The sequence below is a fragment of the Apostichopus japonicus genome, chromosome 4 (genome assembly GCF_037975245.1).
Source record: "Apostichopus japonicus isolate 1M-3 chromosome 4, ASM3797524v1, whole genome shotgun sequence".
Classification (NCBI taxonomy): Eukaryota; Metazoa; Echinodermata; class Holothuroidea; order Aspidochirotida; family Stichopodidae; genus Apostichopus; species Apostichopus japonicus.
Genome location: NC_092564.1, coordinates 26,195,038 through 26,483,395, shown reverse-complemented (window position 1 = coordinate 26,483,395; position 288,358 = coordinate 26,195,038). Strand labels below are relative to the sequence as shown.

Sequence of the window (288,358 nt, the reverse complement as noted above, 5' to 3'; positions counted from 1 at the left end):
GCACAATTGTACCTTTCATGATCGAGATCTTTTTCATCTTCTCAAAGATTTTACTCGGTATGAAAATGGTGACTGCTTTTCTTTATCCATAGCAAAAATTATAACACTGTTATATGCTTAGGGGCCCGTAGCCAGCCCGAAGCAGAGGCAAATTTTTGTCCCCATTTTACTACCCATACTAAGAAAGAGCCACTGCCAAGCCCTTTAGACATTCATTTACAAAAATTATAGATGAAAAAACAGTATTTTCCCTTATTTTTGGGGAAGAAAACATTAGTTATATACTATTAATGGCCACTCCACTTTCAATTTTTTCAGTCATCCCCATTCCGTCCCCCAAAATTTCTGTGGGGGGGGGTACTTGCTCCCTCTGGCTACGCCAGGATGTCAGGAAAGATTTCTTCTCGCAGAAAGTGGTAGATGAGTGGAATAGTCTGCCTGATTCTATTGTTGTGGCGAAACGTGTAAATGCCATTATGAATGAACTTGACACTTTACAGGTATTTCGTAGCCTAGGCCAAGGGCCTAATAAATTTCCTTTGATCCATTATGGAAGCTACACTGTATTCTATTTTATGCAACCATTTCAATTTCGGAACCTCGGTATGACTATGATACAGGCATCATAAATTTAATTGCCTAGCCCAGTTGTAGATATTCCTGGAACAATTGAGAATCAAAATTGACACTTTAATACAGATTTTGTTTATATTCCACTTTTGGACTGAGTTTTGGAATAAACATCACATGGAGGGAGCAATTATGGAAGGCACGTCTAGCCTGCAACTTTGAACTAAAACCAAAACTCTATGACACATGAGGCATGCACAGTTTTATTAAGGCTAGGCGATGCATAACAGCTATAGGCCTGGGCTGTCGCGAATACTTACACTGAAGTTAGAATAGGCCTAGCCTAGGTCCTAGCCTTTGGCCCAAACTCATTGACAAAAGTTTTTTCTTCAACTTTAACGAGACTTCACATATGACAATATGCTAAGATCCTTACTTATAAAATGAAATACCACTTCCTTTCTTTCTCCGGGTGGGGCAAACGAATGCAAGACCCGATTCCGACATGTTTCTCCGAACGACAACTACTTAACATTACTGTTAATTGAACGTAAACAGTGAGCAGACGACGTTCACATCTTGCGAAATTTGCTCGGTTTGGTAATTGCGCCGAAATCTGGCACATCTGTTTGGGCAGCCCGCCCTCTAATTCGTATATTCTACTGTTTGCATCAGCCTCAATTTCAGTGCAAGGCAAACGCAAGAAATATTACTGTTTTATTACGGTTGTATTACCAGAAAGCAGGCCCGACGAGAATGGGTGAGAAGGGACAAGCATCGGCGTTATTCGGGACACTATGCAATATTTCAAAGAATCACAATCGTTTGAGTGATCATTGACTAGGTGCCAAAGACTAAGGCAAATGTAATAACAACTTGAGCCCCTTACCGTTAGGACATCTGTGTGATACAAGCTATAGATCGTCACTGTAATGAACATATTTTAAATGTATTTTAAGTTAGGGAAATATACTAGGACGCATACTTTATGATGACCCAACGGAGCGAGCTTTCGAGAAAAAAAATAAGGGGAGGGGGTTCAGCTTCCCCTGGCAGACAGAACATTACAAAGATTCGTAGTGTACAGTACATAAATATATGAACTGTATGTGCGGAACAACCTAAACAATCGAAAATTCTTCAAGTTTGTTTCAAAACGTGCAAATATAGAACAATTTTGCATCTAAGCACCCTCTTTTCTCCCAAGATATCTCAAAGGGGCAAAGGACACCCCTCCACTAGTCGACTTATTATCTTAGCCTCCCTACTCCCCTCCCCAAACACACACCACAGCACAAAACAAAACTCCTCCCAAATACAGTACAAAAAAGATGGTTGCGTCCCTGGCTGGAGAAACCGCATACAAAGTATATAAGATCACATTATTTTGAGATGGTGGTGTCATTCCAACTGTAAGCCAGTAGTGTTCCTGGAAACACAACACCGTACTCTCATTTAACATAATGTGGGCATAAATAAATAACACGTCCAGTTTTCTTTGGAAACTTATACTATAGAACTCTAGCGGCAACCGTCATGGAGGGAATTTCCCTTTAAATTTTCGTCAGCAACCACGAAACAAGCACTTGACTATCATGCCTGGAACTCTTGCCACAGATTCATAGGTCAACGTTTGTTCTATTGTTCTCTATCTGTATTGTGTGTGTCAATAGGCTACAGCCATACGGTCCGAGACTCTTTTAGTGGACACCCCGGAACGGAGAATGAATGGTGGTACGCCGGTTGAAGGGGGGGGGGGGGATTTTGGCGAGGGCCAAAAAAAAAAATTAACAGGTAAAGGAAGGAGACAAGATCACACCTGCATGATTAATATCTAAACAATAACCTGAAACAGAATATAGCAGCTTCAACTTGGCATTTAAATCTCCCGGTCAGTTATAGTAAGTATAGTAATGTATATTCCATCCTTTCGGAAGCTAGTTGGGTCGCCGCTTTTTTTTTATGGCGGTGGTACCTGCAACACCGATATTACAACGTTACATCCAATTGCAGTAAATTAAGTAGTAATGAAATTATGCTTGTCATATCACTTTGTAATCAGTGGACCACTTATGTCTTCCGACGGCTCGTAAAGGTGCCAGTCACGTGAAAGTAGCTTGCCATCTGCATGCATCAGCGGTATAAATGGCCAGGTATGTACGCCAGCAAACCGTTTCTGTGGCAACTATATATTGAGGGCCAGCGATGGGTCTGACTCTGTTGATGTTGCTTTCTTCTTCACACCACATTACGGTGTTTGCCTACTGAATTTTACAGTTAATTATAAATATTCCATACAGCAACAATTATTGGTGATATGTCTTTAATTTATAACCTGAAAAGGAAGAAGAATGGTTGAGATTAGCGAGACATGCATACTAAATTGTACTAGTATACATTAATGTATATCCTATACTTCCGGCAGACCAAAGAGTCTAATTAAAGGTCAAATACGGTCACTTATTGTCGATCGTGAGCCCGGGATATAACACAATGAAAGAGAACATTTGCAAACCAAACATTATAGAAGAAATGTAACGTAAACATACATAGGCCTATATAACAAAAGTGAAAATGACGACCAAACTATATACTACTAGGGCGGTCTACAGACAACAGCATATCAAAGCTAAGTTAAATAGGATCAGTTGAGGAGCGGCAAAGGCATGCGACCTTTAACCTCGTGATTGCCATCTAAGCCAGTCGCAATCTGAAGACCTAAATACACAGATAAACATCTGCTTGTCATTTGTTATTTTCAAGTAGCTAATATTCTGAAAACTTTGATTGCTAATCAGCGCCCTCCATTTTCGAGGAACAGCCAGGTATTCATTGTTACACAGTTTCATGTTTCGCTGTCAATATATAGAGTATATGCTTGAAAACATTTCTTTCAACCTTAAAAATCGTTAATTGTCACCCATGGCGTTCGCCATTTTGTTTGAATTCCGACAGTTCCTGCTTGTATCGTGACGTAGGCGAGCCACATAACGCATTTCAACAGAAAAAAATGTTGCCAATACCAAGTTTACAATAATTAAGATTGCACGAGCATAAAGAAAGAAATGTATTGTGTCAGATAAAAAAGTTTTTTTTTGCACATAATAATACGTTCTAAAAATGTGTTTTTTTTTTAAATATCGAGGGTATTACGACGGCTGTAATTGCACGACATTGAAAAGTTCTGAGCGTTACATTTCCTACGCGGCGTTTACGATTACTATAATGCAATATCTAGGCAATTTTTCTTTCGAAACCCTTTCCGGACTGGATGCATTTGGACTTGACTGCTATCAATTCGAGCCTGAATACTCAGTGGAGGAATAGAGACAACGAGAACTAGAGCTTGCTAAACCGACTGCATCCGTGGCCGACACTGCCAGTTACTCTGATGCTAGTACTGCCAACACTGGTAGCCTGGTGCTTTTGGGCTTTTTTGTACTTCTCTTTTCTCTGGAAACCGATTCCCGTCAGGAATACCGTAATATCGCTTTCCTTTCCCTGCTCCTCCCCCCTCTCGGGAAAAAATTATTAAAATGAACCTACCAAAGTTTCTCCAGGAAAATGACTAGTAAAAAAAAGTTCTTTGCAGTTCTTTCGCAGTTCAATGAGGACCAGTATTTTTTTTTATTGAATAGCATTTAAGCATCACAGAAAATAGACCTTGATTAGTGTTCGTCAAAGAACTTGTCATCATTTATATTAATTATGCAGAGAAAAGTTCCGAAAGAATGGAGTAAACTTCAAGGCAGTCAGGATTCGACATCGTTAATTTGATGTTCTGCTGTTAGGCAGTCACCGTATTGCTACAAGACAGTGCCTACAAGACAGGTTATAAAAAAGTAGAGACTTTTGGTTACACTATTATCACATTTTTGTCCTCATGTGCTTCCGGGTTCATTCAAGGGGGCAACCTAGGAGTCAAATTAGAAGCTACTGGCGGCGGCATATAAAAGTGCAATCACACACGTTTAATCTGAAAATAGTATTATGAAAGGCAAGGGTGACATGAATAAACCATTTTTGCATAGTCGTCACACACCTACTCGTCCCAAAGGAAACCAATATACTGGATGTCCTAAATACTAAAAAATACAAGAAAATAAAAAACTGTTTAAGTCAGTAACCGGGCGTCCGAGTCCATTGCAGTATTCCTAAGTGTACTTCTGCGCGCGCGCGTGTGTGTATCCTTATCAATTTCTATGGTGTGTATATACTGGCTTGAGAATGGTGGAAAGATTGGGGCTGGGGTAAGCTACGTTACCGCCTGTGGCATCAGCGCGCCTGTCTGAAAGTTATTTATGAGAAAATTAATGTGCCGGTGCCGGGCCGGTACCTTTGCCATCCAAGGCACAGTAGAACCTCCAAAGTTCACATTTTTCAGTATGCCGATCTGGGAACCTTGCACTATCTGATTAGCTACAAGACTTGCCATTGACAGTCATTAAAATAACTGCTTGTCGATAAACAGGGCAGTTTTATAACCCATCCGTGAGATTTATTGTCTGTGTATGTTGACAAACGAGGCAGTGGTACGCAATTCACTCTTTGAGAAACTGTAGCTATCGACTAAATTTATAGAAGGTATATATATTGGGTGACCCACATAATATCAGAAAGGTTAATCTTAAAGTCGTGACCGGTCAGTGGGAGGGAACTTATTGGTGAGTTAAGGGGAGGAGAGGTGGGGGGGGGGGGTGAAAAATGTACGGTACTTAAATGTCAACATTGCTAACTTATAAGTGGAAGTAATTATTTATATATTAATTATTTGATTTACTTGTGATATTTTTTTTTAAGTAAGTCGCTTTGACGTTATATGTAATGGATGAATTTAGACAACTTAAAGAGGAATTTTGCTTTTCTGGGTTGGTCTCCAAAAAGCAACTTATTGCATGTGTATATTTTTAGCTAGTGATGAAATGCATAGAAAAAGCTAACAACTGCAGTTTCGGTGCTTACAGGTCATGAGAGGTAAATTTACCTCAAATTGAACTGGTCACGTGTTGCACCAATACATACAATTCATTCAAATATATTAATCGAGTCTAGAAGGTTAGCCATTAAAATATTAACTGTAATCCGTAGATACAAACATGCATGCATGGTAGGGCAAAGTGCGTATATAACCCAACCTCATTAAATGTATAACCGTATGTTCATTACGATAACACAGGGGAAGGGCGGGGGTGGGGGAGGGGTAGATGTCTGCGCATGATTCAAGGATGTGAGCTCAATTTTTGAGAATTTGTACTCCTTCTGTTCCTATAAAAGGAACCCCTCACTCTTTTCAGTTGCACACAAAGTATATATCACAAACTTGTGACAAATTATCTAATTATGGAACTTACTTGTTTCATAATATATGCCTCACATTGCACAATTCATGTCAAAAAGGAAACATAGCCTCATTCTGCGTCTGCGACCTTAGAGCCACACCTCCCCCTCCTTCAATTATATAATCCTGGACCCGCCCGCAACTGAAAAGCTAATGTTTCTTCTTGTTTTACGCATGCGCTATGAGTTTTAATTTTATCTTTTGGTGATCGCAATATGTGATGACCGCAATAACCTGCTGATATGATCAACACCCGTGGTTAGTATCAGACAATACTATTATTGTAGCATATAAATGAGATAAATATCAACAAAGATTAATATAATATAACATAATATTTATCTGTACTCTCTGTTTAGTAGCCTACTTCAGTGCTCTCGTATCATTGTTAATATCTTTGATATATCACAGCGTCGGTAGTACAAAATGGTTCACAATTTGTATCGTTACATCTACTATAAGGATGAACAGACATGTTTTATCTAATATTTGCTGAAGTTTATGATATGCATTTAGTCTGGTGTATATTATAGCAACTACACTTCATGGGGGTGTGCACAGTTTCATTATTGTAGTGCGCATGCGCACTACATTACTGGGATAACTAGCCCGCTCCATCATCTACATGGCTAGCTGGTGAATGCCAGCTGAACATGTACTCAGCCAAGTTCATTGCAATCTCAAATTCAAATGTTGGCTACGCAGGAGAAAAAGTCCACGCTCAAATTTGCAAAGAATTGTGGCAGCGAAAAGTTCATTCTGCACACTTAAATAAAATAGCTCTCCTTGCGTAGCATACTTCTTCAAAACAATACGTAAAATTCTCTACTTTGGTTCGTTATTCTCGAATTAAACAAGACAGCTAACATTTGAACGCATTTGAGTTAACAACATCCTGCGAGAAAGCTGCAAGCAAAAAATGTTAATCGTATTTATCCGCAACGACTCGGCGCTATATGTACTAGTTCAGCTCTTGCAACATTGGTACTTGAAACGTTATTATTGTGGCATGGCAGTATATACTATGGCCATGTATGGCATATATTACGCGTTTTGGATGATGATAAACCAGGGCCAGGAAATCGACCAAGCAGTTTTTATTAGATCGGGATGTTACATTTGCAATTGTATACAGACTATAGACATAGGAGGCGGGGGGAGGGGGCTGGTGGGGGGGGGGGGCTACAGCCCCCAACCAAATATTTTTGTGAAAATTCGGGCAATATGCTGAGAATTTTTCGGCCACCTATACTGAAAGAAAAATAAATTGCAATGATGTAGCTAAAAGAAATCAATAGGTTAAAAAAAATCTCATTGGTAATTAAGTTCTAAGCAATTGTCCGACTAATTTGCCATTACTAATGTAAAAGAGAGATTTGACGTAATCGGCCCTCCGTGCTTTTTCTCCATCTACATAAGACATTTCGTTGTTTACATTAACATGATGCGATGTAATAACCGATGCATGCCTATATTGATATGTACATTTACATGTTAAACGTGAACATTTTCGTAACCCCCCTCCACCCCCCCCCCCCCCATCAAATTGGGCTCCTTTGCCTATGACTATAGACCTATACGTGTATTCGTTAAACTAATCGTCCATTAGGCCTTCTTATGTTTCGTATGTACGTAAAATTTCGCTAACTAGGCGACGATACAGTAAAGTTAACAGGTCGGTCAATTCGACCAATCAGGACTCTGTGTATTCTCTGTCACGTCCGAAACAGGGGTGATTCTTGATTGACAGCTTAGCTACAGTACTGTTTATAAAAATTACACAATATAGCATAGCTTAGGTCTACGTTAAACGCCCAATCGCCGAACTTGCTTCTTCGTGACCGAAATAACTTCAAAATGGTTGCAGTAACAAAGACCCCTCCATTGAATATGAACAACTAAGTTTGACCTTCACCACGCACTACAAAGACAAGTGTTTGTGCAAATACAGTTGTTCTAGTTATCTTGTAATATGTACATTCCTGTGGTATTTTGTAATACTGCCCTCCGTTTTATTTGTAATACTGCCCTCCATTACGCCTGCATAGGTGAAAATGGGTGTCACGCGTAAATCATTCTAGGGAAGATAAATGTTATGTTTGCAAGAGCTTTATTAGTTTGAATTATTTCTGGAAGGAAGCCAAGACCACACACTCAGCCTCTTACTTAATTACCTTTATGAAGTTAATGAAGCTTTCCCATGCAACATGCATAAGTAAAAGCTGGGTAACAGGAGGAGAAAGGAGGAGTCACAGGCCCGGTTCCAGGGCATGTGGGTATACCCCACCCCCTTCAAGCTCATCCACAACTTCAAAAGAAATTGTTGTTATAACCTTGCGTCAAGGGTTATATATAGACTTGATTTAAATCTTTATCCTCAGAAAGAACCAGGTCTAAAATTATATTTTTTTCTGGGGGCTGGGGCGGGTGGGGGGGGGAGCGCGGGCTGGTGTTTGGCCGACCACCCTACATGGGAGTTGACTTCGACGGCCCAGGGCCACAAGTTACCCTTCCTTTATTCATTCTTGATGGTGGTGGGAAAAGCCGAGCAACAGTATTACGGGTTGTGGGGTAAGTGGTGTCCTACCTCTCCGGGCTGTCTGTGTATATTTGACATCACACCTCCCGTGTGCCCCCCTAATATCCTGTCTCACGGACGCACCCAGTGTTTTAGCTCTCTCCCCCCCCCCCCAACCAACCCTCCTCCCCAACCCTCGTCTTCTTCTTCGTTACGTATCTGCAGAGAATGTTGAGCAATAACCCCTTTCCGATTGCAGTCGAAAAGCTATTGTTCTAAGAAGCACCACAGCCTAAGTTGAGATAACCCGTCAGTATTATTGACAATACACTTAAAAAACCCGGTGTCCTCCCTCATGTGTTCCTCGTGGTTTCGTCGTGTAGACATATACTTATCTAGATCAAACACAACTATGTAAATTAATTTTGCCCTGTACATATACACTCGTCGCAAACAGATATTGGCCTCTCAGTATAAAAACTAACTCCCGTCCCAGATTTTATTTTCTAATGGTTCGTCTTTTAGCATGAGACTTCTTCTATATCATCACATCTAGAGAATTTATAGTTATCGAAAACAACAACATCAACAACAACAACAACATCAAACCAGACCAAACAGAAATATGACGGTGGACACGGTGAGTAATAAATTTGAAATTTTTCTTTTTGGTTTATAAATTAATTTTTCTGTTTTTTTAATTTGTGTTATCAACATTTGTCTTGTTAAGGTATAACAATATATTTACAATGAAATTAATAGTCCTAACTGGATAGATTAAATATTTCAAATGTCTGCTTTATTATCCAAATATCATAAGTAAGCTTAGACTATAGATTGTATATCTCAGAGGCGCATCCATGCATATTATATTTTCTAATCAAAAGAATGCAAAATACAATATTACTCTATAATAAAATGTAAACATGTTTGGCAAAAACTATATTTCCCCGAAAATTCCCCCCGTATCATTGGGAGGTTGGGGGGGGGGGTAGTGCAAAATTCTGCGATTGTATGTTATTTTTCACTGATTTTAGCACACAGTCTGTTTCTATAGACAACATTTACATTGATCCAATGAAGACATTTTTTTTGTGGTTGTAAACTTTGTTTGTGTTACATTCAATCAAAATAATAGTAACTTGTTCCAGCCAGTTTTGACGAAATTTCAGCTCGGACACTCTGTCGTATCATAGGCCTCATAATAGAATCACTTTAAAGCACAAAACAAACGTTAGGTTAACTTATGATGAGATGAGAAAAAAAATCTATAGAAATTCTACCACAATATGAAAATGGCAAAAAAATGTGCTTCCAACCGCAAGTTTCGCAAGACCATGTAGTCATTTATTACTTTTATTTTGCTAAACAATGGCCGCCGGAGTTGAAATTGACTTTTAGTAATAATTCAAACATTTAGCCATTGTGATTTCAGCATCTGTATCACATGCTCAGTGCGTGGTCTAATACGAAGTGTAAACAATATAGCACGCAGCTGGAACCGTCTTGTACCACCGCAGGAACATATATTTTATATAAAACACCATGAATATTGGTAAAAAAAAAACCAACCAAGAAATTTAGGAAGAGTTAAAAGAAGGACAATGATAAAGAAATAAGAAGCAGCAGACCCCCCCCCCCCCACACACACACACACGCAAAAGCGATCGTAGTACGTAATGGCGAAATACACGCTGAGTTAATTTAATTGCTAAAAGTTATGGAAGTACGGAATGTTCAACAATATACGACAAGAATATTGCTCGTTTTGGTATGGTAGGCTGTATAAACGGTGGGAATTTGACTCTGTAGAATTTATAATAAAATATCCGGAGATTTTGCAATATCACTCCGTGAATATCGAGATGAATAATCCCCTGTAGTCTTTGCAGTTTGTCGCCTATCAAAATTAAAAAAGCTGAAATTTTTGTATAAACTTCGTCATAATCTGACGTGGAGTCTAATCCGGCACTTTTACAACCATTTAAGTACTCAAAATTAACCAGGTTATTACATGTTTATTGCAGTTGAGAAAAATGTTGTTTGCCCATAAAATTCACTGTCCTGATTTATTTCCCCCCCCCCCCCCAAAACAAAAAAAAAACTTTTGAAAGTTTTTGAGATTTGTACTGAGAGTTTACCACCCGCGGTTTTGGTCAAAATTCATTGAGCAATAGTCCTTACAGACTTTTGTTTGCAGGGACCTTTTTCTCTCTCTCCAAGAACTGATTGTGCTACAGATGAGGCAAGTTCCTATGGAGACTGGGGAGGGGAAAGCATGGTGGTCCCTCAGGGCTTTTAGGGCCAGAGGGTTTGATATATCTTATATAGTCAAATTTCCGAATACTGTCTAACTATATTTAAATATTCCAAGGGTAATATCTTATAGATTCTCTTCGATTTCACAGGATTTGCCAGATTCCAATGGGAATGAGAATTTAGGGTACGTCAGCGATGCGAACGACTTTGAAGTTGTCGACAAGAAAGCGGCAGCCACGGATATACAACAAAATGGCGTCGGCATAAAGAGTAACTTTCAGAAACCCGGCCAAGTCGATTTGGAGATAACAAACGACCCAAAAGAAGAAGAGGACCCATGGAACACCGTTCCTCTCTTCCGGGTGGTGAAAATGACTCCATGGAAAGGTGAGAGGAAAAATACCCTGATCAACTAAACATTGCCATTTATGTTCCGTCTTCTACTTGATTAAGCAAAACTCATTCATAAGAGTAATGGTAATGCAAGTCGTCACCGCGAATAACGTATATAAAACTTGTATATAAGCCTATGTATCATCCACATCGGGAGCTGAGTACGTAAAGGAATAGGAAAATGTATTTACGTTATTGTTTTACGAACGTATATAGAGTGTTTAGTCGTATTCTGGCAGCGTTTCTTTTCCTTTATAGTATTGATTGAATGCAATGCGCATATACAGATTTATGAATAACAAAGTCTCTATCATACAACTTCATTCTTCGAGTTTAAAATAAGTTGTGTAATAAATAGCCTAATATTTTATTATTAATTTTTGTCCCTTCTCTTCCAGAGCTTACGTTTGCAGGTAAATTAAAGCGAGTTGTTTGGGATTGGTTTCTCATCACTCTGTTCAAGATCATCGCTCTCCTAGGCTTGCTCTATATCTTCGTCTGCTCACTACAGGTGATGTCTGCGGCTTTCCAGCTATTAGGCGGGAAAGCGGCCGGTGGCGCTCTTTCTCAAAATGAGATCATCAACAACCCTGTTTGTGGTCTGATGATTGGTGTCCTGGTAACGGTCCTCGTCCAAAGTTCCAGCACCTCTACGAGTATTGTAGTTTCGATGGTCGGAGCCACAGGTACGAAAGTTTCCTTACAACCCAAACCCTACCCCACCCGCATCCCCAACCCACCCTCTATGATTCTACTACCTCTACATAGTTGCCCATACTCTTTCCTCTGTGGTATTTCACCATGCATATAGCCAAATAAACCATGACATTCACGTTACGGTCATCTGTGCTGACTTAAAAAAAACTTGCGGCATTCTGGTTAGTGTTTAAACGGTTATGAAAATGACCATTCTAATCGCAACCCCCCTACCCACCCCCCTCCCTCCATCCTCAATTTCCCCCAGTTATTTAGGTGGGTCAAGTTAGATAAACCTCCCAGTTAGTAGAAAAGGACTCAGGGAGTTGCCGTTAAAGAAGACTAAATATTCCTTTTCTTTAATTCCGTATCTGTTTCATAGAGTTGGGAGTTCGTAAGGACTCACCATGATTTACGTACTTAAGTTATAAAAGCTCCTTTAATATAAACTGTCATTATTTCTTTCTTAAATTCTCAGAGGCTGGAACAGTGAGGTCAGCTTAATTTAACCCCCTCCCCCCTTTTTTTTTTGTTCTTAAATATATAAACGTCCCTGTTTTCAAAGATTTTCATAACAATATACATTAAGTCTCTCTCTAAATTTATTAGAAAAATTTTCTTCTCCTTATTCATCAACAACAGTAATCACAGTCTCGCAGGCGATACCGATAATTATGGGTGCGAACATCGGTACATCGGTGACCAACACCATAGTTGCGCTCACCCAGGCCAAAGACAGAAATGAGTTTCGCCGTGCGTTTGGAGGCGCTACAGTCCATGACATGTTTAATTGGCTCTGCGTTATTATACTTCTACCGTTCGAGGTCGCCACTGGTTACCTGGAATGGTTGAGCGCGGCCATTCTAGACCTGTTTAATGTTTCTCCCAATGCGGAAGTTGACGTTGATTTCTTAGATGCTATTACCAAGCCTGTCACAAGTAAAATTGTCCAGGTGAGATCGCTAAGACAAAATATATAGAAGGCTTAACTGCTTAAAGTAAAACTTAACTTTTGTTGTTATATGTCCAATTGCCCTTTAAGAAAAAGGAGGGAAGAATAGGATTTCTGGTCATCGTTTTATATTTTAAATGAGGAGTTTACTAACCATTTCGTCTTCAATGAGCAGTTTAATGTGAAAACTGATTTGTTGGACTAAGACATCAGTTTAACGAAAAGTACTTGTAAAGATAATTTGATATAAGTATTTATAAATATAAAAAAAAATCTTACAGGGAAATTACTAAAAAAAACTTAAAAAGACCAAAGATATATTGGCTATAGCCAAGAAATGTTTATATTTGGATCTCCTCCAACTGAGTGTTAGATAACACCATTGCTAGTACACAAGACTTGTAATCCTGTCACTGGTTCGAATCCCTATCTGGCCGAGAAATATATTTGGTCAAAGAGATATAACTGTATAGGCAGAGTTTTACCGCCGATACGTTCATAGTTTAACAAATTTAAAATCTTAAATGAAGACAATTCTTGAAATGTAATTTCAGTTAAAATCAAGATATTTGATTTTATATCCTTGTAAACAACAAATTGTGGTATAGGTATTATAGAATTTCTTCTTGTTTCTCGTATAGATTGATAAATCCGTTATCACAGATATTGCCCTCAACCAGACAGATGGCGAGGAAGTAAGCCTCTTAAAAAGATGCGCTTCCAATGAAACAGGATCTAGTTGTAAGTTTATAAACCATCATCATCGTCGTCATCGTCATCATCATCACACAACAACAAACATGAAAACAAAAATGAAAATAAATAAGTATCGATTGAAAATGTTTAACGTCATTTACAAGTTAGTATGATGTACACAGCTCTCCTATTCTCAAGTCAAGATTGAGACTAATATGCGGCTTATGATTTAGAATCAGATAAATAATCGATCTCATTTAATTCAGTTAAGAGTATCAGGGTCTGTCGGTAGGGGGGGGGGTTGGGGCGGCAAGGGTTATATAGAAAGTAATTTTATCCGCAGTTCCAAACACGTACCTGAATAATTGGACCATTGCATGATACAATATCAAGTCAATATTTTCCTACGGGCCAATAGAGATATCAAACAGTCTGTTGGTACCCATGTTCTAATACTAATATCACTCTACTCTGTCCTCACATAATCATGCTTCGAAGCATTTTTAGTGCCAGTATATATGTACAATGTGTTATAACCTTTATCTTATAATGTAGGATATGCGTATACAGCTCAAACTTTAACTGTGACAATACCAGTGCATTGAAGTATGACACGTAAAGATGGTTTATATGGGGGGGGGGGGGGCGGGGGGGGTTCCTCAACGAGATGCAAATTGTCCCAACCCGGGGGCGCATGGCGATATCGAGAACCTGATTTGAATGTTTATTCATGAGGTTGCATATACTGTTGTACTGTCCTAAACGTGATGTATGTAGTAGTGCATCATATTATCGTTGATGCATTGGTCTCGTCTTCTCTTCTTCGTTACCAGGTGAGCACATATTTGCATATTCTAACCTGAGTGATGCAGCCGTTGGAGGTATTTTGCTGGTAGGATCACTGCTTACTCTTTGCATCTGCCTTCTCCTTCTCGTGAAACTGTTGCAGTGGATGCTGGTCGGTCGTATGTCTCTACTTCTAAGGAAGGCCGTTAATGCAAATTTCCCAGGATACTTCTCGTTCTTGACCGGTTACTTTGCAATGCTCGTGGGTGCTATAGTGACGTTTTTAGTACAGAGTAGTTCTGTATTTACATCGGCATTGACCCCTTTGGTAGGCTTGGGCTTGATAACAATTGACCGTATCTATCCGTTAACACTAGGCTCTAACATTGGAACCACCGGAACCAGTATTTTAGCAGCATTCAGCCAAATTGATAACTTTAATCTTGCACTGCAAATTTCAATGTGCCATCTGTTCTTTAATATTACGGGTATAATCATTTGGTACCCAATTCCGTTCATGCGAAAAGTACCGATTCATTTGGCTAAGGGCCTAGGGAACAACACGGCCAAGTACAGGTGGTTCGCTGTGACGTATCTCTTGCTTGCGTTCTTCCTCTTGCCCGGTGTTGTGTTCGGTCTCTCACTAGCAGGGAACGTGATATTCCTCAGTATTGGAATTCCAGTCTTGGTCGTTGCGGTGGTTATCGTCCTGATCAATATTTTCCAAGCCAAAGCTCCAGGACTTCTGCCAAAGGTTCTCCGAGATTGGACATTCCTTCCTAAACCAATGCGTTCACTACAACCTTATGATAAACCCATCGCTAATTGTGGCAACTGGTGCGCTAAATGCAGTTGGTGCGACTGCTGTTCGTCGTCAACGATGGCGGATAGTGATTCAGAAGAAGACATCGAAATGGCAGTAACAATAGATGAAGTCAAAATAAACAAATATGAAGTTTCGACGATTTCATGAGCAGCATGGGCTCTGTTGCATATGTATCAAAAGACATTATTTTATGTTATGTTATTATTATTTTATAGTATAGTGCACAAGGGATACTTTCTATTTAAAGAGTTACATGTTTTAACCGGGTTTCATTTATACGGTATGAAGTATGTTAAATGAGCTGTATAACCAACCTCATGCATTTTATGTACATATTTTAAGAAGTTGCCGGTTTAAACGGGTTTCACTTATAAGGTATGAAGTATGTTTAGTGAGTGGAATAGACAGCCTCATGCATTTTATGTACATACTTCAAGTAAGTTACAGGTTTAACCGGGTTTCATTTTTACGGTATGAAATATGTTTAATGAGCTGTATAACCAACCTCATGCATTTTATGTACATATTTCAAGAAGTTACAGGTTTAACCGGGATTCATTTATACGGTATGAAGTATGTTTAGTGAGTGGAATAGACAACCTCGTGCATTTTATGTACATATTTCAAGAAGTTACAGGTTTAACCGGGATTCATTTATACGGTATGAAGTATGTTTAGTGAGTGGAATAGACAACCTCGTGCATTTTATGTACATATTTCAAGAAGTTACAGGTTTAACCGGGATTCATTTATACGGTATGAAATATGTTTAATGAGCTGTATAACCAACCTCATGCATTTTATGTACATATTTCAAGAAGTTACAGGTTTAACCGGGATTCATTTATACGGTATGAAATATTGTTTAGTGAGCTGTATAGCCACCCTCATGCATTTTATATGCATACTTCAAAAAGTTGAAATATTAAAAGCACGCGGGCCTCTTATCATCTTGGGAGACAAAGTCACATTTCTCAGCCAAGCAGTTAATATTTTTATTTTATGTAGAAGGCTCTTTGATTCTCATTTAGGGCTAGTTAAATGCCTGTCTAAAATGAGCAGAGTGTTACCTTAGTAAGAAATAAATAAGAACTATTTTTGTACCTTTTTAAGCGAACTGACCTTCTGTCTTTTGACAAGATAATTGTACAATTGACGAATGGAAGGAAAAATAAATAAAGCATTGAAACACAGCAGATTGACATTTTTACAAGCTTCTTCAACTTTTGAATGACTTTTGCCAGCCGATTCACACAGAGATTACAGTAACTATACTGTAAATCTTAAAACTTTGTAGAACAGTAAAAACTGAATTTTGCTGACAAATCTGATAATTTGGTAGCATATGCTATTATTAGGAATACAGTAAGAACTGAGGATATGTGTAATCCCAACAAATTAGTTGGGATTACACATATCCTCAGTTCTTACTGTAATCCTAATAGCACATGCTACTGATTTATAGCACGATCCAGTCCTTAATTTAGTACAAAACTTTAAGGTTTACAGTAGTAACTGTGTTCTCTGTGTGTATCGGGTGCTTTTTCCTTATTCTTGCTTTGCTCGTGATGCTATTAGTCTACCCCTACCTATAAATAAGGTAATCGTTCCAAGATAACTTCGTACAAATTTCTTTACAAATTTTTGAAAATGCAAAATGTTCTGAGACAATGACTTAAAACTAACAAAACAAAACACAATGGAAGCCTTACTGTAGTGGCCAACATTACCCCCTCCCCAACCACCCCACCTCTCCAGCTCGTTTCGAAGAAGCCCAAAATCATCTGCAGGGCTGCAGGGAAACGAAATGGACGAAAGTTTGGTCAGTTACGTGTGACCAGTATTGAGTATTTCTAGCATATTTAGCAAGATCGGCTCGTATCAATGAAGACGTTGTACCATAGTGCAAGCGGACTCTGCTATCAGAGCAATTAAAAGCGCTGGAAATCGTTATGAACCCCCCCCCCCAACTCTACCAATCCCCCTCCCCCTCCCATCAAGTGCCTCATAAAAGCTCGTCCACGGTTATATTGAAATATAATGGAAGAAAATATGACGTTGTTAGGTGTGGCTAAGTTTCGCTATTTGTAATGTTGGCATAGTCGGCAGAACCGACTCGTATATCAATGAAAAAGTTGTACCTGTGAAAAACGAACTCGGCTATCGATAAAGCAAATAATAAATAATTCGTTGGATAACAGTTCATTCAAAGTGGGACGACGTATATTAGATTAGACAAAGAATAATTCACATCAAAAAGTAAACACAAACTTTGGCTAGTACCCTATTACATGTATATACGTGTACTGGTGTCTTCACCTCAAAATCAACAACCACCCCGATAGTTGCGATAGTTGTATCTACTATAATGTTTTGAAAACATGTTATTACGTTTACTGATTAGTTAATTAAAGCGAATGATTTTACATAAGAGTATATCTTAAACCGATTGGTTCCGCGTTACTTGTTTTTAAAACTCGTTGGATAAGATATTCAGTTTTTGTTGTTGTTATTGATATAGGCCTACACCTATATATGAATAAATATGATGAATAAACAACTAAATAAAGCACATTTAATGTATCACGTTAGGCCTTAACATGTAAACGGCAAACACAATGTGCTGTTCCAAGTGGTGTGTTGGACTCTCCTCGACACCCCTCCCCCCTTTTCAACTTAACACGCAAAAAGGTGGTATATACTAGAATAATATTGTAGGCATGATTTTATCAAGTTAAAGTAGAAAGTTTACAGTCTTGTTTGAGGCCAAGCCCCCCCCCCCCCACCGAGACCCACCGCTTTTACATGGGTCCGCTTATACATGACCACAATTGTCTCGATTGAAAAGTTAAATTTCATTATTTTTCCCAAAAAACAAAACATAATGAAAAGAGAACAGAACAGAACAAAAAAAAAATTGAACACAGGCCTAATACATTTAATTTTATCCTTGAAAGAAAAACTTCTATTACAGGAAATTTATACTTTGAGGGACACAGCAACGGTCTTGTCAACCATTTATGTATCATACATAATTGACCATTATTTGAATGTCTATAGCATGTTTGTAGTGTGTAAAACTGATGCATGACCTCTAATTATATGCCGGTCTCGTTAACGAGAATCTAATTATGCAGCTGCAAAGTAGACGTTTTTTTCTTGGAAGGGTGAATAAGTAAAATAATGGCCTGGCTCTTCTTCGATCTTAACAGGATCGTCTTTCAGAGTATTAATATAATAAAAGGCAAACAATACGTTCTACTTACCAAAAGCTTTCTCTAATTTAACCGAAATTTGACTCTGTTTGAACAAACAGAAGAACAAACAGTTTAGCGACTGAGATTAGTCAGTATATACTGATAACAGACGGAAATTTCTTGGGAGGCGCTTTGAAGAGGGTATTAGGGCTGGTGTCCGCGGTATAAATTCCCAGACATCCAAAGGGCAATATATCCAAAAGTTAAACTAAAGTTACTTACTTAACCTTTTGTTTTTTGAAAACAAAATTATTTCGATGAATGTACTATCTTGGTTTTCATACCGCATTAATTGTGTGGTTAACTGATTAATGCTTAAGGTCATCATATGGTCACAAACAAATTCTCACATAGCAGACTTGAAACTGATGGCGTAACGTAATGATTGGCTGGCTTCCAAAAGCCGGACGGTACTATATAACACTTTATGTCACTTTAAGACTTAAGCTTTACTTAGTGGCCACTTTTTATTCCTTCTGCGGCAGTGCGGCCCCTTCTTGGGCCAACATTTATTTATTTTGCATGAACTGTTAACACGTCAATATCAAATTACAACATTTTAAAATAGACTTAACTTACGGCGCAGGGGCCTCGTTGTAGAGTTAGCAACATTTGCAAATGGATTATGACTTTCTAGGATCTTCCCCTCCGTCGGTGAAACATATGCAATCTATACGTAAAGGCTAAGCCAAGGCTAGGCCTGCCCTACGGGTAAACCATAGCATAGGCCTGCCCTTTGGGTAAACCATAGCCTAGGCCTGCCCTTTGGGTAAACCATAGCATAGGCCTGCCCTTTGGGTAAACCATAGCCTAGGCCTGCCCTTTGGGTAAACCATAGGCCTGCCCCAGTTGGGTAAACCATAGCTTATAGGCAGGGGCGGGATTTGAGTTGTAAAAGTGGGGGGGGGGGGGGCAAACCTGCCAGCAAGACTATCTAAGCGGAGCGCCACCATCGGTTGGCGCGGAGCGTACAAGAAATTTTTTGGCTTTACAAACCCTCCAGATGGCCGGAAACGGCACTTCCCGAGTGCTCTAAGCTGCATGTACCCGTCCTTGAAATATGGATCTCATGTCTACAATTTGTATCTAGATAGTTAATTATTGTTTTAGTAGAACATATGGTCAGATGGTGATGTACAACTTTTGTTATACGTCACTATCTAAGCGGAGCGCCATCATCGGTTGGCAAGGAGCGTCGAAATTTTCGATGAAAGGTACCCTTAGATCGGTTAAATTAACACCCATGTAGGCTTTAAGTTGCATCTAAACAATTAATGAACGTGTTGAAATTTAGGGAGGACGGATAGAAGAACTTATATGGTGATGTACAACTGAAGCTTATACGTCACTATTTAGGCGGTGCACCACCATCAGTTGGCGCGGCACGTCGAAATTTAAGCAAAAAGGAAATCCTAGATCAGCAAAAATGACACCTCTGGTAACAATAAATCGCATCTAGACAGTTCTTTCCCCCTAAAATTATTAGTATATTGTGCATTTGGATCGATCAAGAATATGTTCAGCACCCACTTCGAAATTCTCCCCACTTCTTGGAGCACTTGGCAAATATTGGGGCTGAACATACCTTACCCCCCCCCCACTTTTTTCATGGGGGATAAGCCCCTCAAGTCAACCGGTTCCGTCGCCACCGAAGTCGAGGAGGGGTGATTTCGAGCAGTAAAGAAATTACATCGGCATTGCCATTGCATATTGTTGAATGACACGCCGTGTGGGGGGGTGTCATGTGTCATGTGTCAGTATATTGAATTTAATTATTGATATACCCAATATGCAAATCTGGCCTTCGTAAATTGTTTCTCTGGATTTAGTTATTCAACTCATTCAGTAGAGCAGCAACGTTGAAAATCAATTCCTGAAGCTAGCACTGTAGCACATGCCGCGGATTCATCACATGCAGAATTGAATCGCTAGTGTGTTAGCTCCAGGATTCGTAACCTGTGCTGCGAACCATGTGCTAGCTCCAGCTCCAGTTATTCTGCATGCTACATGTTACGATCTTAAATACAAATTCGACTTAGATTCGAAACAAATAGGCCTATTTGATAGGGCTGTTGTGGGGGAATAATTTCGATTAGGGTTGTGCACATTTGTCTGCAAAAACGACAAAAAAGTGAACTAAGATTTGGGGAAAAGTGGGGGGGCAAATGCCCCCTCTTGCCCCCCCCCCGTAATCCCGCCCATGCTTATAGGCCTGCCCATTGGGTAACCATAGTCTAGGTCTGCCATTCGGCTTCAGGTTACTGATACTAGTTGTTGACAATCATGGAACAACAGCCTATGACTATATGGCTAGAAATAGACCTGTTCTTCAATCGGATATAACCTTTCTGAAAGTTTCGTTTCAAGGAATGAGTTATCTTGATTTTTAATCCACAATATTTTTATCTGATTAATATGTAGGTCATATATATTAAAGTTCATCTCAAGACGATTATGTGCAAATCTTATATTTTTGGAGCCCTTGAAATTTATGACGTCAATTCAATCGATATAAAAAGTCTAAGGTGTCGGACTGCACTCTCAAAGACCCTAGTATTAGTGGCTGTCTCTGGGCTGAATAGCTGAAAGGTGTGTTTGTGTATACGAGTATATGGGGTGAGGGGGTTAGGGGATTGATGATATCCATTGTTAATTGTTTTAAGACAAACCACGCAGTGACACGACCAGAAACTCGATCGTTGGAAAGTCCGTTAACTTCAAGCAAACCATTAATTAAGTGGCTGTACGGCACGTTACCTGTAATTAAAAGTTATCTGCGTGTTCGTCAGTCAGTTCTGCATATCTATGAATATATGCATTTAATTATACCTTTTATTGGTCACTTATCAGCGAACGGTTACATTGAAAGTTAATCAGCTTTAAGAGTTTCAATTGATCAAATATAAAGTGACAGGGTGGGACACTGCTTCACCATTTACCGCAGGCTTCCCCTTATTACATATTTCACTCGTGTTTGAACACGTTCCCAGTTATTAGGACGGCGAAACGTTGCAATTATCATTATTTTGGTCTGATCCGGTTTTTGCTGTATAGTTTTATGACAACGCTATACTATTTTGCAATTGGAAACAAGTTTTCTTTTATTCGTCAGCCGCCATGTTATTGATAATTAGCCTATGTATCTTTGTACGGACTTGTGGTTCGTATAATTATTGATGATTTAGACTACGAAATTTGTGTATTAACGTACAGAATGGAACTACGATTAAAAAAAGGTTCAATAACTGTTAGTGGAAAATATTAATAAATTTGAGCTTGATGGTATAAAGGAGATTTTTGCTTTATTGACAAAATATAGCTAATAGAAGGCAAAAAAGAAACAATTGGAAGTTATTGTGTGTTCTTAAGTGGAAGGACATGTTTTTGTTGTATACTTTTTAACAGAATACATATGTTGCTTAGATCGTCATGTGCCATGATGATAAGTTAATGAACTGCACAAGGATGAATATATGCTAAGCTTCAACTATGTTGTTTTTAAACTTCTAAACGGTAATAAAAAATATATATTTAGACATATGAATGTATTTCATTTATTGCGACAATCTTGATTATTTTTCTTTGTTTTATATAGCAACGATATCACAAAAAGCGAGAATAAGTTGATCAATTTGATGGCATAGGCGTACGAGGCGGGGGGGGGGGGGGGCAGAAGATAAGAAATTCGGGGAAAAGTCCTGAAAAATTCGGGCAGCCTATATGAGGAGAAAAAATCTATATATATAAATATGTAGTAGCTTGCCCGAATCTTTTTCATATTTTTGCCCGAAAATTCCGTGGAGAGCGTTCTGTGTTATTTGTTTTGTGACATTAATATTAATATATATAGGCCATGTGATTTTCTTTATTTAGCATCATGATGCCTGAAAATTTCCGTGTAACGCCATCGTAAGCGCAGCTCATCTGGGCTACCACGCTTTTTGCACTATATCGCCCAAAATTATTAACAGGGAACGCCGCTCACTATCGTGGTGACACGCATACATGGAGATTAGCAGTCTCTGAAGTGAAAAAACCGCAGAAAACATTTTTTTTCTAACTAGTCAACTGTATACCTGGACATCCCAGACATGAGTGTATACTGTATAAGAAACATTTTCTTTTTCATGGATGGTGGGGGGGGGGGGGGGGAGTGCCTACAAGTCTAAAAGTACATGTTTATCATATTCTTTGTTATATTTTACACTTTTTTGTGAGACAAATTGCAGTCTCACCCGACACAACGACATCTTCCCGCCTACGTGTCGTTGAACAATGTATGTTTTTCTGGGGGTAGCTGAGTACTGTGTTAAAATAATAAGTACCGTAACTAAATAGGAGCTTAAAATATATACTGTCCTAGTTTTCCCCGTCAAAGTGATGTTACCATTTTTTCTTCTTCTAATTTACTAAATTTTTGGGGAAGTGTAAATTTCTAAACGTGAGATTATAAAATAAAGAATGTTTAGATGCAACTTGCAAGGCCTCAAAAGTGCCATTTCCGGCAATCTGAGAGGCATATTTTGCCAAAAAAATTCTTGTACGCTACGCGCCAACCGATGGTGGCGCTCCGCTTAGATAGTGTCACGGAAAATTTCGGGCACAAAAGTTTCTGCCCCCCAAACCGAAATGGTCCCGTACGCCATATATGAATTCGATGCCAAAGTCGAAGAAAACAATTTCCGAGTTCATTTACTCGAATTAAAGTAGGGCAGTTTATTTAAAGAGTTGTGGTAAAGCTTTTGGCGTGAACTTAATACAGATGTAGGTGAACGCATGTCCAAGTGGTTCTTGTATAAACACTGCATGTTTATATGGCGTTTCTACTTTGAATGAGAAGGTTAATTACGCAGTCAAAGAGTTGTGAACTCATCATACCTTCTACTGGTTTGCCAAGTTATATATTTATGAATATTCAGTACCTACTCATAGTTGATTGTACTCGAATTCGCCTTCGAGGATTTGTACTCGTCGTATTCGAGCCGTTTTGGAATCTAGTGTCGATATCAGTGAAATATGAAATACTGTGTACTCATATTTTTAGATACTGAAGTATAGGCCAATACTTGTTCTAGTATAGTTGACTGTACTCATAACCAGTATTCTAACATATATAGTTGACTGTACTCATACCCGTATTAGGCTAATACTTGTACTCTTGATCATATATCAATGTGACTTCTACCGTCATACCTGTACCGTAATAAACTCACTGTTGTACCCGTACTACCAGTTTGTCTGAAGTACAGAATTAGGCTTACAACTAAATATACGCCATCACTTGCACAGGCATATTAAATTCTGAGTGGATTATGCCTACTATCAAAACTGATGCATCATTTAACATCTTAATTACTTCCATTTTCTATAACCATAAATTTGAATTTTATAGACTTTGATCATGTGCAGTAAAATATGTTAACGTTATGGCTCAACCAAGACTTACGTTACATATTTTACATTGTTTTAAATATAGTCTACATCATCGTGTATAAACTGTTGATTCGATTGTGATGAGCATGTGACTCCCATGAATTCATAACAATGTGATCATCTAGACAGACTAATTTATTTATTAAGTGAAGGTCATATATACATTCTGTGATTGACTCTAAATAGCCTTCAAATAATGGATCACATTTTGTTTGAATAGTTTGTACGTGTGTCAACATTTAAGGCGTTATGTCGTTGCCATGCATATATAGTTATTTACTACATAAGTTGTCTGTGAGTTTCCCTTTGTTAACTGACTGAAGGTGGTATTATCTTTAAAGTTTGAAATATGTACACTGTGGTGATTTAATGATTGATGTGATCAACCGTTAAGATAAGTTTAAAATAACAGGAATCTATAAACTCAAATGAAAACAAGCTCAAAAATAATTTGTTTTGAAAGAAAGAAAGACAATTAATATCGACAATTATATTTGTTTAAATTGTGGTAGTAGTTTTTTTGTTGATCACTTGGAATAATGCAGGGGCGTATCCAGGATTTTCTAACCCGGGGGGCGCGAATTACTATCTAAGCGGAGCGCCACCATCGGTTGGCGCGTAGCGTACAAGAAAATTTCTGGTTTTGATACCCCCAGATCACCGGAAATGGCACTTCTCGGGCTTGAAAATGACCAACCAGATGTACACTTTTTGCCTGAGAACCAAGTATTTCCCAATAGTTTTTTTCCCCATCCATAACCTTTTTGAAGATTTTCACCAGTCACACATCATGTTCGACCTCATCGCATGTCCTGTGGATCATTGCTTTTATAGGTAATACTACGTAACGGCCCACAATACCCGACAGCCCCACTTTTGAAGGTTTTAAGCCCACTATTTGTTCAGAATTTGAAAATTCACATTTCTCGTGAATAAACTCACTTCAAAACATACCCTTAATGTTACACAAAATTTCATCTATGGACAACCAATATAGAAAAACCTCCTTCAACTCCTAACAGAGCGGTCAAAATTGCACGAGTAGAGGGAAGTGTGATGAAGAATGTTGTTCAGGAAATTTTCGAAAATTCAGATACAGTTAATTTATTGGTGTACAAATATTAAAACTTCTATTGTAAAACTTCGTTGAAGGAAATGAAAAAATAGCAGATATTTCCGAAACCGAACACTACACACATAGGCGTAGGAGGCGGGGGGGGGTGGGGGCTGCAGCCCCTAATTCGCCATTACTAATATAAAAGAGAGTTATGACATAATTGGACCTCCATGCTTTTTCTCCATCTGCATAAGACATTTCGTTGTTTACATTAGCATCCCGCGGTATACTGCGCAACTTTCACGGACTGTACGGTACACGATGGCATGCGATGTAATAACCGATGCTTGCTTATATGATATTGACATTAACATGTTCATCCCGCGCGGAGCGTGCGAAAATTTTGGTTATTTTTTTCGGGCAAGTCTGGCAGTTTTGAGGCTGTTCATCCTGGAACGCCATTTTCATGCTCACTGGTATGATGTGATATCTGCTGTTTGCTTTACAAATTCGTACAGGCGCGTAGCGAGGAATTTGCCAATTGAGGGAGGCATATTATCTAAGCGTAGCGCCATCATGAGTTGGCGCGAAGCGTACAAGCAAATTTTTGCCGAAAATGCCTCCCAGATCGCTGGAAATGCACTTCCAAGGCCTTGTTAGTTGCATCTAAGCATTTTCTATTTTGAAATTACTAGCGATATCATAAAGAAACATGCTGAAGGGGGGGGGGGGGCGGTCGCTCCCTTCCCCAAATGCGTCATGTTCTCCGACGACACGGTCGAGTTCGAGACCAGCCACAGTTGGTTTCATAGCACAATTCTACAATTGTGTAAGGCGTATATACACGCACACGCGTTATGATAGACCATAGATCATTAGTGAGAGAGGAGAAATGGAAACGTCAAAAATGGAGTTTCGGTGTAAGGGGTAAGGTGAGGCACACGCCCCTTCCGAAATCATTGATCCGTCACTGGCTACCCTGTGTATATAATAGGGATCAGCGCTATAATGATGTCACTGTTCCTCTTTCTCTTCCAGGTGTCTTGGCGTTTTTCTTTTACTCACTCCTTTTCTCCTTTTTCTCTCTTCTTTTTCTTTTCTTTTCCCTTCCTTCCTCCTCTTTTCCCCCCTCTTTTTTTTCCTTTTTTTCTCTCCTCTTTTTCTTACCCGGGGGGCGCGCCCCCAATGTCCCCCCCCCGGATACGCGCCTGTAATGCTTACACTATTGAACTTCAAAACTTAGAATAATGGACTGACTTGTCAACAGGGTATTATTTGGAAATGTTTTTCCATCAATTGTTTACATCTATTAAGTCTACTGCACTTTTCTGTTCGTTTGACCATGCATGGGTTCTTGAAACAAACAGGTTAAACAAACATGAACTATGTTTGCCTAGCTTAAGGGCAAAGGTGTCAAGCATGGGTGACATCTGTTCACTTTAGACGATGATGATCATAATTTTCATTTTTTTTTTTCGAGGGAACTCCTTTTACCCTCAGCATCTAAAGACAAATATAAGCATTTAAAAGGGTAGTCCCTATACGGCGTGCATCCAATATTCCGAATATCTTCAACAAATCTAAAGGCTTTAGATTTGTTGAAGATAATGGCAACATTTTTCTGTATAACAATTTCGTCTGCAACAATTTCTTTTGAAACCGGACCAAATTTATGAATCTATGAAAGCATTAAGGGGTCACCGTTAATTAGTTTTCTAGTACGCCTATGTTTGAGGGTATGATCGGGAACAAGGGTAGGGGGTCGGATGGGTTCTTCCAAATATCACTTCCAATGATGACCGATTCTTAAAAGGAGGGGTTAAATATAGGTCGAAAATTAGGTCTACATGCAAGTTTTTGGTAATAACGACTTACTTTTTTGTGTGACGTTGATAAGTGGTTGCGTGCAGCCCACCCTTCCCAGGGATCCGCGCCTGACTTTTGCATGTGCAAAATGGATCTTCTTTCTATCATTTGTTTTCATCACTACCGGTATCGAAAACTGATTGAGCGATGTTTCATTGTAGTACATCCCCGTCTGCTGACCTTCGTGTGAAAGAAGGAACGTGTCGAAAGACTGGTTTTATTCCGTTTCTGTGGACAATTGGAAACAAATATAATGGATTCTGAAAAGTATGGCTGAGAAAACTATTTATTAATATTTGCATGCTAATCAATAGCCATTCTGTGGGTATTTTCTATCCTTTGTATGCTAATTAATTATCATTGTTCAATGTATACAATATCGGCAGAATACTGGTTATGCGAAAGACGATTGCATCAGCCCTAATCTATCAAAATCAATTAGGCTATACCCATTGGGGCAAGTTTGCACAAGTTTGCACGCTGTTCTATTGGCTATTCCGAATCCAATGTAGGTTAGGCCACTTGCGCCAAGTATGCTCAAGTGCTAGTGCTTGTCGATACTATCGTATCTAGGCTATACTATACTAGTAATATGGGCCTACGCCTAGCCATATATTATAATGTAACTTCGGTACAGCAAATTGCCTACAGGTCTAGTAAATAGCATAGCACGCGAATGAGCTTGACGCCTGTGATGCAGCTGGCAGACAGATGAATAGCAATACAACCATTCTCTCAGCATAAACTTACATCATTTATGTGGAGTAATATATTTCCTTTCGAAGGAACGTAACACTGAATATGATCACATGGTTACAACTACACTTGTCTCAAAATTAAATGTGTAAAAGTAAGTTGGCCTGATGTTTTGATCCTAGCAAGATCTTCTTCAGAGCCTAAATGACAAGTAACAGTAACAGGAGGGACAAATACAAGCACAGAATACAGATAGATTAATGATCACGGTGAACACAAGGAGATAGATGTAAGAGGATTAGTACACAAGGGATGGAGAGAAGAAAGAAAGAAAGAAACCAAGAGGAGAGGCCTACCTCGAGGTAGGAGATAAACTGTAGAGGGACAAAGAAGATTAAGGAAAGAGGGTAGGGAATAAAATGGAGAAGGACAAAGACAAAGGTGTGGTGAAGAAATGGGTGGAAGAGAGCTATGAGAGGAGGAGTGGGGGGGGGGGGGAGGGGGACAAGGGGAGATGGAGGGGGAGGGAAACAGAAGAAAAGTTAGTCATGTCCTTCCTGAATGTTGAGCCCATGAGGTTGAGGTAAAAATATCACTAAATCAGAGCTCCCCTGTACCTTTTCTAGCTTTATCGTGTAATGTTTCTCTGAATTGAAGTTTCATTCATGTATTCTTCTTTGGACTTCCACATTGCAATTTTACAATATTATCTGTCCTACACGGGACTTAGCTTATGGGAAAACTCCATATATACCCAACAATTTGGTGGAGAGTACATGGTCTTTCTGAATTTAAAAGCTCCTTGAAAGGGCATGGTTTGATGTGTGAGGTAATGTGAATTCAGTTTGGTCACTTGTTTTCACTGAGGAGTCATTTCTATAGTCTACTATCACTGTCCTAAATGTCCATGATCCATGAATCAGCATGTCTGTAGATAATGGATTCACATTTTTGCAATATGTGCATTTCTTAAACTGCATATGACTATCAAATTCCACCTGTGTCTGGTTTGGGGGTGTGGGGGTGGGGGTGGGAATCAAGCAAGCAGTTGTTATTTGCCCTGCTGTAGTCAGGCAAAGTTCAAGAGAGTTATTCCTTGTTCATCCAGCTGGCAGGTGAATGGCATGAGCCATGTTGCCTTGTTTTGTCTGGCAGCCAGATAAATAGTGCATATGCTATCCCTTGTTGGCCCAGCAGCTGGGAGAAAATTGAGGGTGCAATTCCTTATTCCTCATGCTATCACTATACAGATGCCATGATATTTATTTACAAAATTGCAGTACTCTAGTTTAATTTGCATATATATCCAGTACATGCAATAACAGAGCATGAATCAGGTTTGGTTCGGATACCTACACGGTTTGTATAGATAAAACAACATGGACTTCCCCAAAGTGCAATTCAAAAATGACATTTAATCACCTTGATTGAAGAAGGTTGAAAGACACTAGTAATGTTGGAACATTGTATCCTCTGTTTTTGTAAAATTTTAGAACTTTACTTTTCTTTCTTTCAGCAAGGAGAATGGGCCATCAAAGAAAGCCCTGAAAAAGCAACAGAAGGAAGCAGAAAAGGCAGCCAAGAAGGCAGCACGTGCAGCACAGCAGGTAATCAGCCATAGCAATGTCTCAATACAGTCATGACCATCAAATTTATTGTCATGCTCCCCATGCCTCACCCATCCTTCCTCTCCACCAATTGCCATAACAATGGGTAATGGTTTTCAGTCCCCCAGCCTCCCCCCCCCCCCAAGTTCAGTTGGCTAGAATTTGTTTCCACTAGAACTACATAATAAGGAACCAAGATATTCCAGTATAGAGTTCCCTAAGGGTAGATGTGTTTCAAGAAAACGCCACATTTTTTGGGGGGAGTCTTATACTCTTATATATCATTTAGGTACCAAATTTGTTAAATTTCTTTATTGAAGTCTGAGATGACATTTTGCGAGGAAGAACCTACATTAAATATATCTCATGAGCCGAATTGGTTAGATGTCATTACTAGTAAAATCATTCTGTAACCCTAGCACAATCGTCACAAATTCCAATACTGGCCGGACAGTAAGGCAATGCAGTATCTCTTCTCCATCCATCTATTTACTGGGTACTGGGATAGTATCAGAGATAACGCTCAGAATTCCAACCGAGGTTCACATTTGCTTTAATTTCGGTAAAGTATAAGGTCTTTTTTGTTTGTTTTTTGTTCTTTAGGCAGCAGAAGCCGAAGCTGCTGAGGGAGAAGACTACTCGAAGGATCTCTATGGCGTCTCCCAGTTAATACAATCTCGTGAAAAACCAGGTTAGAGTTCCCTTCAGTCAGTACTTTGCTTAGGATCAATATTTAATCCTACTGTCCAAGTTGCCTGCTAACCGGCAGAAAGGAAGGTTGTGTGTCATCAAATACCATAATTTAACATAAGTGTGCAGTCCATTTTACAGTGGTGTCGTTGGGCTAGCATGGTGATACCCTACCACTATGCATAACTATGCCTGCCAGCTTTTGCCTGGTTCTTATTCCAGTAGTAAAAAATGTTAAACTCATGAATATTCATGAATATTCTCATGAATACTCATGAAAACTCATGAATATTCATATTTGACATCTTTTCAATGTTAGCCCAGATGTAATCATTTTGTGTCAACATCAACTCATACTCTTGCTCCTAAGTAAAACTGTTAAATATGTTGGCAGCAAAAATTCACTGTTTTATGTTTTGACTTTTCTCCAAAGAATTGACGTTTGGAATAGTACCCTACAAAAACTACCAGAGGTGCATATTTAATTGCAAGAACCTTGTCGATCAGTCCAAGTCTACAGATTATCAAAACACATCATTTTGCAGGAATCCTTGAATTTTCCTGATCTCTAAAATATGGCATGGCATCACTAATTCTTTGGTGATCTGGTAAACAATTCCCTTCTGAAATTGGCTACATGAATGCTGGTTTTGATTTTCATTATTTGGCAAGTTTGCCAATGTTTTGTAAAGAACTGCACTTCAAAACTAAAATCACTTTGTGGTTTGTTTGAAATGAAGCATGATATTCGCCAAGATCATATTTTATGAAAAGTTCTGTCACTTCTGAAGAGTGCTCCTGGAGAAAGAAATCCAAATGAGACCTAGCTGATTTGGAAGGACATTATTTCATTGTCACAGGACTATTTCCCCCGAGGAGATTGCTGGACCGAGTCGATTCGGAACTGAACCGTTCTTTGTTTTCATCGAAGTTAATGCTTTCTTGCTCTGATTTTGTAGACTGCCTCTGCAGTCCACAGTTAGATGAGAAAAACTTTTCTGTGTTTGGTAAAAGAGTGAGATGCATCACAAAAAGAAGCTGATATCATTTCTGTAAAATATTATTTTTCCAGATAGAGAACTTGTCAAGATTAAGACCCTCACATCATCCGAGGCTACTAAGAGAGTATGGGTCAGAGCCAGGCTGCACACAAGCCGAGCCAAAGGTGAGTCAAGAGTCCCAAAACGACATGAAAATATCACCGTTGGGGAATTTTTCTAAACGGAGACTTCTCATAACGAATCAAAGCTTAGATGGCTGCACGTTTAGGTCACATGTCAAAATTGTTTCCTTGTTATAGGCTGAAATTTCTTGAAACTGGGAATATTTGGCATTAAATGCTACACACTGCTGCGAAATGCCAGTAGGAAAAAAAGGCCACATGTTGAATATCATGTGGCGACTAATGTGGCGAAAATCATGTGGCAACTAATCTTCAAGCTGGCAGATTTGTCCAGGTTAGTTTTAAGGCTAGCTTAAAAATTCTGCCTGATCTCATTTGATGGAATTTATTCTCTCTACAGGGAAACAATGTTTTGTGGTGCTAAGGCAGCAACATTTCAACATACAAGGTCTGGTGGCTGTCAATGAGAAGATAAGTAAAGCCATGGTCAGATTTGTCGCTAAGTAAGTTTCCACAAAATGTCCTCTCTTTTTGACGTTTTTGACAATTTTTTTCTCCTGTCTCTCTTTGTTGCATGTAAGATATTTAAAGGAATTTTTTAAGTGAAACATGGGATCCAGTCCTTTCGGTCCTTTTGTCTTGGTATCGTCCTAAGCCTTGCCCTGGGATAAATTATAGTTTCTTTGATAGAGTGCCAGAAAATTTGAATCTTACACTGACATACGTCGAGATGTGACGTCAGTGCGGCACATGGTCAGAATCGATTCAATCTCACTCTAATACACAGGAATGTGTACAGACTTCACATACGGCTGTGAATACAAAAGATCTCACTCTAAGCTTGGCCTTGATACAAAAGACATGAATGTGTACAGACTTTGCATACGGCTGTGATTAAAAAATTGCTCAAATAACAAATATCTGAACAACATTATTATGAAGAAACCGAGCTTGCTAATGATAGCGTCCCTGCAGTCTCCGAAAGAAGTGCCGCGATGATGTCACAGCACTCATTGTTCACCACTGTTCAAAATATATTAGATTAAGTTGGCACGAGGTTCAAAAATTCACTTCTCCTGAATCATAGCATGAAAAATCCCCAAACTAGGACTGTGGCGATGAAAAAATTATGGAGTTTTTTTCATTTACTCAATATTCAGTCACTAAAGAATTGCTTTAAGGGTTTGTCATTTTTGTGCCACAGATTTTATCAAAATTTGTTGAAGTTTTGGTGACAGTTTCTAGGAAGTCTTTGTGGGATTCTAGTTCAGAAATAAGTAATTATCAAAAGGCAATGAAATAAAATGCTTTTGTTTACATAAAAAATGACTATTTTCATTTCAGAGCTATGTTTGTCTTTATCCAGTTTTTTCTCTAATCATTTAATAGAAGACCTTTTTGGAAAGTGAAACAAGTATGAAATTGAAATGATGCTGACATCAAAGAGGTCATAGGTGAAATTGTACCACTGAATAAGTTTCTAAATCAAACACCAAATATCTTGCATCAATTTTCAAAACAGCATCACAAAGGAATCGATCATCGATGTGGAAGGTATCGTCAGCCTTGTACCTCAGAAGATCGAGAGCTGTACTCAACAGGATGTGGAGTTACAAATAGAACAGGTATTTGAAATTAAGGTCAAAGTAACATGGACGTAACTAAATATGCTGGCATGTGGAAATGCTGTCATAAAATTTTGTACTGAAATGCAATTTGATATCCCTGTAAGGTTTCACATCAGTTGAAATAGTCAGCTGATGATCAGCTACTAGTTGCTGAAGGCTTTTGACGTAACATGCACAGGTCTGCTTGCAGCTGTACAGGTCCATGTAGGAAGTGAGAGATTTTTCTTCCAGTGGTATATTTAACATGGCTGAAATGACATACATCAGTCCACAGGGGACCAGTTTACTCCCCGAACCCCCTCCCAGTGCTTCTCCTCCCCCTCCCTTCCCTTCCCTCCCCTCCCCACTCTTCCCCTCTCTTCACTTTCCCCTTCAGAATCCTAATCCTTTCACCCCTTCTGACCCCCTCCCTCCTTGCCCTCTCCTTCCCCAAATTTGAATATAAGTGATGTTTTTTTCCATATTTGCTAATCAGTGCTCTCTTGATCCAAGCTGACCTTTCACCTTTGATTGTTTTAATTTCTTGCTCACTCTTGACAGGTATTTGTCATCAGCCAAGCAGCGCCCCGTCTCCCTCTTCAGATTGATGACGCTGCTCGACCAGACGGCGACGAATCTCAAGGACCAATGGTGAATCAAGACACCAGACTCGATAACAGAATCCTGGATCTCAGGGTAGGTTTGAAGAAAACTCACGGTTTTGATCCCATGGTAGGCTTGAAAATAACACAAACTTATCTGATCCTCAGGGTAGTCCAAACACTTCCTGAAATTGTGTCCTTGGTGAAGCTTTGATGATAGCTGAGAGATGCTAGATCTCAAGCAGATTGAAAACCCAAATAAAAGATTTGATCTCAGGGTAGGGTAACAAAAGCTGATGATGGTAGAGGGATATTTGATCTCAGAGTTTTTAAGCTTCACGATAACTGTATATGTTGTAAGGCTAGGCGTGATGATAACCAAACCCTTGATCCCAAGGATCAGGTGTGATAACCAAAAGGCTGGAGGATTCCTGAAGTCTTTTTCTCAAGTTAGGATTGGGTGACAATCCATTTTCTTGCTTTCAGTTTGAGCGAGCTGAAGTATCATTCATAGGGTAGGCTCTGACAATGATCAAACTCTTAACCCAAACCTACGGCTAGACCTCATTGAATTCTCTGTCTCAGTTTTAAGGTTGATATTCTTGATATCAGAGAAGACATGAGGCAAACTAGAATGCCTTAATCCCAAGGAATGCTTGATGATATATACCAAGCTCTTGATAGCAAGGTAGAGAGTTTGAGGGTAAAGCTATGTCAGTGATTAGTCAAATGGTAGGATAATATTGATGGTCCCATTCTTACATACTTTTATTTTGGCTTATTGGATTAGTTCATAATCATGTAGGTATCTCTTTCTTTCCATTTCCTCATTAGTGATGTAAACAATTGTTGACAATTGTCCAAGCTTAACGAGAAACTCTAGGATTTGAACTAATAATTACAGCTGGGACTGTTGTTGCATTACGAAGCATTAATTTGTGAATACAGACAAATACATCATGTTTGAAAAAATGAAGATGTTTAAATTCTTCATCTCCACCTTCGTTTTCACCTCTTTTAGACTTCCACCAGCCAAGCCATCTTTCGGCTAGAAGGAGGAGTGGTTCAGCTCTTCAGGGAATCTCTCATGAAGCGAGACTTTGTGGAAGTTCACACACCAAAAATTATCTCCGGTAAGTAAGGCCCTTTTCATAAGGCCCGTCATAGCAGCCATGTTGCAATATTATAGTAACGTTAGTAGTCTGAGCTCCTGTAAACTTTAGCACAAAGTGTTTGTTGAGAAGGATAATTACTCGATGGCTGCATCTGCTTTGCCTCCGACAATCTGACGAGCAACATGTCCGCAAACAGGTAAAGGGTGATGGTCTTTATGAGTCTCAGACAAGATTCACAGCAGCTTGTTGATTTAATGATGGTTTCTGGTTTAAATTGTGTAGTAGATAATATTTTCTGTTTTGTCATTTTTTATGGTATTCTCATCTTTTTCAATCCAAAAAGCTGCTAGTGAGGGTGGAGCCAATGTCTTTGAAGTCAGCTACTTCAAGACCAGCGCCTACCTCGCCCAGTCTCCGCAACTCTACAAACAGATGGCCATCTGTTCTGATTTTGACAGAGTCTTTACGATAGGAGCAGGTGAGTACTGAAGAGGACCGGGTGGGGTGGGGGGGGAAGGGGGAGGTGAGATGAGGAGGGAATGGTGGAAATTTTGACGGATTTACAGTGTGGATGTATTGATTAAAGCATCTAGTTGTTGCTTAACTGCTAATTGACACTGATGATGCAACCCCATATTTTAGGTTCATCACAAGGTTTTTCTATCCTATAAGATTAACATGATGGTGGGTCCGTTTGGGTTTGTTCCCTTTTTGGGGGTGTCGCTTTTTACTAAATTTAATTGTCTAAACTGGTGTGTCTTTTTTCGTCAGTTTTCCGAGCTGAAGACTCCAACACCCATAGACATTTGACCGAGTTTGTGGGACTTGACCTGGAAATGGCTTTCAACTACCACTATCATGAGGTGAGAGACATTTCTGCTACACTATCCCCCCCCCTGCCCCTTTTCTCCCATAATTGACATTTTGGACACTGTATTTACTCAGAACACAGGTGTAAACAAATACCAAAAAGTTTCTTGAATAATCAAAGGATGTTTTTACCTCAGAGAGGTGTATGAGAACTGTAGCAATGATAACCTTTGAATCTTAAAGAAATATTGACAGCTTAAAAACAAGTACAACCCCCCCCCCCAATCCCATTTCCATCCCCTCATTACCCACAACCCAATTCACCTCCCCACACATATGCACTCCTTTTCTTTGTACATATCTTTTAGATAATTCAGTTCAAGTACTTTTTTCTTCATGTCACTTATGATATACAGATAAAACAAGTAACCCATGGCTTATGAAATAAAATTATTACAGGTGACAAACAAAATCAAAATATCAAAACAAATATTGTGTATTAAAGCAAATTTGTAATTCATATTTTTTCTTGTAAGAAGGAATTCTACCTCAGTTTATAAGTTTTCATACAGCATAGAGAAATGGAATTGATATAGAATTTTACAACCATGAATTCATTAACTGAAATAATTGAAATTTGTAATGAAACATCTGTCAATGAAATTCAAGATTGCAAAACAAAACACTTTTATTAATCATTTATAATGCAATCACTTTACTCTATCATCCCACATCAACCCATCCCTCCAGTAACTTGCATACTAGAACATTTAACAAATGGTGAGAGTAAAAAAAAAAGTATAATTGAGATCAACGTTTGTAATTTTTACCTTATTCTCTCTTTCTGTATGGAAATTTTTTATGTTGTAACTGTCACATTGTGCTGTATTGTGGTTACATTGCGTCGTAAACTTACATCAACAAATAATTCTCAACAGGCCTTAGATGTGATTGGTTCAATGTTCAACGACATTTTTCGTGGTCTGCGGGATCGTTACCAGACAGAAATCGAAACGGTGAACAAGCAGTATCCCGCAGAACCGTTCAAGTTTCTGGAACCTCCTCTGAGACTGACTTACCCCGAGGCGGTTAAAACGCTCCGAGAGAACGGTGTCGAGATGGGAGACGAAGAAGACTTAACGTAAGTGACAGAAAAATCCCCAGCCGGGCTGGGACTGGTCCATTACTTGAAGGAGTTAAATGTTTAAATACACTATAGCCGACAGGTGGTGCATGGCAGGTATAACATACAAAAATCTACTACATCATATTTAAGCCCAAAGGGCCTCATAAGGGTGGGGTTAGCACCGATTACATCAAGGATTTCTGGAATGGATGGGGGTGGGTTGGGGGGGGTTGAAATGGGGGAGGAAGAAGAGGGCGAGAGGGGTTCGGGCCATGGGAAACAAGTATCAGTTGAAATTGAAATAACTGCTGAAATAGCAGTCGGTACGGAAACATCAGTAAAAGTTGTAAGGAAAATTTGTCCACCTTGTACTTTGTGAAGATCAAAGTGTGTTTAAGCTAATTGTTAGTACCAAAATAATTTAGTTCAGTAAAAAAAATTAGTGCCATTTTGCTGAACTAGTCCATTGCCATTTCAAATAATGCAGAAAAAGTTTAGAAAGGTAAGAAATTTCCAACTTTCTTTATAAATGCCATTATTACTAGTATGGAGGTGTCCAGCTGAGGATTGAGTCGACCTGTTAGGTCACCCTCATTTTTCTTCACTTGGTGATAATAATGTAGAAAGACATTTCTGTTTGTCCATTCGCTATCCTGTTTTTGAGTCACTGCTGGTTGGTTGGCTTGTTTAAGTTGCCAGCTGAATGCAAAAATAGTCGTCTCAATATTGCTAGAGAGTCAACAAATGGTCACCCATGTTAGAACAGACCTACTGAACCAGTAGTTTCACTGCCACTCTCAAAGCGCTAATAAGTTCTATACTTGCCCAATTCTATTACACCATCTCCCCCCCCCACCACCACCCCCTAAAAGTTTGGAAATTGTTTAGAGAGTCAGAATCTGCTGGAATGTAATACAGAGAAAAAAAAACTGTCAGCAATTTTGTTGGCGCCCTCAAATTTGGAAGAAATTGATGTTTTAATTGTCTTCAAGTTACTTGATAGCATTGTTGGTACCTGTCCATCAACCATCCATTATCCACTTGTCCAGCATCCATGAATGTTGTAGTTACATGAATCTTTTCAAAGTTGTTATTATCACCCTTTAGTAAATTTTCATCTGTTGAATGTCAATGACGCCGGTCGTTAAGCAGAGCAGCTCACTACCGCGACAAAATCGATAAATATATTGGTGTGTGTATTCTATGTTATTATCTATACTGGAAGTAGCTATGTAGCCTGGGGTTGTATCAATTAATATTTCTTATTTTCCCTCAAGTGTATATTTTTAGACAGTTTTTGTCTTTTACCTCTTTTTAATTTGATACATTTCATTCTTGCTTCAGTGGAAGCTTTTCCCTTTGATCTGTTCTAATAATTTCCACGATAAACAGTTTCTCGTAGACAGTAAGATGCAACTTTCTGATCTCCTTTTAATACAGGACCCCAGCAGAGAAGCTGTTGGGTCGGCTAGTCAAGGCCAAATACGACACCGATTTCTTTATCCTGGATAAATTCCCCATGGCCGTGCGCCCATTCTACACGATGCCTGACCCTAACGACCCTGTAAGTAGTATGACCAAAGTTTTGTTTCAATGTGTTTGTAATAAACCTTCCCTAGATATTTGTCAATTTGCTGACACCTGACAATACTTTAGCCCTTAATGTTATATGCAAATTAGGGCAGGCAGTGGGACATCTGACATCTGAAAGCAGTGTCCACATGCAGTGCCAGGGATCATACCGTTGACGGGATGGAAAAGAATTTCTCCAGATGTTATGAAACGGTCGATACACCGTTGCAACCACAATAGATAATGCCGACTTGAAAATGATCACCTTTTTTCGTAGAATTTCTTCCATGGTTCGTTTTATTTCTTTATTTACAGAGCTAAAAAAGAAATGATTTGATCCTTTGAAAGTTACATTTGAAAATCGTATTTACCAATTTTCTTTTCTTTTTTCCGCTGATTATTTCTGACTGCTTCTCCCTCATCCTCTCCATCCCTCAGAAACAATCAAATTCTTACGACATCTTCATGAGAGGCGAGGAAATCATGTCCGGAGCACAGAGAATCCACGACCCAAAACTTCTAACGGAGAGAGCTTTGCATCACGAGATCGGTGAGTCTCTCATCCTGCATCTATGAGAGATCACATGAAATCCATTTTATTAAGCGGCCCTTCATTGGTTTCCTGTCGATATATATCGTGTGCATTTTAAGAGTTTAGTTCTTTTGCTTCAATTGTACCTTAACTATTGAATTGAATTGATAAATTCTATCAACCGAATCGCACGTTAAGGTCATCTACTCAGGTTTTTACTGGAAAATACCAAAAACCTTCGCTGAAATAGGACATCTGTCATTCAAAGTTTAAAGAATGGAACCACCCTCCACTTCAATAATAATAATAATAATAATCCAGCCCCTTGTTGTGGTTTTTTATCTGTTTGCTCGGTTTGCTTAATTTAAGTCTTAGATTGCTGTTAAAGGGATATTCAACACTTTTAGTTGCAAACCTATATCGATATCTTGTTCCTAATTCAAGATGTGGTTGATTGAATGGAACTTATTTTGATATATTTTTATATTAACATGAATGTCGTTACTGATAATGTGTCAGAGCCTAAAGGTTTGGTTTCCTTTTAGTAAAACAGTTTTTGAGTGAAGCTAATCTTAGAATATGGTCAATAATATTAAATCAAATTCACTTTTTTCCCATTTACAGATCTAACCACAATCCAGTCCTACATTGACTCCTTCAAGTACGGAGCAGCGCCACACGCAGGTGGGGGCATCGGCCTGGAACGAGTCACCATGCTCTACCTAGGCCTGGACAATATACGCAAGGTATCTCTGTTCCCTCGTGACCCGAAGAGACTGACCCCTTGAAGTGTTAACCAATCATCAACTTGCCCTCCCCACCCCCCCCCCCTCCTTCACTAAATCATCGACATCAAATGGGTCAGGAACAATACCCATCTTTTTCAAAGGACCAGTTGTGTGACGGTGCAGGGGAATTTTCTGGCTTTGCTTGTAAAGGATAATTTTCGGCTCATTAACAACTTTAACACTGTATCTGAAAAGTTCAGAATCTTAAACATTGGTGGGTATTTTAAGAAATTTATCAAATTTTGGATAACCTGTGGACATTGCAAGGGCGACATTACTGGAGCCTGTTAGGGCAGGTGTAACATGTTTGGTAACTAGTTAGGGAGTGTTTGTTAAGTGGGACCAGATTTATGTGTAGAAAAGGGAACAAGTATAGAAGATCTTTTCTGTATGTCTGAAACAAAGTCTGTGCGTACGTGTGTATGTGTTGCATCTGCTTTAGATTACCATATGAATAGTTGTGGATTTTAGCCTTTTTACATCATCCTTCAAATTAAAAACAGAAGACAACCACCCCAATCCCATTTTTTAATTCACCAAAGCTCTGATTGCATAAACAAAACTGTGATATTTATCCCTGTTTGAATACATTAATAACTCTATCTGATATGATTACACACAGACAACTGCCATAGACAACTGTATTGATAGGTACATAAACCAAAAGATTGCATAATAGAAAGTTTATACCAAAAAAGGCCCTAGCTCTGCATGTAAACAAATTTCCTGGATCTGAAAACTGCTATGCAAAATTGAAAAAGTAATTCGTTCGCTAAGTGGCAATGGATTTGTCAGAAATCTTCGTCAGATTCACCCCACTTTAGGCTTTAAATGTCTCAACATTCTTTGACTAACTACTGTTTTGTCCTTCTGAGGTTTTTTGGGCTGTTGCAGTCTTGTAGGACTTAGAATCAGCATTTTGAATTTGTTTTTTTAGGGTTTTTTTTTCTTTCTTTAAATATTTGAACTAATGTTCTAACCATAAATCTCTCTCATTGCTGCTTGATAATATGATGAAGAAAACGTCCAAGTAAAAGAAAACGGTTCATTTCCCTCTTTACAACTCAAATCATTAGATTATGAAATCAATATTTTACTTCAATATTGATGATGTTGTTGCTGTTGATACTAGAAATGAATTGATGATACTTATTGATAATGATGATGATGATGATGATAGCATTGATCGAGGCATTGTTATTTCCTGTAATTGCATAGCAAATTACTATGCCAGATTTGACATATTGAATATACAAGTGCAAAGATTTATAGCAGTTTTTCGTACACAAGAACCATGAGATGTATTATAATAAAAGAAGGCCTTAACTGCCGTCAAAGAACTGCCACAGAAAATTGATTCCCTGTCGATAGTTGTGGGCTTTCATCATGATCAGGACACAGTACGGTCTTGGAACTTTACTTTAAAATGAAAGAAACATTATTTTGAGATGATCTTCCTCAGGTTTCTCTGCAAAAAATTATGGCAGCATGGTAGAGGAAGAACGAGGGGGTGGGGGGTTTAGTGAGGGGGGTGAGGTGGTGGTTGGGTGATGATTTATTGGAGGAGATCACATTTATTTTTAGCAATGTTTCATATTTTTTGGAACACAGACTAAAGATTTTAACAAACACAAAGATTAAACAGTGTTGACATATCATTAGGTGGCGAATCTTTTGTTCCCAACAATTACCTTTCCCCTAGTCCACCATGACCCCCCCCCTTCCACTATTTCTCTTACCTATGACCACTACACATGTTATGATTTCTGGTAACATCCTTTCCATGTGGTTGCATGCATATGGTTGTGTAGAAGACAATTTTAGGATGATTTTTGCTAAACAATCTACAAGGTCACATATTTTTTTTTTGGTGGTGGGGGTGGTTATATTCCAGATTCGTTTCTGGTTTAAGGTCGTAAATTGCATCAAACTAGCTTCTTGTGGTAACTCTTACAAACTCCTTAAATGGTATTTTTGTGCAAAGATCGTCAAAACGTTAACGGTAATAGCTTACCCGTGTCTGATAGTCGTGAAAGAGTGAAAATCACTTCAAACTGCATTTGATTAGCCATGTGAGAGCAACTTTCTTAATTAGTTTCCCATCAATTAAGATATATGAACAGCTTTCTTTGCACAGAATTATCATTTATTACATTAATCCCAACTGTAATTGTTCATTCCATGGAATCAAATTACTAATAAAGTTAGAAATTCTTATTCAGAAAAGCTTCTTTTTGGGGGGTGGGGGGAGGGGGGCAAATGTATTTTCCTTAATATCAATTATACAACTAACTAGCCTAATACATACGCTATATGAGTGAATTGCTGCTCAAGTTTAACCAACAGGAAACTTTTCGTCCTCCTTATTACCGACAGAGGTTATAAAATTTCAAATTTGTACTTTTAGGGCCTACTCGATGGTTTGGTAACTTATAAAGAGTTTTCCATACGTTATTTCTCAACTTCAGATAATCTTTCTTCTCCATATTTGGGAAACTTTGGGTTAAGTTTGGTTGCATCTAATTATGTTCCTTTCTAAAAACAAGAAAGTATTTTTTTCTTCATCTATTATTATTATTTTTCTTCTTCTTTTTTTTTGTGGTCAGTGTATTTTAACATACAGTAAATATTTGTTTCACTTATTAAAACCCCCCGAGAAGTCATTGCGAATAAACACATACCCATAAGACAATGGATTAAAGAAGATATTCTTGTCATTTCTTATTTAAAACTGTACACGTTTAATTCCATTTGGAAAACGTTGATAACGTTTATTGAAGGGATCACAAAAAATTACTATTCATCATGGCATGCTTTTTCCTCCGTAGGCCAATGCCGATTTCTCAGTATTACGTGACTTTCAAAATCGTAACGAAAATCTTTGTATTTACTAAAAATACGGGTAAGAAGTAAGCAAAAGTTTACGTCTGTATATGTAGATATGCCCTCTATCTAAAGATAACGGTGTTTTGTCAATATTTATTGGCTCGAAATGAATCGTCCCGAGAAATAAATATCTTCTGTCCCTGAAGCCTAGAGAAAATCGAAACATTCCAAACGTGTGCATTTTTCCTCAGTTTCTAGAGATTCACGAAATATTCGGCAAAAATTCCAATGGTAATCATTCCATAAGAATATCTTAAAGGTAATTTACGATTCGTTCAAGGACTACATGTGAAAATAATCGATTTTTCAATTTCCGGTAGCCTGACGGAACTTGTCAAAACATTGCCAATGGGCATTTAATGAACGTTCTAAACGAGGGCGCTCAACGCATATGAAAGATAATAATAAACAACAAATCAGAACGAATAAAAAGAGAACTGTGACTGTTTTTCACAAATTGAGCAAATTGATCGTTATAGGAGGAGACTTGAGGTTGCTGAGTTCACGACGACGGCCATTGGTTCCTTCCCCGTGGTTCACTTATATCGTATTAAAAGTATGAAGAAATGACTTAAGAAAGACAACAAAGACCTTATCGATGATGTAGAACGTTGTTCATAATGATGTCGTTTAGAAGACACCGTAGATTCGTAGCGAGGCGTTGTCGCGGTAAGAGTTGCAAACGGGGACCAGAATCGGTTGATTTTGGACCTAATGTTATAGTCGTCAATTGACTTTGAACGGAGGGGCCTACCGTGAAAACGTACGGGAAATTCATTCATTAATATCTCAGCGAAACGATTTCACAGGAATAGGAAATACCACTCGGAAGTCTTAAGATGTTATCATTATTACAACCATTATGAAAAATAACTTTGGAAAGCAGAATAAAGGCATGATTGAAAAAGAAATTTGGAGCAAAAAACGAAGTCACTACGGATGCCGTGTAACGACATTTATACAAGGTGTGTGTATAGGTACGCTAGCGCTTTCGGGAAAAACTGAGAGCTACTCCATGGAAATAGCAAAGAACATTGCATGCTGCGTGTCACGAGGAGACATGCTGCCTTAGGATTAGTATCGGTGTGTGGGTGGGTGGTTTAGAAGGGGGTTAAATGACGGTGTAACCAGGGGAACAGATCATTCCCCCATTGAAATTTGAAGAAAAAAATTCCAAGATTTGGTTATTAATGCCTGTTTTCGATGACTTGTTTTAAGAATAAATTACACCCATAAAAACATACCCATTAGACAATGGTTTTTAATTTCTTATTTAAAACTTTACACGTTTAATTCCGGCATTTGGAAAACGGTGATCAAATTTCATTACTGCTATTCAAAACAAAAAATGCGTGATTGAAAACATTTCATACAACTATGGATTGCCTTCTTTATTCATTGAAAGAGAAATTGTTTTACATATTTGTGATGTTATCCCATTCAAAGACCAAGGAATAGCAAAAACAGGTTCCAATAAATAACGGTAGAATATTAGAAGACAGGAGTGTGTATGTGTAAGAGGGGGGGGGGGGGGTTGTCATGTTAGTATGGGCAGTATTTTATCACCCTCCGTTCCATTTTTCTTTCAGATTTGGTCAGGATGCCTTTCATGGTCATCCAGGGTCTCAGTGTAGAGGATTTACAACTAATTGAAAGCGGGGTTCTATTGAATTTCTCAGATTTGATCAGGATACTCTTAATAGACTCCTGATGTTGTTTTCTCATAAATATTTTAAAGTCTTGTTCTATCAAATTTTAAGCGGAGAAACTAATCAAATATAGCGTAACATTATGATCAAAATTGACTAATAAATATGTTGTTTTCGCTAATATAGGGATGAATACTAACGATATTATCCCTGGTATATGATTAGAATGTTGACCTATTCCCTATGTGTGATTCTGGCAAGAATCGAAAAAGTCGGCGCGATTTGGGGCCAAAATTGAAAAACCATTAGGCCTTACAAAACTTTGGGGGTTAAATATCGAATTTCTGAGACATAACGATATTAAAATTCATGCATATGGATTAGGGATCCTTCTGATCGTAGAGAAGGGATAAAAAAAAGGTTACTATTCATCATGCCATGCTTTTGCCTCCGTAGGACAATGCTGATTTCTCAGTATTAAGTAACTTTCAAATCGTCAATTATCTAAGCTCAGACACTGGGCGTTTAGTGAAGTTTATAAAAGAGGGCGCTCGACGCATATGAAAGATAATAATAAACAACAAACCAGAACGAATAAAAAAAGAACTGTGACTGTTTTTCACAAATTTAGCAAATTGATCGTTATAGGAGGAGACTTGAGGTTGCTGAGTTCACGAAGAAGGCCATTGGTTCTTTCCACGTGGTTCACTTTTATCGTAGAAATAGTATTTAGAAATGACTTAAGACAGACAACAAAGACCTTATCGATGATGTAGAACGTTGTTCATAATGATGTCGTTTAGAAGACACCGTAGATTTGTAGCGAGGAGTTGTCGCGGTAAGAGTGGCAAACGGGGACCAGAATCGGAATATTTTGGACCTAATGTTATAGTCGTCAATTGACCTTGAACGGAGGGGCCTACCGTGAAAACGTACGGGAAATTCATCCATTAATATCTCAGCGATACGATTTCACAGGAAAAGGAAATACCACTCAGAGGTCTTTAGATGTTATCATTATTACAACCATTATGAAAAATAACTTTGGAAAGCAGAATAAAGGCATGATTGAAAAAGAAATTTGGAGCAAAAAACGAAGTCACTACGGATGCCGTGTAACGACATTTATACAAGGTGTGTGTATAGGTATGCTAGCGCTTTCGGGAAAAACTGAGAGCTACTCTATGGAAATAGCAAAGAACATTGCATGCTGCGTGTCACGAGGAGACATGCTGCCTTAGGATTAGTATCGGTGTGTGGGTGGGTGGTTTAGAAGGGGGTTAAATGACGGTGTAACCAGGGGAACAGATCATTTCCCCATTGAAATTTGAAGGAAAAAAATTCCAAGATTTGGTTATTAATGCCTGTTTTCGATGATTTGTTTTAAGAATAACTTACACCCATAAAAACATACCCATTAGACAATGGTTTTTAATTTCTTATTTAAAACTTTACACGTTTAATCCCATTAGGAAAACGTTGATCAAATATCATTACTGCTATTCAAAACAAAAACTGCGTGATTGAAAACATTTCATACAACTATGGATTGCCTTCTTTATTCATTGAAAGAGAAATTGTTTTACATATTTGTGATGTTATCCCATTCAGAGACCAATGAATAGCAAAACAGGTTCCAATAAATAACGAAAGAATATTAGAAGACAGGAGTGTGTATGTGTAAGGGGGGGGGGTGGGGTTGTCAAGTTATATCGGGCAGTATTTTATCACCCTCCGTTCCATTTTTCTTTCAGATTTGGTCAGGATGCCTGTCATGGTCATCCAGGGTCCCAGTGTAGAGGATTCACAACTAATTGAAAGTGGGGTTCTATTGAATTTCTCAGATTTGATCAGGATACTCTTAATAGACTTCTGATGTTGTTTTCTCATAAATATTTTGAAGTCTTGTTCTATCAAATTTTAAGCGGAGAAACTGATCAAATATAGCGTAACATTATGATCAAAATTGACTATTAAATATGTTGTTTTCGCTAATATAGGGATGAATACTAACGATATTATCCCTGGTATATGATTTAAATGTTAACCTATTCCCTATGTGTGATTCTGGCAAGAATCGAAAAAGTCGGCGCGATTTGGGGCCAAAATTGAAAAACCATTAGGCCTTACAAACTTTGGGCGCTAAATATCGAATTTCTGAGACATAACGATATTAAAAGTCAAGCATATGGATTAAGGGATCCTTCTGATCATACAGAAGGGATAAAAATGTTACTATTCATCAAGGCATGCTTTTGCCTCCGTAGGCCAATGCTGATTTCTCAGTATTAGGTGACTTTCAAATCGTCAATTGACTAAGCTCGGACACTGGGCGTTAAGTGAAGTTTTTAAAAGAGGGCGCTCGACGCATATGAAAGATAATAATATACAACAAATCACGACGAATGAAAAAGGAACTGTGACTGTTTTTAAACAAATTGATCGTTATAGGAGGAGACTTGAGGTTGCTGAGTTCACGAAGAAGGCCATTGGTTCTTCCCCGTGGTTCACTTTTATCGTAGAAAAAGTATTTAGAAATGACTTAAGAAAGACAACAAAGACCTTTTCGATGATGTAGAACGTTGTTCATAATGATGTCATTTAGAAGACACCGTAGATTTGTAGCGAGGAGTTGTCGCGCGATAAGAGTGGCAAACGGGGACCAGAATCGGAATATTTTGGACCTAATGTTATAGTCGTCAATTGACCTTGAACAGAGGGGCCTACCGTGAAAACGTACGGGAAATTCATCCATTAATATCTCAGCAATACGATTTCACAGGAAAAGGAAATACCACTCAGAAGTCTTTAGATGTGATCATTATTACAACCATTATGAAAAATACCTTTGGAAAGCAGTATAAAGGCATGATTGAAAAAGAAATTTGAGGCAAAAAAAACGATGTCACTACGGATGCCGTGTAACGACATTTCTACAACGTGTTTATGCAGATACGTTAGCGCTTTCGTGGAAAAACTTCACAATATGCTTAAAGCTGAGAGCTACTCCATGGAAATAGCAAAGAACATTGCATGATGCGTGTCTTGAGGAAACATGCTACCTTAGGATTAGTTTCGGTGTGCGGGTGGGTGGTTTAGAGGGGGGGGGTTAAATGACGGTGTAACCAGGGGAACTGATAATTTCCCCCTTTGAAATTTGAAGAAAAAAATTCCAAGATTTGGTTATTAATTTCGTTCTCGATGATTTGTTTTGAGAATAAATTACACCAATAAAAACATACCCATTAGACATTAATCGATATTGGTTCTTTCCATGTAATCAAATTACTAATAAAATTAGAAATTCTTATTCAGAAAAAGGATTTTTTTTGGGGGGGGGGGGTGTGCAAATGTATTTTCCTTAATATCAATTATTCAAATAACTAGCCTAATACATACGCTATATGAGTGAATTGCTGCTCAAGTTTAACCGACATGAAACTTTTCGCCCTCCTTATCACCGACCGAGGTTATAAACTTTCAAATTTGTACTTTTAGGGCCTACCCGATGGTTTGGTAACTTTGAAAGAGTTTTCCATATTTTATTTCTCAACTTCAGATAATCATTCTTCTCCATATTTGGGAAACTTTGGGTTAAGTTTGGTGGCATCCAATTATGTTCTTTTTTTCAGTTATTATTAATATTTTCTTCTTTCTTATTATTATCAAATATTAACAAATATTTGTTTCCATTAATGACCCCCCCCCCTCTCCCACCACCAGAAGTCATTTTACATGCGCAGGGAATCGCGTGTACACTTTAGTGAACCTTTCTTTAGAAAAGAATTTTGGTGAAAATAAAATTTGGAATGATAACGTAATTTTGGAGTTATTGTTATTTGTATTTCTCTTCAAATCTTTCTCTTCTGTTTTCTTCTGCAACTTGGTGTTTCCGAACCAATTTCTTCTCTTATGACGAAAGGTCGTGAACCAATTACAAAACTACAGTACGAAATTGCTGTTACGAAACTCTTTTTTTTATATATATTATAATGTTTCATTTTGCCTTCGCAGTTCATTCGTCCATCTTTGACATTTGGCTTTTCCCTTCATTGCTTTTCCCTTCATTGCACACACACACACACACACATATATATATATATATATACACACACACACACACACACATATATATATATATATATATATATATATATATATATATATATCGTTTGATCGAACGAAACGCCCCTGGGAGAGATTTGACATAGCTGAATGAATCTTTTTCGTTTATAAATATATTAATGATGCCATTGTTCTAGTATCGTTCTCGTTCGATGAAACATAACCGCGTCCCCCCTCCAAATTTCCAAGAAAGCAGCATCATGTTTTCTCCAGCATGTTTCATGTCACACGAGAGGACATGAATTGCTCTCATATAACTTTGGACATTGCTCAGTTTGGTTATTTGCTTACCTCTTTTGTGTGTCTGTGTTGAGATGAAGGTTAAATGTCTGTTCCTTTGAGTCTTTCGAAGAAAGGTTTTTTACCTCCATGGTTGTATAACCTATCCTAATGTCAAGACATATTGTATTCAAATTTTTCCGATGCCCTTTTTTCTCTTCTACGCCGGAGAGGTTTCCATGCAAAACACCAGTCAGTCTCCCCGATATGACATCCCATTTGAAAGGGATCGTTGGCCCATCAGGATTAAAAACCGGTCCAGCCCGGACAAGCGGAAAATTGCTATAGACGGAAATTAGCCAAGCTTGTTAACAGTGGATTGTCTGTTATCGGTTAACTGAGTCCGTATTAACGTTCTGTTTACGTGATTAAATCGTTAACATTGATTTTGAGGATAGTACTGTAAAATGGTTGTTGGTTACTTTGAAGAAGATTAAAAAAAACGGGGGAAAAGGTCTGAGTAACAAACGAATTCAATAGAGAGCTCGTTGAACGACATAAACAAGATTTTAGAAACGTGCGAAGTACACCCCTCGAGATCATGACCGCATTTTAAAGCAGTAGGTAGAAAGCAACTTGAAGAGTTTTATCATCGTGTGGACCAGATCATCATGTGAAATATCTGGTTTCTTTCCCAATGGACTCATGATACCACACTGATACCACACGTGATACCACCATTTATATGCGGTTACAGTCTCGATGTAAGGGGAACTGGGGTTGAGAGTGGATCAAGTTGTGTCTCGATGTAAGGGGAACTGGGATTGAGAGTGGATTAAGTTGTGTCTCGATGTAAGGGGAACTGGGGTTGAGAGTGGATCAAGTTGTGTCTCGATGTAAGGGGAACTGCAGGTTGAGAGTGGATCAAGTTGTGTCTCGATGTGTAAGGGGAACTGGGGTTGAGAGTGGATCAAGTTGTGTCTCGATGTAAGGGGAACTGGGGTTGAGAGTGGATCAAGTTGTGTCTCGATGTAAGGGGAACTGGGGTTGAGAGTGGATCAAGTTATGTCCCGGTGTAAGTGGAACTGGGGTTGAGAGTAGATCAAGTTATGTCCCGGTGTAAGGGGAACTGGGGTTGAGAGTGGATCAAGTTGTGTCTCGATGTAAGGGGAACTGGGGTTGAGAGTGGATCAAGTTGTGTCTCGATGTAACTGGAGTTGAGAGTGGATCAAGTTGTGTCTCGATGTAAGGGAACTGGGGTTGAGAGTGGATTAAGTTGTGTCTCGATGTAACTGGGGTTGAGAGTGGATCAAGTTTTGTCTCGATGTAAGGGGAACTGGGGTTGAGAGTGGATCAAGTTGTGTCTCGATGTAAGGGGAACTGGGGTTGAGAGTGGATCAAGTTGTGTCTCGATGTAAAGAGAACTGGGGTTGAGAGTGGATCAAGTTGTGTCTCGATGTAAGGGAACTGGGGTTGAGAGTGGATCAAGTTGTGTCTCGATGTAACTGGGGTTGAGAGTGGATCAAGTTGTGTCTCGATGTAAGGGGAACTGGGGTTGAGAGTGGATCAAGTTGTGTCTCGATGTAACTGGGGTTGAGAGTGGATCAAGTTGTGTCTCGATGTAAGGGAAACTGGGGTTGAGAGTGGATCAAGTTGTGTCTCGATGTAAGGGGAACTGGGATTGAGAGTGGATTAAGTTGTGTCTCGATGTAAGGGGAACTGGGGTTGAGAGTGGATCAAGTTGTGTCTCGATGTAAGGGGAACTGGGGTTGGTAGTGGATCAACTTATGTCTCGATATAAGGGGAACTGGGGTTGAGCGTGGATCAAGTTGTGTCTCGATGTAAGGGGAACTGGGGTTGAGAGTGGATCATGTTGGTTAGTCTTCATATCCAGCTTCTATCTTGATTTAATTTTTCTAAATGTATGATGTGGACCAGATGTACATACATGTACATATGTAGCGAATCAATGATTCATTTACAGAGGAGAACGTTTTGGTATAGCTATAAACAAACTATTTTATCGACAAGAGTGATTATTGCAACTTCAATGACTGCTGACCTTTGCAATACTCTTGTCCCCCCCCCCCCTATTAGGCAGACAAAAACCGAAAATACAAATGTCAATATGTCTTCACGGAGTCTCATTCACATCAGGGGTGTGGGTAATGGGCTAAGGGGGGGGGGGGGGAGGGGCACTTGTAACGCCTAATCTACTGATCAACTGGATAAATCCAATTTATTCTTTTATTAATTAATTTATTAACATTATTAAGTAAACCAATACGATTCTCAACTGGGACTACTTCAGCACACTCCTTTAAACCAAGTAAGCTATTTTGTTTTTTTATAAACGCGTAGAAAGAACTCGTTCAATCCAGAACGACAACCACTCACATGGTATTTCACGTGCTCTTTCGAGCCCATCTCCCTCGTTGTGTAAGATGGAGTTACATGGTCCAACCAATGGCGGACTAGTGTGGAAATCGTACAGTCCGGCACGAAGTCCGCACCAGGCCGTGGGTGGGGGTGGGGGCGGTAGGGGAGTGATAACTAGATCTGTAACTGCTTACTACGAATTTTCTCATCTTTTCTCTGAGGTAACGGCTTCATCCGTCAAATGATTTCAAATGAGAAGGGGAAAAATAGAATGAGAAGAAGAACGGTGGGGGGGTGGGGGGGGGGGTGGAAGAGGGGGCATGAACCGGCGGTTATCAAGTTTACTCGGTAGTCAGAACTCGTCATTTCTCCATGCATAAATGTACATTCAATTTGAAATCGTATCATGTTATACGGGTTGAAAAGTTATTTCATATTAAAACATGATCTTAGACTGACTATTCCTTTAGCAACAATACTCAAGGTAAATACACATTTGTTTCGTTTTTCGTGTATTACTGCGGGCTTTATCCACCCTTGTCTTCTAATACTCTTTATTTACTTGTTGGAACCTGTTTTGCTCTCCCTTGGTCGTTTAACATCACAGCTATGTGAAACAATATCTCTTTCAATGAATTAAGAAGGCGATGCATACTTGTATGAAATGTATTCAATCACGCAGTTTTTGTTTTGAATAGCAGTAATGAAATTTGATAAACGTCTTCCAAATGGAATTAAACGTGTACAGTTTTAAATAAGAAATCACAAGAACCCCTTCCTTAAACCATAGTCTAATGTGTATGTTCTAATTCGTGTAACTTATTCTTAAAACAAATCATCGAGAACAGGCATTAATAACAAAAATGTTGGAATTGTTTTCTTCAAATTTCAATGGGGAAATGATAAGTTCCCCTGGTTACACCGTAATTTAACCCCCTTCTAAACCACCCACCCACACACCGATACTAATCCTAAGGTAGCATGCCTCCTCGTGACACGCAGCATGCAATGTTCTTTGCTATTTCCATGGAGTAGCTCTCAGCTTTAAGCATAGTTTGAAATTTTTCTCCGAAAGCGCTAGCGTACCTGCATACACACACACCTTGTAGAAATGTCATTACACGGCATCCGTAGTGACATCGTTTTTTGCTCCAAATTTCTTTTACAATCATGACTTTATTCTGGTTTCTAAAGTTATTTTTCATAATGGTTGTAATAATGATAACATCTAAAGACTTCTGAGTGGTATTTCTGTTTCCTGTGAAATTGTCTCGCTGAGATATTAATGGATGAATTTCCCGTACGTTTTCACGGTAGGCCCCTCCGTTCAAGGTCAATTGACGACTATAACATTAGGTCCAAAATATTCCAATTCTGGTCCCCGTTTGCCACTCTTACCACGACAACTCCTCGCTACGAATCTACGGTGTCTTCTAAACGACATCATTATAAACAACGTTCTACATCATCGATAAGGTCTTTTTTGTATTTCTTAAGTCATTTCTAAATACTTTTTCTACGATAAAAGTGAACCACGTGGAAAGAACCAATGGCCGTCTTCGTGAACTCAGCAACCTCAAGTCTCCTCCTATAACGATCAATTTGCTCAGTTTGTTTAAAAACAGTCACAGAGTCTTTTTTTATTCGTTGTTATTTGTTGTATATTACTTTCATATGCGTCGAGCGCCCTCTTTTAAAAACTTTACTAAACGCCCAGTGTCTGAGCTTAGATAATTGACGATTTGAAAGTCACCTAATACTGAGAAATCAGCATTGGCCTACGGAGGTAAAAGCATGCCACGATGAATAGTATTTTTCTTATATCCCTTCTGTATAATCAGAAGGATCCCTTAATCCATATGCATGACTTTTTATATCGTTATGTCTCAGAAATTCGATATTTAACCCCCAAAGTTCGTAAGGGCCTTATGATTTTTCAATTTTGGCCCCAAATCGCGACTTTTTTTACTCTTTCCAGAATCACATATAGGGACTAGGGCGACAGTCTAATCATATACCAGGCGATAATATCTTTAGTATTCATCCCTATATTAGCGAAAACAACATATTTAATAATACATTTAATGATAATGTTACGCTATATATGATCAGTTTCTCCGCTTTAAATTTGATAGAACAAGACTTTAAAATATTTATGAGAATCAGGAGTCTATTAAAAGTATCCTGATCAAATCTGAGAAATTCAATAGAACCCCACTTTCAATTAGTTGTGAATCCTCCACACTGGGACCCTGGATGACTATGAAAGGCATCCTGACCAAATCTGGAAGAAAAATGGAACGGAGGGTGATAAAATACTGCCCGGTATAACATGATAAAAAACACTACCCCCCCCCCCTTTCCACACACACACCCCTGGCTTCTAATATTCTTTCGTTATTTATTGGAACCTGTTTTGCTATTCCTTGGTCATTTAATGGGATAACATCACAAATATGTAAAACAATTTCTGTTTTAATGAATTAAGAAGGCAATGCATTGTTGTATGAAACGTATCCAATCACGCAGTTTTTGTTTTTAATAGCAGTAATAAAATTTATCAACGTTTTCCAAATGGAATTAAACGTGTACAGACTTAAATATGAAATAACAAGAATCTCTTGCGGAGTGTATAGCCTAGTGGTTAACGCCGGCGTCTCCCAGTCATGAGATCCCCGGTTCGATTCCCCGCCGACAGCAATGTGTGTCGTCTGGCAAGGGTGTTGTTCAATAACAACTTCCTGACATGGACGTTAAATGGATGTGTGCCGAGAGATTGGCTTCGGTCAGCTTGCGAGTCTATAAGCCTCCATGGCTTCTTTCGCGAGTTCCTGCTTGCGGGAAGATCACATATACATACATACATACATCTTCCTTAAACCATTGTCTAATGGGTATGTTTTAATTCGTGTAACTTATTCTCAAAACAAATCATCGAGAACAGGCATTAATAACAAAATCTTGGAATTGTTTTCTTCAAATTTCAATGGGGAAATGATAAGTTCCTTTGGTTACACCGTTATTTAACCCCCTTCTAAACCACTTACCCACCCACCGATACTAATCCTAAGGCAGCATGTCTCCTCGTGACACGCAGCATGCAATGTTCTTTGCTATTTCCATGGAGTAGCTCTCAGCTTTAAGCATAGTTTGACATTTTTCTCCGAAAACGCTAGCGTACCTACATACACACGTTGCAGAAATGTTGTTACACGGCATCCGTAGTGACATCGTTTTTCGCTTCAAATTTCTTTTACAATTATGCATTTATTTTGCTTTCCAAAGTTATTTTTCATAATGGTTGTAATAATGATAACATCTAAAGACTTCTGAGTGGTATTTCTGTTTCCTGTGAAATCGTATCGCTGAGATATTAATGGATAAATTTCCCGTACGTTTTCACGGTAGGCCCCTCTGTTCAAGGTCAATTGACGACTATAACATTAGGTCCAAAATATTCCGATTCTGGTCCCCGTTTGCCACTCTTACCGCGACAACTCCTCGCTACGAATCTACGGTGTCTTCTAAACGACGTCATTATAAACAACGTTCTACATCATCGATAAGGTCTTTTTTGCATTTCTTAAGTCATTTCTAAATACTTTTTCTACGAAAAAGTGAACCACGTGGAAACAACCAATGGCCGTCGTCGTGAACTCAGTACCTCAAGTCTCCTCTTATTACGATCAATTTGTTCAATTTGTGAAAAACAGTCACAGTTATTTTTTATTCGTTCCTGTTTGTTGTATATTAATATCTTTCATATGCGTTGAGCGCCCTCTTTTTCAACGTTCACCAAACGCCCAGTGGCAGAGTTTTGAAAAGTACCGTCGGGCAACCGGAAATTAAAAAATCGATTAATTTCACATTCAATCCTTGAAACGAATCGTAAATTATCTTTTAGATATTATTATGGAATGATTTCCATCGGAATTTTGGCCGAATAGTTCGTGAAACTCTATATACTGAGGAAAATAAACACGTTTGGAATGTTTCGAATTCTCTAGGCTTCAGCGACAGAAGATATGTATTTCTCGGGACGATTCATTTCGAGCCAATAAATATTGAGAAAACACCGTTATCTTTAGACAGGTGGCATATCTACATATACAGACGTAAACTTTTTGCTAACATCTTACCCGTATTTTTTAATAAAAGCAAGGATTTTCGTTACAATTTTGAAAGTCACCAAATAAGGAGAAATTTGCGTTGGCCTACGGAGGCAAAAGCATGCCATGATGAATAGTAACGATTTTATCCCTTCTGTATAATATAAAGATCTTCTAATCCATATGCATGACTTTTCCATTCTTGCCAGAATCACACATGGGGACTAGGGCGACCTTCTGATTATATACCAGGGATAGTATCGTTGGTATACATCCCTATATTAACGAAAATAATAATCAAATAAATAACAATCCAATTGGTATCGGTTTTTTTTTCAGCTTTCAAGTTGAAAAAACTAGATTAGTGGTGAAGTTAAGTGTATGAAGAAAATTACACGAGTTTAAAATTATTTATTTTACGGACCCAACACTAATTTTGTTCTAATGAGCACGTTGGCCTTTGACTTGATTAAACTTATAGCAAACTTAGTAACTTTCCCTGTTTATGGTTCCGATCCCTAGATTTCAACTTCATAGTACTCTGCTTCGCGGCCCACTGAGCTAGTATCGAGTATTTTCAATTCCACTTGAACAGGCTGAGAGATGTTATATCAGGGAGTTGTTATGGAACTCCCTGGTTATATATAGGGATGCACCGTATATCCGGTCCGGTCGGACTATCCGGCCGGATAGTGAGCAATTATCCGGTTCCGGCCGGATATTTTTCAAAATCCGGCCGGATCTTTTTCAAAATCTGGCCGGATATTTATCAAAATCTGGCCTGATTTATTTCTTAAAAAGGTGTTGGTATTAACTTTAATCAATGTAAACTATTTCCAAAAATTAATAAAAATATTCAAAGGAAAAATTAGGTTTAACATGTTTAATTTAATTTTCTCAATGGACTGACCTAAGATTTGCTCCTTGTTTCATACTTCTACTTCTTATTAATGATTTTCTTTTGTGTAATGAAAAATCCGGTTCCGGCCGGATTCCATGTACTATCCGGCAAAGTCCGGTTCCGGCCGGATCCCAAAATTTGGATCCGGTGCATCCCTAGTTATATATACCCTTACACACGCGGTTGCAGATGCACTTGTGTGTCTTCTTCTACTTAGTTCCAACTCAGTGAGCAGAGAATGGTGGGATTCTTCAGAGATGAACAATAAGCGTACGCTTGGCTGTTATTTGACACAATAAGGGATTTAGTTGCAAAATCCTCCATTTAAAAAGCAGAAAAGCCCAAGTTAATATGTCTTTTTATCACCTAATAGTTGCCTACGATAAACTCATTTGTTGAATAATCAATGACGTGCACACTGCTGGATTTCAAAGGTACGGGGTGGGGGAGGAAGCTGGGTGGGGAGGGGAGGGGCTGGGGGTTTCAAATCTCCCCCGAGTGAGTTTGGCAGGAGTGTGAACCTTCGTGTTCGGGCTGTGAGCGGATCAAATGTTTTTCCCCGAAAGAGTCCCAAATCCGAAATTATCCTTACTTTTAAAGCATTGACTCTCCTATTTGTCGCAATATGCAATTAATTAAGAAAGTTAAATACAGGGTATTAAGCGTGTCGATTGTATTTTCAATAAATAAATAGTTTTACCATATCTTAAACCTTCCAAATAACCTTTCACTTTCCGTGGCCAAAATCAGAACAGAATTCAATTATACCTAAATAATCATCAAATTTATAATCCCGGGGCATCGACCAACTACTCTATCTTCCATTCATTGAATCTTAAAAAAGAAGAAGTAAAACACCATTTTTGTATCTTTATTTATATTTCTTGCGGGGAGGGGGGGGGGGCTGGCACACTGAAACAAAATAATGGATAGCAGCGGAAAGCATTGCGTCTTTAGAAATGCAGTTTTTTTAAAATAAAATTTTGACAACAAAACAAACAAGACATTGCAAAGATTGATGAAATTTTCGCTTATCATATATATACAATTACGGTATATAGGTCCCAGATGCTTCGAGAGTCAGGGTGCGCCTTCGTGACCATTACGCTACGGTCGCCATTTTGTTTGGCAATTTCCATGTTGCGTTAAGTTTAATATGGCAATGAGAACACGCTATTATTTATCTTATATTTTCCAGAGCCACCTCCATATTTTCCGTTTACCCTAATTGACATCATGATACCCTTTTAGCCCCTCTCGTCAGGCGACATGCATAGGCCAACTTTCCTATTACAATTAATAGTCATGATCACGAGCACGTATGCTTGTAGAAATTTGGCGATATTTGTGTCCAGATATTGATGACATAGATTATATACTTACAATATTTTGAAAGTTCCCAGTTATAAAATATGGGTATCATTGCGAGTTTTTGCAAAATTCCGGGCGTTTATCATGAATAGAAAAAATATTTTCGTAACCATATATATTTATTATTTCGAGACTTGACCAATTTTTTTCCCACAGCAATGTTGAGAAATGCTTCGAGATTTGGCAAGATAACAAGTCTAAAAAAATGGGTCTTTATAGATTTCGAACAAGAAGAGCACGACAAATTTCACTGATGTAGACTAGATTTCTAAATAACGATCTTTTACGACGAAAACTAATCTGCTTGCAACCAGTTTGTATTCAGATTTGTTTTCTCGAAAAGTCTTCTTTAAAGAATGCTTGTACCCGCTAGGCTAAAAATCGATACCCAGCAACTGATACTGTGTGATAATTATACATGCCGCGGTTACGTATCGTCTCTACATTGCGCAATCTCCGCTGTTACGTCAAGGATAGCTGGTTGCGCAATCACATCAGTGTATCTATATAAGCCTAACGACTGAACATCGGGCAGTTCATTTTCAAGTAACCGTTCGATCTGTGGATTTCTCTTCACTATACATTTATAGCAATTATTTTAAACCAAATAGAATTTTTTTTTTTTGCTCTTGGCAAGAAAAAGAAGAAAGAAGAAGAAAAATGGGTGAAATTGTTCGACCCACATCGGTTAGAAATAACAATAGTAAATATCATTTAATGTTACACAACGAATACCAGCGGAAATATGAAGAATTGCAACAATCGTTCGCTCAAAGGACCTTGCAACTGAAGAGAGAAGAACGAGACTTGAGACGAAAATTAACTGCCGCAGTCGATGCGACCGACAGTTTTACTCTGACGAAAATTATTCACTCTACACCTCTTCCGCCAGCCACCGGTAAACCGAGGGAGCGATCAAGGACTGTACCAATAGAATCAAGGAAAATGGTAAAACTTCCCAGTCCTCCACGCTCAGGGAGACCGAAATCTGTATACCATCGTAGAAAAGTTATCTCATTGTCTGGAGAAATTGCAGAAACTAAGAGTGAGGGCCGGAGAACTCCTCCGGGATCTTTAACCTGCAGGGATGGAGTTTCACCAGGAGCGCATGATGAAACCGAGGATGAAGTAGAAGCTGAGAAACGAAAAAGGTATGCTGCTGTGTCCAGAAGGAGGAACACAGTTTGCCCTGGTGCTTTAAAAGTACAATTACAGAAACTGAATACTCGAGAACCGCGATTATTGGAGGCAAGTACAACGACGAAAACGAAGGAACCAGAGAATATACTTGTAGAAACGAAGGAAGAGAATGTGGGAACGATTGATGAACTTGGAGAAACTGGTAAAAGAAAGGAGACGGAGAAGGAAAATGGAAACGATAAGGGTAGTGACACGACGAAAGATACAAGAAAAGACACATTAATGGCAGATAGTGCGGTACAACAGACGCCGCCTGAAATGACCAAAAGTACAGTATTTTGTTACGTTTACGAAGAGAATAATTCAAATCAGGTAACCACATCAAAATCTGTGTTTACAAAAACTTTCGACAAAGAGAAAAGTGATTCCGATGTTCGGCAAGACGAAATCAGAAATGATTCTTCCTCGATGGAAACGGGAAGTAGTTTGCAACGGATTTCAGAAGCAAAGGTGAATCGAAAGGCTACCAAAATGATGTCACCACTTTTAGAAAATGACGTCAATGATGAGGATATTGAACTGGAATCGGTTTCTGATTTTACAACTGTGACCTCTTCATCGGCATCGTTGCCAGAGACCTCATCATCCTCTTCTACTAATGACTCTGGTTTCGGTGGATCTGTCTGTTCCAGTCTGGACGAAACTGTCGGTAAGCCTCTCATTGACGCTATGAGTAATGTCGATCTTAAAGTCAGTCCGAGAAGTGGATTTCCTCCTCTCAGGGCAAGAACTCCCTTCCCCCGTCAGGCGAGTTCCCTAGAGGAATCTCCCCGCTCACCGCCGGCGGCTGCCCGTCAAAGATTAACGAACAGGCGAATGAGTTTAGACGTTAACATGTTGCGGGATTCAGTGAGACAGTTCAACAGGCAATCCGCCCAACGTAAAACCGAACGTGCGGTGTCGCAGGAGATTCCATCTTTTGCAGCCCTGCGTCGCCGCGGTAGCATTTCTGATCCTAGTTTTCAGACAATTAATATGGAAGGTGTGGATGTAGGAAGGGAGAGGTTTAAATCTATCGCTAAGAGGATGCTCGCGTTACAGAGAGGTAAACAGCTAGTTAACGATGACGACGATGCTTCTAATATCGCGGCAGCCAATACAGAATGGAAGGACCTCGATAAATGCAGATACCTCAGGAATTATGTACCAAAGTGGGACAAGTCAGGTGATGTTAGCTCGTAAAGACAGTTTGTACTCGGATCATGTGACTTAATGGTCGGGGTGGTGTGGGGTGGAGGGGTGGGGGCGGGGGAGGGAAGGTTAGCATACATTGGTGTAAAGATAACCACACATTAGATCACTGTTTTGTGATAGTGTCAACCGTTTTTGTTGTAACTCATCTCGTCACATTCGTTGGATGCGGGCTGGAAGAGGTGAGGGGAGGGGGACGGGTGGGTATTACTTATCGGAAAGAATTATTTCATTACGTGAGAACATGGAGCCGCTAATTGGTTCAAGTAGCAGCTACCCAGGAATATCAATGACCTGTATAGCTCTACAGCGTTACAGAACATAATTATATTTATACTTACATATCATATCATATATTATACTAATATTTATAATTATAATTACATTTAATTATATCGGAGATTTAATATTGTCATTTGTACTAGTGATAATATTCAGTTTGGGTGGTGTATACTGGTTGCATGTCATGTTGGTGGTGGGCGCGGCGGTGGGTATTCTTCTTCTCACGTGATTCAAGCTTTAATATACAGCATCTGTTTTTGTCCAAGTTCAATGAGTTTATATTGGTATTGGTACGTACGGTGTTGACGATGGGAAGGCAGGGGGGGGGGGGAGTGGAGAAGGGTATTTTATTTTAATGAATGAAATATTTCATATGCGATTTTTACACCATTGTAAATACTCTTACTATAAATACTTGTGTATCGCAATAGTACATAGATATAAATGAAAATATAAATATAAATAAAACGAGAACCGGGTCAGCCCAGGCTTCTATCAACAACAAAAAAAGAATAGTAAAAGTGCAATATAGAAATGCTTTGTTTGTAACATTACATGAAATAATATTGTTTTTAAAGTTGCCAAGCAATCATGATTAATATAATAACGTATTTTCTTGTCACGTAAACACACCGTTGTTTTCAATTGTTAAGTTTTGAAATATTTATGTATTGATGAAATCATTCATATACGATTAGAACATGAAAATATATAACGGTCGTGAAAAGTTACAAAACGCATATACAGCTATACACCTTATTTTTCGATTTTGAATTTCTTGTTTGAATTTTTGTACTTAAAAGGCCACCTAGTTTGTTCAATTAGCAGAGTCGATAATTTATTCCATATATCATATGCTATTAAATCTGCAGTCATCTTATGTCTATAGATCCTTATTAAAAATGGGGTAAAATCGAAAAATACACAATCAGAGAAATACCTTTGCGTAAATTGTACCAACACTTTTACATTTCAATAAAATTCGTTAAATACGGTCACCAAAAGGTATAGTTTGCAGTAAATTTACTTACTAAGGCCTATATTTAACATTTAAAGGACCAGTCGTTGTTTTTGAACGGAGAAAAGTCTGGTTACGGAAGAAGAGTTTACGTAATATATCTGCTACAAATAATTTCCATTGTCAATTTCAGTTACCTAACGTTAAATTTAGTGTGTGCATGTTCTTACACGTGTTGCGATTACGACACTGTGGCTTAAACTGTACACGTAAAACATGTAATGTGTTGTTGAATACGACGGGGCTCGGTCTAAATCCCGATGAAAAGAAAATCCTGTAACGACACGGGCAAAGAGTACGCAATTAGTAGCATATCCTTTAATCCATATCATTGTATTCAAGTCTCAATCTCTCAGTGATGAGGCGGAGGTACAGGTCCATCCATACACCCTCCCAGCAAGCGGTCATCTTAATTTGGCTCGCATTTGTTTGACCAACTTCGCCAGTGCATATCGAATTCGTAGAAACTGTATATAGATTCATGGGTATATATAGCTGCATGTAATTAATCAGGACATGGTCTTCTTTTTGTTAGGTTACCTTTGAAAGGACCCCCCCCCCCGTTTTTCATATATAAAAAAAAACCTTAGGGCTTATCGAAGCGTATATTTAGAGAGGCACATCGAGATAACTTGAATGAAGATGCAAGCATGGTTATACATTACTTATCAGGAGCACCATGCCCAAATGACTGTCGAAAATAAAACCATGAATACTATTAATAAACTCCTTAGGAGGGTTTGGAAGAACTTAGAAAAATACACCAATTGGCTTACTTTCCCTCAAAATGTTGGTGCCGCTCTAACGCATGCATGAGCCCAGGGCTATAGCCCCCTGGACCCCGCCTCCACTCGTCAGGCATGGAAATGAAAACCGTATGGTCGTTCACGCCCAAGCCTTACGTTATAGGTGATTTTCTTGAACGAGAACCTTTTGTTATGGTGATAAAGATCTTCCCAACTAGAAGTTCATTGATTAAATGCCATTTTGAAAGTCACTTTTGTAGTTTCTATAAGCAATACAAGTAAAGCCTTCACACTTGCCTGTCAGTTAAAAGTTATGTCCTTTCGACTACTTTCATCGAGCAGAAACCTCGATTTTGGTGGGGTAACTGTACTTTAGATATATATATTCGGTGCCCAGTGGCGCATGTGTACGAGTTGAATCATGTGTTTACTAAGAGGGCTAAGTTAAGCTGTTCTATTTTTCTTTTTCTTGTTTTTAGAAAAGGAGAATTTTATCGCTTTAGGATCTATATATCGTGTAGTGTAAGGTCCTGTCACTGATTGCTTAGTTTTTTAAAATTCTATTTGCGCATTAATTATCACGTAGGCTACAAAGCAATTATATTTCGTCAATGACGAAATTAATTGTTATAGACTTCATCACAGATTTCATATACTTAAAGGTTAGGAGTATTGACCCACAATATGCTGGAAAGTCCAATAGTGGTCACACATGTACCAATTTACAACAAAGATTTTGACTGCCACTCTCAAAGTATGTATGTTTCTCACTGAAACATTTAATTGTCAAAATTTAACCCTCTTCAATGTCGAGAAATACTTTGAAATATAACAGAACCACCGCTTTATTACTTTTGAAAACTTATAGCATATGTTAGCATGTTAACGTGAACTCTTTAAAGGGGGCGCAAGACACAAATATCGTCACAAGCCATATTCGTGTTAGAGATTGAACAACTCCACCAAACAGCTAAGACAAATCTTGCTTAGTCCTCTATGAGATATCATATTTTCAAAGTCATGTCAGTTGTTGTCAGTTGTTGATGTTGTTATGTTGTATGTTGATGTTGTATGTCAGTTGTTGATGTTGATGTTGTATGTCAGTTGTTGATGTTGTTATGTTTTGTTGTTGTTGTAAATCTGAGATGCGGTCATAATGCCACTAGGACCTACAGTTTAGTATACTTTCTCTGTTTTCAATGTAACATACCTTAAAGCAGTGTTGACATCGAAGGTTTAGCGTTAGGTTTAGTGTTAGATTGACACCATCATTAGGTCACCACCCCTTCCATCTCACACACACAAACAAACATATACACATACATAAACACAAAACTAGTTATTAGCAATAGCAGACTTACGTTTAGACTAATTATAAGCCCAATTTATAGTCAGAATGCACCATCGTAATTTCTGGGGGTGAAGGTGGGGGTGGGGGTGGGGGGGGGGTGGGTGGGGATTGGGGGGTGGGGCGGAAAGGGGATAGGCCCTTTCCATGGGAAGAGTCGTCTTCAACAACCTAAGGCTTGGCCACATAAGTTCTGGTTCCGCACAAGTTCTGGTTCCGCACAGTTTTTAAGAAGAGAAATAGGTACTACTTAAGTAGTGAATACAATGGAGCACTCTCATTTATGAAAAGGGGTACTACTGAGATACCCCTTCACAACACCCCTTCCCGAAACTGCCCCCAATCCGGCTCCACAGTCCCTGATACTTTGATAGTGCCTTTTGATGCCTCTTGTATCAAGGGATGCCTCTCGAAACATGCCTCTTACATCCTACCAACATACATACATAACACAAGACAGATATACAACTCGTGCGCGAAGTAAACTTTAATCAAACATTATCTTTGGTGTATTAACCTTTTCAAAAGTGTACTACAAATGCGTCCACTTATTGACATTTTTTCTTTATTTAAAGTTACATTTACGAAAGACTTCAACTCTTTCAGACTTCCGATAAACAATGTCAAAACACATTACTACTTTATAGTTAGCTGCTAATATGGAAGAAAAATAGAGAAAAATATGTAACTAAGATTATATAAACATAAATATCACTTCAGTCAGAACAAAGAACGGAAAAACAAAATTGATGTATGAAAGAGCGAGAGAGAGAGAGAGAGGGGAACAAATAACAGAAATATTAAAGCAAGTGTGATAAATGCAAAATATTGTTTTGAGTGTGTTTTCTTGTTAAAAGGAGTTTAAAGTATAGACGTTTCACCGTGAACATGAAAAGAAGAAGAAAATACTGGCCATTTTTTTTTATAGTTTTCTTTTTATACGTTTCAACTCTTCTGAGATACTTTGGAAGTTTCCTTATCGAAAATTGACCAACATTGGCTAAATTTTAAAGATCTACCATAACACATGTTGTCGTATACGTAATGTAATGAAAAGTTCAACTATCTTCCTATGTGATTACGAGTTGAGATCAGTTCGGTAAAATCTCCAATGAACAGGGAGAATGTTATTTTTCCCCCTAAATTGTTAAAGCTGATGCATACAAAGCCAAAAAAGGGCATTTTGGTGCGTATCTTTTAAAATTCATTAAATTTTACGAAATAAATGAATATTTCTACTTAATTATAATTTAATTAAATTTCTTATAATGCCCCATCATTCTTTCATTTGAATATTGAATTTTCCCCTACGTTTATTAACTCGTTCATTGGGATTAATAATGGATAATTTGATTGAGATGAATACATTTCTAATGGAGTTACCCGCAATCTAATCGCTGATTGCAATTAGTGATCTAATTAGATGGAAAGGAATTTTGTTGGATCAGTCTGATAAATTTGATGTCAGGCTTAATGCAGTCATTGGCCTGTTATGCTCGTACCCTGGCTTTAACAGAACTGGTTTGACGTTAGAGAGATGTATTGAACGTTAGAGTGAAATTTTCAATCTCTTAATTAAATTAACCAATTAAATTATAAATGATTTATTCTATCGTTGGTTAGTTTATACACGGCACTTAAATGAGTTTTTCGGTGGGTAAAACAAAACCCACTGAATCATTAATGTCACGCAAGCGTTAGATCACGATTCTATACTAGAATAACCACTTTTCACCTTCTTGTTACGTGTAAGATAATTGGAGAAAGGTCCCAAAATATCGCTATGTATATATATATATATATATATATGTATATATATATATATATATATATATATATATATAAACATATATATATATCTACATATACATATACATATATATATATACATATATATATATATATATATACATATAAATATATATATATATAGCCTATATATGTATATATATATATACATTAATAAGTCCTGCAACTACTGCAAACACATATATAGACCTTCATGTGTACTATAACAAACAAAAACAAATAACAATGGTTTCGTGCTTTGTTTGTAACTTTTTGAAATTCAGCGTAAGTCATACATGTTGCATGTGATTTAAAGCAAACCTGTTCTCACTGATGCTATATATGCTGCGTGATGTATTGAACAATAGGGTCCTGCAGAAGAACACAATGTACCTGTTATAACGGTATTTGCAAGGCACGTATCGATTTAATACTGGTCTTAGTTATCACTACATGGTTGCTATAGATAATTATCGACTATTGTGTTTGTTACACCGAGGAGTATAATAAAACCCCACAACAAAAACAACCTTGACATTCATCTGTCATTAAATGAAAACAATAACGATCAATATGGATTATGGGATTTAGAACAATGAAAATATATCATTACCAAACTCAGAGAATTGAGTTAATCACTTCTTTGAGAGCTGTGGAAAAGACATTGTGGAGGACGTGACTATATAGACCAACAAGGTCTTTTTGACTATGTATGCCTATCATACTCGAATAGTGCAACTGAACTTAAAACGCGGGAACCCAACCGTCATATTTGTGCATATATATATATATATATATATATATTAATATATATATATAAATTAATATTAATATATATATATATTAATATATATATATTAATATATATATATATATATATAAATTAATATTATTATATATATATATATATATATATATATATATATATATATATATATATATATATATTAATATATATATTTACATAACACATTTAAATGACAGAGCGAACTTGGAAAAGGGGTTCTTTTCATCAACAGAAAAGGACCCTACTAATTTATATGGAAACAAAATGGGGGGGGGGGGGGGAGGCTCAATTCAGGGTTTTCACAAAATTGGAGTTGGATGGGGGTAGAGTTAAACTCAGAGATCAGTGTATGAAACTAAAGAGTATATGAGTGACATGAATAATACATATTAGACCAACAATAGGCTACACAGAAATATGAAAAGGAAGTGTTACATGATAAAGCAATCAAGTTTCTTCCTCTTTGAGAAAAAGAGATTCAAAGATGAATTGAATGAGTCATCTCTCAGACATATAAGGTTCTGAATTTCCTTGAGGTTTCCTTAATAACATCCCTCCCATCTGAATTAAATTTTTTCATCAAAATATAGTTAACTTTAAATTGGCGTAAAACTGTTAATACACCACATTCGCTATTGAAGTGCGTATTGTTGAAGGAGGGAGGGCGTAGGAGGGTGGAGGTGTGAAGGGTATTATGGGTCATTCTCCTTCTCTAGAGGAACATTTGTTCCGGTAATAACAAGGAAGTAAAAATAAACAAACTGGTGAGGGGGTATGTCACAAGAAATTGACACCATAGATTTTTCTTTTTTTTCGATAATCCCATAAGTTCGATTGCACGAGCCTGACAAATGAGTGAAAATAGAAGAAAATCTGGACGGAAAGATATATAATAATTTTTTTTTGTACATATGTGGACGGAGAAGTCGAATATTTGAATATTCAACGAAGTACTTAATCATGCATAACAATGAACCGCGTGATACGTCATCATCGATGCTCTGTTCTCCTTTGCCTGGCCTGATTCATGGATTGGGAATAAATTAAATTTGAAAATGTGACAAACACTTGAAACTGGTTTTAATGTCACATTTTCAAAGTTCAAATTGGATTATTTCATTTTCTTGACGGGGGTGCCTTTTTTTGTTTGTTAATCTCACCTGACTGTTCTCACACATGAAAAAAAATTCTTGAGTTTCTCCCTGTATGTTCTGATTGATGTGCAAGTTGAATCGACTTGATCAAGTTGGTTTCTCATCTGTGAAATTCTTGTTCAGTTGACATTTTAAAGTGTATACAACATGTTTCTCACAGTTGCAATACCAACTTTGGTAGACCAGGTTGATTTGAGCTCAAATGTGAGCTTCATACTCACATAAGTCAAATGTCAATGTGAAATGTTCCTATTGATATAATGTATAGAGTAGCACGTTGTATATGTTTGCGAGGGTTAGTACATCAAGCCCACCTCTCTCCTTCCTCCCATACCTCTAATATATTTTCCTGTTATCCATCTCCTACCCCCCCCCCCACCACCACCACCCAACTTATCTCCTCTCCTAGCCCCTGTCTTACTGCTCCATTCCCATACCTTCCGTTTCCGATATTTTGTATTCCATCCCTTGCCTCCCCATTTCTCCTTCCCAAACCCATCCGTGTCCCCTCCTTCTCTGTCAACCCGTCTCTCCGCCCACCCCTCCCTTCCTCCTTCTCTTTCCTCCGATTACGCCGCTGTTTCATGATAGAAGCCAAAACAATGAGAAGAGAGAAGTGGTCGAATTGAAATCTCAACGATTTGTCGAATTTACAAATCACACAGAGGTAAATTAGTTGGTCATCCAGTTTATGAATGAAGATGAATGAGTGAAAATGAAGTAGTGTGTATGGATGTATAGTGTAGAGATGTTAGGTATAGGAATTAACGTGACAAATACATGTATTACTATCAGTTTGTGAGAGAAAAAGAAAGTCGTAACATGTTGGTGAGGGCGCTAATCTAAAAAAAGGTGAGACAGTGAAAGTCAGTTAACAAAACAGGTGAGTGGGAAATGACACAAGTTTTAGCCTCCGAAAATAGAGGTCGCTCAAGAGAAATAGAAAAAAGAAAATCAGGTTTTTTTTTTCGTTTTTTTCTAGAAATAATTCAAAGCAAATGTGCGAGACAAAGGAGAAACACCAGAGCTGAACGATGTTGACTCGCTTCGTCACGTGGGCGTTTCGTCACGTGACGGGGTACCAGATGATGACCTCTCATTATCAAACTGCCACGAAAATAAGACGTTGCCGTTGATTTCTTGCCGCATTGGACTTTGGAATGAAAAGTTGCTCAAGTCCTCGATTCCAATCGAACCATCAGGTTCTAAAACTTCCCGAATGTCATTGAAACTAACGCCACGGCGGCGGCGGGACGGCGGTTCGATATCGCGCATGACGTCACTCTCCCAATCTGGCGCCCTCGTAGGTACGAGGTCCGGTAGGGATGGGAACCTAACGCCACCGTCTGAGGTGATACTGGGATGGTCGAAGGCTGTCTCGGTCGACTGCCCCGTGATGCTCGATTGATCGTCTTCGCTTTGATTGTCGTCAATTCGTATGAGGTTTAGCCTAACCCCTTTATTGAAATGAAATATAGGCATCGCCGTAGGATCACGAGAAGGCACGGGTGGCGCCCTGTCGAAAGATGACAGAAAAAAAACACGTTTAGTTTATCTACAACACGACTCCCATAACGTAAGTTAAAATACTGATTTATTGGAATTTCTGCAACAGTGTATACGTAAAACAAGTGAAGGGTATTTACGACTCTTTTTTTTTCTGTAGTCATAATACGTATATAACTGTCCCTCCCCTTCCCTCAAAAGAAAATGGAGTTCGAACACTACCCTACCCCATTCAGAAACTCTCACAAAAACCTCGCTGAACCTATCTTGTTGCCCCTATTTATCCGAGTAATTTGCCAACCATCCATATAAATCTAGTTCTTGGTAAATCAAATCAATTGAATGATATATATATATATATATATATATATATATATATATATATATATATATATATATATATATATATATATATATATATATATATATATATATTGTGATACTCACTTGCTTCTTAGCAGAGAGACCATGCACAGGAGAAGACCCATGCAAACTACTAGCATGACAGCGCCAAATGAACCAAGAAGAATTGCAATAAAGATAGTATTATCCATAGCACTAGGTACGACCATCGGTGTCGGAACTGGTTTGGCTAAAAGAATTACAAGAGGAAACGGATATTGAAAAGTAAATAAATAAAAACAAATAAATAAATACAAATAAAAAATAAATAAATAAAAGCTCGTCAAGTATTGATCCCAAATTTAAAACGGTCAAAATTGCTAGAAGTTAACAAAAAGTACTTTCTCGAAATGCTCTGATTTTCAAAATGATTTCTGCAGACATGGTTGATTGTTTAAAATAGAGGATTAAATGTTTACTTTTGTCGTTGGCAGTAAAACGCTTTCCCAAATGTGAGCATGACCGTTATATGCATATCTAAAGGACTTAGAACTTTTCTCCTTATTCAAGTTTGAGAACTGGACAGCCAGTTCTTGATAGGTATGACGTCACAGAGCTTAAACTTGTTCCTTTACAATATTCTAAAACAAGTAAATCAGGCAATGTGTAACTTTGTTTTTTGTTAAATGTTATTTGTTTCTTTCTTTTATAAATGCCAAAGAGTTATCGCACTTGATGAGATTTAATTTATTTGATACAAACTACTAGTACTACCTACTCGATTAGTTTAAAATAAGCGGTTATCATTTAGCGTCATTACTAACATTTGGAGTAGAGGGGTTATCTGAGGTAAAACACATTCCCACCCAACTGAATACACGACAATTATTCCAAGGAGAGACCCCCACCCCCACCCCCGACACACATACACCCTCTCCTCTTTCGTCCACATGGTTGAGTTGGGCCAATCCTGTTAAACGTTTACAAGACTTCCTACTCCATGTTAGTTTATAACTATGGTGTAAATAACAATCCTCCCTCCCACTCCCCCCCCCCCTGCCGCCCCACTCCGGTCTTTGCCCCATTGTATATGGGCTGGAATTAGCAATTACTTACGTATATCGCACCGTAGCCCTTCGAAGCCCATTGTACAACTATGAAAACAAACAAAAGAAAACAAGTAAATAAATAAATAAATAACAATAAATGAAGAAAAAACATGAAAATAAAGCCTGTAAGTCGAGAGATATCAGATAATAATATATATACAATTTTTTTTCGCCAAGTTGTATTCTACAAGACGTTTACGTACCATCTGTTTGAGTCACGTTACTGCTTAATGATTTAGGGGGCGCTATATTACATTTCCTCTTTGAAATCATTAGAGATGTTGCATTTTGATGGGGATAAAAACTACAAAGCTATTGTTAAACAAGAGTTATAGAAATGACTCTTTTGGAAAAGGAATCTAATAGACACACTTGACACTACCCATGGAATATAATATTGCGGGACTGTTAGAATTAAAGGTTCCTTTTTCATTTAAAGTAGGCTATTTGTAAACAAGAAATGTCTTAGTCTTCGCCTTTGTGCATGTTTTCATACATAGCACACAGATGGATTAGATATACTTACCGTCACTAACCAGAAAAATTAAATATAAACAAGAAAATTGTTAATTAAAACGACCAATACACATTTTGATCTTTTTTAATAAACTGAAATGATATAATGCACAAAATTCGGCCTTGGGTTTTAACTATACACCAAGTAATTAAATGCAAAATACTTCTTAATAATTGGATGATAGTTATGAACAATGATTGCATTATTTTCGTTTTTTGTTGGAGGTCATTGGAAAATTATGGTTGTGAATTAACTTACTATATGAATTTTGTATTTTCCTTAAAAGATGACTTTAGGCACAGCTACGACCGCCCTCCCCAACCCCCACCACCAAAAGCATGGAAATGAAAGCAATTTCACAAGGAAACTTAAATTATAATCCACTTTCATCAACCAAAAATAATTTCCTCTGCACTATCCTTTTGAATGGTCTGGTATGTGTAACGTCAGATTGCAAGAAATTGTAAGAATTGCAATAAATAAAAAATACATAAAAAATTGGCAAGTTCCTGATTTGAGATGAGACAGAGGTAATGTTAATTTTGATCCACACTCCCGATTCGTACACTATGGTTTTAATGTTTGAACAGCATCGCAGTTTATACCACATTCTACGGCCCATTAGTGCCAAAGAGCAGAAGAACAAACTTGTGATCACTTTAGTCGTTCGTAAAATGTGATATTTTGTCCTGATCTTTAAATCTGTTATGACAGATTAAATTAATATATCAAGACAGATTAGTGAGATATCTTTCTTTCTCAACTTCGGGGCCTATATATGGTCCATGGTTGATCTATCTTTCACTTTCCGATAATATTTCAAACTTAGTGAACCCCTTGCGCTGAATACACAGGTCGAGTTGGCCGTGATTTTTTGATGAGATAAATAGAGGGCACTCGTCCCTTTCTACATACTAAGATGTTAGCAGGTACGGTACCAAAGGCGACATCCATTCCTGTGAAAATATCTTGAAGCTTGTAGTCAACCCCGTCGCCACGAATTCTGAGTAAGAAGGGGCACCAGCAATGTATATAGGGGCACCAACAATTTACATAGAGGCACCAACAGTTAATGTAGGGGCACAATACTCGTGTCCTGAAGTTAGTATTTGTACACATGACGGTGGTACAGATTTGGGGGGGGGGGAGAGGGAGGGTGGGACACAATATTCCGCACTGTGGACACGGTCCTCTATGCCCCGTAGCTGCGTCCAGTATTGAAATAATATTTTTTTTTTCAAAGCAATTTACTTAGCCCAGTAGCTAATCTTTAGGCAAATTTTGACCTTCTTAAATCGACTACTTGTTTTTTTCTGTTATGAAAAAAAATGAGAAATATAGACTTACAGACAAGTCAGATTGACTTCGTTAACTTGGTCTTCTTGGCAAGTAGCGTTATTTACACAGTAGTCGTTGTTCCTCTCACATTTGACCATACATATACCTTTAACTTCTGAGCAGTTCAACCCTGTTGGGCATCTGGTACCGAAACATGGGTCAACTGTTTGTTGTTGGCCTGTTTTAAAGCGAAAAAGAAAACGTCAGAACCGTGTAGTTTACTATATATAACATAACACAGACATTCACAGATGTGGGTATGATATGAAAGAAGATTTGACATAGACAACTAAATCTGATATCAATTAAAAATTGTTTTCAATATCATGTCCATCCCGCCCCCTTCGCCCCCCCCCCCTAAAAAAAATCAAATTGACTTTCACAAATTTAGAATTCTCATTAGAGCACGATTATCAGTTTTAATTGGCCAATGTTAGTACGAGATGTATATTAAACGACCACTGTTGTTACGAGATGTATCAACAATTCCCATATTTTCAACAGCGTAACAACGGTGTATTTCCTCACGTCTCCCTGATATTTGATTACATTTGAATATAAGAATTTTGAGGTTTATTCGTGGATCATGCTGTGGGGGTTGGGGTGGGGTCTCGGGAGGTGGAGAGCCTCAGGCAGCTCACAATGTGTGCCATGTATTCCTTTGTATCGCATGGGATCAAACAATACACGTTACCTTTTGACAAGAATGCGAAGGGGTCGAATCCTTATCATCTTCTCACACCACGGCTATTACTCTTCACGTACCCAGCCTCAACCCCTTTCTCCCAACCACACCACTTTCCCTATCCATACCCCTACCCAACCCTATCCCTATACCGCTTCACTTACACCTAAACCACCCCAAGCCCTACTCCAACAACTAACCATACCTGTACCGTAACCTTACCTCTGCCCCTTTCATATCGCTACCTCACCTAATCCTACCACACCCCTATAACTCCTACCTTATCCGTCCCACTCCTTCACCACTTATCCCCAAACTAGTGACACCTCGTGAAGATAATACTGTTTTATAATCTGTGCCTTGAAGGACCAACGCCCCTATATGATCAACAACATTGAAGATGGCTTGTTTTCAGTGCCTTACCATTCACAATAACTTCGAGTTTGGTTACGTTGTAGAGGGGATCAAATCCACCCGGGCTGTTAACCTGATCGTAAACAACAAACACAGCATCTGTTGTTGCATCATCGTCCAAAGGTTGTTCGAAAACTATTTCCATTTCAGCTATCACGCTACCACTCCTAAGAGGAAGAAGAACATAATAAATAATTCAATATCATGACAATGAAAATAGCTTCATTTTAGACCAAAAACTGTTCTTTATGTTGTATTAAATATAATAATGAGATTACTAACACATGTGCTGACAGCAGGGAATTAACACGTTTTATATACTGTTAAGACTTTGCTAAACTGTTTATGATTGTCACCCCCTCCCCCTCCAACCCCTTTTCTTCCTTCAGTCCCTACTTATCTGCCTAATAATTTTGGGATCCATAAAGTTGGGGGCCTGGGCCCGAGCCCATTTGGCTCGGTACTTCATTTATTTGGAAATAAGCAATGTTGGATTATATTACCATTAGGGGGGCCTGTACGTCGTTAGACTAAAATGACATTTACTATGCATATAATAACTTTGTTTGATTAAATTCACTTCCGAAACCAATTCCAAAATTGTACGTTTGTTTGTGATTAAATACTCGAATTATTACAATTATACTCCTCGAAACGAGTATTGTGCAGTCAGTGTATACTTACGCAGTTCTAACAAGCTTCGATGATGGTGAACCGATGCTTCTCCAATTCAAGCCACTCAGCTGCAAAAAAATAGTAGTAATAATAATAATAATAATAATAATAATAATAATAATAATAATAATAATAATAATAATAATAATAATAATAATAATAATAATAATAATAATAATAATTATAATAATAATAATAATAATAATAATAATAATAATAATAATAATAATAATAATAATAATAATAATAATAATAATAATAATAATAATAATAATAATAATAATAATAATAATAATAATAATAAAAATAATAATAATAATAATAATGCAGGAAGGCAAAGCAGACGGTTAAGTAGAACGGTACACTGCGCAGTCGCAACAGAACCACAGTGCGACTTGGTTCAACACATGAAAAGCCTGTCAGACCTTAAGATAGCAAATCTATTATCGAACATAAAAGTGTGAATGGTAAGCAACGGTACAGACTAAGAATACTTATAGTGCTACTACGTTACTTTTGCCAACAAAAATGTTTGTTGTTTTAGCGCTAACAAGAAGTTGTTTTAGTAGTATTTTGTTTTAGTGCCAAGTAGTATTTTTAGTGCCAAGTAATATTAGTGCCAAGTAGTGTCAAGTTGAGTAGTTTCAGCGGCAACAAGATTTCAGGTTTAATATTTATAATACGAGGAGTCTGAAAATATTAGGATCTTCTTCATAGGCATAGATTCAGGTCCGTAGCCAGGAGGGGGATCCAACAGAGAAATCAACAGATTTAAGGCAGGGCACAACACTGTAACGTTTTGTACGCACGATGGTGGCCCAGATAGGTGTGGGGAGGGGGGAGGGGAGGGGTACAGTATTCCGCACATGCAGGGAGAGGTAAAGTCCCATGTGCCTGTCCAGCCTGGCTACGGGTTCAACAGTCGTGTTAGTGGAAACAGGCAAGTTAGATCTGTTCCTGTTAACTTGTCTGTCTCATATGTCTAATTCGTTTAAGTTTCATATACAACTATGAAAAATTGACTTACAATATTGGACATATTCTTTGCGAACTCTTGTTCTCCTTCTTTGAATTTGCTGTCATATTGATGGTTTCCGATGGTAAAAATCATACTGATTGTCTTGTTGTCTGTAAATAAAAATGATTGAATAAAACATGAAAAAGAATAGTTAGAGATAAACAGAGATTCCTTTATAATTTTAATTTACTTACAATGTTTTGGTGATGAAAGAAAACTGACGAAAAAAATGAATATAATAAACATAGTATATATTGACCAGTTGAAATAACTAATTACAAGCGTTGTCAGGAATTTTTGCATTTTTGAAGAATATTGTCCTTTGTGACAGGCTTACATAGATTGTATGAATACAATCCACGTAATTTAACGACATCAGTTACAAACACTTATAGCACAAGTAGAAAAGAAGGGGGAAAGAAACAATAGATCATAACCCCCACCACCCCCCCCCCCTCCCAACACACACACACACCCGCACCGGACAAAAGCAAAGACTAATGATTGAATATTTGGCAAGATTATGCCCAGACAAGTTGCAAACTTTGGCCATTAATATCCTATGAGGAGATATGTATAAATTATTACCATTTGAAGGGGATGGTGTTGTATCTTTTTCTTGAGTAGACCTAATTAGGTCGGCGGCAACCTTTGTAGACAGAGCTCCTGAAGGAGAGGTCTGTGATGTTGTGCTTGTTGTTATCGTTGTTGTTGTTGTTTCTGTAGTCAGATTTGTTGTGCCATCCTTTGTCGTGGTCGTTGGCAGTAACGTCGTCAAGTTGGACGTAGGTATCAACGTCGTCAACATCGTTGACGTCAACCCCAGCGAAGTCATCACTGTTGTGATGTCGTCAAAAGATGTGGGTGTGTCATCATCCGTTAGTAATACGTTCTCATCGGTCGTCGTCTCGAAAGTTTCATCCGTGGTGTAGTCGACGTAATCTTCAGTAGTAGCATCATCTACTGCCTCAATCGTAGTAGTCGACTTTGGTGTGGTTGCTCTTGAGGTAATACCTGGTGAGGTAGTCATTGGTTTACTAATTGTAGTCATCCCCTCGGGCTCACTTGTCGTTAACATGCTAGTCTGTAGAACGACTGTAGTAGGTAACTGCACCAATGACGTTGTCGCGAGCATTTCTTCGTTAAACGCAGTAGTGTCTAAATCGTTCTCTGTTGCCATAGTTTTGGTAATGTGTTCTCTCGTAGTGGATATTTGAGAGGTGAACTGTCCTCCACTGGTCGCTTGAGATGTCAAAATGTCTTCATCTCGAAAAGTACTTAGATCGTCTATGAAAGTGGTAAAAAATGGCATCGTCTTTGAAAATTCTTTAATATCAGTTGCTTGTACAGTTTTTGGAATATCAGTTGACAGTTGATCAGCTATTGCACTCATTGTACTACCTTCAACTCCGTCCATTGTTGAGCTTAAGAAACCCCGGGTAATAATCCCTTCCGGTTCCGTTGTTAATCCTAACGTAGTCATCATTTCCTCTGTGACTTCGGTCGTGTCTGGTAGAGAATCCCTATCGGTGGTCAACTCAGTACCGACGATACCATCTGTGATTGGAAACGTGAAAGTCGAAAGCGAAGACAAGAGACGGAAGGTCGACGACGACGCCGACGACGATGGTGATGACGACGACGATGACGACAATGATGATGGTGACGATGATGTTGATAATGGCGATGATGATGATGATGGTGATGCTGGTGATGTTGTTGGTGATGGACTCGACGTAAGTAGGTTTATTTCTGTAATCGTTGGACTTTCCATCACTTCGAACCCTTCAGTTGTCAGAGAAGTCTCAGTAAAGTAATAACTAGTAAAGATATCGGTCTTTGGCATCTCTAGGGGTTCTTCCGTCGACATGAACCTTGCGTCTTCAGTTAAAACAGATCGGCTCGTCGATTGAGGATCTACTGTCGACGTGACGACATTTGCAGTAGAGGTAGATTCTCTGCTCGTTAGGTAGGTGGCTATAGTGCTTACTAATGGCGGTATTTCGGTGGTCATAGAATCTTCCGGTAGAATAAGATTGGTCGAAGCTTCTGAAGAGGAGAACGATCCGGTCATCATTGCTTTTGTGACGGGAGTTGTCTTCGTTGTGTCTAAAGAGAATCCTCTCTTGGGAGACGTTGTCTCCGAGGAATCAACAGTTATCTTGGATGAAGGAATTAATGTTTGCAAGGTTGTGTTTGATGTTTTGACAGTTTTCGTGGTAGACGTTGATGTCCTTTCTCGCGAACTGGATTCGCTAGAGTCGGTTCCTTTCGTTTCCCTACTGGTGTCGGATCGATCGCTCCTTCCGCCTGTGTTCTTGCTGTTTAATGTCGAAACCGTCTTTGATCTAAGGGAGGTGGACTCACTCAATAATTTATAGGTATTTGAACGTACGCGTTCTGTGGTTGGGGTTTGACCGACATCATTTCGGAATGATACAACATCAGACGTGAGTTTCACCCAAAAAGTTGAGTAGTTAGCGACCATGGTCAGACTGTAAACATAAATGAGAGAAAATCGTCTGTATTCTTCAGCCTGTTAAAAATGATTGTAACTGATCGTAGTAAAAGTGCACTCATATAATCTGGTATATCGAAATGTGGTATCAGTGTAGTTACATATTGGTGTAGGTGTAATATTTGTATAGACACATATGTGGTAGCCTATATAGAGTTGAAGTGTTGGTGTAGTTACATGTAGGTGTAATCGTAATATATATATTGTGGCACTGGTTACATATATGTGTAACATATCAGTAGTCACATAGGGGGTACATATAGGGTTAGTACTACATATGCGGTATATAGAGGTTTAGTATGCTGTACGAGTGATATATATGTTATTCGATAGCTACTCTTTTGTTTTATCTCTATACTTACAAGAGTTGAACATCTTGATTCCGACGAGAAATGGGTGCCCATGTTAAAGTGAAATTCTGACAAATGCTACTTCCATTCAAATGGGTCACTGTGGAGTTTACCCGTAAGTTGGCAGAACAACCCCTTAGTGGTATTGCAAAATCTGGTAAAGTACTCATTGGAAAGCGTCCCACAGGAACATCTCCGTTTGGTCCGCCTCGGACTTGGGCGTACAGACCTTTGAAGCAGACATTCGTATCTTTCCAACTAACTGTAAGTAAAAGAAATTTCAAATCTTGTTATGATTCCTGTACCACAATATAATTTAAAATGTTTGTATATAGAGATGATCGACTTACGAGGGCTAAAGAAATGAAAACCTTGTTATATTGTTGTGCCGACAAAATTTATATTTATATATATTTATATATATATATATAAATATATATATATTACATATAAATTATATATATATATATATATATATATATATATATATATATTACATATAAATTATATATATATATATATATATATATATATATATATATATATATATATATATATATATATATATATATATATATATATTTATATATCTAAGAACGTCACAAATAGAAAAACGACGTCATGTTTAATGTCAAGTCATTTGAAAAATTTCAACAACAAAAAGAAATTGCAAAAATGGGGTCAGAGAAAAGTCTACTGATAAAGATAGCAAACATGTCGTAGCCTTTCTACTCCTGAATTAGTCAGTCGCGTTGTATTATCGTACTAATTTTGTGTTAACAATAAATAAAACAGAGGCAATTTATTGTTCTGTATACAATGGGCTATTGTGTATGAATATCAGGCTCTGGTGTTGTGCAATTGACAACGGTATTAAACAAGTCAGGTAAACAAAGCGGTTGCTATGAAAATCATATTGTTGATTGTTATAATACACTGAATCCAATTTATTACTGAAAGAGAAAATTGCTTGGAAACTTAACAATTTTGAATATCATATTTCTGTTCACACACAAAAACAAGTAAAATATAAGTTAAATAAATGACTTGAATATTGAACCATAAAGGGCCCCCACAAAAAATATAGTACAGACATTATACTCTTGCCCCCCAAAAATGCATGAAGTTTACAATTTTTATGAATTGATTGCCCTTATTTACTTAGTAACACCTTGTTATATATTCAATCAGTTGTTAATATGCAAAACCCGCAACCAAACGAATAGAACTAATAATAACTGGAAGTGGCGGAGGGGGTGTGGGTTGTGAGAGGGGGTAATTTTGCCTTTGAAAGAGTTACAACTCTATTACATCTAACAAAATTTGAAAACTTACGACGTTCAATTGTTGTTGCATCTGGATATTGTTTGTTGATTCAACAATTGAAGATTTTTGAAGATATATTGTGCGTGTAATAAGTAAATTAATAAATTATAAACCGGGTGTCTGATCTCTTCCAAATCACCAAATTTAATATATCCAAGGTTTAAGCCAACGGCACATTATAGACAGCTGTCGGAGACTTTGTTCAAAGAAAACATATACATAAATAAAAATAACATTACAAAAATTATCGCTATATATACTGTGACCTCCATGCTGTGAGCGCATAGTCAAATAAGAAACTTCCAAAAGTCAAAACATTCCTTAACGTACCGTATAGTTCTGCCCATGAAATAACTGAGCAATGACAATGCTAAGTTTGCCGATTGGTGTTTAAAGATCGCCATCATATATAGGGCTATTGGTAAGGCTTATAATAAGTGGAAACGTTGTTAGATGCGGTAACTATTTAAAAAAAAATCACCATGTCGACTCTATATACCAAGTTTTCTTGACAGGCTTATCGTTAAGCTGAAAGTTTCTTAAAAAAAAAAACACACCAAGAAAAGAAAAGAAAAAAAGGATGAAGGAAAAACAGGCGATTTATCAAAATTAATCTGTCAACATAAGTCGTCTGAAACCATGAAAAATTACTTTAGGTAGAATTTTAGACTTGATATATTAATAATTCCGGTTTTCAAGATGTGTATCTTTAAAATATACTAAATCTCTGGAATGCTCTTGTATAAGGCTCAATTGCCAATCAATGATGCTGTCGACTCTTCGGTGTAGGCAGGAATGTTAATTCATTCCTCTTTTTTTAATAAAACTAAAAGAATAAGTAATAGCTCATCCAAACCTTGTTCTTATCTAGTCCTTATAAACAACAGAGGAACCGAATTAATCCAGTCATTTTAATTGATGAACCTCAGCTGTATAGGATTAGTTTCACACACACACACACACACACCACACAGACCGCCCCCACCCCCCAAAAAAAATCAAAAGTATTTAAAGGGTGTGAAGACTCGTGCACAAAGAAACGTCTCATGCCGGTAATCTGACCTATTTTCGAATGAGGTGTAACAGAAGTGTTAGACGTCACCATCGATGCCAGAATATACACACACGGCTTGCTACCGTCGGTAATTAGACACTAGTGTACAGTCAATACATACAGCTACGGTCAATACCCACAACACAGTGTACATAACAGCGATGGACATCTCAGGTCTAGATAAAAGAAAGGTATCACGTTACATTACTGTCTGAATTTTGTAGCGACAAGAAGAAAACTTCACTTGCAAGCAACGGAAAGTTAACTTTTTCAGAGCGCGGCCGACGCGGTTGGGGGCGAGTCTTCAGTGCCTTTAATACAAGTTACAACCAAGGATTAACCTACTTGTACAACCTAGGAAAGAATTGAAATTCAAACAGCCATATCTAGAATTAGGAACAGAATATGTGTCGGTAAAACTGGTTTTCGAGTCCATCACATTCATCCCCGGTTACACTTCTATCCTTACGTGCACATAATGCACTAGGACACAATCTGTACATAGACATAGACAGTGTAGCTGTTAAATGTAAAGGTATTCTACAGGGCTAAGAAGGGAGGATATAGGTTTAAACACTTTGTCTTAACGTCTATAAATTCTGTGTTAGTAGGTCTTTCAACTGATTCGCAAAATCTTACAATTGACAGAGGCGTACACATGCAAATACCACAGATATAATAACATATAAGATCCACTGCTACTCGCATTTGTCTTTTATTCAACTGTTTTGCAGTGTCAATTTTACCACACTTGATACATATTGTGAGAACTTTTTTCCCCTCTACAAAGCAAAATTTGCAGAATTTTGAAAGCCATATATTGTATTAGGCTATACATAATTGAGAATATGAATAATTCTTTATGATATTTGATTTGCAATTTTCAAAGACCAAAAACTGTCAAGACGGGTTAATTGAAATTCTGGGCGTTAACCGAAACTGTGACAAGGTTCGCTGACTTTTATGAAAGGAATGCCTAGGCCTCTGTCAATGGTATAGAAATATAAATACCGGTGGTTACTTAGTTACGTTTTTCAAATCCAATCAATTCACCTGTTAGTATCAGCACTTATACAAAATATACCGGTTTATCTAACGCAAACATTCCCGTTTGCAAAAACTGAAAAGAAGACCTCCTTTTCGTAAAGATAAAGGGGGTTCTTTAGAATTGCTGTTTATTCATATATCCTTTATTGACGTTTGTTCCGTTAATATTGAAGTCCATGCATGGGTTAGGATTATATTGATAAGACAACAGAAGTAATAGACTATGTTGAATTCCAAGTTTTTGCTATGCTCTGAGCCTTCTTAGCTCAGACAGGTCAGGTCCTATAGTAATGGTATCATGTTGAGGTAATTTTGGTTATTTCTAGTGAGTAAGATTTCCAAATGCCAAACATACGTGCAAAACTGATGGGAGGGTGATACAAGCTTTAAAAAACCACAATTTGATCAGCACAAAGCTAAAATGGATTCAAACTCATGAAACATTGTTGTTAGTAATATTTTTAAGGTGCGTCAATTATTAATCCTTTACTATATATACATACACTGTTCTTTGACACAGTTATCAATACGGCGTACTGTTGACGTTCAAGGCCGTGTAATTGCGATTAATGTTAATCAATTGTTTTATAAACTATGTATACGTCCACTCAATTTCATTTTTCTTTTACGAATTCCTATGCAAACAAGACATCATCCACTGATGAGATCCAGTCTTTCCAGTCAAACTTTGAATAAAGCATTGTATAGATTGTGCTGTGCCGAACAAACGAATGTGCGATACCGATCAATCGAATTTGGAAAGGGCGGCGGAACCGGGGGGCACAGGGGGCACGTGCCCCCCACTTTTCCTCAGGTTAAAAATGTGCCCTTTTTCTACATAAAAATTGTACTCTTGATCACCTTATTAGGTCAGCGATATTTCTGGTGAGTGCCATTATGCATATTCAATTTGCCAAAAAATCCTAAAACATTTCCACAAATGCATTGCTATATTATGTTGTGACTTTGTAATAGGCAGAAGCCATTTATAGCCTACTATAAATAATAAGTATAGTTTTAATATCTCATAACCTACCCCATCCTTTCGTATTTTGACATATTTCATTGCTTTCATGCATGTATCGATCGCGTGTCAGGGGCGTAGCCAGTATGTAGCACTGTAGGCCCGAGCCTACACTTTTTTTGGCCAAGTTAACTTTACATGACCTTGCTAATTTTAAATAGATTATGTTGTATTGAATTACGTACTATTTTAACCGTTTGTTTTTTGGGGTTTAAAAGTGATATCGAATGAGGTGTCTCAAGTTAGCAAGAGGCCAGCGAACCAGATTGAACACTTGGGAAGGACCGTTTCCGGCTATCTGGGGGTTTGTAAAACCAAAAATTTCTTGTACGCTCCGCGCCAACCGATGGTGGCGCTCCGCTCAGATAGTTGTGCCTACAACTTTGAAAATCCTGGCTACGCCCCTGCGTGTGCAGGGACTTGGACCTTATAATGATTTCACCTAATTTTGTCTCGAAAGAAAACTTGTTCCTTGTTTCCCAATTTGCACATTGGATATTGCAGTGCTAGTGTGCATTTTTTCCTTGAGAGCGGGGGGGGGGGGGGGGGGAGTTGGAGTGATGTGTATGTATACGCAAATAAGATAATACAATAAGAGTTATAAAGGTTACTAAATATCAGTCCAATCGAATTTCTGCAAAGTGCCCTTCGACGTCGGTGCCCCCCCAGATTAAAAGCGCTTCCGCCGCCCTTGTTCCAAGCTATATAAATCCTTTCGTTCTTTATAGGATATATTATACTTGAGATGTTTCTGACCGGAGACGAACCACTGGCCTGTGAGCTAGACTTGATAGTACAGCCACTTTGTTTGATACAACTGAGCATCAATGTTGTTTACATTTAGAATATTCCCCCAAAGAACTATATACTATAACTATACAAGCGCACATAACTTTACTTGAAAATTGCTTGATATGACCCGTACACTATAATTAGTAGTCTGTCAAACTTGATTTTGAGCCTTAAAGCTAAACTATTTACTACTTTATATACTGTACTTCCCTCCGAAGTTCCGATTGGCTATATATATATATATATATATATATATATATATATATATATATATATACATATATATATATATATATGTATATATATATATATACAAATACAAATATATAATATCGAGTGGGTGTTACTTTTCTCTGTCATTGTAGATTTCCTTCAGCAGAGACAATACTTTAGTTGCTTGTGAAGTATGACGTGAGCAATGTCAAACTTCATTAACCAATGCAAATATTAAAGTTGGCCATTACAATTGATGTCTATAGACCTGTTATTGTATTATATATTCAATAAGTGTTGTCGTTGTGCGTGTCTTTGATTGAAGTTAAAATGGCAACGCCCATGGGGATGCGGTGGATCATTCGTTCATCCAAGCAGGACGAATATTCGCTCCGCACGGACTTCCCAACATCATTTACTGCTCGGAATCCATTCTTAGGCCTATACGAGACGTCATTCATTTAGAAAAACAGTGTTTTTAATATACCAGGGATTTGCCTGAATACACTGCATTAAAACAGGCTTACATGTATTTACACAGAGGACAGAGCGTACAGAATCATTCCAAATATCACGCACTGTTACAAGAGGAAACTTGCACTGTATGACTTTAAATAAACGACTGAATATTAAAGTCTAATTCTCACTATAACTCCAGTATTATCAATCTGATCATGAACTGAATTTAGTAACGACCATATATATTTAAAAGTGCATTATCGCAGTTCAGTATTGGCCAAAATTGTATTGAAAAGAAAGAAAACAAGAATAAAAGAATATAATATAATATAATATAAAAAAAAGGCTGTATTCCATTGCACAAAATGGCTAAATGCATATCGGTAGTTATGTAAAAAAAAAGAAAGAAGAAGCCATATCCAATCAGGCTAGTAGTGTATGAGTACAAGAGTGCTGAGTACAAGCCGACATTTGTTTGCTATGGATATACGTATAGGAGTACAAAGATCTTAGCGAACAAGTAAACTTTGTAGGAGTACAAGCGTACAGGCTAACTGCCATCTTGCTCCGATTATCCTTCATCTTGCTCCGGAAGTACAAGTAACCATGCTACAATACGAAAAGGAGTACTGTTTCACTGAAAGGTTACACCCATGCACCGAGCAATGTTATACTAACGTTATTGTAATGATATTGTTAAACTCTTCATTGTTCTGTTTTACGTTGCTATGATTGCGGGTAGTAAATTCTACGTGTCATCCAACCAACCTTCTATACGTCGGAGAAGTATGATAGGCTAACCCACAAAAATGTGCTGTTAAGACTGTGTAGCTCTTAACGCATGACGTCACGCACTTTATTTCGTTCACGATTCGATACATATATATACATATATATATATATATATATATATATTTATATATATATATATATATACATATATATATATATATACATATATATATATATATATATATATATATATATATATATATACATATATATATACATATATATATATACATATACATATATAGACGATATTGCACTAAGGTAAATAAGTTTTGTAAACTGGTACCGTTAATAAATGTAATTTCACAGCAGCAACTTATATACATACATATCAGTCACGTATCAGGCAATAACATCCACATGAGGAAAAAACAACATGAACAATTTAGAACAGGGTATCTCTCAGCACATTATTATATATATCTATTAGTGAACCTTTGGCGTTCCATATTGAGTACATGACAGGTCGGCCGTCCCCTTTATACCCTTTATTGTTATCCTTCTTTCATACTAATTAACTCCTTTTAATCGAGGCCTGTACCTCTATCCCCTGACGAGTTGTTGTTCAGCAGCGCCTTTTCTGTCGAACAAAATGTGTGTCGCGGTCGTAATTCTTCCACGGGGATCTATTTACTGTACCCTCACAATGATGATAATATAAAGGGTTATATGCTACTTTTACGTGTTTGACCACAATAACGTTTATAAGCCAAATATTCACGGTACACTGATCATAAGTGTGAAATTCTATTAATATCAGAGCGTGTGATTAATATCAAGATATTAAAATGGTTGTCACCAACACAATACTAAATATTATGTCTAATTGGCATACACGGTATAGGTTCGCCTATTTATAAGGAAGCTTTATTCTGAATAGTAAACAGTCCCTGCCTGCTTATATTGTGTTTACAATGATTTTCACAGAATTGATTCTAACCCCCCACCCACCAACCCCCCACCCACCATTGTTCCTAAGCATCCAGACTTTGGTATGAGTGTTAACAGGTTAAACTGCTCAGTGGAGTGACTGCCTACATGCTTAAAGTCTCAGTACGTGTTTGCCAAATTTAAACTTCGACCTTTCCAGCTTACTGCACTAAAAGTTCAGTGAAAATGACACAGTTCTATGCAATTTTCATATCAATATTCATTGTTTTTATTGAGTTATCTGTCGTTAAAAAAAATAACCTGAATAAAATTCGCCAGATTTATTAACGAGTCCTTATAGATTCTACAAAATTTAATCAAAATTTGCAAGCCCCGCCCAACAGATCATGCGCCAATCAAATCTCTCTTTTTTTTGTTTACGACCGTTAGGCCTAGGCTTACTTTTACTTTCGTGGCTAGCCTGTCTTAGGTCCCTGCTCTTGTATATTTCTCTCATTCTTACCGATGTAGCTTGCGAAATTGTGTCATTTCCTTCCATTGCAACGATTAAACAGGTGTTTTCAGACAAGTGGATGATACGATTATAGGACTTCGCAGTTTAAAATCTTGATCGGGCCCATTTGTAGACTGGTTTGTTTTGCATTTGCATGTGTAATGGACATGCTCACATGGGCGGTCGCAGTAATTTCACGGCAAATCGTTCGCGCCATACGGGCAACAGAAATAAATTTCTTTCTTTCGATTGCGACAACGATTCCCCATTAAACCCACCTCCTGGTCAGAGTGCATTTAGAATAAGAAACATTGAATCTACTTCGGAAGTTTCTTTTCCGAAATTCATCAGCAAACACGTATTGAGAGTTTAATGTCTTTGTCAATCCATTCATTAACGTTATACTTTTCATTTAAAGGAGAAATAGTAAGTCAAAAAGAAAATCCCGAACTTAAGATTTCTTTCCATTAGTTATGCAAGGATTGTGCCAAAAGGACAGTGTTAATCTCGACCTTTCAGCATATTAAGACGGCTGAGATGAATCAGTTGAGGTAGAACCATGGAGTTGTATTATTTTTTTTTGTATGTGCCGGGAACGGATCAGAATTCTGAGAGAATTTAAGTCTGCCCCTTTCTTCTCATCCTCTACCTCAGCACCCACCCTGTCATTCCCCCTCAGCCATCCCACCCCCCCCCCCCCCGCCTCCATCAGAGTGTATTGTTGACTTGAGGAGTTTTCGTCCTTGCTATACATCTGCAATCGAGTACAGTCCGTATTTCCTTATTGCCAGCAAAGCCGTAACGGACACATAAGGGATGGAAGCCGCATTATACCCAAATTTACTATCTACTTAAAAGTTGCGTAATAGTTCTCTATACACTCTTCATGAAACCATCTAATTTTCTGGCCTTGGAAAAGATAAACTAAATAGGTGAACGTATAACAACATCAGTTTACAAAAAGAGTTCTTCGAAAGAATTCTCTACACGCTGGTTTACTTCATGTTATTATGTTAATCTCCTTCAACAAGAAGCTGAAAGACGATTTACCCAGGCAGCGGATTATCGTAACCCGAATGTGCTGGTAGGGTCACTGGAGAACCCGAAAACAGGCAAATCTTTTCCTCATTGAGAACATCTCCCAATGTTTTCATGTAAAAGTATTGATGGCCGTAGCAAGTATCATGACATATAGCTGGCGGCCGACAACTTCATCCGTTCAATTCTCCAAAGACGTGTTTAAGGATTAACTTCAGTGATATCAAGTGACATTTTCCTGTACACATTGAACACGGGCACCGTATATGTATGTGTTGGGGCGTTGGAGGGGGTAGTTTGTATGTTTAAGGCCAAGCTATTTTGTAGAAAACCAACGTTACATTTCCTCACAAAAATGTATTATATAATTTGGTCGCTTAGCATTGCCATGAAACTTCTACTCATTATACGAAATCACTGTACAACTATATTGATCACACCTCCCCCACCACCGTCCAAACCGACTTCTTTTTCTTACTGAGACTTATGAACAATTCCAATGTAATTATGTATTAACCAGAATGGAAGGTGGTAACTTAAGCAAATTGAAAATATAACTTTCAATGAGCATTGTACTGACCAACTTTGAAAAAAAAACTGCCTAGGAAATATTCTAGTAGTAAAAAGATATGTTATAATTTATTGATACTTTTTTTAGCAAAGAAACGCTATTGAAACAGAGGCTTCTTAAATCGATTGTCACAAATACACATTAAATAAATCCTGTTAAATATTGATGTCATAACTTAAATTATTCATTAATAGAGAAATTCTGAAAACATGATACAGGAATTTTCTTAAAGCTTCAAATATCATGCTAACAAAGCAAACACTATATTTAAAAGAAAACAGTATTAAACGAGAACAAATTATTTGGCTAATGATATGTATGTATGTATGTATGTTTATATATATTTATAGATATATATATATATATTTATTTATTTATTGTCCAAATGCTGTCAGATAGAAGACAATTCAGTTGAGATATGCCATTATGTTTAAATTTAATCTGGTATGTACTATCAGAGTGATTCTGATTATATTCGGAAATTAATTTCTATATCCTCTTTAAGATTTCTTCTCATTAAACTTCTACAAATTTAGTTTGTTTCTTTAAATTAAAGAACAAACAAACCGGAAGGTTCGTTTCATGCATGTTGAGTACTTACCCAAGCCCAGTTCCCTCACACTCATCCCCCAATTAATACCGCAATAGTCAACTATATAATCATTTACACCCTGTATGATAACAATGTAAAACTAAATCATAATAGGGTATCGAGGAACTAACGTTTACACGTTGGCCTTCACACATCGTAAGAGTTAGAAGTGCTTGTTCCTGTTTTGTTTTCAAACTCAACCCTTTGTTTAGTGTTTAATAACATTACTATTACTCATACATGTACATTCTTTTTCCAAATTCTTCTATCCATATTCATATGATGACTATTTCGACTGGCGAGGTAGATACATGTATTTTGTGTACTGTAGGCCTATATGCTGTAGCTTTTAACGGGTCCTATAAATAGCCTACACCGTAGTCACAAGTTGGTTAAATATGTAGTGGAAAAGTGTTGAGTCTATAGCCAACTATGAGACGAAGACGAGACATATGAAATGAATATTGTATACATACATGGTTGTACAATTATGTAAATTTCAATGTGTCGAACATTGATAAGCCGAGAAACCAGACACAGACCAAGGATGTATGACATCACACTTTCGTGGAAACACAAGGACCGAGCGGTGGTTATTCAATTTATTTTTGGTGAATTAAAATTGCTCTTTGGCTGTTTTAAACATCTCTGACGTACGTTTTGAGGGGGGGGGGGGGGTCCGAATCTCCTCCCCTTTTAGAATCGGGTGGTTCAGTAAGGGGGCTAAGATGCAAAGTGGTGCTACCATCTCCATAATTTTAACCAGTCTTGCCATTCAGTGTATACGATTTTCTTTTCGTTTGGTGGAGGGAGGGGGGGGGGGTTGGACGGGAGAACCCGCGCTGGATATACCACTGCGCATAACCGCAGTGCGCGCGTTATAGAGGCATGACTATTAAGTGGATGGATTGACTTAAAGTCACCACAGCTGGGGTGTATCCAGGATTTTCCACTAGGGGGGCGTCAGGCATGAATGATCGCCGTCCTGGGGGACGGGTCTAAGGGGAGGGGTGGACAATTTTTGCTTTCGAAGAAGGGCTGAAATGCAAAATGGTGCCATATGTGATCCATTTTTCGACCTTACTAATAAGCAACATTTCCAGTAAAAATGGACACAAAATGCACAATTTAGTATGGCTGGCATGTCACTTTGTGTTTGTAAAACTTGTGACCGACTGGGAAATCTGGTGATTGCCAAGTTTCACCATCAAAGCCTTTAAGATTTTTTTTGCTAACGGCCAATAGGGGGGCGCGCGCCTGTTGCGCCCCCCTGGATACGCCCCTGCACAGGCCACATACATATCACGTTTGGTTGTCATACATGTTCAATGTGACTTATTCTTTTGTTTTTGTTCAAAACAAAATACATGGTAGACAGGTAGAAGAAAGTTTCCTATAGTGATACATTGGGCTCCACTAAGTGATATATAGTTTTAGGTACCAAAATAATTTTGATACATCCCAGACCGTTATAGAAAAGAACATTGCTTCGTAGTTCATGAGATTATATCTCTATGCCACTTTCAATATTTCGAGAATGACCTCTTAAAGCAGGGTTGTCCAACCTACGGCCCGCGGGCCACAGTCCGGCCCGCCGCAGGGTTGCGTCCGGGCCGCCAGAGATGCTCTACGGTGCGAAATTTTAGTGAGCAGATTTACTGATAACAATTTGAAGCTATATAATCAATCAATGGAACCTTCTGGGTCCAAGAAACTGCATACAGGTCAGTTTGTGTGACACTCTCAGCGGAGGGGGAGGGGGCGGCTGGACTTTATTCATCTGTTTTATCAGGAAGGAACATAAATCAGTGCGCTCCGCGCGCAGTGCTCACATTTTGTTGCCTTGGGCTTCGGGCAAAAAATCGAGCGTAGGGTTCATGCGGCCCCCTCTTCATCATAATCATTCCATGTGGCCCTCCTTTGCAAAAGGTTGGACAACCCTGTCTTAAAGCATCTGAGGGTCATCAATGGAAGTTGCTGACATATATAGTCTAAAAGAACTATACCTTTAGGACAGTTCTTTATAGATGCAACATAAACTTAATAGGACTCATTTTACTGATTATGTTTACTGTACATTACACATTTCAAGGAAAACATAATTGCGTTGACTGTCACGCCCAAGGGCGTCCTGTGGTTTATATGAAGTTGAGAAAACGTGCATCGGTTGAGTTAATTGGCATTTATGGAAAAAAAAAATGATTAAAGGAAAAATGGAGTAACATGTAGGAATGTTAGAAAAATGATCTGATCTGAAATAAAAGGAAGTAGAGTTTAATTTCATCTTTTATGCAGATGAACATCATAATGATTATGTCCAAAGATGCCGTCAGGCTAATGATCGTGGGAGTATCAGGTGACATATATGATGCAATACAAACATTGTTTTCATATGATAGTCAACTTGACATTTGTGTAGAGGCGATAGGGGACTACTTAGTCGTTACCGGTTCGACTCGCCTCATTTTCCTTTCAGTTAAGTACACTTTAACTCCATTAATTTATGCGGGGTGGTATCGAAACATAACGGTACACGTTGAATAGTAATCCAACCGGAGATCCTTTATATATGATACTCATATTTTGCATATATCATATCTTTATTCATTAAACAACAATAACAACAACGCAGAAAAAAGAAGAAGAAAAAAGAATAGATAGAAATTGAACACGTACCATGAAAGTCTACCTCCTCTGCATATGTGTAGACAGTTTTCGATGTTCTGATTTCAAAAGGACTCGTCGACAGAGGCTGTGAAACGTGTGGGGGGTGATCCGGTGTTAGAGAATTGCATGCACTGATGTTTTCGCCTCTAGGATACCCTCTACAACCCCGAGAGAGGAAAACAGGGGTCACAATACACAGTAGGAGGATGGAGATGAGAGATCGCTGGAGGCAGTGTGCTCTACGGCCACTGGTTCCTCCATCCATCTCTGCTACATGGGTTGGATACCTTCCAATTGACTAACCGATACTTTGCGGCCACATGGCCGAAAAATAAAACACCGCAACATCGCTAGGTTATGGTTCCATTTTAATGTCCAAAGAAAAATGTGTCCATATGGTGTTTATCTTAAATTAAATAGAAAAAGAATGACTGAAGACAGTGTTGAGAATCCACGTTACATGTTACGTAATGTACAGCAGTAAAAAGTGTAGGCCTGTATGGTATAAATCCACGTTCAGTCTCGTTCTGCGACAGAGCGTAAAATGTTACCTGCTTGTACACTGTGCAAAGATACAACGCGGTATAGCCATTCTATAGTATCGGTACACAGTGCCACATCTATGCAAGCTGCGTGGTTTTTTCCTTTAGTTTTTTTTCTTTTTATTTTTGGAAAAAAAAGAAGAGAAAAGCCAAGCACTCGGCGCACAGTACAATAGTTTACTCCCAATTGGGTGGAGTAACTACAAACAATGGTTTCTAAAGACTTACTGAAGCGTATACGACGAGGTCTTTGATGACATCATTTCTGTTTGAAGTTCCTAATTCGTCGAGACTGGAATGAAAATTCGAAAGGGACAAATTATTTCAAGAGTAAAGCAAAACGACAGTGCTGAAAAAATAAAACAGAAATGAAAAAACGAGCAAATACATAAAACTAATTAAAAACCAAACCCCCCCCCCCCCATTAAATACGCTATAAAAGAAAAGAAAGCGAAACCACACAAAGTTCTAAAAAAGGTCTCGAAAGTACGTGTCAGTTGCTTGATAGGCCTACTTTATAAACGTAATACAAGCGAGCCAACGGATGAAGTCATCGCAGGTCATAAAAGTACCCAAGTTCTGAGTAATTCTAGTGACAATTAAATACAATTAAAGTCTGCCTGAAGACATCCTATCAGAAAGAAATTAGATACGAAAGATTTATGCAAAGGGCCAGGCAAGTATAGAACTTAGTTATATTCATTCAAAGTGTCTCGAATCTTAGTCGTTTCTAATCAAAATGCAACAACGTTAGCCCCTCTCTCGACTTCCCTTGTCAACCCTCTCCAGAAATGAAATCCAATACCAATCGATGGAATTTGGGAGCTGCTACGTAACTGTCACCGCCCCACCCCCTCCCCCACCTTGTTTAATTCCTCTGTTCTCATCTAACTTTCCTATTTGTTCGTATATGCATACGGCATATTATACACGTATATAACCACGAGAAGTTTAAGACATACATCGACAAAATTTCTGATAAAATCTATTTATCGCCATTTGAATGTTCCTAATTTTTTTTGAACAGTTGCAGGGTATGTTTTCTGCCTTGGATGATATTGTTTCGATTCAATCCCCACCCCCCCCCCCCGGGCACCCCTACTCTTCCTTACACAACAAAATGCAAAAACAAAACAATAGAATAACTTTACTTTCACGTTTCGAAGCCTTATTTTATTGCAACTAAAGGAAGCCCGTTGAAGTGAAACAAAACCTGATTGGAGCAATGCACAGGTCTTTTTTTTCAACATCAACGGCGCAAAAAAAAAATGAGAGGAAAGAAACTATAGAGTGTCCACATGGGAATATATTGCGGGGCCTCAAATAATTTCAACAACAAACCCCTTTTCTTAATCTATTTGTTAAGGCCTTCCACAGGGCAAAACACAATTGGTTTTTAATGCAAATTCATGGGAAAATATAAACAAACTGTGCATTTTTTTCTCAATATTTCAAGGAGTAGCCTAATAATTGCTTATGATATTTGGCAGAATCCAATGCAAACTTTTAGGAATCACCTTGCAAGACTTGATTATTAAAATCATTATAGTGGCATTAATTGAGAGATTGCAACCATATTTTCAAAATTAATCGACATTTGGGGGGGGGGGGGGATTAATGACTGCAAAGTATAGCGCCCAATTGTTTTTTTTTTAAATATAAATCTAACCCATTGTTGAACAATGCAGCAACTAAGGGCGTTACACATGTGTAATACAAAAGCATTCAGTTGATCGTGCTTGGCAGCTTTGGTCTGTATGCAATGGGAATATTGGAAAGGCGTGATATCAAACAAACGAGGCGCTAATGGCATGTGGGCTAAATATGATTATATGCATATACACTGTCCAAACGTGATGGTCGAGCAAATACAGTCTCTGTCGGTGCGAAGTTGTAAATTCTTCGAAGGGGAAGGTCTTTTAATCAGGCCACCGTGGGTTGAGACCGTTTTGAGACGTTATGAATGTAAAGGACGTTAAAGGGTGAAGTTAGATAACAAAATTAATAGGCTGTAGATCGTTGAAAAACACTGCTATCTGTCGAGGCTATTTTTCGGTTCCACTTTTAATTTTAAAAACAACTAAAAGACCCCTATAATGGTTTTAATTTGGCTGGACTATATTTGGTTCAATACACATAGGCCTACCATTATATCAGTTCCTCAAATGCAGCACAGCACTCAATGGGAGCTCATACGAATGTTATGTCTTCAAATGCATTATACCATATTTACAAACAAATGCTATTGAATTTTATCCAAAAGTGTTCACTTGTTCATATACAGTTGAAAGAGCATGTTCCTGTTGATATATTAACAAAGGATTAACATTAAACTGATATTTGAACCAGCACCGAGGAGCCTACGTCATCATCGACTAAGCCACAAAGGTGCATTCCTGGGGTTTGACAAATTTTAAAGGTTAATATCTTGAAACTAGTAACAACCAGCTCTCGATTTCCTTATTTCTTGGACTATGACATATCAACAGTGGCGTGTGCAAAGTGGTAAGGGACCATGCCCCTTCCGATCGTCAGTCGGGGGATTTCATGTATTGAGCAGGGTAAGAATTGGACCACTACTACGGGGGAACCTCTCCCCAAAGTTTTTTTATATCCGAAAACAAATTACTTATTAGCAAAATCTTGAGTTTAAGGTTACTTCTATAGACCTAAGTTATAGTCTAAATAGGCGGCAGAAAGCACCATTTGATGTCTAATTGTTTTCTGGGGGAGGACGCCTAGATCTCTACAAAGGGGTAGGCTGCCTCAATGATCATAGTGCACCCCCTTCATAAAATCCAAGTTCATTCGCCCACTGCCACAAAATTATAGCCCCTACATTAATCTTAAATTCTGCATACAGTCAACCTTTTACTTCTTAGGAAAATCGTCTACTTTATACTGAGGACCACGCGTAACATCAACACAAAGTTGTATGAAACACACCACGTGACCTGTAGTACGCGTATATAACAACTCGAGTACGAGTACAAGAAGAATACGGTACCCCTTGGGATATGAGTACGACTATGGGTACAAGCGTCATTTGTCAGTGTGAGTACATATATAATCATATATTCAAGTAATTTCAAGTATAAATTCATGAGAACAAGTATGCGAATTTGAGGTAAAGGTTATAGAATACGAGTACAACTACGCCGACTCAAATATAAATCTGCGGTTGACTCTACAGTGATATATATGACTGTATATCAGTACTACAATCTTCCATACAAGTACCCCCTTCCCCCACAGGTAGGCCTACCTTAAGAAGCTAGGACGAGAAAGAAACAATGAAAGTCACGTCAAAAATTAGTCTTGCTGCGTTTGTCAGTAGGTCCCGTAGTAACGAACACAATGGAAAAGCTAGCTGCGACACGTGTTGTGGTCGGGGTATTTTGAGCCGTGGGCCCTACAATTTAAATGGGGGTTATGAGAATAAGCTACCAGTACTCCAGTAGGGGGACATTGTGATGCGGACAGACTCTGTACTGAATATGTTCTTGCCTTTGTATTACATGGGTTGGACTGAAAACAATTCCAACATTGTATAAAATGCTTTAGCGGTAAATTAAGTGGAATGAATGATTGGATCGCCGTTAATCCACAATATGTGACAAAGCCATGTTCTTAGAGGCTTTGTGAGGGACTTTATAACACTGTACCCCCGGTACAGCTGATTGTGTTCTTTTTACGAATTGCCTCACCCCCGGAACCTTTCAACTATTTTCTCAGATGATGGCCTTTTAGTAGTTGTTATAACCACAGTATATTGGCGTATAGATGGTTAACTATCACATAAGAAACAAGATGGTGGACTCGGAACTTCTTGGGATGTTTGATATAGAAAACGAGACTCCCAAATCAGAAACACGGGTAAGTACGCGAGCGTAATGCCTACAGTGTGTGTGTAATACTTATGGGTTCTACGTTCGTGACTCTTCAACAAGCATACAGTGAAAGATTCCAACGGCCAGTGGAAAATAACAAAATGAAGATGTTTAAAATTCACTCAGAGATCTCGAAAAAAAGTATCTAGGGTCAAGCAAAAACGTTAGTTATGAATTATAAACCAAAAGTGGTTGCGCAAAGTGCTCTTTGATGAGTTTTAGCTACTAGAAATATTTCGAAGGTTGGAATATAACGTGACTTTGAAGTTTGAACTAGTACGTAAACAAGGGGTTGTAATCAATTGCACGATAATTGTGTGGTTTAGGGTATTACATACAGATAGCCTATAAACACTGCCTTCAGGCACATACTAGTTGTCAATTCAGGTAGCAATGAAAGAGGATGCCTCATTACCACTTGAAACTCAAAAAGAACACACGTCAGATGACGATAAAATATGATAGAGCAAGTTTGCAATTTCATGAGTTGGTACTGATTATATGTTTCCAAAAACTGATGTTATCTCTGCCTAGCCTACACTAAGTAGATCATACATGATGTATAGTCTAGGCTCGCCATTAAATTTTGGTTTAGGACAGAAGTGCACTGCCCACATTAAATCCCTGTGGTAAATTCTTTGCCAGTTAATGTTATCTTTCCAACTTGGACTATCATGCTAGCACTAGTACTCCAAACAGTGAATCTGCAGTTTTTAAAAATTTGCAAGTAAGAAGTGAACATAGGCCTAGACACAATTATATCCTTCAACAAATAGCAGAACAGCTAAAATAGCCCACATGTCTAGTTATGCTCACAAAAATGTCTGAAGGAATGTGATAGCCCTGAAATTGAATATGAAGAAAGTTACTGGAAGACTAAATAACAAGGTTATCTATTATTTACCAATTAATATCAGTATATAATCCCACTGATTTAAAGCTCAATGTCCCACTGTAAAGATGCATACTTAATGAGATTTGGTACTCCTCTGCTAAGGAAACATAACTGTCACTTATGGTAACATCATCAAAACAACACTCATGAAAAAGGAAATCTGTATCAACCACAAGTGTTTGCAAATGAAGCAATAACAACATAACATAAACTTTTCTGGCCAGTTATAAAAAAAAATCTTTACTGGATTCACAACGGTCACTAACTCACTCATTTGAATCAGGAACAACCAAATTATGGTTTGTCAACTCTTACTTCTCACCTAGGGAGTATAGACTGTATATCGTTACATGGTTGGTAAATGTGCAAAATGCAGCTAAAGTTTAATGATCACTCTACATATGAATAAAGTTAAACTTCATGAATGTTCAGATGGAAGGGCTGTGCTCATATTTATGGAGCCATACAATGCCTACTTCGCAGACTGGAGTCTGTAGGTTATATTTCTTGTACGTTATCAATTGTTATACTATAGTGTCACATTAGCATATTCCAGAAATAACCGATAACATGGGCTTGACATGATTCTTGTCAAGATAGTTTACATAATTACATGACGTAACCAATCTGAAGTTTGCGACTTTTGTTAAAATCATGAAATGTTGACCATACTAAGGTTCTGTGCACAAACGTTGCTGTATTCGAATATGTGTATGAAGGGTAGCATTGTGTTACTATATATGCCATTCCCATACTGATTATCCTTCACCTTGAAATTATTATAAATACTATTTGGCAGAGTCCCGAAGAGGATGTCCTTGAGGAACTGGTGGATGAGCTAAGTCTTGGTCTTTGCATCGAAATGCATCGTTCCTGCAAGATTGGAATGTTCAAAATAGAAGAAGAAGATGACGAAGCACTAAAGGTTTGATGCAATCCTGATAATATACCAACATTGTGTCAATTTATATAATAGTTTGTCAATGAAAACCTTCATTTTGTGGGTATAATGCAATCTTTAAGATGATTAATGCTTTGTTCCAACAGTACCTCCCCCTCTACCCCCACCCCAAGCAAGAAACAATTTTTTTGTCATGCGATCATTTTCTCTCCACACATGCAGTTGGTACCTTAAGATGACAACATGGTAAGATCTCAACATGGCATTGATATCAGCATGACCAGACAAGCTGTCTTGACATTGTGATATCATTTTGAGAATTTTTTTTTTATGTCTTAGTAGATCAACTTGCCATTTTATTTACTAAAGATACTGTAAAGAGGAACCCACATTTTGTCAATATTTACACATGTATTAACTATGTTATTACTATATGTGTGACAGTGCCTACTCCCCACTCCTCATTCATAGTATGAGGTATGTTTATTAAGAAATCCTTTCTTTTTTCCTTTTTTTTGTGGGAGGGGGGGGGAGATGGGGGTGCGGGTGGGAATAAAATTCACTTCATAGTTGCAATCACTTATAAATTGTCTTTGTTTCACTTGACAGGACTTTAAAATTGTTGACCAACCAGGCCTTGATGTCTTCGGTCAACCACCCTTAAAGAAACATCTTGAGTGTGTTTGTCCCAGTTGCCATCGAAATCTTGCTGCTTCTCGCTTTGCTCCTCATCTTGCTAAGTGTATGGGTATGGGGAGGAACAGCAGCAGACTCGCTAGTAAGAGGTAAAGAGTGTTGTGAATGGGTATTATATTATTATTGAAACAACAGATTTTCTGGCCAGAACAGTGTCCTCATGAATACAGATCTCAGCTTGCATTGGATGCTTGTCAAAAACCTCATAATCTCAGGGAATAAACTGTTTGTTAACATTTTCCAAGAGAAAATTTACCAAATAGCTTGACCTTAAAGTTATAATGATACTGAGGGTCTGTGTGCAAAAAATCTGTTTTTACATTTTTTGTCCTTTTTTTGGCAGCAATTTGGCCATCTTGCAAAACAATTATATTCTTTGTTGTACTGAATGGAATTTGGTGGGATTCTTTCCCTCAGAGGATTCTTTCTCTTGAGATCATAAGTTTGAATCTGATTCTACCCAGAAATACCTCTGCACTGCCAAACTTGAAACTTTCTTATTTACTCTTCTGTTTGTCGTTATGAACACAATCCTATAATGTGAAAAGGATTTTCCATGCTAGTTACAACCACTTGGAATAACCCCCCCCCTTCCCATTTCCATTTGAACATGGCAAATCTGCTTTTGTTGTTTTTTTTGTAAAGGAAGAAAAGCAAAATGTCTTCGGTTGTTAAGCCACACATTTGAAAGTATCCCACCACCAAACGTTATCTCCCCCACTTGGTTCCCCTATACTACCCTATGCTGCCTGGAGCACTAGTGAGCCCTACTTCATTTGCATATGTCCATGATGCAGGTGACTTGGCAGTGAAAGTATCAATGCAAACTAGGATATGTGGTACAGCACTAATTTGTATGTTACATTGCACTATTTAGTAAATTGGTGACATCATACAGTGCTTCACATTTCCCCCAAAAGTATACTGCCACAATTCAGTATTTTGAATACTTCTATACTCTCTCACTATCCCCACAGATGTCCATGGGGCTATATATTGCTGAATATTATTGCACAAGCAAATGGAAAACAAAGTTTCACCCCAAGTGAATTCTCTACTTGACAAAAACATTGTAGACTTTTGAAAGTAAACGCTACTCAAGATGCCAATATGAGTCATCCCTACATGGCACCCTGCTTTGAATGGCAAAACTTGGCATAAATGCTTTTAATAACTTCAAACGTATTCAATATATATGTGGTAAATTACTAAATTTCTCTTATGGCGTCTGGCAATATTTACTGATAATAATGGGCACAATTTGTCACTTTGTCACTTAGGTGAAAGGCAAACAGTGTGTTACTTGTGCAGCATTTAAAGTTCCTTTTTCAGGACCAAAGGCTAACTCCATTGATGCATAAAGGACACAAAAGGCACTTGCTACAACTCCATTTAATTTCTTGGTTAATATAAGGTTTCGTAATTGTACTGACGTCATGTTCATTGGGGTGTCCCGCCAAAAGCAGATTCTGATAGAAAAGACTTTGTCATATAACTATTTCGAGATGTGGAGGAATTTCCGATATTGCTCACACTAGGAAATGTTATGTCGGTAGTGTCCCACAGTCTTAACCAGCCTTGTAAGGAATACTCCAAAATAAGATAGGGATTGACTAAATGCATCTTCCAACATTCTGTTCAGCAAAACAAAGGTTGATGCAATAGAAGTATAATTGATATTTTCTGTTCTGATCTGAAAATTTAGCCATCCAGACCCTTTTCACGGCTGGTTTTAAACACTTGCAAAACATTAAATATGGAGATCTGATATGGAAATATTTACCATTTGTTTTTTTTCTTTTATTTTGAAAATGTAACTTGACTATTTCAGCTGACGAACTGAATTGCTGTGAGTCGTGAATTTTAATTACCAATGGCGGACATTGAGTATTATGAAATAGGATGATAAGTTTATCAGTGTGGGTAAGTGATTGGAGATTGGGTGGGGGGGGGATGTTTGTCGAAGTTTGCATCTGAGTGACCATATATTTGACTTTCTAGCATATTCAGATAACTTTAAATGCAACTGTATGTGAAGGTCATGTGAGTAAGCTCAGTTCAGTAATGAGAAATAAGTAAGAACTAGCAATAACAGACAAACATTAACCATACTTACAGTACATGAGACCAACTAGAAGGTAAAAAACATGGCTTTTTTTTTTTTAATAAGGTTTCCCTCATACAACTGTAAAGAATAGTTTCACCAAGTTTATGTTAATTGTGTCTGGTTGGTGATATATTTGCTTTTACTTCAACAACCGATATGACTCTCTTTTTTCCCTCTCTCTCTCTTCATCAGACTTGCAAGCAATACAGGAAAACTTGACAGTGATGAAGACGATGAGAGGGACATAGACTGGACGTATGCCTTACAACCAACAAGAAGTAAGTTTTTGATCAAGGATCATTTTGGACCATACATCCATTCATAGGTCTTGCCCACTTCCCAAGTGTCATAAAGAGTCATAGAGAAGGCCCTTACATCATCAGCTGTGGTTTTAAGCATTCAGATAAAAAATTCTGTCAGATTCTTTAAAAACCCATCGAGGGTTTCTCAAATTAATGATAAGAAGAAAAGTTTTTCAACCTAAGATAGACAACCAAAAACAAACATTACCCAGTGGGTAAACTCCATTCCTTTCATTACATTTCATTAAAAAAAATATATTTCCTTGGCTCAGACACTTTTGAATGAAAAAGTGTTCAAATGTGTGCAGACAAAAGGCAATTGAAAAAGTTTAAAATGTTCAGACTTCATTTATTATTTGCATTATCGTATACATTTGAGGGCACTGTGATCACGCAGTCACAGTCTCGAGTGGACTGGGGTTGAGAGAGTGGATCAGTTATAAGTAGTTTGGTTTTTGTCTCCAGGTCCTAATGTGGGTAACTTTTCTTTAAAAACTGAAAGTATCGTATGCATTTCAGATGACAGAATATGAACAGCATTAATGTTAAATGCTGCTTTAGGATACATGTTTAGGACAGAGGGTTCTGAACGAAAAGGTCCAGTAGAATCGATACAACAAATCAATACTAGCAATATTAAAATCTAATGAAGGATTTCCTGAAGGTCAATTGAACAGATTAAGTTGTATGCTATAGAGTATTTAAAGCACCATTGCTCACAGTGTATGTATGTGTGGGTGGGTGCGTGTGTTTGATTTATGGCATCCTACCTGTACCTGTTCATACTCAAGTCACCCCAGGGGGCAAAAACAAGGTACGGTTTGTTCACACAAATTAATCAGGGCATGAATTTTGTAGTATTTATCTTCACGTTATTGAAGTACACCCATAAGTGGGCAGGGAAAAGTAACTGATTTAAGTCAGAATGGATTCATAGCAAACTATGTTTGCACGCCTAGAAGTTAACAGTTTTTGCCACTTGATAAAAATTCCAGTATACAAAAATCAAATTCCCACTTGCATTTCTGTTGAGTTAAATACAAAAGCAACACTAGTTTTACACAGGCAGAAAAACATGCCACTTGACACCCCCCCCCCCCTCCCGGATGCTGTTGCTTTGCTTTCCCACTTTGAAATCTAGAAGCTTACTGCACTGGCCTACATATTTGCTGAAACTAATCCATGGTAGATTAGGTTTTCTCTGGTTTGTGAATTGCCAACTGGAACTATGACAATAGTGTCCTGGCATAGCTGCAATAGGGCGGAACTAACACAATAGTGTTCTTGGCATCGTCAGATATTTTTTATTGAAAAGAACATATTCATAATGTAACATATTGTTAAAAAATATGAAAAAAATTGTGAAAAAAACTTTTTTTTCAGCCCGCAATCTGTATTAAAAGGAAGCAGCTTCGTCATTGCAAATTATGACTCACCTGAAAACTATTTTACAAAATTGTTTACTCTTTATTAAAGCTCAAAACAAGTATATTTATGCTGAAAAACTTGATTGGGAAAAACAAGTCGACCTTCATTTCAATTAATAAGCCAAAAATAAGGAATAAAGAAGCCAAAAATAAAATTGTAATTTGCTTTTAACATAAATGAAAGGAAAACAAAAGTTGAAAGGGAATGTTTCTGTATTTTCCACTCTGTTGCTAACTTTATGTAAAGTTTCATTTAGTTATTTAAATCTGAAAGGTGTTTACTTTCATTTTGAGTAAGAGTGACATCTGTAAATATTTGCTAAACTCTGAAAGATTATCAGTATCGCATCCCCACCCCACCCCTCCCACCCCCATTCCCACCACTCAAGCTCTCTTGGTCCACCACATACATTAACACAAACATAAGCAGCGGTTCTGTTAAAACACTGTTTGCTGAAAGGCTTTAAATATCTCACCCCACTTTGACCACCCCCCCCCCCCTCCACTTTCCAGTTCCCCTAAATAAAGTTAGCAGCTGTTTACTGTAATCTTCTTTATTTTTACAAGCAATTTAGAGCATTTTAACTCACTGGGATATTTGTCTTATTTAGATGGCCTTAATATCTGGACATAATTTTTAAGTGTGAAGGATTTTGTTCAGTACTTTTGCAGACAACAAACAATTTTAATGATGTTGATATCATTACAGGTTTCATAATCTACTTAAGGAGCACTGACATAGAGTTTTTTTAAGTTTCTTAATGCCATACAAGAATATTTAACCATGTTATTTTAGATGTTTGTTTGTTTGTTTATATTGATTAATTTATTTCCTTGTTTTCATTAATAGCAAGAAGAATGAAGAAAGAAAAACCAGTTGTAACAACTTTGAAGAAAAGTAAAACAGCAAAGTTTGGTAAAAATGGTAAGCTTTTTGTTTTATAGCATGTTTAAATTTTCAACACCTCCGTTGTTTCATCTTCAAAGACCCGAACATTCCTATCTATCGAACAAGATGGCCAACTCAGTGTGCAAAGCCAAAGGCATTGCAAATGTCTAGATTCAAGCAGAAAGTTATTCAGTGTTCATGTTGTGTAACAGTTTTGAGATTAACACCTTTGGTTTAATACTTGCAATAGGCAAGCAGGCAAGTAACCTATGCATTCAAGTTGGTATGTGTCTGTATGTATGTGTGTGTATGTATGAGTGTGCGTGTACGTGGGTATGTGTGCATGTATATAAATATGTGTGTGTGTTATGCCCTAGCATGTAAACATGATAAGCCAAGAAGGGAATCTCAAAAACTGTCATACTTTGACTTTTTTCAAAAATATCCTTTATCATAAATATATCTTGATCATAATCCTACCATCATTGTTTGGGTATCTCATGGTTTCATTTTCAATCTCAGGTGATATACCGAGTGCGAGCAGCACAAACTCTGATGGAAGTGGCAACGGTGCCTCATCAGTCAAGGTGAGAGGTCTTTTGTCATTCAGATCTATTGTCACAAAAACACAATAGGCATTTCCACTGATATCATATAAATCCTAGCAACCGCGAGAATACACTCTGGAACGTAGAAGTCATGAAAGCGTACAGTTAAAAAGGGGTTACTAAGGTGTCGGGACATCAAACAAGTTGGACAAACACAGAGCATTGAGTTTTTATTTGGTTAACTAGTACTGAACGTGATATTTGTGTCAAACAAATTTGTAAGTCTTTTGTCATAAAAAAAATAATAATACTATGTTCCTCTTTTAAATTTGGTAACCATGGGGCAATAGGGCTTTCCCTCTTCATTTTTTCACCTACCTTATGCCCTTCCCAATCCTCAAAAAAGACAAAAGAAGGATGAAAATGAGAGAATCTAACCCAAATTGGCCCAATTCAGAGGCACCTGATTGTTATTCCCAGACTAGTCTTTATTTTATGTAAACCTTGTTAAAATAATTTGATATGTGAATTGCTATAAACATTTACTTAACATGAAACTCATTTAAAAACATGCTAAAATTCTATCCACATTGTACCTCTTATGGTCAAAGTGAAGTATGTATGTAACTAATTCGAGTAAATAAAATAAATCTATTAAAACAAAAAAGGTAAACAAAATCTGTCTCTGAGTCTGATATGTCAATTTATTACTTGCTAGCATATGGATGTGTGTAAGATGTAGTTTGGGGGAGTGTTTAAACCCATTTACTGGATAAATGTATGCAAGTGCTGTACAGGCCATAGTCTGCAACGTGGGCGATCTGAACGGCAACATCATTTTGACTTCTTTTGCAACAGAAAAAAGCAAACTCATGGTGTATGGTGTACACTGTCATAGAGCCAGTGGCAGGTTGGTATAGTTAGTTGTGGATTCCCTTTTATGTTTGTTTAATATGACGGGCACTATTACTTTTTAAATATGCATGTACTCAAACTAAATATCCATCTTTGCCCTTAAGTCGACCTGGAGAGAAAAGAAGTTATGCTACCCTGTTGTCAACAACAATACATTTGATACAATACAGTTGATTACTTACAAAGGTTAATAGTCTATGGTTGTCTGTCTAGCTGGGAAAAACCCCAGCTTACTTATATAGGCATAGGAGATGAATGCAAACACAAAACTGCTAATTAAAAAGAACAAAGAGGGACAAAAATGTAAAATTTCGTCGCAATATTCCATGATCTCTTTTCACACAACCCCCAAGGGCATTGGTTCAGTTTTCAATAATTGTTTACAGTTAAGGAGGTCAGCTGTACATAAAGTTGGGGAGCAAAGAGGAAATAAACAACAAATCATGACTTGCAGGATTATAAAACTTACTTGCTAAGTCACCATGACTAAATCACACTATATGTTGTTAACAACTGCAATACTGACACTACTGTTCTTACCAAATGTACCAACAACAGTGTTGAGTGACTAGTATGATACCATACATGCCACAGACTTCTACCTATGAAACCTATCATAGCTGGTAGCAATGAGAAGTACCTGTGATACCTAATACTGTATACTGACACTACTGCACTTACCAAATGTACATATAACAGTGTGTTGAGTGCCTAGTACGATACCATACATACCACAGACTTCTACCTATGAAACCTATCATAGCTAGGTAGCAATGAGAAGTAGCTGTGATACCTAATACTGTATACTGACACTACTGCACTTACCAAATATACCTATAACAGTGTGTTGAGTGCCTAGTATCATACCATACATACCACAGACTTCTACCTATGAAACCTATCATAGCTAGGTAGCAATGAGAAGTACCTGTGATACCTATGCCTAATACTGTATACTGACACTACTGCACTTACCAAATGTACCAATAACAGTGTGTTGAGTGCCTAGTATCATACCATACATACCACAGACTTCTACCTATGAAACCTATCATAGCTAGGTAGCAATGAGAAGTAGCTGTGATACCTATGCCTAATACTGTATACTGACATTACTGTACTTACCATATGTACACATAACAGTGTTGAGTGCCTAGTATGATACCATACATACCACAGACTTCTACCCATGAAACCTATCATAGCTAGGTAGCAATGAGAAGTACCTGTGATACCTATGCCTAATACTGTATACTGACACTACTGCACTTACCAAATGTACCAATAACAGTGTGTTGAGTACCTAGTATCATACCATACATACCACAGACTTCTACCTATGAAATCTATCATAGCTAGATATAAGTTTAAGAACATGTGATACCTATTTTTTGAGACAAATTGTCAAATTTCTATCATAAATGTACAGGTTATTTTACTAATGCTAAGCCCTGCCCCCACCCTTTTGGTGTGTCATATTGGATTTTGGTGGGGTGGGAGAGGGGGGGCTGTATGAAGGGACGTTTGTCTTGGTTCCTAGTGCATACATACCATCAATTGCTTTATATCAAAGTGTTTACAAAGTGAGTTCTGACACTGTCAGAGGGCAAATTGTATTTTTTGTTTTGTTATTATGAGTGAAATATTGACAAGTTGTGAATTAATTGACAGATAGAAATAAGTGACCAAAAAGAGGAAACAAGAGCTACTAAGAGAAGGGAAGAATTTGAAAAATGCACATCATCCATGGAATTGTTGAAAGCATTCAAAGAAGTTATCTCTTGTGTTGATTACTGTTTGGCTGCAGGTTTCACCTGCAGGTTTCACCTGCTAGCATATTAAGTGGGTGTCACTTTGTGTACATTTGTCAAGTATTGTTTAAACAGTTGGGCACAGAATGGGGGGCTTCATAACATAAAAGAGAAATGGTGTTACTGAAAGGTCAAGAGAAAATGGGTGACAAACAGGGTTTTGCTTGTCTGTGTCTGCTCACAAAGAGAGGCACCCACTTCACCACTGAAAAAAAAATTGGATATAACAGAAAGTTTGACATTTTTTGGGCCGCCACCAGCCTCCATCCATTCTTCTAAAAAGAAAAAAATATTGTTATAGTGATATTGGAACATTGACCAAAGTTTCAACCTTAGAAAGTTATACTAGCTGCAGTATGCTAGCTGCCTCATTCTCTGACACTACTATGTTACAGTTAGAATCTTATCTTATCTTATCTTACTCCAAATTCCTTGGTATGTCTTAACAATGCGTCCATTGTTATTTCTAAATAAAACAGGAGATGCTTTTTTCATGTACTGCAAATCAGGATCGGCAAGCTGACAGGAAAGCATGGAATTTCCCCAAAAACTAGTAAATGAATCTAACAATGCTAAAATATATGTTTTTATATTTCGTTCGTAATGTACAGATGACATAAATGCTAATATTCTTATGTTTTCCAGTTAAGTATTTACTAGCATTTTGAATGTGCCTTAAAATAGTTTATCACGAAACAGTTGACCTTTAACCTATTAAAGGGTAACTACTTGCCAGCAGTTTATCATCTCAGTTAGTTAACTGTGGGTATCATTTCTATTTGAATGGGCATTAAAATAGTTTATCACAAAAGAGTTGACCTTTAACCTATTAACGGGTTACTACTTGCCAGTAGCTTATCATCTCAGTTAACTGTGGGTATCATTTGTATTTGAATGCATTTAAATAGTTTATCAGAAAACAGTTGACCTTTAACCTATTAAAGGGTAACTACTTGCCAGTAGCTTATCATCTCAGTTAGTTAACTGTGGGTATCATTTGTATTTGAATGCATTTAAATAGTTTATCAGAAAACAGTTGACCTTTAACCTATTAAAGGGTAACTACTTGCCAGCAGTTTATCATCTCAGTTAACTGTGGGTATCATTTGTATTTGAATGCATTAAATAGTTTATCTCGAAACAGTTGACCTTTAACATATTAAAGGGTAACTACTTGAAAGTAGTTTATCATCTTAGTTAACTATCATGTGTGGCTATCATTTGTATTTTGAGCAGGTTGGCAGTAGCGGAACACCTATGTACGACACTCTATCCCTTGAAGATAGGAAACGTCTCCTCCTAACCACATGTGGTGTCATATCGGAACATACAAAGAAAATGTGTACAAAGTGAGTATGTGCAGTCAAAATAGGTGTATATATGGTGGAGAATGATAAGAGGCAACATGCGGAAAAGGGTGCAGAAAGGGTGTGGGTACTTCGTTAGATGGTAAAGATGTGGCATAATAGATGTAATATCTTACACAATTGGGCAGGGCAGGATTTTAGTAACTTGCACAGTTGAGGAGTGCATTGCAGAAGTAACTTGCACAGTTGGGCGTAAAAGGTGTAGAAAATTTGGAAAACTTGGACAGAAGCGGGTATGGTGTAATTTTTCGTAAGGTGGGAAATGTATAGTAAGTTAGAAACGTACATGTTGGGAATTGGAGAGATATGCATGCTATTGGAGTGATGGGGTACAATAACTTTCATACATAAATTATTGAGACTAAGAGTGGGAGGGGGTTGGGAGGAGTGGTAACCAAGAAAGGCACTAAGCTTTGTAAACCGGCATTGTCTATTAGAACATATGGTTACCAACAAGAAGTTAGATTTACAGACAGTACATGCCTATATAGAAAATGTGTTCATAGTTTCTGCAATTCATGTCAGTGTATTGACAACACTGTTGATATCCCCAAAGGTGGTCACATTCATTTTGTGCTATTCCTTATGTACCAATCTTTACTTTTAAAGTTGCATTTTGCATTTGAATTTGCTTCAGTTGGATTTTACCAGACTCTAGTCTCTGAGGAAGGATGAGGTGGCTAACAACAAACTCTGCTACTCAAAGTCCAATAAAATTGACACAGGGAAACGTTACATTAAATTTGTGGGACACAATATATTTCACCCCAGGTAAAATAAGAGAAATGGAACCCTGATGGAGGAAGTGCTTACGGCATTTGAAAGAGCACAAAAGTTGTGTAGAATAGGAGTCAATCAGGTTACTTCAGGATTACAAGGCCTGTACACTACCAACTGAGCTAACAAACTCAGGGCAATACACCCTCTTTTGTAAAATCTTGGATTATTTTTTCCCTGGAACCCATTGCATACCATGTTACCAACAATCATAACCCCAGTTTCACTGAATACAACCCCCCCCCCCCCCAGTATGAAATGAGATAGATTGCTAAGCCTTTATGAAGTGGCTAACAAACTATAGATACCATTATTAAGCATTCAGTATTGCAAAATGGTACATAGCAACAAAAAACAAAAGAATAATAATAATAAATAATTAGACGTCATTTCAATTTATGTTTCATCTTTCTTTTGTGTCAGGTCCTTAAGATGTCCACAGCACACAGAGGAGCAACGTCAGTCGGTCCGGAGATATATTCTCGGTCTAGAAACCGATGACAGGGTCAGGGTTCGCCCAGACGGGTAAACACAACCGCATATTTGTTTTCTAATTATAAGCTTCTGTTTGTCAAACCTATTTGCTGCTCTCTAGTCACTGTCTGGGAGCCATTTTATGTTAAAGTCCACTATGTTTTCTATTGGGCCATTTGTCGAGCAGTTCGTAGTTACTAGTTATTGATACAACTGACCAGTATCAATAAATGTAACCAGTCCTGGAGAAATTGTTTTGCATGTGACTTTAAGCACTTTATGTGTGAAGAGAGAAGTTGTCCAGCATTTACTGATCATTCATTCAGTGGGTTTGAGTTAGTTTCAGCAACGATGGGTCCGACAACTATAGAAACTTTAAGTCATGACAGACGAGTTGAATCTCATCTTCTACAGTTGTTTTGAGTTTGAGCAGTGGGCAGCTGGCTTTATCACCTAAACCGACTACTTCAGTGTGTGAATAATTCTGTGACAGTAACATAGATGACCTTTAGAACAACAGGTTACGTTATCCACAAAACAATTATTCATGCATTTATAGCCAGATTACCTACCACTATTATATCACTAATAGGCTAATAATTTTACTTGTCACATCTCATATAGCAGCTTTTTATATTTATCACTTTTCACTTTTCAAATAGTATAAAATTTTCGTTCCGTGTACAAAAATGGTATAAATTGCTTTGGGTTTTGCCCATCTTGCATAGCATTGTTTGCTTTGTGATATCAGTGTACTTGTCTCCCAACTTGAGTAACTTTGTACTTTATATGAGTGTTAACACGGTGCGGTATTTTCCTTTCTTTTGTTAATGTCTTTCCTTTTGCTTTCTTCACCAGGACTGTCATAGATCCGGATGACATCCAAGTAGACATTGATACTTATGAGGACGGAGACGGACAGGCGCTCCGTGATTCCCTCAGCAGACTACGCCAGTACGAAACTAGTAGCTCAGGAAACCCGTCCCCTACAGATTCCACATCCACAACATGTAAGAGCAGCACACACTGTCGCATGCTAACATTTATCAACTTTGGTGGGTTGGTATTTGTGGGGAGAGAGTGGACAGTTATACCCTCTGACTGATAAAGATATTGATGGGCATATTGAATATCAAAATGTGGTTCTCTCCTATCTAATAGAAATTATCCCACATTATCGTCAAAATATTCCCCCCCCCCCCATCTTTTGTCCCAACCTACCCCGTTCTTTCATCACCCCCACTCTCTTCATTACACATAATGTCCATTCACACAGAAACATTATTACCCTGTCTAACCCCTTTTCTTTCTCATTTATTCACCTCCTTTAAGAATTAACCCCCCCCCCAGCTTTACACCCCTCTGCACAGTTTATCTCCTCATCCTTTACATCTTTTCATCTTTTCTGTCCTTTCATCTCACTGCCTTTTGTTCTGTCCCAGTACTATAGACCATTCATTCTTGTATGTTCCTATTAAGTTGTCTGTCCATCTGTTTAACTTAATTTTGCCCCCCCCCCTCTCTGATTTCATTTCATTTCACCTTTGAAGAAGATCCTGCTAGGATGGAAACTACAGGCTCATTTATCTTATACCCTACTTGGGCTCCTCGCAGTAGATGAGCAGTTTTGTTAACACTTTTCCTCACTCTCAATGTCAGTCTTTTTTTTTTTTTTGACAAAGTCTATTTCTAATCACTGATGACTTTTTTCAATTTTAATCGTAGATTCAAACGATGGCCAAACAAAGAAACGGAAAAAAGGGCCGAAGTTAACTCAAAGAAAGAAGAAGAGGCCCCCACCCCTTCGACTAGTGCAATCACCGGGTGGGCACGGTGACGTGACACAGTACGACATCGCCAACGGATGACGTCAAGGCCTCAAAAATGTCAGACTTGTAAAAAAGAAAGAAGTGTTCTGAAGAATAGTGGGATATCTCTTTTCTTTGGACCGTAGGACTCGTTAAAAGTCTCAGAAACCGAGGTGTTGCAAAAACAATGGACGCACTCAATTTAAAAATTGATAACAGAAATTTTCAAATTGATCGAATGGGAATGTTCTGCCAGTTAAAAATTGTGGCAGTGAACTTTTGGGGGAAAAAAGAGTATTAGAGAGAAAATTCCTCAGTTTATGAATTTTTTCATTTACGTTTGAAATGGAGTATGAAGTGCGTCAGCCTTTGCTATCTGAGGAAGGTGATTGCAGAAAAGAATCAACTACATATACAACCAATTTTGTAAGACAGAAATGCTTCCAGTGGAACAGCATCTAAAGACAATTTTGCTTCCTTTTCTTTTTGTTTCTAACATTTGCTTTCAATAATTCTCAGAGATACAGCAAAGTTGTGTCTCAATCTGTTCCTAGAGATTTTAATTACCTTGTTGCTCTATAAGAGTGTAAGTTATCACAAAGAGAAATAAATCTTTGGAAAAAAAATATCTAATCCCTTTTGCAGGAAGCAGGGTTTCCCATAGCTTCAAGAATCAGGCTGAGAAACATACAGCATAATAGCAGTGTTCACCAGGATTATATTTGATACTCGCAATGAGGAAAAATTTTGCAAAATAAGTGGTCAAAAAAGTCAAAGAATGTTCTAGTGAGACATTATACGTTGGTATTCTTTTGTTGAGTTTTGTTAGATTTTTACTTATTTAAAAATATTATATCAGTTACTAATTTGTCTAACCCATCAGTTCTCTTCATTGCTTTCACTGTTGGGTTTCAGAGCTTACAACAAATATTGTATTTGACTAAACAATTAAATTGAAATTGGATATCACATCCTAATTCCTTCTTGAAGTCATAGCAATGTTTTAAATAATGTTACATAGTGCAGTTATGGTTGTACTTACCAAGTTCAGTTTGTACACAGAACCAGTAATCTGTTAAGTAAATTTCATTCCCTCGTTTTCATTGAGTGTTAGTTATTTAATATTCCAAGAAAAGGAAAGAGATTTTGTGTATTATGTTCATAAGTTGAGCTTAGGGTCTCTTAGCTGTCTTGAATTTTGCCTTTGAAATTTTTTTAGAAATGAAAGCCAGGTAGTGGAGATGACCTCACCCTCCTTGTTTCAAGCCTAGTACTTTAAGTGAATTTGTTATTTTATAAATTCTAATAAATCTATCAAAGTAAAAAGGAGAAGCATTTCTTTGAACTTAATGCCAATGACCAGTCACCAAGGGGTACAGTTTAATACCATTAACCCAAGTGAAATTCATAAGAGCATTTTTACTCACCATTTTGACGCCCTCTAATGGGCTGATTTCGGTGCTGACATAATGATGTACTAAGTGTTCTAATGATGCACTTAACCTATTTTCCAGTGACTGTTGCACACAAGTCCTCGGTGTTTACAGATTAAGTTCTTGAAAAATAAAAATGGTATTAAAACGTGGCCTGCACTTTTTAACAGTTTTTCTTTGTACTGTCTGTCACATATTAACATAAATTTAACTTTTGCTTACCAAGAGTAATGATTTTAACATGTAGTCATTATTTCACAGGATTTGCATTCCTTTTGTTGCTGGCTCAGTTCCTTTTCTAGCCTTGAACAGGATTGGTGGAGCTGGGTGTAGGGAGAGGTAACTTAGGTTCTTCCCTTCTTGTAACTAAAAATTACCCTTTTGTAGATTTTAATGAAAATGTAGCCAAAAATTGCCATTTTGTTGAACTACACTTGAACAATACTGAAGGTACGAAGAGAAGAAACAGGATTACAAGTATAGCTGAATAAAGATAATGAATTCCACCAGAAGTGTGAAAAAAATTATCAAAGCTGGAACATATAAACAAGAATTCACATCAAAAGTTATTTTATATAGGAATTTATACAATAATCTCAAGAAGGAGCAAGTAAGTGTGGACCCCACCATGGTTCCCATGGTTGAATTCCGAGTGGAGATATCTTTTCTCTTTTTTACACAATCTTACCACCTCTCACCTGCCCCTTTTCCTTATCGCCAATTTTAGATTGAAAATTCGAGACTTCGTTTTTACGATATTTTGAGGCATTCGGACTTCTGTAATAAGGTTGGCGACTAAAGGTAAATTTCTTGTATTCATTTCAGGATGTCAAAATATGGATTGCCTCATCTGAAGGTGGTCTGTTACTATGAAAGTTTAAGGAATCTAACATATATATTAAAGTGATATGTTGATGTGGAAAGATGTTAAAAGGGGACTGGTGAAACTTGAAAAACATCAGAGGGGCTATATAACCTTGCAAACTTGGGCCAAAGTTTATCTGAATTTTTCTGCTGGTGTGTTAGTTTAGATTCCCAGAGCCCAGAAGCGCATTTTCCGAATGTTAAATGGGTTTCCATGGAAATTATACTTCTAAATAAAATAATGAAATGAAATACGATTTTGAAAGAATTCCGGGACTTTTGATTTATAACAATTTTGTCTGACATTTATTAAAAGGGCGTCATCCATACTACGCATGATCGTGAGAAGAATAAAAATAGTCGTGATATTTGCCGAAAACAATGAAACAAAATGATATACCTTATAAAATTGTCAATTTTGTGTCAAAGATGAAGTTCTCTTATCTCGGTCCGACATTTTGGTAGTCATTCCCAAAGGCCAGAAATCATTTTACCATTAGTTACAAGCGGTGACTTTCGAAATTGCACATGATGTGATATAACATCACGATTTAAGTATAATATATACACATATATATTTATATATCGGGATATATATATATATCGGGATATATATAATAACATTTTTATTGCCTGTTATATAATCAAAGGGCATATATAGTTGAAAATGCCTTGGGATTTTAACAACTTAGGTTACATACCTTTAAAATTGTCAAATTTCTGCTAAATGAAGTTTCTCTGTTGTCAGTCAGGATGCTATTATAGTTAGTGCAAAAGGGCGCCATCTCCATTCCACATGAATTTTGGGAATAATCAAGCTAGTTGTTGGCCAATAAATTAAAAGTGGAAAATCCCTAAGATTTTTATCGTCCTATTTGTTAAAGTATATAAAGGTATGTAAGGTACGTTAAGGTATAAGGTGTAATTGTTAAGTCCTCTTTGTTAAGGTTCAATGGACGTTAAAGCTTGAAGGTCTTGTCCAAAGCTGATGGATGTTTACTGAGCATGTCACTTCATATTGTGCTTCAGCAAAAGTTGTCTTAGATGGGGTAATAGTATCAATGCTTAGAGGGTGAATATAACCAAAAATCTAGTTTGCTTTTACCTTTTCAGTTCTCGATTTAATTTAAAAAAAAAAAGACCGAAAATTCCATACAGTAATTAAATTGCCAAGTCGCGAACTCCCTATATGATAAAGCTGATGAATTTTTAAACTTGGTGGGATATGCTATGTGAACTGTCGGTGGAATATTGGTCGATTTGCAATTCCACTGAGCGACTCCTTGTTTTATTTTCTCGAAATTGTAAGTAGTATTTAGATGAAGTAAGCTTTCCAATACAGAGGCCTATATATATTTAAACAAATGATATAATTATTTATTCATTGTTATAAATTAAGAAACGATGCATATTGCATTCAGTATGGACACTATCTGTTCATGATACTAGGCCGCCATGAACCACCATGCATTCGTCCATATATGGTGCATTCTTGCGCCGGTTTTGCTTGAAGCGTAACAACCAGGAGACCCCTGGTCACGTTGGGGGGGGGGGCTAAGATGTAACGTCGTCCAGGGGCGAAATTCCCCCTCTCTTTTGTGAAATTTTGGTAAAATGGAGTGTGCTTACATTCAAATGGTGCTATATTTTGCAACCTCTGAAACAATCATGTTCAAGAACTGTTTAGATTGTATTGCCATAACTGTTACATACAATTTTGTACTGTGCACTAGAATTTGTTTGTTTGTAATATTATCTATCGATGGGAGGGGGAGCTGACCCTCACGATATTAATCTTGGGAGGGGGGTATTAATCCCAGACCTACGCAACGTGGTTGCTCCGCTGGTCACGATATACTAGATGTAAACTACTGGCGGATTAACAACATTTAATGTCTATGAAGATGTATCTTATATATGATAGTTCTATACTCTTCTAATAGTACATTTCATGCCTTACATCAGGACCGTGGTCACATGAGAATGTTACACCTACAATACAATAATAGTTCCGATCCCATCAAAGTGGCCATCGAATTCTTCCTGCTAGACACTTAATATCGATTGCTCTACCCCTATGGTCATAATGAATTGCTCCGCCCTCTCCATGACAACACATTCAACTCCAACAATCGTGTTCCCGGGGTTATAGGTTTTTCCTATCCACACAATTGTCACCGAATCGACAGGTCATGGATTAATGTTCACGGGCGTGAGCTTACACAATGAATAAACACTCGCACTGTACCCCCGCAGACTACAGACTGATTTCGAGGGGTACAGTGAGGCTGGATTTCCTCAAGTCCCGCTAAGTACATATTTGATATTACTTTACTCGTTTAAATCGTTTGAATACAACTTGTCAGCCAGTCAGTCAGTCAAGTTTCACTTACCCCATCCCTAGTGAGTGTGAACGTAGTCAATTACAACATGCGCGTGGACAATCTTGACCGGTTTTGGTAAAGAAAATTGACATGCGGATATTTTTGCTTTGCAGAATGATATCTTTCGACCGAATGTGTCCAACTGCAAATATGAAGACTATAACCAAATAATTACATAAAAGAACAGCTTTCGTTTTTTTGTTTAATGTGATAATTCGCCTGAGAGAAGTAATAGTGAAATATATGACTACTGGTGTTTTTTCGCTTGAGGGGAGACATGAAGAATGTGTCGTTGGGGATGCACAACCACAAGCACAGTAAGTAGACTCTCTCTTTAATGCTAACATTCATTCGCATTTATTATCAATTAAGCAATTGCTTAACATTTTGGCTTACTTTTTCATTATCTTTCCCGCAACAATATCATTGCTTACAGACATCGTCCATGCACAAATGTATTAGGCAGATGAATTATCTAGCGTGAGAAAACGGTTAAAGTGGCTCAAAGGGGTGGTAACAGGGTTAACTTTAAACAGACAAAAAAAAAGGTTATTCGTTTGACGTGGGGAGATACGGTAGTATTTTCGTTCCATTTTGACTGATGAGGGTGCGATATGGGCGGTAAGCCAAGTGTGAAAATGGGGTTATCTTGGATAACTGTCACCTATACAACTTGCTCAGAAGGGGATGGAGGTGGGCGAGCCTGGATAATGCAGCGGGGAATTCCCCATACTACTTTCTCTTTGCAAATTTATAATCCCGCCGGTCAGCGTAAGATGTAATTTTTTTTAAATGCTTGGAAACTTCTGACCCTTATACACCCATTCCATGAACATAACTCCTGATGGTGTTTAATTAATCTGGGAAGAGGGGGGAGGGCGAGATGAGCTGCGTCCATAATCATGGGCAGCCAAATCAAACTTGCAAAAGGGTCTATGAGAAAACACGGCACAAGGGAATCATTTGCCTTTGTCAGCATATTGAGAAGAACAATTGTTGTGCCATCAACATAATTATAACGCATTACCAGCACATCGACATAACCTATACCAATTGAAATTAACACGGTACCATATATGTGTATATGATCCTCGTATTGTTACAGATCGAATAAGTGTGGTACAGACACATGTTGAACAGCCAACGTTCAATCAGGGGGCGCAACCACGTATATTTCTGTGCGGGCGGAGGTGGAAACCCCCACTCCACAGACAGACAGAATATTTCAACAATTCCTAGCGTACAGCGCATAAATCTATAGCCTAACATGAACAGTACAAAACAATGGTGATTGTGACCTGGATGGTTGCTATAAACACTTTAGACTTAAATTACAAAAATGTCCTTTCACAGATCCAAAGAGTCTCTCCACAGTAGTGGTAAACCCCTGTCCTTTCTCTTCCAGACATACATGTGCAAGTTTTGCGGAACCAGATACTGCAAAGAATGTCTCAGAGGTGACTTTACGGGACTTATGCTGGGAGCATCGCGGTGTCGAATCTGTAATCAGGTACACCGTCACATCGGTACTTATGGTACTGATGCATTTTACTGTGGCAAGCCCCCCTTTCCCCTTCCCCCCCCCAAAAAAAAACACTTCAACAATTTTGAGATACTGTATGTTGGGGAAATTTATACATGTGGCGGTCGGAGGAGGATGGAATAGGTCTAGTGGTGATGATGTATTATTACCTCACCTGCATATATACATAGTGTCTGCAAAGAAAATAAAACATTTATGAGCCTATATGACTTGGTAGAACCATAAGAGCCTACGCAGTGAGGGTGTCCTTATCGTTTCAATGAAAAGGCAGGAGTGGCTGTCTTTTTCTGTTGCCCCTTATATAACAAAAGTCTGCGGTGAATAAAGGCTATAATGGAACTAGTAACATATGCGTGCAAAACCCCTTTTCCTGACGTTTATTGTAAATTTGACATAATGACAAATTAAAATATCATGTAATATTGGGTGTCACTTTGAAACAGTTTATTTATGATAGACGTATACTTTCCTCTCGATCTTTGCAGAAAAAATGTCAAGGAATACGAGTAGAATGCATAGAAGTGAAGAACTCATCAACATCTGCTAAAGGATCAAAGAGCGCCCCCGTCGGGGGCAGAAAAAACAAATCATCAAAAACGACTAAGTCTGCTAAAGCAGCAAAGAAGAAAAAAAGATAACGTCGGTGTAGATTTTCCAAGAAGCAGTACAGAATTCTCTCGGATACTATTCTCGAATCCACTCACTGATCGTAAAGAATGTTTCTTAGTGGATATCAAAACGTATATTCTGGGAGTGCGCCATCATATTAAGCATGCACTCTGAAATTGCGCGTAGTATTACTTTTAAAAATATATTTAGAGAGACGGAGAGGGCGGGATATTTCAGACCTCTTCTTGTATAGGTAAGGCAAAGCACCACACTACACCTACCAACGGGTATATCGTCCAATAGCACCACCCCACCCCCCCCCAAAAAAAACCATGAATGGTCGACTTTCTTATAACATCATGTCTATTAATATTTGGTTAACCATACACAGGCCTGATGAGAAGAGAGGTGGGGGTTCAGGGGAATACCTCTGAGACCGGGGTCAAATAGGGAGCCCACTTTAGTATGGGATGTAGCATAATGTCCTCTGTTCATGTACAGTCACTAAACGATGGGATTTGGTGACGTAATTTTCCCAGATCCGACCTGTCTCTCGACGCCCATAACCTATATATAGGCTAGTGTTGTCTATTCCAGCCTTTTTTTAGGGGATTTGATTGATGGGAGTTGATAGGCTTGCTATTTTTGTTTTAATTTGAATTGAACCCTTTCATTCATGGAGTTCAATTAGGGGCGGAAACAAGACTCTCTCGAGGCTAGGGTAGAGGAGAGGATCGAGTTGTGTGTTATTACATTCAAGCCTTTCCCTGATTGATACCGACGTTCTGTACGGCGCAATTCTTGCAAACTAACTGAATCATGATACTGAATATGATGCATAACAGATATTGTGGTGAAGTTCCACAAAATGGGGTTGGGGCGCGAGGGGGGGGGGGCGTTGTCGAGTAGACAAAGCTTTGTCATATAAATAGAGGAAGGAACTTTACTTCAATTCACACTACAAAATAGGCATCCTAAAATGTCAAATACTTTGATTTGCAATAAATATATGAAACGGCCTATAACTACATTTCTGACTATTTTTATTTTGAGCCAGCAAAATTGTATCATTGACTTTGTACTAAAACCTGCAAGTGAAATAACAATATCGTCACTATGAACAAAACTTAACATACTTTACAAGAGATCAACCAAACCAAGTTTGCATATTTTCAACTCGAAAACTGATGATTACATTTAACTTTGAAAAGGTCTCATATGCATATTACTATGTGTAGGCCTAACCACAGGCGTAAAGTACGTTGGCTGGCTATACTAGTATAAATTGTAAAGTACTGCAAGCCTACATACTTGCGCCTGTGAACCTAACCATGTCACGGTGTTACATTGGGCCAAACTGACAAATAGCCTCTGTTCAAACTTACGTCGTTATGCTAGGCTATAGATTTACCTTGGGCCTTGGCTATAGGTCCAACTTGAATAGCTCAAGAAATCTGGTTCCTGATTGTCTAAGAGTAATTTTGCTTGACTAATAAATTCCTGAGTACGTGTCACTAAGATATAGGCACAGTAGGCGGTATGTACTGCAGTTTGGACGATTAACGGGGTTTTCATGAAGATTATCACTTTTCTTACAGATAGTTTGGCCTAGCCTACGACTGGACGAGTAGATGGTTCAACCTGTCGAGGCTGCAATATTGAAGACCTCATATAGGCCTAGGTAGGCCTATGTGTTAGCCTACATCATGTATGTGCCAGCCTGGGCCTACACAGGCTTTACGTGTGGTAATTGCCTAGTACTAGTAGTATCATGAAATAGTATATTTATAATAGATCAAGCCCACGTACTTGGCACCTGTGAGCCTAACCATGTACACGCAGAAGGGCCTATAACTTAGTTACGTATAGCCTAGGTCTAGCCTATATTCCAACTTACGCTGTTAGGCTGTTACGCCTATTTCGGTTGTCTTCGCGCCTAGGCTGTGTTAGGTCCAAGTTCAAAAGAATCTGGTTCCTGGCTGTCTGAGCGCCACTTTGTCTTGATAACTATATTCCTGGTCGTTAATTACGTAGGTGTGTATTTCATATCGTAAGATTAACGAGACATTAATGAAGTAAATACGTTGTTTATCGATTTCTTTGGCCTACAACAGTACAACTACAAATTGTTCAACATGTCGTCTGCAACTCCTGATAGGCCTATCTGTGTTAAATGCATTGGCCAACAAAGTTGTGAGGCAGCCTAACCATGCACAGACTATTTGTATAAAAAGTATAGTATAGCAAGCCAATATACTTGGTCGTTGTGAATTTTGAGCCTAACAGAAAGGCTTTACAGGAGGTCCTAAGTTACTTAAGGTTAGGCTCTATAGTCTAGGTTATGTTCAAACTAAAATGTTAGGCTTACTTACAGTTACACCTAACCTTGCACCTAACCTATCCACAATAGGGTAGGCTAGTGTACGTCCGCCTGAAAGGTGGCCTAAAGAGACCTACTGTATTGATTTTATTGGCACCATTCTGTTTGATGCTTGGATGTTGAGAGGATGAAATATACTACAGATGTTCTAAAAATCTGGAGGATTGAAGGTGATTTAAGGTATTTTAGAAAATTTCTGATGAAACAAGAAGATTCCGCAGAGACAGCTAGCAGACGGGTTATGGAGTATGGAACGCGGAAAGGGTCAAAGTGAGGCGCTGTCCACTCAGAGATGGTTATTCACTCAGAGACCGTTCACTCAGAGATCGCTGCTCAAATGCAGCAGCCGCCAACTTAGAAATCGCCGTATATAACGTGAGGCGCCGTCCACTCAGAGATGGTCGTTGACACACAGACCATCTACTCTACTAAGAGATCACTGTACAAACACAGCAATCGTCCTCACAACTAACCATTCAGGAACAGTTCATTCAGAAATGGTCTTGACTAGTAACCGTCGCGACTGAGAAAGAGTCGTGATTCAGAAATCGTCCAGAGATCGTCCTCTCACAGATGGTCGTCTCAGAGATCGTCCATTTGAGTGACAGCCGAACTTGCATATTTATATCATGGGCGGGACGTGAATTTTCCAATCACGGAGTCAAATCGCGTCGGCCGCTCGCACTCGACACTCGTTCATTGAATTTTAAATTAAATATGAAAATAGATGGAAACAATGATATACAACTCGATGAATTTGTGAAAATCGGTTTCACCATAAAAAAAAAAAATTGGCATATTTGCTTGACTGCAGTGAATCAACTGTTAAAAAGGAGGTGGGCTTCTTTAGGCCTCAGGAAAAAAGATGGATCTTTCGCAATACAAGGCAAGTAAGTAAGGCTAATTGCCTAACGTTACAGGCGTAAGGAGTGTTTGTGTGGCTTAAAGAGTTGAGTAAAGTATTACCAACGTTAGTATGATGAGTGTATGAGTACGGTGCTGGTATTCCTGTCCGCGGCCAATCCCTCATCATCCCTAGGTTGTTTTGATCCATTTCATTCAATATCGGTTCTCACTTAATCTTTGGGAGTTTGTGCATGTTGAGTCAACGTACAAGCAAGCTCATTAGTATATGAAGCTAGCTTACACATTCAGCATGTATGTTTAATGCATCATCTAAGCCTCTACTATTAGTATGATCTTGTGGTAATATCTGTTTTACTGTTGGAGCTTACTACTTACAACGAGCGTCTTCTTCTGTCTCCCCTATTCGACGGAGCTTCTAATTATTGCTCCTATGGATGAATGCCCGTTCAGTAACAATCAGCTGGGCCTGCTAGGCTTGGTTTGTTGGCTATATATCATTATACTTGCCAGACAATCATCGTACCATCTCAGGAATTTTCCTGGCATCCATATGCAAATGCATTTTCTTGTTCCACACTATTTGCCTATTGTAACTTAATTGGTGTTTGAATTGGCAGCAGCTTTAGGCAGTGGCGGACTGGCCACACGGACATTTGGGCAATGCCCGGTGGGCCGGTGGGCTGGGGAGCCTGGTAAAAATTAAAGCCCATTTTCATAGTAGTTAATAGAATACAGACGGGCTGTGTAGAAATATCCTTTTAACTGTGGGAATCAGCTCATGAAATCAATGTTAGTTAGTCTGTTAGTTCGTGCCAATGGATTTTATTAAGGTTTTTTTTTCCATTTTTCCAGCATGTTGTCACTAAATGCTTGAAAAACTTAATAAAATCCAGTCTAAAACATTTATTTTTACCTACTTTGTTTACGTTTATAACGTTCCTCAGTTTTATCAAGTTTTGCACCTGGATAATTATTTTGGGGTCATTTTTGAAGGATTATTGTATCCTACAAAATTGAGAAATATAATAATAAATAATAATAAATACCATGTATTAAAGTGCTGTTATCATGAAATAAAATATGCTCAAGAGCACTGTACAAAAGAACCAATACCTGGAATATAAAATTACCAAACTTAAGAAAACCTAAAAGTAATAACAACAGCAATAAAAGTAAAAAAAAATGATATAAGACAGGGTTATAAACCACAATATAGCACCATTTTGCATCTAGGCATTCCTTAAAGTAGAACGATAGTGACAGAAAAAAAATCTCTCATTTTCATATATAATGTAGTTTATATGTAACCAAGCAACATATTTTTTTAATTTTCCAAATAGCACACCGGAAGGTTATAAAAAAGGGAATTAAAACATCGTTTTTTCGCCTCCGTAATTTAGGAATTTTCAAACACTGCAACGACCTTGAACAGCCCTCAGGTCAGTGAATGACGTCACTGTGATGATCTTTTCTGTTGTGAACTGTTCAGTACGGAGCTGTGCGTGCATTTCGTGTCAGCATAACTGTTATTTTCCGGCGTAATGTTCAAGACATAAATAGATAATGAATATCATAGTGTTTCTTGATTTCTTCACCACGTGTTTACAAGTTTTTTTTTACGAAATTTGCGGCGATTTCGAAACGATTTCCCAATATCTGAAGAGGTAACTCGCAAGCTGACCCAAAGTAACGTAAATCTCAAGATCACGTTTTTGGCGGGTTTTATACAGAGTGATGTATGAATGTGCTCACTTACCAGTCAAACTGGCACAATAACAATAGTGATGATAGTCTCAAACGTAGATTAGTATAACGTCCGAAAGAAAATCCAAAGTTCTAAACAAAGTAGATTCGCTTGTATGCACTAGGCCTACTGTAAAACATAAACGTTCCTTGTTCCGTGCGTCATTAAATCCAACAGAAAGGTTTCATTGAGCTTGAAATACAACCGCATTTGAACTCAATCGAGTTGTTAGTCTAGCTCGAACAATTTTCTCACTACATGCAATGCCTATTGCGTTTATTCACATGCATGCCTCGTGGTTTGGGCTTCAGGAGGAATCGTATTCTAGCCCAACTTCACGTAGGTCCGCAAACGGTACTTTCACACTGTGCAAACATAAGTGACAGTGTGCGCTACCGTAATTAATACTTACACGATGTTTTGTTTCGCTCACACATTTCTTATTCGTATTACATTTAAAGTGGTTTGGAGGGTATGAACACATCTCTGCCCCAGAAAACTCTGCCTAAGCTACGTCCATGCCCCAATTGAAATTTGCACCTGGATTCTCTCCTCACATAGTCATTAGGTTATTCACGTCTGACATGTCTTCCAGTTCCAACACTTACTGTTGCATTTATCGGGATATATATAAATAATGCGGCATAAAAGCATCAATCTTTCAAACTTTAATTACTTTAGTGACCTTGCCACACGCAAATTTCAATTGGGCCCGAGAATCATCTTCTGTGAAGTGGGCAGAACAAACTTTCACATTCTTGCCATGAGAAACTCCTGGTGCGATGAAGTCTTTCCTGGTTCTCCTCACAAATCGTATCCAGAGTTTCCGATATCTCTCACTACTTTTTCCACTTGGAAAATTGAAAAAAACTTATTGTAGAGTCCACATTCGTTCTGTTGCATCCCCCTACAACGCAATTTCTTGGATTTTGCTAGTGGTTTACATTGTTTGTCGAGTCCAATATAGAGTAGGTTGCAACTAAACTTACACACTAAGTGCACACTGCTGAAGTACACTCACGTTGTTATCATCATAATGACGTCACATGTCACTGTAGATCACGTGATCATCATATCGCTTTTCGCGAAAAGCCCAATTTTTGTTTAAAAAATCAACGAGTTTAGGAATTTTTTTTAAGCCTTTCCCAACATCGGATTGACTTGAATTTTCACATGTGTAAAATGGAAACCAACTAGAATACTCTTGAATAAAATCGTATTTTTTCGTCGATGGTGAAAAATCACTATCGTTCATCTTTAACTTAAAAAAAATCTCAACCTCTCCCCCAGGACGGCGATCACTATGTAAGTAGCTATCAATGAATAATGGGCCGGTCGCGAATATTTTTTTCCCAAACTGAACTGACACTGAAATTATTTCCTCGATTCTGATTGGTTTTCAGCGAGCACGTGATATACTTTAAGTTGCAACATGGATCCTCCATAATCTGTCGATATCAGTATGATCAACACGAACAAATTTAAGATATTCACATTAGCAACTTCCCAGAACTTTTGGTAGGTATGAGCGAAAGTATATAGTGAAGCAACTATTCCCAACTACTGCGCCCATTATAGGCAGTCCTCGATCGTTTGTTTACTCGCTTGACTCCGCTCTACACAGCACATATATGTAATGTAGCCTATTGTACTGTGTATAGTATACAACACAATAAAACACAGTGCATTTGTAATTGTATACATGTAGCCGATGTACATATGTACGAGGTGTTTGTGTACATTCGGGGTTGCGATACTTTTAGTTTTATAATCATAAATTCAAAATGTACTCAGTCAATGAATCAAGATAGGCCTAGTCGAATATGCAGTGGCCATGAAGACGCGCGAGTGAGTGTGTCAGCCATTGAGTGTACACAAACATGGCATTTGACGATATGTCTGTCTTTTGACTTGTTAACTAGCTGTATATAGCCTTATAACCTATACGTACGGACTCATATAATATGTTTACCGGCACCATTAGAAGTTCTTGTACATGGTGACCTAGTAGGCCTGCATTGACCGCATATACGTATTCGTATTAGTTCGAGATCTCAAATTCACTAATATAGGCCCTACCACCCTTATAGCAGCTCTTGGTAACTGGAAGTCTCACATTGTATCTACATGTAGGTATACTTAGGCCTACATACTTTAACTTAGCCTACATAAGGCCTACACACGTATTTTTGACATGACGCGGCCCATGAGGATTGGTATGATCAACACTAACAGTGTCACATACCTTCATTGATAAACGCAGACTACCGTTCCGGTTTTGATCAGCCAATCAGAATCGAGGAAATAATTTCAGTGTCAGTTCAGTTTGGGAAAAAAAATATTCGCGGGCCGGTCTAGGTGGAAAATGCCCGGGCCGGTTTTAAGACCCAGTCCGCCCCTGGATTTAGGCCTACAGCTGGAATATACTTAATATATTGTGTCGTAACCTGACGCTACACTATAGTTCTCTTCTGGATACATTGTAAATTGGGTAGTAGGCCTAGCCATGTTTGTCAGTACCATGTTGGTTCGTTAGTTTGTCTAGTTATTTTTCAGGTTCGGACATGCATTGCTTATCGTGCTGTCAGATGTTTTCTGTCATCGTTCATTAGGTAAGCTAATACACTGTATCCCGCACCTCCTGCACAGACCTCCCTCCTTCATTGTATTAATATTAAACGCTATACTATAGAGCAGGGTTGTCCAACCTACGGCCCGCGGGCCACAGTCCGGCCCGCCGCAGGGTTGCGTCCGGCCCGCCAGAGATGATCTACGGTGCGAAATTTAATGAGCAGATTTATTGATAACAATTTGAAGCTATATAATCAATCATTCGAACCTTCTGGGTCCAAAAAACTGCATACAGGTAAGTTTGTGTGACACTCTCTCAGCGGAGGGGGGGGGGGGGCGGCTGGACTTTATTCATCTGTTTTATCAGGAAGGAAAATAATTCAGTGCGCTCCGCACGCAGTGCTCACATTTTGCTGCCTTGGGCTTCGGGCAAACAATCGAAAAATCGAGCGTAGGGTTCATGCGGCCCCCTCCTTCATCATAATCATTCCACGTGGCCCTCCTCTGCAAAAGGTTGGAAAACCCTGCTATAGAGTATCTGTCTCGATCTACCGTCGGCTTTGCGATAACCACGGCATTTTCCTGAACCGAAACTTCTGGTACATAATAGCCTATACACTTTGTCTTGTGCCCATCAGCTAGTATAGGTTCGCGCCTGTTTATCATTATTCGGACTCACTATGGATCTACCAGTTTTATCTTTTCCCCGTCCTTGTAACGCCACGCAGCCTCGAATGGTGTAGACCATGCTCGCGCAGTTATTTTAAATATTGCACTATTGTCCCTAGCCTTTACGTCTCTATATATGTGCTGGCTCCCGTATGGCCAGTACATTTTATTTATGAATTCCAGATCAGCTATCTTTAATGTTTGCAGCTATCTTCAATTCATGCATTAGTAAAATGGCCCAGCTGGCCATAGAACGACCTTATTTTAATGCTAGTTTACATTTCTCTAAAACATCAGAGGCATTATACACATGGTTCAAAGTTGGCATATATTTAACATGAGAATGGTATGCCAAGTTACTGTATGAGGCATAGCAAAACATTTCGAAATTCGAAAATCCCAATACTTCCAATATAAATGAATTCTATAATCTTTGTAAGGCATAGCAATTTATCTCGAGGGCAAACTGACATCACCTAAAAATCTCCTCCACCTCTGCAAGTGGACCCCAATATGTGTCTCCTTCCGCCTCCCATCCTTTACAGTTTCTCGTACCTGATGTGGTATCAGGCTTAGAAAGCCATAAGAATATTTCTAATTTATTTGATTAGGGTAACATAACTCCATGCCGCCCCATTGATTTACACATTTTTCAGCAAACGTTCTCCAGATGCAACTAGCTCATAACATCACTGAATAGCTGACAAGATAGCCTCCCGAAGTTTTCATTTTCACGACCCGTGAAGAGTTTTCTAATCAAGTACATTTGATTACATGGAACCTTTGTATCGGTTAAATTTGCCCTTCCAATCCTGAAAACGGATCGATGCCTCTAACCCCCTCCCCCCGCCCCTCCCTAAACTGTCATTACACACGGACGGAATCACAGGAGACAAGAGCAGCCACTGGGGAGAAAGATACGCACATTACTTGCACAGTTAAGTCAGGGCTGTAAAGGCAGTATTCGACTAGTTAAACATTGTACAGTTTGTGGGCATAATATTACCATCAGTTCGTCGCAAATGAAACAATTAGTTCGGATATATATAATTTGGAGTGCTTTTTTCTCCTTTTATTTGTTGCATTTTGTAAAGCAACATTGATAGAAGCATAATTGTAATAATTAACCCTTTTCAATCATAGATTACTAGATAATGTTTCAAATTTTTAATTGCCCTTTAAAGCAAACATTTTCACAAAGTTTGCCGAAGATTGCACCCGGAGTTTTGGTTATGATGTATTATAATATCCTCTACTACAGGCTTGTTAGATGTTGTTATCCAGGCCAGCCGTTGGTGGAATCATCATCACATGTCACTGGATTCCAGTTTTCTTCTTTGCTTAAAGCAGACCGCTCTCTATATATCAAACGTTCTCAGTCGATCAATCAATTTATCAAAACCGATCTTTGTCATATCTCTCTGGACACTGATGCGTCTGGCATTTTTAGCAGTCATGATGATGTATACTATATTGTGACACATTTTATAAGTCAACTGCCACCAGTTTTCTCAAACTGAAAGTTGGTTAGCCACCCGACCGGACGTTTAAGTAACAAAGCATTCGGCTTCTTCCACATGCATATATCGCTTGATATACGGACGTCGTAAAATAACTGCTTTCCACTGGCAGACATCATATCTAGCCAGTGATATTATAGTTATACTCTTCCGATGTTGAATAAGCAGTTTCACCATTATTAATGCGAAGCGAAACGTTTACGCAGGTCACTATTGCATCACAGTATTGTACATATTTCCGACTGACGTCTGTTCTTTCTGGGTTTCCTTTTGTCTGTTTTGGTGGTGGTCTGTATGGAGGAAGGTTTCCTTTTGTGTTTTGTTCGGACAGTGTTTGTCGATGTTGTTTTCGATTCGTCTTTCGGGAAATTGTCCTCCTCGTTGTCCGAATCGACGGATTCTATCATTATTTCAGGAATTTTAAAAACAGAATTCCGGGGTTGGAACAGCCTCGACGGAGCGACATTTGGTCGAAGCTGAGGAGTTAAATCAAGAAACAGTTTGCAGAAGGAGGCGTGTTATTTAACGAGTGTACAAAGATAACGCTTTACCAGTGATCTGCTGAGTAAAGTATATATATATATAAATATATATATATATATATATATATATATATATATATATATATATATATACATATATATATATTTATTATTATTATTAAAGTTTATTTATTAATTTATTTGTTATCAATTGCTGTTGTTTGTATGTATTACTGTGCTGGGCTTTTCTACGGTTGGGCTTTCCATGGGGCATGTGCCCTTCTTGGCCCTTTGATCTGTTACCTTATCTTATGTTATATGTACAAGAACACAAACAGACGCATGCTTATGTTAGGCTATTGAAGCTGTGCATAATGTTTAAATAAACACATCAAACGATCACACACTAACACAAAAACACACACAAAAGATGGTGGACCCGTTTGATGCAAGTGGGGCTCGCACTATACATACACATACAGTCACAACAGTTAAACTAGATATGGTGTACCAAAGTTTATGCCCGAATATTGAAATGCAGGCCAATTTGAGCATAAGTTAGATACAAACATACAGTACTTACAGCTTCTGGAACATTCGCAGCAACCACGATGCTGGTTTGAGACTGTTGCTGTGAGGAGCACAAAGAAGAAAAGCAAACGGAAGTAACAACAAAGAAATCTATTGTTCATAAGAAATCTATTGTTCCTTCACTATAAAAATTAGCTTGGGTCGGATTCAGGGAGGGGGATCGGTCTCTTCTTTCGGAATCCCTTGGCATTAAAAGTATTGTTGCAAATATGATTATGCCCAAAGTAAGGAAGCCGGCATAATATATAGTTGAAAAAATAGGCACGCACTGCGCACGGGCATTTTTAAAACTTGTTACTGATCTTTGCTATGTACTGCTATGTCGGTGTTATTATACGGGTATATACTAATATTCGTTCCCCATGGTTCTGCATAGCCTGGTATTGCATAACGTAGTTTACTATGGTTAACATACTTCAAATGTCAATTTGTGTCTTGACATTAGTACAATATACTATGAAAATGCTACATTTTTGAGAAACTGCTTATGTCGTCATACGAGCTTTGTCAGAAAGAGAATCATTAATGGTAGAAACTAAAGGCGAGATGAAACATTCTAATTTCTTCACGCAAACATCCCCGCAACTTAAACAGCATAATTCCCAAATACTGGAGTAGTCAAAAGGTTGTCAAGAGAATATATGCACGGTATTCCAGGTTTTGTATTTTGTTCTGACAAACTGACACGACAGGTTTCAACTCCCCTCCTCCACCCTCCTCCTCCAAATCAACCAATTCTTAAATTTGCAATAAAAACAATTTCCACGCGTATTGGGTTTCTGCCATTCACGTGCAAACACACACTTTCAAACACGTGTAAACAGAGGTGCAAACAAAGGCGCGTATAGTGTACGTGAGTAGAGAGAATTAAGGAGGGATGTAAAAACACAACAAAACTAACGGAACTATACTCACCGATTCGTCTATTTTTCTCTGAAGTAACTCAACAATTTCTGCCATTTGTATATTTTTCGGGTTTTTGTCCCTCTCATCTATCGCTGCAGATAGAGCAGTCACTTTTGACAGGCAATCTTCCTTCTCTTCATAATTCTAATAATAATAATAATATTAATAATAATAATAATAATAATAATTTTTTGGTTTTTCCATCTCATTTATTCTATAAATACATGCATGTGTACATATGAATATTAAATGCATTTTTTTTAACGGATCTAATAATATCATAACTATCGCTTATACATAGTAATTTAAACGTTTAACTGAGTTCATGAATTAAATGACAATTTCTGAACGCAGTACAAAGGCTATCATAAGTTGTTTTGCTCCGTATATGAGATCTATCCAAACTTTTTTCTACTTGAAGGATGAACTTACATTTATTGATAAATTCATTTAATATTGGCACTTCATTATTCATCTTTTGACTAAAGATATAGTACTTCAAATGAAGGATGAGAAAATTATACGGATGACTCAGAATTAGCTTATAGCCAAAGAAAATGTCACTCTTGGTGAAAATAAATTGCATACCTAGATAATAATTCTAATAATAATAATAATTATAATAATCATAATTCTAATCATAATAATAATACTGCTGCTGCTACACTGCTACTACTACTACTAATAATAATAATAACAATACTGCTGCTGCTACACTACTACTACTACTAATAATAATAATAATAATGAATCACCCATCTCGTGACCTTTTGTAATAACATTTATTTTGTTGTAACCAACATTTTCTCTGTGTCTTCTCTCGCCAATGTACTTCGTGCATTTCGTTCTTTGTTTTTTCAAAGAGTTGAACGCTCAAAATAATGTGTTAATAGGCTATATCTAAAATAACTCGTTATATATCATATTGAAAGACAATTTAGCAGGTGACAATGGGGGACGCGTTTTTTTTTTTTTTGCTCTATAAATCTCTCATACTTACTAAAAATACTACATCTGTCTGGGCACCTTTCTCGACGAGAAGTTTGGAGATGTTTTCGTGACATCGCGATATCGATGAAACAAGAATAGAGACTTGATACCCGCTGTCACGGCACTGAAACAAAGTTGTGCGATATAATAGTATACGTTAGAAACACCGTTTAATGAACTGCGAACGAACAACGCATAACCCGTTATTGCAAACTTGGATGGTGTGTGTCGGCAGGGAGGGGGGGGGGGGTGGGATTGCCCGTCCAGGAGGCTGTCATTTGGGCTCGACACTGCCCTCACTTTACATGTATTGTATACTGCTGTGGGGTTGCCACGATGAGTCGGGCAATGAATAGTTATGGAAATTAAGATGAGTTGTGGGGGATAGTTTGTTTGTTTTCTTAAATAATGCTTCATCAAATCCAGTATAACTGGATCCCTTTGGACCCCTTTAGACCCCTTTGGAAATAAGCTTTTATCTTAACTTAAAGGGTTATCCTTGGCATTTCATTTTCTTTTTGATGCATTTAAGTATATTTCTATCTTGTATTTTTTAAATATTTCTTGATATGTGCAATTTTTTTGTATTTAGATGAAGAATGATAACTTGCTGAATAAAATCAAATAAAATCACTTCATAAATTACGGGTTCTTAGGATAAAAGAAAGCTCATAAAAATAGAATATTTTGTATTTTGCTTACTTTGTCTAACAGGTTGACATCCATTCCTTTATTTAAGAGAAGCCGCGTGAGGAAGATATCTCCTTGCCTTACCGCTTCGATTAATAACTACAATTGGAAAACGAAAGTATATATCGTTTGTTTTGCTCCCAACGAATCCATATGTAAAAGTAGGCACGGCAGAAGAAGAAAGAAGAAGAAGAAAAAACGGATCAAACAAGGACAACATCAGTTGTATTTCACTGCATACAGCTGCAGGTAATATTACAACGTGCAAAAAAGAACAAAAGAATGCATTGTTCCTACAGGGAAAATCTAAACAATGCCCTATTGTTTCCAGTGATTGATTCCTGCGAAACCCATGTATATAGTGGACACGATAGAGACATAAAATGGAATCAAATCATCATCAGTTGGATTTCATTGGATATACTATTAACGAACATCCAACTCGACTATTGTCATCCTACTTTATCATAGGTTTGTCCATACCAATCAGAAATAAGTTACAAACCTTGAGCAAAATTATAACAATAGAATAAAATCCCGGAGACAAATGACCAGACAATTTTCTTTATACCGTTTGTGTAATCTGTTTCAGTTATTGCGTTATACCACTGATCCATCAATGACGTTCAATGAAACAAGGAGAAATTAAAATTTGGTTTAATTATTTAATTACATCGTTTCGGAATATTTGCAACAATGACGTAGTTTATATTGTTCCCCCTTTGTTTGTCATACAAAGAAAGGTATGTTTAGCGAATGACTGTATATCTATCGTTCACGAAAAGAAAACATTAGAAGACATAAATGAATAATCAGACCCACCCAAAGAAGAAGAGGGGGGTGGTATGTATGACAATACTTATCCGATCATAATTAGTAACACTTTCAGTAATAGAAAGATAAAATTGTTTGCATTTTACAGCTTTAACATTACCGAAATTCGAAAATTTGTTCATTCTTGCGTTGAAACTTATGTCCAATGTGACCATTTGATATACATACATCATTTTTTTTTTTAATATTTGGCTTAAGCTGGTGGTTTGAGGGATATTATTCACCCTTTATCGCTTAATTTTATAGAAAAATATACTTTTATTTTATTATTATTATTATTATTATAACTTCAGATATCATGTGCAGGGATGCAATTTCAGTAACGTTATTACAAATACAAAGAAAAAAAAAGAAAGAAAGAACAACAAAGACCGTTCTGACGTAATATCCTATCGAAACTTTATTTGTTTTTAAAAATATAATTCTATGAATTGAAACAAACCATCATTTTTGGGACACAAAAAGAGCAGTGGATGAAATATGACACAAGAAAATCTATTTGGTTAAGTTTTAAATTCCAAACTCAAAAGCAGACTTCACTGAGCGTTATAGAAAAACATTCCCGGTTACTTTTGAAACGAATGTATTTATTACTATTGGCTTTAATTTTAGTATAAAATACTGGGTTAATTTGGGTAAAATTTTTCTTGGATGTCAATAAAATAAAGTACAAGAAAAATCTTTACCTGTGGAGGTAACTTTTCTGGAAAGTTATCTGGAGGTACCCGAAGAAACTGCTGCAAAATATGAGATAATGCGATAAATATTAAGTGTGTGAGCAACGAATCCAGAAAAATAAGTTTGGTCAGCCATCCATGACATCTACTGATGAAAGCTTTCTGTATTTATTGATAGAATTATTACTCCTCATTTACGTAAAGTAAACAACCGTTTGTTGTTAATGAGCTCAGAAAGCAGTCTTCTTGTAGCCCCGCCCCCAAAATTTGGCCAGACGTAATAAATTTCGCGAAACTGCTTGAAAATACGGAAGCGTAGAAGGGACATTGCATTGACGAGTTACCAACTTGACAAAACGACAATTATCTGCAAATTGACGAGTTGATGAGATGGTAACGCAATTCAGAAAATTGACGTTTTGACGAGATAACGGATCTCGTCAATGCAACAATTTTCTGCAAATTGACGAGTTGCACACTTACTACCATCTCGACAAGATGACAAAATTCAGAAAATTGACGAGTTGACGAGATAACGGATCTCGTCAATGCAACAATTTTCTGCAAATTGACGAGTTGCACACTTACTACCATCTCGACAAGATGACAAAATTCCAAAAATTGACGTTTTGACGAGATAACGGATCTCGTCAATGCAACAATTTTCTGCAAATTGACAAGTTGCACACTTACTACCATCTCGACAAGATGACAAAATTCAGAAAATTGACGAGTTGACGAGATAACGGACTCGTCAATGCAACAATTTTCTGCAAATTGACGAGTTGCACACTTACTACCATCTCGACAAGATGACAAAATTCCAAAAATTGACGAGTTGACGAGATAACGGATCTCGTCAATGCAACAATTTTCTGCAAATTGACGAGTTGCACACTTACTACCATCTCGACAAGATGACAAAATTCAGAAAATTGACGAGTTGACGAGATAACGGATCTCGTCAATGCAACAATTTTCTGCAAATTGACGAGTTGCACACTTACTACCATCTCGACAAGATGACAAAATTCCAAAAATTGACGTTTTGACGAGATAACGGATCTCGTCAATGCAACAATTTTCTGCAAATTGACAAGTTGCACACTTACTACCATCTCGACAAGATGACAAAATTCAGAAAATTGACGAGTTGACGAGATAACGGACTCGTCAATGCAACAATTTTCTGCAAATTGACGAGTTGCACACTTACTACCATCTCGACAAGATGACAAAATTCCAAAAATTGACGAGTTGACGAGATAACGGATCTCGTCAATGCAACAATTTTCTGAATTTTGTCATCTTGTCGAGATGGTAGTAAGTGTGCAACTCGTCAATTTTCAGAAAATTGTTGCATTGACGAGATCCGTTATCTCGTCAAAACGTCAATTTTTGGAATTTTGTCACGTTACCATCTCGTCAACTCGTCAATTTGCAGATAATTGTCGTTTTGTCAAGTTGGTAACTCGTCAATGCAATGTCCCTTATACGCTTCCGTATGAAACCTACCCCTCTGGTTTACTTGTTTGAATAATGCAAAAGAAGGCGTCGCTAGCCACCATGACGCGGTAAGTTGATTAAATTTCACTCATTGGTGGATTGTATCATAATTGGCCTAGTTGAAACATACAACAAAGCGACTCATACTGTATGTCATGATATCGTATGTATAATATTATGGCATACTATTTTATATGCACCAGATTTGGTCAATATGAGGCAGTCAAAACAAGCATGACAATAATGTTAAGGTTAAACAGTTTTACAGAATATGGTATATACAGTTTTTGTAAAGTAAAATAAGTATGAACCATATTTTTATTCTAAGAATAAAAATATGGTACATACTTATTTGCCACAGTAACCCTATAGCTATAGGGCTACTGCATGTTTGCAAATTTACCATGTTTTACACCATATTTTAACCATTATAGTTTACCGCTGTAAGACTAGGGTACATATTTTATTGCTGGGAGCATATATAAATTGTTTCTTATATCTTATAAAGGGTGATATCTTATTGTATTCATGTACTTCGACCAAATTTTCCTGCCATTCCTGGACTTCCTGGCGTACTACTGCTCTACCTCAAGTCTTTTCATATTGTTTAAAAGCTATGTTTTGTTTTCTTAATTTTTTCTATTTTCTTACAGTTTTACGTCTCAAAGTTTTATGTTATATGAACGAGAAATAAAAGACTCCCCCCCCCCCCCAAAAAAAAAAAAAAAATGTGTTGTCATTCTTAGAAAAGAAAGTTCTCTGACCAAAAATCTCTCAAAGCAGACCTCATCGTGGTGTCAGCCTGTGTCAACCACTGTCTTTTAGCGGGTGAACTAGAGCTTTGTCTGGCTATTTTAAGCCAAAATGCCCTTTCAGGTGTCATATTTAATTGCCTATTGTATAATCTGCATGTTTCCACAAAACTAGTTATGCTTGAAAATATACACAAGGCTCCATAGGCTGATTACTAACAACCCGATGTACAATTTCAGGAGGGTGATTTGAAGGGGAACTGGCAGGGCTTGTAGTCTTTGCAGTGGCATGAGGGCTGGTACTAGTGGAAGAGCACCAGCATTGGTCCATCTTCACGAGAGACTCTAAATAAAATTATTGCTGTTGATAAATTTAAACCAGTGTTGAGTGACTGATTTCAGCGAGTAGTGCTAAATGTAGCGATTGTTACGATATGGCATTGTTTGCATATATTGTTATGTGTGGATGTACCGAATCGATGTATTGGCAGTAAGTATGACATGATCTCAAAACGTCCTTATGCCCCTATCCACAGAGAAAAGTCATTTCACGGCCATGAATAGTTCCTCTCATCATACGATACAAGATGGAGATCCATGATAATAAGCAATTCAATTCCATTAGTTTTAACACGCTTAGTTCTACCAGGGAGTTGTTAACATAACAACTCCCTGGTTTTACCATTTCGTGCAATACGTACCAACGTGGAATGGGACAGCCACCACTTTACTCGTAACCTGTATTTGTTCCCTGTATTCGTGTGCGTATTTATTTGCCGTGAACTTGACTTCGTTACAGGATAATTTGAAGAGAAATGGATACTCATTCGTGATTAAGGATTTTTTCAGCGAATATACTAGTTTTCAAAATTGGAAATGATGATATTCATGCCAAAACAACAACTGTTCTAAACAGTTCGAAAAGTGGTTAATTTACGTTCGAAAAATACGGCCGAAATACCCTTTCCACTCCTTTTTTTTTGTGTCTTTTGTCAACAACGATCGGATTAAACACATTTCCTTCCTCAAATTCAGTTATTACCAGACATATAAATTGCTTAATGACTGAGAAAAAGTTTTACCTAATTAAATATTAATGAGGAGTGACGTCAAGAAACCCCGTGCAAATTCTACAAGAAAAGAAAGCACTTTTCGCACCGCTGGGGACTGACTGCTTTGTGGGCTTTCGTTTTTGTTACATTACAGTATGCTCGCGAATCAGTGCCGTCATAAATGAAATAAGTTCAAGAGGTTTTATGTTTCTCCTTTATTTTGTCATTTGTTTTCCTCAAACTCATGAATTCATATAAGCCTATGCATTAGCAGAAGCCATCAATCAGCTGTGGGTTTTCACTTTCGTGATTTTTAAGAATATGACATAAGGTCACTTCCCCCCCCCCCCCCCCCCTCCCCATTCTTACAAGAAAAAGAATAGAAATTAAAGAAACCCGCAGAATCCGTAGAAGTGTCCTATTTAGGGAGAAATGTTCGACGTAAAGCAACAGATAAAGCAACAGATTCTTATTTTCTCATTGTCCGTTTTGTTGACAAATATTCAGAACATATAGTTTATTGTACAAAATGTGCAGAGGGTCTATTTGATGTGATATTACGGATTCTTCAAATCAAAGTCACATGTCCCACTGTGCATCGCAATTTACTGGAAGGATACTAGGAGATGGATAATCCCCATGCACCCATATCATTTCAATTTGATAAGTATCCGTTGTCAGCTATCTCCGTCAGTTTTTGGTCTCGATGATAATCGCAACATTTGTAGTCATGCAGGCGGATGCATGTGTGTATGCGTGTGACGCCTTGCTGGTAAACACGAAATCTAAAGAAGGAAACATTGGACCAAACTCATATTTGGTGTGTGTAGGAGTACCACATTGAGTAGAAGAAGCCTATTGTTTTTTGTGGAGGTCACAGGTCATTTTGGAGTTACCAGGGGTCAAATTGTGAAAACCTTGTAAACACGATATCTCAAGAAGGGAAGCTTGGACCAATCTCATATTTAGTATGAAGTTGTGACACGTTTAAGTACAAGACTCCTATTGTTTTTTATGGAGGTCAAACGTCATTTTGGAGTTACCAGGGTCAAATTGTGGAAACTTTGTTTATTAATTTACCGTATCTCCCACCGACCAGCGTATTAGATAACATGAGCGTTCTACCTCATTAGAATAGGAGAGGCCATCCGTAGATATGAATCAAGAAGTCTCGACCAAATCTCCATTGACTTAAGCGTGCAGCTAACTTACGTCTCTGCATACATGCGTGCAGTGCACAAAGTTGTGTAATGAAGACGTTGTACTGTTTTTACATGCTTAATGTATTGAAATGGACGATATCATTGTGAATCATCGGTGTTATATCTCTGCCCCGTTGTTGAAGTTTTCCGTTGTATTTCGCGATTGTCGAGATTCAGTGCCAAATAAAACCTTCAGGTGTTGATGTAGTAACGTTGGAGAAATGACCAGGCGCCGTTTACGTAAATTAACTGTCGCTTAGCTAGATGTTTTAAAGGCAAACCAGACGCAAAATCTTGGGGACCAGAGGTAAAATTCGTCCGGTGCCTGCTTTATGTACGGCTTGTAGGTGTACCACATTGAGTAAAAGATGCCTATTGTCTTTGGTAGAGATCAATCTGTATGCTGAATACAACAAAAGTTTCCATCTCGGTCATCAGCTGCCAATGTGAATATTGTTTGTCACATCTCAATGCGTTTTGCTGTACTTCTTAGATTGAAGTATGTTGTTCATCCTGGCTATACCCTACAGCCTGTAGCGTGTCACAGTCATATAAGATTATTCATGTAGCATCATTGAAACCACACTGCAGTTTTGCTGTCTGTTTGTTAATACGATGATCATAAGACTACTGACGTCATGACTAGAGACGGTACGCAAGAGGACATATTATACAATTGTGTGTAATGGTCATGACGTATTATGTTGGCGGTAGTGATTCTCATTCTCCGCCCCTTCCCGACAGTACCCGGCATGTTTAATTATACGTTGGGAAACCATACGTTGTGTAAGAGTATATCTCCAAATGTCTTCAAAAATTAAGTTTATTTCAAACTGAGTAGGCTCAATACAGTAAAAACCATGGAATTCCTACCGCAAATATTAAATCATCACTAATTCGATAATTAACATTTCGCTTCTTATTTTTAACTCATACTTACTTGATCTTTGTCTTTATTTAGTCGTTCTATAATCTCTTTAATTTCGAGGTCTTTTGTGTCTGTATATACCAGTTGCGCCATCTTCTTTGCAGTCATTTCTTGTATACTTAAGCTATCGTTGTCATAATTCTGAGGAATAGGAAACGAAACACAAAATTCAAGATTAAATGTAAACTGAAATGTCTTCGTACGCGTTGGTCTACATTGAAAATAAAACTTCATAATTCTAAGAGCTATACACGTAGTTCAATATTAAATGTAAAATTTCAATCATTTTCAGGGGTGTTATAGTTGGTAGTTTACATTGAGATAAATGTGAACAAAACTAACAAACAATTTCTTATAATTTGACCGAAAGACAGGAGACAGAAGGGACAGCACCTTCTAAATTACGGGGTACCCAATGGTGCTTGAAAGGGGGGGGGGGGTGGTAGTCGATTTTCCACGAAATTGCAAGCCCCTTGTTGACGTATTATTTAAAGCGTTATCTAACAGTGAATATTCACTTCATCATAGTTCCATTGCCCTTAAGTATCCAGATGACCCATCATCCTTCCATAACCAGGTTACCCCTCCCCTTCCATAACCAGGTGACCCCTCCCCCGCCCATAACCAGGTGACCCCTCCCCCTTCCCCAAAGATGAATCAACCAAGAAAAGAAAACAATAAGAAGGACTTTCTTGCGGCTTTCCCATCTTCCTGGATTTTCTTTATTTCATAATTTCATTGAAATAAAGAAAGCTGCATTTCACCATGGAACTATAAACAGATAGCTCCATGATTTCACGTAGCTGTAAAACTGAACGTTATGACACTAGGGACGGTGATGCCGAAGGGCACCTAGTTGAGATAATTGTTTCTATACTGTACGTCATGTCCCGCTTCATAGCATTGCCAGTATGAGCAGTATGACCATCGGCATGTTTCTATCATATCAAGGTTACGAACTGTTTGTACTGTCAATACGAGTGCTTTGAAGCATGATATTGGAGGACAGTTTAGAGAGGTATTAGCATCAGGAAATTGTCCCAACTGGCTGCGAAGGGAGGGGGACCCCCTGCCTGCGCCTTTGATTACAAGTTGACGTATTTTTTATTTTATTTTTTACCATAAATGAGATGTTACTCTTTGCCCCGTATCGCAGCAGCATCTTGGCTATCTTGTGATGCCGGTAAGTTATTGATTTGATTAACAATGATTGTTGATATCCTGTCTCAATATCCTACGAAAAGATACAAAAGGGAGAGAAGAATTGCTTTAAAAAATGTTAAAGAAATCATTTAAATTAAAATAAAGCAAAAAAACAAAAACAAAAAACAAGGTGCTTGGTGGAATTTTAACAATAAACAATGTACCAAATATGACTGCAAATGGGTGTAAGCGGAAAGTAAGTATATGTGAAATAATGGATAAAGGGAAGGTCGCCGGTGTAGGGAATATAGTGCAGAAGGTGTTAGGCGTCTAAGGGTCGGATCTGCATGGGGTAAGATGTATTGGGATACAAATAATGAATGGTTATGAGTGCAATAGTGCAAATATTTCATGAGTTGAAAGATGTAATTTGTTCCATTCAACGAGGCGCAGCCGAGTTGAATGGAACAAATTACATCTTTCAACTCATGAAATATTTGCACTATTGCACGAATGGAAACCATTCATTATTTGTTTTATACAACACCTTCAAATTTGGATATAATTGGATGTAAAATGCACTCATGCAACATATTCATCATTGTTTTGTACAGACAGGTTTCTCTGCTCTCTTACCATTGAAAAAAGTGCTATCAAAAAAAGTATAACCCATGTTTCTATTTCATAGAGTGGAATAGAGCGGATTTTGCATGCAATCAACGAGCAATTGACCAATCAAATGACCAGAATACAATTAGGTGTTGTATAAAGGCATATAGTGTATGAGTAATGGTCGATTCAGGTTTAGAGGGTAGTTGGTGTAGGGTACGGGTTGAAGGTGAGGGAGGGAGTTGTACGATACTGGGGTGGACGGTACGGGTTAGGAGAGTAGATAGCCTAGTAACTGAGGCATGGGTTTAGGAATGGTGAAATGATATATTTGGTGAACTTAGATTGAGGGGTAAGGGAAACGGATTGGTATAGGTTCAGTTAGAGAAGGAAGGCATGTGTGAGGTGTAGAAAAATAGGTATGGGGACTATAGGGTGACAAGTATATGAAAGGGATATAATATTCGGTGTAGTGGACAACTGTAAGAACTGAATGGCGTAGGGTGCTACGATGTAATGTAACTACGATGGGGGTAATAAGGGTGTTATTAGATGGGTGTTGCATGGTATGCATAAGAGGGAGGATTGTATACCTTTTCCACCATACCAGGATTGGCTCCTTTAGTCAATAACAATTCTACTGTGCTTCCATCTCCGTTGTTTATAGCCCTTTGCATCTCCTTATAAAACACAAAGCAAAATAAAACAGATTAAATTGATTAATGACAATAGTAGCATATATGATATATACGACCCTTGTAACAACCTGTACCCATTAGCACACTGTACAAAGAAGAAGGAGGAGGAGAAGGAGAAGAAGAAGAAGAAGAAACAATTGTTCTGTCGGCAGGCTTAAAGAGATGGTGTCAGTAGTGAGTACAGTTCCGGACCTCGGAGTCAACTATAGAGGGCATAGGACAATGTACGCTACTGACATATAATGTATGGTCATGTTCATGATTGTACCGTGGAAAACAAGAGTAGGGTCTACACCTGCTGGAGAGCTGTTTAAGCTTCTACTGCAAAAAAGGGAGCTTGGTAACATAATTTCACGCCAGGGCCAAGCAGATGTAGCTCTCGCCGCTCCTGACTGTATGGGAGGTGATAGTAACTCCAAGTCAATCCCAGCCAATTAGGGGTGTTAAATTAAACGGAAATTGTCTCAGTAAAGGAGAATGATTTGGTGGTCGTAGTTAAACTTATTGCTGGAAGTTTGAACATTGTGTGACCATTTGTTACCTTACAGTTGTATATCTGTCGGGCGGAATATGCTAAAGAGTATAGCCTGATTTACGTCCCTGCATGGTGCTTCGTTAACTTACGGGAGTAATGCGCTCCATTTGATAGTTCGAATCAATGGTCATGTTTGGTTCCTCGGTTTGATCCACCCGGCATTGCTTCAATTGATTACGTCTTCATATATATATAGTTGCCAGATGCAATCTGAAATCAAATACAAAACGAAAGGAAATTGTAACATTCTACCTTCTTAGTGACGTCAGAAAGATAAACCTTTGCCCTATGCAGATTAACGGACTCCCGAAGGTTTGCATCGAGGAATACAGTTTTTCTTTTAAAGAGTGTATATTTTAATCAAGTTCCGAACGTAATAAGATCGGTATCACGTCATGAGCACGGACGACCAGTGTCACATGTTGTTTTCTAAGCGCACCATAAACATCATTACGCATGTTACCTCAAGTTTGAAAGGTATCTTTGCCTGAGGCCAGCATACACATTAGTCTTGATTAAGCTTACTTGGCAGTATATTCTTTCGATAAGTTGCCTAACATATTGTGTTTTGTATTGTTTTTCTGTTGTGATAACTTACACAAACACCAATAAAATTTGACATTTATTCTTCCCTGCACTGGAACATAGGATCTCTCAACATGTGACATTACATAACAGTGGCGGAGCGTCCATACAGTCAGGGGGGGGGGCGGATGCCCCCCTGACGGACTCAAATGGACTGCTGGCGCCCTTTTCAGCTTTTTACTACTTTTTACTTATTCGCGATTGACTTTTTTTATTGCGCTCTCATCTACCTATTGACATTTGTCACATTTTGTTGGTGTAATTTTCTGACAAAATTGCGATGACATGACCTATTTATTCTTCGTTTATCTGCAAATTAGCTAGACCCGGAAAGGGTCATTTCCTGCTATCTAGGGAGTATCTTTACTCAAAAAATTCTGTACGCTCTGCGCCAACCTGTGGTGGCGCTTCGCTTAGATAGTATCGAAAGCGCCCCTACAGACCATTCCGGCCCCACCTGACCAATACCACTAGCTCCGCCACTGTTACATAAGTGTCAGCCATTTGAGTTGTTCAAGGGCCATCGAATGCTTGTTCACGCTGTATGTAATGTTGCGTAAGCCTGTCAGCCTGTATATATATATATATATATATATATATCAATAACCTGATACCCCTAACTGAGATATATAAATATGTGTATAACGATAATGTAACTGCTCCCATGCAGTGGGCGAGTTATAAACTGTCTAATCCAATTAAGAAATGGTACCGTCACATAAATTTCATGTAATGTTTTATGGTTTCATTAGCCAGTCATTTAGTCATTTTCTCCGAGTCAGAGTGGCTCTTATCTAAGGTTGCAGTAAAGACATGTCCAGTGGCGGCATCATCAATTTGTGGGGGTGGGGTGGGGTGGGGAAGAAACAACTATTCTTATCGGCTCATTATCGCTATAAAATTTGATTTCATTTGTCCACATATTTGCTTCCGTGTAACAATGACACCAGGTTTGTGTGATAAGGGTGAGTAATGATTTAGCCTGCCAGGGCCATTCTATGCACGGATGGGCCGCTTTCCATTTTTGTCGCCTGCATCCTTTACTAAGAAAGCTGAGCAAAAGGACAACTCGACAAAGAGGAAGCACACACACACAAAAGAAAACTTCTTAACCAAATAACCGGTCGTGACTGCATATTATTATCCTGTCCAATAAATCGATGTTATTTAATGAGGGTTATTTATTTTTGGCACTCTCTCTTTTTGTTAAACCAAGAGCCCTCTATCTCTTACATCAAAGAGGGTTAAATCAGATGTGAAGTGGGATTAAAAATATTCTTAGCTGGATTGTTGATAGTGTGAACATAAAACACACATCACATTCGTACCGGGTCGATATAGTAGGTATTATTGTCAGTTTACAGGGGCACTATGACTAGCTGTCTCCCTGCAGTAGCGTAACCAATTACTTCGCTGCAACTTGAACTATTCATATTACATTGCGTGTACTGTGTTCGACATAGCACATACAACTACCTCCCCTCTCTATCGGCAACCCCCCTCCCCCGGTTCAGCCAGCCATCGACATATAGGCACACTTAAAAGAACCTGCTTCCATCCCTGACCCCCGCACCCCAAATATTTATTTAATTGCTAATTCCAGGCATAAACGACCGAATGACTAAAGTTTTAGTATATGGTACGTCATAGTAGACTTCAGTACAAGGTGAAGTTAGAACGCGTCCCAGTCCAAGGTAGTAAATACAATAGATTCAATGTCAAAACACTGGATTGATAAACAAAGCAAACAAAACGTTGTCGGAGCACGTGCAACTTGATGTGACATCTCACATGTTTGCTTCAAGTTCACCTATATATGGCCCAAACTGACAATTTCAGCTACAGATATATAATTCTTGGACGATCCGCGAAATTTTAACCGGATGCTTAAAATATGTCTCTCTTTCATCATTAAAAACTAAAGTTAACCCATGGACAATCCTTTAAGGTACACGTCGCTAGAATATTTAAGAATTATAACATAAAATGTAGTGGAGTTCCCAGACACTTGCTCAAATATGCAGAGCAATTTAAAATTGGCTATAAATAATTTATATTCATTTAACTACAATCCAACACTTTTTACTGCAAAGTATTCAATCACTCGCTTGAGAGTTAAACTCTTTTTGAAATCTTTCCAGATTGTTTCCATGTATATTAAAAATTAAAACTACAAATATTTTTTCGAAAGGAAAACATTATCAGAAAAGAAGTTATTAATTTTTCTTTGTGACTTTTGCTACAGTGAGTATAATTGCTCTACTATTTCTAGTTAATATTGAAGAATCATAAAGAATATTAAAATGAAAATATTTAAGAAATACTCAAATATATATATATATATATAGCCTACGCGGAGAGAGCTGCCCAACGATGATGTGAACGCCTAGACAGTATGCGCTATTTTCTGTTTTAGCGAAATGTTCATTTCATTCTCCTAAGATTTAACCAGCGTGAACAGTGTATAATGTGAAACTATACGGTTATTGTGTTTTATGTAGGCCTACTAGTTTCATTGTTAGCCCCTGTATCAGTCGGTGCCCCAATATTTTAACTGGAAATATTGGGGCATGGATCCCCAGTCTCCCACACACTGCCCACTCACTAAGGTCATTTGGCCCCACATTCGGCTTGTAAAACCAATAATTAATACACAATCTTAACATATAATTTACACCTAAATACCCCATATGGCTCCCATTCAACACATACAGGCTGCGTCTACCATCAGAATGCCCTAGGGTGCATTTATATCTTCAATTACTGTGTAAAACAATGAATAAAGTAGAGCTTATAAAGTAACGCAAAGTACTATTCTGCCCTACAAAGTGATGATTTTACCGAATACAAGTTTTCTAAGTTACCTTCTTTCTTTTGGAAGAGAAAATTTTTAAAACATGAGATCTCAAAATAAAGAATTTTTAAATAGGCCTACATCTTACAAAGCCTGGGAAGTGCCATCTCCGGCAATCTGGGAGGCAATTTTGACAAAAGTTTTCTTGCTGCGCTACTTGGGCCAACCTATGGTGGCGCTCGGCTTAGTGTCATGATGGTCCTTTTGGGAAATGGCTCATCCACTAAAACTTTCTTAACAAAGGGCCCTGGTATCTGCGCACATCAAAGCATCATTATGTAACATTTGGACGATACATGTTTTCTCAATGTTCCTTAACTGCCTCCATAGAGATTCTACCCAGGCTACGGCCCTGACTGTGATGATACAAATTCCACTGGCTATATAATACTTTACATTCTTGTATTAGCAGAAATTCAGAAACATAGTTTAATTGTCAACTTACCTTCTTATTTCTTTCTGGTTGTGACACGTTGAAGGTTAGACCACGTTATATCACAGTGGCTGTCGCATTTTTAACACTTTGGGGTAAAAAAATCATTTCACGAACACTATTTTGTTGAGTCTGCATAGGTCACTACGCGTTAGATTTCACAACACAGAATGACGGGACTGATAACAAAGTAAGTAATTATTAAGATGCAACCAATCGATATGAACTCTTCACAGACAAAACTTTAAATACTACGTGGGGTGCCTCATTTCTACATAATGAATGAAAGAAGGATCCACTACTACCGATTGCATCCACATGCATTTGGGTTAACGGATCATTAATGCCTATAGCACTGAAGAACACAAAGCAGCTTAACATTCGTACTTTATTCTCAGTATACAATGTGTGTCAAAATGTTTTCAGTATCATCACATTTTAATGACGTAAATATCGACAGATTGAACTCTTTCGGTGTGACCTTAAGTACGTATATGACAGTCCCATGCCACAAATGGGGATGGGGTTGGAGGGGAATGTTGGGTTACTTGACTTCCATGAAAGTGGAATAAGCGCAACGACAGTATTTGATACTGGGTTATTTTACATCGAACTACTCGGTTTAGGTAGAAATTAGGCCAATGCTGTGTACAGATGGAAAACGATAACAACAACAAAATGGGCTGAAAAACGTAGGCGACCTATATGAAACACCATTGGTTCCACGAGGGAATAATAAATTACAATATATTAATAAAATATAATAAAATACTTATACATATAACTTTGGATGTCGTAAAGTGTAGAAATTATAGCCCACAAAGTGGTGTCTACATATTTGATATGTATGTTAATTATTCATGTGAGATCAGAAAGATTATTAGAGCAAAAATTCAGATATTTGCTCTCCGTTATCACACCTTCCAAGTTTCAAGTCAAACCATTTAGATGGTATAGCCTATTTTATCAACCTGAAAAAAATCTTAATTCTGGTCACACTATTGTGCGACATTCCATAACATTACCGAACGCTCTTCAATTTCTAAGACTTTCAAGTGAGCAAAACTCCAATACAGTCGGTCCCCTGGGGCTCATTAACATCGGAAAGGCATACATCATAAATTGATTTATTTTGAGGGTCCCTTTGCCGATTGTCAAACAACTGTTGAAAATATTGATTCTTTTCACCTTCAGGGCAAGACAAAATCCTACCTATAATACCATTAATTGAATATGCCACTGAATAAAGATCACCAGGCCGATGCGGGTTGTCAGTGACAATGGTATCTGAAGACACTTCATTTAGGTCTTTTGATTATTATACCTGTAATGATTTTCTTAAGTGGCTTAACAACACACTTGAACATTATCATTAGGATTACAAAGTAAAGAAGTAGTAGTAGGCTATATATCTCTAGGGGTCAGTACATAGGGTTTGTAAATGAGATAAACAATTTGATTATGAATATGCATAACTCTTGCTTGGCACGAAAACAATCCACACATGGCTACCCAAGGGTGACAATAATTTTACTCAGGAAATTTCAGGATGGGGTGTTAGGGGGTGGGGTTGGGTTGGGGGGGGGGGTTGATGTTCAAACTTCACATTAACATCAGAGAGTTTCTTGAAAGTGTCAATAAGCAAAGCAAAATTCCAAGTGAATTCAAAAGGCTCCGGGCATTGACCATAAAACTTTCGCTTTTTAAGTTCCATGACTAATTTTGCGGACTTACGCAAAGTCTACAGAAGTTGATTATTCATTCTTGATCGAATAAAGCCTGAAGAAAAAGCGTTCCCAGGTGTGAGAGCCCTAACCTTTGAAGAAAAAAAAACCCACCAAAAATAGGTGGGTTAGATGAGTGGAACACTTATATTGTTATTTTTATAGCTTATTTTGGGAGAGTTTGTTTTGGCTTCCTTGGCAACTTGTATATAATCAGCAACATGTTGATATGTAACTTAGATGTGTTTGAACCAGCTAAATATGCAAATTAAGAAGGTTAAACAAAGGTCAAATTGTAACATTTTCTGTCGCATAGAAATACACATTTGTTTGTTTTTGCATGATCGCACGGCATCAGACCTAATTTAATCGGAGTTTTTTGTTACAAAATTAACAATACATGGGAATTTAAGAAAAAACAAACAAAAACAAAAAAGGTGGAAACAAGAGACATTTACACAAATAAAATGCAACTATCTATTTCTCATAATTTCATGTAATTATTCCCTTCTAAATGTTAATTTATCTGTAAAATTAGTATAAAAACTAACAAAGAAAAGAAAAGGAAAACATAGAGTCAAGATGTTATGGAATTTCAAAACTAAAAGCAACTTCTGCCAGCCAAAGAATAAGCCACAATTCATAAATATATTCCAACTCTGTTTCCCAAAGAAGTACGGTATCCTGGGGGAGGATATGTGAAATGAGGGATGAGGTTCTTGAGTATTTACAAGTGTTTTCAATATGTCAATTATCTCTATATACACAAAGAACAAGAAAAAAATAAATATGAAACCAGAATCGTAAGTCGTAAGTCGTAAGTCATAGCTTGGCATCAACAACAATTTGCTATAAGGAATCTAATGTTTCTTTCAATCTCTATGAAAATTTTCCTTTATTTATTGCACTGGTATTTTCATGGTTCATCTTGTGTCTTCAGTTATTAGAAGTTTCACAGGTACCAAGGTCACACAATTCTATAGTTGTGCAATTCCTGTAACCACTTTGAATCGACAAATTGGTGTCCATCAGATCTTGCAGCTTTCAACAATAGGCATGCACTTACTTGTTCACATGTAGCCGATACTTCCTGCTTTGATGTTCTTCTGCTTTTATATATCACACAATGAACCACATGACATGTGTGTTTGCTACACGTGGGTGTTGTGTTTTTGCCACAGGCATTTAATGAGGTTGCCACAACTAGTATGTTTTCCACAAGTGCGTTTGCCACAATTAATGAGTTTGCCACAATCAATGCGCCTGTTTCAAGTTGTGCCTTTGTTACAATGTGGAGCTTTTTTCGTTAATAGCTCCATGGTTACAATCAATGAGTTTTGCCACAATCCTTGATTTTGCCGTTACGTGTGAAACAAGCTTGCCATAGCAAATTGGTATGCCGCAAGAAAGTTGTACAGAGGGAGCTGTACCGCCTATATTATCGCAGTACACATGCAGATACATTGGTTGATGTCTATTGAATTTACACTTCAATAAATTTGAGAGAAAAAAGTCCCAGCTTTGTGATGGTAGCATCCTCCCCGACCAATAAGGCCCCAACGCCACCGCCTGTGATCCCAATCTCTCATGGATGTATAAAGACAAAATAACGAAAGAAATATGTACTTTTACACAAATTCTACAGAGGTTTGATTGCTCAGAGTAGGTTAGACAAGAAATAAAAATGTTCCCAATTGTGAGACCCGGCCAGTAATGCTTCATATAAAGTTGCAAGTAGGTGGAAGGCTCTGGGTTTGGATCATATAAAGTGCGTCCTGTACTATTATTTTTATAGCTTATTTTTACTTTGCATTCTTGCATATAATGCTACTTATTGTGTAATATGCAAATTAAATCATCGGCAACATATTCAGATTTCACTTAGGCAAGTGAAACAGCCGAATATGTAAAGTAGGTAGATGAAATTGTAGAGTTTTCTGTTGCATATAAAATTCAAGACTATACACATTTATTTACTTATAAGAGGAGGTCATATGGATGAGGCCTGATCTTATCGGAACTTTGTGTTACAAAGTTCATTTTATTTCAAATGTCATTTCATTTAAACACTCCCCTGTAAATATAAGAACAATATGTTTAAATGACGTAAACAAACACATAAAGCATAAAAAAGGAAATATTAGCCTTACGATGTTAAGGAATTTAAAAACTACGAGTAAATTAGAGAAACTGTAATTAAAGGCAGAAGCAAAATTCGAATATTGAATATAATTGGTATATAAAACTGATTTGAGATCACATATACGGAATCAATATTTTATCCTCATTATCAATAACTAAAGTTAAATTAATTGGAGGAAACGGGAAAGTAAATGGTCATCACATCACTTGTAGGTTGTAACACTTTATCGTCTATTTTGGAGTGATCGAGACGGTACTTAACAGGCTTTGTTACCTATATCTGTTAATCCGATATACAGATACCAATGGTATATACCGATTTAAGGTGATATACGGAATGAAATTTGATAATTACAGATTGAAATTCGCGAAGGTATAATGTCGATGTAAACTGGAGGTTAGCAAAGATAAAGACGGGGCTAATAACAAAGATTATAATATCGAAAAAAAATTAAACTCGCCCGTTTTGTACTGGAAGCAATGAAACAGACTAACGTGATGCTTTCGGTCCATTGGGAAGATAGTCCTCTCCTTTTCGGAGTTAAAGGCACTGAAGACTCGCCCCAAACCACGTGCCGCCATCTGCAAAAGTTAACTTTCCGTTGCTTGCAAGTGACGTTTTGTTCATGTCCTACAAAATGCAGACAGTAATGAAACGTGATACCTTGTTATCTTTTACCTAGACCTGAGATGTCCATCGCTGCTATGTACACTGTGTTGTGGGTATTGGCCATTGCTGCACGTATTGACTGTGCACTAGTGTCTAATTACCGACGGTAGCAAGCTGTGTGTGTATTTTCTGGGATCGATGGTTGTGTCTAACGCTTATGTTACACCCCATTCGAAACTAGGTCAGATTACCGGCATGAGACGTTTCTTTGTGCGCGAGTCTTTAACCCTGTCAAGCACGCTGGGTCGATATCGACCCAAATAATCATTGAATTTAAAAAAAAATAGTACTCAGCCACCTTACATCCTACAACATTCATTAAGGTATTGAAATGTAGCTAAGACCATACGTTTGTGTATAAAACAAATACAAAGGGGGGTAACTTTGGAATATTTTTAGTGGGTGGGGCTCAAAGGTCAAAGGTCAACCTGAAAATGGCGTAATTTGGCTAAAAATCGATGTTCGCTTCATAAAAATCGTGACAGAAAATAAGAGTTGATCAACCCCCCCCATTATATTTGGTATAAACCCTTACATGTTTTGAACATATTCTGAGCTTTTCAGGAATATATCTATAGAGAGTTCTGAGAAAAATGCAAATGTCCTTGAAATTTCCTGTAATTTGACACCAAAATCGTCCAAATCCGTTCATTTTTGAGAAAAATCTCATTCCCGAACGCTTCAACCTACGAACGTGTTTTTTTTTTTCTTATTTGAGATATTTAGGCCACTGCAACATTTGTAATTGATAGTTATGGCATAGCGCCCTCGCATTTCTTTGTAAATCGATAGCAACGGCCGTTCTTGCGCAATATTGTTTCATTGAGTGTTTAGTGTACAGTCTCAATGGACTGTTTCTTACGGGTACACTTTCAAATAGGCCGTGGCCCAAATTTACGGCCCAATAGGCCCTAAAGATGTGGGACGATTGGTCAGATACCATGATGAGGTCCAGGACCTTCTGGTCGAACCAGTTTATCAAGGTTTGGTCCTTTTGAGGACACAGAAATCGTAAGTCAATAGCGTTGTTTACAAAAAAAGGCTAGGCTAGGCCTAACGTTATGCCAACGTTAGGCTGTAATTTTCGAAAGTAAACAAGTAAACAACTTTTGTACTAATTGAAATCAGTCATAACTCTGTCAATCCTCAACAGATTTCAGAAAATAAGGTATCATCTGAAAGAGCAACCCCAGAAGAACCTTTATCATACAATTTGAAGTCAATTTTGAAGTCATTAGTGATTTTATTGTATTTTGGTGTTTTCCAATTAAAACAAAAGTACATCCTAATTTGCATATTATAATTTGCATATAATTTGCAATTTTTAAAAAATTATCAATTCCAAATTTTGTTCTCTATTGATCTAAATCAACTTCCTAATAGAGAAGTTGTCCCTAACCTTTATAAGCCAGCCCTAACAAGATAAGTGCCCCAAATCCTAATTGTGTGCCCAACCCCCCATGATCAAATGAGTTTTAACCCGGGCACTGCAACATTTTCGTTTAAGTGTAAGACACACGGCGCGCCATACTTCTCCGGCAGCATGTATTTGCGATAAAATCAAAACTTCGACCAAACACACAACCATAAAATGGAATTCGACACTTTCATAAAATGGAAGGGGAAACACTTCGAATGCGAAATATGGAAACAGGTTGGCAACAGGTATATCAGGAATAAACCTACTGTCAATGCTTCTGTATTTGGGAGATGGTTATCTTCCCGTTTGTATTAAGTCGGATGGTTTGGTGCACTTGAATCCCATATTGGTAGCATTTGTGCGAAACAGCCTACAGTAGCTGATACTGTGACATTTGCCAAGTATTTAGTATAAGTTAGGTTTAGTTGGCTCGCAAAGTATGTCACACAATATGTTTGGACACTTGGAGAGATACTGCAGGAATAAAGGTGTCGGAAGAAAGCATCCTGGTGCATGCTTATTCAATTTCTCCATGATCTTAAACTAAAACCAGGTCTGCTGTATAGACCCAAACTATAGCAAGCTATCATGGAAAAGTTTCTTGAGAATATGTAATCGACCTGCTTTGGTCATAAAATGACCTCCTCTTACCAGTTAGTCTGCATTACCTGCCACATATTTTTGCTTGTATGAGAGTCTTTGTGTGAACGCTGTATGATTAACTTCACTGTAGACATAAATATATTCCACACAGTGTTTACACAAAGAAAAGAGCCTAGTGGTGTTAAGAAGCTATGCAGGCTAATTGTAAAGCCTGAGGTCGATTTACAACTGTGGCAGGTCGATTATGTAATCACAAAACTTTCCTAGCTATAGCGTGATATAATGTGAGCAAATAAAGCAGATTATTAATAGCCTATTCTGTTCACCTTAGCGTGGTAGAACTTTATGATTTCTATGACTGGTATAATATGCTGCGGCTACTTGGGTTTTAAACAGGGGAGCCCTTTTATATCTCAAAATTCATTCCTTATCAATTTTCAAGTTGTATAGGTTCAAGGTAGGTACAATTTATGGTGGCCATTATGTAGCGTATGTTATAAGCTTTGAGACTGTCTGCTTGGGGACCTCCTTCCATCCCCTCTCCACCCCCAAACCCCCCCCCCTACAAATTAAGGATGTAAGGCTTGGTGAAGTAAATGAAATATTATCCAGAGTTGCCAGCTTTTAGTCTTGGCCAAGCAAACGTCTTCTTGCCCATTTTACAGAATATTATTTCAATATCATAGTCAGTGTTTAGTGATTGGACGTTCACAGATGTGTTGAGTTTTTAGACAAAATGTTTTAATGTTTACTTTTCTACTTCTTCTCAGGTCAGTGTGTGACTGATCATATGAAGGCAAGAAACATCGCAGACTTGTTAATTTGAAGATTACCAGAGAGGAGCAAACAGAAAGATTTATTTTTGTTGGTAATTTCATCAGAGTTAGAACTCATGGGACATTTCAATAAATTTGGACCCATATCAAGGATAATCATCGATAAGGAAAAGGTAACTTTATTTATAATGGTGGCTCTTGTTATTTTAGCAGAAAGTGCAGTCCCTTAACCTCTGCAAAGTTCTGTAATTTTTGGACAGTAAATAGTTCACGTTGTTTCAAGGAAAAAGGCATACCGTCTTTCATTGACAAAATGTGACAAAAATATTTCTTCCTCAAACATCATTCAGGAAAAAATCAGGAAATAATTTAATGTTCAAATATTGTGTAATAGTTATTGAAGTCTCTGAATTTTGTCTTATTACAAATTTACTATTGTTCCTTGTGTGTAAAACTGCTATACATATTTGCATTTGATAGCATTGTGCCATATTGTACACTTTGCGATACTATATATATTATCCCCTGCTCATTTATGTTTACCAAAACTTTCTGATTGCTATCCTTCAATAGCCATGTCTTGTTGTTAAGTTTCTCATTAATTTGGGGTGAATTGGGGTTGCTTGAAAATGTTTCAGACATGGATATTCATTCACAAAAAGTGATTAGCATGGCTGATTTTCCTAAGTTTTGCAACTTTTACGATTATTTGCCATGCACAGCAGGTCATGTGCAATAAAAAGTGATGATTTCATTACAGAAAATTCCTATAAATGAAGTTTAAATAGCAAGATCAAGCCCTTCCATTAAAGCTATACAACAAAAGGAGGGAAAATAATTATGATAACATCACTGACTGAATGTTAGCCAGTTGTGTTACATTACAGTAGATGGATGGACTGAATCTGTGCTTACTTTTGAACCTGTCATGCTCAAATTTCATTCACTTAATTCTTGAATTTATAAGGTAGTATGATGGAATTATATTCAGAATTGTATTCTACTGTTCTATGATCAGAAAATTGTGAAATTTTTGGATACTTCTGCTGTGGACATAATCACTCAACATACACAGTCTGTTGGAACCAGTTACTTTGATACCTGAAAAAAAAAAAAAAAAGAAACTATATATATAGGAATCTTTGTGATCCAAACACAGCTAACAAGAACATGAGAGATACTTCTTAATAGCAAGTGCAATTTATGTTTCAAGATGTTTTTGGTGTGCAACGAGTGTAACTTATTAAACATTATTTTAACAGAGTTAATGGAGGTGAAAGGTTTGTTTAAATATAATTGATAACGGTATGCCTCACAGTTTCTCCTTTCGTTTCTCAACACTCTTGCAGTCTGCCTATGCAATCGTCGAATTCGCAGAGAAGCAATCAGCAGCCAAGGCCGTGAAGGAAGAGAAGCAATCGATGGACGGGCTGCACATAGTGGTACGGCCAAGAGAAGTCGGAGAGTTTGTGTCGAGCGGCATCACACAGAGGAACGCTGCCTTGGAGGGCAAGAAGAAGAAAGAAGACAACCTGAGACTGGAGACTCAGATGCTAATGGCAGAACTAGTGCAGAAAAAGACAGTAAGACACAAGTCTCCCTCACAGTCGATAGAAAAAGTAGTTTACTGAAACCTGCTGATAGAACTTTTCAAAGATTTTGTTTTTAAAGTTGATAGAAATGTGTTTATTTTATACTGTAATAGGGTGAAACTGTATTATACAGGCCGGTTATTCAAAGTTGTGTCCAGTTTTAATGTTGCCAAAAGTTTGGGGGAGGTGGGGGTCACCATAAAATTTGGAAGAAAAGAGTGGGATACCTCCCAATAGACCAGGCCACAATATGCCCCTCCCCCAACTGCAACTTTGTCTGTTTGTCACGACGAGATTGAATCCACAAGCTGTGTGTGGATAACGATGCGGCTGAAGCCTTCAACTAGTTCAAGAAGTCTGCCCTCTATGCGAAGAAGCGCAAAAATGGAACTTTCGAGTGTTGCAACCTGTATATGACAGTGTGACCATGTTACACTGATCTGTACACTAACTAATCTGTTAGTGTACAGATCAGTGCCACGTTATCACGACCACAGAACCAGGAAGTAGTTTCTAACTATTATCTGCTGTTATCTGTAATATTCTTGTAAATAGGCCTTGAATTCTTAGGTGCTTTTATGGGTACTGAATAGGTATTGTGTTATTCGACGCGACTGTAACAAACAAACATGGTATAGCATGAAACAGTGAGATATGTCTGATCGGTCTTCTTTCTAATCTAAGTAGCATACCTGTTCCGCGAACATACAGTCCCTCATAACCGTAGATCATATTGAACCTAAGCCCGGACCGTTAGAGAGTAAGCTATGTCAAAGCCTAACTTGTAGGAACGAGAGGTGAAAGACAGGTTGAGTGACATACAGACGTTGCACGCAGTTGACAATTTTTAGGAGCAACCTGGAGAGGGATCATAATCCCGCCCTAGTCATAAACTAATAGTAGGCCTAGTACTAAAGTTTCATGTGTTTCTGGCATAGCTTAATGTTGCAAAGTGTTCTAGCCTAATTATAGTCAGTATAGCCAGCCGTCATAATTTTTGTAATAATCTGTGATGATGTTTCAATTCACGCCAAATGGACTTCTGAAGAAATTTCAGATAAATAGAAGTAGGGTTAGAAAGTAAGGCTGAACAGGCATATAGAGCATGTCGACCAATCACATCAATTCAAAGTATATGGTTTATAAACCGTTACATGTTGAGGATTTTCTATACTTCAGTATCCTTTGGGAAAGATATAATCCTTTAAACTTTTCAAAGGGGAAATTAAAAAACCTTTCATTCGATCTCACACACCTTGAATATGAAAACACAATAACAGCTCCCCAGTAGGCTTACATATTGAGTGGGGATTATTATTAACTAAATCAATCTCTTTTTATTTGACTGGTGGAATCTCTCACCCCGCCCCACGACACCACTTGGTGGTTTGACCGATTATGGGCTTCATTCAGTTGATCATAAATCTAGTCCTTGTCAGTTTTGCTGTTCTTTAGATTTGGAACAGTCTTCTACTTCCGGTTGCTCTTATTCTTTGACATCAGCCGTTTGCTCTTCTATGACATCAGTCGCTTGTTCATCTTCAATCGTCAGCTGCTCCATTCCTGCCTCTGTTTGATCCATCTCTGAGGCCGGTTGCTCTTCTCTCGCACGTTGATCTACGTTGATCTCTTGCAATTTCGTTCGTATCTGCTTATAATTAAAATGACTACGTATGCGTCCAAAGACATTCATGTAAAAACAACTAATGATTGCTTTCATTACAATAAAGGGCTTTCATTCAGTTTCACATCAAGTGACTGCAGCTGGTGTTTTAATATTCATTAAAATTGTAGTGCTTTAGATCATTTGAAACAACCTATTCAAATTGTCAATTGACATCTATATTGTTTAATGTAGGCCTATCTTGCAGTGCTTGCAGACCACACAACAGCCAGAGCTGAGTAGTCAGTATGTTTTGCCCCTCCACGACCTCAAACCTTATCTGTATTTGGCGAATTAACAGTGCAGGCTGCAGTAACTTTTTCTCACGTTACTTCCTTTAAGATTTGCACTATATGCCAGATGGCTGGAGTGAAAACACTTTGTAAATTGCAGCAGACAGCATGCAGGTGTTTACACGAAATGGTTCAACAGCTTTTCTCGAAGATCGGATGTTCAAGGCGACCAACATAACTCTTATACAGTGATGTGCGCTGCATCAATATAAAGTGTATTTTTGTTTGCTGACTTAACTACACTAATCCTAATGTTATTCCTACAGGGTCTCCATATGTATATATACTCACTGTAACTCTGTTGGCAATTTTTCTTTCTCCTCCATCATTTGGCAAACAGCCACTCGTAGAGTCTCGTGGTAAATGAATTCATTGTACTGTTTCCTATGGTCCTTGTTTTTCCCAAACTATAACATTAATCAAACATACATAATACTTAATAAAGACAAACACACCAGAAAAATTCCACTTTACGACCAGTTTCGTCCTTTAGGTAGGAATCGAACATTGGACTTTTGTGTCAGAGAGTGAAGTCTGTACTGTACCATACCACTCGACCACAGTGATTCTACTGATATGGTGCAATTTTGACCGGTCTGTTAGGGGTTGAAGGTTTTTTTTCTATATTAGTTGTCCATAGATTTTTGTGCAACATTATGGGTATGTTTTGAAGTGAATTTATTACAAAAGCAATGATCCACAGGAGATGCGATGAGGTCGAACATGATGTGTGACTGGTGGCAAAAATGAAAAAGTTTATGGATGAAAAAAAAAACTATTGGGAAAACTTGGTTCTTAGGCAAAACTGTACCTCTGGTTGGTCATTTTCAAGCCCGAGAAATGCCATTTATGGTGATCTGGGGGGTTCTCAAAACCAGCGCGCCAACTAATGGTGGCGCTCCTCTTTGATAGTAATATATGTATATACATACATATATTTATACATTATATCACGAAGCCCGCGAACACTGTGGGGATGAAAGTTGCTACACGTTAGCACCCAAGCATGTCTCCCCTCCCCCCAATATTTGAAACAAATTGCCGCCCCTGCGTAACGCCAATACCCAACCAGCTGCATATGCCCTCTCATGTCAGGGGCATCGGAAGCTTTTTGTGATTGGTACGGCAGATCAGAGTGTATACATCTTTCATAATTATCGGGGGGACGTTTGGTAGGTCAAATTACGCTACGTGCCAACCATTAGCGTAATGGAGAAAATTTTGAAATAATGCCTCCCAGATTGCAGGAAATGGCACTTCCCGAGCTTGAAAACAAGACCCCTGCCATGCCAGAGTAGTCTGTTTCTGTACCCGATTAATTTTCTGAAACACATTTTTGAAGTATTTGTCATTTTGGTTCTTTATATTTTGCCATATTTAGCTCATACCAGCATGCTGGTGTGAGCTATTGTTACAGTGCGGCGTCTACCACTCTATCACTCTATCATTCTATCACTCTATCACTCTATCCGTCAACAATTGGTAAAACCGCTCCCACTCGCACAGTGTTTGATGGAATTTCATGAAACTTGGACACAAGGACCATTAGGTATAGGTCCATCAGAGATGATCCAAAATTTGGGGTCAAAGGTCACCTGTGGGCCGTAATGGGCCATTTTGTGGAAATACGCAAAATGCTTCTTCTCCTACAGATTCCATGGTACAATGTTGAGGGTTTGTCACGATAGTACTATGGTAGTTTTACCTTCAGGGTGTTCATGAATTTGAGATCAAAGATCAACTAGGGGTCTTTTGTGGCCCGGGCCGCGGCCCTATATTTTCAAATTGCTCCTGTTCGTACAGTGTATGGCCAATTATAATGAAACTTGGTCACAATGTTCCTCGGGATGAGAGTTACGAGGGGTGTTCGGAAAATTGAGGTCAAAGGTCATTTAGGGGGTCATCGGGGGTCATTCTTTGTAATATTTTCAAATATCTCAATCTTCTCAAGATTTTGATGGATCATATTCAAAGTTGAACTGATGATTGTTGGATTGTGTATGAATAAGGTGATGCCTAAAAATTTTTGGTCAAAAGTTAATTAATTACAATTAATCCCCATTGTTTAAAAAAATCTGAGCCTTCACTTTTTGCCAAAGCTCCTTTAATTTGTCTCCCAGTGTCTGCAGTGTTTGTTTACATTTGTGGTTAAGCTCTGCAGAAGCTGTTAGTGGAATTAAAGCAGGACTGGGAGTTGTTATTAACTGTTGAACTGTAAGCATGAGAGCCCTATAGCCAATCAGCACTTGCCGATTCTTAGAAGTCTTTGAGCCTGAGGTATGTAGGCAGCTTGTGAAGTTATGCCTTGTAGGGAGTGCTTGTTATGTCTGCTAAGGTAGAGGGGAGAAAGTTTAATAGGGTAGGTCAGTGGTATTGTTTGAGAGAGTGGGTAAAATAGGATTTAAAGGGGAAAATAGGAATTATAGCCAGTGGTGTGGCCAGGATTCTGCTAATGGAGGGGGGGGGGGTATCCCTCACGGGCCCAAAATTGGTTTTGTGGGCCCTACATTTTTAGGCTCGAAAAGGTATGAGCTTCTGCACCATTGGTGCTCTAGTTTTTTCTTAGTCCTTTTTTTCCCTTTTTTTTCGCCGTTAATATTGGTCCGGCCGGCTCCGACGCCCCTGCATGTACCTGTTCCTACCTACCCTAGACCTGGCACTAGGCCTATTCCTAACAGTAACACTAACAGTGGTGGGACTAAAGATAGGCCAAATTTAAGTCAGGCTAGGCAATATAATTCCAGACATAGTCTATCAAGTAGATGATGAGAAGACTATGCCTAGCCTAGTAGTAGTAGTAGTATAGTACTTGGTAGAAAACAGTAATTCTCAGTGTGTCAGGGGAGCAGTGGCAATCCTGATTGAGCCGTGTGAAGGGTAAGCAGGTTAGCAAAGACGGCCATGGAACAAGCAGACAAGCATTGTATATAAAGCATGCAGAGTAAGGTAAAAGAATACAAGCAAATATGTTTCAAATTAGAAGTGTTAAGGCCTACAACAAAATAGATACAAAATGGAAATTAAACTTAACCTTAGAGTTGCGGTTAGCTGAATTTATTGGGAGGCTGTTCCAGCCTTGGCAATACCACCCTCCCAGGAGTACTTAGCCATAAATTTTTTTTTTAAATTCCTTACTGGTGTATGGACTGTTCTCCAGAAGTAAAATTTTCTTTCAGAATATGGGCATTCAAGCATTTAAGACTCTCCCCAAACCGCGTGCTGAACAGGCGCGTAGCCAAGGGGGGGCGAAGGGGGCAGCCACCCCCCCTTTGAGCATATTTAAAAAATTTTTTTTTATGTTTTTATGATATCGCTAGTAATTTCAAAAGAGAAAATGCTAAGATGCAACTTACAAGGCCTGGGAAGTGCCATTTCCAGCGATCTGGGAGGCATTTTCAGCCAAAATTTTCTTGTACGCTTCACGCCAACCATGGTGGCGCTACGCTTAGATAGTATGCAATGCCGTATATACGGCTCTGATATTTTTTCTACATTTTCGCCCCTCCCTTGGCAAATTCCTGGCTACGTGCCTGGTGCCGTGTTCTGAAAAAGTTAACTTTCGGTTGCTTGCAAGTGAAGTTTTCTTTTGTCACTACAAAATGCAGACAGTAATGAAATGTGATACCTTTTTTCTTTTATCTAGACCTGAGATGTCCATCTCTGCTATGTACACCGTGTTGTGGGTATTGACCGTAGCTGTATGTACTGACTGTACACCAGTGTCTAATTACCGGCGGTCGCAAGCTGTGTGTGTATTTTCTGGGATCGATGGTGGTGTCTAACACTTCTGTTACACCTCATTAGAAACTAGGTCAGATCACCGGCAAGAGACGTTTCTCTGTGCACGAGTCTTCACACCAATTAAAGCAATTCTGTTTAATAAACCACATAAAAGCTAAAAATGGTGATTATTTATATCCTTTTTTTGATAATTGTATGTGTTTTATTGTCTTGCAGTGAAACCACGATTTTGTCGCCTCAACTGGACCCAATTATTTTGCAGTGTTTAAGCAGAGAATTAAAGAATGGTTGAGAAATTACCAAACGTGGTGATTTGCTCCAGTTTGATCATAAGAGTCAATGGAGAGAGAAGCATGTTTGAAAACCTGTTACTGCAGAGCTACTCGTCAATATCAGTATGGTTTGAGATGAAGATAAATCCTGGTGAGAAATTCCCCTCCTCTTATAGATATCAATTTAAGAAAGAGAGAGAGAGGCAGGGGGGGGGGGAGAACTGGTAGCAAACAGTGTTTTATCTACTGCAAAATGCCTCTGTAGGGAAATATGTCAAAGTTTGAGAGCCTGCCATTTTGATCCTCTCAGGATTTTATTCAGAGGCTAACTTAAAGGAATGACATCAAGGTCAGATTTAATTTTGATATGTTTGTAGGCTATCAAAAAAGCAGTCAAGGTTGTATTTGTGATACCACTTTTCCTTTGCGAGAAGTGACCATTTACGCAGCCGAGGTTCATCAGTTAAAGTGACTGGACTATATAGGCTAATACATGGACCGTTAGATTTCTCAGATCCATCACAAAACTCATTTGGAGAAAACAAATAGTTTTGTGGCCTCAAATGACATGTTAACAAAACATTTATGCGATTTTCAGGGACAGATGGTGCTGAATTAACTTGAAGTCTAAAAGGTTGCTATGTAATCAAAGGGGAGTTAATGCATAGATTTGATAACAGTATACTGTATGCCTAATCTATATAGACTTTAACCATTAGTGAGGATTTCTGGCCATTTTGCTGCGAATATCTGCAATGAATCCTTGTCATCTTAGTGGTTCCATTCATTCTTTATTTTCTTATACTAGAAACATTTGCAGAAGATTTGAAATCAGCCGAGATCATTGTTGCTGATGCAAAGGATTTTTATCAGCTGTTACCGTTTGCTCCAAATTTGAAATGGTTTCAAGTTTCCAGTGCAGGTGAAGTAATTTTTCTCTTCTAGTTTTATAAGATCTTTTTGCCCCTGGGCAACAAATAAAGGGTTTACAGCACATACTTGAAGAAGCATGGGTTTTTATAATGGATTTTGAACTGGTAATATCAGTGACATAGATTCTGTTGTTTTCATATCAACACAGCTATCCAATCCTTACATTACTTCTATGAGTCTTTTCCATTGTATGTGGAGGGTGGGGGTGGGGGGGGGTTGTCAGTCATCAGGCCAGTACCACCATGTAACATGCCTGTGGGGAGAACAAATTTACAAAGAACTGACTTCACCAAATGGTTTCCCAACAGAGTATTTAGTAGGACCTAGTGTTCAACAGTGTGTAAAACACTGTAAATCTTGTCTCAGAAGAGCCAATGGTTGCAAAATTAGTATTTTCTGATATAAATATCAGATACTATATTAATATTTTCAAGATGATGATAAATGTACCTCTGGTTATCTCTTTGAGTTCATCTGGACTAATTTGCGGTCTAAGTGTGACAATCTATCACTCTTGCAGGTGTTAATTTAATAATGGAGAAAGTCAACAGGAGCGAAGGAACTCCCCAATACCCTTTCACCGTAACAAGAATGGGTGGTACATACCACTCTGCGATAGCAGAATATGTTATTGCCCAAATTATTTCCAGGGAGAGGCAGTTTGAGAAAATGAGAGAGGAACAGAAAATAAAATGCTGGTAAGCTTTACAAATTTAAAATAGGTTTTGATCCTTAATGTAATTTCTGCAATTGAAGAGTCTGGTATTGCAAAATGTTGTTTCCAGAGGAAAGCATTTACGAAATTGCAACAGGAGACAAGAGGCTGATAAGCTATGCACATTTAAAACAGGTTTGTAATCTTCATTTAGTTATATATTACTTATATATATATATATATATATATATATATATATATATATATATATATATATATATATATATATATATATATATATATAAGCACTACAGGTTTTGCATCCAAAAATATCTGTCGGTTTGTTTTGTTTTGTTATTTTGTCAGGTTGAGTTGTATCCATTTGTCTAATTTACTTACCACATAACACAGGCATTAAAATCTTTTTTCTAGATTGTTAGAATTATGTTGTCTTTAGGCTACAATGTATGACCTCCCATTGTAATGTCCATCTCTCTCTCTCCTACAGCAAGAGAGGAAGAGCCTAACCTCTAAGGAGGGAGCTTCATCTGAAGATGTTGACCCATCAAAGGCAAGAAAGGACTCTATTTCCATGGAAGGCCAGAGCCTCCAGGTAGGGAGAAAACAACACTCTATATATGTAACATAACATTGAATAAACATTGATAATATGTTGGTAACATTGGTAATATAAGTAATCGTGATGGTATTAACGTTCATTTCCTGTTCGATTTATTAGTTATAGCGTATTTGGGGTTTCTTTTGCTAATTTGCAGAACAGTGTTAGACAGGAAAATGGATTGTTCCTGCATGGAAGCTTCCAAATACCAAAGTGATGATATGTTTGAAGTAGGTCCCTTTCGTTTCCCTCTTCATCCTATCCCTGCCCTATCCCCTGCCCCTTCCCCATCCCTACCCACCTGATATTTTCAGTATGGCCCAAATGGATCAAGAATCACTCATCCAAATATGTGCTTACTCCTGAAAGAAGAAGGGGGGGATTTGCTTTCTCCTTCAAACTCTTGTTTCAAAACTAAATGCCCTGATGTGGCTTCTAACAGATATCATCTCCCATAGGTCACTTATGTAGCTTTTATGTGTAACCTGTAATGTCAATTCAGAGCTTACATTGCATTATAAAGTGCATTAATACACACAAATCCTGCATTAATGATATCATTAAACAAGTTATGCACTGAGTCATTCAACCACGTCTTTCTTCTTCTCTATACTTAAGGTCACGCCTCTTCCAGGGTCTCATCCCTTAGTCGTCTTTGTAAATCCGAAAAGCGGGGGAAGGCAGGGAGAGAGAATCATGAGAAAATTCCAGTATCTTTTAAATCCCCGACAAGTTTATGACCTCAACAAAGGTGGACCAACCCCGGGGTAAGTAGTTGTGTCCTTCTTCTTATTCTTTGTCGTTCTCCTGTGTTTTCTTATATGAATGAGTCAACTAGAAACAGAGAAGCCTTGACTGTTGGCTCCAACTCTTGAAATGTATTTATTATGACAAAGAATCTACCAGAACACAACAGATGAAGCAGTGTTTTACAGCAATTTGGGCAAAAATTCTTATATCAGACCTGTTACTGAAGATACCATACCCGTGCAGTTCATGTAACTCACTTCTCAAGCATTAGCCGAAATAATGAGAAAATTTGTCTACAATTTTGCCATATTCAGATTTGTATTTTTTTTAAAAGAAAATATTGATGATGATGATGTGAAATCCGTGGGATGAAATCAGTAATTATTTTCTACATTCTATCGGTGAAAAGGAACCAATTTGAATCCCTTTGCTTTGAGTAAACTAAGCTTTGGTATAAAAATTGGCATGTAATCAGACTCAAAAGAGCTGCTTTGAGCATCTTTGAGCCTCTTTTCACCCACGCGAGACCCTCAATGGTAATCTCTTTATCCCTGGTGAGACCCTCACAGGTAATCGCTTTTCACCCACGCGAGACCCTCGTGGGTAATCTATTTATCCCTTGTGAGAATCGCCTAGTCTTTCATTTGGCTTTACCAACTAAGCTCTACAACCATATTTGATTATCGAACCCAGTGTTTGCTCAGCATACATAGGTATCTATATTGATGAACCTTCTGAGGAGGAGGAGAAAAAAGGGTCACTTTGAATTGTGCATAACTGTACAACCCTTCCACTTCTTCTTGTAGGTTAAAATTAGATTTTATTGTGTTTTCAAAATAATATGTAAATGTTTGCAAACTAATATGTAAATGTCATAAAAGCATACTTTATAAATGCATGGAACTTTTATCATTGACTAATATTGCAAAGTATATTAGAAGAAAAAAAAATGAAAAAAAAAAAAAACATGCATTTTGCTTGATTTAGCAGTTAGAACAAGGACAAGCTTTCGACTTGTCATAAAGTCTGTAGCATATGGTGTTTGTATCAAGGGCTGGTAGCAGTATGTTAGATTGATCTCAGCAGGAGAAGTTTTCATGCTGTATGATGCAATACCACACGGCTGGCTCCGCCTTTCCCCTTCCCCCTCCCCATTCCTGACACACTCCAGGTGAAGTATTCCAGATTTGATTACATTTTGTTCCATTTCTGCTTCTCTTAACAGATTAAAATTCTTCCGAGACGTTCCGGGATTCCGTGTGCTTTGTTGTGGTGGTGATGGTACCGTTGGATGGGTGCTCGACTGTATCGGTAAGCCTTTGTCTTAAAATCATATCGTTTATGTATATATATATATCCTATGCCCAGTGATTAATATCAGATATTTGCAGTTTTCCTGAAATAGGTCTGAAGTAGTCCAAAGTTATTACTTATTGCAGATTTGAGCATGTTTTTTTTTCCCCTTCTTTTTTGCAACCTCATCCTTCTTTCTTTTTTCGAGGGAGAAAAATGCTGACCAATGTTTGCAACGTCATTGTCGACAATTCTCACCAAACTTAATGTGGTCAGAGATGTTCAGTCTCCAGGGCTTATGAACATCTATTCACTGTACTATGATGTATCTAATTCATGTTTAATGTGGCTCCTACTCCTTTCTAGTGTCCATATATGTGCCAGCCTTGTCTGCCATAGTGGTCTCCAACCTGTGACATCCACTGCGGGAAAAAAAAACATTTACTTTTGCCGATAGAATTCAGTATCTCTTTTATCATGGATGACACGTATAAACTCAGTTTTTGTCTAATCACGACCGAGTCATCAGTCGGTGATCAAACCTCTCTGTCACCCAACGAAACACCGAGGTTTTCCTGTCTAAAAAAAGAAAGTGACCTCTTGCACTTACTTTTGCCGATAGAATTCAGTATCTCTTTTATCATGGATGACACGTATAAACTCAGTTTTTGTCTAATCACGACCGAGTCATCAGTCGGTGATCAAACCTCTCTGTCACCCAACGAAACACCGAGGTTTTCCTGTCTAAAAAAAGAACGTGACCTCTTGCACGCATTTATATCCGTCTTTCCAAACATTGGATTCATTATCACATCCTGTCTTTGTTACACAACAATTACGAGGGCACCGTTCATTGATAATTTCCATACGACAAACAGGGAGGGCTTTTACAACATGTGGTATGGGTATTGTAAAGTATCTTTAGTACAGTGCCATATTGTTGCATGGTCTAGATAGCCTTAAGACTTAGGAATTTGCTCATGCGTAGTAACAATTATCTAGCTGCAGCGTGGATTTCACAATGGGAATTATAACGATGAACAAAAAAGTTGTTTTTTTTAATTAAAAAAAATTTAAGGAAGTTGTACTTTATTAAATCCCAATCAGGATAATGCACTTTCGCTGAAAAGTTTACAGAGTATAATGAGAAAATGAAAAGGTAGAGCTGTCATTTGTGTTTTGTTGTTTTGTTTTTTAGAAATGACAACTCAAATATTTAGAAACATCACCCGCCTGTCTTGATAATCTCAAACGTACCAATGAATAATTCTTCATTTTAACATGTACAATAGCTTCCGTTTCAACAGCACGAAATGTATGATAATGATGTCATATGTTTTGTTTTTGCAGATAAACTACAGATTGAACCCAGACCTCCTGTTTCTGTGCTTCCACTAGGTACTGGTAATGACTTAGCCAGATGCCTCAATTGGGGAGGGGGTAAGTAAACTCTTGTCCTTAAAAAGGTTAAAACGATAAATGTTTATATATTCTGGTTTCTCAATGATCAATTGAAGAAAAAAGAGCATGGCCAGGTGAAACAAGAAACATCTTAAAGATGCACTCACACAAACCTGTCTTACAGGTTATTAAAATGAAATGAAGGTTGCAGTTGGAAACTAGTGGGCTACTCCTAATTGATGAGTCTCAAGTTAAAATAGGAACCATCATCTGTGGATTATCTGACAGAGATCTGAAGAAGGACTCACCCAAACAGCTAAGATAAATCTGGTTTCGTTTGGAAGATATCCTAGTTTAAACTGGTCGTGTCTGCGAGCTATCATGTTGTAAATCTGTGATGTCATAGTTGCCATTAGGATCTGAAAACCTTTACTTTCTCTTTGTTTTCTCCTTCCTATTTTCAAGGTAGAATGTTAACAATGTTGACACTAAAACTAATGACATCATTAGGTCATGTTAAGAGTTTCAATATGTTAGATTCAGCATTGCAAGAACCCATATCCATGACAGGAAGCAAACATAAAACAAAACAATAAAATAAAAATAAAAAGTTAAACAATTTGAAGCATTTGTGGCTTGATGAGGTCACATTTAGACTTGATCAAGTCTTTGGCCTCTTTGTGTGAAGAAAAATTAAATCTCTGATATAATCCCAAATGGGGTTAAAAAAAATTGTTTGGGCTGTTTGGGAAAGTTGTTCATGGCAACAATCTCTATCACATTCAAACCAATTTTGATGGTTAGGTTTGTGTCTCCTATAATACCCAATATCATTGTTCTTGGTGCTGTTTTGGGCGGACAAATAACAGAGTATGTTGCTGGTTCTTATCTTCACTTTAGTGGTTAATTATTTAACAACAGACCAGGCCAGGAAAAAAGAGGTAACACGGGAACCTGGTTCCCGGGAAATTTTAGTCACTCGCGGGAAATTTTGGAGCAGAGATAAAAAAAAATGAAAAAAAACAAGACAGCAAAAACAGAGAACTATAAAAAAAAAAAATCGCCCTCGTTATATCAGGTGTCTGTGTAAAATTAATAGTGACATGCGTTTGCTTTAGCAGCGCGATAAGTTCTCACAATCTCGCATCAAATTTGAAGCAGTTCGGGAGGGTCGAGCACAATTACCGGGAACTTCCCGCAAAGTCACTGGCAAATTACGGCTTCCACGAAGCAATTTCAGTACCAGCGACAATAACCTAACATCCACACAAATCTCCGACCACATGGTAGCCTTACTTCACACTAAGTCAACGTGGAAATCTAACCTAGCGATCTGTTTATTCGCTCTAGTTGTGTCGTAAATAAAAAATATTTTAATATATAATAATATACATGGAAACTGCAATCTTCGACCACATGTTAGCCTAACAACCACACTAAGTCAATGGGAAATGTAGCCCAACGATCGTTTCGCCAAAAAAAAAAACAATACTTTGCGTAGCTTTTTTACATACTTTCCAGGCTGCTATCGTCGCGCATGGTACCCGAACACCACACGTAGTCAACGGGAAAATCTAGCCTTAGCATCTCTTTATTCGCTGAAATTGTGACGCAGTTAGCTAAAACTAAAATATCCATGAAATACTGCAACAAGCATGTTAGCCTAACAACCACACTAAGTCAATGGGAAATGTAGCCTAACCATTGGTTTGCCAAAAAAAAAAAATGCGTAGCTTAGTTTACAACTTTCAATTTGCTGGAAATCGGCATTTGTTTGGAAGGTGTGTGCTATGTCTTAAATAGGGAAAATTGTATTTTATATTGGAGTAGTTTCTAGTTGTTATTATTTCTTTACATCAATCTGGTAACATTCTAGAGTAATTTCAAACAAGTTACGATGGTACAATTTGCTTTTCAGTTGATTGGCCTGAGCATACATTTTCTAATCGAACTCGAACGGAGTTAACTAGGTAACGAATAGGTATGTTTAACTTCAAGTTTGTAACATTTCTATTTGTTCATAAACGGTATAATACTGAAAATAAGTACAAAATAAAGTCGGAATGTAGCCAATATGTAAATAAAATTTACACTTTGGTAAAGACTGAAGATGGATGGTTTGTCTGAGGTGCTTTTTGAGATGGATATTTTGAGTAACTATTCTTAGCCCATTTCAAGCCATTAATAGGTGACATACACGTCGAGGTAGTTAGGCCATTCGCTGAGCACAGTGCTGACTAGGTAGGATGTCATATTTTCGTATTTTGGAAATTTGTAAAAAAAAAAAAAAATCCCGAGAAACTCCAGAGGTTGTTTGATACAAACAAAGGATAACTAAGAGCCTTTGTATTACAACGAAAGCAAAAGGAAACAGGAAAATCACAACAATAATTTTTTCTATCACATATTTTATTGCTGATTTCGTATAAACGGGATATTTTCTCTTTTTGAAATAATCGGAATCGGTACGATTATGAAAAAATAATCGATATTTTCTGTTATGCATAATCGTTTGATCCCTAGAACGGATTACTAGTTTAATCCATGTGCGAACGTGATAATCTAATATCGTACGTCGAGTATGAATGAAGGATGGTGTCGGTTGCTTTTTTCCAAGGTTTGTGCTTTTCTTTTGGAAGTGTATGATAAAAAACAAAGGCCCTAATATAGCGTGTTATTTTTTATATTTTTTTTATAACCGTGCGTGTAAGAGTATGTACATACTGTAGCCTAGGCTATGCATATTGAATGTATGGCATTGACAGTCTCGGAACTAAGTGCTTTGAACCATAGATGAAAGTTGAGGAAAATACCGGTTGTAGTTACGATACCGGGATTTCATGTTGCAACAAAACGACTCATGTGCTACCGTAACATGGTTTAACACATTTGTAGTACACTGGCAATCACTGTAAAAATGGTCCACCAAATCGCGTCAATTGGGTCTTAAATTTTCAAAAGCTTCAGACACCCCCTACACTGCGTTCCGCGGCGGGAAATCCGACTTCGTCGGATTTATGTTCCCGGGAAAAAAACATTTTTTCTGACCGTGCAACAGACCATAGTGACATGCATCTTTAAGGACTGCCATATTTCTTAAAGTCTGACAAACTTTGATGATAAAAGCTGTGCAATATACCACATTTGGAACTCGTCATTCCATGATGTCATCGTGTGTTATACTCATTGGTGGTATGAAACTTTTTCGTCAGTGCTGTCGGCTTAATTCAGAATTTTCATTTATAAACCATGCCTATTTTATATACCCCCAGATACTGCCTGAAATTATGGTGGCACAATACATTGATTCGGCCTGAATTTCACAGGATTGGCTGCAGTGTTTAGAATTGTAAATTTCTATCTGGAATCATAGCGACACATTAAACAAGTAAAACAATGAGAACTGTTTGAATTCAAGGATGGGAAGGGCTCAATGAATAATTCATTTAAATGATGAATATTCATATTCTCTATTAGATCAATATCGTGACTGAGTATGACGTTGTCAAATTTCAAGGCAGTTTTGCTCATCACAAATACAAACTGTGTTGACCTTTAGGTAATGAGGAAATGACACAGAGATTTTTATCTTGATGAAAAAGAGTTTTTCATTCAACAGCACGGAATCAATAACCTCAAAAAGATAACCAATTAAAATCTAGTATTAAAACAGACTGTACTACATACTAAGTTCTCACTTGTGACAAAGTTTTGTTGACAGTAAAGAAGATTTTTTTTCCATTGTAAGGTTGTTTTTATCTTTATTGACTTGAGTATGTTTCAAGATACTAACTATAGTAAATTATCTGACATAGGTTACGATGGTGGTGACCTCTGTAAGACCTTGATGGACGTAGAAGATGCCACCAATGTGGACCTGGACCGATGGCATATAGAGTTTAGTACCACATCAACAGAGGAACAAGGAGATCCAGTACCATATAATATCATCAACAACTACTTTTCCATTGGTGTTGTAAGTAAAAACCTTTAACCATAACTTGTAGTACAGGGCTGGTGTCGTATATGGTAGTAATATGTTGTAAAAGGTGGACACTGTACATTGTAATATGCAGATATTTGGTGTTGTAAGTAAACACCTTTAACCATCACTTGTAGTACAGGGCTGGTGTTGTATATGGTAGTAATATGTTGTTAAAGGTGGACACTGTACATTGTAATATGCACATATTTGGTGTTGTAAGTAAACACCTTTAACCATCACTTGTAGTACAGGGCTGGTGTTGTATATGGTAGTAATATGTTGTAAAGGGTTGACACTGTACATTGTATTATGCAGATATTTGGTGTTGTAAGTAAACACCTTTAACCATCACTTGGAGTAGAGGGTTTGGTGTACATTGTAATATGCACATATTTGGTGTTGTAAGTAAACACCTTTAACCATCACTTGTAGTACAGGGCTGGTGTTGTATATGGTAGTAATATGTTGTAAAGGGTTGACACTGTACATTGTATTATGCAGATATTTGGTGTTGTAAGTAAACACCTTTAACCATCACTTGGAGTAGAGGGTTTGGTGTACATTGTAATATGCAGATATTTGGTGTTGTAAGTAAACACCTTTAACCATCACTTGTAGTACAGGGCTGGTATTGTAAAAGGGAAGTAATATGTTTTAAAGGGTTGATACTACACATTGGTAAATTGAGATATTTTTGTGATATGAAATCATCTTATCTTAATTTGCAGGGGCGTGGTCTAATTTATGGTAGTGATATGTAGATGAGGTTGGTGCTGTAAGTAGTAACATGTAGATGGTTGGCACTGTTAGTATTAATATGTAGATGAGGTTGGTGCTGTTAGTAGTAATATGTAGATGAGGTTGGTGCTGTTAACTTAATAGTAATATTTAGATGAGGTTGGTGCTGTTAGTAGTAATATGTAGATGAGGTTGGCACCGTTAGTACTAATATGTAGATGAGTTTGGTGCTGTTAGTAATAATATGTAGATGAGGTTGGCACTGTTAGTAGTAATATGTAGATGAGGTTGGTGCTGTTAGTAGTAATATGTAGATGAGGTTGGCACCATTAGTATTAATATGTAGATGAGTTTGGTGCTGTTAGTAATAATATGTAGATGAGGTTGGCACTGTTAGTAGTAATATGTAGATGAGGTTGGTGCTGTTAGTAGTTATATGTAGATGAGGTTGGCACCATTAGTATTAATATGTAGATGAGTTTGGTGCTGTGAGTAATAATATGTAGATGAGGTTGGTGCTGTTAGTAGTAATATGTAGATGAGTTTGTTGCTGTGAGTAATAATATGTAGATGAGGTTGACACTGTTAGTAGTAATATGTAGATGAGGTTGACACCGTTAGTAGTAATATGTAGATGAGGTTGGTGCTGTTAGCAGTAATATGTAGATGAATATGTAGTATGGAGTCAGTTACTTACAATAAGCACAGTGTTTTTAATCAATGGGCATGTTTATCTTGATGCCTCGCCAAGTATTGAAGCAGTCTCTGCGTGTCATCCTTTATTGCCAAAACGGAACCAAACTTGCCCATTTAAGTGATATTTTGTGTCTGCAAGTACTTGTGTATTGATTTATGTGACAGTTTTAAAACTTAACAAAGTTGTTTTCTCTTTTTCATTTTCACAGGATGCTTCAATTGCACATCGATTCCACATGATGAGGGAGAAACATCCCGAGAGATTTAACAGCAGGGTTAAGAATAAACTCTGGTACTTTGAGTTTGGAACTTCAGAAACTTTTCAAGCAACTTGTAGAAACCTACATGAAGATATTGATATAATGGTGAGTTGTAAATGCAACAGAGATTGTCATGCAAGGAAATAATGGGGTGAAGGGAGGCGGGGGGGGGGGGGGGGGGAGGGGGTCCTTGGAGACAACTTGGTGAAGGGGGAGGGGGGTCCTTTTCATCTCTGCACAAAAACTTAAAGTAGTTATTAGCACTAGTAGGTATTAGCACTGGCTTGTGTGTCGACCGAATTATAGACGTACTTTATAACCTAAATATGCCAAAGAATGCATCAGTTGGCATGTAAAATATTTATTTATTTCTGAGGGCCCCCCTACAACAAACCCAGGGCCTCACACCCTCCTTCTTAAATTCTGTATCGTGAGTAGGTGTTATAGTAATTATGGGTGGGTGTCAGAGTTTGGTGTAGGCAGCAGTCTGAAATCACATTTTACTAACAGCTGACATTTGGAATAATGTAAAATTGTAATTAAAACCACTGGTTTGTTTGTCACTGTAATGGATACTGAATATTGCTGCCATCACAGACAGAAATTCCCACAGAGGAAAATAACACAGATGAACTATACCAGTATAAATTTGTGGCATTCTGTAATTTCAATTCAGCCTTCAGGACTTTTATATCAACTGTTTTGCTATGAATTTCCTTTACAATGAATTACCTTTTGGAGAAGCATAAAATCATTTGTCCTAATGAGACATCTCAAAAACTTCTACCTGAAAGAAAGCATGGAAAAACGGTTTTATTACCATTCACAATAGGGACTTCATTTTTAATGTTAAAGGTAACACCCATTTCAATTTTTCGATTGCCAATGATTCCTTTCAAAGTATCTCAGTGATTCTATTTGGGTTACATGCAGGCTCATAATTCAATACAGATATTATTATGCAGGGATGTCATTTATGCACTCGCTAAATTTTGGTGGCAAAGTCCGCTGTATCGTAAACACACTTTGGGCTATAACCAAACTAATACAACCTTCCCTTTTGGTGTATCAATGTAAAGAGAAGTTTTGGGCCATAAAGTTTTTTGATTTTATTACAGCAAATTTGGTTAATGTAAACAGTGCTTTGAAGCAATCTCCCTTTATTGGCAAATGGATGATTGATCACGTAACCATTATTGCACTAAGAGCATCAGTTAAACCATAAATACCAACATTGAAACTAGTTGCTTGAGTAAGATACCTCATATCATCAGACAGTTATATCTTGATCAATAAAGTCATAAGATGCCAATAGAGCTCTGTATATAGATTCCATGAGCTGTCTGCATACCCACCTCCCACCCTCCATCCTGTACCCCTCCCCCACTACTGCATGTGCTCTCCCTCCCCTCCCCATCAAGATGTGTCTGGTAGGTATTAATTTTTAACTTAGTAGCATGATTGCCGTAAATAAAATCAAGAATGATAACTGTGTTAGTTGTGTGCTGCAATGCAATGCTTGATTATGTATCAGTTAATTTTCATGGTGATGTTAATTTGTTATTTTTGGTTTGTCTGTTAAGCTGTGAATTTGATCTGTATGATATTACTTTGTTTTCCTGCTCCCCCTGCCCCCCCCACCCCATTTCATCCCGGTACCCATGGTAATTCTAGTACCTGTTTGTATTTTTTCTCGTCATGATATTCGCAAAACCCACTCTGTCCTAGTTTTTTACAAGAATTTTCTTTGCATACGTCGCTTGTTCCCATTTACATTGTGACAACGTGTCGTTAGATCTCGGCAGTGGTGCGCCCATGGAAGGTATCGCCATCCTGAACATCCCAAGCATCTACGGTGGCTCCAATATCTGGGGAGATACCCCGAGTGAGAAAAAGTGCAGGAAGCTTGCCAAACGGGTACAGAGGCGGAGAGAAGGAGACAGTCATTCCTCAAGTGGTATTACCCAGTCTGATGTGGACCTCATGTTTGCCGAGCAGTGTAAGTATTAACCGTCATTGAAAAGTGCCCAGTATCTATATAGACCATGTCAGAAGCGTTCTCAAGTTTATTACGATTTTACTCAGATTTTCTGTCTGAGGAAGAAATTCTGCTGTTTCTATAAAGATTTAATATGATTGTTGTAGGAATTTATTAATAGTAATAATAACTTGCTGGTAGCTTTATGAAATATGTCATTGCTAACTGAATCATCCTGACTGACATGGCAATTAAAAGTAGAGAATTTGGCCAATCAATGACCTTCAAGATTTTAAAAAAGTACTTGCTCTGCTTGTCAAAACATGAAATAGGTGGAAATAAGATCTATGGAGACTGTATGGAAGTTGTGGCAAGGTGGAAAGTTTGAGCAGTAATGACAACTTTTATTTCTTTAGAGACATGTCTGTACTGCATGTATTAGAATATATTGTATATATATAAATTTATTGTAATTGTTATGATTTTGAAAGCTACCCTTTCAACTAGGTCTTCCATATTGTACAGTGGAGAACGATTTTAGATGTGAGATGTGACTGGTATGGGTGAGGGGCGTGGGGGTACTGCAAGGAGAAAAAGGCAACTGAAAAACTGAAAACATTCCAGACAATATTGTGACCTTTATAATGTGTTTACCCCCTTACAGCTATAGGAGACAAACTCATCGAGGTTATTGGTATTGAAAATGCCCTCCATGCTGGTCAAGTAAAGGCCGGTATTCGCTCCTCAGGGAAAAGATTAGCACAATGTTCCACGGTAACAATAAGGACCAGGAAAAGATTTCCTATGCAGATTGATGGTGAACCATGGCTTCAACCTCCATGCACTGTGAGTATCAACAGTTAACCGTGGTTTCAACCACATTTCAGTTATGATGTTACTCTTATTTCTCAAATTACTTGGAGTATTCAAGAGGAACAGCAAGACGTTTATACACTGCTCCGGATAGCAAGAGCAATTAGAAAAGTAGGAGGATTGAATATCTGTCAACTTTTTATTATTACAATTCAAATCAAAATCAAATTTACGCAAGTGACAGTTTGTTTATAAGCTAGTAGTTTGTCTCATTCAAAGTGTTTTAGTTCGGTTTATCAGTTGGTAATCAGCCTGAGAGATTAACGATAAAAGCTTCATTGCTTTAGCCCGATAACTACATCCGAAGCAGACCAGTTTAGTCATATCTGCTGTGAAGGAGGTGTGGTAGATTAAGGCTGTGTTAGTAGTAGATTAAGGCTGAGTTTGTGGTAGATTAAGGCTGTGTTAGTGGTAGATTAAGGCTGAGTTTGTGGTAGATTAAGGCTGTGTTAGTGGTAGACACCACTTTGAATACCCTGGCTTCAGAAGAGCATCATGAAAACAGAAGCTTAGCTGTTTAGTTTTAATGGTTTGGCATTCTAAGAGTCTCACTCCCACCTCCTGTGCCTTGCTTGCTTCAAAATCTCCATATCACTTTAAGACTGAGATCTACCGGATGTAAGTGGATTCAGTTCTCTTAATAACAACGGAGCCTAGTTGAGACATCAATAATGTGTCATGGACAAAAAGTAACAGAAATTCCCTTGCAGGTCTACCTACCATCTTCCTATAAAAATGTTGCAATTGATTGTCATCTTTCTCTACCCTCCAGATTAACATTACCCACAAGAACAGCACTCCAATGCTGCGAGGGCCGCCTCCCAAACAGAGTTTCAATAAAATCCGGAGATTTTTCAGCAGAAGAGACAGTAGCGATGAAAGGTCTGCGTTGATAGGAGATCCCAGCAGTACAGATTTGTGATGGAGTCGATGTACATCCATAAATGAACAACTCTGGTGCAAGAGGATAGGGGGGAAAAGCAACAAAGAAAAACATGATGAAAGAAAAAGGAAAAAAAGGTTGAGGAAAAGGTGTCAAAATGATTTGCTGAGATTATTATAGTACTGCACTGCCCATGTAGGGAGCAAGTAATAGTTAATTGGATGGTGTAAATGCAGAAATTCATTTAATCTCTATGATTCTCTACCGATATATTTAGAGGATAGAAGTGACAAAAAAGAAGAAACTTGAATAATAGGAGAGGCATCTTATTGATGGTTGTCTGTATAACCAAATTGTTTTGTGCAATGTCTGGAAATTAGAGAAGATTCTTTCTATGTTTAAATGAAGAAGAGATATGAAAAAGGTAAATTGCCAGAAAGAAAAAAATATCAAAATAGAGAGAGTCAGTTTGTACAGTACTGTACATGATAGCTATAGCCATGATGTGGAAGAAAGTAAGTATTGTCACAGAATCCATCATTCGATGCTAGCGTTGATTTATAAATATGCATCACATTTCATTTCACAGAACCTTGAAATCAAGTTTTACTCGGAATTAATCTAGGAGAGGATTATGATTGGCTGGCTTTGTAGCCGTGAAGGGAGTTGAATATTAAACCCACAGTTTGGGAGAAAAATGGCATAAATTTGAGAGAGAGGGTCAGTTTGTACATCCAAGTAAGATGAACTGAACCAGAACAAAGCGAGAACTAATTTGATGTTTAATGAATGTTGTGGAAGAAAGAATAACATTACCGGCTAAAAGCTAAGTAAACCATCACAATTTTTTGGTTAAATACAAACCCAAAACTAGATGATTGGTACATAATATCTAACATTAGATGATTGATATGTGGCATCAAACACCAGATGATCGGTAAATGCCATCCAAAGCTAAATGATCAGTACATGGCATAAGACAATCCCATATGATCGGTACATGCCATGGCCAGCTAGGTAATCGTTAATTGCCATCAAGACACAAATTCTGGAAAATTGAATACATTTTGAAATTATCCTAACTAAATACATTTTGCTTAGGAGATAAAGCATAAAGATTGCTTAATGGGGTTGAAAATATAATAGTTAACCCGAGTATAAAACCTAATCCAAGAATGTAAGATTAAGAAGAAGTGAGAAGCTGTTATGACGATCTTCAAGTCTAAATTGACAGACACAGAATGCAAAGAGTCTGTATAAATCAATTTGGAAAATTTTCAGAAAGTTGGAAATGTTTTTCAGAAAGTTGCAACATTATTATTTCATCTCAGGGAATGTGGTGAATCCCCTGACCTACAACAGTCACTAATGGCTTAGGATTAAAACAATTTTATTCCACTGTTTGTGAGTTTATGGTTTGTCAAATAACAGTTTGTGATTCATGTCCATGAAGTACTCTCAGATGGACGAATGGGACAAGTGGTTACTCAGTTTTGTAGAATATCGAAACCTTCCCTCTGATGTCAATGTGATGGTTTTGAAACTTCTCTTGTAACTAAAAATCACTTTTTTTTAATTTTATTATTTCACAGCTCAGTTTTCTAATGAACAGAGAATAAAACAATAAATCGTGGAATTATATTTCGATTAAAAACAGTTGTGTGGTCCCCTGTTTGGAAATCATTGCCAGCAAATCATCCATTTCTTTGCAGAAGGGAATTATGAAGGAAATTAAGTTTGGCAGAAAATATTCTCACATCTTCTTTTGAATTTGAAATTGTCATTTGTTTGCTAGCATAACCTTGTACATAAACACACCTCTATCCAACATGGTTTCGGTTTTGTTTTTTATTAAAAAATTATAACTGTTGATAATTTCAACGAGTTTGGATGTGTTTATGTTACAACTGTGTTAAGAAACAGACCCTTGAAAAAGCAGACCTTTTCAATATTAAGAAATATCTCTTATAATCAGCTCTTCACTGTCTGTTAGACCATTTTTTTCCCTTTATATCCTTGACATCATGTCTTGATTCCCATCACTACGGTATCTTTTATTTTGATTATTAATATTATTATCTATTTGAATAATTGTCTTTACCCTCTTTATCTGTGTTTTCATGAACATACTATTTATGGAAATGCTTCCAAGGTGGTGTCTCTCTCTTTCTCTCTGTGCGAGGACGCTATAGTGAAAATAGAGGGCGCTTTAGTGAAAATAGAAGGTGCTTTAGTGAAAATAGAGTGTGCTACAGTGAGAGTGTTGTCAGCTGGCTCTGAGGTAGTTGGTTTCAGGTTATACTTTGTTTTTTGGAGTTTTATTTTCATATTTCTGGGATCTTTTCAAAACCTATTTCTTTTAATTTTCACTGGAGAGCTGGTCTTCCAAGATATAGATCTTTTATATTCTATTGTCTCTTTATTTATTATATAATCTTACGATGTATATTTATTGTGACTTTAATCAGAACATGTGATAACTTTGTGGAAATTAAAACGTTTTTCTTTGTAATACAAACTGAGATGTAATAATTAGAGGGTGAAAAAAAAAACCTTGTTTGGCTTTCAAAATTCGAGTAGAACGCTACAAGTGTATTCTCTAGTACAAGTAAAACAAACAAAGCTGTCCTTTGTTTGGAGTTCATAGCTGTCCTTTGTTTGTTTTTCTTTGTTCCTTTGAATATTACAATACCCCTTTGTATTTCCTGCATGATATCTCATCTATAGCTTCTACTTGTAGACTTATCTGCCTGTAACTGTATGTTATTTTTTCTGTTTGTTATCCTTCTGTGAGCAGACCAGCACACTTTGATATGAGAATTTTGTTGTTACTAAATTAGTCTACTTTATATATATAATGTATTCAAATGCACAAGCCAAGCTCTTCCAATAATTGATCAAGCACAAGAATAAGAGATTTTGGCCAACTTGTAGACAAATATCTCCTCTACAAGGAAGGAATCATGTCTGTATATTATCTTCCCATATTTAGATCTATCCATAGTTTTTTTTTTTTTTTAAATATTTCTTTTATCTTAATCGCAGTTAAATCGTTCGTGTAGGGTCCCCTGTGGTGTTGGTATTATATGTATTGTTGTGGCTATTATACCATCTATCCAGGGGCGTAGCGAAGGGGTTTTTGTTGGGGGGGGTGTGGAGAATTTGATTTGCCGACAGATCTGGAAGTGGTGACTGAAATGGGGGAGGGGTCTAAGGGGAGGGGGTGTCCCCCTCTCCTTTGGAAAAGTTTTAGTTTTGAAACGTCCTTAGATGCAATCTGGTGTATATTTTAAGTCAAATTTGACTTGCCGACGGATCTGGAATTGGTGACTGAACTGGGGGAGGGGGTGTCCCCCTCTCCTTTGGAAAATTTTTAGTTTTGAAACGTCCTTAGATGCAATCTGGTGCATATTTTAAGTCAAATTTGATTTGCCGATGGATCTGGAAGTGGTGACTGAAATGGGGGAGGGGTCTAAGGGGAGGGGGTGTCCCCCTCCCCTTTGGAAAATTTTTAGTTTTGAAACGTCCTTAGATGCAATCTGGTGCATATTTTAAGTCAAATTTGATTTGCCGATGGATCTGGAAGTGGTGACTGAAATGGGGGAGGGGTCTAAGGGGAGGGGGTGTCCCCCTCTCCTTTGGAAAATTTTTAGTTTTGAAACGTCCTTAGATGCAATCTGGTGCATATTTTAAGTCAAATTTGGCATGGAAGAAGCTCCCGTTCTCCTTTTCTCTATTCAGCTTTCCTTCTTTCTTCCCCTTCCGCTCTCTTCACCTTTTCTTCTTTTGCCGACAGACCCAAAATTTGCCGACAGCGACCAAATTATTGGGGGGGTGTGACACCCCCCCCACACCCCCCCTCGCTCGCTACGCCCCTGCTTCTATCTTATTTATCCTGCACCAGTTCTTTACTACTTGGAATATGATTGATCCAGTATCATGCTAATAGCTCCATCTCCTTGAATTAATATAACTTGAAAGTGAATTTTAATATAGAAATTGCTAGCACGTGCAGTGTCTTGTTACATGAACATCTTGTCTCTTATTAGTTTCATTTTTTATAGGTTTTTCCAACTAATTTTTCCATAACTCTATTAAATTTTAGTTGGTGCTCAATAGTTGATAATATTAAGCCTTGTTCAGAATACTACTTGTAGAACCATTTTGTTTGTGTTGCTTTTTCTGTGTATATTTTAAGAATTAATAGAGTTGTTCAACCTTATTGTTATGATTATCATAATTTTTTAAAAAGAAAAAGAAAAAAGAACTTCTGAAAATTACGTTTATACTTGATACACTTTCCATATGTGACTAATCGTCACTTTATCAGATAAATTCTATATTTAGTATTATTTACACATTTTTTGTTTCAAATATTTTGAATCATATCGGTCAGTTTTGTTCAGTCATAAACTTTTAAAGGTGCAAGTATGGGGCAGCTGCATTCTTGTCATGAAAAAAGAACTCTTGAATAAGTTTAGCACCGCAAGAAACTTTGATTCCAAGAACAGTTTTGCCAATACAATATTATAATTGCAGGATAATTAATAAGAAAGCGTAGATCACCCCAGAAAGGTAATTAGTCTACCCTACAAACTGCCAAGATACTTCATGCTATCAGTGCTTACATTCCCCGAAAAACAGCCAATTATTATGATGTTATTACAACCTTGGTACCATTTTATAATGTGGTATCGTTTGCAAATGGCTCATAATATAGCGTAAATCAAGCACTTGTTGATCACATTAAAATGCCATATATTCAGCTCACTGTGAATTGAATCAATTAATTTCAGCATAAATTAACAATTTTTTTTGCACATATGTATCTACTCTTCCTACTTGTTTGCAATGGTTGTGGTTTGCCATTGCGTTGTACTATGATGACAAACTTCTCGCAATCTGAGCCTGCATTTATTGGTATCACTCAGAGCTGGTGTTTCTTTGCTAGTGTACTTGTCAGAATCTTATCAGATTTGTTGCCTTTTATAAATACAACTGCTAACCAGTATCATTGCATTCTGGGAGATTTTGGTGAGATTGCTTGAAGGTCATCAGCAGCCTAGAAAGGTATCCAGAAAATTTGCTACAAATTGCTAATAAAACAAGGTCCAAAGGGCTCTCCAAATTACTCCCAGACGTAGGGGAGGGGTCCACCAAGACGAACCAATGTCTAAAACCAATGTCTGAGAACAATTTGGAGAGTAAAGACCTCCAGGAAAGTATTTTTTGAAAACTTCTAGCAATTATAGCGTGCTATAATTGGGACCTATACTGACTACCTTTAATGACTGTAAACAAAGGTATTTATGCAACCCCTAAATCAAAATTTATGATTCGTAAGCACAAAGAGAGGCCGGGGAATTGAAGTTCAGGTTGGATGTAAGCAGTTTGCTTGATTATAAAGGTAGAGTGTTTCTGTTAGTATTGCCAGATTTGGAAAACTGTTCTAGTCTCAAGAAACAGCTTTTCTTCTTGTCAAACCCCACACATTAACTTCTCACATGTTGCATATGTACAACACATAATTCACACATGCGCACAGTGGAGACATGGCTCATGCAAAGTCATTTATGAAAATTTTTCAATGATTGTAATATTCTGTGATTTGTCAACCAATTGTGATGTCCTGTTTTGTTTTAATACAAGATTAAGATAGATGTATCTGTGTACCATACTCATCATATTTTATTTTAAGCCTAGTATTATATCCATAAAGAAATTAGAAATTTATTAATATGTTGAAGATATGCTCTTAATATCATGAGCTTTCTATGCCTCAGTAAATTCATTGTTTACTTTGCAATAATTTTTCCATGCTCTTATTCAGTTACCATACCTTTTTCTCTCTTTAGAACAACTTTATAAATTTTACTTTAAACTCTTTTTCTTTTTAGGTTTAAGGATTTGTTTTAATATGATTTCTTATTATTACAAGTTATTAATATTACTATTATTAACATTATTCAGGAGAAATATAAAAAAGATGAAATGAATCAATGCATATATAAATTTATGGGTAATAGATAACAAGGTAATTCATGGGAAATAATTCTTGTCTGACATTTCTATTTTGTTACTTGTCATTTTGATCCTTCATTGTTTAATTGACCACATCTCAGCTATTCGCAGTGGTCACTCCACTCCCACCGTAAATAACATTTGAAATTTGTTTTTGTTAATATCAGGAGTGTTAGCTCAGTAGTTAACCGGTGGCTTTCAATCATATGGTCCCTAATTCGAATCACTCCAAGATTAATCAGTGGCGGAGCTAGGGGTATTGGTCAGAGGGGGCGAGAGTGATCTGTATGGGTGCTTTCGACTTTATCTAAGCAGAGAGCCACCACAGATTGACGCGGAGCGTACAGAAAGTTTTTGAGTAAAGATACTCCCTAGATCGCCGGAATTGACCCTTTCCGGGTCTTGCTTATTTGCAGATAAACGAAGAATAAATAAGTGTCATCGCCAACAAAATGTGACAAATGACAACAGGTAGATGAGAGCGCAATGAAAAAGTCAATAATCGCGAATAAGTAAAACGTGGCAAATAGCTGAAAAGGGCGCCGGCAGTCCATTTGAGTCAGTCGGGGGGGGGGGGGGGGTGGGGGCATCCGCCCCTGACTGTATGGACGCTCCGCCACTGTTGGGAGCGCAGTGTAGGAAGAGAAGGGGGGAGGCTGTATTTTTTAATGGTTTGTGTGAGCGTCTGCAATGATTCGTAATGACATGTTGTCGCAAGCGTTCAACATGCTCAAATAAAATGAATGAATGAGGAGGAATTCATGTCACTTTTTAACCATTGTTTGAAACAAATTGATCGCTAGTAATCTTGAAATTGATTTTATCACGGTCATTGTCATGTTTCCCATATGCACCTTTTTCCTAGAAAAGGAGGGAGGGCGAATCTGTACGTAATGTAATCAGAAATACCTTTAAAATGACACCAAAGAGTCTAAAAAATTCTTTTCGACTTTGTTAATAACGATGTCTTTAAAGAGGCACCATAGATACGTTGCTCGGTTGGGTTTACTGCAATAGCGGCAAATGGAGACCAATATCCGCCTTAGTGGACCTAACGTTATAGTCGTGCATTGACCTTGAAAAGAGGGGCCTACCGTGAAAACGTACGGAAAATTCATCCTTTTATATCTCAGCGAGACAATTCCACTGGATACAGAAATACGACTCAAAAGTCATAAGATGTGGTCATTATAACAATCACAATAAAAGATATGTATGAAAAGCAGATTAAAGATATGGTGGAAACTCAAATGTGGACCAAAAAACGATGTCCCTACGGATGCCGTTCAGTGACAGTTACATAATTTGTGTGTAGTAGGTTCTGTAGCTCTTTTGTGGAAAAACTTTGGAAAATGCTTAAAGTTGAGAGTTCATCCATGCTTTAGATTAACGAGGAACATAAATCATCACGTTTTATGAGGAGGGAGGCTGTTTTTAATTATTTACATAACATCTGGGTAATAGGTACTGTATGGACGCTCCGCCACTGAGATTAATGTATGTCGTCCAGTTACAGAGTTGTTGACAAATGACATTTCATAATCATGGACGATAAATATGGATCTAAGACACTGAGTTCGGTCAGCTTGCAGCGTTGATAAGCCACTGATGGCTGCTTCGCGAGTTTCTGCTTGCAGGAGGTTCTAAAATACAATATATGGCAATGAATTGCAATATCCTGCCAATTTACATTTGCTGCCCCTCCCCACCCCACCGAAGCATACATTCAAAGTTATTTTTGCTTGCCTTGTTTGAGTTGGCAAGGTGGGTTGGGTGGTGAGGTGGTGGGGAGGACCACACACTTCATGTACAACACTTTACTAGATGATAAATAATATACCTCGGGTCGAGGGGAAGTTGGTTGGGCGTACATGCATCTGAATGGTAGGATAAACCATGATACCATATCTGACGTGAATTCATATCAGGATGTAGGCCTACGGTATCTGGCTTGGTATGGCCATATAAAGATTGTTAATTGGTCATTAAAACCGAGACATAATGCCAAATAGGGCCTATAGTTTTTCTGTAAGGACTCGTACGTCTCTACTTTGCTTCAGAAAGAAATTCTGTATGATAACTTGGCTGAAATACTCCATAGACATCTGAAACGCATCCGAAGAGACATTTTTTGTATCGACCGGAAACATTCAGACGTTCGTTCAAGCTTCACATTGAGCTAAAACGCACTCGTCCGAGACCAGTTGGTACCAGGGATTTTGGTATACGGTATTGACTAGGTGTAGTTAGGATATAGTTAATATGTAATGGTGTACACGGAATACTATGGTGAATACAGCATGAGACTAGTTTGCTAGGCTATTAAGTGCACTATTTACCGTACACACGTTATCGAAGATTTACTATACAAACATCAGCACAGAAATTTTACCCTGTAATTAAGTCTGGCGTAACGCCAATACCCAACCAGCTGCATATGCCTTCTCATGCACCTGTTCCTACCTACCCTTGACCTGGGACTAGGACTATGGCTAACACTAAGTAACAGCTGCGGGACTAAAGATAGGCCAGGTTAGGCAATATAATTCCAGACATAGTCTATCAAGTAGATGATGAGAAGACTATGCCTAGTAACACCCCACCAGCAGTCCATTTGAGTCCGTCAAGGGGGGGGGGGGAAATTCGCCCCCTGACTGTATGGACGCTCCGCCACTGTTGGGAGCGCAGTGTAGGAAGGTAAGGGGGAACGGGGAGTATTTTTTAACGGTTTGGGTGAGCGACTGCAATGATTCGTAATGACATGTTATCGCAAGCGTTTAACATGCTCAAATAAAATGAATGAATGAGGAGGAATTCATGTCAACCATTTTTTGAAACAAATTGAGCGAATTGATCGCTAGTATTCTTGAAATTGATTTGATCACGGTCATTGTCATGTTTCCCATATGTACCTTCCTCAAAGAAAAGGAGGGAGGGCGAATCTGTACGTAATGTAATCAGAAATACCTTTAAAATGACACCAAAGAGTCTAAAAAATTCTTTTCGACTTTGTTAATAACGATGTCTTTTAAGAGGCACCATAGATACGTTGCTCGGTTGGGTTTACTGCAATAGCGGCAAATGGAGACCAATATCCGCACTTAGTGGACCTAACGTTATAGTCGTGCTATGACCTTGAAAAGAGGGGCCTACCGTGAAAACGTACGGAAAATTCATCCTTTTATATCTCAGCGAGACAATTCCACTGGATACAGAAATACGACTCAAAAGTCATAAGATGTGGTCATTATAACAATCACAATAAAAGATATGTATGAAAAGCAGATTAAAGATATGGTGGAAACTCAAATGTGGACCAAAAAACGATGTCCCTACGGATGCCGTTCAGTGACAGTTACATAATTTGTGTGTAGTAGGTTCTGTAGCTCTTTTGTGGAAAAACTTTGGAAAATGCTTAAAGTTGAGAGTTCATCCATGCTTTAGATTAACGAGGAACATAAATCATCACGTTTTATGAGGAGGGAGGCTGTTTTTAATTATTTACATAACATCTGGGTAATAGGTACTGTATGGACGCTCCGCCACTGAGATTAATGTATGTCGTCCAGTTACAGAGTTGTTGACAATTGACATTTCATAATCATGGACGATAAATATGGATCTAAGACACTGAGTTCGGTCAGCTTGCAGCGTTGATAAGCCACTGATGGCAGCTTCGCGAGTTTCTGCTTGCAGGAGGATCTAAAACACATACAATATATGGCAATGAATTGCAATATCCTGGCAAATTTACATTTTCTGCCCCTCCCCACCCACCGAAGCATACATTCAAAGTTATTTTTGCTTGCCTTGTTTGTTGAGTTGGCAAGGTGGGTTGGGTGGTGAGGTGGGTGGGGAGGACCACAACCTTCATGTACAACACTTTACTAGATGATAAATAATATACCTCGGGTCGGGGGAAAGTTGGTTGGGCGTACATGCATCTGAATGGTGGGATAAACCATGATAACCATATCTGGCGTGAATTCATATCAGGATATAGGCCTACGGTATCTGGCTTGGTATGGCCATATAAAGATTGTTAATTGGTCATTAAAAACGAGACATAATGCCAAATAGGGCCTATAGTTTTCTGTAAGGACTCGTACGTCTCTACTTTGCTTCAGAAAGAAATTCTGTGTGATTACTTGGCTGAAATACATCAGATAATAGTACTCCATAGACATCTGAAACGCATCCGAAGAGACATTTTTTTTTTGTATCCACCGGAAACATTCAGACTTTCGTTCAAGCTTCACATTGAGCTAAAACGCACTCGTCCGAGACCAGTTGGTACCAGGGATTTGGTATACCGTATACGGTATTGACTAGGTGTAGTTAGGATATAGTTAATATATAATGGTGTACACGGAATACAGTGGTACAGCATGTGACTAGTTTGCTAGGCTATTAAGTGCACTATTCACCGTACACACGTTACAAACATCAGCACAGAAATTTTATTACCCTGTAATTAAGTCTGGCGTAACGCCAATACCCAACCAGCTGCATATGCCTTCTCATGCACCTGTTCCTACCTACCCTTGACCTGGCACTAGGACTATGCCTAACAGTAACACTAAGAAACAGCTGCGGGACTAAAGATAGGCCAAATTTAAGTCAGGCTAGGCAATATAATTCCAGACATAGTCTATCAAGTAGATGATGAGAAGACTATGCCTAGCCTATAGTAGTAGTACTAGTAGTAGAGTACTTGGTAGAAAACAGTAATTCTCAGTGTGTCAGGGGAGCAGTGGCAAGTCTGAGCCGTGTGAAGGGTAAGCAGGTTAGCAAAGACGGCCATGGAACAAGCAGACAAGCAATGTATGTAAAGCATGCAGAGTAAGGTAAAAGAATACAAGCAAATATTTTTCAAATTGGAAGTGTTAAGGCCTACAGCAAAATAGATACAAAATGCAAATTAAACTTAACCTTAGAGTTGCGGTTAGCTGAATTTATTGGGAGGCTGTTCCAGCCTTGGCAATACCACCCTCCCAGGAGTACTTAGCCATAAATTTATTTTTAAAATTCGTTACTGGTGTATGGACTGTTCTCCAGAAGTAAAATTTACTTTCAGAATATGACTTGCAAGCCCTGTATCCTTAAAGGCATTTAAAACTCGCCCCAAACTGCATGCCGCATTCTGATTTTGTCGCCTCAACTGGACCCAATTATTTCGCGATGTTTAAGCAGAGAATTAAAGAATGGTTGAGAAATTACCAAAAGTGGTGATTTGCTCCAGTTTGATCATAAGAGTCAATGGAGAGCGAAGCATGTTTGAAAACCTGTTACTGCAGAGCTACTCATCAATATCAGTATGGTTTGAGATGAAGATAAATCCTGGTGAGAAATTCCCCTCCTCTTATAGATATCAATTTAAGAGAGAGAGAGAGAGGCAGGGGGGGGGGGGAGAACTGGTAGCAAACAGTGTTTTATCTATTGCAAAATGCCTCTGTAGGGAAATATATCAAAGTTTTTGCCATTTTGATCCTCTCAGGATTTTATTCAGAGGCTAACTTTAAGGAATGACATCAAGGTCAGATTTAATTTTGATATGTTTGTAGGCTATCAAAAAAGCAGTCAAGGTTGTATTTGTGATACCACTTTTCCTTTGCGAGAAGTGACCATTTACGCAGCCAAGTTCATCAGTTAAAGTGACTGGACTAGATAGGCTAATACATGGACCGTTAGATTTCTCAGATCCATCACAAAACTCATTTGGAGAAAACATATATTTTTGTGGCCTCAAATGACATGTTAACAAAACATTTATGCGATTTTCAGGGACAGATGGTGCTGAATTAACTTGAAGTCTAACATTTTCAGATTGCTATATAATCAAAGGGGAGTTTATGCATTGATTTGATAACTGTATATGCCTAATCTATATAGACTTTAACCAATAGTGAGGATTTCTGGCCATTTTGCTGCGAATATCTGCAATGAATCTGCTTGTCATCTTAGTGGTTCCATTCATTCTTTATTTTCTTATACTAGAAACATTTGCAGAAGATTTGAAATCAGCCGAGATCATTGTTGCTGATGCAAAGGATTTTTATCAGCTGTTACCGTTTGCTCCAAATTTGAAATGGTTTCAAGTTTCTAGTGCAGGTGAAGTAATTTTTCTCTTCTAGTTTTATAAGATCTTTTTGCCCCTGGGCAACAAATAAAGGGTTTCTACAGCACATACTTGAAGAAGCATGGGTTTTTATAATGGATTTTGAACTGGTAATATCAGTGACATAGATTCTGTTGTTTTCATATCAACACAGCTATCCAATCCTTACATTACTTCTATGAGTCTTTTCCATTGTATGTGGAGGGTGGGGGTGGGGGGGGGTTGTCAGTCATCAGGCCAGTACCACCATGTAACATGCCTGTGGGGAGAACAAATTTACAAAGAACTGACTTCACAAAATGGTATCCCAACAGAGTATTTAGTAGGACCTAGTGTTCAACAGCATGTAAAACACTGTAAATCTTGCCTCAGAAGAGCCACTGGATGCGAAATTAGTATTTTCTGATATAAATATCAGATAATATATTAATATTCAAGATGATGATATAAGTACCTCTGGTTATATCTTTGAGTTCATCTGGACTAATTTGCAGTCTAAATGTGACAATCTATCACTCTTGCAGGTGTTAATTTAATAATGGAGAAAGTCAACAGGAGCGAAGGAACTCCCCAATACCCTTTCACCGTAACAAGAATGGGTGGTACATACCACTCTGCGATCGCAGAATATGTTATTGCCCAAATTATTTCCAGGGAGAGGCAGTTTGAGAAAATGAGAGAGGAACAGAAAATAAAATGCTGGTAAGCTTTACAAATTTAAAATAGGTTTTGATCCTTAATGTAATTTCTGCAATTGAAGAGTCTGGTATTGTAAAATGTTGTTTCCAGAGGAAAGCATTTACGAGATTGCTACAGGAGACAAGAGGCTGATAAGCTATGCACATTTAAAACAGGTTTGTAATCTTCATTTAATTATATATATATATATATATATATATATATATATATATATATATATATATATATATATATATATATATATATACAGTATATATATATAAAGGTTTTGCATCCAAACATATCTGTGGGTTTGTTTTGTTTTGTTATTTTTTCAGGTTGAGTTGTATCCATTTGTACCGTATGTGTGTATGTTCACAGTGACAAGACAAGAAAACCTACACAATTAACTGTTAGGAATAGTACAAGAAGGAAGCATACTTCTAAACAGAATCAAAACCCTTAATTCATCTATTATATTCACCTGTTATATGATTAATATTGTGTTCAATTTTGATTGGGACTTTTAGTATAGATATTCAATCTCCCTTCCCTCCACCCCCCCAAAAAAAAAAAAAAAAACTTGACCAGAATTTTATATTTTAATAGATAGAGGTCAAAGACTTGGTTGATACTATGCAAAAGAGACACTGGCGTGAAAGTTCAGTCTTTATGGGGCATGAACCAATGAAGATGATGTTGCTGGCAAATCGTGCTTTCCCAAAAGTGGCAGTTGCAAGTGAAAGATTGGTAGTCTATACATTGTGTGGATGGTGGCCAATGCTTAAGCTCAAGCTCCGATGTAGGATTGATAAATAGATGCCTTCAAGGAAGGCATCTCAGGTGTGTGATGAGAGTTGTAGGTCGCAGATGAGAAAATACCAAAAGAAAAATGACAATATAGGTCGAAATAACGCATTGCATCGAATAGAAACACATGGAGGTCGAAAACTTGGTTGATACTATGCAAAAGTAAATTTATTAAAGTAATAACATTTCGGGTTTAAAACCCTTCAACAAGGTAACACAAATACCACTTACAAGACACATAGAAACACACAGTCTTTAAGAATACACTCAAATTAACAAGGGAACCACACACTGACTGGAAGGGAGAAGGGTTCAATGAACTGAGGATAAGGACCAAGAGAACGGCTATCACTAACACTTTCCAAATCCAATCTCAAACACTTATTCAATTCCTCTGTATGTAGGGACCGGAAGTATAGGACTTATAGGATCTTGAAGGAGCTCACCATTGGTATCATTGGAGCAGGAGATATCGGGGTTGAAGGTGTGTACCATTCATCATTCTGCGACGTTCTTCTTGTTTCTATGTTAAGGTCATGTAATGTATTAAGGTTGAAGCATTTCAGTTAATCTATTGCAATACCTGGAAAATTGCCTCGTACTGCTAATGGAGATGCTTGCATAATGACATAACATTCTTTAGGAAACGAATAGGCCATTTGTAGTGTCACAATTTTTTTTTTTTTATTCCCTTGCCGAAGGAAAAGGGAATATTTGAGATGATGAATAACTTGTGCATGTGTGTTTGAGTTTGTGACACCTTGACTTGTAAACACTTTTAACTCAAAATGTGTAAAGTTTGGATGAGGATCATTTGTCTGTGGATCTACCTTAGTGACTACAAAAACCCTATACTGTTTTAGGGGAATTCAGTGGTTATATAAGGTCAACAGAGGTCATAGTCTGTGAACCTTATCAACAGGAGAACTCCCCCTCCCCTAAAAAAGCTTGGGTGAACTTCATACCTCGCATATGTATCTACCTTAGGAAGAACAAGGACCCTATTGTTTCTGTGGATGTCAATGTTCATTTGAGATTAACAGAGGTCAAAGTTTGAAATCCTTTTAACACATTAACAGCAAAAAACATGAAGGTTGGACGAAGTTCATACTTTCTGTTTGATGCAGGTTATTAACTGCAAGAAGTGTATCGAAACAAGAAGTGTGTCAATTTCTGTTGAGGTCAAAGGTCATCTTAGGTCAACGCAGGTGTTAAGTTGAAAAACCATATAATAAAGACTAATTTCAATTTTTGAAAAAATATTGTATGAAGTTTGTAGTTTGCATCTGGATCAGCTGTGTGCACAAAACTCTTTTAATTTATTCTCTTTGTAAGGTAAATTTCATTTAAGGTCAGCAAAGGTCAATTTCTGAAAATCTTGTAAACATTATTTACTCCAAGAGCAAAACTTGAGATGAACTTCACAAAGGTGTGTTTTCATCCATCTTAGTGGCTGCAAGAATGGTATTGTTTTATTTGAAAGTCAAAAGGTTGTTTAATGTCAAGATAAAGCATTCATGGAAACATATTGTAAACTGGTTCATGTGAGTATAAGAACCTTGTTTTTCATGTGAATTCAGCAACGGTCAAAACTTGAGAAATCTTGTCCGCAACGTTACGTTATATACCTGTTTTTGGTGTTGTTGTTGTTTGTTTTTTATGATTTTATTTTTTACTTTAATAGTGGCAAGATGCTGCAAGTGTTTTGACATGAAAACTATTGGTCTCTGCAAACAGGATAGGCCAAAGGAGCAAAGATCCCAGTACATTGATGTTTCCTTGTAAGATTTCTTTTTATTTTGTAGGTTATGTTGCCTGATATCACTTCAACATTGAATATATTACTGTGATATTACTTAGTATTGGTGTTGTGTATGATCTGTTTATATTTAACCTTCGCAACCTGATATATTCCTTGCAGTTTAGTGTTAACCTTTGTACAGAGAGTATATAAAATTATATATAAATTATATATTATGCATTTGTCTTCAAAGTTGTTGGTTATTATAAATATGATTATTTTGATTCCTTGCCAAATAAAGCAAAAGGAATTTCTATGATGGCCATGTCCTTTGTGTGTCTGTGCGTGTGTATGTAAGTATATGTTGTCCGCAGCTTGTAAACATGATTTACTAGAAAAGTACAGCTTGGTTGAACCTCATACTTGGTTATGTAGATTACCTTGATGTGTACAAGGTTCCTACTGTATATTGAAATTAGTCACAAGTCATTTTAGGTCAATATAGGTCAAAGCCTGGTAAACACGATAACTGCAAAAGTTAAGCTTAGATGAACTTCATAGGTATGTAGATCCACCTTTAGTGTTTTAAGCACCCTATTGTAATTGGTGTGGGAGAAGGGTCAGTATAGATCAAAGGTCTGGTAACGTAAACAAGATAACTGCAAAAGTTAAGCTTGGATGAACTTTGATAACTGAAGAATACTTTTACAGTTGGTAGGGGTCAAAAGTCTTTAAAGGTCAAAATCTGCATATATGATACCTGCAAAACAAATGGTTCAAGATGAAATGCATATTTGTTATATAGATCTATCTTGGTCAGTATAAGAACCCTATTGACATGGAATGGAGGTCAAGCATCATTTGAGGTCAGCAGCACTCAAAAGTCTGAAATTGTCGGAAAGACAAACATCTAGAGTAAAGTATGAGTGAACTCGTTAGTTGATATGAAGTTCCCCATTAATACAAGGACTTTGCAGGTCACTTGAAGTGAGTAATGGTAAATAATTTTAGTAATAGTGTGTGCAGTGTTAGTGTGGAATGTTCTCATCTAAAGTGTGTGCCAAAACTCACTAAACCAATTGGCTTTCCAAGATCTGTCAGGAAACAATGCATTTATCAAAGTAATTAGAGTGACACTCACTGTGTTTAGTCTGTGGTTCCGATTACACATGTTTATTTACTGACATAACTTCTTGATGTTGTTCCCCCTTCCTTAAGATACTGAAGAGGAAATTGTTTGCTTCGGTGACTAATTAATGCACAGCAAGGTATAAAAATGCTTCCCACATCATATTTCTTGTTCCCCTTACTGCAGACACTGCATAGATTACTTGTAGTTTAGTTTACAGTTATACTGCTGTATGTTGTGATCACATCTATAAATGTAAGGTACTGGAGAGGAAATTGTCTGCTTCAATGACTGTTTTGTTCACAAATGCTGCCCACCTCATATTTCTTGGGGATTGGGGTACAGTTGTGAACGGGATGAGGGGAGGGGGGAGGAGTTGTGGGGTAACAAAATAACCTTTTGTGGTCTTACCATTTTGCGGGAGGGGGTTAAAAGTATCGTGTGTGTATGTAATCACAAAACAAGTTTGGCACAAACTCTTAAAGCCGCAAGGAGATGGTTCTTTTATCTTGTTTGGGACTTCCCTGGAGTGGGGATCAAGCGATTTGTGACTTATCATATCATAAGGTCAAAGGTCAAACTCCTCAGTAAAGTGTAAAACACATCTAACATGTTTGGACTTTTCATCAGGGCTATACATGGATAGAAAAGTGACACAGTTATGCCTGAGCATTTAATGCAGAGGCTCTGAGACTAATGAGGTCATAAGGTCATTGATGAAAATTTATACATAGTGTGTAAAACATGATTTTATATGTGTGACAACGTTGTGGTCAAGTGGTTAAGGCAGTGGACTTGTGGTCTAAGGCTTGCAGGTTCGAGTCCTGGCCAGATCATTACGTTGTGTCCTACTGCAAGGCAATTTATCTCCATCGCCCTCTCTTCGCCCAGGTGTATAAATGGAGACCTGTGAGATAATCTGTTAGTTGGGCGCTGTTTAGCTGCTGCCATGTGGAGGGATTTTCTCCTAAGTTTAACAGGTTATCATTGACCAGGGTAATATTGTGATGCGCCTTGAGCACCATTATCTGTGGATATGTCTGTGCTTTATAAAGCCTCAATATTATAAACTATTATTATTATTTCTATGGGAGGTCAACATTGCTCAAAACAAGGTCATCTTGTATGCAGGTTTTGGCTTGCGGCTACGAGTAACAAGCACATCTAGCTGATTAGTGGCGTCGCCAAGGGGTGGCCTGGGGGGAGAGGCATGTACTCTCCCCCCCAAAAATTGTGCCCCCCCTCCAAAATTATTTTACAAAGGAAGAAATGTATTATGTCCATCAGTAAATCTTCTTTCCAACTACCATCACAATAACCAGTTTTTTCTCACTAACAAGGTAACAGAGGTCCCAGTTAAACTTCACTACTACCCTGCATAAATTTCAAATTCCAACACTCTTATTTAAAAACATTATCATAGCAAAAGAGTTAATTTCCATATTTTGTATAACTTATTATCCTTCCTTGTTAAAAATATAAGTATCAGACATACTAAGCCCCAAAATTCTTGAACAAAAAGTTACTTTACTGCAGAAACCAGTATTTATCAACGTTGGAAGGGTAAACTGTGTGCGAGAAGAGACAATCATTAATGCAATAAGGTACCTCTCATGCACGCTATATACATGTATGTGTCAGAGTGGTTCGACATGTGCTTGATGGAGTGGCATTTTTTTAAATCAAGATGCAGCTCTAAGTCTGTTGTGCATATAACTACAATGTAACTGCACTCAACAACTGTCTTGATATTTCACTTTGGGTTATTAAACAGTATGAATGAGACAGATAAGATGGATGAAAACAGAATGGGATATTAAATGACATGTTTTCAAAACAAGAGTTTGGTGATTTATTATGCAGGGTATCTTAAAAGAGGCAAGCTTTCTTGTCTGTGAGTGATGGTCTAAATTGAAAGTGAAGACTTGACTTCAAAACAGTGGGGGGGGGAGGGGGGTTGAGAGGGGGTGAAGCCCCAGAGTCTGAGGTCCCCAAGCCTAAAAAATAAAACAAGGTTGTACACTGCTCATTGCATTCCAAAGTGACAGGTTCAATATTATCTAGATATTGTGGGATCCAAATTTAATTGTGCTAGTGTCTCAATTGCTCACTTCTATAATATAAGAGACCACCCCCCCACATAAGTCTTGGCCCCTGGATCCCCAAGTTAATCTTTATGCATCTAATTCAAACCATAACTCTTTTTTTCTTTTCAATTTAGTGGCACTTCTTGTGATTTTCAGTGCAATTTTATATTTAAATCTCATTAAAAAAATGTGTTTAATTTGTCTTGACTATAGACCGGTTCCCTTTCAAATAATGCAGTAACAAGTCGAAACGTTTGGTAACCTGGCTTATCTGCATCTAGCATGTGATCAGTAGTATCATATAACCAAAAATCTGTGTGACAAAATCTTTAGAAAATAGAACCATGAATTCCTCACCAAAACTTCCATGCTCATTTGAAGTCAAACAAAACTACAGAGAATGGCTCAGTGTTATCATTTGAAGTTAATGTCTCTCTTGAGTGACACAAACAGCAGGTTGTTGGTATTTCTGTTGCCTCTCATGGTACTGATTTACAGGATGTCATCACCTTTAATCTTTGTTCTATACATGGTCCTATCATCCTCTTATCATTCATCTTCGTCCCTACCGTACACATTCAGGAATGGTTGGTTATCTGGGGCGATCATTGATGTGACAGAACCAGAACCTCTTCCGAACGAAAGCAAACTCCGGACAATGCCCGAGGTGAGTATCGCTGTCATAGTTACACTCACACTGGTCATTCTCATAGAGACCGATAACACTAGATAGAGAGCACCCTGGATACGCATAGAAGACATAATTGAGTGTCAGTTACCTGTATAGTGAGACTGTGGCTTATTGTATGCTGACTGGAATTCGCTAGACTGCTTAGAGATTTAACGTGTATGTTCTTTTTATACCAATGTGACCATTGTTTAGCTTGTGTAGTTTGTCATGGCAAGCTTTCAGGAGTGCAAGCACCATTTCTTTGTTATCGGGTGGGGGAGGGGGAGGAATTACATGTTATGTGATAATGTTGTCCTGGGAATGGGGTCTAAGGGGAGGAAGGGGTTAAGAATTGTAAGGTAAATGCAAAATATATTTAGAAGTCTTAAAACAATGTGGAAGAATTGTCAAGTGTTTAGGTTGTACTTGATGTACTATACATGCTGTAGATTTATGAACTGTTGGTCCAACCTAGGAATTTTTGTGACATATTCTGTCTCAGGGGAGGGGGATTCTTGTTTTTACAGACTCTTTTCATGGGAAACAAATCCCTCGTATAAATGTGGTTGTGCCCCTGCTGTCCATCCGTTTGTCTGTCAGCAAGGGTTGCAAGGCTAAAGAGAGTTTCTCTTCTTATCTCCCTTTTCATCTCACCTCTCCTCTGTTGTGTCTAATTTTGTTTTCAGTTCATCTGTCTCTTTTCATGTCTCCTTAGTCTGTTTTTGTTCAGTATTATATTAAGCCTCTGAAGAAGATCCTGGTAGGATCGAAACTTTTCAGGTTCTGTAGCTTTTATATCTCTTTGGAAATTGCTATTATGTAATTATGACATCCCCCCCCCCCCTTAAGAAATAGATGTGGCAGTGTTGTACTACAACTATCCTGTTTTAAAATGTTTTTTATGTCATGAAAGTATTCATTCATTGAGTTAAATGTCTTTGGCAGCAAAGTGTGAATTTGTGCTTGGCTATAAGCCTAGGCTGTTGTCATATTTAGAATTCAGACAATGCATATGATGAGAAGTCACTGCAACACCTGCTTTTGTGACTCACACTAGGAGTAATTATATCCTCACATGTAGATCTTTCCTTACTGATTAATGACAAGTACCTATAGGCTTGATTTTGACTATACAGCAGTTTTGATGATAATCGTAACCTTTGCATTCATGATGGCGAGTGTGTGTGTGTGTGAGTGCGTTTGTGACGCCCAGCTTGTAAACAAGGTATCACAAGAAGGGAAGGTCAGACCAATTTCATATTTGGTTTGTAGAAGTACCACATTGAGTACAAGAAACCTATTGTTTTTGGTGGAGATCAAAGGTCATTTGGGGTCACCAAGGGTTAAATTGTGCAAACCTTGTAAACATGATATCTCAAAAAGGGAAGGTCAAACCAATATTATATTTGATGTGTAGAAGTACCACATTAAGTATAAGAAGCCTATTGTTTTTGGTGGAGGTCAAGGTCATTTGGGGTCACCAAGGGTTAAATTGTGCAAACCTTGTAAACATGATATCTCAAGAAGGGAATCATGGGCAGACCTCATATTTGGTGTGTAGAAGAACCACATTGTGTAAAAAGTACCTATTGTTTTTGGTGGAGGGCAAAGGTCATTTGGGGTCACCAGGGGTCAAATTGTGAAAACCTTGTAATCACGATATCTCAATACTGGAAAGCTTGGGTAATTTAGTGTGTAGAAGTACCACATTGAGTTAAAGAAGCCTATTTTTTTTGTGGAGGTCAAAGGTCATTTGGGGTCCTATAGGTCCTATCGTGAAACCCTTGTAAACATGTACTCCCTCACTATATATTAAATCAGATTCATGAAGAAAACTGCTCATGATACATCATCGAAACCACAATGCATTTTTGCATTCTGGTTCTCTTATTTATCAGGGCTGTTCTTTCTAACTATAAGTCTTAACTTTAATCACCAATACAGAGAATAGACTGCTTAGAAAATTGTTGCAGGTAGACATTTCAGCATAGTGCAGTATATGCACATTGAATTTTTGTATAATATATTCAAGTGGTGACTGTATCTATCCCAGTATGTATTAAGCACTATAATATGCTAGTGGTACTAGGAAAGCAGGTTGTTGGTATTTCTGTTGCCTCTCATGGTACTGATTTACAGGATGACATAACCTTTAATCTTTGTTCTATGCATGGTCCTATCATCCTCTCATCATTCAACTTCGTCCCTACCGTACACATTCAGGAATGGTTGGTTATCCGGGGCGATCATTGATGTGACAGAACCAGAACCAGTTCCGAAAGAAAGTAAATCTGGACAATGCCCGAGGTGAGTATCGCTGTAGTTACACTCACACTGGTCATTCTCATAGAGACCGATAACACTAGAGTGCACCCTGGATACGCATAGAAGACATAGTTGAGTGTCAGTTACATGTATAGTGAGACTGTGGTAGCTTATTGTATGCTGACTGAAATTAGCTAAACTGCTTAGAGATTTAACGTGTATGTTGTTTTTATACCAATGTGATCATTGTTTAGCTTTTGTAGTTTGTCATGGCAAGCTTTCAGGAGTGCAAGCACCATTTCTTTGTTTTGGGGTGGGAAGGGGGAGGAGTTACTGTACATATTATCTGATAATGTTGTCCTGGGAATGCGGTCTAGAGGTTTGTCCTGTATGTTCTTTTTTTATACCAATGTGACAATTGTTAGCTTGTGTGGTTTGTGTGGTTTGTTTCAGAAGTGCAACCATTTCTTTGTTATGGGGGTGGGGGTGAGGAGGGGGAGGCTATATGTTTGATAATGTTGTCCTGGTAATGGGGTCTTAGGGGAGTGTTGAGAAATGTAAGGTAAATGCAAAATATTTTTAGAACTCTTCAAACAACGTGCAAGAATTTTCAAGTGTTTAGGTTGTACATACATGCTGTAGATTTATGAACTGTTGGTCCTACCTAGGAATTTTTGTGAAATATTCTGTCTGTAAATGGGAGGGGGGGGGAGGCTTGGTCCCTACGGACTCTTTTCATGGGAGACAAATCCCTCCTATAAATGTGGTTGTGCCCCTGCTGTCCATCCGTTTGTCTGTCAGCAAGTGTTGAAAGGCTAAAGAGAGTTTCCTCCCTTTCCATCTCACCTCTCCTCTGTTGTGTTTAATTTTGCTAAATCAATCGTCCAGTTTTGTTGTCAGTTCATCTGTCTCTCGTCATGTCTCCTTAGTCTGTTTTTGGTTTCAGTATTAAGCCTCTGAAGAAGATCCTGGTCGTATCGAAACTTGTCAGGTTCTGCAGTTTTAATATCTCTTTGGAAAATTGACTACATGTAGATCTACAACATTGCAAAATATTATGTAGTTATGACACCCCCCCAAAAATATCTCAAACTAAATTTGTGATAGATGTGGCAGTGTTGTGCTACTACTATCCAGTATTAAAATGTTTTTTATGTCATGAAAGTATTCATTCATTGAGTTAAATGTCTTTGGCAGCAAAGTGTGAATTTGTGCTTGTCTATAAGCCTAGGCTGTTGTCATATTTAGAATTCAGACAATGCATATGATGAGAAGTCACTGCAACACCTGCTTTTGTGACTCACACTAGGAGTAATTATATCCTCACATGTAGATCTTTCCTTACTGATGAATGACAAGTACGGTGTAGGCTTGATTTTAACTATACAGCAGTATCGTATTTCAGCCCTGGCAAATAGTGAAATTGTCTCCTATACCCTTATTTATCATAGATACACTACCAATACTTAAAGCATTATATGCCAAATAGCTTCAAAGTCAAATGTGACCTCTGATTTCGTGGCAAGGTTGGGGTATGCACTGTTTACATGGTTACCTAATGTTTGTGTACTCATGATGTGATGTCTGTTCACTTAAATATTGCCAAATGGATGAATTGAGTGAACTCCAAGCCTTTTTCTCTTATTTATCAGCGCTGTGCTTTCTAACTTTAAGTCTGTAACTTAAATCACCAATACGGAGAATAGACTGGAAAATTGTAGCATAGTGTAAGTACTTGAATTTATGTAAAATACATTCATGTGGTGACTATGTCTCAGTGTGTATTAAGCAAGAGAGATTAGTGTTACTAGGAAAGGACAATGTATACTTCGTGGAAGTCATGATCAAATAATGTATCTTGGTTTAAGGAGGGCTAGGGCATTGCCAAAAACAGTTAGCAAAACCAAGAAAATATGTGATACAAATTCCTCCTGTACACCCTCAAACATGAAGTGAAGTGATTGCATTTGGGTATTTGATAGGACCTGAAATATGGGGGCAGATTCAAATTCAATTAAGTTTCTCATATGTACATATAAACTCACTGACCAAAAGTAGTGATAGCAAAGAATTAATTTGTATTACATGTGATAAACACTAGAAAAGACAACACTGTTCATCAAATCTAGTGAACATGGAGTAGTTTTTATCTGTCTTTCACATATCAATCTCTCACAAACTACATATGTATATATCCTATCATGGTTTGCAGTAATCCAAATGTACGCTCTCTGGATAGATGCCTACAAAATAGACACCCTTCATGTCACAGTGGTTGCAACTACAACAAACATTATTGCTCTAAGCGATGGAAATGCTACTGTGGAATTTCCCTCGGGTAACAAACACGGAAGTGCTATGTAACAGGTCCCTGCCAGTACCAATGTTGTAACAGTCCTTGGTCATAGTGGGTCTGTTGCCAGTTGTTCTGGGCAAAAAGAGCAAAATTGACTGCTCTCATATAGAGCCCTAAATGTTTGCACTGTGTGAATAGTTTCAAGGAAATCTTGCAACCGCATTTTGTGAGAGTCATATTTTTTTTACAATGCATTTGGCATTCAGGATTTGTCAATTGCTGTGGTCCTTCAAAGTTCAGTAAGATCAACACGGTTGATGGAAATTCAATCTGGCTTAGGGAAACCGAATGTTGTTGGTTGTCTGGATACTGACACTACCTACATAAAACAAAATGTGTGTATTTTTATAGGCAAACTCTTTTCTACTGATGTTGCCTTTTCGTAGAAATAATGTTTCCTTCTATGAATATAAGGGAATTTAATATTATCAAGAAACAAGAAAAGCATTTTTCAGCCAAATTTGCCATTATGACATTTATTCGCTGTGCTGTTGCCAGATGCCTTCACAGACTACAGTATCACCGAATTTGAACAGTCCAGCTGTTGGCCGTACATAATGATATGAGGATGTGGTTTTATCTAAGGGTACAGAAAATGTTCACTCTCAACTTCATCCACGCTAGAATATACCTATAAGCAATATCATGAATTGGAGGCTTCACACCTTTGAGTTGGTCAAGTTTCGAGCCATTCAGTTTCCCCAAGAGCACACAAAGTTGCCTTCCATGCTAATCAAGTAAACAAAACACTGCTGTGAAATGGAATCCTTTGAATAGTAGTTCTTGAAAACATGTGGCCTTTCTAAACTTTCTAGCTGATTGTAACACTGTATGAGGCAAAATATGGCTAGTAACCTTTTACTTGAACTACATGAGAAAGATGGTTATGTATAGAGCACGTCCTTTAGAGTATATATAGAGTACATAGAGTACACATAGCATACATATAGAGTACACATAGAGTACATATAGAGTACACATAGCGTACATATAGAGTACACATAGAGTACATATAGAGTACACATTGAAACACTTTCAATTATCATCTAGTCTGATCTTTCTCATATTTTTTTTATCTTTTCTACATTTGTTCTTCGTTGCAGGTGGTGATAACCCCTCATGTCAGCGGATTTGCAAGTGAAACTGTTGTAAGTTCTCTTTAACGATAAAGTCTGTGTTTTATATTCTTGAGAACATACTACATTCACTGTATAAGAGTAGTCTGTCTGTGGGTTACATGAACTAGAGTCAAGCCATATATATAGTAGGGTGTTGCAAGTTGCATTTAATTAGAAAATTTGGGTTTTGCACGTGTATATAGCAACGGCTAGGAGGTATTTACCAAGAGCAAAACTGGTTAGCAAAGGTGCAGGAAACACTTGGAGACCAGGTTTTAACAGTTTCTTATAGAAAAATTAAAAATAGCCTCAGTGAAACACGTAACTGAGCTAGCTTCCTGATTAATTAGGTTAGCTCAATAAAGCAACAAATTAAAACAAGAAGCTGTTTAGCTGCTGCCTTGTGTAGGGGTTTGTCTGTGTGTTTGACAGGTCATTATCATTGACCAAGGTAATATTGTGATACACCTTGAGTACCATTATCGATGGATATGGCTGCGCTTTATTCATGTCATTATTATTAATTATTTATGATTATTAGTGTTATTATTAATATTATTATGATTGTTAATGTTATTATTAATATTATTATTATGGTTAATATTATTATGATTGTTAATATTATTATTATTGTTAATATTATTACTATGGTTAATATTATTAGGGAAGCCTCGCAAATCTAACCGCCATGTCCGGGCCGGTGGATTTTTCCGCGGCTATAATGAGCACAGCCACATGCAGATAATGAGTCACACTTGAGTGCACACTCTCTCCAAACCACCCTCCACGCAATACAGTTACATTCACAGCCGCGGTCAAGTTTTTACTAAGCCGATTTGAACACAATAGTGAGTTGAACAAAACATCATAGCTAAGTCTCAAGGTATTCAAACGTTTCAAAAAGATAGTATGTTTATACGCCGTACTTTATCCTACTGCAGAAGCAAAACTTCTGTGAAAAATAAGTAAGGAAATGTGAATTTACACTGCAGGAATCTAAAATGCTATCTTTCTTATTTTCCCAGTCGGCCAAGTAGGAACAAAAAGTTTCGTTGCCTTTTTGCAAGGACATTAAGTTTCCTGAATTTTTAAGATTTAAAAATCTAAAAAACTGAAATCACAATCTCACTTCTTATACACGTGCACATAAGCGTGAACCAGAGCCTAACATACGGGATGACTTTAGAATAATCCTACTAAGTTGTATAGAACAGGACCTAAACTACCTAGCTAGGTGAAAAAAATCGGTTGACTGTAGGGAATTTTTCGCACTCCAGCGAAGCTGTACTCTTTTTTTTTAGCCAGCTAGATCGTAGACATGAGGATTGAACAAATGACGATAATTTCTTGTGAAAGAAATTTGAAATAAATGTGGAAAAAATGCGATTATCCTTTCTCCGTTTTAAGTGTAAATGTTATTCTAGCATTCCATGGTTAAGAAAGTTGAAAGAAATTAAGTTTATCAACTTCATTTACTGACTTTTGAACTTCGTAAAAAAAAAACGTCCTTTACTACTCTGAAAATCAGTAGAGAAATTAGCAATTGTGTACGAACAGTAAGTTGGTAGGTACACCTTTCAAATTTTACGAAAGTTCGAGCAAAATACTTTCGAAAAATTCACGCGAAACTGGCATATCGTGCTAAATGCAACTAATGTCATGTAGAAAAGGCTCTAGTACACCCATTTATGAATAAACCATACGACCACATCTGGCGGGGGGAAAAGAAAGTATTTTCTAGAATTTCCACAAAAAAAAAGGAAAAATTAATATCCTACCATAGTTAAGTGTATAGTAAATAGCCTAACCACTTCGCCGGTTACGGATCTCACGTAACAACAAAAACACAACTAATTGTATTTTGCGAAGTTGACGTTTTCTACAAGGACATGGAAACAATATTTAGCATTCAGTTAATCATGCCAAGTGGCCTAAAACATGGGATTAAAAGGTTTACTTTCATAAAGATAGCCATACTGTAGCTATTGGGGCCTTGATATCGTGCTATGTCTGTATGGTATAGACTGTGCCTCATGTATCATGGGGAATAGATTGTTTTGTTCATGCGGAGGAGTCGGTTGGCTTGAGGTGTGTTTTACTTACCTTAATGTTACGGGTATATACTTTTCTTGAACGTCTAAGATAATATCTCGCATAACTTTACCGATCCTTTACTGACTTACCTAATTAATTCTAGAGTGGAGCCAAAATAGTTTACTCCAGGGTCATTCCATATCAAATCACCAGATTTTGGGGTATGTTGTAGTTCGACATTTTTGAAAAATTCCCAAATTTATTGCATGAGTGGAAAACCATCAAATAAGCATATTCTGAAAATTTCAGTTGCATTGCTTTACAATTGGCCGATTTAAAATTCTTTGAAATTCCGCAATTTGTCGCCACCATGGCAATTTGGCATTTTCTTGACTTTTGAGGTCTCATTTCTCAGCAATTACACATTCTACTACCTTTCTATTACAGATGCCTATAGAGTCTAACCCATAGAACAGGAAAATAAAAAATTAGGCTACAAAAATATTGTCTTGTGGAGTTAGGTCAACTTAAAAGTGTCAAAATATTTGATTTTTGTACTTTTCACTAAAAAATGTGCTATTTTTAGTGATGAATTGCTCCTAAACCATTGCTTCAGGGTACTTGATTCTTTCAGAGGTTATTATGTCTAGTACAAACATTACAAAATAATGATTACAATGCTTTCCTAGAATATGTTTGCAAGTTGTGCAACTCTAAAGTTGCTATTTCATGCTGCGATTCAGCATGAGGTAGGGGTTTTGATGCCAATTTTTTACCAAAGTAACCATGTTAGAGTTGTCAGGGTTTATACTTTATTAATAAGTATAAAGTTCTTACACATTAACAAATTTCAGGGTTCTAGCTGTTCTCAATATTAATTTATGAAGTTGTTAAGTTGCTCCGATGTACAAAAGAGGTCGTTTTTGACGGCCAATAACTCAAAACGCGTCAAATTAAAAAAAATTGATAATTTTTTCTGGAAGATATATAGTACCACCCTGTTTGTACAAAAAATTTCAGGAGGGTGTTTTGCCTTATTTTGAAATGAAAAATCCTCAAAGTTTGTCAAAGTCAGTACACACATGTATGTACAGTGTGTACAGTACATACACTGCACTGAGTGTATATGTACGGAGTGCCATGAGTGCCAGAAGACTATGTTTAAACTAACACTAATATACACACTGTACATATACAATTGGTTGAATTAGAAGACTTTACTATAGAATTAATTTCAACCAGTACATGTACAGTTCAAAACTGTACTGGGTGTACATGTACAGTGTGTTAGTGTTGTTTTTAACATAGTCTTCTGGCACTCATGGCACTCCGTACATATACACTCAGTACAGTGTATGTACTGTACACACTGTACATACATATGTGTGTACTGGTTGAAATTCATTTTATAAGTCTTCTAATTAAATGAATTCAACCAGGAGCAGACAAGTACATTGCAAATAGTATTTTGTTATATGAAATTAAAAAGTGCACAGTATTGAACTGAATGACCTTGAAGTACAGTACAATACCCAGGGTCAAAACTCATGGAACATCAAAACAGGCAAAAACGTTTTTTTGTAAAAATCCCAAACTTTGAGGATTTTTCATTTCAAAATAAGGCAAAACACCCTCCTGATATTTTTTGTACAAACAGGGTGGTACTATATCTCTTCCAGAAAAAATTATCAATTTTTTTTAATTTGACGCGTTTTGAGTTATTGGCCGTCAAAAACGACCTCTTTTGTACATCGGAGCAACTTAACAACTTCATAAATTAATATTGAGAACAGCTAGAACCCTGAAATTTGTTAATGTGTAAGAACTTTATACTTATTAATAAAGTATAAACCCTGACACCTCTAACATGGTTACTTTGGTAAAAAATTGGCATCAAAACCCCTACCTCATGCTGAATCGCAGCATGAAATAGCAACTTTAGAGTTGCACAACTTGCAAACATAGTCTAGGAAAGCATTGTAATCATTATTTTGTAATGTTTGTACTAGACATAATAACCTCTGAAAGAATCAAGTACCCTGAAGCAATGGTTTAGGAGCAATTCATCACTAAAAATAGCACATTTTTTAGTGAAAAGTACAAAAATCAAATATTTTGACACTTTTAAGTTGACCTAACTCCACAAGACAATATTTTTGTAGCCTAATTTTTTATTTTCCTGTTCTATGGGATAGACTCTTGAGGCATCTGGATTAGAAAGGTAGTAGAATGTTCAATTGCTGAGAAATGAGACCTCAAAAGTCAAGAAAATGCCAAAATGCCATGGTGGCGACAAATTGCAGAATTTCAAAGTGTGATAAATCGGCCAATTGTAAAGCAATGCAACTGAAATTTTCAGAATATGCTTATTTTATGGTGGTCCAATCATACAATAAATTTGGGAATTTTTGGAAAGGGTGCAGCAACAGCCATCCGTGATTTGACACGGAATGACCCTCCATGAAAAGTTTTTTGGAAACATGCCAAAAATGTTAACAAACAGGTGTTAGACAGGGGGGTTGTTTGGAAGGTACCATGGGAAAATTCGCAGCCCATGTACAGTATGCCTACGATGATATTTAAGTAGGGGTAAACACTGCAGTTGTAAACTGATGTACGTATAGTAAAATTTTCACCGAATAGTAACTTATATCTCTAACCACACGGCAGCCTAACACACTAAGTCAATGGGAAAATCAAGCATTTAAACCATCTGTTTATTCGTTGAATTTGTGTCGCAGTTAGCTTCAGAGATCAACGTTACGGTCGATGTTCTCTCTTTAACATACATATGTGGCATAGCTTAACTATTGTTTTGTTTAAATTCTGGTTTGTCAATATGGGTTTTCTGAAGTTCTTGGGGGCATATATTTAATGCAATGGCTGATTCAGTTTTTAATTCATAGTTACGTACCACTCGTTGAACAAGACTCATAATGTATAGGCCCAGGTAAAGGCTGCTTTTATCGAACTTTCGAGTAGCGGAGTTTCACAATTGTTCATAAGAGACCCAAGAAATTTTATTTGTGAGGTTTGATAACGTGGAAGATTTGCAAGAATTACAGTATATAAAGTACTGAATCTCGGACATTTGGTAGTGGCGGATTTTAGTTCATAAGTCCTTTTGCAACATAAACTACCGCTCTATTGACTGTCAAAACCGCAAAAGTTAATCCGGTCACTTGGCCAAGTTTGCTCATTGTTTGTGAAGAATAACCAGCCTTGTGTTGTCAGGACGCTGTGCTCATTACTCCGGCTGGCAACCAGCGTGTGTGCATTCAACCATGGGACCAATATGCACATGCATAATGAGCAAGGGGTGCGAGATTTCCGCCGGAACCGGCGGTTAGATTTGCGAGGCTTCCCTTACTATGGTTAACACTATTATTATTGTTAATACTATTATTAATATTATTATTATGATCATCATCTATCCTAAATACTGTTCCCGGTCAGAAGGTATCAGTGAAGTTTTTATTTTTGGCATATCTTACCCTGTATTTGCCAGCCTGAGCGATTCTACTCTCAATAAGAGCTTGGAGCCCTAAATTATCAGGTCATGGCTTACGTGTGATCTTTGATTTGGTTTCTAAGCTAGACACTTATACCACATCTTTCCTTTCACATCCAACAGATGTTCGATACATTCGTCAACAATCTGCAGAAGTTTTTGTGGAAGCAGCCTTTGAATTATGAAATAGACTTCAGTAAGAATTACTGATCATGAGTTCATGACACCTTTTTATAGCAAGTCTTTTGAGCATAAAGTAGTTTTCTATGGGAGTTGATTACGTGGATAATTGTGTTACTATGGACATTGGGAATCAAGCATGAAACTCTTTTCATTAATGCAAATGAGATCATATTGAGATGATCATGTTAACTTGTCAAAAACTCTTGGTAGGGTAAATATACAATTTATATATTTTTGAAAATTTTGTTAACTTTGAATGGCATGCTATTTTTCTTTATAGCTATTTTTCTAATTATTCGTACTCAACAGTAGCTGTATGAACCTGTTGCATGTTAAGTAGATGATAGTTGGGCATTTGTATTCCTCTGAACTTGTTTTGAAAAACATAGTATTGACTATTGACATTATTTTGTTACAGTTTTCATATTTCTTTATTCCTTTCTGGAGGCAAAACAATTGATTCATGTGATGGTAATGTGTGTCCAAATGGCACCTTGGCTCACAGAGAGTAACTTCCATGAACTTCAAATGTGCTATGTAGGTTCCTTTAGTAAGTTCCTAGCTGGATTAGGTCAAAGGTCAATTGAGGTCAACAGCTGCCAAAATCTTAAACTTCAAAAGTTAAATTTGGATGGATTTCATACATGAAATACATGGCATGTTTATCCCAATTAGTAACAACAAGAGCAATATTGTTCAGTGGAGAGGTGAAAGAGTCACTTGAGGTCAACTGAGGTCAAAGTCTGAAATCTTGCTAAACATGATAATTTCTGCAGAAAAATTTAGATGAACTTCATATATGGAAAGTGCACCTACCATAGTACAAGACCTGTTGTTCTTTGAAGATGTTAAGGGTTGTTTGAGGTCTATAGAAGTCTGAAAACCTTGTAAACATGATAATTTCAAAAGCACAGAATGAATGAACCTTGTACTTGGTTTTGAATTCACTGTAGTAAGTTCAAGATGCCTTTTGGTATCTGTTGAGGTCAAATGTCAAATTAGGCCACCAGATGTCAAAGACATGAATTTCTTAATGTAAGCTTGGATAAACTTCATACTTGGTATGTAATATCCACCTTATAAAAACTCTATGCTTTTCTGTGGAGGCTTTATGTGAAGAACAAAGGTCGTTTGATGTCAACATAGTTTTTAAGTCCAAAAACACTTTGTGAACAAAATTTCAAAAGTAAAGCTTGAATGAACTAAATTTAGATGGACCTTGAGTAAATGAACCCTGTTTTATGAGGAAGTCAATAGGTCATTTAGGGTCAACATTTGCATACCTTATAAACATATTGTTTTGAAAAACAAAAGCTTGCTTCAATTTCATACTTGATATGTAGATTCACCTTAGTAGGTTCAAGAATCCTACTGGTTATGTTGGAGGCCAAAGGTCATTAGAGTTCAACATCTAAAAAACCAGGTATGATCATTTCATGGGATTGGAGTCTCGATAGTTTGGGGTGGAGAGTATGGCTGATGGATCTTGCTCTGGTGGTCAGATTGACAGTTTGGGCTTCCAAAGCCTGTTAATAACTATCTTGATGATTACAGAATAGATGATTAAGAGTTACAAGTGATTTGAAGGCACTGTATTTTCTCCTCACAAATTTAAATCAAATAATTGATAAAAATATTAGAAGGATTGAAATGGCAGCAATTTAAACTGCCAGCAGTAAAAATAATAAATATAATAACAAATAAAATAATAATATGAGACCGGACTGTTTCAAGTGATAATTGACAAGAATCACACTTTCCCTCAAATTGCATAAATCTAAAATGCCAGCTTTGAAAAGAATAAATATAATAACTAATAAAATACTATGAGACCAGACTGATTCAAGTGATAATTTAAAAGAACCACACTTTCTTATCCAAATTTTGGCCATTTTGCAGATAGATCGGGCAATCAAAGTATTCAAATCTAAAAACAAAAGAATTCCATCGAAACCGCAACGCACAGCTCAATGCTGCATTTGACATTTCCATGGAACTGTGTTGTACCCAGTCACAAATCACTGGCACCATCAAGTAAAGTCTATGACAGAATAACGACAAAACTATTAGCAAAAATCATTAATAAATGCTCCAGCTGGCAGCAGTACCCATGACTCAATGAGTCTAACACAAATTGTTCACTGTGTAAGCTGTGTTGTGTCTCAGCATGTCTGGTCTGTATGAAATTCAAAGCAATTGTTCACAGATGCACAAGTAATCAATTATTGCACAATGTTAACAAGAAATGTAGAGTGAGGGTACACACCATGCACAACAGTAGGGTAGCTTGTAGTTGTAATGATCTGATGTGATCAATCACTGTCCTACAATAACGGGGGCAATGTGGTAAACTCAGTGGCGTAGGAAGGTACTTTTGAGTGGGGGGGCTGAAGACTGATGGCCGGCCTGGGGGAGGGGTCTAAGGGGAGGGGGTGTCCCCCTCCCCTTTGGAATTTTTTGCATTTCCAGGTGGCCTCGGATGCAATTTGGTGCAATATAGCACACTTCAACACCCACTCCGGTTTGTAAACTTAATTTTGTATTTTCACCTGGCCTTAGATGAAATTTGGTGCTCCAAATGAGATTTTTTTTCTCATTTGGAAATGAAAAAGGAGTTTTCTGACTTGCGGAGCGAGGGGGGGCGGAATGATATTTTTCACTGGGGGGCTGGAGCCCCCCGGTTCCTACGCCCTTGGGTAAACTTGCTTTCGTACAGGCAACAGTCCCATCGAAAGCAACAGCAATCAAATAATACATTGCACTGTTGTTACCATTGTACGCATGAACATGGCCGTTTTAACATTTACTCCCCCCTAATTTTACTGAAGTGAAATGCTGTCTGCTTAAATGAAATTCAAATACCACTTGAGTGGAATACAATTTCACCTAAGTATATTTGAGTTTGACTTAAGTCAAATTGTATTCTACTAGTAAATTAGAGGCCAATATATTGTCCAATGCTACTTATAAATGTAAAATTGAATGCTACTTGAAATATAATTCTACTGAAGTGAAATGGCATTTTATTAAGTGAAAGACAACTTCACTTAAGTTTAATTCAATTTCAGTTCACTTAAGTCAAAGTAGTGGGTAAATGTTAAAACGGATTTTATGACAAGCCAATTATACTTTATGTTAGACAGAAAATGAAAATGTATTCCACTTAACTGAAATTGATATCCACTTAAGTAGAATACAAAAGTTGTATTTTACTTAAGTGGAATGCAATTTCACTTAAGTAGAATTGTATTTCAACTTAGGTAGAATATAATTTCACTTACTTAGAATTCAATTTCACTTAATTGAAGTAGTACTATGTCTAAGACAAATTCAATTCTACGTAAGTAGAACTAACTTCTACTTAAGCAGAATTGGATTTTACTTACTTAAAATAGAGGAGTAGAATATATTACACTAAAGTAGAATTGGGAGGTAAGTGTCAAAATGGCTTGCCGTAATCCCTGGAAGTAGATAGAAATTGACATTATGTAAAGGCAGTATATACATAAGACTGGAAGACAAGTAAATCAAGTAGGTATTGCTTGTAGATTCAGAAAGTAAATGATTGCGTTAGTAGCAAAAATAACAAACACAACAAACATGCGTCTGTCTTACAAAGTAGAATGATCTTTTATCTTTTTTTTCGTTTTCTTAATTAGATCATTCTATAACCTGTCGGATAATTGTCCCGTCAGTACACTGTTCATATAAAGGCACATCACTACACACATTAGTACAAGAGATGAATTGTAGAGTGGTACTGACGAGGAAGTCGAGTCTGGATATGATTCACTAGTAGTCATTGCTGTTGCTTCAATGGTGTTTCTATTCACTTCTTCCTGATCGGAAAAGAAGCAAGAACGATTCCTGCGGGCGTCACTTACCTCCAGCCCAGATGGAAAGATTTGATAGATGATGCATTCAAAATCTTCTAAGCTTTGTAACATTTCTGAAGAATTATTCACGATCAATCTTTGCACCACGTATGATCCGTTCCTTGCCGAGAAGTTACGAACTTGAAGATATGTGGGCTTGTTGATGTACATATTAACCGGGGGGTCTGCCTCCTCCGTTAGGCATTGGAGTTCAATGGGCTTTTCCCCATCGACAGTCTCCGAGAAGTTTGATGTACAGATGGGATACACGGTTTCCGGCTGGTAAAGCACTTTTAAAGTCAATGATGTTACTTCCAGATTAGTACGGCCGACACATTTGTAGGTGTAATCGGTGTAATTTCTCCAAAGATGTATTATTTTAAGTTTGTGTTGGGTTTCTTGTGAGCTCACAATGGTGTACTCGAATCGATCCGTAAATTTGGTATTTAATTCAGAGTTCTCAACTACGAGATTGTCAACACTTTGGTCTACCACGGATCGTTCTAGGATGTTAACATTTTGTTTGTATCCATGTTGACAGACCAAGGTGACATGTTGCTTTTCAAGTACGTTGTAGGTTATCGTCGTCCTGTCGAATAGAAGGTTCTTCGTACTCATCTCAACGACAGCAGCATCATTAACCGGTAGTGACATATGCAATAGTAATATTATACCACAAACGTACTTTACGCAGTCCATTGTTAATGTCAATCTCGGTGAATCTTCGGCTGTATTTGGGGAGAAACCGGTTTATAAGAGTTATTTTGAATAATGGCAGATAAAGTAATATGGCCGCTGCAGTGATTGAGGATACACGCCATAGTAGAATCCAACAGTCCAACGAACCGACTGATCCGCTTTCAACCGCAGTCACCTTGCATCGAGACTGTGACTGTGTGATCATGATAAGGTGTGTATCGTGGTTCCCCTACAAGGGGAACATAAAGCTACACATGAACTTAGCCAAAAGGCTGAGAATGGCATACATTTCCCTTGACTTAAGTTTTCTAGCACATGCAGTGCACAGACAACTATTATATGCATGATTGGTCAAAAGAGTCGGGCGGGGGGGGGGGGGGGTTGGGGATGAGCTACATTCATAGTAGTGGTTTATTCTTGCCAGGCTGAATGCAAAAATCGGAGGTGGGGTATGTCCGCCCCCTTTGCGCACACTACAGGCTGGATAATGCAATTATAATTAACAATTCATCCCTCAGCTATTAACATTGAAAGTTTGGCATGAACAAATACTACTGTATGTAGTGTAATCCTTTGTTTTAATTTATTCAACAGCAACAAAACTAAACAAACAATAAACAGAGAATTTTTCACTGCAGAAATAATCAATAATATGTTTTATTTAGAAACATGCATCACTTAAGTACATCACATTTGTTTACTAATGTTTGGCATAACCACTCCCACTTCATGAATATGTAACCATGTACAAAGAAACAGGGAAGCAGCCTATGCTGTTTGGTTTCGATGACAATCGTGCATTCATGATGGTGTGCATGTGTATGTGCGTTTGTGACGCCCAGCTTATTAACATGATATCTCAATGTTGGAAGCTTGGGCAGCTCTCATACATGGTATGAAGGTGTATAACATTGAGTACAAGAAGCCAGTTGATTTTGGTGAGGTCAAAGGTCATTTGGGGCCAACAGGTCAAATTGTGCAAGCCTTCTAAACATGGTATTGCAAGAAGGAAACATTGGATATATCTCATATTTGGTTTGTGTATCATATAAAATTTATTGCTTATGGTGGAGCCTAGAGGTTATAGGTCATTTGAAGTCAACAAACGCCAAATATTTACTTCACTCCCCTCTTACTTGTATATCTACACTAACACAACTTCCTAAACATAATCTTGGACAGATTGCAATATCGCAAGGGAAGCTTGGACACGGATGGCAATATCGCAAGGGAACCTTGTACAGATCGCATATTAGGTATGTAATTGTACCACATGAAGAACAAGAAGCCTAATGTTGTGGACGGAGGTCTATGGTCGTTTGAGTTCACCAGGGGTCAAATTGTGAAAACCATGTATTACACAATATTTCAACAAGGACAGATATCATATTTAGTATGTTGATGTATCTATCACATTTAGTACAAGAAGCCTGTTGGTGAGGTCAATGGTCATTTCAGGATAGCATGTGTTATTGTGAATTTATTGTTTGTCATATCACACTGATTTTCACTGTATTACTGAGATCAAGTATGTTGTACACCCTTACCATACATTACATCAAATTCATAAAGAAAACTGCTCATGAATGTTACATCATCGAAACCACAATACGTTTTTTTGCATCCTGGTTAATGGGGTAATTTACGTAAAAGTAATTCGATTGTAATTAACAATTTCCTGTTATGAGATTCGAATGAACCTTACGCAACGTCGAGATTATGCTTTTGGAACTGAACTTCCAAAATCCAGTTTCCAAGATAACATGTCATAAATTGGGCCAAAAAACTTGGATACTGTACGGCTACTCTGAAATGTTAAAATTTACCGACGGCAAAACCAGAAGAGTTTGAGAATCCATCCACAGTAAATAGACCCACTAACTGTTGATACCCATTGCTCATTATAAACAGACAAGCAAAATGCCGAATATATCAGTATACATAACCTCACCTTGTAAACGTTATGATGTTGAATAAAGTAGCCAGCTATACATTAATGTTTCAACCCCGCCAAATCTTGACAACCCTCTATTGTATTTCTATACAGTGGCGGCGGAACCGGGGGGGGGGGGGACTTGTTACCCATTTGTTGACATTAAGAAATGCTTTCTGTTTTTTCTTATGAAATTTATTTAATTATTGCATTTAATTGCAAGTAGTAATTTACTACACTCAAAAACACCATCGAATATACAAATTACAATGTTTTTACAGATTTTTACGTGCAATCTGAGAAATTGCAGGCTTGAGACCCATATTTTAGGGCTAGGTATTCGCAGCATAAAACACTCGGGAAGTGCCGTTTCCGGCCATCTGGGGGTTTGAAAAATCCACAATTTTCTTGTACGCTCCGCGCCAACCGATGGTGGCGCTCCGCTTAGCGCCCCCCCCCCCTTAATAATTTTCACGTACCACCGCGCCTGTTTCTATAGTAGATCTATATCAAATAAAGACATACGCTACATGATAACGCTCCCTAATAATGTATACATTTATATAACATTGTTTACCGCGATCCCGCCGCCGATACAGATGCGAGTGCTGCATAATGGGCATAAGAACAATAGCTGCAGGAGCTGACTGATTCATATATAGAAGGAAATTTAAATGATAAGCCAAACGTAACAAATGACGTATCAACATACATAGATTAAATATGAGAAAGAACCGCATAGAAATGTTTCACTGAGTAGGCATAATTACTCACCTCCATTATTACCAGTTTTACAACTGATAATTGGTGGCCTACGATTCCGTGCCATATCTCCCTTGATTTCGCAAAAGAACCCGGGATTATACGTGCAGGATCGGTCAGTCAAAGATATACCAGAAACCAGCTAGGTGACTTGCGTGAATCTTGCCTCTATGACCAGAGAGTCTGAACTACTCTTTTCGACTGGCATGCGCAGCCAATTTTTTGGTGGCGCTAGGCTCCTAAACATGTGCTCTGTATTTGACTATAATGAGTCAAACAAACGTCATTTACTGTGTAAGCTGTGTTGTGTCTCATCATGCCTAGTATGTATGACATTCGAAGCATTTGATTCATATGATTGTGTGATTCTTACTACAGTCTCAAACCTCGTCTCGGTATTCCAAAATTTCGTTTCTTGATTACAGGTCCCGCACCACAATTAATTGCTCCCATTGACTTACACACTCAACTCTTCACTTTCCAAGGCCAATAGAGCATAGATTAAAGTTTTCAACTGACATGTCCTGCCCACCATATGATAGCTAATGGCTTGGGCTATCAAAAAACATTCAACTTTTGCCACCATGACCGTTTAGAGTTTGAGCTAGAACAGCTCAAAGTTTATCATAGCCTGGCTCCCCTATGCATCTGTCAGCTGTCCCTGCGGAATCTTTTGTTTCACTCAAGATTTTCTAAAATACCTTAAATCCCCTTCAATCCTCCAGATTTTTAGATAATCAGTAGTTTATTTTCTTCAACAGCTAAGTATCAAAAAGAATGGTGAACGACAAGGGCGGCGGAACCGGGGGGGGGGCACAGGGGGCACGTGCCCCCCACTTTTCCTCAGGTTAAAAATGTGCCCTTTTTCTACATAAAAATTTCTAAATAAATAAAGAGTTTACAAAGCGAAACCCACGTCGAATTAAATATTTCGGGAAGTTTTAAATGTTTACTACCACAGGCATAGGAGCCCAATTTGATTTGGGGGGGGGGGCTGTAACGACTTGCCCGAAAAATATTAGCAAAATTTTTCGCGCGCTACGCGCGCGTTCAACATGTCAATGTGCATATCATATAGGCATGCACCGGTTATTACATCGCATGCCAATAACATACAATCATTTGCCGTGTTATAACCCTTCCAAATTGGCTAGAATTATTGGCAAAGTCGTTACAATAATAATCATCATAATAATATCAGTTTAACCATTGAAAAACACATAGAAAATTATTTTTCTTTCAGTATTTTCACATATTTCATTTGCTTTCATGCATGTATCGATCGCGTGTGCAGGGACTTGGACTTTATAATGATTTTCCAATTTCCCAATTTGCACATTAGATATTGCAGTGCTAGTATGCATTGTTTACTTGAGGGGGGGGGGGGGGTGGTGTTGATGGAGTGATGTGTATACGCAAATAAGATAATACAATAAGAGTTATAAAGGGTACTAAATATCAGGCTGCATCAGTCCAATCGAATTTCTGCAAAGTGCCCTTCGACGTTGGTGCCCCCCCCCCCCCCAGATTAAAAGTGCTTCCGCCGCCCTTGGTGAACGACTCAAAAAATGCCATTTTTTATACCAAGACTAGAGTCGAGTATTTCTCATGTCGGGGCCAGGCTAGTCTTTCACTGAGCACGACTCAGCGAGTCCGCATCGTGAGTCCGAGTCACGTCGAGTCCCTGATGATATAGGTAGTGTCATTTTGAGTTCCTATTTAGGAGTCACTTTAAGTTCCCACAAATTAGGCACGAGTGTGCAGTCAATACAAACAGTCTGCGGTCAATATCCACAGCACAGTGTACATAAGCAGCGATGGAAATCTCAGATCCAGCTAAAGATAACAAGGGTCACATTTCCTTACTGTCTGCATAGCTGTGTAGCGAGAGAAAAAATCACTCGCAGGAAAGTTAACTCTTTTTAGAGGGCGGCACGCGGTTTTGGGCGAGTCTTGTCTTCTTTCCCTTGTATTCTCCTCAAATGCAAGTCTAACCGTGCTTGCGGGGCCAAATTGTGCAACCAATGATGCCGATGGGTGCTTCATGGCTGATTCGTATTTGTACTTATTACGATATCGTATAAACTAAGGCTACACACACATTTATTAAATATAAAGAAGTGCCGTAAACAATGCTGCTGCATAATTAAAAAGGATATACTGGTAAGTGAAGTTGGCAATCAACTTCAGTCATCATTTCAGCCACCAGAAGCTCCTTTTACGGAAGGCATTTAAAGACCCCATGGTCTTGTGAAATATGTCCATCGAACGGCTATCTCTACTTTATATAGCCTATACAGAAACGTTATTTGTTTGTTTGTTTTATTCGCACTCAGATTGTTCAAAATACAAAATATAACAGAGAAGACATAATAGAATGGAACAGATTGAAAAGAAGAAAAAGAGTAATTAACAGGAGCTAAACCCATCGGGCTGACAGAACGTCGGGGCCCCAGAGACAAAAAATTGCACTTCAATGGTAAATTCCAATAAAACCAATGAATAAAGCTCTAAAAACGCACATATTGCACATATTTCTGAAAAGTGCCTCCCCTCCCCCACACCCCATTTCTATACATGAGATGCTTCCTTAACTTAGCTTTAAAAAGACTAGATCGCTTGATGGATTTATATGATTTAGAAGAGCATTCCAATCCTGAATTGCCGTGAAGTAGAAAGTAGAGCTAACACCACCCTAAGATTCGATAACATAGAAAATGTGATGTCTTGATCGAGTACCCTGATTATGAATAACACAGGTTTTGATGAAATTGGTGGTGAGGTAGGGAGAACTACAGTTGTTATAGATTTTGGGTGCATGGTATAACCTAGTGAAGTTTGCTCTACTCGCTACGGATAACAATCCAAGACCGGAAATTTCCTCCTGCCCAACATGGAATCTTGGGCCTTGCATAAGCGTGTGGCGGGCCATGAGTCTCAAATCGTGGGGAATCAACATTTACCGATTTAAATCGACATATACCAATTTCCAGCAGCTTAAATTGACTTCTTCCCATTTAAATCGGCATATACTAGTATAATTCGACATATCATCGATTTAAATCGACATATATCAATTTAAATCGATGATAAGTAAAATAAATTGGTATATGTCAATTTAAATCGACATATACCAGTTTAAATCGATGATATGTGGATGTAAATTGGTATATGTCAATTTCCGTGGACTTACACCAGTTTCTAGCAACTCAAATTGACATATACCTATTTAAATCGACATATCATCGATTTAGCTCATTAACATATTCCAAATCCCGATTTCGGTGATGATTGACATGTGCAGATACATCACGTGTAGTCACCTGACAAGGCGCGCGAATAATTAAAAATAAACACGAGCACAGTACCGGACTGAACCTGGCCGACAGAGCTAGCAAACAGCAAATTATACTCTAAAGTAGGTATAATGCGGTCACCTGGCAGTAACGTGACAAACCATGTGAATGATGAAGGCAAAGTGGGTAATATAGGATAGTATACAGTAACACTTGGAAGAGTCCACGTTAACGTGTTTTCTATTTATGCAAGTGCGTTGATTGTCCAAACAATTCAAATTAAAATTCTCAATACTGGCGTACACAGGATTGACAAGGTGGAGAAGGGGTGGGGAGGGGACTTTTTCACGAATGATTCAATACAAACCTTAATACTACCCGAATCAAGCAGAACAGCAAAAACTGTGGACTTCCAATAATTGCTAAGTGAATATACAATGTCACAATTTTTGTCTAAATAAATGTATGTAAGGCACATTTTTCTTTAGTTTTGTTGACATTTCATGACAATCGAAGTGGGTCTACTACCAGCGGCAGGCAGAAGTTCCGTAAGCCCCTGATCCGCTCAATGCAAAAGTAGGACTATATTTAACAATAGCAAAAATGACAACCACGTTAAATTGCTCAATTTCATAATTTTTGTGCCACCAAATGACAATCTTAAATGAATGTAAGGGCCATTATTCTTTCGTGTTCATGACCCTTCATGAATATCGAAGTGGGTCTACTATCAGCATCAGGAGGATTCCGGCAGCGCCCTCATCGGCTAGTTGCAAAAATACTACACTAAACAGCGAAAACAGCTAAAATGACAACCCCCATTAATTGCTCAATTTAACCCCGTGATAATTTTTGTGCCATCAAATGACCATCATAAATGAATGTAAAGGACATTATTCTTTCGTTTTCATGACTTTTCATGACAATCGAAGGGGGTCTACTATCAGCAGCAGGCGGATTCCGGCAGCGCTCTCATCGGCTAGTTGCATAAATACAACACTGAACAGCGAAAACAGCAAAAAATGACAACCCCCATTAATTGCTCAATTTAACCCCGTGATAATTTTTGTGCCATCAAATGACCATCATAAATGAATGTAAAGGACATTATTCTTTCGTTTTCATGACTTTTCATGACAATCGAAGGGGGTCTACTATCAGCAGCAGGCGGATTCCGGCAGCGCTCTCATCGGCTAGTTGCATAAATACAACACTGAACAGCGAAAACAGCAAAAAATGACAACCCCCATTAATTGCTCAATTTAACCCCGTGATAATTTTTGTGCCATCAAATGACCATCATAAATGAATGTAAAGGACATTATTCTTTCGTTTTCATGACTTTTCATGACAATCGAAGGGGGTCTACTATCAGCAGCAGGCGGATTCCGGCAGCGCCCTCATCGGCTAGTTGCAGAAATACTACACTAAACAGCGAAAACAGCAAAAATGACAACCCCCATTAATTGCTCAATTTAACCCCGTGATAATTTTTGTGCCATCAAATGACCATCATAAATGAATGTAAAGGACATTAGTCTTTCGTTTTCATGACTTTTCATGACAATCGAAGGGGGTCTACTATCAGCAGCAGGCGGATTCCGGCAGCGCCCTCATCGGCTAGTTGCAAAAATACTACACTAAACAGCGAAAACAGCAAAAATGACAACCCCCATTAATTGCTCAATTTAACCCCGTGATAATTTTTGTGCCATCAAATGACCATCATAAATGAATGTAAAGGACATTAGTCTTTCGTTTTCATGACTTTTCATGACAATCGAAGGGGGTCTACTATCAGCAGCAGGCGGATTCCGGCAGCGCCCTCATCGGCTAGTTGCAGAAATAATACACTAACAGCGAAAACAGCAAAAATGACAACCCCCATTAATTGCTCAATTTAACCCCATGATAATTTTTGTGCCATCAAATGACCATCATAAATGAATGTAAAGGACTTTATTCTTTCGTTTTCATGACTTTTCATGACAATCGAAGGGGGTCTACTATCAGCAGGAGGCGGATTCCGGCAGCGCCCTATCCAATCCATGTAAATACTACACTAAAGAGCGAAAACAGCAATAATGGCCACCCCAATTATTTGATCAATTTAAGCCGGCCCGTGATAATTTTTGTGCCATCAAATGACCCCCATGAAAGAATGTAAGAGACACAATTCTTTCATTTTCATGACGTTTCATGACAATTGAAGCGGGTCTACTATCAGCAGCAGGCGGATTCCGGCAGCGCCCTCATCAGCTCAATGTAAAAATACTACACTAAAGAGCGATAAAAGTAAAAATGACAACCCCAATTATTTGCTCAATTTAACCCCGTAATAATTTTTGTGCCATCAAATGACCATCATAAATAAATGTAGGGGACATTATTCTTTCATTTTCATGACATTTCATGACAATCGAAGTGTGTCTACTATCAGCAGTAGGCGTATTCCCGCAGCGCCCTCATCGGCTCAATGCAAAGATAGTGCTACACTTAATAATTACAATAGATGTGTTCAGTAATACTAATAGGGAAGCCCTTTCCCCTAGAGGAGCAAAGCCGTTTCTACTCGAAAATTTAGACACATGCCGTTAATGAATAAATCCAATGTTAACGAAAGTGCGATACCAAACGCCAGATGACGAGGATGTAGAGGTATGATGGAATGACTTATCAAGCAACAGGAAGAAAATATAACCTCCGACATTTCCGTAAGTAATCAGAGCAAATCGTGGCTTCCATCTCCTTACTTTATCATGTCTATATCATTACGTGAAAAATCCCATACTGAATGAGCAGAGAAATGCATTTACTAAACCTGATATCACTTGGTAGCTAGATTTTGCCTTTAATTTGTCTTAGTAAGGAATGTTTAAAGTTCACTGGTTTCATAGGAGATACATGCTTTTCCTAGATTAGGAGCGCTCAATCGCAAAAGTTGTACTAATTATAATTCATCTGAAATGTCGTTGTTCTATATGTCTTATTTTACTTTAAATTAACGAATAGTTAGTGCTGCTATATCTACATATATATATATATATATAGTAATTTATATTACTATATAATTTATTATTATTTATATATGTAGTAATTTTAATTATAATTTTTCGCATAGCAGAATGCAATGCTCTGATATACTGAAATGGACAGCGCCCTCTGTTCTGTTCTTGGTGCTTTATGACCTTTAAGTAGACACCCCCCCCCCCCCCACTAAACAAATTATCATTCCTCATATGTTCAAAATAGCCGGCGGAACCTCAACATGAAGGTAGATTCTCCTGATCAATTTTATGGTATTTGTGGCCTATTCTATTTTGTGCAGGATATGTATGGGGAAATTGCCGCCATTTTGGCCTAAAAAACATTAATGTGCAACATTGACGCTTTAGAACAACTGATTTCAATTTTAATGGGTTTCATGTAGACCCCGGGACGGTGCAACGAAAGTTAATTTTTAGATCACTTTTCCTACTTCGGCCCACGGCCTAATAGCGTCAACAATACTTTCCCGTAGTTGAGCTTCCATGATCAATAAACATACATAAGAAGTCAAAATATAAACAAAGCATCTGCGCTATGTAGGGAGCTACCCCTTGTAGTGTGTTGTATGTGTGGCCAGCGTTTGTAACCGAAAGAAAAACAACCGATTTGATGATCCCAAATGTATATAAAACAAAACAATAATATCCCTTACATTCGATTATGACGGTAATTTAATGGCAAAATTGTTTAACCTTATTTGGCCTATATAGTACCTAGTTTACTCTGATGTCAAGTTTGCAACAAGCATCGTACATGTAGACACGCCGAATTCCTGTGTATTTCTACTCTAAAATTAACTTTATTCTTAAGATCGATAATTACACTAAGAGGTACCGTATTAAAAGCTACAATGAGGTCATCAAATATCAGCTGTCTTACAGGCAGGGCTTCAGTTAAGACCGGTTTACTGGTCTAAACTGCAGGGTGGGTAGGAAAATATGTTTAAGAAGGTTTTCTTCATGCTAGTATAATGTTTATGGTAATTTCCTTTTTCTCTTTTCACAAAGTATCTATCTTAACTATCTTCAAAGATTTCTTTGCGAAGAATAATAACGACGCAAAAAAGAAGATCGTAGAATTTATGGAGGTGGTTTACATTAGGCATTTTTTTTTCATTTTTGGACTGCTTTGGGCCCTCCATCCTCATTCATCTTTCTGCACGGTTATTACATGGTATAATATCACAAAAATACAACCAAAATGTTTGCTGTTTCTTAAATGTTGTGCATTATTTGACATCGGAATTTTACAACACCCCGTGTCAGGTTAGATTTAGTAAACTTAATAAAAACCCAGACACCCAAGTGTTTACACGGGCCATTTACGTGTGTGTCTAGATAATACAGAAAAACAAGCGCTTTGATTAACAAATTTTATGTGAAACGAATATTTCCCATCATGCAATGCACTGCCGTGAAATGAATATGTTTAATAATTTTTATCTCCCTCATCCAGCATGCTCTCGAGATGTGGTTTTAATAAGTATACTGGATAGTTTGTGTCTGATTTTAGGATGTGAGTATCCTCACAAGGTGTGCTACCTTAAATAATGCAGAAAAAACAGCACCCAGAAGCTGAAACGGGTTTCATTTTGTGTAATGTACATAAAGCCAGATACGTGCATGCGTATGAGGCAGGAACTAATTAAAGTAGTTGTACATAAATGCAACTGTGGCAAGCTTATTATTTCGTCGACTGTAACTTTCTTGAGTGTATGTGAGTATGCCTTTTTCATTTCATTTTCTGTCTATTACAAACTTACTACAGAATCTCTTTCTTTTGGAAAGTTTTGAAAATTCACCTTTATTGAGGAATTTGGTCGTTGGTTTAGGGATGTATTGTGCACCCCCCCCCCCCCCTCCAATATCTTTTTTAATTCACAGAAGAAAAATGACAAATGCAATCAACTACGACACTCATGCACTTCTAGACACCTACTTTAAAATGGAATGGGCTCAACATCCCCCACCTCCGAAAGCATGTTTGAAAACTAATTTTCACAGTGTTGTCTTCTTTTCCCCGACGGCTGCCCATAGGATGGTGTATGCAGATTATGTAGAAGACCGGAGTAGCATGTTATGAAAGTTTTCACAACACTTTCACCGCATACATTTTGTATTAATGGTGTCATGAATTAATTTGTGCCAATGCATCTCTAAAGAAAGTATGTTAAATTAGTAGTTACTTTACTTTAATATAAAGTGCACTTAATAAAAAATTATTTTGAGTCTTAATTTACTTTAAAATACACTCATCAGATACGGAAAAACATTCTACATATCCTGCGTAAATTTCTAATGATTTCATTAAATAGGAAATTGCTGTATGAAATATCGCCCTCACTTAGAGAGGAAAAGTATTAAAATATAAATTCGTAGATCAATAAACGACAAAGACGATTGGGGCAATTTTCACATCCACAGCTCTAGTTTTCAGGCAACTTCAGTGAACGGTTCCAATTAACCAATTTCGGTTAGACGCTGCTAACTCCACATCGGTTCGTGATAGCAATTCCCGTTTCGAATAACTTATCTTTCAAACAACATCACAGCAATTATGGGGGCTGTCATTTTTGCTGTTTTCGCTGTTCAGTGTAGTATTTTTGCATTGAGCCGATTAGGGCGCTGCCGGAATCCGCCTGCTGCTGATAGTAGACACACTTCGATTGTCATGAAATGTCATGAACATGAAAAATAATGTCCCCTTCATTCATTTATGATGGTCATTTGATGGCACAAAATTATTACGGGGTTAAATTGAGCAAATAATTGGGATTGTCAGTTTTACTTTTATCGCTCTTTAGTGTATTATTTTTGCCTTGAGTCGATGAGGGCGCTGCGGGAATCGGCCTGCTGCTGGTAGTAGACCCACTTCAATTGTCATGAAATGTGATGAACATGAAAGAATAATGTACTTTATATTCATTTATGATGGTCATTTGATGGCACAAAAATTATCACGGGGTTAAATTGAGCAATTAATTGGGGTTGTCATTTTTACTGTTTTCGCTCTTTAGTGTAGTATTTACATGGATTGGATAAGGGCGCTGCCGGAATACGCCTGCTGCTGATAGTAGAACCCCTTCGATTGTCATGAAATGTCATGAAATTGAAAGAATAATGTCCTTTACATTCATTTATGATGGTCATTTGATGGCACAAAAATGATCACGGGGTTAAATTGAGCAATTAATGGGGGTTGTCATTTTTGCTGTTTTGGCTGTTTAGTGTAGTATTTTTGCAACTAGCCGATGAGGGCGCTGCCGGAATCCGCCTGCTGCTGATACTAGACCCCCTTCGATTGTCATGAAAAGTCATGAAACCGAAAGAATAATGTACTTTATATTCATTTATGATGGTCATTTGATGGCACAAAAATTATCACGGGGTTAAATTGAGCAATTAATGGGGGTTGTCAATTTTGCTGTTTTCGCTCTTTAGTGTAGTATTTTGCATTGAGTCGATGAGGGCGCTGCCGGAATCCGCCTGCTGCTGATAGTAGACCCACTTTGATTGTCATGAAAAGTCATGAAAATGAAAGAATAATGTCCCCTACATTCAATTATGATGGTCATTTGATGGCACAAAAATTATTACGGGGTAAAATTGAGCAAATAATTGGGGTTGTCAGTTTTACTTTTATCGCTCTTTTGTGTATTATTTTTGCATTGAACCGACGAGGGCGCTGCCGGAATCGGCCTGCTGCTGATGGTAGACCCCCTTCGATTGTCATGAAACGTTATGAAAATGAAAGAATAATGTCCTCTGCATACATTGATGGTGGTCATTTGATGGCACAAAAATTATTACGGGGCTAAATTGAGCAATTAATTGGGGTTGTCATTTTTGCTGTTTTCGCTCTTTAGTGTAATATTTTGCATTGAACCGATGAGGGCGCTGCCGGAATCCGCCTGCTGCTGATAGTAGACCCACTTTGATTGTCATGAAAAGTCATGAAAATGAAAGAATAATGTCCCCTACATTCATTTATGATGGTCATTTGATGGCACAAAAATTATCACGGGGTTAAATTGAGCAAATAATTGGGGTTGTCAGTTTTACTTTTATCGCTCTTTAGTGTATTATTTTTGCATTGAACCGACGAAGGCGCTGCCGGAATCGGCCTGCTGCTGATAGTAGACCCACTTTGATTGTCATGAAAAGTCATGAAAATGAAAGAATAGTGTCTCTTACATTCTTTCATGGGGGTCATTTGATGGCACAAAAATTATCACGGGGTTAAATTGAGCAATTAATTGGGGTTGTCAGTTTTACTTTTATCGCTCTGTACTGTATTATTTTTGCATTGAACCGATGAGGGCGCTGCCGAAATCGGCCTGCTGCTGATGGTAGACCCACTTCAGTTGTCATGAAGAGTCATGAAAATGAAAGAATAGTGTCTCTTACATTCTTTCATGGGGGTCATTTGGTGGCACAAAAATTATCACGGGGTCAAATTGAGCAATTAATTGGGGTTGTCATTTTTGCTGTTTTCGCTCTGTAGTGTAGTATTTACATGGATTGGATAAGGGCGCTGCCGGAATACGCCTGCTGCTGATAGTAGAACCCCTTCGATTGTCATGAAATGTCATGAAATTGAAAGAATAATGTCCTTTACATTCATTTATGATGGTCATTTGATGGCACAAAAATGATCACGGGGTTAAATTGAGCAATTAATGGGGGTTGTCATTTTTGCTGTTTTGGCTGTTTAGTGTAGTATTTTTGCAACTAGCCGATGAGGGCGCTGCCGGAATCCGCCTGCTGCTGATACTAGACCCCCTTCGATTGTCATGAAAAGTCATGAAACCGAAAGAATAATGTACTTTATATTCATTTATGATGGTCATTTGATGGCACAAAAATTATCACGGGGTTAAATTGAGCAATTAATGGGGGTTGTCAATTTTGCTGTTTTCGCTCTTTAGTGTAGTATTTTGCATTGAGTCGATGAGGGCGCTCCCGGAATCCGCCTACTGCTGATAGTAGACCCACTTTGATTGTCATGAAAAGTCATGAAAATGAAAGAATAATGTCCCCTACATTCAATTATGATGGTCATTTGATGGCACAAAAATTATTACGGGGTAAAATTGAGCAAATAATTGGGGTTGTCAGTTTTACTTTTATCGCTCTTTAGTGTATTATTTTTGCATTGAACCGACGAGGGCGCTGCCGGAATCGGCCTGCTGCTGATAGTAGACCCCCTTCGATTGTCATGAAACGTTATGAAAATGAAAGAATAATGTCCTCTGCATACATTGATGGTGGTCATTTGATGGCACAAAATTTATTACGGGGCTAAATTGAGCAATTAATTGGGGTTGTCATTTTTGCTGTTTTCGCTCTTTAGTGTAGTATTTTGCCTTGAGTCGATGAGGGCGCTGCCGGAATCCGCCTGCTGCTGATAGTAGACCCACTTTGATTGTCATGAAAAGTCATGAAAATGAAAGAATAATGTCCCCTACATTCATTTATGATGGTCATTTGATGGCACAAAAATTATCACGGGGTTAAATTGAGCAAATAATTGGGGTTGTCAGTTTTACTTTTATCGCTCTTTAGTGTATTATTTTTGCATTGAACCGACGAAGGCGCTGCCGGAATCGGCCTGCTGCTGATAGTAGACCCACTTTGATTGTCATGAAAAGTCATGAAAATGAAAGAATAGTGTCTCTTACATTCTTTCATGGGGGTCATTTGATGGCACAAAAATTATCACGGGGTTAAATTGAGCAATTAATTGGGGTTGTCAGTTTTACTTTTATCGCTCTGTACTGTATTATTTTTGCATTGAACCGATGAGGGCGCTGCCGAAATCGGCCTGCTGCTGATGGTAGACCCACTTCAATTGTCATGAAGAGTCATGAAAATGAAAGAATAGTGTCTCTTACATTCTTTCATGGGGGTCATTTGATGGCACAAAAATTATCACGGGGTCAAATTGAGCAATTAATTGGGGTTGTCATTTTTGCTGTTTTCGCTCTGTAGTGTAGTATTTACATGGATTGGATAAGGGCGCTGCCGGAATACGCCTGCTGCTGATAGTAGAACCCCTTCGATTGTCATGAAATGTCATGAAATTGAAAGAATAATGTCCTTTACATTCATTTATGATGGTCATTTGATGGCACAAAAATTATCACGGGGTTAAATTGAGCAATTAATGGGGGTTGTCATTTTTGCTGTTTTGGCTGTTTAGTGTAGTATTTTTGCAACTAGCCGATGAGGGCGCTGCCGGAATCCTCCTGCTGCTGATAGTAGACCCACTTTGATTGTCATGAAAAGTCATGAAAATGAAAGAATAGTGTCTCTTACATTCTTTCATGGGGGTCATTTGATGGCACAAAAATTATCACGTGGTTAAATTGAGCAATTAATTGGGGTTGTCAGTTTTACTTTTATCGCTCTGTACTGTATTATTTTTGCATTGAACCGATGAGGGCGCTGCAGAAATCGGCCTGCTGCTGATGGTAGACCCACTTCAATTGTCATGAAGAGTCATGAAAATGAAAGAATAGTGTCTCTTACATTCTTTCATGGGGGTCATTTGATGGCACAAAAATTATCACGGGGTCAAATTGAGCAATTAATTGGGGTTGTCATTTTTGCTGTTTTCGCTCTGTAGTGTAGTATTTACATGGATTGGATAAGGGCGCTGCCGGAATACGCCTGCTGCTGATAGTAGAACCCCTTCGATTGTCATGAAATGTCATGAAATTGAAAGAATAATGTCCTTTACATTCATTTATGATGGTCATTTGATGGCACAAAAATGATCACGGGGTTAAATTGAGCAATTAATGGGGGTTGTCATTTTTGCTGTTTTCGCTGTTTAGTGTAGTATTTTGCATTGAGTCGATCTGGGCGCTGCCGAAATCCGCCTGCTGCTGATAGTAGACCCACTTCGATTGTCATGAAACGTTATGAAAATAAAAGAATAATGTCCTCTGCATATATTTATGGTGGTCATTTGATGGCACAAAAATTATCACGGGGTTATATTTAGAAAAACATTGGGGTTGTCAAATTACCTGCTTTCGCTCTGTAGTGTATTATTTTTGCATTGCGATTTTATAAAATACCTTAAATCACATTCAATCCTCATGATTTTTAAGACCATCAGTAGTTTATTTCATCCTCTTTAATATCCAAGCATAAAAAAAGAATGGTGATGACTCACAAAATCTCCCAAAAATCAATAAAGCAGGTTAGTTTCGGGTTATTTTCCAAAGTTTAACCTCTCAGGTCGACGTACACTAATCTAATTTTTTTGTGATACGTTAATTACCTAGGAGTTTATTTTCCAATCTCCTACGAGCAAACAGACGAAGAATATATAACATCAATAAAAACTTCACTTGTCAATTGAGTAATTGAGCCTTAAGAATGAGGTACAGTTTGCGCCTTCATTTAATTCCTTAAAATTAACAGACTAAAAAACTTCGCCAATTCTGTCTATGTCCCCTGTCCCTTCGTTCACAAAAGCATCTCACTTCGCATGGTAACGTTTGTGCTGTTAACAACATTTTCCGCATATTTCACATAATTTGGGGTCAGCCTTTGACCCAAACAGCCAACCTCCGCGACTACAGTGTTGAACTTGAGCGACGACGTTTTTTCGAGATACCTTCCTTTGCTTCCTTGGAATGCTCGATTATCTGTGCAACCTGCATGAATTCAATCCCCTATTCGAGGTAGACGGTGTTTATTTTTCAGCGATCTGTCAGAGGTCTGTTGGCCAGCTTCAGCCCGGTGAGCACAGTGGAAAGCATGATTTGAGATTGAATATATATTTATATATGTATATATTTAGCTACAGTAAAACGTAACCTTACAGTAGACCTCACTGCAGAACAATATCATCTTTGTTTATGGTGTAACTGGAGTAGGTTATTGCATGTGTGTACGTACTGTGTATATTAACCGATATAATTCTACAAATCATCGATTTAAATTGGTATATGTCGATTAAAATTGACATATACCGATTTATTTTTCTTATCATCGATTTAAATTGGTATATGTCGATTGAAATCGATGATATGTCGAATTAAACTGGTGAAAGTCGAAGGAAATAGGTAAATGTGTCGATTCCCCACGAGTTGAGACTGATGGCCCGCCATACTCCTGAGCAGCTGGAATACATTACAAGTTCTGCTCCGTGCAAGAATCATGACCAAAATAACGTAAATTTTTAATATTTCCGATCTTTTCCCATGATATGTTGTCAATAAATGTTGCAGGGTCTAGACATTAGGTCATAATCAGCCAGTTATACTTTCGTAGTCGTAGGCTATTAGGCTAAGTATTTAATAATGATGCCGTTAAAACTTAAGGGTAGGATAGGCAAACCTCGGTCCTACTAATACAGAGGCCTAGGGCCATAACACTTTTATTTATACTGCCTAGCCGCCCTTACGACACTATCATGACAAAATTGAATAAAATCATCACCTTACAATTAACAGCTGACACTATGCGATTACTGTGCTATAGCCTAGCTCGGCGGCTGTCAACACAGCCATCAGCTTAATTGCATAGATGTAGTCATGTTCACTAGTGACAGTGTCAAACATGTTTGTTGATACAAGTTTAGCCTAGCTAAATTAAAGCACAGCCTTTGCTGTATTGTGTCAACCCTAATATATAGATATTTGTGAATATAGACATCAACATTTTCATATATTAATATTTTAAAATTGTATAATATAGTAAGTACACTGTTGCAGTTGTACGTCATAATTCAGTCTTAGCCTAACTACACTTCAGTCCTAACTACACTAAAGTTTACACAGGCACAAGTGAGTATTGTAATTAGTACCTGTTGTACATCATAACTCAGTCTTACCCTAAGTAGGCTACACTGAAAGTTCAGTCGTAACTACACAACAGTACCTACTCACTACACTAGCCACTTGATCTGTTGTTGAAGGCCAGTAATCTACAGATCTTGTTAAAAAACATCATTAGCCAAGCCTTTGTTGTGGTTGCATTTTTATGTGAGACCATTGCGTTCCAATTTGTTCACGAGACTGTTTCAAATTGTTCACAAGGTAAATTTGTTCCATGTAGTCTTTGCAAGGCATTCACCTTTAGTATTTTGTTTGAGAGATTTTTGCAAGTTATTTACTGTATTTGGTTCAAGAGATTTCCAAGGCATAGACTCCTGAAAGGCATTTGCATTCTCTTGTTCAAGACACTTTCGCAAGGCAGACGTTTACCTTATTTTGTTCAAGAGAGCCGTGGGCAGAAGGTTTAATGTTAATGAGGTCATAGGACCAAGTATGAAGAACTTAATATCAAAATACTGCTGGAACCAAAAGTATGACTTAATGCAAACTTGGTGTGATGATGGTGATAGATAGCAGGTACAAAATGATGTACCATAAATATCATATTCATATTTATGAGGGGGAAGGAATACAAATAACTTCTTAACACAATCAACATGAAGTCGTATTGAAATCATACTTGATACCAACGGTGAATACAAGAAACATATTGTTTTGGTGCTTATCTCTGGATTGTTTACAAGGTCATATAGTCAGAGTCACTATCTTCAACATGCAGTAGATGTGATTTTCCTTTTTCAACTTGAGTGTATGTTCATAGTATCAATTGGCAGACCAGTAATTGGTATACATTATAAAAAAATTGGCCATAATTACTTTCAGCTCTAAAATATTGTCTTCTTATTTCAACGCAGGAAGCTACAATGTATTTTATAGTTAAATTGCATTTGTGGTTATGCCAGTAAGTCAGTCTTCCCCAAACGGAAATCTGAATTGCACGAATACATCCTACGTACACATAGGAGTAGAAATACATTTTCACTTGTCATATAATTCTGACAACCACCTACGCAATCAAGTCAACATGCTTGTTTGTCATTGTGTGTAACAGTCACTTGACCTTGTAAACACAATCTTTCAAGAAATGCAGGTTCAGTAGATAATGGACATGGGAGAAGGAGCTGTGTTTTTATGACCATATGAAGAATATATATAACCAAAAGTAAATCCTCTACAAACATTTCCATTTCATTACATCAACAGATCAAAGAAACTCCAAGTTTCAAGACGGATATAAAAGTTGTGGCCTACACCGTCGAGGGCAACCCTCCGGTTTTCAAACTTCTCTTTGAAGTTGAAAATGATGATGACCTGCTTGAATGCACATCATCAGGAGAATTAGTCAAGAAACTGCTTGTGCTGCCAGCAATGACTTCAGCTACAGACATTGAAGCAACACTCAGGCATGAGCTTTTTCTGTGAATTCGCGTAATATCCGTGATTTCTTTTCTACCTCGGGGACAAAAACTATTATCCTAACACACTGTAGCATATTCAGACTGGAGCCTATACTGCAAGTTTTGCTAAATTCTGATTTTTTTTTATACCACAAGCTCATCCCTGAACACTGCAGGAAGAACTGCCACTAGAGGTTTCAGTTGTGGTCTCAAACAATGAGATAACTTCTCTCACCACCAAGGAGGATGATGTAGATATCCTAAATTAACTCCCTGAACTCCATTGAACTGTTCTCATGAACTCTACTGTTTTCAAATTGTCCGACAGCTTCCGATATTTCCATTTCTTCTCCTGACTGGTAATGTGACTAGTATTGTAATAACTCCACTATTACTGCATCACTTCTTGATTTGTGCCTGTTGGTGACTGTTCCCCAAAAACAGCAATTTGCATACAAACAGGTGTTTATATTACTATACTACTACATGGAGAAAGCAGACAGGTATTGATTACAAAGTCAAAACCATTAATAGCTGCCATTTCCTATGATATGTGTATCACTCTAGCAGACATTGTATCCATTGCTGACTCAAACTGGTGCCAAATTTAGTGACACACTTATGTAGTTATACTCTTACACTATACTCTTGCACTATGATATTGTGAGAAGCCTATGGTACGTAGCATCCGGTAACAGCAATGCCAACACTTAACCTATAATTTGATTTCTATTTGTTGTTTCTAATACAAATCAAGAGTGGCTTAATCTCAGCGGCAGAGAAAGTGATATCGCCGAACGAATCCAATACATGGGGTTACTCGATGGCCTACACTACGTTCAACAGCATAATATGATGGGTTCCACGATAAGTGTTACAGGCTGTTCAGTGATAGCAAGCGCATCATTGCTGCAAGAAAACGAACAGTACCAAAGGAGACCCCATATGATTTGAAACGAAGAAGTGACGGAAAAGATCGAGGCAACCAAGCAGAAGCTCTGGTGTATTGCCTCTCCAGTGTATTAATGCAGGAAAAGAAACTCATACAGTGTATTACTCGTCGTTTCAAACGGGTGCAGGACAAGCTGCAGCAGGCAGAGACTTTGGATGGAGGTAAGCCTAAGCATACTACACGACTCTACTTGTACTTCTGTGACATAGTTGAAGTGTTAAGAGAAGTTGCATAGTTTAGTTTAGTTTAGTAAAGAAAAAGGATCAGGAGGGACACTTAAGTCCCCATCAAGGACCCTATAAAGAGAAAAAAATGAAGACACAAACACTCAGATATGATTTCAATGCTAAAAGTGCTTGTCCAAAGCATTCTCAAACCCATTGACACTACTTGCAAGTACAACTTTCTCAGGCAAACCATTCCACTCATTCACAACCCTATTAGAAGAAAAGTTATGCCTATAAGTTTCTTATTACCAAGCCAATTCTCGATCCATGACAATAAATTCCCATTGACACCCATACTTTCAGCCTAAGTAGAAGACGCTGTTGGGGAACTTTATCAAAGGCCTTCTGGAAATCCAGGAACACAACATCTACAGACTTCTGCCTATTTACGTAGTGAGCTTGTTACATCTTCCATAATCTCAAGGTTATTAGTGAGACAAGACCTTCTTTGACAAAAGCCATGTTGAGACTCTCTGATCAAAGACTGACTGCTGTGTGACAGTGACAGACCATAGACTTTTTAACAATAGACTCCATGACCTTACAAACAACACTAGTGAGACTAACGGGCTTATAATTACAGGGCATAGACTTATCGCCCTTCTTGAAAATGAGGGGTAATATTAGCACATCTCCAGTCCTTAGGAACATAACCTTCATTTATAAATTTACTAAAAACCAATGAGAGTGGAACGCAGAAATGGTGTGCAAAAGTCTTCAACAAATATGGATGGATTGCATCCAGTCCAGAAGCTTTAGAAACATTTAGACGAAGCAGCTCCTTTAAGACAACCTAATCCGAAAATAAGACCTTATCCAGTTTAGGCCTATCACTGCCCCCCTGAAAATCTGAAATACTACTCATATCTTCCCTTGTAAAAACCGACACAAAAAAATTGTTCAAAAGATCTGCAAGATCCAGGATTATCAGTAACTATATTATCAGCCTGTGGTGCCCTAAGAGATACAAAATTTGTATCTTTAACTTTCTGCTTTTACCTGACATAAGAAAAGAACGCCTTTGGGTTATCCCTAATTTTTTGGGCAATGCTATTTTCGGAATTCAGTTTTGCATCAGAGACTAAGCATTCTACCCTCAGCTGATGAATTTTAAACTTTGCCAAGATTCAGATTTAGTCCTCCTTAACAACTTCCACATTGTACGTTTTTTTTAATTGCACATCTAACTTTCTTATTCATCCAGTGAGGCATACTGCTTTACGACGACGATTCTTCCACGGAACACGATTTTCCGTAATGACCTTTAATTTATCAGTTAAACAAATCCAAGACTGAGAAGCACTCATATCTCTAAACAAATTAATCCAATCTGTACCCTTTAGTAAAGTTTCAATTGCCTCTGTAACTGATCTCGAAAAAATCAGGGACTTTTTCCTTGCTATCAGAATTTACGACTGCAAACAACATCAAAAGCTAGTATATCATGATCACTAGTTCCTAGTATTTCTAGACCCGTCAAATCAACAACATTGCTTGGATCAGAACTTAAAACAACATCCAGGATGTTATCCCCCCTAGTAGGGAAAGTAACATGTTGATGTAAAAAGCAATCTTGCACAACATCTAGAAAGAAACTACCCTTCCTACTACTGGAACCATCTGTCCAATTAATGTCAGGAAAATTAAAGTCGCCCATTATAACAACATCACCTTTGGCAGCCTTGCTAATTGACTCAAACAGCAAGACATCATTATCATCGCTGCTGTTAGGAGAACGGTAAACAACACCAACAGTGATAACATCACTGGACCTCTTGGAGTTGTCTGTGAACAACTCGCACGGGACAGAATTAACAAAAGCCCCTTGTAACTGAGATTTCTCAACACTTACAATGTCATCCCTAGAACATACAGTAAATCTCCCCCACCAATCCCATTATGAGTATCCCTCCTGTCCTGATGATACACAACATACCCCGGGTAAGAAATCTCAGCACTATCAATGTCCTCCCTTAACCAAGATTGGTGATACCAAACACATCTGGTTTCAGATCCTCAAGAAGCGCAGTAAATTCAGCAAAATTTTTACGAATACTTCTAGCATTGGTAAAGACAATCTTCAGAATATCCCTGAAACTATGTACCTTAGCATGCCTCCGAAAGTTAGAACTATGACTCACTTTCCTTGCTTTCAAAATGCCTATAATCACCTCCACTAGGAACATAATCCTTATCCAAATTTATTTCTGCCCTCATCACCCCCTAATTTAGTTTAAACATAGCTGTTCAACCCAGTGGCGTAGGAAGGTACTTTTGAGTGGGGGGGCTGAAGACTGATGGCTGGCCTGGGGGAGGGGTCTAAGGGGAGGGGGTGTCCCCCTCACTTTTGGAATTTTTTTGCATTTCCAGGTGGCCTCAGATGCAATTTGGTGCAATATAGAACACTTCAACACTCACTTCATTTTGTAAAGAATTTTGCATTTTCACCTGGCCTTAAATGCAATTCGGTGCTCCAAATGAGATTTTTTTTCTCATTTGGAAATGAAAAAGGGGTTTTCTGACTTGCGGAGCGGGGGGCGGAATGATACTTCCGCCCCCCCATATTTTTCACTGGGGGCTGGCGCCCCCCAGCCCCCCGGTTCCTACGCCCTTGGTTCAACTGAGTAATTCACCATCCTACCAAACAACGAGGCCCCAGTATTTATAGCTAAGTCAGCCTAAGTGCAACAAATAATGCAACATCAGGAGCTCTTGAGGGATAGAATCCAAGTCAAAGGGCACAGTGTCAAACCTGAACATAACTTAATTAGTGGCATGGTCATCTGATTATTGTAGTAGCCATGGAAACTTTGTTTCAAATTCTCCTTCTGGGGCACTAGCCTAGGTGTTAAATACAGACTTTATAGTTTTCTTACTGCTGCCCATTATTTGAATGATAGAGATATTATAATAGAAAACAAAGTGTGACAAAAGTGGAATAAAGTTAGGTTTGCAAGGCCTTATGGTCAGCCTGTCTAGCTTTACCAAAATCAACAAGTATCTGAATCCTTTATCATTTGTAACAGATATAATCTACCATTGTATCATTTAAACCATAATATTATTAAGAGATTATATACTGCCAAAAAAAAGCCTGTTTTAATTCTTCTTTGCATGACACTGGTTTGCAAAAATTTGAATGTGCTTTTGTTCATTCATAGAAGATGAGCAAAAGATGAGCAAAAGATGTGGAATATAAATGAAATCATCTCAGTTCTTACTTGTTCAAACTTACATTTTTATCAACAGAAAATGCAAAACAATGTGCTTTCTTTTATTTCATTATATTAAAGGATTGCTTCGACAAGCAGCCGAGCGGAAAAAAGATGAGCCCATTTTGATGCATATTAGAGGGAAAGACTGTGTTGCCATTGAAGTGTGGTACTGCTGTCTATGTTGAAGGAACTACATACAATTCTTGACAAGGAAGACTGATACAGATCCTGAAAGGTAAAGTACTGTCTTCAATGTGTGGTTCATTGAGTGTTCAGGGATCTTGGATCTTGGACATTTGGAATATGGGGGTCCACCCCCGAGAAAACTTAAAAAACTGCTCTAAACGCTTTGAGATGCTTTGAGATCAGGTTAATCTTTCCATTGAAATTCTTAAAGTAATTTGCAACAAATTTCTAGCTGAATTGTACCCCATATCGTGAGGCGTTAGAGGTCAGTGGATTAGACTGCTTTGAAATCACGTATCACTGGCAAGTTTTCAACTTCAGAGGAACAATAGACAACCCAAAAACTTTTTGGACGAACAAAGCTTGGGAATCCTTTGTTCGTCCAAAAGTTTGTCGAATTTCTATTGTTCCTCTGACCTCTAACCCCTCACGTATCACTGGCAAGATGCGACAAGCGCCCTCTAGCAGCCTCTTTTTTGGTCAGTTTTCAACTTCAGAGAGAACACAGAGAGAACGCTGAACTGAAGTCAAATTCATACGACAGAAAATGTTTATTTACTAACATATATACAATATAAATTTAAAAAAATGTGGAATGGCAATATTGTTCAAAACATTTCCCGCGAGGCTGATTTATTACAACAGCCTTCCCGCGCTGTGCCCTGGGTGTCAGTGTAACATTGCCTTTGACACAATCAGTTTTGTTTTTATTACGTTTATTTAGTCTTTATCAGAAATATTTTTGAAGACGTGGAAAGTCTGCTCAGTTTGATCGATCCAACACAATATCATAATAAAGGTTTACTGTGCGACGGGCCTCTTTTTCAAAGGATTTTTATTTCATTTGTTTCTATTTTTATAGAGAACCATATCCCATTTATCTCTCTGCTTCAAGCCATGCGGCACACTGTGCATAGAAACTCATGGGTACCATCGCGCACTCGATTGCTAAAAAACACGTGCTTGCTCCAGCTCCACTGATGTGTAGAGATCAGTGGGTCACTCGCATCGCATGTAACTCCGGTTATTTCTTGTCACATATGCCCAATTTCTTGCTCTTGATTCAATCTTTTGTTTGTTTCTCCTGTAATTTGAATCAATTTATTCAAATACTTTTTTTAAATGGATCTTCTATTAAAGAAAGTAAATAAAACAAAGGAAAAGCCACAAGGAACAGAAAAAATATTACAAAGAAACCATTGTCTTCAATCTTATGTACTACCAAAGATTAAATGCATGACCTTTTTGATGGATTGGCCATTAAAATGTTGAAGGTTTCACCAAGGCACTATCACAGACGAATGTAACAATTATGGTTTCTTAATGTTGATTTAATGTCATCCTTTATTCTTTTATGAGCAAACTGAACCTTGCCTTATATCCTTACTCATTGTCCACTCATTTGTTGGGTTTGATATAACACATGGCATTTCTAGCAACATTACAGTTCCTTTTTATGGTAACACCAGATGGGCAGAAAAGCTGATCAAAAGTTGTACTGTAGGTCTGAAATATTTTACATCAATTTTAACTGACATTTGTGGTTCTATTGGATAATGTTGATCTCTCATCTTTTGCTTTTTTGTTGTTATTTTTCCGCAGCCTGCTTACAAAACAGAAAGATTACCGAGATCTCTCTCGAGAAATCTTAAACTTGAAGTGCCACAAAGCTAAAGTAGAGCAGCAATTGTCCTGCCTCCAGGAAAAGTTACAAGGAGTCGACCTGGACCAACTGCCGTTAGAGATATACTTAAAGGACCAGCAATCCCTGGGACCGATACCCCAGACTGTGAGTTTACATTACAATCTCAATATTTAATTTTCTGATATTTCGGTTCTTGATATTTCACTTTCAACGATTTATTGCCAACTTTACGAGGTAAATAAATTGTAGAAGCATCTCATGGATGATACTGAAAAGGAAAAAGGCATCATGGATACAAATTAAGGTAGTAGGATAGGTTTTGTATATCAGAGGTATGCAAACTTTTAACCATACCTCCACCCCCCAACCATACCCCCATTCCTCAGAATCAATGCTCAGAATTCATGAAAGCTAGAATTACAGCTTAATTCATCTCCTTCGGTAAGCTAAATGAAAACGTAGATAGCTTTTCAAATATCTGGAAAAGTTGAGCCACCCACTGTCATTTCTTTGGAACCCCCCACATAAATGTTGTGCTCCATGCGATCGTTCACAGTTGTTTCATATAATTTTCGCTGGCTCTGACGAATAATATTATTTTCAAATGGCTTTTGATGTCGTGATTCAAGAACATTTCAAAGGGGTAAAATACCTTTCTTGATTGTCATTCAGTGAATAGGTCAAATTTAATGATATCATTAAGTTGTGGTATACATAGAAATTTAGTATTGAGATATGTTGTAGGATACACATGAAAGGAAATGTTTGCTTTAGTTTTATATTATAAGATAGAGAAAAGCAAGTAAACCGCATGGTTCTTTGTGGTCACGTGGATGAGATTTTGTAACCCGTTTTGACTAAACTTGTGGTTTCTATGACTTCTATATGATCTTTATGTGCATTTGTAGTAATAAGGACAGACATACCTCCCTTGTTGTCATATATAAGCAGTGTTTATGATTAAATACCTTGTTAGCCATTTGAACCAAACTTCTAAGGTTTTTTTAGTTAAAACATTTGGATATTATACTAGCTGCAGTATAAGCTACAATGTAAGAATCTATCTATCTTCTGTTCATTTATTAGTATATTGATGTGATCAGTATTGAAACACAAGCAGGCCTACAGTATATAGTTGTTAATCTTATTGATCAGCATTAGACATGTGTGATACCAGCCTTTATGTAATGATAGGCAATGGGTGTAGGCTGCTACACAAAACTGACTGCCCATACTATGTTAGATGATAAATCAATGAGTGGTATCATTTGGCCAATATTATGGGAGAATTGTGGTCAATGGTTAATTCATAGTACATTTAAATAATACCAAGAATGGGAGATATGAGTTAATCCTATTGTCTTGGCTTATTTCAATCTTTGAGTCTGCTTAGGTTCTGTGACGTTAGCAAGTATTGGATCTGGGGTGGGTGAAGGGTAGACCATTCTTATGCACTGAAGTCATGTGACAAGTGCACTCAATCAGGTGACAAATGCACTCAGTCAGGTGATATGTGCACTGTCAGGTGACATTATGCACATGTCATATGATAATTGAAATCTTCCAGCTGAACAAACATTAGATCAGAGAAGCGTGCCCCAACTGTGGTCTGACTTCATTGTGTCAAGTCAGTCTCCTATTACAGTTAGTTTCAGTTATATTTTTTGTTGTCCAAAGTTGTTGTTTAACAGAATGTTGTTGATGTTGAGTAACTTACAGCAGCGATGTTTGTGTCTACAGCCGAGCTCCAACAAGCACGTGCCCCTGGAGGATGAAGCCAGGTACCACGGTGCCCTGCCGAGACAAGAGACGGAGGAGCTGCTGAAACAGGAGGGAGACTTCATCGCCAGATTCAATAGCGACGCTTCCGGCCAGTACGTGCTCTCCTGCAGGTCTGCCGATAAACAGAGGCACTTCCCGATCGTAAAACAAGATGATAGTACGGTCAGTCCATTGCGAGTTTTAAAACCTGCAGAGAGTAAACCTATTTATGACAGCAAATCAATCTTGGGACTTATTTTTGCTGATAGCTATTACTGCAATAGTGTTTTTTTTTTAATAATAGCATAGTATTATATTTATATTATATATATTATATATAATATAATAGCATGATAGCATAATATTTTTTAAATAAAAGCATGTAAAAACACCATGTAAAATACACATTTTGGTGTTACAATACCATCCTCTGAAGGCAGTGGTGCGGCCAGGGGTCCTCAAAGGCCCCCCTTCCACACATCTGGGTCCCCTCTTCCCCTTCCTCCCTGACATTACATGATGAAATGTATAAAATTGGAATGGCATACTGTGTGTGTTTGATACATGATATATCATTCAGCCTGACTATTCACCTCCCACACAATTTTTTTGAATGTCTGAATGTTCTGGTCTTTTACAGTATCAATTGGAAGGAGGAAGTTTTGGGTCAATCCAGGAACTGGTGAACCATCACATGTCGACTCAAACACAGGTGAGGAAAGCGTCCAACGCGATGATCAGAAATCCAATAAGTAAGGTCAAGGACGAGCACGACCTTCGACACGAGGACATCCTGCTGGACACCAAATTAGGACAGGTGAGTTTCATGAAAGACACAACGATTCATATTTTAATGGTATTGGAAAGTTAATTGCTAGATGAGGTATTTTACTGGCATTTGCCCACTTTTTACCAGTGACCTTAAAACCCTGTCATTTTGGATGCCATTTGACTTGTATTTGAATCTAACAGGAATGACCCTGTGTGCACAACATGTGTCGTATTGTTTACTCCAGTCTATTCCTATCAACACAGTATGTGTGCGCAGTAATGTTAAGTTAGTTGAGAATTCTCGTACTGTTGGTGCAGCTAACATAAGATGTTAGCTGAATTCTAGTGTATTCCCTGCAGCTGTAGGCAATGATAAATGACTGGTTAATGGTTGCTGCCTCTCAGTTAACATATATTGTGAGCTATCATGTGACATATCACATGACCTCCCATGTAACATCTCCTTGTCTATGCTAGAGCTGCATTTTTTATGTACGGTGGGGGGGGGAGTGATTTTTGTATAAATATCTTGTTAAAACTGTGTTAATTACATCCCATATGGTTTAATCTCTTCTCTCTTGCACCCTCAGTGAAATAAACAATGCAAAAAAATTGAAATGGGGGGGGGTCAGGTGAGGGGAGGGGTTTGTTTGTTGACTGCATAGTTCTTTTAGTTTCATTAGCATCCTTTTTCTTGTGTTCATGCAGGGACATTTTGGTGACGTCCACAAAGCGACATTTAAGAATAAACCTGTCTCCGTCAAGAAGTGCAAGGCCACAGTAGACTACATCCTCAAGAACTACAACCATCCCAACATCATCAAACTTATCGGCGTGGCAACAGACAGACATCCAATCTACATCATCATGGAGCTTGTACAAGGTCAAAAACCAGAAAAAAATGGATTTGACATCGGTTCTTTTTTTCTGTGACAGCTATCAAATTAGTTAGATTAGGGGGGCAAATTTTGTCTTTGATTCATTAGGGAATATGGTACACCATAAACATCTTATTGTATATGGATACCCTGCCACTCTGGTTAGTTGTATGGAGAAGTATATTATGGTCGCAAACAATGTGAAATTTTATCAAGGAGGAAAATGTTTCCTCACTGCTAGTTGAATAGCCCAACTCAAGATCTATGCAGCTAACTGGAGATGTATTGGTTGATAGAATGTAACCTATTTTGACCAGCTTATAAATATTATAAATATCCTTATATTATCCATATATATGCGTATAAATATTGTAATAAATATTTTTCTAAATATACTGTGACATTTTCTAGAAATTGAAGTTTTGTATGGTGTATTTCTGGGTACACATTCAGAGAAGATTGCAATTAAATATAAGCTCTTTTATTAGTTTTTGGCTTGCTTTACACTGATGTGCAAGAAGTACCATGAACAGAGGAACTTTATTCGCGTACGTTAAGGCATGTATCATAATTAATACACAAAAAAACAGACTAAACAACAATAGATTTATGAGATGAAATCAGTAAATTGTTTAAAAAGATAGATTTTACTGACTGATGTTTGCTTCTCTGTCACCTTTGCAGGAGGAAATCTTTTGAAGTTGCTTCGAGATGACAGCAAGACCTTGAGTGTCCCCGAGAAGATTAAAATGAGTGAAGACGCAGCATCAGGGATGTCCTACTTGGAGGGCAAAAGTTGTATTCACAGGTAAACTAGAAATTGTCCTGGGATTAATAAACAACATGTGTATGTGTGTGGGTTAATGGATGTAGGCATGGGTATGCATGTATGTTAGTATGCATTTGTTGAGGAACAAACAAGAAGAACTCAGATAAGTAATCAGGACTTGTGTCTATGTAAAACTTTGTGTGATACCTGCTTTCAAAGGGAAAATGTCAAAACTGGATACTAATTAAAGACAATTCTCATTACTTAACCAAATAAGGAGAATGGGACATTCCCACTCCTTTTAAAAATTAGACATTTTGCTCTTGATGGTTGTAATTGTAGAATGCTGCTATTAAATTGTAGTGATAAGTAACTTTCTGTTAACAGATAGAACCTCATCACCATGCACCCCCCCCCCACACCTCACACCATTGATCTCCTGTCGATCTACACGAATGTTAGAAACCACTCTGTGGAACTGAAATGATGTTAACATTATAAAGAATGCGACAAGGTTAACTAAGGAATGAAATCTCTACGTAGGGAGAAATTTTTTGGGAGGGGCCCAATAACGTGAGATGCCAAATGCTCTGTATATTACAGCAGATCTAGTAGATTGATATATGGTCACTGCCATGCTCCCACAGTATACCTCTGTAAAACTCATGGTCATGCTTTCACCTCATTGACAGAGACCTGGCAGCGAGGAATTGTCTGGTCGGCACGAAGAATATTCTGAAGATCAACGATTTTGGAATGTCGAGAGAAGAAGAATATCAGATCGACAGCAACACCATGAGACAGATTCCAATCAAATGGACGGCCCCTGAGGCCATGAACTATGGTAAAGGTTGTGTATGCGTATGTCCAGGCGCGTAGCCATGGGTGGGCCATGGGGGCGACCGCCCCTCCCCCGCTTGAGCATAATTTTTTGTATGTTTTTGTGATATCCCTAGTAATTTCAAAATCGAAAATGCTTGGATGCAACTTACAAGGCCTGGGAAGTGCCATTTCCAGCGATCTGGGAGGCATTTGCAGCCAAAGTTTTCTTGTACGCTTTCTTGATGGCGCTACGCTAAGATAGTTTGCAGAGCCATATATTCGGCTCTGATAGTTTGTCTACAGACTCGCCCCTCCCTTGGCAAATTCCTGGCTACGCGCCTGCGTATGGCAAAGAAGTGGAAAAAGCAGTTACGGTGGGTCTGTTTCAAAACCTGCGTGTTCAAAACCCTAGAGAGTGTTGTGGATGATTGGCTATGGCATTGGACTTGTGATCCAAGGATTGCTGGTTCGACTCCTGCCTAGTCCATAACGTTGTGTCCTTGGGCAAGATGCTTTATCTCAATTGCCTCTCTCCACCCAGAGATTAAATGGGTACCTGTGAGGTAACTTGTCATTGGGCGCAGTATATAACTGCAGCCGTCTGGAAGGATTGTCTCTGGGACAGGTTATCATTGACCAGGGGTAACATATCTTCTGTAAAAAACTTTGAGACCTATTGCTGGTATGAGCGCTATAAAAGTGAAATATTCTGTGGGTCTGTTTCAAAACCTGCATGTTCAAAACCTTAGAGAGTGTTTTGGACGATTGGCTATGGCGTCGGACTTGTGATCCAAGGATTGCTGGTTCGACTCCTGCCTAGTCCATTACCTTGTGTCCTTGGGCAAGATGCTTTATCTCAATTGCCTCTCTCCACCCAGGGGTTAAATGGGTACCTGTGAGGTAACTTGTCATTGGGCGCAGTATATAACTGCAGCCGCCTGGAGGGATTGTCTCTGGGACAGGTTATCATTGACCAGGGGTAACATATCTTCTGTAAAGCGCTTTGAGACCTATTGCTGGTATAAGCGCTATATAAAAGTGAAATATTCTGTGGGTCTGTTTTAAAACCTGCATGTTCAAAACCTTAGAGTGTGTTGTGGAGGATTGGCTAAGGCTTCGGACTTGTGATCCAAGGATTGCTGGTTCGACTCCTGCCTAGTCCATTACCTTGTGTCCTTGGGCAAGATGCTTTATCTCTCAATTGCCTCTCTCCACCCAGGGGTTAAATGGGTACCTGTGAGGTAACTTGTCATTGGGCGCAGTATATAACTGCAGCCGCCTGGAAGGATTGTCTCTGGGACAGGTTATCATTGACTGCTTTTAAATCACGTATCACTGGCAAAATGCGTCGAGCGCCCTCTAGCAGCCTCTATTCGTAGGAACAATAGAAAACCGAAACACTTTTGGACGAACAAAGGTTTTTCAAACCTTTAATGGTCCAAAAAGTTTTTCGGTTGTCTATTGTTCCTCTGAAGTTGAAAACTGACCAAAAAAGAGGCCTCTAGGGGGCGCTTGACGCATCTTACCAGTGATACGTGATTTTCAAAGCAGTCAAATCCACTGACCTCTATAACCCCTGCATTTGAGTTTTATTGAAGAAGTATACTGAATGTTTACATGAAATACTTTTCTTAAGTTTTCATATCCAGGTGCTAAAAATTCCTGTTACTACACCAGCATTGGTTAGTTCCCATTGATGCTGATGAAATCAATTTGACAGTAGTAATTACCAATGAAAGTTTACTCTGTATTCCTTTAAGGCAGGTTTTTGGTAGAATTTGTAGTCTTGATATGTCATATTGCAAGAAAAAAAAGAAGAAAAAAAAACACATTTGTGTACTAGTAACGTTTCTATAGCTATTCCAGTTTTCACGATATTCACCATTAAAATAAAATCTTCTTGAACTCTAAATTGACCATGACCTTGGGCTTCACAGTTAATGTTTATTCCATTGTTTTAAACATTCTAAGAACTCAACCAATATATGGATTTTGTAAACATCATATAAACAACAGAACCATCCTTGAATTACATTCAATCACAATTTGTAAAACTTTGTGATCATGTCAATCGTGGCCATGAAACTCTTATTTCTTTTCGTTCAGTTTTGTGTTGCATAGATCACAGGAATTGGCCTAATGGTGTCTGTGTTAGACCATACTAGTCGCGTCACTTTAATGTGATCAACTGCAGTTGTTTAAATGGTCACTTCTCCAGAATTTAAAGTGGTATTGATGTACAACCTGCACTGACAGCAGACACGGTTTTTAACCGGTCTACAACTTGTCAAATTTAATTTTGTGCGCTACATCATCCTTTAAAGAGTGAAGTTGATACTATAGATGTAGGCTATCTATAAACCAAACGTCATGTTCCTATGAACGTCGACATTTAGATTGAGGTTGAATTTAAAGAATGAAATTGAAACATAAATTCAGTTAAATATTGACACAGGAAAGTAGGAAGGAATGTGGGTGTTTTAGCATTGTAGGTGTAATGTCAGATCTGGAATATTTGGGTAAAAAGAATGAGTAGAGATTTAATGGGTTGCTAAGATGTCATCAAAATAGCTTTTTTAAGTGACACATAACCAGGAAATACACTGGAAAGAGAAAAACCAACAAGGGTTTACTTAAGAATTAATCACTTAATTAAAGAGGAGTTCACAATGCCTTCCAACAAACGAAAGGGAAATTAAATGTATTTTCTTGGTGAAAGAAAAACCGAAGGCCTTCATAAATAATTTAAGTTTAGACCATCTTAACCATGGAAAAGAAACACTTTAGGTTGCATAAAGGATTTAAGTTTGGACCATCTTAACCATTTCCATGGAAGTGTAACAGTGAGATAATAGTGACCCAATGTCAAAGGTCATTTGAAATTGTTGAACCACACAGCTAGCTCCACCCTCTGTGCAATGACACCATACACGAATATTTAGAATATCATCAATAAATGATTAAAGTGACTCTTTGAAGTATCTTCTTATCTTGCCTAATCTTTCACGATGTAGAAGGGATTTAGCAAACCCACAAACAATGTAGATGGATTTATTTTTTTATTTTTCACCTAACTTCTTGACTTTGATGGTGGTGTATGTAAATGTTGAAAATTCATTTTGTTTTTGTTTCTTTTTTGTCTCCATTTCAGACTGTCTGCATTGAGTGAACAACTAAATACACTACAAGATAACATTAGCCAGAAAGAGAACGATTTACGGATCTTAGACGAGGAGATAGGACACATACCTCCAGAATCAAACAAAGAAACTGCTGTCTTGGAGTAAGTCATTTTACACAGGGATTTTGCAGTAGATAAGCACTTTTTTAGCATTTTTTTCCATTCTTGTGGATATTAGACAAAAACTCGAAGGAGATCAGTCAGACTTAATTTGTTAACATATATCACAGTTATAGTTTTCTGTTATTGATTTACAAAAGAGGAAAATTTGCCAAGAGTTCTCATCAATCATTCCAAAAGTAACTTTCCTGAATCTATGGGAGAGTAACATATGACATGCATGTTAAAAACGTTTTTTAAATATTGCAACAACAAAAAATAATCAAATTTTAATAAAAATATAAATAACAAAAAAATATATTAAAAAAATTATAATTTATTATAATATATTATAATTAATTTGAATTTTCCTCCTTTATGTGAATGTAAACTAGTCTCGCCAGTAAACTGCACGGCTATAGCATTTACAATTCAAAATTATCTGAAGTCAACATGAGAAAGTTTGTTTGATACCTGTACTCTTAACACTTTTAATTAAGTCAAGTTTTTATTTTCTTTCTATGCCTTTCTGTGGACTTTTTTTATATAATGGAATTATTCTTAAAGCAGTGTAACAGTTAGTTACACATGTTGGGTTAATTAAGGTATTGTATCTTTTTCTTTCTTCTTCTTCAAGTAATTAATTTTCTTTATTAGTGGCTACTTTTGTGTTTTATTTAATGTTGTTTAATTCAGGTTTGTATATTGATAGGGTAATCAACATAGTTTACCAGGTTCAGTTTGAACCTTCATGAAAAGTATTTTTAAGAAGGAAAAAAAAAACAAAAAAATATTAGAGATTTGGAAATCATAAGTCTAACATTGTTCCTAGCTAGTTCTGTAGAAGGTATGGTGGCTTTAAAGTTTTGACCGAATATTAATCCAGTTATTTGATGTTCTTAATTATGCCTGTGAAAGTTGTTTATAAAGAACAACTCTTTAATATACTTGAAAAGTGTGGGAATTAAGCATGTATTAGCCATGTATCCATTTGGTGGTGGTATCTGGTGTTTATGCATTACAACTTATGTCATATAACTTATTAAAATATTGTCCTTAATTTTTCTTTTTTTTTTTTTTGGGGGGGGTTGTTTACCTCAGTTTGTCGTGTATGTTAAACATTTCTGACATGTCTTTGTTGCATTGAATATTTTCCATATTAGGTGGCTGTTCAAATCACTCTTGCTTTTTGTAAACTCAAGTGCATGCATAGTTGTGCGTAGTTTTAAATGTGTTACCAAACCTCTGCAATACTCTGCAAATTATCTCTGATTGAGTCTGTTATGCTTCGGTTCACCTACACTTATAATTCCTGTACTTTATGCCATCTATGAAAATCAATGCTCTGAAGGTAATTTCACAGGCTCTTGAGGTTACATTTTGTTACTACTAGCTACACTTTGAAGTATTTCCTGTAATTAAATCAATGTTCTGAAGGAGATGTTCCATTTTCGGTGGCCATTAAATGTCATTTCACAGGCTCTTGAGGTAACATTTAGTTACTACTAGCTTTGGTGACATAGAAGTGCATGCAAGGGCGACGGAACCTGGGGGGCACAGGGGGCACGTGCCCCCCAACTTTTCCTCAGGTTAAAAATGTGCCCTTTTTCTACATCAAAATTGAGGTCTCTCAAGTTAGCAAGAGGCCAGGGAACCAGAATGAACACTCGGGAAGGGCCGTTTCCGGCCATCTGAGGGGTTTGTAAAACCAAATCAATTTATTCAAATATTTTTGGTAAATGGATCTTCCATTAAAGAAGGGAAATGAAAGAAAGAAAAAAGCCAGAAAGAATGGAAAAGCTATTACAAAGACACCATTGTCTTCAATCTTATGTACTACCAAAAAATATATGCATGACCTTTTTAATGGCTTGGCCATTAAAATGTTGAAGGTTTTACAAAGCCACTTTCACAGAGGAATTATAAAATTATGGTTTCTTGATGATTTAATGTCATCCATTATTCTTTCATTAGCAAAACTAAACCTTTTCTTAATTTCGGTACTCCTGGTGCACATTCCTGCATGACCTTTCTTATATGCAGACCATTAAACTGTGGAAGGTTTCACAAAGCTACTATCACCGACGAATTAAAAAATTATGGTTTCTTAATGTTGATTTATAGTCATACTTTATTCTTTCATAAGTAAAACTTTAAACCTTGCCTAATTTCCTTACTCCTGGTCCACCCATCTGTTGGGTTGAATATAACAGATGACATTTCTAGCTACATTACAGTTCCTTTATATGGTAACACCAGATGGGCAGAAAAGCTGATCAAAAGTTGTTGGTCTGAAATATTTTTACATCAATTTTAACTGACATTTGTGGTTCTATTGGATAATGTTGATCTCTCATCTTTTGCTTTGTTTTTGTTGTTATTTTACCGCAGCCTGCTTACAAAACAGAAAGATTACCGAGATCTCTCTCGAGAAATCTTAAACTTGACGTGCCACGAAGCTAGAGCAGCAATTGTCCTGCCTCCAGGAAAAGTTACAAGGAATCCACCCGGACCAACTGCCGTTAGGGATAGACTTAAAGGACCAGCAATCCCTGGGACCTATACCCCAGACTGTGAGTTTACATTACAATCTCAATATTTAATTTTCTGGAATAATTATGTAAAGTAGGGTCAGATGGTAAACTAGGATTATGAAGGTAGACAAAATAATTGTTAACTTCTAAATTGTTGTGAAATATAAGGACTGGCTCAGGAGTGTACTTAACAGAGACCTGCTATTTTTGAAATTATAGTGAAATTCAAGTGCTTGAAAAAGATCCTTCTTGCCCAACAAATTCCTTTTAGGTTGTAAAGTTAGTTTAGATGATGGTACACCATTTTTTGGGATAAAAACTTTGTATTTTCTGTCGATTCTTGATATTTCACTTTCAACAAGGAATTACCAACTTTACGAGGTAAATAAATTGTAGAAACATCTCATGGATTATATTGAAAAGAAAAAAGGCATCATGGATACAAATTAATGTAGAAGGATACTAGGTTTTGTATATCAGAGGTATGCAAACTTTTAGCCCTACACCCCCAGGATCTTCTGTGAGGACTGATCCACGAACCACCATACCCCTTTCCCATCCCTCCATACCTCCACCCCCCAACCATACCCCCACCCCTCAGAATTAATGCTCAGAATCCATGAAAGCTAGAAATACAGCTTAATTCATCTCCGTCGGCAAGCTAAATGAAAACATACCACATTACTTTATGTAATGATAGGCAATGGGTGTAGGCTGCTACACAAAACTGACTGCCCATACTATGTCAGATGATAAATCAATGAGTGGTATCATATACTGTATGTGCACTGACATTATATTGAATCAATCACTCCCAAACAAGTATTGACACGTAGCCTATTTTTGCCTACATTTTGACAAGTTTGTAGAATTGTTCATTTATTCTGTACTTGTGAAGATCACAGCCAGAGAACAGTTTTCCTATTACAGAAGACAAACCAATCAGTTCTTCTACGCTAAAGTGAGTAGCTTCTAGCATGAACTGAAGGCCTGTAACTAGGGGATTGTTCTGGATATTAGGCCAAGCCAATTTCCAAAATGATATTACTGATGTAACAATCTTTTTGACCTGCTTTTCTGTGGAATTTTTCGAAATTACAGTTTCATAGCAAAGGCAGCGAGATCCATCAGATGTTGACCAAAATGTTATAAAATTCTGATTTAGTTGTATATCTAATGATTTGGAGATAAATTACCTCCTATTGTTAAATTGAGGGTTGCCTTGTTTGGGGATGCCTCCATCTGTGACAAACCTAGCTGTGGGCCTGATGTGTTTTGAGATCCTTGACTTGTCATGTTTGCATGGTTATTCAAACCTTACTGAACAAACAGGAAGTGAGTGTTTTGCATCCTGAGAAGACATTATTACTAAATATTGCAATATAGTTTGTCCTGGCAATCTTAAAGCATTTTGTTGTGCATAACTTTCTTGTTACTGCTGAAACTCTCAAGAATGCCGTAAATGACCATGTAAAACAATAAAAGAAAAGTTACTATTGCTAGCTGGGTCATGTCCTTCTGCTGGGTACACAATACCAAACTCTCCTCCACCAAACAAGAAATAAACCGAAAAACAATATGTGTTCGATATGGTAAAGGCACGCCCTTCTTTTCATCGAATATAGCAACAATGCCAGAAGTATATGTGGTAATAGCTTCTAGCTTTGGTTAGTAACAAGATGCTTCAGTATAGTTGGCCTGTTAGTCATAGCTGAAGATCCCCATGGTTACAACTTAATAAAACCACATAAACTGAGATGTACAGGATGGAGCCTGTCTTTGGATTTTGTGTATTAAAAGTGCATTTGCATGTGTATAAATGTATGTGTGTATGTTATCATGTATGAGTGCATGCTGTGATGGTAACCTGGGAAAGGAGGTGCTTGTACATATATGAAAACAACCTCTGTTGACTCCCACACATCCTAACTGCCATCAGTAACATGCATGCCAACTTTAGTATTGGGTTTGTGCTACATCATGGAGGTGTGCCTCCTGAATATGGTAATGTAGATGACCTGATGGGGACACCCACCTTCCCCGTTCCCATAGCAATAAGTGAATGTGTTTGACAGTAAGCGCCCTGTTTGATATCACTATTGCATGTTGAGCATGGAATTGCAGTATATATATGTATGGGTGTATGTGTTTGTGTATTCATGTATAAGTATATGTGGGTGCAGGGGTAGGAAGCTTCCAAAAAGTGGGGGGGGGGCACAACATCAGAGGGGCACTTTCTCATTCCACAACCATCACTCGTTGTGCTATAAATCGATACACACCGGCCAAATCACTTATATGATACATGTGTTAGTATGCTATCAATACAACGTTGGTGCACATAATAATTTAATTTTTTTTTAAATTAACAAAGGCTTAAGATATCCAAAAGACAGTTCTTCATCAAAGGGGCACCTTTTATTTGCCAGTAGGGCACATTTGCTATTTTGAAAAATAGTTGGGAGGCACATGCCCCCAGCCCCCCCCCCCTCTAAGCTCCTATCCCCCTGTATGCGTGCATGTATGTGAAAATGTGCTAGAAAAGTGGTAATCCATGACCAATCATTTGCACTTAAGTTCTTGCTTTGGCCACCATATGGCATGAGACACTTAAATGTCCTATTTAACTGACTAGAAATGTCTGCAATGAACTTGGGAGGAAAATACATATGACCTTTAACCTACCTCTATAAATAAGACATGATAAATTACTATTTTCTGTATATTAACTGTTAAGAGTTGATCTGAATGTCAGAGAAAATTTGTGTCTGCTTGGAGATGTGCTAGTTCTCCTGTTCCTCCTATCCTCTGTTGCAAAAACTAGAGACGTAATTGAAGCTAGTTGAAATTTTATTCATGTACAAACATCCTGAATTACGAATCTCCATAGTTGTCTTAGTCAAGACTCCATCCCCTGGGAGATTCAAGAGAAACATATCCTTGGACAAGGAAGTGCTCATTTCTAGCAGATTTTCTGACTTGATTTCTACTAACACTACACTTATGACATGACATTTCCAAAACATGTATTGCTAATATTGTGTTAACCTGTACGTAATGCTAGCTGCAAGGTGTCTCGTGTTTGATAAACAAGGCCAGCAGGTGTGTTAAAGTTGATTTAGAGAGTGCTAGTATACTAGTGATAAAGGTGACTGTTTCCTTGTTGCTTTCACTTCTTGTTTTACTTTGTCTGAGTTATTTAGGTTCCCAGTGCTTCAGTCGCATGTTCGATTTTCTTGGGAAATGTTAGGTGGGAATACTATATTACAGATTGGAAGGAAGATTAAACCTCAGATTTTATTGATACCATTTTTTTTTTAAAAGGAAGCTGGGTTTATCTGCAACCTAAATTTATTATTCCTTGGCAATTCTGTACTGATATGTTTTAGATTGGCTTTGTTTTAATGTACCGGTGAAAATATCAGTCTCATAAACATGCGTGGGTGTGATGTATTAAAGAGGTATGAAGGGAGTTTATACAAGTCGTAAGTGTGTGTGTGTGAATATTAAATCATTAACCACTGATATTAATAGGCATCAGTGTGTCCCCTACACATACTAAAAACATCAAATAACGAGAAGTATACTATTTCAACCCACAAAGCATATAAACTCACTGCGACATATTTATCTAATTGAACACCCACCCACTCATCTCAGTATAATGTAGAGAGGATGAAAGCCTTTCGGGAAGTACTTTGAACAATTTTAGCGTGTTAAGCATTTGGCCAATATTGAAAACCTGTGGACAATGGTTAATTCATAGTACATTTAAATGATACCAAGAATGGGAGATATGAGTTAATCCTTTTGTCTTGGCTTATTTCAATCTCTGGGTCTGCTTAGGTTCTGTGACATTAGCAAGTATTGGATCTGGGGTGGGTGAAGGGTAGACCATTCTTATGCACTGAAGTCATGTGACAAGTGCACTCAATCAGGTGACAAATGCACTCAGTCAGGTGATATGTGCACTGTCAGGTGACATTGTGCACATAGATGATAATTGAAATCTTCCATCTGAACAAACATGAGATGGGAGAAGTGTGCTCCAACTGTGGTCTGACTTCATTGTGTCAAGTCAGTCTCCTATTACAGTTAGGTTCAGTTATATTTTTTGTTGTCCAAAGTTGTTGTTTTAACAGAATGTTGTTGATGTTGAGTAACTTACAGCAGAGATGTTTGTGTCTACAGCAGAGCTCCAACAAGGACGTCCCCCTGGAGGATGAAGCCTGGTACCACGGCGCCCTGCCGAGACAGGAGACGGAGGAGCTGCTCAAACAGGAGGGAGACTTTATCGTCAGATTCAAGAGCGACGCTTCCGGCCAGTACGTGCTCTCCTGCAGGTCCGCCGATAAACAGAGGCACTTCCCGATAGTGAAACAAGACGATAGTACGGTCAGTCCATTGCGAGTGTTTAAACCTGCAGAGCGTAACCTAATCTATGACAGCAAATCAAATCTTGGGACTTATTTCTGCTGATAGCTATTATTGCAATAGTGTTTTTTTTTTCTTTTAAATAATAGAAAGCATGTAAGAACACCATGTAAAATACACATTTTGGTTTTACAATACCATCATCTGTAGGCAGTCATGGGGCCAGGGGTCCTCAAAGGCCACCCCCTCCCTCCTCCACACATCTGGGTTCTCCCTTCACCATCCTCCCTCACATCTGGGTTCTCCCTTCACCATCCTCCCTCACATTACGTGATGACAATGTATAAAATTGAAATAGCATACTGTATGGGTTTGATATGATATATCATTATGCCTGACTTTTCTCCTCCCACACATTTTTTTGAAGCCTTTTGAATGTTCTGGGTTTTTTACAGTATCGATTGGAAGGAGGGAGTTTTGGGTCAATCCAGGAACTGGTGAACCATCACATGTCAACTCAAACACCGGTGACGAAAGCGTCCAACGCGATGATCAGAAATCCAATAAGTAAGGTCAAGGACGAGCACGACCTTCGACAAGAGGACATCCTGCTGGACACCAAATTAGGACAGGTGAGTTTCATGAAAGACACAACGATTCAATCTTTTAAAGGGTGTGAAGACTCGCGCAAAAAAAGAAACGTCTAATGCCGGTAATCTGACCTAGTTTCGAATGAGGTGTAACAGAAGTGTTACACACCACCATCGAACCCAGCAAATACACATACAGCTTGCTACCTTCGGTAATTAGACACTAGTGTACAGTCAGTACATACAGCTGCGGTCAATACCCACAGCACAGTGTAGAAACGATACAGCGACGGGCATCTCAGTTTCAGCTAAAGATAACAAGGTATCACGTTTCATTACTGTCTGCATTTTGTAGCGACATGAACAAAACGTCACTTGCAAGCAACAGAGAGTAAAATTTTACAGATGGCAGCATGCGGTTGGGGCGAGTCTTCATTGCCTTTAATGGTATTGGAAAGTTAATTGGTAGATGAGGTATTTCACTGACATTTACCCACTTTGTAAAAGTGACCCTGAAACCTTGTATTTTTTTTTGGCCAATTGACTTGTATTTGAATCTAACAGGGATGACCCTGTGTGCACAACATGTGTCATGTTGTTTACTCCAGTCTATTCCTATCAACACAGTATGTGTGCGTAGTGATGTTGAGTTAGTTGGGGAGATTCGTACTGTTGGTACAGCTAACATAAGATGTTACCCTGCAGCTGTAGGCAATGAGAAATGACTGTTTTATGGTTGATTAAGCCACTGGTTGCCGCTCATGTGACATATATTGTGAGCTCTCATGTGACATATCACATGACATCCCATGTGACATCTCTTTGTCTATACTACTGCTGCATTCTTTATGTAAGGTGAAAAGAAAAAGAAAAAAAGGAGTGATTTTTTGTATGAATATTTTGTTAAAACTGTGTTAGTTTGTAACTCTTCTCTATTGCACCCTTAGTGAAATGAAATATTTGAAAAAAATGAAATGGGGGGGTGGGGGTGAGGGGGAGGGGATTGTTGACTGCATTGTTCTTTTAGTTTCATAAGCATCCTTTTTCTTGTGTACATGCAGGGACATTTCGGTGACGTCCATAAAGCAACATTTAAGAATAAACCTGTCGCCGTCAAGACGTGCAAGGCTACGGTGGACACAGCAACGAGAAGGAAGTTCCTTTCAGAGGCCTACATCCTCAAGAATTACAACCATCCCAACATCGTCAAACTTATCGGCGTGGCAACAGACAGACATCCAATCTACATCGTCATGGAGCTTGTACAAGGTCAAAAACCAGAAAAAAAATGGATTTGACATCAGTCCTTTTTTTCCGTGACAGCTATCAAATTAGTTAGATTAGGGGGCAAATTTGGCCTTTGATTTATTAGGGAATATGGTACACCATAAACATCTCATTGTATATGGATACCCTGCCACTCTGGTTAGTTGTATGGAGAAGTATTTTCTGGTCGCAAACAACGTGAAATTTTATCGAAGAGAAAAATATTTTTACACTGCTAGTTGAATAGCCCAACTCAAGATCTTTTCCCCTAAGTGGAGATGTATTGGTTGATTGAATGTAACCTATTTTGACCGACTTATAAATATGATAAATATCCTTACATTATCCATATATATCCATATATTATAAATATCCTAATAAATATCTTTCTAAATATACTGTGACATTTTCCAGTAATTGAAGATTTGTATGGTGGATTTCTGGCCACACATTCAGAGAATAGTGCAGTTAAATATAAGCTCTTTCATTAGTTTTTGGCTTACTTTTACACTTCTGTGCAACATTTACAATGAATAGAGAAACTCTATTTGCGTACGGTTAGGCTTGTATCATAATTGACACACACAAAACAGACTTAACAATAATAGATTTATGAGATGAAATCAGTAAATTTTTGAAAAGATTGACTTTCCTGACTGATGTTTGCTTCTCTGTCACCTTTGCAGGAGGAGACCTTTTGAAGTTGCTTCGAGATGACAGTAAGACCTTGAGTGTCCCAGAGAGGATCAAGATGAGTGAAGATGCAGCATCAGGGATGGCTTACTTGGAGGGCAAAAGTTGTATTCACAGGTAAACTAGAAATTGTCCTGGGATTAATAAACATGTGTGTGGGTTTATGGATGTAGGCATGGGTATGCATGTATGCTAGTATGTATTTGTTGAGGAACAAACAAGAAGAACTCAGATAAGTAATCAGGACTCGTGTCTATTTAAAACTTTGTGTGATATCTGCTTTCAAACGGAAAATGTCAAAACTGGATACTAATTAAAGACAATTCTTGTTACTTAACCAAGTAAGGAGAATGGGACATTCCCAATCCTTTTAGAAATTAGACATTTTGCTCTTGATGGTTGTAATTGTAGAATGCTGCCAGTAAATTGTAGTGATAAGTAACTTTCTGTTAACAGATAGAACCTCACCACCATCATGCACTCCCCCCCCCCCCTCCCCACCTCACACCATTGATCTTCTATCCATCTACACGAATGTTAGAATAAAACACTCTGTGGACCTGAAATGATGTTAACTTTATAAAAAATGCGGCAACATTAAGGAATGAAACCTTAAGGTCGGGAGAAATTTTTTGGGAGGGGCCCAATAACGTGAGATGCCAAATGCTCTGTATATTACAGCAGATCTAGTAGATTGATATATGGTCACTGCCATGCTCCCACAGTATACCTCTGTAAAACTCATGGTCATGCTTTCACCTCATTCACAGAGACCTGGCAGCGAGGAATTGTCTGGTTGGCACGAAGAATATTCTGAAGATCAGCGATTTTGGAATGTCGAGAGAAGAAGAGGAATATCAGATCGACAGCAACAACATGAGACAGATACCAATCAAATGGATGGCCCCTGAGGCCATGAACTATGGTAAAGGTTGTGTATGCGTATGGCCAGGCGCGTAGCCAAGGGGGGCCAAGGGGCGACTCCCCCCTCCCCCCACTTGAGCATATTATTTTTTGTATGTTTTTGTGATATCCCTAGTAATTTCAAAATCGAAAATGCTTAAATGCAACTTACAAGGCCTGGGAAGTGCCATTTCCAGCAAACTGGGAGGCATTTTCGGCCAAAATTTTCTTGTACGCTTCGAGCAAACTCCTGATGGCGCTACGCTTAGATAGTTTGCAGAGCCATATATTTGGCTCTGATAGTTTGCCTACAGGTTCGCCCCCCCTTGGCAAATTCCTGGCTACGCGCCTAAGTATGGCAAAGAAGTGGTGAAAGCAGTTACGGTGGGTCTGTTTTAAAACCTGTGTGTTCAAAACCTTAGAGAGTGTTGTGGACGATTGGCTAAGGCATCGGACTTGTGAATCAAGGATTGCTGGTTCGACTCCTGCCTAGTCCATAACGTTGTGTCCTTGGGCAAGATGCTTTATCTCAATTGCCTCTCTCCACCCAGGGGTTAAATGGGTACCTGTGAGGTAACTTGTCATTGGGCGCAGTATATAACTGCAGCCGCCTGGAGGGATTGTCTCTGGGACAGGTTATCATTGACCAGGGGTAACATATCTTCTGTAAAGCGCTTTGAGACCTATTGCTGGTATAAGCGCTATATAAAAGTGAAATATTCTGTGGGTCTGTTTTAAAACCTGTGTGTTCAAAACCTTAGAGAGTGTTGTGGATGATTGGCTAAGGTGTCGGACTTGTGATCCAAGGATTGCTGGTTAGACTCCTGCCTAGTCCATTACCTTGTGTCCTTGGGCAAGATGCTTTATCTCAATTGCCTCTCTCCACCCAGGGGTTAAATGGGTACCTGTGAGGTAACTTGTCATTGGGCGCAGTATATAACTGCAGCCGCCTGGAGGGATTGTCTCTGGGACAGGTTATCATTGACCAGGGGTAACATATCTTCTGTAAAGCGCTTTGAGACCTATTGCTGGTATAAGCGCTATAAAAATGAAAAATTCTGTGGGTCTGTTTTAAAACCTGCATGTTCAAAACCTTAGAGAGTGTTGTGGACGATTGGCTAAGGCGTCGGACTTGTGATCCAAGGATTGCTGGTTCGACTCCTGCCTAGTCCATTACCTTGTGTCCTTGGGCAAGATGCTTTATCTCAATTGCCTCTCTCCACCCAGGGGTTAAATGGGTACCTGTGAGGTAACTTGTCATTGGGCGCAGTATATAACTGCAGCCGCCTGGAGGGATTGTCTCTGGGACAGGTTATCATTGACCAGGGGTAACATATCTTCTGTAAAGCGCTTTGAGACCTATTGCTGGTATAAGCGCTATAAAAATGAAAAATTCTGTGGGTCTGTTTTAAAACCTGCATGTTCAAAACCTTAGAGAGTGTTGTGGACGATTGGCTAAGGTGTCGGACTTGTGATCCAAGGATTGCTGATTCGACTCCTGCCTGGTCCATTACCTTGTGTCCTTGGGCAAGATGCTTTATCTCAATTGCCTCTCTCCACCCAGGGGTTAAATGGGTACCTGTGAGGTAACTTGTCATTGGGCGCAGTATATAACTGCAGCCGCCTGGAGGGATTGTCTCTGGGACAGGTTATCATTGACCAGGGGTAACATATCTTCTGTAAAGCGCTTTGAGACCTATTGCTGGTATAAGCGCTATAAAAGTGAAATATTCTGTGGGTCTGTTTCAAAACCTGCATGTTCAAAACCTTAGAGAGTGTTGTGGACGATTGGCTATGGCGTCGGACTTGTGATCCAAGGATTGCTGGTTCGACTCCTGCCTAGTCCATTACCTTGTGTCCTTGGGCAAGATGCTTTATCTCAATTGCCTCTCTCCACCCAGGGGTTAATGGGTACCTGTGAGGTAACTTGTCATTGGGCGCAGTATATAACTGCAGCCGCCTGGAGGGATTGTCTCTGGGACAGGTTATCATTGACCAGGGTAACATATCTTCTGTAAAGCGCTTTGAGACCTATTGCTGGTATAAGTTCTATATATAAGTGAAATATTATGATTACAATTTTTTTAATTTTTTTATTTATTTATGTTTTATTTTTTGGTCATAATAATTAACATTAGGGGCAATATAAGGTCATCATCAAATGATGGCATGTTTTTTTTTAAGCAAGAGGAATTCGTGCTTTGTTGCTGAAAATTATGACAGGTTATGCAAACCTTAAATTTAACAAAAATTAAACAGTTTAGGAATTAGGAATTTCCACCAAACTAGGATCTGGTTTATTCTTGAGTTAAAAGTGGGGTTCTATGAAATATTAAGCCTCAAATTATGATATAGCTTTAAATAACACTGAATTTATTTGAACCCTTTGCATTTTTATAATCAACAGGGCAGCCTATGCATCACTTTGGGAACAATTTAAAAAAATTGTGATTCTAGAAAAAAATCATAATGACTAAAGACTTACAATAATTATATGGAAGGTTTTTAATAAAGGACTCAAATATTAAGTCAGGGTGCTAAAATATTGATTTCAAAAGCTCAGATATACCTAACTTTAAATTGTTAAATTGGGACAAACAAAAAAGAAAGTTCTCAATTGCCAGTCAGGATGCTCAATATGGATTCCCAGAGCTCAGAAATGTGCTTTTCTCTAAAATTAAAATGTTAGTCTATGGAAATTAGAGCCTCTAAGTATTAAAATGATTTTGAAATGTTTTGTAATAACTTCATTCAAATTAGGAATTGATTATATCATTGTTGCTTAATTCAGAAAGACACCCTCTATCTGATGCATTATTGTGGAAAAACTTAGAACCTCATTATTTTTGCCCAAAAAGTAAAACATATTTATAAGGTTTTAGCCTTAAAAAATTGATAAATTTGGACAAACAGAAATAGAAAGTTCTCAAATGCCAGTCAGGATGCTCATTATGGATTCCTAGAGCTCAGAAATATGCTTTTCTTCTGAAATGTGTTAGTCTATGGAACTTAAAGCCTCTAAATATTTAAATGATTTTTAAAATGTTTTATTACATCTCTTTCAAATTTGGAATTGATTATATCATTGATGCCTAATTTAGAAGGACACCCTCTATATGATGCATAATTGTGGAAAAACCTAAAAGGTCAATAGTTTTGGCAAAAATTAAAACAAAATTATAAGGTTTTAGCCTTAACAAAATTGTTAAATTTGAACAAACAGATATAGAAAGTTCTCAAATGCCAGTCAGGATGCTCATTATGGATTCCTAGAGCTCAGAAATATGCTTTTTTTCTGAAATGTGTTAGTCTATGGAACTTAAAGCATGATTTTTAAAATGTTTTGTTATAACTTCTTTTAAATTAGGAATTGATTATATCATTGTTGCTTAATTCAGAAGGACACCTTCTGTCTAATGTATAATTGTTGGTAAACTTAAAAAGGTCATGATTTTTGGCCAAAAAATTGTAAGGTTCTAGCACTACAAAATTGTTAAATTTGGACAAACAAAAATAGAAAGTTCTCAAATGCCAGTCAGGATGCTCACTATAGATTCCCAGAGCTCAGAAATATGCTTCTCTGTGAAGTTAAAATGTGTTAGTCTATGAATTTTTATGCTTATTAAAATGATTTTCAAAATGTTTTATCATAACTTCTTTCACATTGGAAATGTATGATATCACTGTTGCTTAATGCAAAAGGACACCTCTATCTAATGCATATGTGTAGAAAGAACTTAAAATGTCATGATTTTGGCCAACAAAAAAAAAACTCATAAGGTTTATAGCCATACAAATTCATTAAATTTGGACCAAAAAAAAGTTCTCAAATGCCAGTCAGGATGCTCACTATAGATTCCCAGAGCTCAGAAATATGCTTCTCTCTGAAGTTAAAATGTGTTATTCTATGGATTATTATGCTTATTGAAATGATTTTTAAAATGTTTCATTATAACTTCTTTCACATTGGGAATGTATGATATTATTGTTGCTTAATTTAGAAGGACATCCTCTATCTAATGCATATGTGTGGAAAGAACTAAAAAGGTCATGATTTTGGCCACAAAAAAAAACTCATAAGGTTTATAGCCATACAAAACTGTTAAATTTTGGACAAAAAAGAAAGTTCTCAAATGCCAGTCAGGATGCTCATTATGGATTCCCAGAGCTCAGAAATATGCTTCTTTTTGAAGTTAAAATGTGTTTAGTCTATGGATTTTTATGCTTATTGAAATGATTTTCAAAATGTTTCATTATAACTTCTTTCACATTGGGAATGTATTATATCATTGTTGCTTTATACAGAAGGACACCCTCCATCCTATGCATTATTGTGGAAAACCTTAAAGGTCATGATTTTGGCCGCCAAAAAAAAACTTGTACGGTTTACAAGGCCTTACAAAACTGTTAAATTTTGGACAAAAAAAAAAGTTCTCAAATGCCAGTCAGGATGCTCATTATGGATTCCCAGAGCTCAAAAGTATGCTATTCTCTGAAGTTAAAAGTGGTAGTGTATGGATTTTTATGCTTATTAAAATGATTTTCAAAATGTTTCTAAAAATTCCTTTCACATTGGGAATGTTTTATATCATATTGCTTCCTTCAGAAGGACACCTTCCATCTAATGCATCACCGTGGAAAGAATTGAACTGTTCATGATATCTAAATTGGGGCCAAAAACTCAACAAGTTCTCCAATGCCACTCAGGATGCCCATTACGGAACCAGAGCTTGGAAACATACTTTTCTCTGAAGTTAAAAGTGGTAGTGTATGGAATTTTATGCTTATTAAATGATTTTCAAAATGTTTCATAATTACTTCTTGGGAGTGTATTGTATCATTGTTGCTTTATACAGAAGGACACCCTCCATCCTATGCATTATTGTGGAAAAACTTAAAGGTCATGATTGCGGCCGCAAAAAAAAAAAAAAAACTTGTAAGGCTTACAAGGCCTTACAAAACTGTTAAATTTTGGACAAAAAAAAAAGTTCTCAAATGCCATCAGGATGCTCATTATGGATTCCCAGAGCTCAAAAATATGCTATTCTCTGAAGTTAAAAGTGGTAAGTGTATGGATTTTTATGCTTATTAAAATGATTTTCAAAATGTTTCTAAAAATTCCTTTTTTCACATTGGGAATGTTTTATATCATATTGCTTCCTTCAGAAGGACACCTTCCATCTAATGCATCACCGTGGAAAGAATTAAACTGTTCATGATATCTAAATTGGGGCCAAACACTCAACAAGTTCTCCAATGCCACTCAGCATGCCCATTACGGAACCGGAGCTTGGAAACATACTTTCTCTGAAGTTAAAAGTGGTAGTGTATGGAATTTTATGCTTATTAAAATGATTTTCAAAATGTTTCATAATTACTTCTTTCACATTGGGAATGTATTATATCATTGTTGCTTACTTTAGGAGGGACAGCCTTTGTCACTTACGCATCATTGTGGAAAGAATGAAAATGGTCATGATATTTTGTTTTGGTGGAAAATTTAAAAATTTGTAAGGCGATATGAATAGTCTTACTAAATCAATTAACTTGAACAAACAAAATGTTCTCAAATGCCAGTCAGGATGCTCTTTACCGATTCCCCGAGCTTGGAAACATACTTTTCTCTGAAGGTTAAAAGTGGTAATGTTTGGATTTTTATGCTTATTAAAATGATTTTCAAATGTTTTTCATAACTTCTGTTACATTGGGAATGAATTATATCATTGGTGCTGAATTTAGGAGGACACCCTAAATCATATGCATATATTTGTGGAACAACTTAAAAGGTCATGATTTTGGTAAAAAGTAAAACAAAAATCATTAAGCTTTAGCATTACAAAACATTAAATTGGGACAAATATAAAAAGGTTCTCATATGCCAGTCAGGATGCTCATTATGGATTCCCAGAGACCAGAAATTTGCTTTTCTCTGAAGTAAAAAGTGTTAGTCTATGGAACTTAAAGCCTCTAAATATTTAAAATGATTTTTAACATGTTTGATTATAACTTCTTTCAAATTTGGAATTGATTGTATCCATTGTTGCCTAACACAGAAGGAAACCCTCCACTTTATGCGTAATTGTGGAAAAAAAATTAAATGGTTATGACTTTGGCCAAAAATGAAAAAAATCATAAGGTTTTAGCCTTACAAAATCATTAAATTTGGACCAAAACGAAAGTTTTCAAATGCAGAAACATGTATTGAGTTAAAATGAAAAGATAAAATGAGTGTGGCCAAAACCAAATTGAATCACAAGGCTATTGCCTGTTACATAATAAATAATTGGGATCAAATCATTTTAGAAACAGGTCATTATTTTGGCAAATAATTAAAAATCATCATAAGGCAAACAAAATAAGGTATTTATCAGCATGTACAATATCATTATAGTTTGGACAAAATATGAAAGTTCTAAAATAGATTCCCAGAGCCCAGAAATGTTCTTTTCTCTGAAAGTTAACCCTCTAAACATTAAAGTGATTTTCCCAAGAAAATGTCTATAACCTCTTTCAAGGTAGGAACAGATCATATTCATCTAATTAATTCAGAATGACAACTTCCAATCTAGGTATAATATTAGAAAGAATTAAAAATAGGTCACGATTGTAGCCACAGAAAAAATGGAGTTAAAGGTGGTAGTCTTTAGAAGTTTTACCCTCTAAACATTAAAGTGATTTTACAAAAAATGGCTATAACTTCTATCAATGTGGGAACAGATCATATTACTTAATTCAGAAGTAATAATAACTCAGAAGTAATAAGTACTCGGACGTAATAAGTCAGAAGTAATAATTCAGAAGTAATAATAACTTAAATCAGAATGACAACTTCCAATGTAGGTATAATATTAGAAAGAATTAAAAAAAGGTCAGAATTTTAGCCACAGAAAAAAATGGAGTTTTAACCCTCTTAACATGCCACTTTTAGCTTCAGAGAAAAGCATAAAATTCTTGGTGCTGAGAATCTAAATTGAATGATTTTGTGTTATATGAAATCATTTTGATAATTAGGGACTACCACTAAACAAATGCAAACCAGGGCTCTAGGAATCCATAAAGAGCATCCAGACCTGATAATTGAGAATAAAAGACATTCTATGCATAATTTTGGAAAGAATTAAAACAGTCATAATTTTTGCTAAAGAATTTTAAAAAAAAAGTCATAGGCTATATATGGCCCTACAAAACTTTCAATTTGGCAGAAGTTTTCAAATGCCATTGTTGCTTTTTGCTGAAGGACACCCTTCATCCTATGCGTAATTTTGGAAAGGCCTTAAAAGGTCATGATTGTTTTCAAATATTATCAAAAATCATTCAATCATTCAATTTGGACAGAAGTCAGGATACTCATAATGGCATCTCAAAGCTCAGAAATGTGCATAAAATGATTTTCAAAATTTGTCATAATAATTTCTTTCAAATTTGGATTGTATTATATGATTGTTGCTTAATTCAGAAAGACACACACCATCCTATGCATCATTGTGGAAATACTTTAAAAGGTCATGGTTTAGCTAAAGAAAATCATAACTTAGTTAATTTAAATTTAACTTAAATTTAATTTTACAAACTTATTTAATTTGGACCAAATAACAATTTCTCAAATGCCAGTCAGGATGCTCATTATGGATTCTCAGAGCTAGGCCTCTTATAATATTAAATTAATTTTATGGTTTTAGAGTAACAAAACTGTTAAAGTTGGACAAACAAAAAAATAGAAAGTTCTGATGTTAAAGTGTTAGTCTATGGAACCAAAAGCCTCTAAATATTAAAATGATTTTTTAAAATGTTATATTATAACTTCTTTCAAATTAGGAATTGATATAATTGTTGCTTAATTCAGAAGGATATCCTCAACTTAAAAGTTCATTTTTTTGGGCCAAAAAATAAAACAAAATTATAAGGTTTCAGCCTACAAAACTGTTAAATATGGACCAAAAAAAATAGAAAGTTCTCAAATGCCAGTCAGGATGTTCATTATGGATTCCAAGTTAAATAGTTAGTCTATGGAACTTAGAGTCGCTAAATATTAAAATGATTTTTAAAATGTTTTGTTATAACTTCTTTCAAATTAGGAATTTATTATATCATTGTTGCTTGTGGAAAAAACAGGAAGGCATGATTTGCCACAAAAAAAATCATTAGGTTTCAGCCATGCAAAAATCATTAAATTGGGACAAACAACAAAGGTTCTCAAATGCCAGTCAGGATGCTCATTATAAATTCCCAGAGCTCAGAAATATGCTTTACACTGAAACTAATAGTTGAAGTTTATGGACTGTTAAACCTCTGCATATTAAAATAATTATCAGAATGTTTCATTTCACTTCCTTTCAAATTGAGAATGTAGCATATTATTTGAACTTAATGCAGTAGGACAACTTCCATCCTAACCATAATTTTGGAAAGAATTAAAAAAAGTCTGTGATTTTAACCAAAAGCTAAAACAAAAAAATCATCAGTCAATAATATTAATAATAATAAGTAATATTTTAAGCGCATAATCAGCAACACTGCTCAAAGCGCTTTGCAAATGTAAAACCTAAAAACAAATAGTAACAAAAACCTAAATATTAAATATATAGAACCAATAAGGCATAAAATGTAAAAGCCCAACAATATAAAAAAACACTCGTACTAAACGATAATAAAAAAAATACAACCTGAACGCATACAGTCCAAAACAACTTCAGAAGTATGTAAATAGTAAAATAATTTTAAAAACTTAACAAAATGCACAAAAGATTAAATCATAGTCTATGTTTATAAATATAAATAAGTATGAGAAACAATAGTACAGTAAGACAATTATTGTAAAAGCCTAAAACAGATAGTAATAAACACCCAATGCTAAACGATAATAAATAGAACCCTAAATTCAGTCGGAAAAAAAAAAACCTTTCATATGTCAGATAGAATGCTCATGATATGCTTGTCTAGGATCAGTTTAAAGTGGTTTATTGGGAATTTTTAACCCTTTAAAAATAACTCTATATTTTACCATAATCATGACCTTTTAAGTATATGCATAGGAAGGAGGGTGTCTTTTTGAATGATGTAATAATGTCATATTCATTCCCAGGTTTAAAGAAGGTTATTCTAAATCACTTTGAAAATTGTTATGATATCATGAGGCTTAAAATTCCATAGACTACCACTTTTATCTGGATAGAAAAGCAAATTTCTGATTTTCTAATTTCATTTAATTTTACAAAAATAGATGGAATGAGAAGAACCATTCCCACCTTGAAAGAAATTCTAAAAAAACATAGAAACTGCATAGTAAAGCATATTTCTGAGCTCTGTATGAAAACATGGGGAGCATCCTGACTGTCAATTGAGAACTAATTGGGTGTCCTTCTTAATTCAGCAATAATGATATTCTCTCTCTAGTTTGACTAAAAGTTACAAGGACCCATTTTGAGAATCACTTTATGGTATAAATTCCATAGACTGCCACTTAACTTCATAGAAGAGTAAACTTGAGCTCTTGGAATCAATTATAACCATCCTGACTGGCATTTGAGAACTTTCGTTCTCCAAATTCACTAAATTTGTAAAGTTGCAGCCGTATGGACCACATCATGACCTATTTAATTCTTTCCACACATGTGCATTAGATAGAGGGTGTCGTTCTTATTAAGCAACAATGATATTATTCTTAATTTGAGAGAATTTATAAATGAAACATTTTGAAAATCATTTTAATAGGCTAAATATTCCAAAGATTACCACTTTTAACTTTAGAGAGATGCATATCTGGGCTCTTGGAACATTAATGAGCATCCCGACTGGCATTTGAGAATTTTTTTATGTCTGAATTTGATGAGTTTGTATGGATAAAGCCTTGATTTTTGGGGGAGGGGGGTCAAAAATCATGACCTTTTGAATTCTTTCCACACATATGCATTGGATGGAGGGTGTCCTTCTTATAAAGCAACAATGATATAATTCATTCTCAGTTTGAGAGAATTTATAATGAAACATTTTGAGAATCATTTTAATATGCTAAAAATTCCATATGCTACCACTTATAACTTCAGAGAGAAGCATATCTGGGCTCTTGGTATCCATAATGAGCATCCTGACTGGCATTGAGAACTTTTTTTGTCTGAATTTAATGAGTTTGTATGGCCAAAGCCTTACTTTGGGGAGGGGGGGGGGGGTAAAAATCATGACCCTTTTAGTTCTTTCCACACATATGCATTGGATGGAGGGTGTCCTTCTTATTAAGCAACAATGATATAATTCATTCTCAATTTGAGAGAATTTATAATGAAACATTTTGAGAATCATTTTAATAGGCTAAAAATTTCATAAACTACCACTTTTAACTTCAGAGAGAAGCATATCTGGGCTCTGGGAATCCATAATGAGCATCCTGACTGGCATTTGAGAACTTTTTTTGTCTGAATTTAATGAGTTTGTATGGCCAAAGCCTTACTTTGGGGAGGGGGGAGGTAAAAATCATGACCCTTTTAGTTCTTTCCACACATATGCATTGGATGGAGGGTGTCCTTCTTATTAAGCAACAACGATATTATTCATTCTCAACTTGAGAGAATTTATAATGAAACATTTTGAGAATCATTTTAATAGGCTAAAAATTCCATAAACTACCACTTTTGACTTCAGAGAGAAGCATATCTGGGCTCTGGGAATCCATAATGAGCATCCTGACTGGTATTTGAGAACTTTTTTTTTTGTTTCCAAAATTTAATGATTTTGTATGGCTTATAGCCTTATGAGTTTTTTTTGGGGCCAAAATCATGACCTTTATAGTTCTTACCATGCATATGCATTAGATAGAAGGTGTCCTTCTTATAAAGCAACAGTGATATTATTCATTCTCAATTTGAGAGAATTTATAATGAAACATTTTGAGAATCATTTTAATAGGCTAAAAATTTCATAGACTTCCACTTTTAACTTCAGAGAGAAGCTATCTGGGCTCTGGGAATCCATAATGAGCATCCTGACTGGCATTTGAGAACTTTTTTTTGGTCCAAATTTAATGATTTTGCATGGCTATAGCCTTATGAGTTTTTTTTTTGGCCAAAATCATGACCTTTTTTTTAGTTCTTCCTACACATATGCATTAGATAGAGGGTGTCCTTCTTATAAAGCAACAATGATATTATTCATTCTCAATTTGAGAGAATTTATAATGAAACATTTTGAGAATCATTTTAATAGGCTAAAAATTTCATAGACTTCCACTTTTAACTTCAGAGAGAAGCATATCTGGGCTCTGGGAATCCATAATGAGCATCCCGACTGGCATTTGAGAACTTTTTTTTTTTGGTCAAAATTTTTGGGATTTTGTATGGCTTATAGCCTTATCAATTCTCTTTTTTTTTGGCCAATTTTTTTTAGTTTTTTCTACACTGTATAGAGGGTGTCCTTCTTATTAACCAATAATGAGATTATTCGTTCTCAATTTAAAGAAAGTACAAAGACACATTTGAAAATCATTTTATTAGTGTTCTGACACTTACCTTCATTGAAGAGTATACCCGAGCTCTTGGAATCCATAATGAGCATCCTGACTGGCATTTGAGAACATTTTTTTTTCTTCAAAATTTAATGATTTTGTCTGGCCAAAGCATCAAGATTTTATTTCTCATTTTTGGCCAAAATCAGAACATTCACAATTTGAAATAAAGCACAAGGAAACATTTTGAAAATCATTTTATTATGTGAAACACTTACAATCCCAAACCCTGCCACTTCATTGAAGAGTTTACCTGAGCCTTTGGAATCCATAATGAGCATCCTGATTGGCATCTTAGAATTTTTTTGTGTCCAAATTCATTGATAATGTATTTCCCCACCCCACACCCCCCCCCTGCCCCCAATTTGAAAAATAAGAATAATTTGTTAAAACAGTTGGAACATCATACTGTGGCTCTAGGAATCAATAATCAAATATATAAATGAAAACATCATAAGGCTCAGCTATAGTCCTGTTTAATTCCAACCAATCAGTTTTAATTAATCTAATCTAATCAATGGTCTAATCAATCTCTCCTACAGTGAAGATATTAGTGATTCTTATTTTGATATTTTTATAATTTTCTTGACATACAAACTATTAGGCCGGGTTGTCAGATGGACAACCAGTCAAAATCCGTAAAAAAATTTGCCCCTAGCTTACATCGTAGCATGAAACATCAACAGACAGGTACTAGCATTCAAATCTTGTTCAGATTACATATTAAATTGATTGCATATATAATAAAATATATATATATATAAATATGTTTTTTAGACTCTTCCATTCAACGTGAGACTTGCATCATCTATCTCCTCACGAATCAACCCGTTCTGCTTGTCCTCTCTCTATCCTCTTTCAGGAAGATACACGACGCTCTCTGACGTCTGGAGTTATGGAGTACTCCTCTGGGAGATATTCTCCAGAGGTAGCACTCCGTACCCGGCATGAATAACAACGAGGCCAGAGAGAAAATAGAGGGCGGTAAGTACTGAAAAACAATGAGAGAGGAATATGAAGTCACCTTAACCTTACCCTCCCCCTTTAAGGAAAATAAGAATATTGGCCAGAGAACTGGAAAATAATAGTACTCACTGTATACAATTCAAATTACAATTAAAAGATGATATATAATAGATAACAAAAGTTACACCAGGTGGTCCTCAGTTGGTTACTATAGTTACACAAGAAAGCCACAGTAGGTATAATAGAGGGTTTCCAATGCTGTACCAGACAGTTAATGAATTATTCTTTGGGGGAGTGGAGGGGGGTTAATTTTTGTAAAGCTGTAACTGCTTCCTTCTTTTCGTCCTCAAGAAAAGTGCCACCTTAATTTACGTTAGATACACTAACTACTGCTAGTTACATATATATATGAATGATACAAATGATGTAGAAAAAAGTCCTACATTCTTGGAAATATGCCTAAAATGTCTCGTTATTGACCACTACCATAGCGACCGTTAGATGCCTGTGCCAGTTTGTCGTTGTCATGGTTATAAGCCTATCTTCTCCTCAATTTCAGGCTATCGGATGAACCAGCCTCCAGAATGTCCAGATGCCGTCTGGGAATGGATCCAGGCCTGCTGGAGGAAAGAACCAGAGGACAGACCAAACTTTTCAGAAATCAAGACAGCGATGAAGAAGATACATAAAATATTTAAATAGAATGTAATCTCTTTGTAAAAAATACAATTATTTCAACATCCAATAGTGTGAGATTCAGTCTGATACAACTCAAGGGTACAGAGGTGAAAAGCCACCATCTTTACAAATCTATTGCCAATGTTTGCTTAGGAAACATCCCAGAAATATGGCCGTCGATTAAGTGAATCCCAAATTACGTGATCGAGAATGTTTCACGTTATCCGGTGTTTTCTGGTGAAGAAGAGAATGGATTGTATGGTTGCATGGTTCCCCTATCAAACACTGGATTCTTGGAACGATTGGAACCGATAACTAATTCAAAATGAATTATACATAGCATGGCATCTACCTACGTTTAGTTTGTTCAGGACAGTACTCATCCAATCATCTTGCAGTCTTGTTAAGAAATGATGTATTTACAATATATTTGTCACCCTGTAGAGTTAATTGTCATTTATACAGTCTGAAACAGTTTTTGATTAAGTAAGTGTACCTAAGTAAGTGTACCTAAATTCCAACTGATATACATTACTGGTAGTTGTCGTTAACTATTTTGTCGTGGGATGACACCAGGTCTTTTCTTTAAAGGTGAGATGTTGTTCGTTGTCACATTGTGACGGCCATTAGCATATTTACCACAGTTACTCTGATATAGTTGATGGCAAAGTAAATTTGATCAGTGAAACAACATATATCTTTGTGTTCCAACTCTTTTTTTTCTGTATCAGGAAATTTCAAATACTTCTTATAAATTAATTGGCAACAAAAAAGTTTGATCAATAACATCAAGGGAAATATATCCAATGAGTTTTTAGCCATGTTGGAGACACAAGCTGCTTCTTTGGTATTTGCTTTTGCAGTATTTGCTTTGCAAGAAAAGTTTGTATCACACTATTGGACCGTTTGCAGGCAAAAAGCTGGATTATTGATTTGAAACTATTAAAAAAATTTGAAGAAAGAAAGATGAAAATGAGGTTCATATGCAAAAGTTAATATTGATTGTGCCAATGTGCACAAAACATATTGATTGTTCAACATATTGAAATTCATACAGGCAGAGCTTGGTTAGTGGATCAATAACATGAATTCAATTCTCATAATGAATAATAGTTGTAATATTGTCCTGCAACGTAACAACAATAGATAATAGAAAACACATACTGCTAAATGGTTTACTCATTACAATGGGGTCTATTAAATAGCTCATTGCTGGACAATTACACATACTGCTAAATGGTCATTATTTACAATGGGTCTACGAAATAGCTCATTGCTGGATAATTACACGTACTGCTAAATGGTCACTAATTTCAATGGGTCTATGACATAACTCATTGCTGGATCATTACATGTGGTCACTAAATGGTCACTAATTACAATGAGTTCGTAAAACTAGGTCAATGATTTGTATTAAATCCAAAAAAGTTTTGGATCGAGTGCTCATTAAGATGGCTATTTTTTTTCAGCATTTGGAAAAGAAATGCATTTTCTTTATATTTATTTAAGGTTAATGGGCGATTCATGTTCTCCCCAAAATTAAAAATCAATGTGTCACACATGATAACTTTTCCATTTCTGATATCTCCTCATAATTTTGCAATATTTATATGTATCCCAGAATTGCTTGGAGGACTTTTGTCTTGTCTGCCATTGTAGATAATTTTTTTTATTTACACAGGAATAGTTTGTATTACATTTGATGGGCCAACATCCATAAGTTTTTTTTTCTTTGTGTTACAAAGTTAATATTTTTTACCTCTTAGACTGCAATACGCACTTAGTGTTTTACTTTCTGTTCTTCAATGGTAACAAATTTGTTGTATCAGAAAAAGAGTTCCTTGTATTTTCACTTCCTTCTAAGTGTGTTTCAAAAAAACTTGATAAAAACTGCGCACGAAACAAAAATGTATATATGCCATAAGAAGACATGAAGTTTCATTCTTAACAAGAATTAACACAAGCAGAACTGGAGGAAATGTATAAAAATGAGTTCTAAAGCCATGTATAATTTTGAACAATAATGCAACAGGTTAGCTACATATTTGTATCAATGATTTCTGTATTGGGGGGGGGGGGTGTTTACCTCGTAAACAAACCAATTCATTTTACCCTATATGAATAGGACTTCCAACATGGGAGAAAAGGAATAAATTGCTTTCAACCAAAAACAACAACTTTCTTGAAGCAATTACAGAAGCTTTATGCATTTAATTGTAAATTTAATGAAGCCGACAGTGGTTAAAGTGGTTAACAAATCCATTAATCTTCAATATTTAACACTCAGATACTTTTCATATTTTAAGCACAGAAATCACATTGATCATGTTTGAAATTGTTCCACTTGGAATACATTATTTGAGGTTAAAGTTGTCTAGTGAAATTAACGATCTTCATTGGCATGGGATTTTAGTATCTTGACAGGGCAGAAGTTATGTTAAACTTTTCCTCAAAATGCTCCTTTAAACATCTGGACATGAGCAAGATGAAATACGATGTATGTTACGTTCAAGATCTCGAACAATAGCAAGATTTTTTTGGGTTTTTTTTGTACATTTTGTCATTTTTATATTTTAAACAGTGTTCTGTTTTTCTCTGGTAGAGGGAAATCTTAACTTCACAGATATTGATTATTTTGCAATCCTATGTTATTATTATCAAAAGCAAACTTTTTAATAATTATTTTTCTACAAAAAATGTGTGAAACAGTTCTTTCTTTTGAGGAAGAAATAACAGATATGGGCTTTTAACTATTTACTTCCAAGTTTATCCAATCATGCAACATATTTAGAATATTTCCCTCTTAATCTGTTTATGTAAATAACAAAGGTTACTAGATGAGTAAATAGTGATTGGGGGTGGGGGGGGGGGGGTGTAGACGAGGATTGATGGGAGAAAATAGGAACATTTGGTGCCAGGGACCAAGATTTGTAATATTTCATACAACGCATTATATCGTTTTGTAATATTTGATTTAAACATTATTAAAGGAAAATAAACTTGAGAAATATAAGATCATACATTCCTTTGTTATCATTTACTTACAGTTACATCTTTTATTTATTGTTTGGAGAAGAGAAAGATTATTCACAACAAATGGTTCTAAAAGTTTTGTGCTACAGAAAAATAAATTTTGCGGTAAAGTATATATTTTATCTTACAGATTCTCACGGTTATGTACCTTACTATTAATCCCATGAAAGGTGATATTAACACTGCTTCAAGTTATAAATTTTATAATTCTCTGGGTCTTTGTTTAGGGTCCAAATTCCTGGTAGGTCTAGGACAGTTCAAAAGTGTGCATATTTTTAATAATTTCCACAAATTCTCATGTTCCAACTGGCAAAATATTTGAAGCTTTGGGCAGTTTTCTTCATGACTTTTTTTTGGTTGACTTAGATTTCCAGTGGGATAGCTAATTAGTTTCTACCAAATAGAGCAACTTTGCAAACTTTGTATCTTCATACTGAATCCTAATTCTCAGTCTTCTCTTGAAAACAAAGACTGTGGATTCAGTCTAGGCCTACAAACCTTGACATGCCTTATATACACCCCCCCATGAGAGTACCATACACCCCCCAATAAGAGTACCATACACCCCCCATGAGAGTACCATGCTGAAGTCATCCCTCTAGTGATTACACCAGGGAGTTGTTACGTTCCATAACAACTCCCTGATTACACCACTTACTTGCTAGCTGGTTTGGACAAACAGAAATTACTTCACAGTTGGAACAAAACAATGACCTTGTTTAGACTCAAGTAACCAATGAGGTCATTTGATACAAATTTCACTAGTGTTGTAATAATATATAAATAATGAAAGAAAGAAAACAGAGTTCTCGTTTTTTACTGACCTGTAATGTATGTGCGGAGGAGTTCTTGAAAGTCTCAAGCATCAAAGGAGTCTTGTGCTCGGCTTTCACAGCACATATTTGTCTTCTTCATAGTCACATGCATAGCTACGCATCAGTACTGTAAGACAAGTACTGAACTCCAGGGAAGACATGAAGGTGATATTAGTATAAACTAACACAAAGGTTAAATTAAAAAAAATGTTATGAAATGTGTCAAACCACATAAATAGTTGCAATTGAATAATGAGGTTACGACAACATCCAAGGTTTCCTCAATCAAATCTCATTCAAGCAGAAAGGGTTTTTAAACTTATCTTTTACATTAGAAATGTGTTTAGTGCCAGCAATGTTTTTGTTGCCAAGTCTACACAGTTCAGTTACAACATACCACTCTGTTCCCTACATAATGTGGAAACAGTTGCAATATCCATTCAGTTTTCCTTAATACTGATATGAACTTTCACAAGTTAAAATCTGAAAAAAACATCATGACCAAGACTTTATGTTTAAGATGTTTCTCCATTTAAACTTTAACCAACCAACATATTAAACGTTAACCAACCAGTGATTTTTTACTCATGCCTTGCAATGTCTTTCTTACCTTCTTTCTCCACGGTAAATCTGTTTGCCCATAGCCGTACCGGAGTTCTTGACCATGTTTCATGTCTGTTAGGGCAAACAAACAGAGACAGACTCTTCCTTCAAGTATCTGTTTCTTCATAACAGAATTGGCCTCCCTGCCAATCTCATCATTTACCATCTTTGCAACACAGGCTGTGTCTGTAGCATCAATACTGAGGGCAACAAATTGAAAGTTAAAGTGGATTATAAAACAATTCAGAATGACTATAAAACCAAAGGAGCAGGACTGAACAACTGTAAAAGTTGACACACTGTTTTTAGAGAGCTACATAGACAGATCACTCCAATACATAAGATAGTCAAAGCCAAAAGGATATTTTACACGTATAATAGGGAAATGTATGTAACATTCTGGAGGAATTTGCATCCAATTTATATTGAATATAACCCCTTTTTATCATTGATATTTGTTGTTTTTATTCAGTGGACACATGATTGTTTATTAGACTGTTATTCTCTGTGATGTATTTAATTATGCTGATAGCTTATATATGATTATTTGTGTAGTATAAAAGTTAATTCAAATTTAAGACCAACAACAACATGAAAAAGATTTCAAACACCAATATCAAACGTCTCTCAAATTAGCTTGAAAATGGAAAACTATCAAATGACTCCATATCAATACTTCTTTAATTCTCTGTTGCCCACCCCAGTCCTTGCTCACCCCCTCTTCCTCAGTAAATTAGGCTAGCATCCACTGCCAGATCACTACATCCAAAGTTGTACACAAGTCTATGCAAATTTTACTTTTTTCAACATGTGAATAGGCTGGCTTCTCCCATTTGACTGAGTGTAGTGTTAAGCAAAATGTGGTTGGCATATGGTGCCAGCACTCCCTTGTCCCTACCTTATAAACACCCATCCCTCTCTCCCCAGTCCTCCCCTCTTCCCAATTTATTATTCTTAGCTCCACGATCCACTTCCATTAAATATCAACCTCTGGTCATGCTACCCTGAGTCCTCCCCCCCCCCTCCCTCCATCTGACAAATCTTCTGAAAGGATACTTTTATTTGTAGAAATGTGTACCTAAAATTCTAGGGTAAGTTAGGTTACTCCCCAAAAATTACTAGTGCCTTTCATTTTCTCCTGGCAATAATAACATCCTTCTCACAAATTAGTGATTGATATAGTCAAAATTTGAACCCTGGATGTTGTGAATATTTATAGAAAAAAAAAATATGCATATTTTAAATTGTTATCTTTCATGTTGTGAATAGCCATAAAAAAATTTAACATATACAGACCATAAAATGGGAAGCAAACATTTTAACTTACCATTCTACAATTCCACTATTCTCATACAAGTACATTGGTGTTGCCAGCTTTCTTGGTTCTAGCTATTTTGGATGCCTACTCAGGAGAAATTAGTTCTCCTCTTTATTCTAGCTAGAAATCACCTTGCCTGATTTCCTTTGTTGCAAACACTCCTCTTCCTGTCAAGATGTCAAAAAAGGAATGGATTGAAAAAGATTTTCTGATACAGGGAGAGAAAATAGAAGAATTCTTTGATGTTGTGTCCAATGTCTTCAATCTTGGACAGCCTCACTTCCCGCATTCCATATCGGATTGGGAACAATCGCAGAAGGCCATACACAGTTGGTGTTCTACAAGTGATTTTGTTCTTAAATAATCTCCCTTCTTTCTGCTCACCACCATCCCTCCATCTGTACAACCATTATAATGAAACAGTAATGTTATCAAGACCAACTCTTCTAAATGAACACCCCCCATACCCCCACACACAAAAAGGGCAAAACAAAATGAGACAGACACTGGGCATGACCCCCTCATCAACCCCACCCGACCCCAATCCCAGCGGCAGGAAGAAAAATTGCTTTGTATTCATAATAGTATTCCATTGAGCAACAGTAAATGGCGGTACTTTCCATATTGGAACTAAATCAATTTACCTCACTGGGACATTCAGTCATCTTGTGTGTTCATGTAGAATATGAGAACAGTTTGGAAAGTAAAGGCCTCAAGGTCAGTGCTTTTTGAAAACTTCTAGCAATTTAAGCATGCCAAAATTTACGGCCAATACAGACTACCTTTAACATACTGTACTCCAATGTCAGTCAAAGCAATTTGACCAACATTCAAGTTGAAATTTTTAGTGTTAGTTTTATAGTTTAAGCATTGTGTGATCATTTCCCACTTGAATTTGATGCACTATCATACAGAATATCCTAAGCAGGCATTTACATATTATTTTTTACATCTTACCAATGGTATCAATCAATGATGAACCTCACTTCAAAGTCTTTGCTTATCACATGAAGCAGAGAACCTTCAAGCTGCTATATAGCTCAGCCCCGGTATGATAATGACATGTGTACTCGACAAACTTTTCCAGAAACATAATTGTAATACACCCACCCCACCCTTCGGACAAAACATGACCAATTGCTCTTCACTCCCAATCCAGTGATACTGTACATGATATTGAAAAGGGATGTCTATGATCTAGCTGGCTAAAAAAAAGTACAGATTCGCTGGAGTGCGAAAAATGCCCTACAATCAACGGATTTTCTTCACCTAGCTAGGTAGTTTAGGTCCTGTTCTTCACAAGTAGGATTATGCTACAGCCTTCCCGTATGTTAGGCTCTGGTTCACGCTAATGTGCGCGTGTACAAGAAGTTAGATTGTGATTTCAGTTTTTTAGATCTTAAAAATTCAGGAAACTTGTCCTTGCAAAAAGGCAACGAAAGTTTTTGTTTCAACTTGGCTGACTGGGAAAATAAGAAAGTTAGCATTTTAGATTCATGCAGTGTAAATTCACATTTCCTTACTTATTTTTCACAGAAGTTTTGCCTATGCAGTAGGATAAAATACAGCGTATAAACACACTATCTTTTTGAAACATTTGAATACCTTTTGACTTTAAGAGAGCTATGATGTTTGGTTCAACTCACTATTGTGTTCAAATTGGCTTAGTACAAACTTGACCGCGGCCGTGAATGTAAATGTATAGCGAGGAGGGTGGTTTGGAGAGAGTGTGCACTCAAGTGTGACTCATTATCTGCTTGTGGCTGTGCTCATTATAGCCGCGGAAAAATCCACCGGCCCGGACATGGCGGTTAGATTTGCGAGGCTTCCCTAACTATTACTTGGTTTGGTCAAGATGCAACATACAGCTGTTGAAGGTATGGAAACCTAACCAGCCTTTATAGGGACACACCAGCAATTCACACAGAAAGTGTTTTAATGAGGCATGATATAAAACCACATGAATACATTTTCACAACGGCAGAGAAGAATGAACAAACCTGCAGCTTCTCTGAGCTCCTCAATTGTGGGGACGATTCCCTTGGTCTGTAGGAAGAGGATCACCATCCAGGTCAGGGAATAATTAGTCAATCTCGGGCCGGGTCCAGAATTCTCTGCGAAATGGTTTAACTTTGCCCACTTCCTGATCAGTAGGATCAATGGTCGCACCACTGGGTCCAGAGTACAGTAGAAGTGTATCAGCTCTGTGTTCCTTAAGGACAACCTATCGGAGAAATATGAAAACGATAGAGGGTTAAAATATCCATCTCTCGATATAAGAAGAATATGTGAAAAAATGTTATGGGGCATTCTTTAGGTGTTCTTTATGCTTTAAGATGTAACTGCAATTTTCACACAGTGGAAAATCATCCTCAGGAAGCACACAAGGAAGTTTCAAGTGTAGGTAAATATTTTCATTTCACTCTATTGTACTTTTAAAACAATATTCTTCTTTCGTGTATGTTTCTGTACCTCTTTTGTTGTCATTGCATTTGGAGGGGGGGGGGGGGAAGGGTTCTCTCAATTGCAACTACAAAAAGTGAGACATTTTGTCAAGTAAAGTACTCTACTCCTTGAGACTGATTAGTGCTATATATGAATACTATAAATCAATTAAAACAGTGACACGGTAGGAACACAATAGGTGGACGACCCCCCTCCCCATCTCCCCTACTCTGCCCCCTCTCCCTTCCCTATTGGCAATCGATTAGGTATTTTTGTCTCTTAATTGATAAAGGTCAACAGAGGTTTTTGTTTCTTTTCCTTCTAGTTTGATATAGTTACAACACATCCTAATATAAATTGATCACTTTCCTGTACAAACCAAAAGGTCAATTAAGTTAGGGACACTCCTTGCAACATTTTACATGTGAGTTTATATGTTTGTAACACTGGAAACAAGATTCAACTTTTGACCTCTGCTGAATTTACATGATCAGCAAGGTGCCTGTACTCATGTGGACCAGTTGCAAGGTATGGTCATACTTACCTTCGACCTCCAATGAACTTCAGAGAAAACAACAGACTCCTGTTCTCATTGTTGGTGGAGGAAGCAGGTCACTTCGCCCAACAACCATTTCGCCTTACTGCCATTTCGCCCAACCTTACCATTTCGCCCAACCAGCCTGGTCATTTCGCCCAACCAGCCTGGTCATTTCGCCCAACCAGCCTGGTCATTTCGCCCAGCCTTGATTAAATATGATACTTCAAAAGGAAACATTCGGGAATTGTTAACGTTACAGGATACGAACCGAGGATGGATCAGTGTGTTAGGGGTTAGGTTTGATAGTAAACATTCGAATATTAAGGAACATTAAGGAAATTTGAAGTCCTTTACTTTGTATAACTTTAGTAAGGAAACGTTCGGGAATTTTTAACGTTACAGGCTACGAACCGAATATTAAGGAAATCTTGAGGATGGATCAGTGCTTTAGGGGTTAGGTTTGATAGTAAACGTTCGGGAATTGTTAACGTTATGGGATACAAACCGAGTATTAAGGAAACTTGAAGTCTTGGTTAAAAAAACAAGAGCCCAAGGGCACTGTGGTTCCTTGCTTGGGGTATATGGCAATACACATAATATTATCAAGCAAGATTGGGCTCAAATAGTCCAAGTAATTGTGGTCCTACATGTTCCCATAAAGTAACCAACACTATAGCCAACACTTTTGTGATCACAAAATGTGATCGGATTTTTGATCAAAAGTCACTTTTGAGATCTAAATATGGCGTCGAAAATGTAAGAAATATAAGAGACCTACAAGCGTGTCAACAGATATGATAACATTGCTGACCTCAGATGACATGACCTTTAAGTTTCAAAATGTTCCACCACCCAATTCACAACTTGTTCCAAAATATCAACCATGTCACACCTTGGCATTGAGATTTAATTGCATTAAATGTCTAAAAATTAACTTTGAACTTGTATATGTACATAACTTCACACACAAAGGTCATCCGGAGGTCAACCAATTGACATTTTTGATCGGTGAGACCTAAATAGAGCATGACTGTAAAAATTTAAACATTTTTTCTTTGCCCATTTTCTCCCCCCAAAATACTACTTTTTTAACATTAGCTGACCTTTGGTGACGTTGGATCACATGACCGTTAAGTTTGAAAATATTCCCCTATATACCATTTGCAACTTGTCCAAAAAATCAACCTTGTCACACCTTGGCACTGGGAGTTATTGCATTAAATGTCTGAAAATTAACTTTGACCTCATATAACTTTGCACACGAAGGTCACACGGGTGTCAACCAATTGACATTTATGATCAGAAGGTACCTTTAACATCTGAAAATAGCATCGAAACTGTAAAAATCCCCAAAACACGAAAAGGTCACCAGAGGTCAAATTGAGGTCAAGGGTCACCCAGTTGCGGGTCGACAATTGGATTACATTGAAGCAACTCCCAACTCTAACTGACAATTCATTCTCAAGTTATCGCAAAAATACTACTTTTTTATCATTAATAGACCTTTGGTGACCTTGTATCACATGACCGTTATGTTTGAAAATATACCCCTATACCATTTGCAACTACTCCAAAAATATCAACCTTGTCACACCTTGGAACTGGGAGTTATTGCATTAAATGTCTGAAAATTAACTTTGACCTCATATAACTTCACACACGAAGGTCACACGGGGGTCAACCCATTGACATTTATGATCAGAAGGTACCTTTAACATCTGAAAATAGCATCGAAACTGTAAAAATCCACAAAACACGAAAAGGTCACCAGAGGTCAAATTAAGGTCAAGGGTCACCCAGATGCGGGTCGACAATTGGATTACATTGAAGCAACTCCCAACCCTAACGGACAATTTGTTCTCAAGTTATCGCAAAAATACTAGTTTTTTATCATTAATTGACCTTTGGTGACCTCGGATCACATGACCCTTATGTTTGAAAATATTCCCCTATACCATTTGCAACTTGTCTCAAAATATCAACTGTGTAACATCTTGGCACTGGGAGTTATTACACTAAATGTCTGAAAATTAACTTTGACCTCATAGTACTTAACATACAAAGGTCACCTTGGGTCAACTTATTGACATTTTTGATTGATGAGACCTTAATAGAGCATCAAACTATACCAATTCAAACATTTTTTTCTTTGCCCATTTTCTACCCCCAAAATACTAGTTTTTTAACATTAATTGACCTTTGGTGACCTCGGATCACATGACCGTTAAGTTTGAAAATATACCCCTATACCATTTGCAACTTGTCCAAAAATATCAACCATGTCACACCTTGGAACTGGGAGTTGTTGCATTAAATGTCTGAAAATTAACTTTGACCTCGTATAACTTCGCACACAAAGGTCACACGGGTGTCAACCAATTGACATTTTTGATCGGAAGGTACCTTTGATATCCAAATCTAGCATCAAAACCAAACATTTTCTTTTTTGCTCGTTTCCTCCCAAAATAAGCACATTTTTTCTAATGTGACCTTTGACCTTTTGACCTTGGTTTCAGATGTAGTTTAATCTCCCGATTCCAAAAAACAAAACGACAAGTCTGTACAACCATCCTAACTCCGACCGAAAAACTTTGACCCCATATAACTTCGCTCATAAAGGTCACACGGGGTCAACCTATTGACATTTATGATCAGAAGGTACCTTTGACATCTGAAAATAGCATCAAAACTGTAAAAATCCACAAAAACACGTAAAGGTCACCAGAGGTCAAATTGAGGTCAAAGGTCACCCAGATGCGGGTCGACAATTGGATAACATTGAAGCAACTCCCAACCCTAACGGACATTTCGTTCTCAAGTTATCGCAAAAATACTAGTTTTTTATCATTATTTGACCTTTGTTGACCTTCGATCACATTACCGTTATGTTTCGAAACAATCCCTTACCCCATTTACAACTACTCCCAAAATATCAACCATGTCGAACCCTGTCAATGGGAGTTATTGCTGTTTTTAATATATTGGTTTTTGGCATCTAACTGACCTTTGGTGACCTTTGCGGGCACCAAAAACAATAGGGATCTTCCTCTTACTATGGGCTATCCATCCACCAAGTTTGATCATGATACATCATTTCCTTATTGAGATATCGTGTACACAAGCCAAGCGTCACATACACACACACACACACACACACACACACACATACACACACACACACACACGCCAAGTTGAACGCATAGGTTCCTTGCTTTGCAAAAAGCAAGGAACCAAAAATTGAACTAGTGAAATAGAAACGGATATATTATTCCACACCGATTCCCCTTTGTTTGTATAATAATATAACTTCCCAATAATAATATATAATATAACTTCCAATAATATAACCCAAAATAAATCAAATTGAACTAGTGAAATAGAAACGGTTATATTATTCCACACCGATTCCCCTTTGTTTGTATAATAATATAACTTCCATTGTATGCGTAAACGCCTGAAGTAGTGTAATCCTCCCATTATACCCGAAATAACTGCTCAGACTCCGATCGATATCGAGTGGACCTCACTTTATTTACCTATTGCGAAGTAACCTAACCCAAAATAAATCAAATTGAACTAGTGGATAGAAAAAGTAATATTATTCTGACTAATTATTAGTAAAAATAAGGATGGGCGAAATGACCAACACGGTTGGGTGAAATGACCATGCTGGTTGGGCGAAATGACCAGGCTGGTTGGGCGAAATGACCAGGCTGGTTGGGCGAAATGACCAGGCTGGTTGGGCGAAATGACCAGGCTGGTTGGGCGAAATGGCAGTTGGGCGAAATGGTTGTTGGGCGAAGTGACTAGAAAGCGTTGGTAGATATGAAACCTACTTCACTACTATTTGGAAGGAGTTATTATGTTTAGACTGTTTTATACTCTGACCTGTTGACCATAAATGACCTTTGACCTTAACAGAAACAACACATTTCTTGTGCTCATCAAGATGGATCCACATACAAACTATGAACTTCATCTAACCATTACTTGGAGTTACAGTATTTTCAAGGTTATTAAATGTTGACCTCTGTTGACTTTAAATGACTTTTTGATCTCCACAGAAGACATAGGGTACTTTATACAACAAATGTAAATCATTCAACCTAAAAGTTAACACAGGATCAATCACCTGTTATTCAAAATGATATCACAGTGCAGTCCTGAATCTTTGTGAACAAACTTGATGACAGGTTTCCTAGCAGAGGCAATGGTCTGCACCTTATGGCAGCTAGGTACACACTTTTGGATGGTTTGGGCAACAAATTCCAAACATTCCTTCTCCGGAGCCTGATCGGGATCAAGAGTATCCTCCTCCATATCAGAGCCATCGGATGCGGTAGTTGGGTTGGCCCCATCTAATGCTCCATCTGCATCTCGTGATGATGATGATGCTGCTGATAAGGTTTCTTGAACTTGCTGTGGATGGAACAAAAACGGCATGATTGGTGGAAGGGGGGGATGCACTCAAAGTAAATAAAATTAAGATTAAATAAAATAAAATATTAAATAATAAAAGCAATAAATTAAATGATCGTACAGCAAAGCTTCTACACAAGAGAAAGAACATCCTAATCTACTATTGATAAAACAATAGTAAAATTCATTGTAATCCACATTTTGTCTATCCATTGTCACAAAATATGCAAATTTGAAATTCATGCGAAGCAGATTTTCTAACATTGGACAGGTATAATTAAAAGTGAGAGAACTCTATCACATGATACAACTACCATCAGTTCTTTGTTACTCTTATTCTTATCGGCTTAATCATAATAATAATAATAATACACAGTTCTTATAAAGCGCAAATACACACTTAAGTCTCAGTGCGCTGATTATTATTAACCCCTGGTCATTGGTAACTTGTCACACCCACACACCAAAGTCTGCACAATTCAATCAATCTCTCCTGGGGCACCACAGTGTACCACAACCACGTGTCCCCCGGGGGACTTCCCATAGGGTGCAGCCACAAACCGGCGCACGCAACTATATTTACAAGTTACCTCTCAGGTCCCCATTTATACACCTGGGTGAAGAGAGGCAATGGAGATAAAGCGCCTTGCCCAAGGACACAACGCAATGATCTGGCCAGGGCTCGAACCTGTAATCCTTAGATCACAAGTCCACTGCCTTAACCACTTGACCACAACGCCTTCGGCTTAAGTATATGCTAACTCTGTGGTTGAATATTTTGGAAAGTCATTAATTGGGCTTGGTGCGATACTGAGTTTACCGACTCTTTTCTTCATCATAGTTTATTCTAACCCATAGAAGCTCTGCTATGTAACACGGCTGCGAACACCCTACGTTTACAGATTATACGAGATTGTACGTCTTTACGCACATATAATCCCTATTCAGGGGCACTAGAGCGAAGCCCTAAGCCGCCTAGACACGGCGTAGACACCACGTAGAAAGTTGCTTACAGAAATGTATACCATCGTATAATCAGGGAGTTGTTATGGAAAGATACATAACTTAATGAACAATCTGGATGTATATGAAAAGAAGGTATTGTTTTTTTTATTGCACTTATAACTTGGGTAAAACAGACTGATGATAATTAAGCTTTAAAAATAAAGTAACAGCACTTTGGTTGACGGATCTTTGTGTTTCGACATTTTGCCGATTTCTGCGAATGTTTAAACAAACGAAAAATCGGTCGTTTAGGTCTTAAAACGAAAACTCACAGCCCTAGTGTCAAGTTCATCCCACGTTTAGTTTTTTTTTTCTCACTTGCACAGACTAAGCTGTAAGACCAGACCAGTCAGCAATTTCCCTTAAAGCTGCCACACAGAGCAATATAAGAGACAGAGCAGAAATAAGTAAACTAATGATACTTGATCATGTGACAAACAGCTACTAAGCTAGGCTATAGTAAAAGCACAAGAAGCATGCATGCCTATGAAATTACAACACAGGGTAGTAAAGCATGGAGGTCTAATCTGTATGGCAGCAGGTATGAGAGAGAGATTGCTGCCATGTGACATCAACTTTTATACTAGGTCACTGTAAGGTCAAGCTAATTAGCATGGATCCTACCAAATTAGCATGGGCCATACCAAAGTTCAGATGAGGGTGTCCAAAAATGCTGGATAATAACTACAGTGAATGGTTTGGGTCACTGCCCCCTCACCAACTATACCTCCATCACTATTTATGAACCTTCTAGTACTTGTCAATTTTCCACACCATGCATTTCCATGGCAACCATTGCTATACTGATACAGCATTAATAGTCTGCAACAGCCAACTGACTAAAATATCATTGCATGTATAGCAATTGGATAATAATAGCATGGTACTCCCTATAATCTACAATACTAGCATGATACTTACTTCATGCTGTTTCAAGGAAGCAAATGGATACATCCAGGATTCATCACTCCAATTTAAGCTGAGAAAAATGTCAAGATCGGAACCATTCCCACCACAGCCATTGACTGAGGACCCATACGGAAATACTATGCAATCGGCAAAAAACTCTGAGAACACTTCCTGAAGTAGATGGCAAATCAAATAGCGTATCTGGAGGCTTGATGGTGACAAACTGATGTTTTCAGAGAGAGCAAAAAGTTGCTCGTCGATCTATAGTATGAGAGAGACAAGACTATTAGCACTTTCAGCTCTAATACCTAGCATATATAGCACAGTAAGAAAGACAGTCCAGTCAAGGCTTGTTAAATATTTAATGTTTCACAGGTCAACTTTTTTACTCAGAATACACTATAGATCCAGATGTTGCTCTTTCCTGAAAACTTTTTTGACCAAACAAAACATAATGAAAAACAAAGAAAACAAAACAACACCTGCTAAATAAAGTGCGATAAAAACAACAAAACATTCACATCTACACAAAAGACTGAAACAATAGCATTGCCATTCATGAGAGAATCCTTAATAGAACAACGGTATTCAAACTCTTCTGCTTGTTGAAACCAATTCTTCACACGATACCTTCATCATCTTATCTACCACCCCCGACCCCTCCCCCCAGTGGGGGAGGGGCATATTGTGGCCTGGTCTATTGGGAGGTATCCCACTCTTTTCTTCCAAATTTTATGGTGACCCCCACCTCCCCCAAACTTTTGGCAACATTAAAACTGGACACAACTTTGAATAACCGGCCTGTATAAAACAGTTTCACCCTATGACAGTATAAAATAAACACATTTCTATCAACTTTTAAAACAACATCTCTGTGAAGTTCTATCAGCAGGTTTCAGTAAACTACTTTTTCTATCGACTGTGAGGGAGACTTGTGTCTTACTGTCTTTTTCTGCACTAGTTCTGCCATTAACATCTGAGTCTCCAGTCTCAGGTTGTCTTCTTTCTTCTTCTTGCCCTCCAAGGCAGCATTCCTCTGTGTGATGCCGCTGGACACAAACTCTCGGACTTCTCTTGGCCGTACCACTATGTGCAGTCCGTTCATCGTTTGCTTCTCTTCCTCCACGGCATTGGCTGCTGATTGCTTCTCCCCGAATTCGACGATTGCATAGGCAGACTGCGAGAGTGTTGAGAAACGAAAGGAGAAACTGTGAGGCATACCGTTATCAATTATATTTAAACAAACCTTTCACCTCCATTAACTCCAGATGTTAAAATAATGTTTAAAAATTACACTCGTTGCACACCGAAAACATCTTGAAACATAAATTGCACTTGCTATTGAGAAGTGTATCTCTAATGTTCTTGTAAGCTGTGTTTGTTGGGATCACAAAGTTTGTATATTCACCTGTATCCACCTGTATTCACCTGTATCCCACACCTCATCACTAGACAGATGTAGTGTGGGATTAAGAAGGGAGAGAGAGCACAGCTCTTGTAACTACCCTACATTGCAGATGTCTGTCCAAAAGTCCCTTGAACTGATTAATACTGGTAGCATCAATGGCAGACTGTGGAAGGGCGTTCCATTCAGATACAACCCTGACCGGAAAAAAATGTCTGCGTACATTCAATTTTGAATATTTTGCGCACAGTTTCATTGAATGGCCTTTAGTAAAAGAGATGTTGCTAAATTCAAACCATAATTGAGGGCTAGCTTTTACGAAACCTTTCATAATTTTAAAAGCTTCAATTAATATCCTCTTAGTCTTCTGGTGGATAATGTAGTGAGATTTAGAGCAGAAAGTCTTTCAATGTACGGCAAATGCTGCAAAACAGGTATCATCCTTGTAAATCTTCTCTGTACTTTTTCCAGATAATCTATATCACCTTTTAAATACGGGTTCCAAGCTTGAATGGCAAATTCCAAGTTTGAATTTTGAACGTACAAAGGAATAGAATGACTTTGTATCTTCTTTAATCTTATCGCCGAGCTTTCTTTCAAACTGTCTTTTAGACCTTCTTAATTCTGTTGTAGCTTCATTAAGAGCTTTCTTATATTCTGACTCTGCTGTCTTTGTTTGTAACATTCTGAATAGTTTCCATTTCTTGTACTTTCTCTTGCGTGCTTGAAAAGCCTTGTACTGTAATCCATCCAAATAGGCTTTTTACTTCTTTTTCTCTGACTCCAGGGAACAAAGTCATCCATTGCCTTATTCAAAATAATCTTGAAATGGTGCCACATGTCAACAGTATTCAGACCATCAAATAACTTATTCCAATCAATACTTTGCAGATATCTTCTCATCCCATCATAACCAGCCTTTCTAAAGTCTCGGAACTTGTTAATCACCTTTTTGACATTCACTTGAACAATAAGCTCAAACGTGACTATATTGCGATCACTAGTTCCAAATCGTTCCATAACATTAACATCTTCTACCATCCCAGGTTCAGAACTGAAAACCAAATCCAGTATAGAGTCACCTCTTGTTGGTACAAAAACATGTTGAGTGAGATAAAGGTCTTGAAAAAGATCAAGTAAAGCTTGACCCTCGCTGTTGGCTGTTAACGTTGACCAGTCAATTCCCCTTTCGATGCTCTTTTGAAGCACATTTTATCACATTATAAAGTTTGTCACTATCTTCAATCGTATTGCTTGTACTATCATAACACACAGCGATCAACACCTCACTATGTTGTTTTGTTTTTATTTTGCACCACACACTTTCAGACTCATGTGTAGGATCAAAAGAGGTAACAAGTTCATGAGATAAATCATTTTTCACATATAAAATAACACCACCACCTCTTGAAGCTCTAAGAGGGTTTCTGTTCACAACATAAGCAGTGAATCCAGAAATATCTAGTTCACTTTCCAAAATTGATTCATTAACCCATGACTCACTAATACCAACAATGTCTGGTTCCAGCTCACTTATATATGCCTCCAACAGAGACATCTTGTTAACAATGTTACGCGCATTAACATAAAACACTTTAAGTTTATCCACCTGTAGAGTTATATTGTCCTTGCTAACTGGTGTTTTCTTAAATTTTTCATGAACAAAACTAAAATTCCTATTTACACTATTTACATCTGAATCCCAAATTACTCCTGTGGCGGGGTATTGGGGGCCAACACTTGAATAATTTTGCCCCCAATGATCCTTAAATTTGTTAACCATTCCTCATTCTTGACTGCGTTTCCTCTCTCAACTGCTTCCCTTCTTTCCTCTGAAGGAAAGTTAAATCAGGTCTGATGTAGACGTTCATATAATCAGGGTAATTTCTGAGTTCTTTTGCCTGTTTGAGTAACTTGGATCGAACCTCACCATGTTGTAATTCAACGCTAAGAAATCTTCTGTCCTTCAATCGTTCCACAAGTACAATTTCTGATGGGCTTACAGTACATCAAACTTTTGAAAAAGCTGCTCCACATTAGCTTTAACTTCTGCGTCAGAAACTTCATCCTTGATGAGGTTATTAATGACAACTCTTTTTCTCCGTCTTTGTCTATCTAATATTTTTGCTTCCATCTTATCTTGCTTTTGCTTCAAGCCCGATGCATACCTCTTACATATCTTGCATTGCCATGGAATATCCTGTGATCCTTTATGGCCAAATTTATTAAGTGCTGCATACAGCTCCTCATTTAGTCCCTCACAGTCTTTGTGAAACCAAAGTTTACAGATGTCACACAAAACAGCCTTATCACTTGCACTTATTCTATCTTCACACCTACCTAAACAACCTCTTCTTGAAGCTGCCATGTCAAAAAGAGTACAAGGAAATGGGCCTCGTCAGATGGAAAAGGCAGAATCCTAATTCACACCAAAGCACACTAGCACAAATAAATTTGCAATAAATCTCAAGTTGAAATACAGTATGAATTGGTGCAAATGGTGATAGGTTCACATGATGAGCTATAACATTAGGCTAAGTTGTAGCATAACTGGTATGGTAAATGGACATGCTCATATACAGTTGAATTTTCACACAAATTGAATCCAAAAACATCCAAGCCTTCCAGCAAAGATAAAAACAAATGTCCAAACTGAGGCCCACAGTAAGCTCAAAACTGCTCAAAAAGTATGATTTATCCACAAAGAGTTAAGTAAAGCTTATGAAAATCCAAGATATAACAGAGCACAAATCCAACAGTTCTGCACATTGGTCTACCACATTGGTTATATATGTATATATCTTCTTTAGGGGGAGGTTTGTTTTATGTTTTGTTTTCTGGTCTTGAGGTAACTAGTTCCAGCAAACTGTGTATGTTGAGTGATTATATCTGCAGTAGAAATATCCAAAATTTCCACATTTTCAAATTACAGAAGAGAAGTAAGTCCTTCTGAAGACAATTCCATCATATTACCTTATAAATTCAAGAATTAAGTGAATGGAAATTGAGCATGACAAGAAAAGGCTCAAAAGTAAGCACAAATTCAGTCCATCCATGGATGGACTGAATTTGTGCTTACTTTTGAACCTTTTCCACAACTGGCTAACATTCAGTCAGTGATGTTATCAGAATTAATTTATTATCCCCTCCTTTTGTTGTATAGCTTCAATGAAAGTGCCTTAACTTGCTATTTAAACTTCCTTTAAATGAATTTCCTGTGAGGAAATCATCACTTATTATTGCAGATGACTTGCCGTGCATGGCAAATAATCGTAAATGTTGCAAAACTTAGGCAAATCGGCCATGCTAATCACTTTTGGTGAATGATATATATATTTCTGAAACATTTTCAAGCAACCCCCATTCACCCCAAATAAATGAAAAACTTAACAACAAGACATAGGTATTGAAGGATCGTGATCAGAAAGTATTGGTAAACAATAAACATAAATGAAAAGGAGATAATTTATACAGTATTGCATTGCAAAGTGTACAATATGACACAATGCTATCAAATGCAAAGATGAATAGCAGTTTTACACACAAGGAACAATAGTAAATTTGTAATAAGACAAAATTCAGAGACTTCAATAACTATTACACAATATTTAAACATTAAATTAATCCCTGATTTTTTCCTGAATGATGTTTGAGGAAGAAATATTTTTGTCACATTTTGTCAATGAAAGACGGTATGCCTTTTTCCTTGAAACAACGTGAACTATTTGCTGTCCAAAAATTACAGAACTTTGCAGAGGTGTAGGGACTGCACTTTCTGCTAAAATAACAAAAGCCACCATTATAAATAAAGTTACCTTTTCCTTATCGATGATTATCCTTGATGTGGGTCCAAATTTATTGAAATGTCCCATGAGTTCTAACTCTGAATTGGTCCTTCGTAAATTACCAACAAAAATACTTCTTTCTGCGATGTTTCTTGCCTTTCATATGATCAGTCACACACTGACCTGAGAAGAAGTAGAAAACTAAACATTGAAACATTTTGTCTAAAAACTCAACACATCTGTGAGCATCCAATCACTAAACACTGACTATGATATTGAAATGATATTCTGTAAAATGAGCAAGAAGACGTTTGCTTGGCCAAGACTAAAAAAAGCTCTGGCAACTCTGGATAATATGTCATTTACTTCACCAAGCTTTACATCCTTAATTTGTAGGGGGGGGGGAGGGGGTTGGGAGAGGGAAGGAGGTCCCCAAGCAGATACAGTAGTCTCAAAGCTTACAATATACACTACATAGAGGCCACCATAAATTGTACCTACCTTGAACCTATACAACTTGAAAATTGATAAGGATAAATTTTGAGATATACAGTAAAGGGGCTCCCCTGTTTAAAACCCAAGTAGCCGCAGCATATTATACCAGTCATAGAAATCATAAAGTTCTACCACGCTAAGGTGAACAGAATAGGCTATTAAAAATCTGCTTTATTGGCTCACATTATATCACCCTATAGCTAGGAAAGTTTTGTGATTACATAATCGACCTGCCACGGTTGTAAATCGACCTCAGGCTTTACAATTAGCCTGCATAGCTTCTTAACACCACTAGGCTCTTTTCTTTGTGTAAACACTGTGTGGAAATATGTTTATGCACACCTGTCAACTCTCCTGGTTTTACCGGGAGACTCCCGGATTTTACCCGAATCTCCCAGCCTCATATTCTATTCTCCTGGTTTTTCTATGTTCTACTGTACACTTGCGACATTTCTGAGAATAGCCAACAATTAGTCCTACGATTAGTAATTCCCCACAGTATCGCTGAACAGGAAAGGCTATTCAGTGTAGTTTGCAAGAACAAGACAGTGGGTCAAATCCCAAGCTTGATGGGACTCTATCTAGCATACTAGCCATGAAGTCACAGTACCCAGAGTCCACTGTTCCCTGTTTCAAATGGAAACTTACTAAAGAAACCCTGAAGAAAGCGAAGCGAGCTGCTGTAAACTACAAAAAGAAACACTGATTGGATGATTCTCTCACTGTATTGCATAAGTAGACTAAACTTATTTAGGAGTATTTAGGAGTGAAAATTACCAACCTCCCTATTTTCCCCTTGTTCTCCCTATTTTTTGGCCCTGAAAAATGTTATTCTCCCTATTTTGGGGTCAAACAGGTTGACAAGTCTGTTTAGCCTATGTCTACAGTGAAGTTAATCATACAGCGGTAACACAAAGACCCTCATACAAGAAAAAATATGTGGCAGGCAATGCAGACTAACTGGTTAAAGGAGGTCACTTTATGACCAAAGCAGGTTGATTACATAATCTCAAGAAATTTTCCATGATAGCTTGCTATAGTTGGGGTCTATACAGCTGACCTGGTTTTAGTTAAAAATCATGGAGAAATTGAATAAAGCATGCACCAGGATGCTTTCTTCCGACATCTTTATTCCTGTAGTATCTCTCCAAGTGTCCAAACATATTGTGTGACATACTCTGCGAGCCAACTTAACCTAACTTATACTAAATACTTGGCAAATGTCACACTCACAGTATCAGCTACTGTAGGCTGTTTCGCACAAATGCTACCAACGGTAATATGGGATTAAACCAAGTGCACCAAACCATCCGACTTAATACAAACGGGAAGATAACCCAAAGACAGAAGCATTGACATTAGGTTTATTCCTGATATACCTGTTGCCAACCTGTTTCCACATATTTCGCATTCGAAGTGTTTCCCCTTCCTTTGTATGAAAGTGTCGAATTCCATTTTATGGTTGTGTGTTTGCTGTTTGGTCGAAGTTTTGATTTTATCGCAAATACATGCAGCCGGAGAAGTATGGCGCGCCGTGTGTCTTACACTTAAACGAAAATGTTGCAGTGCCCGGGTGAAGACTGGCGCACAAAAACGTCTCATGCCGGTAATCTGACCTAGTTTCGAATGGGGTGTAACACAAGCGTTAGACACAACCATCGATCCCAGAAATTACAGAGATATAAGCAGACCAATCAGACATACAGTATCTCACTGTGTCATGCTATACCATGTTTGTTGTTACAGTCGCGTCGAATAAAACAATACCTATTCAGTCCCCACAAAAGCGCCTAAGAATTCCAGGCCTATTTACAAGAATTTTACAGATATCAGCAGAAAATAGTTAGAAACTACCTACCTTTCTAACATCCTATTCTGTGGTCGTGATAACATGGTCACATGGCCCATATACAGGTTACAACACTCGGAAATTCTATTTTCGCGCTTCTTCGAATAGAGGGCAGACTGCTTGAACTAGTTTGTAGGGGACCTAGTTGTAGGGTCAGGCCGCACCGTTATCCGCAAACAGCTTGTGGTTTCAATCTCAAGTTTCGCTCGTCGCGGCAAACAGACAAAGTTGCAATTTCTACCGATGTGAAAAATCTCGGTCACTTTTCATAGAAGTGAACTTCTAATATTT

The 288,358-nt window shown here is 37.6% G+C and overlaps 12 protein-coding genes across 37 annotated transcripts in view; 6 read left to right on the top strand and 6 right to left on the bottom strand.

Moving 5' to 3' along the window:
- Positions 1 to 1,118, bottom strand: part of LOC139966978 (uncharacterized) — a 14,310-nt gene extending 13,192 nt beyond the window's left edge. Inside the window, exon 1 of the mRNA XM_071970520.1 lies at positions 1,007 to 1,118. The gene's annotated coding sequence lies outside the window, so the exon portion shown is untranslated. The remainder of the gene's footprint in view (positions 1 to 1,006) is intronic.
- A 7,784-nt stretch (positions 1,119 to 8,902) lies between these two features.
- LOC139966974 (sodium-dependent phosphate transport protein 2B-like) lies at positions 8,903 to 16,230 on the top strand. Its single transcript, XM_071970514.1, has 6 exons — positions 8,903 to 9,066; positions 10,835 to 11,072; positions 11,477 to 11,764; positions 12,417 to 12,727; positions 13,368 to 13,467; positions 14,256 to 16,230. The coding sequence occupies exons 1-6, from the start codon at positions 9,052 to 9,054 to the stop codon at positions 15,179 to 15,181; spliced, it is 1,878 nt and encodes a 625-aa protein (XP_071826615.1). The 5' UTR covers positions 8,903 to 9,051; the 3' UTR covers positions 15,182 to 16,230.
- A 10,516-nt stretch (positions 16,231 to 26,746) lies between these two features.
- Positions 26,747 to 41,619, top strand: LOC139966975 (aspartate--tRNA ligase, cytoplasmic-like). Its single transcript, XM_071970515.1, has 14 exons — positions 26,747 to 26,914; positions 28,860 to 28,950; positions 29,554 to 29,641; positions 30,713 to 30,805; positions 31,164 to 31,266; positions 32,286 to 32,388; positions 32,932 to 33,066; positions 33,994 to 34,105; positions 34,431 to 34,565; positions 34,859 to 34,950; positions 35,836 to 36,038; positions 37,464 to 37,587; positions 38,034 to 38,145; positions 38,752 to 41,619. Exons 1-14 carry the CDS (start codon positions 26,901 to 26,903, stop codon positions 38,913 to 38,915), a joined length of 1,569 nt encoding a protein of 522 aa, XP_071826616.1. The 5' UTR covers positions 26,747 to 26,900; the 3' UTR covers positions 38,916 to 41,619.
- Positions 41,620 to 65,281: 23,662 nt separating this feature from the next.
- Positions 65,282 to 90,158, bottom strand: LOC139966972 (uncharacterized). The gene is made up of 10 exons (XM_071970512.1): positions 89,509 to 90,158; positions 76,553 to 76,802; positions 74,261 to 76,167; positions 73,682 to 73,782; positions 72,664 to 72,722; positions 71,989 to 72,146; positions 70,890 to 71,058; positions 69,033 to 69,070; positions 68,022 to 68,166; positions 65,282 to 67,584 (listed from the first exon to the last, which is right to left on the bottom strand). Exons 1-10 carry the CDS (start codon positions 89,762 to 89,764, stop codon positions 67,119 to 67,121), a joined length of 3,549 nt encoding a protein of 1,182 aa, XP_071826613.1. The 5' UTR covers positions 89,765 to 90,158; the 3' UTR covers positions 65,282 to 67,118.
- A 3,484-nt stretch (positions 90,159 to 93,642) lies between these two features.
- Positions 93,643 to 110,433, top strand: LOC139966973 (ataxin-7-like protein 3). The gene is made up of 10 exons (XM_071970513.1): positions 93,643 to 93,917; positions 95,626 to 95,751; positions 96,337 to 96,512; positions 98,723 to 98,808; positions 101,110 to 101,184; positions 101,671 to 101,735; positions 105,659 to 105,771; positions 106,990 to 107,091; positions 107,899 to 108,050; positions 108,766 to 110,433. Exons 1-10 carry the CDS (start codon positions 93,825 to 93,827, stop codon positions 108,906 to 108,908), a joined length of 1,131 nt encoding a protein of 376 aa, XP_071826614.1. The 5' UTR covers positions 93,643 to 93,824; the 3' UTR covers positions 108,909 to 110,433.
- A 14,442-nt stretch (positions 110,434 to 124,875) lies between these two features.
- LOC139966964 (uncharacterized) lies at positions 124,876 to 143,068 on the bottom strand. Of its 3 annotated transcripts, none has more exons than XM_071970493.1 (11): positions 142,912 to 143,068; positions 139,117 to 139,237; positions 138,388 to 138,474; positions 137,163 to 137,276; positions 136,055 to 136,183; positions 130,612 to 130,659; positions 129,104 to 129,190; positions 128,412 to 128,525; positions 127,421 to 127,555; positions 126,498 to 126,545; positions 124,876 to 125,908 (listed from the first exon to the last, which is right to left on the bottom strand). In XM_071970493.1, exons 2-11 carry the CDS (start codon positions 139,156 to 139,158, stop codon positions 125,651 to 125,653), a joined length of 1,062 nt encoding a protein of 353 aa, XP_071826594.1. In that variant the 5' UTR covers positions 139,159 to 139,237; positions 142,912 to 143,068; the 3' UTR covers positions 124,876 to 125,650. The 3 variants fall into 3 exon arrangements, with proteins under 3 accessions (XP_071826594.1, XP_071826592.1, XP_071826593.1); XM_071970491.1 differs by having other exon boundaries at positions 124,877 to 125,908; positions 130,612 to 130,662; positions 142,912 to 143,067; XM_071970492.1 differs by lacking the exon at positions 142,912 to 143,068 and having other exon boundaries at positions 124,877 to 125,908; positions 130,612 to 130,662; positions 139,117 to 140,133.
- Positions 143,069 to 144,565: 1,497 nt separating this feature from the next.
- LOC139966965 (uncharacterized) lies at positions 144,566 to 211,045 on the bottom strand. 4 transcript variants are annotated; one of them, XR_011792813.1, is made up of 5 exons: positions 210,862 to 211,045; positions 207,465 to 208,183; positions 151,551 to 151,735; positions 151,150 to 151,335; positions 144,566 to 147,396 (listed from the first exon to the last, which is right to left on the bottom strand). XR_011792813.1 is itself a non-coding variant. In XM_071970496.1 (4 exons), exons 1-3 carry the CDS (start codon positions 210,914 to 210,916, stop codon positions 151,589 to 151,591), a joined length of 921 nt encoding a protein of 306 aa, XP_071826597.1. In that variant the 5' UTR covers positions 210,917 to 211,045; the 3' UTR covers positions 150,414 to 151,335; positions 151,551 to 151,588. The 4 variants fall into 4 exon arrangements, 3 of the variants coding, with proteins under 3 accessions (XP_071826597.1, XP_071826596.1, XP_071826595.1); XM_071970496.1 differs by lacking the exon at positions 144,566 to 147,396 and having other exon boundaries at positions 150,414 to 151,335; XM_071970495.1 differs by lacking the exons at positions 144,566 to 147,396; positions 151,150 to 151,335 and having other exon boundaries at positions 151,345 to 151,735.
- Positions 151,827 to 170,997, bottom strand: LOC139966970 (uncharacterized). 2 transcript variants are annotated; one of them, XM_071970509.1, is made up of 3 exons: positions 170,785 to 170,997; positions 154,074 to 154,189; positions 151,827 to 153,493 (listed from the first exon to the last, which is right to left on the bottom strand). In XM_071970509.1, exons 1-3 carry the CDS (start codon positions 170,893 to 170,895, stop codon positions 153,313 to 153,315), a joined length of 408 nt encoding a protein of 135 aa, XP_071826610.1. In that variant the 5' UTR covers positions 170,896 to 170,997; the 3' UTR covers positions 151,827 to 153,312. The 2 variants fall into 2 exon arrangements, 1 of the variants encoding a protein (XP_071826610.1); XR_011792817.1 differs by lacking the exon at positions 170,785 to 170,997 and having other exon boundaries at positions 151,827 to 153,474; positions 154,074 to 156,659.
- LOC139966971 (diacylglycerol kinase beta-like) lies at positions 157,740 to 175,498 on the top strand. The gene is made up of 12 exons (XM_071970510.1): positions 157,740 to 157,946; positions 158,604 to 158,717; positions 159,249 to 159,426; positions 159,892 to 159,996; positions 160,621 to 160,769; positions 161,978 to 162,063; positions 163,396 to 163,485; positions 167,262 to 167,422; positions 169,075 to 169,230; positions 170,902 to 171,124; positions 171,768 to 171,949; positions 172,749 to 175,498. The coding sequence occupies exons 3-12, from the start codon at positions 159,421 to 159,423 to the stop codon at positions 172,896 to 172,898; spliced, it is 1,308 nt and encodes a 435-aa protein (XP_071826611.1). The 5' UTR covers positions 157,740 to 157,946; positions 158,604 to 158,717; positions 159,249 to 159,420; the 3' UTR covers positions 172,899 to 175,498.
- Positions 184,043 to 203,615, top strand: LOC139966969 (uncharacterized protein in proB 3'region-like). Its single transcript, XM_071970508.1, has 9 exons — positions 184,043 to 184,223; positions 184,878 to 184,991; positions 185,523 to 185,700; positions 186,891 to 186,970; positions 188,171 to 188,267; positions 192,026 to 192,110; positions 194,337 to 194,420; positions 197,838 to 197,882; positions 203,521 to 203,615. The coding sequence occupies exons 1-7, from the start codon at positions 184,085 to 184,087 to the stop codon at positions 194,364 to 194,366; spliced, it is 723 nt and encodes a 240-aa protein (XP_071826609.1). The 5' UTR covers positions 184,043 to 184,084; the 3' UTR covers positions 194,367 to 194,420; positions 197,838 to 197,882; positions 203,521 to 203,615.
- LOC139966967 (tyrosine-protein kinase Fer-like) lies at positions 203,575 to 266,141 on the top strand. Of its 12 annotated transcripts, XR_011792816.1 has the most exons (12): positions 225,020 to 225,381; positions 227,251 to 228,557; positions 231,917 to 232,073; positions 233,627 to 233,813; positions 235,410 to 235,613; positions 236,071 to 236,247; positions 236,910 to 237,084; positions 237,764 to 237,887; positions 238,541 to 238,692; positions 241,822 to 241,953; positions 244,342 to 244,523; positions 248,676 to 248,873. XR_011792816.1 is itself a non-coding variant. In XM_071970498.1 (11 exons), exons 7-11 carry the CDS (start codon positions 249,368 to 249,370, stop codon positions 265,470 to 265,472), a joined length of 753 nt encoding a protein of 250 aa, XP_071826599.1. In that variant the 5' UTR covers positions 225,073 to 225,381; positions 227,251 to 227,947; positions 228,202 to 228,557; positions 231,917 to 232,073; positions 233,627 to 233,813; positions 248,676 to 248,879; positions 249,314 to 249,367; the 3' UTR covers positions 265,473 to 266,141. The 12 variants fall into 12 exon arrangements, 11 of the variants coding, with proteins under 11 accessions (XP_071826598.1, XP_071826608.1, XP_071826606.1 ...); XM_071970498.1 differs by lacking the exons at positions 235,410 to 235,613; positions 236,071 to 236,247; positions 236,910 to 237,084; ... (2 more) ...; positions 241,822 to 241,953; positions 244,342 to 244,523 and adding exons at positions 249,314 to 249,490; positions 250,510 to 250,717; positions 251,401 to 251,524; positions 252,178 to 252,332; positions 265,330 to 266,141 and having other exon boundaries at positions 225,073 to 225,381; positions 227,251 to 227,947; positions 228,202 to 228,557; positions 248,676 to 248,879; XM_071970497.1 differs by lacking the exons at positions 225,020 to 225,381; positions 235,410 to 235,613; positions 236,071 to 236,247; ... (3 more) ...; positions 241,822 to 241,953; positions 244,342 to 244,523 and adding exons at positions 203,575 to 203,593; positions 249,314 to 249,490; positions 250,510 to 250,717; ... (1 more) ...; positions 252,178 to 252,332; positions 265,330 to 266,141 and having other exon boundaries at positions 248,676 to 248,879.
- On the bottom strand, positions 264,655 to 287,924 carry LOC139966963 (speckle targeted PIP5K1A-regulated poly(A) polymerase-like). Of its 9 annotated transcripts, none has more exons than XM_071970482.1 (11): positions 287,598 to 287,866; positions 285,754 to 285,906; positions 281,477 to 281,710; positions 280,546 to 280,794; positions 278,333 to 278,619; positions 273,218 to 273,441; positions 271,227 to 271,384; positions 269,907 to 270,099; positions 269,306 to 269,437; positions 265,214 to 265,387; positions 264,655 to 264,795 (listed from the first exon to the last, which is right to left on the bottom strand). In XM_071970482.1, the coding sequence occupies exons 2-7, from the start codon at positions 285,808 to 285,810 to the stop codon at positions 271,338 to 271,340; spliced, it is 1,098 nt and encodes a 365-aa protein (XP_071826583.1). In that variant the 5' UTR covers positions 285,811 to 285,906; positions 287,598 to 287,866; the 3' UTR covers positions 264,655 to 264,795; positions 265,214 to 265,387; positions 269,306 to 269,437; positions 269,907 to 270,099; positions 271,227 to 271,337. The 9 variants fall into 9 exon arrangements, with proteins under 9 accessions (XP_071826583.1, XP_071826587.1, XP_071826582.1 ...); XM_071970486.1 differs by having other exon boundaries at positions 264,656 to 264,795; positions 265,257 to 265,387; positions 287,609 to 287,867; XM_071970481.1 differs by having other exon boundaries at positions 264,656 to 264,795; positions 265,257 to 265,387.
- Positions 287,925 to 288,358: the final 434 nt, after the last annotated feature.

What these genes read in the sequence shown, in the direction of transcription:
- LOC139966974 (XM_071970514.1), top strand. An exon ending in TTCGATGGTCGGAGCCACAG is followed by an intron (nt 11,765 to 12,416) that starts GTACGAAAGTTT and finishes CATCAACAACAG; the next exon opens with TAATCACAGTCTCGCAGGCG. An exon ending in TCACAAGTAAAATTGTCCAG is followed by an intron (nt 12,728 to 13,367) that starts GTGAGATCGCTA and finishes TTTCTCGTATAG; the next exon opens with ATTGATAAATCCGTTATCAC.
- LOC139966975 (XM_071970515.1), top strand. An exon ending in GCACACAAGCCGAGCCAAAG is followed by an intron (nt 30,806 to 31,163) that starts GTGAGTCAAGAG and finishes TTCTCTCTACAG; the next exon opens with GGAAACAATGTTTTGTGGTG. An exon ending in TCAACTACCACTATCATGAG is followed by an intron (nt 34,951 to 35,835) that starts GTGAGAGACATT and finishes AATTCTCAACAG; the next exon opens with GCCTTAGATGTGATTGGTTC.
- LOC139966972 (XM_071970512.1), bottom strand. Translation starts at nt 89,764, where the DNA reads ATGGATGGAGGAACCAGTGGCCGTAGAGCACACTGCCTCCAGCGATCT. An exon ending in AGGGCTACGGTGCGATATAC is followed by an intron (nt 68,167 to 69,032) that starts GTAAGTAATTGC and finishes TAATTCTTTTAG; the next exon opens with CCAAACCAGTTCCGACACCG. An exon ending in GTCTCTCTGCTAAGAAGCAA is followed by an intron (nt 67,585 to 68,021) that starts GTGAGTATCACA and finishes ATCTTTCGACAG; the next exon opens with GGCGCCACCCGTGCCTTCTC.
- LOC139966973 (XM_071970513.1), top strand. Translation starts at nt 93,825, where the DNA reads ATGGTTAACTATCACATAAGAAACAAGATGGTGGACTCGGAACTTCTT. An exon ending in CTCCCAAATCAGAAACACGG is followed by an intron (nt 93,918 to 95,625) that starts GTAAGTACGCGA and finishes ACTATTTGGCAG; the next exon opens with AGTCCCGAAGAGGATGTCCT. An exon ending in AGCAGACTCGCTAGTAAGAG is followed by an intron (nt 96,513 to 98,722) that starts GTAAAGAGTGTT and finishes TCTCTTCATCAG; the next exon opens with ACTTGCAAGCAATACAGGAA.
- LOC139966964 (XM_071970491.1), bottom strand. Translation starts at nt 139,158, where the DNA reads ATGACCATTGATTCGAACTATCAAATGGAGCGCATTACTCCC. An exon ending in AGAGTAACATCTCATTTATG is followed by an intron (nt 136,184 to 137,162) that starts GTAAAAAATAAA and finishes CCTATTCCTCAG; the next exon opens with AATTATGACAACGATAGCTT. An exon ending in ATGTCAACCTGTTAGACAAA is followed by an intron (nt 128,526 to 129,103) that starts GTAAGCAAAATA and finishes ACTTTGTTTCAG; the next exon opens with TGCCGTGACAGCGGGTATCA.
- LOC139966971 (XM_071970510.1), top strand. An exon ending in CCTCATGTTTGCCGAGCAGT is followed by an intron (nt 171,125 to 171,767) that starts GTAAGTATTAAC and finishes ACCCCCTTACAG; the next exon opens with CTATAGGAGACAAACTCATC. An exon ending in GGCTTCAACCTCCATGCACT is followed by an intron (nt 171,950 to 172,748) that starts GTGAGTATCAAC and finishes TCTACCCTCCAG; the next exon opens with ATTAACATTACCCACAAGAA.
- LOC139966970 (XM_071970509.1), bottom strand. Translation starts at nt 170,895, where the DNA reads ATGGGAACAAGCGACGTATGCAAAGAAAATTCTTGTAAAAAACTAGGA. An exon ending in AGGTACTAGAATTACCATGG is followed by an intron (nt 154,190 to 170,784) that starts GTACCGGGATGA and finishes TTAATGTTATAG; the next exon opens with TTTGGGAAAAACAAGGACCA. An exon ending in AAATTGCCAACAGAGTTACA is followed by an intron (nt 153,494 to 154,073) that starts GTGAGTATATAT and finishes ACGCATACGTAG; the next exon opens with TCATTTTAATTATAAGCAGA.
- LOC139966969 (XM_071970508.1), top strand. Translation starts at nt 184,085, where the DNA reads ATGGTTGAGAAATTACCAAAAGTGGTGATTTGCTCCAGTTTGATCATA. An exon ending in TGAGATGAAGATAAATCCTG is followed by an intron (nt 184,224 to 184,877) that starts GTGAGAAATTCC and finishes TTCTTATACTAG; the next exon opens with AAACATTTGCAGAAGATTTG. An exon ending in GTTTCAAGTTTCTAGTGCAG is followed by an intron (nt 184,992 to 185,522) that starts GTGAAGTAATTT and finishes TCACTCTTGCAG; the next exon opens with GTGTTAATTTAATAATGGAG.
- LOC139966965 (XM_071970494.1), bottom strand. Translation starts at nt 210,916, where the DNA reads ATGGCACGGAATCGTAGGCCACCAATTATCAGTTGTAAAACTGGTAAT. An exon ending in TAAAACTGGTAATAATGGAG is followed by an intron (nt 208,184 to 210,861) that starts GTGAGTAATTAT and finishes CCCCAAATACAG; the next exon opens with CCGAAGATTCACCGAGATTG.
- LOC139966967 (XM_071970497.1), top strand. Translation starts at nt 249,368, where the DNA reads ATGTCAACTCAAACACCGGTGACGAAAGCGTCCAACGCGATGATCAGA. An exon ending in GGCAAAAGTTGTATTCACAG is followed by an intron (nt 251,525 to 252,177) that starts GTAAACTAGAAA and finishes CCTCATTCACAG; the next exon opens with AGACCTGGCAGCGAGGAATT. An exon ending in CCCTGAGGCCATGAACTATG is followed by an intron (nt 252,333 to 265,329) that starts GTAAAGGTTGTG and finishes CCTCAATTTCAG; the next exon opens with GCTATCGGATGAACCAGCCT.
- LOC139966963 (XM_071970486.1), bottom strand. Translation starts at nt 285,810, where the DNA reads ATGGGACATTTCAATAAATTTGGACCCACATCAAGGATAATCATCGAT. An exon ending in CTTCCTTGAAACAGCATGAA is followed by an intron (nt 278,620 to 280,545) that starts GTAAGTATCATG and finishes TTCCATCCACAG; the next exon opens with CAAGTTCAAGAAACCTTATC. An exon ending in GGAGCTCAGAGAAGCTGCAG is followed by an intron (nt 271,385 to 273,217) that starts GTTTGTTCATTC and finishes ACATCTTGACAG; the next exon opens with GAAGAGGAGTGTTTGCAACA.